At 37.9% G+C, this 288,358-nt stretch overlaps 4 protein-coding genes across 7 annotated transcripts; 2 read left to right on the plus strand and 2 right to left on the minus strand.

Moving 5' to 3' along the window:
• The first annotated feature begins 2,177 nt into the window (after positions 1–2,177).
• LOC117394368 (collagen alpha-1(XIV) chain-like) lies at positions 2,178–88,817 on the plus strand. 3 transcript variants are annotated; one of them, XM_059012723.1, is made up of 49 exons: positions 2,190–2,331; positions 3,145–3,265; positions 4,370–4,496; positions 9,604–9,720; positions 13,634–13,777; positions 15,658–15,756; positions 32,647–32,802; positions 33,007–33,126; positions 33,634–33,798; positions 33,901–34,062; positions 34,600–34,757; positions 35,396–35,525; positions 35,865–36,010; positions 36,285–36,414; positions 36,523–36,662; positions 37,213–37,339; positions 37,464–37,603; positions 37,800–37,932; positions 38,101–38,148; positions 38,906–39,048; positions 44,306–44,435; positions 44,803–44,925; positions 45,495–45,644; positions 46,530–46,646; positions 49,421–49,567; positions 50,366–50,437; positions 50,993–51,132; positions 51,669–51,792; positions 55,365–55,508; positions 55,675–55,839; positions 56,176–56,214; positions 57,568–57,706; positions 58,097–58,239; positions 59,554–59,663; positions 60,994–61,152; positions 63,549–63,626; positions 64,926–65,012; positions 65,860–65,913; positions 66,630–66,725; positions 67,832–67,885; positions 68,946–68,999; positions 70,802–70,855; positions 71,510–71,581; positions 81,165–81,200; positions 81,616–81,682; positions 82,089–82,277; positions 84,192–84,269; positions 84,826–84,981; positions 87,144–88,817. In XM_059012723.1, exons 3-49 carry the CDS (start codon positions 4,406–4,408, stop codon positions 87,413–87,415), a joined length of 5,598 nt encoding a protein of 1,865 aa, XP_058868706.1. In that variant the 5' UTR covers positions 2,190–2,331; positions 3,145–3,265; positions 4,370–4,405; the 3' UTR covers positions 87,416–88,817. The 3 variants fall into 3 exon arrangements, with proteins under 3 accessions (XP_033848470.3, XP_033848471.3, XP_058868706.1); XM_033992579.3 differs by lacking the exon at positions 3,145–3,265 and having other exon boundaries at positions 2,178–2,331; XM_033992580.3 differs by lacking the exon at positions 3,145–3,265 and having other exon boundaries at positions 2,178–2,331; positions 86,524–87,289.
• Positions 88,818–89,430: 613 nt separating this feature from the next.
• LOC117394369 (large ribosomal subunit protein uL13m) lies at positions 89,431–133,885 on the minus strand. 2 transcript variants are annotated; one of them, XM_033992581.2, is made up of 7 exons: positions 133,743–133,885; positions 132,308–132,431; positions 122,414–122,507; positions 121,544–121,604; positions 110,243–110,329; positions 109,440–109,561; positions 89,431–89,600 (listed from the first exon to the last, which is right to left on the minus strand). In XM_033992581.2, the coding sequence occupies exons 1-7, from the start codon at positions 133,767–133,769 to the stop codon at positions 89,576–89,578; spliced, it is 540 nt and encodes a 179-aa protein (XP_033848472.1). In that variant the 5' UTR covers positions 133,770–133,885; the 3' UTR covers positions 89,431–89,575. The 2 variants fall into 2 exon arrangements, with proteins under 2 accessions (XP_033848472.1, XP_058868708.1); XM_059012725.1 differs by lacking the exon at positions 89,431–89,600 and adding an exon at positions 102,138–103,719.
• Positions 133,886–134,077: 192 nt separating this feature from the next.
• LOC117435602 (mdm2-binding protein-like) lies at positions 134,078–180,908 on the plus strand. Its single transcript, XM_034058923.3, has 22 exons — positions 134,078–134,295; positions 135,736–135,819; positions 135,922–135,995; positions 138,797–138,945; positions 140,187–140,245; positions 140,476–140,620; positions 140,907–141,021; positions 141,426–141,557; positions 146,788–146,882; positions 147,736–147,805; positions 148,257–148,374; positions 150,384–150,554; positions 151,516–151,629; positions 152,596–152,763; positions 154,493–154,586; positions 157,815–157,970; positions 167,571–167,666; positions 167,877–168,143; positions 171,380–171,629; positions 172,541–172,654; positions 179,306–179,371; positions 179,768–180,908. The coding sequence occupies exons 1-22, from the start codon at positions 134,223–134,225 to the stop codon at positions 179,804–179,806; spliced, it is 2,649 nt and encodes an 882-aa protein (XP_033914814.3). The 5' UTR covers positions 134,078–134,222; the 3' UTR covers positions 179,807–180,908.
• LOC117435603 (beta-1-syntrophin-like) lies at positions 180,173–242,564 on the minus strand. The gene is made up of 7 exons (XM_034058926.3): positions 241,780–242,564; positions 209,502–209,718; positions 205,056–205,263; positions 193,889–194,025; positions 192,194–192,390; positions 186,997–187,187; positions 180,173–185,823 (listed from the first exon to the last, which is right to left on the minus strand). The coding sequence occupies exons 1-7, from the start codon at positions 242,306–242,308 to the stop codon at positions 185,710–185,712; spliced, it is 1,593 nt and encodes a 530-aa protein (XP_033914817.3). The 5' UTR covers positions 242,309–242,564; the 3' UTR covers positions 180,173–185,709.
• Between the last annotated feature and the right edge of the window lie 45,794 nt (positions 242,565–288,358).

The raw sequence follows: 288,358 nt of genomic DNA on the forward strand, positions 1-288,358 counted from the left end.
ACCTGTACATAAGTAACTAAAATGCAAACAGAAACACAAGTTTCAATAGGACTTGTAATGACCTCTCTCTGGTAGTTGACTGAATTTTGGCTGGCTTTTTAACATAAAGTATGATGCCTTGGTTTATGAATCAGGACAACTGAGTTTGATCTTCAATCACTACAATCTATGTTATTAACAAAGGATTTGAAACGATTTGTTAAAAGCATTAATATTGCCCACATATGAGAATGTTGCCAGTACGTAATTATTATATTAAGAGAGGTTTGAAGTTCACAACCTGATACAAGTACAAGCAGGTATAGGACGAATGGGAGAGCTTAGGGAAACCGTATGGTCTTAAAACAGCATAGTTCTTAAAACACACACCTTTCACATGCAGGTACCTTTTGCTTGTATCTTTTCAAATTATGAAGGATTACAAGTACCAGTATATGGTCACCCGGAAAATGGGACAGGATATCTCTGAGATCAATTTAATAGACAGCAATATGTTTTTTTTCATTGCAATGCTCCAAACAAACAGCTTTTTGTTTTAAACAGACACTATGTAATTTAATAATCTGTATGCTTACCAGTCACAAAAGTGTCATGGAGCTTCACTCTCCCTCCTGTGGTCACATTTAGTGTTTTTTAAAAAAAATACCATATGTTTTCAGAACAGATGTCTTGAGGTTCACTATACCCTTTGGAAAAAGACACAAGACGCTAGCATGTAACAGAAAATTGGATTACTGGCAGGACTGTGTTCACTGAAAATAGCTACTATCCAGTATACTAACAATTAATAATAATTTATAAATGCCTGTATATTATTTTAGTTGTTTGTACTCCACATTGCATGGGTTCTGTGAATTCATTGTGGGATATCAATTATAATCTTATTTTAATTGTGGCGCTGTTTATTTTACTTTAACACCAGGCTTTCATACTTCGTCCAATATGTCTGCAAAATAATAGCAGGCTATACAGAAACAAAATTGGTTAATAAATCTACTGCCTGGCACATACTTTTTTGTATCTTTATTGTGGTAAAATAAGTTATTTTTATGTTTCCAAAGAGGGCGGCTTTTCTTAGTATTCATGTTTGTCGTTCATATCCAAATATCCAGGTACAGTAGGTACACTAACCCTAACATTATTATTAATTTCTTAACAGACGCCCTTATCCAGGGCGACTTACAATTGTTACAACATATCACATTATACATTATTTCACATTATACAGATATCACATTATTTTTACATACAATTACCCATTTATACAGTTGGGTTTTTACTGGAGCAATCTAGGTAAAGTACCTTGCTCAAGGGTACAACAGCAGTGTCCCCCACTGGGGATTGAACCCACAACCCTCCGGTCAAGAGTCCAGAACCCTAACCACCCTAACCACTACTCCACATGTTGCTGCATTACTGGTAACGTTCTGTAAACTTGCCAATTTACATGATTTGTTCTGTTAATTTAAACATTTACTGCAACAAAAAACGACTGTTTGTTATTATTATTATTATTATTATTATTATTATTATTATTATTATTATTATTATTATTATTATTATTATTTATTTCTTAGCAGACGCCCTTATCCTTATTATGTTATGGTTGTACTCCTACATTTCGTTTAAGGGTTTACTGAATTAGGAATGCAACACAACTGTACAGCACAAATAATTCTCTATTTTACACTGCTTATACAAATCTGTAAAAAATGATGGAATAATGCAACAATACAATGATAACAGACTGTGACCATTCCAAAATAATGTCTGCTGGGGTTTCAATTATATATACTCTGTGTGTGTGTGTGTGTGTGTGTGTGTGTGTGTGTGTGTGTATGTGTATATATATATATATATATATATATATATATATATATATATATATATATATATATATATATATATATATATATATATATATATATATGAAGAAGAAGAAGAAGAAGAAGAAGAAGAAGAAGAAGAAGAAGTTATCTTGAAGAGAAAAAATGCAAAAAATGTTCATGACCCCCTGCTCAAGGTGTCCATAAAGAAGTCAGTTTGTACAATAGTCGTGGAAAGTGCAACCTTTGGGTGGATGTCTCCGGGGCATTCTGTGTTACAAAAATCTTGATCGGTTATTGGCTCCCTGGTTACTTTTTTCCTTTCTCTCTTTGCTCATCAAATGAAACGAGGTGAGGGAATGAGTAGCTGGAGGGAAGGGTAGAAAAAGACTCGAGAAACACCCACATTTAGCATTCAGCTGAGGTCTGGATTGAGCGAGAGGGAGACAAGGTCGCTCTCGGGATTCTCTGGAGAAAATAGGAAACAATACACATGATACAAAAGGTATGATTCTTTATGGTAATGGTGTTTATTAGTTAGGAATAACAAAAGCAATGGATGAATTGCAGCTAGCACAATTGTTTAGATCAGTTTTCTTACATTTAGCTGAGAGTAAGATTCTGAGACATTCTAGAAATCATTCCTGCCATTATATTTTGGTGCATGCGTTTATATATATATATATATATATATATATATATATATATATATATATATATATATATATATATATATATATATATATAGTCCCACTTATAAATACAGGGATAAAATGTGTACAATGGTATTCCTACTGGCTAGTCTCCCGCCTCATGAAGAACAATTGTTTCAATAACTTTTAAACGATGTTAAGTAGTGCAGAATAATGTTTTTGTATGTTTTCTGTCACAGTAGTTCAAAAAACTCTTTCAAAACGCTTTAGGTTTCAGGCTAGTAAATGCAGAGATTTACTTTTAAGTTACAAGCATTGTTTCTTGACCGCAATAATAAGAATGTAGAACAGTATGTGTATAAAATGTTTATATAACAAAAACTTTTATTGGAAACTGAAATGTTAATAAACAGTATCGAAATTATAAATATGCTACATTTAATATGTTAATTACCCCATGTGCGCAGTTACTACTTAAAGAAAGACAGCTTACTTCAAGTGATTGTTTTGTCTGGACTTGTGCTATGAACAGTTTCTGTTGATGTAAGGATATGCTTTATTTGATCTGTTGATTATAATCACCGTCTGAAAAGACTTGTTCCTATAAGTTTTACACGTACAGTGGTCTACTATTAAGACTACCTGTATCCAAATTTGGTATGCAGCTAGATGTTTCAGGGATCTACACGCGAACTGCACTTTCAAGAAGACATTTTACAGTATAAGTATACCTCCCTGGACTGCCCTGCAGACATACTTAAAAAGGAAACACTGAGCGACAAACAGGTGGGGAAAATGCTTTGTAATAAGTTAACCTTTTTTTTAAATGGTCAAATTAAAGCCCGACAGTGAATTCTGTTGTGTCCTATTGATGAATTAACTTTCTTTACCATCATCGAAATTTACATTGAAATAAATTAAAAGTATTATTTTGTCTTTCAAATTAAACGTGTTAATGCATACCTTGGTAAATGTACCCAGCTCAAATATTGCATAATTCCTTTTTCTTAAAATTAAGCATTAGCGATTGATATCAAATTGAAGAAAAATTGTACTATGTATCCAGTAAAGAACAAAATCAGGGTTCATATGCTACAGATTTTGTTCAAGTGTAAAGAAACCAAATGTTTAGAAAACTTAAATAACACAGTTATAAAACTTTATTTATGTTCTGTAACTTGGATACAACCACCCATATTATTATTATTATTATTATTATTATTATTATTATTATTATGATGATGATGATGATGATGATGATGATGATGATGATGATTTAAAAGGTGAACCGGAAGAAAAACACGGCATTGAAATATATTTTAGGAGTTTTAAACCTCATCTATATGCTTTTTTTTCCCATACAGTTATTAGGATAGGCTATTCAGAAAGAAAAGAAATGTATTGATACTTTCACAATTAAAAGGACAAGAGCAGGTTGATATCAATTAAAAGTGTTTAAAATGTCACCCCAATGGTTCAGTGGTCTAAGGAAAGTATTCCATTCAACAAGTCTGTTTACAGTTATATCCAGGTTTATCACAGTGCAATTTGCAACAGTTTTTGTGAGAGAAACAAAAAAAACCTAATATTACAAATTATGGCACATCATATAACCTTTCAAACAATCTCTGGGTTACTAGATGCATCTCTCCCAAAGTGTCCCAAAGAGTCTTCGATCAATTACAGCCGCTTGTTATCAGGACCAGCTAACCATTAAGACATCTTTTTCTTTGTCCCTTTCCATATGTATACAATGTGAAGATATTCTAGTATTAGAGCATCTCACTGTCTAATCACCACAGACTCTATCTAGACACTTTACTGAATGCTAGACACCTTGCAAAATTGATTTAAATAGCTGTTTAAACAGTACCTTCTGTATCTTTTCAGGTCTGCTGAGCACCCCACCCACACACAGTGATAAGGATGCAGGCCTTTGGGTTCAGGATAAGGACCTGGTTTCCTTTGGCCTTTTTAGCAGTGACTGCCCACTTTGCCAGCCAGACTCGGGGTCAAGGTAATTAATAGGAATAAAAATGACAAATTAATGGTTACAAATCTCTCTGATGTGCAGATGTGACCACACCCTTTTACATACTGCTCTGCAGTCAACTGAACATTTTCAATTTTTTTAAATTCACTGATAAAATGAGGATGGGGGGTGGGGGTGGGGGCTCCTGAGTGGCGCATCCCGTAAAGGCACTCCGCGTGGAGTGCAGGATGCGCTCTATAGCCTGGACATCGCCGGTTCAAGTCCAGGCTATTCCACAGCCGACCGTGGATGGGAGTTCCCAGGGGGCGGCGCACAATTGGCCAAGCGTTGCCCGGGGGGAGGGTGGACTATATCGGCCAGGGTGTCCTCAGCTCACTGCGCACCAACGACCGCTGTAGTCTGGACGGGCTCCTGCAGGCTTGCCTGTAAGCTGCCCGAGAGCTGCGTTGTCCTCCGACGCTGTAGCTCTGGGTGGCTGCATGGTGAGTCCGCAGTGTGAAAAAAAGCGGTCAGCTGACGGCACACGCTTCGGAGGTCAGTGTGTGCTCGTCTTCACCCTGCTGAGTGGTAGCGGTGAGCTGAGCTTAAAAAAAATAGTTGGCCATTCTAAATTGGGAGAAAATAATAAAAATAATTGGCAACGACTAAATTTATTTTAAAAAAAAATGAGGGAGGGGGATCCATTGGAATTGTATTATTATTATTATTATTATTATTATTATTATTATTATTATTATTATTATTATTATTATTAATAATATTATTATTATTATTATTATTATTATTATTATTATTAGTAGTAGTAGTCATAGTAGTAGTAGCAGTAGTAGTATTAATAATAATAATAATAATAATAATAATAATAATAATAATAATAATAATAATAATAATAATAATAATAATAAAAAACAAAAACCACACATGCATTAAAAAGTATTTACATATTTACTGTATGAATACCTTTTGTTTAAACAATGCTCTGTGAAATATGCTTTTTAGATACATGTTGCAGGACTATACTTTGTATTCTGTGCATGGTTTTTTAAGCTGTTTGGATGAACACATAGTTTGAAAAGGTCTCTGTGCATTTCATATTTTAAAACCTACAAACAACCTCTATTACACTAGCATGAGTAAAGTGGTTAAAACAGCTCAACTCAAACCATTGACAAAGAGGCAAACAAGTAATGATGAAAAAGAGCTTTCAAAACGGGAGTAAGTACATAGAGATGGTGCCGTGAAGTGATCAAAGATAATCACATCAAAGACTGATTGAGTTATTAAGATCCGACTATGTGTTTTCATAATGAACATTAGTATTACATTGTATCATTTAACAAAAGTTAATACAATATAGTGTATCTCTAACACCTGCAGGAAGATCTATTAAAATATTACTTTACAAAACTCTGGGAAAGAGAAGAAGCTGTTTGGACCTTTAAGACTCATCCCTTCCTAGGGAATTTTACAGTAGCTGCTATAGCGTTACTGTTACCTTTAATATATTCAATATAATATAATATAATATAATATAATATAATATAATATAATATAATATAATATAATATACTTTGCAAATGGGCATTACACACATTTAGGTATTTATAAAATAAAAAGAAACATAAGTATTCAAGTAGTTAAAAGGGTTATAAATGCTCATTCTGTGAACTTGAAACAAAAAAAAAAGCAGCATTACTTTGCTTCAGGGCTGCATAGCTCTGTAAAGTCAAAGTAATATGTCTGCCAAGCCATCACTTTTTTTCCTGGAATGTTCTACTGAGTGGCTCATTTAGCTGCTGCTGCTGCAGGTCATTCAGCTGTACTGGTATGTAAAACTGCGCAACTGATGAGCAGATTGCACGACGCAAATTAATGGGTTACCTGGCTGAATTTGGACTCATATTATATGCAAGAAGTGAGATTTTGTAATCCACAGAGAATAAAATGCTACAGAATAAAGATCCCTTATCTCAGGATGGTGAGCTTGGAATCATGCGCTTGTTATTACAATACGCTCTTGTATGTGTCCCACTGTCAACTTGTATAGTGTGTAAATATATGCAGATATTTACATTACTAGACTGTCAATTTTATCTATAGTTGTAGGATGCCTTGTTTCCTTTTTTATACACCTTAATATATATATATATATATATATATATATATATATATATATATATATATATATATATATATATATATATAGTCTTGTAGGACTCAGACTCAGACTCGAGTCACAGCCACAAAAGACTCGGACTCGACCTTGTGGGACTTGGACTCGAGCTTGTGGGACTCGGACTCGATCTTGTAGGACTCGGACTCGATCTTGTGGGACTCGGACTCGACCTTGTGGGACTCGGACTCGACCTTGTGGGACTCGGACTCGATCTTGTGAGACTCGGACTCGATCTTGTGAACTCGGACTCGATCTTGTTGGACTCGGACTCGATCTTGTGGGACTCGGACTCGACCTTGTGGGACTCGGACTCGATCTTGTGGGACTCGGACTCGACCTTATAGGACTCGGACTCGACCTTGTGGGACTCGGACTCGACCTTGTGGGACTCGGACTCGACCTTATAGGACTCGGACTCGACCTTGTGGGACTCGGACTCGATCTTGTTGGACTCGGACTCGACCTTGTGGGACTCGGACTCGACCTTGTGGGACTCGGACTCGATCTTGTGGGACTCGGACTCGACCTTGTGGGACTCGGACTCGATCTTGTGGGACTCGGACTCGATCTTGTGGGACTCGGACTCGACCTTGTGGGACTCGGACTCGATCTTGTGGGACTCGGACTCGACCTTGTGGGACTCGGACTCGACCTTATAGGACTCGGACTCGACCTTGTGGGACTCGGACTCGATCTTGTGGGACTCGGACTCGATCTTGTGGGACTCGGACTCGACCTTATAGGACTCGGACTCGACCTTGTGGGACTCGGACTCGACCTTGTGGGACTCGGACTCGACCTTATAGGACTCGGACTCGACCTTGTGGGACTCGGACTCGATCTTGTTGGACTCTGACTCGACCTTGTGGGACTCGGACTCGACCTTGTGGGACTCGGACTCGATCTTGTGGGACTCGGACTCGACCTTGTGGGACTCGGACTCGATCTTGTGGGACTCGGACTCGATCTTGTGGGACTCGGACTCGACCTTGTGGGACTCGGACTCGATCTTGTGGGACTCGGACTCGACCTTGTGGGACTCGGACTCGACCTTGTGGGACTCGGACTCGACCTTGTGGGACTCGGACTTGATCTTGTGAACTCGGACTTGGACTCGATCTTGTGGGACTCGGACTTGATCTTGTGGGACTCGGACATTCGGGCTCCATGACTCGGAGATATTAACGACAAGTCCTTTTTTTATTTTCTATTACACAAGTAATATTACAGTTACTAGGAAACTGTGCACAATAAAAACCCACCCAACAAAACACTATCCAATCACTGGTTAGCCCTATTGTCTTTGCAGCCAGTCATAGTAAGAATAAGAAATTGGAAGCGAGTTAGGTTGTAGCGTAACCCCCCCCCCCCCCCCCCACATAAATCCAGCTGCAACCATCACAGTTTTTTTCCTCTTTTGCATTAAGTTTTATAAGGAATAAATAATGACAGCATGGTAAATAAGTAAGTAATTATTTGTCTTTTAATGCGCCTCTCTCTTTACTACTTTAAACCATGTTCTAATTTTTATTCCATTATGAACCTACACAAAGGGGAAATATATAAATATAATATGTTTATGTGTAAAAGAGGAAAGATAAAAAAATACATTATCTGAAATCAAATGAACTGAAGCACAGTCTCATGAATGCATCATTGTAATACAAATAATACAACATTTACTATTTAATAACACAGTATATATACAGTTCTGGCAATGTCTAAGTCAGATTGGCAGATTTTACCCGAATTGAAGTCCAAGTAGATGCTATAGTCAGAGGTGAAAGTAACTTTAATTTCTTACTGGTGTAGTCTTATTTTCAGGTACGTGTTAAAAAGTGGTACTCAGTGCATTGATTTGAGTTTGTTTCAAGGACTCGTGACTCAGACTTGGACTCGGACCCCGATGCCTCGGACTCAGACTCGACTCGAGGTTTTAGGACTTGACTACAAGTCTGATATATATATATATATATATATATATATATAAAAAAAATAAAATATGGACTGGAGAGGAGGGCTATAGTAGAAAATGATTGACCCAAGGGAAGAATACTGTTACCTATTGTTATAATGCCCAGAGCTGCAGCAGGTAACAACAGTCTTCCCGAGAGGCATTTAATTTTCTACTATGGCTGAGTCTGCAGTATATATATATTGTTAACAAATTGTAGATAACCATGTGTAGTTATGTAAAGACTACTTTGGCACACATTTTCCTGTCTGCCATATTACAACAGCACAAGACACAAACAGGTGTAGTTTGTGGGATTGTTGATATGTTTGTGATAGGTAAGGGGTTTGCTCGATGTTACATGGGAACACAGGTGATGGTTGAAAAGGAGAGGAATGGTGAAAGTGGAATGCAAGCTGTAGAGTTTTCATTGGAATAGCTTCTTGTAGTCTTCCATAAAAGTCATTTTCTCTTTTTCTCATAATCCTTATTCATAATAAATGCTTTATTAGTACCCAGAGCAGATGTATATATGTTTTAAGTTTAAAGTGATAGGATGTAATAACGATTTTCAAACACGGTTGTGCTACTGTCCGAAACATACTGTATATATCTGGGCTTTAGTTTCAGTAAATGACTGAAGATAGTTTTATAACTATGTACTTCTGACACCCATTCTTCAAATAATTTAACAGAAGACTTGAGTGCTGTCAAGTGGACTATAAAGAGATTAAATTCAATCTTTAATCCTTAATAAAAATGTTGAAACAACTAAATGAACAAATAATCACCAAAGAAAGAGAACATTGCCTGTCATGTAACATTCTTGACTGTCTTTATCCTATATAATGTAGTTGGTATATATTCTTTTTAAAAGTCTATAAATTCCAGTGGTGTTTGATGGTTTGTCTAACATTTTATATGCCTTATAATTGTTTCAGTTTATTACCTTTTTGTGCGTGACTGATTCACTTATTAATGACTCACCTCTTTTTTCACAGTTGCTTCTCCAACAAGACTACAATTTAATGTGCTGTCTGAAGACAGTGTACAGATTAGATGGAAAGCCCCAAGAGGGAGAGTTCAAGGATATAAATTAAGTGTAACCCCAGTTAGAGGTAAGGGTATTTCCAATACATTCACAGTGATCTTTCTTTGGCAATCATTTAGGCATGAGTCCCACCTGCTACGCCATTCTATACTATCTCAATATTGAAGCACTACAACTCAGAACCTTTTTTTTTATTGTTAGACATTCTAGAATGCTGTGTGGTGGTGCCTGCAGGTGAAGCTTCCTGATTGGTAGATGAAAGTTCTGTAGTTTCTAAAGAATATAACAGTTATTCTGGTTTTTGTAGATGTTGTATTGGCAGCACTAAAAACAAAAAAAAATACTGCAAACATGATTTTGCCCACATTTGCCTGCCAGAGGGTGTGGGGTCAAGGGTCAGTGTGTGGGGTGACTCAATCGAAGTGCTCACCCAGTCCTTGCTGTCCATCAAGGTGTCAGTTAGTTTCCATTCCAATTGTGTTTTTAGATGTGAATCCTACTAATACTACAAGAAGCATTTTTACTTAAATAGCTATTATTTTATTGCACTGAACCAGAGACACATTGGTAAGTTACGATATCTCATTGTCAGCCCATTGAGGTATTATGCCCTACTAACTACAAACATCTGGCTAAACTAGGTAGTTTGTCTCTCTGTTTTGCCTCAGTTGCTTTAACCATGAACGCAAATGTTTTCCATTTAAGCATTTTTGGGTTATTCAGGCTGTCACTAAAGTTATTTACAAGAGAGACATTCTTTTGTCCCCCCTGTCTTATTGTCAGAGTGGTTTAAGCATTGCTGTAACTCGGCTGACACTAAATAACGTTTCTTGCGCAGTGTGTGTTATTTGTTTGCAGTAACTGCCCTCTGAAAAAACTCTTTCTTTGAAAAGGGACCTTCATTCCTTTGTTAGAAACCTCAACAGTTACTAAATACAGATATACACAGTTTTTATTTAAAAAGACAATGTACTACACAAATATACATTTAAAATGTAGTCTTCATCAAGTCTTCATGAAGCAGTTACCACATTAAGCGCCACATCCCACATCCTTATGCATACGTCACAGTGCACATTGTAATATAACATTAACATTAACCATAATGGAATAATGTATCAGGTTGATCAACATCATGCCCTTATGTACTTTATTAACACTTTGCTGTTTATTTCATGGGCAATGTATCATTTAAAGTTTACCTATGCTCCATAACATCTTTATAGCTCTGTAGCACTTTAGTACAGTAAGTGCGATACATCTTGCTACCCTTACACTAACATAATGTTTTATATAATGCTCTCTTTTTTATAGTAGCCAAGCATTGGTGTTGTATTTATTTAATTTGAACATAATGCTCATCTTTTCAGTTGCTTATCCAAATGGTCTAGGCGTCAGATTTATAGCAAGCAGGCAGACAAAGGGCCATCAAGAGCTCTATCTACTGTTCCAAAAACCCCAACTAAACCATTTAGCAATGTGTGTCATGACAAGAAGTCTGGTTTCAATCTGCATTACTGGCTGCCAGCAAAAAAATGGCTGATAAGAGGGGAAGAGAAAATCTACATGTAAAGTTCTTAATTGGATTACAGGCTATACATGCCCATATGTTTTCAATTTGGAAACTGTATCCAGTGGTTTGGCTACTGTGTACATTAGTAAAGTGGTGACTGTGCAGGAGAAAATAATTTTCACCCAAGAATAAAAAAAGAATAATAGATTGTCACCCAAGAATAGTAAGGAAATTGTTTTACTCATTGTGTTTTGCTTTAAAGCAGTAATAAAATATCACCATGTCTTTTTTTTTTTTTATCAGACAGACATTGACACAAAAACCAGAAAACAAGAAACAGAAAAATCAGTGTAAAATATTATATGTAATTTACCTGAAGATGGTGTAATCAGCAATTAGATCTATTCTATTTTGACTTTATAAAAATATAGCTGTTGTTCTTGATATGCCAATGGAAATGTGTAATTAGTTCCCTATTTCAATTGACCTATATGGCTCTGGAATTTAGGCCTTTATAGTAAATAAAGTTGGCTTCACATTGTTCTCACCTGGGTTTTTGAGAATAAAATCCATCACATGGTTTAAAACTAATCTGTCTGGTTCATTTAGGCAAAATCATTTAGACAAGGCTAACTTCAAGACACAAGCCCCCAAGAAAGCTTTAATGCCATAGATAATCTAGCCTAGTGGTCAGGGTTTAAAGACTTGAAGAGTCTTCGTTCATGCCATTGCTTGTACTGTACGGAACCTTCACAATCATTTTTTTTCCTTCTGATATTTCTGCAGTCTAACCCCATGTATAAAACTGAGTCAGGATCTATATGTAAAGTTTTACTTTTGACACAGTCAAATTCTTTATTCCTTTAATCCTTTCTGTGCTCTTAAGTAAGCAGACTGATGAGCTATGATGATGAACCACACATGGAAAGGATTATGCCCTATTGTCATTAGAGGTACCCAAAAGCATGGATAGAATTTTATATTTAAAAGAGAAACCATACCATTACAAATCATGTGTTTACAATATATAACCCCCATGGTACCACAATTACATTTCAAATAATGGCTGATATTCATTAAACTGTTTCTTTTGTTTTTAAAATATTTCAACAGCTGTCTAAAACAATTAAAGATTTATGAATCGGGCACAGTATGATATAAGACATCTTATGGGTTTTGAGATTTAGATGTGGTCTAGATGTGAAGAGACAGACAGATTTTTTATTTTTCCCAATCTATAAAATGGCAATACAGGTTATCAGCATGCTGTTAATGTAATATGAAGAACATATACCTTATGGTAACACTTTCAAAGGATTTAGAAACTGTTTATGTGTATAAATGGTTGCTAGTTTAATTTATCATAAAATATGTGATGAGGTATCATCATTATGGATTAGCTACAGGAGAATGAATACATAGCAATATGAACCTTCCTTTTTGCAGGCTTAAAGAAAAGTTGGGCTTTTTTCCAGATCTAGGAAATTGCCCTTTTAAGAATTGGAGCTATACTGGTAGATTTGTTCTCATAATTGGTTTCAGTGATTATGTTTCTGATATCTTTAAATCCTTTTCCAGACATTTGGTTCTTAAGTGTTTTTCTTAGTTGCCATTACGCTTTCCAGTAACTTTTGGAGAATGAAGCATGTCTTTGTTCCTGATGAACATTGTACAGCATTTATAGCATTTTTGTCTTCAAAGTAACATTCCAGTAAAAACATTCTAGGCAGTTATATTACTATGATTAGCCTGAAACTGACTATAATCCTTTACAGTCCGAGCTCATCCGTAAATAAACATCTCTCTTTTAATTAATAACAACAGGATTCCTTTTATGATACTTGTAATGTGATTTTTTTCCTTTATAATATTAAAAAACTCCTTTTAATTACACAAAAATATTCCTGATATTCTGTGTAATGCATACATTTAGCATTATTACTGGCACTTCAAGCAATAACAATCATCCCTGGAAATCCTATGTTTAACCTGTAGGAATCATAGGTGTTTGCAATGCAGATGCAGACAAAGCAAAGGACCATCAAAAGCTATAATTTTGGGCTGCTTTTGTAATTGGCAGTTTATTTGTTTTAAGTACATCACTCTCAATGCAGAAATGTTCCTTCATAGTCCATAGACATAAGTATTCAACATTATTTATGCAGTGTGATCCTGCAAGTTATTCTAGTATGCCTAACATATGAATGTGAGTAAAACAGTCGCCATCAGTCTGTGTATGCCACTGTAGTATAGTCCAATTCTGCAAAAAAATTGATAATTATGTATAGTGCCATATGCGAGTGGATATTTTTGTAACTTGTCCTATTAACTTGTAGGGCTTTGGAAATTGTTTGGCATTTGATGTGGGGGTTAAAATTATTTAGATCCACCATAAAAGAAGGCCTCAGTTATTAAAGACAAAAATGCAGAATTCTTTGTTAAGTTTTGTCTGTTACTTTAATTACAGGTGGAAAAACACAGGAATTAAGCCTCCAGAAAGGTGATAACACTGCAATTATTCAGGGTCTCATTCCAAACCTGGAATACTCAGTAAATGTTATTGCGATAAGCCGAAACCAAGAAAGCGAACCTGCGCAAGGGAAATTCACAAGTAAGTATCTTTAGTTTATTGGAGAGGAGTTTTAAATCTTTTTTGTTTTTTTAAACAGTGAACAGTAAAAATGTCAAAGCATTTTTCAGTGGAAAGTAAGGCTATTTTTCGTGTGTCCTGGATTCACTTCCCTAGTTCCCTAACATTGTGTCTTTTAAACTCAGAGACCATGTTAATACAGCTGCTCTGCAAAACTATGTTCACATCAAGGGAATTCATTTTTTCTATACGATTTTAATGAAATGAATAATTTTTGCAGCTATTTACTGCTATACGTTAAAGGTAGGTGTAGGCTTGGCATGAACCTCAGGCCTATCAGGAAGTGTAATAACTATTTAAAAAATACAAGGGCTAAAAGTTTACATTTCCCCCTAAGTCATACAACTAATGGCGAAAGCCATGCCACTAATGGCTGACAGCTATGCCACTGACCTAGACCTAAGGGCTATGCACACCGGGAGCGAAGCAAATGACACAAATACAGCACGAGTGCATTAAAAAAAAACTGTAGCTAGTCATGAAAAGAAAATACTGTCTGCTTTTCCTTCTTTTGTGGAGACCAAATAAAATAAATAAAACAAAGAAATAGTCTGGGTACACCACACACTAAAAAAAAAAGACATTTAACAGTGAATGTTTATATGTGATGTGGTTTAACATGTAAATCATTCAAAAAGAATACGTCTACACATATTTCTTTGTAAATACTGAGAAAATGTGTTTAATATACTTTATTTTTTTATTGATTTTCAGTTTTAATAAAATCTTCTGTTAGTGTGTGAATGTTATTATTATTATTGGACAACATTGTTAAAACAAAGAAGCGTAATTTTACAGAAATACGAAACCAGTGTGTGGCACTCCCTTTCACTGACTAAAATTAAGGTGAAATAAAGAGACAGACATCCCATCAATTTCCAATTGTTCTGTTATTTCTTACCATATGACGTCTTTCTTTTTATAGTCTTTATAACCACTGACCCTGGCATCATAAAGGACGTTATATTTTCCGACTTTAATAATTAAATTCTCATTGAAGTCCATTTCTCTTTTATTTCTGTGTTAATTTCTGCGTGAACGAGACAGTGACAGTCCGACAGCCTCTCCTTCGATGACGTGTTGTGTACAGAAACATAGAAGGCTCGCACAGTCAAACCGTCAGTTTGAGACAACAAGGCAATTCTATGTTTGGAGTAAGGGGGGAGTTTGCGTAACAGCTACAGGAATATAGAATGGTAACGTACACCTCTTCATGGTGACCCCCCCAAAATGAAATAATACGCTTGGACAGTTGTATTGGATTTACCTCATGTATAAAGGGTTTCGCAGCCTCGCAAACAATAGCAAGCTTATGCACAACCGTGAGAATCCATTTTACGGCCGTGAGACTCTCAGAATTGTGAAAAACCTGTGCGTTTCACGGGTAAACCTTGAGGCTTGACATCCATGCTATTATGAACAAAGACTCATTGCCAACCTGAAAGAAAATGTAATTTGTTTAGGAACTAACAATAACAACACATTGTTTGCCTTAGAAAGTAATTTGAAATGCACAAAAGCTGTGTGTGGTCTTCTTGATTAACACAAAATTAGGCTCTAAAGGAATGTGTCTCATTGTTTAGTATTCAGTTGACCATGTTTGTGAAACAAATCATTTCAACCTGTGTAATGGAGATTCCTAACATCTGATAAGTGTTAACATGTGATAAAATAATTGGTTTAATGGATGTAGGAATTGTAATTTTCATATAGTGCCTGCAAAACTGAACATTACCTCAGTAATTTAAAAGAGCACGTTTCTGCCACTATATGTACTATATTGGATCTGTAGTATACATTTCTAATAATATTAATATTATTTTTTTAATTTATTTATGTAGTTCAAGTCTCAGAAGAAACCAGTGAAGAGGTGTCTTCAGATACACAGAACTTAAGGGAAGATACTGCCTCTGCAGAGAGTAACAATGAAATATTAGGAGGTAAGATTTATTTCTGTTTCTGCTGACTCAAAAGTTAAGTAAAATTAATTGTACTGTATTTTTTTGCAGAACAGTATCAAAAGGTCATGCTTAATGTTGATGCTGGAAAACATTTTTTATAAAAATATGTCATAAAAAAAGAAACTTGACCCTGTTTCAGTACAGTATAGTTTTAATCTGCAGACCTTACCAAAGCTAAAGTGATCAATTGTGGTCTAGGTAGCATAGCACTATTTGGTGGGGGTTGTTAGTAGTTTTCTCAATTCCAGAAGTAATGGATTTACAGATATTTTTAGAGTGGTTTAACTTTCAATTGTGTTATTTTCCTGATAAAAGCATTAACAAAAGCCTGTCTTCTTGACTTTTCAGTGGCATAGCTAGTTTTATCTGCATGACATTACTATGAATATTATGAACGAATCATTTTGCACCATAAAACACCCAGACAAGCTGTTCATATAAACGAAGCGTTGAAATGTCACATATGTGTGCTTTGGTCTTTATAGTTTACATACGGCAGTAGGTACTGTAATGTAATAGGAAATTAAACATCTGTAGCCTGCTGTACATTTCTTGTATTAGTGCAACTCCCACCTTCCTGGTTATTACAGGGGATCAGCTTGCTGTTGTAATAGTGATCCCATGGGAAAATGTTTCTATAACCACTTGGTAATCCCCCATTCAATTGGGAAGCCATCTCTCCAGTCATAATTTGTTCATGCAATTACTTTTGTGGTTGTTACCATCTATAATATGGATACTAAAGGAAGCTAGTCCAATTCTTTGACAGACAGTTTGACTGGAAGTCTTTATTATTGGAAATTGATCAATAATTCTGGTACCCTTCAAGTAGTGGTTTATAATACACATTCATTTTTGACTTCCAGTTGAATTTATATTTATATATTTATATTTAAATAAAAGTGAATTCCCAATGCATTCCATACTTATTTATGTTAAGATGTAATCCTCCATTCGTGTTTTAATATGTCACAGAATCACTTTGAGAAGAAAAGTGATATTTAACTTATATTGTGATGCCAATGTATTTCTTTAAAATTAGTATATCTTTCTCTCTCTCTGTAGAATCTGTGCCAGATGTTGCAGTTAACATTGTGTTTGTGGAGAGTTTGGAGCATCTCCAAAGTTCACAAACTTTCTTTTTAGAGATATTTGAATGCTAAGATAACAGAAAGGCATTGCTCCAAGCTAATCATTCATCCTAAGTAGAAGGCAGAGCAATTATGACTGCTATTTCACTTTCTGGTAACTGTTTCTTACCATGCAAGGAAAAGGTGATCTTACCTACTGTAAATAATCTGTACACAATAAAGATAAGCAGTAGCACCCTATTTTGAAGAATGAGTATTTACTATTTCAAATATAGAGTTTGGGGATTTTCACTTTACTCATGATATTCTGTTTGGTATGGTATTCAACTATTTGAAGCTTTAGAGTGAACTGTATTCTTCTCAATGAATAAGAAGTCACGCATACAATGATAGAAAGTAACTGAAAAACGTGGCAGTTTTAGCTAATTGCCTATGTTAATATATCTCAGAAGGTCAAAGGTAACCTCTGTCGTGGAGAAACCTTATCTCAAAGAATTTGTTGAAAACCGGTGGCAGTTCATACTTGCTTTGTCTAAACATGTGTTAAAAGGCCAGAAACAGTCAGGGGAAATTGCTGTCAATTGTTGTGTACCCTTACAATAGCATGAACTGAAAGAGATAATAAGCTTGGCTGACATCTGTTGTTAGTGGGAAGAATACTTGAAGGATTGGGTTAAGATAACTTGAGGAGAATGGCATTACCTAAATCCACAGATCACAAATGAGAGACAGAAGCACAGTAGCACAGAGATCACATTTAATTGAAGAGGTTTAGTACAAAGGAAAGGAAGTGTTACAAATGTGTGGTATATTACTATTACTATAACAGCGTGTTGGAATATACACAAGATAATAAATAAGGTTTAGGTATATGTGTGTATTTTCTTTATAAGGATCATGGGCTAAACAAGTGAATCCGGGTCAGTCAAAGATTTAGAAGCAAAATCTAAATTTTGGGTTTTGCTCAGTAGTAAATAAATTAGTAGAATTAAACCTTTGCTGGTCTAAAACACATATCTTATCATGTTCAATTTTTATGAAGCTCTCCTAGTTCAATCATTAAACGTCTGTGTACAGTATATATAAATATTCCCTTCTGACTACAAATACTATACATTCCATACAGAAACTGATCTTCTCTGAGTCAAGGGCCAGTAGTTAGAAACTGGGCTTATCAAGTTTGACTTATCATACCCCCATACTGTTTCTTAGCTCAGAATTCCCTAATAAATACATTTCTATTTACCATACTTTATGTGCAGTTTGAATTCACATGACATACAAGTATAACCGTTTTTTTATTTATTTCATTTTCAGTGTTTAATTTTTAAATGTTGGATTTTTGTTAGTGGCCAAACCTCTGTGTAAGTGCAGAACTCATCGTGGTTAATAGAAGAACAGAATGCAAAAACATAAATAAAAAATGCTCAGTCCAGAAATTATGTTCTGATATTTTTGTAGTATATGGAATCACAAAACAGGTAGCGATTTGGTTGTGGCTGGCAGGAATTACTGACAGAAAGAAAATCCCTTTTGCAGTTAGGTGAAGGATAGATGGCTGAGTCAGTTTTAAGACAGTTGTTCACACTTGTAAAATACCTTTGAATTGTCGTCATTACACCCTGACACTGCAGGGCTTTTTGACTGTAAATCCTTGTCTGCCTTGATACCTCAAGGGCATGCAGGTGGAGTAAGAGCCTGGCTGATGTGTCTGACATGTGTAAAATGCATGAACAAAAATAATGTTAGAGGAGGGCTAACCAAGGGTTAAAAATCCATATTATATATTGGCACTTAAATATAAACAGAATAAAACAATGTAAAATGTTTTCTTTTGCATTATAGGGCTAGATCTAGGTCTTGTTCATGGGGTCTGTAGAATTGACCTTTCAGCTTGGTAACCTACTCTGTCACATGCATAGTAACAAAGATCTCTGTAAAATCCCTTATACAAAAGACTAGCCAGTTTAAAGTTATACCAAACACTTGGAGATTTCCTGAAGGCAAACTGTCAGAGCAGGGTTTCAAGCCCCAGTTTATAAATCCTACAAAACTGTGTGCCAGTTTAAAAAAACAGGGCTCAAACATTTCTCACATTTACGTTGTTTGGAAGTGAGACAGCAGCCTTGCAAAGTATGAAGGTAGTAGGTCTATAAAATGTATGAACTGTGAACTCTTATTTTATTTTTACAGCTGCAGTGGTTAATGTACTTGTCACAAATGTGTTCTTAATCAGGTCACTTAAGACCTAATAAATGAGTCAATGGCTATTAGTTCCGTAACACAGAGCATTAAAACACTCTCTGGAGGCTGGCAACCGGTTGAGATAGAGGGCAGCAATGTTTTCTTTGTGTCTGTCAATGCAAAGGGGAAACCTAAAGAGGCAATTATATTTAGGACAACATTATGTTTCCAATTTACCTTCCTGGCATTCTTTTTAACATTCTTTCATACTGGCTAAAAGTGCTGACATAAGGACCAGCTAGGACCCCAGTGAACTAGTGACAAGACTGTAGAATAGTAAAATGTGTATAATAACAGCAGCATCAGCACTGAATAATATACAGTGTTATCAATTACCAGTAAATGGACGCAAATTCAGGAAACACCTGACCTAAGAGAAGTTTTAATGTGAGACTAATGGAAAGGGGTTCCTTGGAAGATACCTGTTCACAGCTGCAGGCAGGTCATTAACTTTGGGCTGATTTGCAGAGTTGTTGGAGTTGCAAATGTGATGTTATGTCAGTAAGGGAAATGGTTATAAAAGAGCAACACAAAACATTTGATAATGGCATATTATACTTTCTACACAGATTGGATAAAATCTGATTTGACCCTCTTATTGGGTTCTTACACATATAGCTTCAAGTCTTAGTCTAACTAAAGATTCTCCACCATGCATACAAACTATTTTTATATATACTGTAGAGTAGCACTCATATTATGGTTTGATCATCTTTTAACTTGTAAAAAGGCATATTATTTATTTTAAAACTATGATACTCAATTTTATTTATTAGCTTCCAAAAGAATGATAACTTCAGATATCAGTGCCTGCAGTGGGTATCAGGTGCATTTTTTTATGATGTTTTACTTAGATATATAATAATATTTGAAAAAGTAATCTTTATTGCCAATGCAGATGTCTTGTGAGTATTTTATTCGCTACACAAGTGATTAAGTGCCTGCATATGGCTCTTCAATAAACTTCAGTATTTGACAAACTGTCAATGTGATCCAGGCAATCCTAAATCATTTTTCTTTTGACAAATTGAATTGTGTAATTATGTACAGTACAAGACCCTGTATAATTATTTTGAGTAAAGTTAGCACAAAAGGGTGTCACTTAGGTTAGAGAGAGGACTAAAATGGTGATGTTGAACATTATCACTGCAGACAGTTAAAACCGCAGGTTGGCAGGAAGGACATTGTGATTGAAGACATGACAAAGGAAAAAAGCTAGGGTCAGCATATACTGTTGTTGGCATTGAGTGGAGATATTTAATTAGAGAGGCCAGCTGTTTGTGTTCTTTGAGAAATCAGTTCTACACGCTGAGATTAATAGACATGTATAAAAAAAAAGTCTTGAGAACAGTTCGACACCAAACCTCCCGAACTTTAAAAGCCATTCCTCCAGCAGGAAAGAAAGGTTGCTTTGAGTTCTGTATAGATGTATTCATGGTTAATTAAATAGGAAATGAGGAGCTGTCCAATTAGAGGCCCCAAGTTTAACAGGAGATTTATGATTCTGGCCTTTTCATTTCATGGACAACACATTGTTCATTTATAACAGTTTTTTTTTTGCATCCATAAATTTTTATTTCAGTCACAATTGGGTCCAAAACTTATTTATTATTTAGCCATTTAGCAGACGCTTTTGTCTAAAGCGACTTACAGAGACTTGGGGGTGAGCGATGCATCACAACTGCTACTGCAGAGCCACTTACAATAGGACCTTGGTTTTATGTCTCATTTAACCAATGCTCTTTGAAAAGAATAGTATATAAAATACTATATAAAATACAGGATGTAACATTTGTCAGGAATTCTTACTGTTGAATGGATATGCTTAAAACAGGTTTATACAGGAGGGTCAGGACTTGGATGGGACTACCCTAAAGTTGAGTGTCACACACGGAGTAGCACCAAATTAGGAGCACACATTACTTCAGCATTAAGACACTTGAAAGACATCATTGTGGCCAGATAATTGACCATGGTGGCAAGTTAAGCATGTCGAAGTAGAGCTGAAGGCGGTTAACGAACCAAAAAGTTAATTTCCATGCTCATATGCCAGCTTCAGTTGGTCTTACTGCTGCTTTTGAGAATGGGTTATATTGTTTTGATTGTTATTTTGCTTAGGATTTTAAGTGTAGCAGACAACTACCACAGGAATTAAATTATTTGGATAGATTGTTTGCACAATATATGTTTTCTTTAAACAGTCAATGAAAAAACTGTAGCATTAAAGTATACAAAGTCAAAAAGGCCTAGCTTGTCTTTTTAACTAAGCAAAGATTGGTCAGTTTGATAACACAAAAGAGTTACCCATTAATTCAAAATGTGTCTTTGTGTATTAATACTGTGACGTAAGAAAACCCTAACAACTACAACCATGTCTGTTCTGTAAAGACACAAACAAACCCCACAAAACAACCACTTCCTCAAAGTGTTTTATAAAATGTGTGTTTATAAATACAAGTAACTAATTGTCAATTTTACTGCGAAGTTCAATATTTTACTGCTCTATAAATGTCCCTTACTGTACTGTGCACTATGCTGAATTAAAAACATGTTTTCAGGAATAATACACATTTAATATTTGTTTTGCTTATTCTTCGTCCTTTTTAAAATGTATTTGTATAGTTTTTAACAAGACAAGGGCTGGACCAGGTTAAAAACACTAATTAAAAATAGCAGTTTTCCATAAGGGGAGAGTTTATCTTCAGTTTTTTAAAGAATTCAGGCCCAGATGCATTTTTGCGGATTAGTGAGTAATTGAAGAAAGAAGGAGAAGGTCTTACAATAGACTTATTTTCCAAAACAGCATGGGTGCTAGATGGTATTTCACTTCACACTGCAATATCCCAGTGTGTCGTCTACAGTGATATCAGGTGATGTGTCAAAAACAAAGCCCTCTCCATATTCACTAAATTAGTATTCCACCAAAAACCTAGTTGATGTATCTGAGAAAACTAAGTACACAATATTTTTGCTAAATGATACAATTTCCTATTTCTTTAATTTAATAATGCAGGTAGAAAAAAGAATGATATGATATTTTGTGTTATCTGTATATTCATGAGATATCTAAGGAGGTCAATTCATGACTTGAAAAGGAGGGTAAGCTTGTGCTTAAAAATCAGGCCTGACACTAAATATTGTATGAAAAACAGGTCCTGTCAAAATGCTGTATATTAAAAAAAAGACCTGTGGATGCTACCCAACAATACTAATTTATAGTGTTTGTTGTTTTTGCTGTTTTGTGTCACATTGTACCAAAAGTTTGTACTACATAAACTTCATGAATTGTAAATGCGGTCTGTGGTGGTTTAAATTAAAGACAAAATAGTCTGTATTATATATACTCTATTATATGACGAGCGGTAGGTAACTTAGAACTAAAGCTGATGATAGCCATTTTTAACAGAGACATAAATAAGTTGATGCTGGTTTGTGTATGAAAAAATCTTTCAGATTAATTGGTTATTTTATTGTATTTAGATAGTTGGGAAAACAAACACCATGCTTGGATGGTTATACTTCTAGAAGACACTTGAATAGCGTGCATAAGGGTGTGATAATGACATCATATAATGGTGTATACTGAATATTGTTTCACGCTGGCTCATTGGTTGTTTATTGTATTGAAGTGCCATACAATATCAATTGCTATGGTGATAGAGCTGTAGCTATTTTGGAGGTTCTGTGTAAGAGATGTGATTACAGCATTTGCTCTGATTTTGCTCAGATCACAGTATAGTAAAAAAAAGCCTGTAATCCTCAGAACCCCAGAAATTGCATGGGGTTTTTTCAGAGTACTGTATTACGTTTCAATGTGACAGGTGAAGCATTCTAGTGCAACACCACAGAGTATGTAAGGGTAAGATCTTTTCCATATGTCCTTGTCATTCTTTTTATTCTTGCTGTGGCAAACTTTGAAATGTAAAAGTGCGTTATAGCTATATGCTTTAAGTTTTTCAGTGTGATCTTGTAAAATGGGCATTATTCAAAGGGCAAAGAAACACAGACAGTTTTGGCCCAGGATCTTGTCTTCCGGGCCTCTGGAAGCCAACCTCAATTGAGATGTGATCTCTAACACCATCAGGGATCAACAAAGGCTGGGTGATGAAGCATCAAGAAAGGAAGATGCAGAGGACAGAAAGAACTTCAGAAATGTTTTGAAATGTATTGAAGCAGTAGTTTAACCAACAGTGATAGCTAAGCGAAGGTCTTCAGTTGTTTTACTGCCATAATGGTACCTGATCTTTGAAAATGCCTTTTTATTAAGACATAACACCAAAAATGGGTGCTCAAACTACACCCGCAACTAAATAATTATTCAGAAGTTTGTAGCTCTAAAGCAAGTACACTGCTGAAAATGTATTTTCACATGGAGCTTAAAATTATTTGTAGTACCGGTAAGTGTTTTATATGTTTTATATCAACACAAAAGATTGAATACATTAGCACTCCAATGTAGAAACACCGTAGACATAATAAATAAATTATCCACTGATGGACTTTGGTATAAAGTTGTAGGTGTGTATATGTTGATAGGCAATTTTCATTCAACAGATTTGTTGTTGTAAAAGTCTAATCCTTTAACATATCATGTGATGGGATTTTCTTGATGTATACACTGCAGCACATATGTTTCAAAGCTTGATACTTCAATATTTAATCACAGTCATCCAAGCAGTTTGTGGAAGTCTAAGATGTCTGAAATTAACAATATATAATACCTAATGACAACATGCACTTATATGTGTTACATATTCATTTTCAATTCACATTTTTCAGACATTTGTTTTTTCAGTACGTGAACACTTACAGTGAGCGATCAGTTTCTAGCTGAAGTCTACAAGCCAATAAGGTTCTTTTAATCTCTTTTTCACTGATTTAACTGACTGTTATACTGGAATCTTTTGTCCACGGACTGATTGCATTTGATGTGTTCACCAGCCTTATCATTAGTAGCCCTATAGCTTTAACCTCCCCTTTCATTTGGAACAGATGTTGTGGAGGCTTTTTGTTGAGTGCAGACCAAAAGCCAAGGGGAGAAGAAAAAGAATAAACTTGGCTTTAATCTTGTACTACTGAACATTAGATCCTGGGAGATTGTTGGCTTCAAAAGCATTCATGTGAACTACTTTCTTTGAAGGTGTTTCTTTGACATGCAAATCTTCTTTCTTAAGTGACTTCCGTTTAATAATAGCATGAACACACAAATACCATGTCTTGACTGGCTAACAGGAAATAATAAAGTGCAGGTTCTACTTTTATAATGATCTTGAACCGCAAAGAACTTGAATAAGTTTACTAACTGTTGACAATAACACAAATTAAAAACTGGTTGTGTGTGGGGTTTCCTTGAGTTAATGGTGAGTTCTTGGAGCAGCATATGCTGTCTGCTGGCTCTGCATTTTTATATCAGACATTAAATAAAAAATAAGCAGATTTTTAGTAATAACGTGCAACAAATGTATGTTTATGAAATGGTTTAGTCTTAAAGTTATAGAAAATAAATGGTTAGTTATTACCTAAAATCTAAAATAATGTGCCATGTCTCACAGTTTGGAATAATGTCAAATAGATCAAGTAATTCACTTTCAATAGGTATGGGATATAAACTATAGTAGTAGCCTTATAAGACACAACAGTATGGGTTTAGCAATTATTATTATTTATTTCTTAGCAGACGCCCTTATCCAGGGCGACTTACAATTGTTTGAAGATATCACATTATACATTATTTCACATTATTTTACATACAATTACCCATTTATACAGGTGGGTTTTTACTGGAGCAATCTAAAGTACCTTGCTCAAGGGTACAACAGCAGTGTCCCCCACTGGGGATTGAACCCACGACCCTCCGGTCCAGAGTCCAGAGCCCTAACCACTACTCCACACTGCTGCCCCTGTAGCAATGGACTACAGTACATACAGTGAAGCACGTTTAATGTCACTCTTGTTAACGTCACATGCTGCATGTTATCAACACATTGAAATGTCCTGGACCACAATATATTAGCTCCTGATCTAGTCACTTCAGTTAGTATCACACTCCACTTAACATTAATCGTTTTTCAGCCATGTAACTGATTTGCACCCCATATAACCCTTTAATATGATTGCAAACTGCCTATATGTATATTGACCCTTTTTGTCTATGATGCTACATGATCACCTTTCTGTGACAAGCAGCAACTACTGGCTGTTCTAACTTGGTGTTTAGTTTTGTAAGCATTCAAAAAAAATTGCAATACAACAAAACTCTTACTGACACATTTCAGCAACCACTTTGGGAAATGTGAGTATAGGGCCCACACGTAAATAAGTTGCTGTTGAGGATTTTTGAACATTTATTTGTCATAACATTATTACTGAAATAAAAAATGCAAATAAAGAAACCATATAAGACGGTTTACATGTAAGTAATGAAAGTTGTATCCTGGGATATACAGACGTGCTCAAATTTGTTGGTACCCCTCCACAAAAAATGAAGAGTGCACAATTTTCTCTGAAATAACTTGAAACTGACAAAAGTAATTGGCATCCACCATTGTTTATTCCATATTTAATAGAAATCAGACTTTGCTTTTGATTTTTTATTCAACATAATATTGTAAATAAGGAAACAAATGAAAATGGCATGGACAAAAATGATGGGACTGCTAATCTAATATTTTGTTGCACAACCTTTAGAGGCAATCACTGCAATCAAACGTTTTCTGTAGCTCTCAATGAGACTTCTGCACCTGTTAACAGGTAGTTTGGCCCACTCTTCCTGAGCAAACTGCTCCAGCTGTCTCAGGTTTGATGGGTGCCTTCTCCAGACTGCAAGTTTCAGCTCTTTCCATAGATGTTTGATAGGATTCAGATCAGGACTCATAGAAGGCCACTTCAGAATAGTCCAATGTTTTGTGCTTATCTATTCTTGGGTGCTTTTAGCTGTGTGTTTTGGGTCGTTATCCTGTTGGAGGACCCATGACCTGCGACTGAGACAGAGCTTTCTGACACTGGGCAGTACGTTTCGCTCCAGAATGCCTTGATAGTCTTGAGATTTCATTGTGCCCTGCACAGATTCAAGGCACCCTGTGCCAGGCACAGCAAAGCAGCCCCAAAACATAACCGAGCCTCCTCCATGTTTCACTGTAGGTATAGTGTTCTTTTCTTTGAAAGCTTCATTTTTTCGTCTGTGAACATAGAGCTGATGTGACTTGCCAAAAAGCTCCAGTTTTGACTCATCTGTCCAAAGGACATTCTCCCAGAAGGATTGTGGCTTGTCAATATGCATTTTAGCAAATTCCAGTCTGGCTTTTTTATGTTTTTCTGTCAAAAGTGGAGTCCTCCTGGGTCTTCTTCCATGGAGCCCACTTTCGCTCAAAAAGCGACGGATGGTGCGATCAGAAACTGACGTACCTTCACCTTGGAGTTCAGCTTGTATCTCTTTGGCAGTTATCCTTGGTTCTTTTTCTACCATTCGCACTATCCTTCTGTTCACTCTGGGGTCGATTTTCCTCTTGCGGCCGCGCCCAGGGAGGTTGGCTACAGTTCCATGGACCTTAAACTTCTGATTTCCATTACACGAGAGTAGATGTTAAAACTTCATGCTGATTTGAACTCGGCTCTCGCCAAGATAAGCACCAACTAAGACGTAGCTTTACAGTAAACTAATGTGATCCATATGTGTCTCCATCCATTTACGTTTCCTTCCATATGATGATGTAGATATCCTTCTGTCTGGTGTTAATGGCTGAAGTGTAATGCTGGCTCCAGGGATCAGCTTATTTTGCCTCCCTGGCGCATCAGCACACACGACGGCTGCGATGCTGGCTCCGGGGATCAACCAAAGTGCGGCCTCCCCAGCGCATCAGCATGACAACCGTCTGGATTGAGCTAAGTAGGGTACATCTCTGGGGTTTTCAAGTGGGCACCTTCCATCCTCAGTGTTTCGTCGACTAGCCCACGACACCTCAAGAGGGCTCGACGGTGATTCTGGCGTCCCAGCATCACCCCCCTCCGTCCCCCACTCAACTCAGCCCAGCTTACTTACCTGTCCCCAGCCAGAATCTTTCCGTCTCAACCACAGCCAGTTGCTGCTCCTCTCTGCTGCTTCAGATAAGTTCTTCACTGTGCGACGCAACTCTTGGCCACTGAATCCGACGTCTCTGAGAAACCGGGTTGTAGAGTGTGCCACAAATCCTCGACAACCCACTTCCACTGGGTAAACCCGAACTCTCCATCCTCGCTGTTCCGCTTCAGTGGCTAGTTGAGCATACCGCAGTTTCTTCCTCTCATACGCCTCATCTACAGCGTCCTCCCATGGCACTGTTAACTCTACCAGGTGAACAAGGCGTGCTGATCCAGACCACAAGACAATATCTGGTCGAAGGTTAGTGGTGGCAATCTCAGGTGGAAAAATAAGCCGTTGACCAACATCTGCCAGCATATTCCAGTCTCTAGCAGCTTCCAGTTGTCCTGGGCGAGGATTGGTTTTAACACCTTTTCTTGGTGGTTGCTCTCCTGGGCGGAGGAATGTTGTCTTTTGTGTGTAATGTTTTGATGGAACAGGTGGCAACTTATTGGTCATGTTACGCTTGTCTTCCAATGCTAAGGCCAAACATCGCAGCACCTGGTCATGGCGCCAAGTAAACCGTCCTTGGCTAAGAGCCACCTTACATCCTGTCAAAATGTGCCTTAATGTTGCAGGTGATGAACACAAAGGACATGAGGGATCCTCTCCTACCCAGAGGTTTAGGTTCTGTGGTGATGGGAGAACATCATATGTTGACCTGATGAGGAAACTGATCCTGCTCTGTTCCATTGACCATAGGTCTTGCCAGCCAATCTTGCGTTGTTCCACACTCTCCCATCTCATCCATTCTCCCTGTTTGGCCTGGGAAATGGCCTTTATACACCTCATCCTCTCCTCCTGCTTCTGCACCTCGTTGACTACCAGCTTCCTTCTTTGAGCTGGGGCCGCCTTGTGCCATGTAGGAGGAGTTGAACTGAAACCAAGACCCCCTCTTCCATGCTGAACTTGCCCCATGATATCACCAATTCGAAGGGCAGCCTTTGCATCTTCCACAGCTTTCTTTGCCGCCCACTTTCTTCCAGTTTTCAACACAGGTGCTGCCTCCCTTACGCATTTATCGCGTGACTCTACTAATGTCATTTCCAGTCTGACCTTGGCGCACTTAAACTCCTCGGTTAGAGCAGAGACTGGTAGCTGCAGTATTCCTTTACCATAAAGTCCCACTCTGCTGAGGCAGCGTGGAACTCCCAACCATTTCCTGATGTATGAACTGATTAAAGCTTCCAGCTTCTCTACTGTTGTCAAAGAAACCTCGTACACAGTCAGTGGCCACAGCAACCTCGGCAGTAGACCAAACTGAAAGCACCAGAGTTTTAGTTTACCTGGTAGTGCGCAGCTGTCTATGCTCTTCAACCCTTCCACTGCTTGTTGTCTAACTTCTCCCACACGAACTGTGTCCTTTAGATCCCCGTCGTACCATCTCCCAAGACTCTTCACTGGCTTCTCAGACACTGTTGGTATTGCCTCACCATTAATGAAGAATGTTTTATCTACTACTTTGCCTTTAATTATAGAGATGCTCCTTGATTTAGTGGGCTTGAATTGCATTCGTGCCCATTCAATGTTATTGGTTAATTTGCCCAATAATCGATTAGTGCAGGCTACTGTTGTAGTCATGGTTGTCATGTCATCCATGTATGCTCGAATTGGTGGTAGTCGCATTCCAGAAGCCAAGCGCTCTCCTCCTACTACCCATTTTGATGCCCTAATGATTACTTCCATTGCCATGGTAAAAGCCAGTGGAGAAATGGTGCATCCTGCCATTATTCCAACCTCTAGGCATTGCCATGTAGTGCTGAATTCTGAAGTTGAAAAACTGAATTGCAAATCTCCAAAATAGGCTTTCACTAAATTTGTTATTGTCATCGGTACACTGAAAAAATCAAATGCTGCCCAAAGTAGTTCATGTGGCACTGAACCATATGCATTAGCCAAATCCAGGAATGTCACATGGAGCTCCTTCCTCTCCTTTTTAGCTGATTGAATTTGTTGCCAGATCACATTGATGTGTTCTAAGCAACCTGGGAAACCTGGAATGCCCGCTTTTTGTATTGAAGTGTCAATGAAGCAGTTCTTTAATAGGTAAGCTGACAATCTCTGAGCAATAATGCTGAAGAAAATCTTGCCTTCTACGTTTAATAGGGAAATGGGACGAAACTGACTGATGCTTGTAGAATCTTTTTCTTTAGGTATAAAGACTCCACCTGCTCGGCGCCATGCTCTTGGTACAACCTGTTTTTCCCATGCCACTTTCATCAATTTCCACAGAATTCGTAGAACTCCTGAAGCACTCTTGTACACTCTGTACGGAACTCCATTAGGCCCTGGAGATGATGAAGCCCTTGCTTTTTTCACAGCTTGCTCTATTTCTTTCCACTTAGGTGCACAGTCCTCCATTTGGTATTCTGGTGGATTGATAGGTGGGATGTCTGACGGAATTGACATAGGCTCCTGCCTTTTTGAATCTGTATGTGTTTCCTCCAAATATCTCTCCAGCTCAACCTTAGATGCTTTTAGTGTGCCATTCTTCTCACTGGTGAATAACTTCTTTACAAATTTGAATGGGTCTTTATAAAAGTTAGCTCTCGCACGCTCCTTCTTTTTGTAGCGTTTCCGTAGGCGCTCAGCTCTGCGCAATGTTGCAAGCTTATCTTTTATGACCCTTTGTAAGAGATTGAGTCCCTCCTTCTGACTTTGTTCTGCTCTTCTCCATTGGTTCCTCAGCTGTCTCCTTTCTCTAACTAAGCGTTCAATCTCCTGCTGCCGTCTAGACTTTCCAGGAATAGTTTGTACTTTTTCCTTCCTTTTTTCAACTCCAAACCTCTCATTTCCATATGCGTAGATGATGTCCCCAAATTTATCCAGCTTCTTTTCAACTGTTCCACTTAATCTTTCCAATGCAACGCAGAGATCTGTGTTTACTGTGTCCCATGCAGTTTTCTCACAAGCTCTTGGCCATTTAACTCCAGGCTTGTGCCCGTTGAGGTTCTTTTCTCTCTTATGCTGGTTTGTCTGACCGGGTTCACAAGGATCATTAGGTTCATCACTAACTGTGTCCATGCAAGTCCTCCTCACATCTATGACAGGGGTGCTGATATCCTGCGAACTGTGGTTTGCTTCCTGTCGCTGGATTTCATTCGACTGACTTGACTGACTTCGTAAGAAGTACTGATCAATGCGAGGCCCTTGTCCCTTCTTCCTCAAGCATTTCATTCTCCCTTGATGAATCTTCAAACCCCTGACCGTTGTCGCCTTGCTCCAGCCGCAGACACAAACCTGGAGTTCTATGTCTTTGTTAACTTGCAACTGTTGTCACAGGAACATCAAGCTGCTTGGAGATGGTCTTGTAGCCTTTACCTTTACCATGCTTATTCTATTATTTTCTTTCTGACCTCCTCAGACAACTCTCTCCTTTGCTTTCTCTGGTCCATGTTCAGTGTGGTGCACACAATGATACCAAACAGCACAGTGACTACTTTTCTCCATTTAAATAGGCTGAATGACTGACTACAAGATTGGAGACATGTGTGATACTAATTAAAGAAACTAATTAGTTTGAAATATCACTATAATCCAATTATTTATTATCTTTTCTAAGGGGTACCAACAAATGTGTCCAGGCCATTTTAGAATATCTTTGTAGAATAAGCAATAATTCATCTCTTTTCACAGCTTCGTTGCTTTATTCTGTGACATACCAAAGGCATGCAAGTATACATGATAAAATAGCTTTTAATTTCATCACTTTTCAGGAGAAATGAAGCATTATTTCAATGAGCTGTAAGGGTACCAACAAATTTGAGCACGTCTGTATATGCAATTTTACAAGAATCATACTGAGTTATATATATACAGTAAAGTAGAGGGTCCTAAATTAAATTAACAACTGTATATTAACAGCATACAGTACAGAAGTAGATGGTAGTACATTAAAACAAATGCATTTAATTGTAACTTCATGTTAATGAAAACATAACACATAGTTTGTTGTTCTTATTATTAATGGGTGCCAGAAAGGCTTTTTCTTTTTTTTTTTTGCCATCTTATTAGTGAACTCTTAATGTCAACTCTACTTATTTTGAGCATTGATATTAATTGTATAATTCCCTTTTATATTGCCTATAGGTTTAAAAGAAAAACAATACAATTCTACATCAACCAGATTGCTTTTTTAGAGCAACTTTGCACTATTCTTTTAATCACAAACCATATTATCAAACAGCAGCATTGCTGAGCTGTCTGGGAAAAGTCACTATTTAAAAACATTTACACATTATGCATCTCCTGTTATTTATTTCTTACATTTTGGCAGGAAAGTGTTTTGATAGAGATTAAAAATACAGATTGAGAGAACTGGAATGTCAACATATCTGTCATCTTAAACTCATCTGCTTCTTATATCTTCTTTCGAGTGAGACAGAGCAAACAAGCTTCGGGACGATTTATGGTTGACAACCCATACTGTAAGCTGAGAGGAACCAAGTATATGCACCGTGACCATGAAAACTCTTAAACCTTTTTACAATTCACTTCACCTGTGGCGAGACGCATAATGAATGCAAGGCAGGAGAAAGACAGCTATGTCTTCACACAGTTGGCAGCATTGCATATGGAAACTTGCAGAAGAAACCAAATAATACAAGGATAAACAGTAAAGAAGAGCTGAATCATGGTTACAAACGATGTGGATTTGTGCATACGAGTGAGGGAGACTGTTGTGATACTGAATGTCAGATAGACAACTGCTCTGTTCTAATGTTTATTCTTATTAGAAACAGTTCATTGCAATTATCAAGAGTTGAACATGTACTTGGTTGCATATTATACACACCAGAACTGTAAAATAAACATTTTATAACTCAGCCTGAAAAGGCAGTTGCATTGTCGTTACTTATATGAGCACATGATTGCTATGATTTTTTTTTAATATAAATCTTTATTGTATCTGTTACTCTTTATATTGTGCCATGTGTTGGAGTCCAATCTGCACATCAGAGGTTTAAAAAATATGCCCTTCCATTGAAATGTTGTTTAATCAAATTGTTTATATTTCAAAGTCAGCTTTAATTATTATGAAACTTTCAAGAACATATATTTAATATTTCAATTGAATACTTATATTTAAAAGCAGTTTGTAAAGAACAAAATGTATTGACTTGTATATAAAATGGAAGAAATGCTACTAAATGTTTTTTTGCGGGGGGAGTCTCATTCAGAATTAAACTCTTATCTTACAGGTCTAAATAATGTATACATTCATTCCATTAGACACCTTATTGATGGCAAATTTATAGCTTGACACTAGCCAATCCATAATCGCAAATATTGAAAAAATAACCCCTGAGGTGATACAAAATAGACGCTGCATTATTTATTTATTTTGATGAAAATGTAATCACAAATCCCTGACATGTTCAATATTAAAGCTGTGTTATTGTTTCTGATGATTTTCAGGGGAGCAGTTTATCTGCAAAACGGCAGCGATTGCAGACATTGTTATACTTGTTGATGGCTCCTGGAGTATTGGCAGGATTAACTTCAGGCTTGTTCGTTCCTTCTTGGAAAACCTGGTCAGTGCCTTCAGCGTGGGCTCTGATAGAACCAGAGTAGGTATGTATCTCTTTCTTTGTTCATATTGAATATGGATGTACTGACTGATACTCAATAGTGCTATGCTGTTAATAGTTCAAGAGGAAATCCCTTTATTATATGTATTCAGTTGTTTACCACTGGAAATGAACTAGTGTTTTTGGAATGCTTCCTCACATTTAGAAAAAACAATGTTAACCCTTAACTTGAAATCTGTTTGCTCAGGTCTTGCTCAGTACAGTGGTGATCCCAGAATTGAATGGCACTTGAATGCTTTCAATTCAAAGGAAAATGTGATAGATGCTGTCAAGAATCTGCCCTACAAAGGAGGGAACACACTTACAGGTACCAATATCATCATGAAACACTGTTCTGTGGAGTTTGTTACTTCAGATTGTATTATTGAATCTAAATAACTCCTATTGGCTAATGCAGTGCAAACATTGTTAATTTATTTTTTGTTACTGTAACACTGGAGAACAACAATTTTGATTTTCCCACCTTGTCTAAGTTATTGTTATTATCTAAGTTATTGGGAAGTCTGATTTAAGAACTGGGGTCTGGTGAAGGAGCAATATTGGATGATGCTCTTTTCTTATAATTTATTACAAGAGCAAAACTCATAGACTGCAATTGTCACTAATCTTGACTAACTAATGTTATTTTAGTTAAGTAGTCAAAGACAAGTGCTAACCGAGCTCTGTGAAACCAGCCGCATATCTCTAGACCTTTTACAAGGTCGTTGTGTAGTCGGTTTTCATTCATGATTCTCCAGCAGTGTCACTCTGTATATATGACTGTGTTGAAAAGAACTTCCTAGAACTGAACAAACAGAGCTTTCTTTTAATTAAGGTCTGGCATTGACATACATTTTGGAGAACAGTTATAACCCTGAATCTGGTGCCAGGCCTGGTGTGCCCAAGATTGGTATCCTGATCACAGACGGCAAGTCCCAAGATGATGTTATTCCACCAGCAAAGAGTCTGCGAGATGCAGGCATTGAGTTGTTTGCTATTGGTATGTAAACAAACGTTGATGTGACTTGGCAAGTCTGATTGTCTATTGTCATATGACAGTTTGGAAGATGTTTTATCTGGGTAATTCTTCCTCCATTTTAAGGTGTGAAAAATGCTGATGAGAATGAACTGAGGGCCATTGCATCTGATCCTGATGAGTCCCATGTCTACAATGTAGCTGATTTCAGTATTATGAGCTCTATTGTGGAAAGCCTGACCAAGACTGTGTGTGACAGAGTTGAAGAACAAGACAAAGAAATCAAAGGTATCAGAAAGAACCATTTAATCCCACCTTGGGAAGTGTTTTATTAATTTATTCTCTGTGATGTTTTTCCTTTTCTACTGTTGGAATGTGTACTTCAGTATCTGTTCTTGAGGAAATACAGTTCTCAGTGTTTGATGAAAATTGGTTTATAGTGCTTTATAGTATATAGATCTTTAGACTTCAAACCAAATTTGTGAAACACCTGCATATTAAGACTTTCTTTAGAACAGTTAATGTTCCTTGTCTATTAAAGGTATTACTTTTTGTGTATACAACAATAAAGGACATGTGGTAAAAGTTAGGTAGTCCTTAAATAGTACATACTTAGTGCTAATATATGTAGTTAATCTATGAGTGCTTAAAACCTCTTGAAACAGGACAGTTTGAGGAAAGTAAATAATAATATGACCTTAAAAACACACCATTTAACAATCATTTGACAAGGTTTTTCTGGTACTGCCAGTAGAGCACAAATGACTTTTAACAGTTCCATAGTTTCTTTAACTTTCTGTGTTAAAGCATTCTTTGTAATTCCAGGAATATCAGGTGTCACTGCGTCTTTGGGGGCCCCTCGAGATCTTGTTACATCTGAAGTGACAGCCAGGAGTTTCCGAGTCAGCTGGACCCATGCGCCTGGAAATGTGGAGAAATATCGAGCAGTTTTTTACCCTTCCAGGGGAGGACAGCCGGAGGAGGTACAATTAATAACTTTGTGTTGACCCAGAGCGGCAGACTCTGAGTTATCTTTCTATGGGAGTTTTAATGTATTCAACCAGGTCATAATACTGAAAGGTCTTCAAACAGGGTAGCCCTCTGTCCATTTGGGAAGAAATTGACAAACAACATTTCATTTGTACAGTACCTTTGTATAGCACCTTAAGGCACTGAACAGACCCTCATGAGAAGATATATTCCTGCAGAAAGAGTAGGATATATGTAACTTATATTATGTTTACAGTGTTAGCATGCAATCAGTCAGACTGTGTTAAGAATTACTAAGATGCTATGTGAACAGGGTAAGGTGGGGGCAAATGATCATCAAAATGTTGGAAAATACATGCTTATCCACCACTGTCAATGAATCCTCCACTTTTCTAACTAATAAATGGACAGAACAAAGGTGACCTATTTATCCTTCTCTTGATTACTGTTCTTATGTCATGGGTTAGCTGTGTGGAGTGTTCATGTCGACAAATATTGAAGACAGAACAGGGATGACCATGGATACTTATAGAAAGATTTATAAGGATGTTTTGCTGGTTTTGTTTAACTCAATCTTCTTGTTTAACTCAAGACCTTCAAATCATAAACATGTTTTCTCCTCGATTTCCAGGTGGTTATAGATGGAACGGAAAACACTGTAGTGTTGAAAAACTTGATGTCCTTGACTGAATACCAGATTGCTGTGTTTGCAGTGTACACCAGCGCTGCCAGTGAGGGCCTTAGGGGCAGTGAAACAACATGTGAGTCACACAGGATTAGCAGTGTTCTTAAGCCACTAGCATCTTTTGGGGATTTGGTTGGCATGACTAGATTCAACTTTTTTTAAAATTTTGGTTGGCTCCTGTCATTTTTGGACAGTACGCTTACTTACTGTATGTGTCATACCTGCAGTGCTAAAAAAAAATTGTCTTCAGCACTAATGAGATAGCAACCTTTTTTAAAGACAAATATTTAAACTCTATTTTTGGAAAACTGAAAAATTGAAAAGGTAAAGATAAACATGACTGATTAAACACAGGTCACATGGGATTCTTCAGTAAATTTTCTGTCTCAGCCTGTAAATCTTTTAATTTTTCTAGTGGCTCTGCCTATGGTCGATGACCTCAAGCTGTATGATGTCACCCACAGCAGCATGAGAGCTAGGTGGAAAGGGGTGCCAGGAGCTTCTGGTTACATGATCTTGTACGCCCCACTAACAGAAGCAGATGTAGCTGACGAAAAGGAGGTAAAGACTGGGACACGGATGAACATTAATATTAATGGATAAGCCTGTTTGACCATGGGAACAAGGCTAATAGTTCATCAGAGATATATACAAGTTGCATGCAGGGCAGTAATGAGTAGAGAACAATGCTTGGATTTCAGGCCAAAGAGCCTTGTTCACATATGTTATTAATACTATAATAATATGTTTGTTTTTCCTCCTTGTTTTATGATATTGTTATATATTGTTGCCTCCTTGTTTTATGATATTGTTATATATTGCTTCCTCTATTCAGGTTAAAGTATCCGATTCTGTGACGGATATTGAACTGGATGGACTGACTCCCAAAACTGATTACACTGTGACAGTGTATGCTATGTATGGGGAGGAAGCCAGTGACCCTATGACAGGACAAGAAACTACATGTATGCGTTTATTTTGTCCTCTGTTTACTTTTGTATACAGAGTGAAATGCACATTTAGCTGGCTTCCAGTTTGATATGCTTGTGTTAACTGAATTGCCTTTTTTGCAGTGCCACTAAGCCCTCCTAGAAACCTGAGGTTTTCAGAGATCGGACACAGCATTGCCAGGGTTACGTGGGATGCTGCTTCAAAGAACAACAGAGGGTATCGCATCATGTACGTGAAGACTGATGACTCAGTAACTAATGAGGTATCTTCCTGTCATTCATCAACATAATGTAAAACAAAATGAGGTGATACATGACTTAAAAGAGTTCTAACCACGGTTTTAAGTACAATGATCTGTTATTATCATTCGATGCATTATCACTTGTCTCCTTTTTCCTTTCCTCCTTTTTAATATATATTTCTGTATGAATTATTATTATTATTAATAAAACTAAGCATTATAGCATAATAGCAGGGCAGCAGTGTGGAGTAGTGGTTAGGGCTCTGGACTCTTGACCGGAGGGTTGTGGATTCAATCCCAGGTTGGGGACACTGCTGTTGTACCCTTGAGCAAGGTACTTTACCTAGATTGCTCCAGTAAAAACCCAACTGTATAAATGGGTAATTGTATGTAAAAATAATGTTATATCTTGTAACAATTGTAAGTCACCCTGGATAAGGGCGTCTGCTAAGAAATAAATAATAATACAAATATATAAACACATAGTATGCTTATGTTCTGTCATGTTACTTTTCTTCTTTCATAAGTGGCTTTTCAGTGCAATAACAGATTCTGCTCTTTTACCATTTAGGTGGAAGTTGATCAAATCACAACCAGCTTACTGAGAGAACTAGCATCCCAGACAGAGTACACAGTCGCCATCTTCTCGATATATGATGAAGGGCAGTCCGAGCCTCTGACAGGAAGTTTCAGTACTAGTAAGTTGGGTTTCAGATACCAAGACAAAAACATGGAGTTAAATGAAGAAAACACATGTTTGTTTTATTAGATAGTTTTCTTTCTAAAGTACTTCTAAACATGTTATTTTATTTTTACATTTAGAGCCAGTACCATCCCCACTCAACCTCAAGCTCAGCGATGTGTCTAGAAACAGTTTAACAGTCCGATGGCAACATGCGGCCCCAGATATTGTCAAGTACAGGCTGTCTTGGGTTCCCACTGCTGGAGGAGAATCAAGAGAGGTGGGTAACAGTGAGCTGTTAATAACAACAAAAACAGAAATCAGATTCCAGTTTTTTCTTATTAACCCATTAAGTGCCATTCTCCTCATTTGAGTACAGAAAATAACAGATTTACTTTTAACTCATTTTGACATTTTCAAAAACACTTATTGCTCTTAAAGGAAATAAAATAGCTGTTTTCTCTTTGTTATTACAGCTTGTTTTTGGTGGAGATGTGGATACCCAGGTCCTCGGTGGTTTGCTACAAAAAACTGAATATGAGGTGTCGCTCTCTGCTATTTTTAAAGATGAAACAGAAAGTGATGCTGTTGCTGTTCTGGGAACAACACGTAAGGCATTGTTAGGATTTCATTCTGTGAAATATAATATCGATATATCACAAATATGTCTCAGAATATCACAAAAACTATCCAAAACAGAAGGGTTGTAGAAATTATGAATATGCAATAGTTTCATTATTTTCTTTATTATTGTCCTGTATCTTTTTTTTTTTTTAGTTTCCGTAACAACTACAACTGTTGCTACAACCACAACCACAACAGCAGGTAAGGGGGAACAGATCATTTATAACTTTAAACACTAAATCACAGGAGGCTGTGTGGTCCAGTGGTTAAAGAAACGGGTTTGTAACCACAAAGTCCCCGGTTCAAATCCCATCTCGGCCACTGACTCATTGTGTGACCTTGAGCAAGTCACTTAACCTCCTTGTGCTCCGTCTTTCGGGTGAGACGTGGTTGTAAGTGACTCTGCAGCTGATGCATAGCTCACACACACTAGTCTCTGTAAGTCGCCTTGGATAAAGGCATCTGCTAAATAAATAAACAATAAACAATATGACAATCAGTAGTATTAAAATAAAATGTGTAAAAGTAAACACATATGTTGAGTCTTTGGCAATATCATTTGTGTTTTAGTAATACTGAAGACCTAAAGATTAACTTTTTGAACAATTTTTTCTGATGCAAAATGCCATTAACGAGGATACAGAAATATTAAACTAAAACTTTTTTTATGTTCTGTTTTACAATCATGGTAATTACTAAGGATATGTTTTATTCTAAGATTTGCATTATTAAGCTATGGTTAATATTGCTCCTTCCATTTTTAACACATTCTTCGATGTCTTTTCTAAGTTTGTAATTTGTAGACACCCCCTAGTCGTGCTTCAAATTTCCAGGATTAAGAGCACCTCTCTGTCACCCTTCTGACCGAGAGGTCAGCCCAACAGCAAAGCTATTGCTGTTGGGTTATTTACCACAGGGGTTCTGTATTACCTTTACCTTACCTTCTTTTCTTGTCCAGTTGTCCGCAGTGCAGTGAGAAATCTGGTCGTGGATGACGAAACCACATTCAGTCTGCAGGTGACCTGGGATCCTCCAGACCAAAACGTCCGTCAGTACAGAGTGTCCTACATGTCTTTGAGAGGAGATCGAAATGAAGAAGTGGTAAGCATGGTCTGTATGGTTCTAGAATACTTTGCTCGGAACCTTGGTAGCGGGCTGCTGTACTAATTTTGCGCTGACCAGGAACAGGAAAAAAGCATGAGATAACTGGTGACTTTTCTCATGTTATCTGCTGTGCTCAAAAAAAGTGCATGTTGCAAAGAAAGGTAAGAGGAACAAGCCCTGATACATCATTTTATTACATACAGTGTCCTAAAGCATATCAAAATCACCTTGTGAAATGTATGAAGACTAACAGTTCACAGCCTACCTCTGTAAAGCGCTTAGTGATGGTGCTCCACTATGAAAGACGCTATATTATTTGTTTATTTAGCAGACGCCTTTATCCAAGGTGACTTACAGAGACTAGGGTGTGTGAACTATGCAGAGTCACTTACAACTACGTCTCACCCAAAAGACAGAGCACAAGGAGGTTAAGTGACTTGCTCAGGGTCACACAATGAGTCAGTGGCTGAGGTGGGATTTGAACCGTTGACCTCCTAGTTACCAGCCCATTTCTTTAACCACTGGACCACACAGCCTCCTTAAAGATAGTATAGTATAGTAGTAGTAACGAATGAGGTGTGGTTTTATAGAATTAAAGCAATATATATATTTTCAAAATATGTCATCCTATGTATCCCCTATCATTCTCTATTTTTGTACTAAGGGGGTTTTAATTTACAGCATAAATTACAGTGGTCTTTTCTAAAACCACTTGACAAAATGATATTTTTGCTGGAATAGTTAGTAATCATGATACAATATGATGAGAGTAGAAACAATACAGAAGGATAGATAATATCATGTAGATTAATGTAGATTTAATGACAATGCCTGCACAGCATTCATATTTGTGGTCACCACAGTATAGTAGACATAAATCGAACACTATCGTATGTAATAATAACCCTTAGTTTGCTTCCAGGCTTGTTGGTGTGCTCTTAAATATTGAAATAAGAAACAGTAAAATTGAGTCATTTGTTTAAACATAATTTCCAAGTTCAAGTTTTTCTTTTCCGCTGTTTACCCAAATCTATATAACATGCATTCCATTTAAATAAACACACTGCAACATACTAAGGGTTATAGTTCTATTCTTTTCTAAATTATGCTGAAGAAACTCATATTCTGTGTTGCTATTGCTTTATTTCTTTACTTTCATTTCACTGTATGTCTTCTATGCTGCACTTTACCTCCATATTAATAAGTTAGTGCTTTCCAGAAATGCTAAAAGACAAATACTGGATTTGGGAAACTGCATGAGTACACATTTTACTACAAATTGTAAATGCCAGTCATTTTTGAGAGAAATTACTTTTTGGAAAACACTGCTCCTACTACTGTACCTTTTCAGATTGAGCCTAATATATACATTATCTCATTATCTCCTTTCCTCTTTTTTATGGAAAAGTATAGTAGATGGATGAGAAGAAAAATGGGAAATGTATTTTGTCTAGACATTTAAGTCAGAAACGGCCCTACAGTACTTGATTTGACTTTTTTGACTAATTGCATGTATGTTAGACAGAATACGATAACTCTTTTACTTAATAAAGGTTGCTCTCGATTCCAGCAGTAGCAGCCATTTTAAGTGAAACCAAACAGATTATTACAGAAAATATATCAGTTTCCTTATAAAAAGACTGAATTACAACAGTAAAGTACAGTAGTAGATGGCAGTGATGGAATGGTGGAAATGGTTTGATCAGAATCCTTATATCACATATGTGAAAATTGGACCATAGAATAAAATGACTCTAGTAAATCTTATCTAATATGTATTGCCATCACTTCATATACCTCACATTTTCCTTGAACAATGACACACACAATATGGTGAATGTGTATTCTTTTTAGAAGTTTGTTTTTGGAGTTCCAAAGGAACTCCCAGTTAGACTCACATTTTTAACTGTTTTCCTGCATTTCACCTATTAAGTAATTGCAGCTAAAAAAACAATTTCATAACAGTTCTCTGCCATGCACATGCATTCATTATATAGGTGTCAAATGTGCAGTTTTGAAAGAAACACATGTTATTGCAAACATGTATATTTAATTTTAAAACATGGTGGCCCATATTCATAAAACTTACTGTCTCTTTTACGTGCCAGTAATAGTGTTTAACATGAAAGTATTTCATCGGGTGATGCATAGAAGGGTTGTAGAAATTATGAATATGCAATAGTCTCATTATTTTCTTTATTATTGTCCTGTATCTTTTTTATTAAAAAACATTTAAGTCAGAAACGGCCCTACAGTACTTGATTTGACTTTTTTGATTAATTGCATGTAAGAAAACTTCACTCGTCGCAACGTTAGAATAACGTTCCCTTAGAGACCACTTTTCTCATTAGCATATTATTCGTCTGTTCATAAATCTGTGCCGTTAATTGACCCTTACCGGCATCATAATTAACAGAGAATGAGATGCGTCTTAATGATATCCTTTCATAGAATCATGTCTGCGTTTAGGAACAAGTATTTAAGCCATTAGTAATAATAATAAAGCGTCTATGTTTGATTATCCAATAATTGTGTAATTTAAGTATTTTGTTATTTGTAACGCATACATTAAATTGCATTGTTAACTCGCCTGAACAGGATAGGCTACTTACTGGTTGGAAAACATATAAATAATAATTGTAGCCTACTTGCTCTAAGAAAATGCCAGGCTTTGGTGCGCTTGTGTGGACTGTACATCAAAAGGAGTGAGAAGACCCTGCAGATTTGAGCTGTGACTTGCTCTGTATTACTCTGATGATGTGATTCGTAGCAGATATCGATTTAACAGGAGCACAATTATTCACCTTTTTGGAGAACTAACATGTACTGAAGTGCTAGAAACAAGTCTGTCCCCGTATTAATGCATATTAATTAACAGTGCATGATTAGGATTCTGATGTTGGCGAGTTTTATTTTGCTTTCCTACAGTATATTCATCACTGCCATGGGCAGAAAGCTAGTAGGCTTCTTAGCTTTACATATTTTTCTTACCATTCCATCTATTGATAGAGGCAGCTCAAGTCATTTTGAAGTAAACTATATTTTATAATGATCCCCAACATGTATTTACCTAAATATATTCCCAAATATTCCCTATAGAATGAACTAATTTTGCTTCATAAAGTCGAATGAAACATGCTGAATAATGTTATGTTAACATATTGAATTACATACCGCTTTGTAGTTTTTCATATACAGTACTTAACGAAAGACTGACAAATTGAACAATGTGACATTTTGAAATCTAACATGAAATCCTGTACCACCATTATGGCTTCTGGTAGACTTTTGCAATATCATTTTGCAGTTTCTTTGATTACATGATGTTAAATAAATGTAAATTATGTTGATGTAGATTTTTTTTTTAAATTGTCTCAGTGCTAAAATTCTAGGTGATGCAAAACTTTTGGCCATAGCTGTATATTGAAAAATACATATTCGTGTCAAACAGGATTGTTAGTTAGTTCAAGAAGTTGTAACTACAAATAAATTGCATGAAATGTTAGTGTTTTCTAATCCAATTTCGCTATGAAACTCAGTAGTATTGTATGATGGGCAGGATTTTTTCAATCTAGCTGTATTTATTTCTTTTAGTTTAAAAGAAGCTTGTTGTATGGTAAGGTGTACTGTATGAAAAATAGATTTGAGATGTTATTGTATGTATTGTATTTGATGAATTGTGCAGGTATTTGCAAATGGAGGGAATACAGTAACAAATAAAAGCACAGGCAATTCTTCTCCCATTTAACAATTACTTCTATTTTAATGTAACTGTGCAGTACTGTCTTTCTGCGCCATTTGTCATTCAAACGAAAGTTTTAAACATAATAAAATGAGAAAAATAACCAGAGCTTGCTGACGCTGTAGTGCCATTTATACTGTCTTGTGCGCTGCAAAGGAAACGTGTGCGAACATTAGATTATCCTTTTTTTGTCAGCCAAAATTCAAATATCATGAATTGTGACAACACATTACATTTCTGGTGGTCAGGAAGGCATGTGCATATAAGCTATACAAAAATGTTCTTTTTTTTTAAATCAAAAAGCGTATACTGCACATACCCTAACCTCTCACACGCGTCCAGCACCTGGGTGTGCAATTATTATTATTTTTAAAACTGGCATGCTGATATTTCGGAACAGCCTGCCTGCCACTAGGCACGTTCCACGGTCCAGTGGTTAAAGAAATGGGCTTGTAACTAGGAGGTCCCCAGTTCAAATCCCACCTCAACCACTGACTCATTGTGTGACCCTAAGCAAGTCATTTAACCTCCTTGTGCTCCGTCTTTCGGGTGAGACATAATTGTAAGTGACTCTACAGCTGATGCATAGTTCACACACCCTAGACTCTGTAAGTCGCCTTGGATAAAGGCGTCTGCTAAATAAACAAATAATAATAATTACTGGCTGGTAAAATAACCAGACAGTAGTTTTATAAGTCACGTTTGAAATACTGCCCGGTAATTTTTTTTACTGGCTGGAAATTACCGGCATCTTTTATGAATATGGGCCTTATATCTGTTACTACACTAGGGTAAAGGCATCTATGTTTACAAGCCATGGTTTTAGACCGCCTTGTACTTCCTAGGTCATTTAATCTGGAAAGTGGAATTGTTCCCAGCACTTCACTGTTCTCTTTCCTGTCAATAACCTATCAGCTACTTCCGCTATTGACTGGTATACCTTCAGCCAGTAAAATGCTATAATATGTGTTTCTTTCAAAACTGCAGATTTGAGACATATGTAGCTAATGGAAGTGCAGCATGGCTAGGATTTATGGAATTATTTTGTTAGCTGCAATTAGTCGATTGTGGGCATGCTTCAGAAGTACAACATTAATACCTGAGTGGTACATTCTATTTAGTAAAAAATACCAGTAACAACCAAATATACATTTGCCATTATGTTTGTGTCTTTAAAAATAGAGACCTACAAAGTGATAACAATAAAGATTAGGTAACATTTACTGGGATTATAGCGAGGTGTATGAATTAGGTTAAACAGTTTATAAGAGAACTGAATGGAAGGGTTGGAAGCTAATGCTTACCAACTGCATTGTCTATTCTTTTTACTGCACAAGGCCCCCCAAACAATACCTTAACCAGTTGACCAAACCGCTCCCACTGGATTATTATTGCAAACTCTGAACCACATTGTTATCAGTGAAGGCATGGCCTGTTTGGTGATTGAAACCTTTCCAATCCACCAGGGTTTCATCTTCTAGAGGAGTTAATGAACATGGCTTCCTGTTTTAGGTGATGGTGCCTGGAAGAGAGAACACCCTCCTCCTTCAGCCCCTGTTGTCTGACACAGAGTACAGGGTCACTGTTACTCCTGTCTATGCGGACGGAGACGGAGTCAGCGCCTTTTCTGAAGGACGGACCTGTAAGTACTGCATCAAAACTGAGGACCTTACTAAACTAATGCAAACTCATATGGCTCAAATCTCTTGTGTGACTCAAATCGCTGAGAGGATCTCTTCTATGTGTATCCTGGTTATTTAAAAAATAATTGTAGCTGTTATTTATATCTGTTACATGTAAGGTGTAATCTGTATGATCACATTTCCATCGTACATCCATGTTAAATCTGTCATGGTGTTTTTAATTTTATCTGCAGAATAGGTTTATAATTTGCCAGTGATGTTTATCTTTGCTACCCTAATTTGTTGAGGGACAGCTTGTTATTTTAAAGATGTACAGTGCATTAAAGGATTTTTCACTGTAAATAAACCCTTTACTTTTCCTGGCAGTGCCACTTTCTGCACCCAGGAACTTGCGTGTCTCTGATGAGTGGTACAATCGCTTCCGCATCACATGGGATACGCCTCCTTCACCCACCATGGGCTACAGGATTGTCTACCAGCCTCTGACTGGTAGGTACACTTGCCAAACTCTCCACACTAAAGTTACGAAACTGATTAACAACAAGCAAACAAGTATTTTTATTTTTATAAATAGGAGTTAATTAAAACGAGTACAAACTTGTATGCCTTTAAAGACTGGAATAAAAGCTTTAAAACAATGCCTCAAAATGAAGTAGACAAATGTTACAGAATTAACAGGAAAGTTTGTCTACAGTACAGTACATGACTTTTAGTTTCTTTTAGCTTTAATACATGTAAATAGGGTCATATATTTCAACCCTGTCAAATTCAAGTGGGGTATCCTGTTTAATTACAGATGAAAGACTACCAGTTGTTGGGATTCTGTTTATATTTACTTCATAGAAGCCCATTGGAGTGCAATGCCCTTGAAACAGGGCAACTTGATTCAGATGAGGTTAAGTTGTTCATTCAAATGGGGAGGAGGCCAATTACCTCTTCAATGTCATTATCAATACAATGCACTGCCATCCCTGTGCATGTCCCTGGTTGAATTTATTGTGTAATGAAAGATAAAACGATCAAAACCAAACTGACATTTTGTCAATTTATTTTTTTAGCCCCAGGTCCAGCTCTGGAGACGTTTGTAGGTGATGATGTTAATACCATGCTGATCCTTAATCTCCTCAGTGGAACAGAATACAGTGTCAAGTTGATAGCTTCCTACACAACAGGCTCCAGCGACGCACTCACAGGAAAAGCAAAAACACGTAAGAATGGATCTATTAATACTTCATTTGTCGTGCCTCTATTCTAGTGTCTCATCAACACTGCACACCCAGCATGTTGTAAGCCTGCAGCGACAGACACGCCCAAGGATTCTTCTCTCTTAATCGCTCTTAAAGCAAGGAAAGTGTACTCAAATACTTTTCATGTAATATGAATTTAATTTATTCTGAGACTGTTAGATCTTGTATCATGTTGTTCATGCTGTTTCCTCAAGGGTAGGTATCACCAGTAGAAAGGCTTCTTGGAAGTAGTTGTGCCAGCAGCATCATATGTTACAAATAGAAAAGACTTGAAATCTTTCAAATTGAGTCACCTTTTGGCTTTCTTGCTCCAGAAGCAGCCTGTTGTTTAACACCAGAGCCTTCCAGTCCTAATCATATTAAGTCATTTGTTTGTGAATTTTAATGATGGACTATACCCTGTAGTAAATGAGAGTCTTATAGCTAGAGGTGGTGTTCATGATTTGTTTTTTTTTTTAAGATTTAGGGCCCCCTTATATTAGTTTTAACTATGTGTTATTTTTTATTCATTGTTCTGTTATAAGGGTAATATAAATCTATGTTTTTTTTACATTTGTTGGAATGTATATTTTCACATTTCACACTGTAAACCAAAACAGTAAGTCTTGTTCAGTGTATTTTTGTTGCTGGTTCATACTGTTTACCTACACGTTTACTTATATGTTAATTTCTGTCATTTAGTTCCCATTTTCATTTTATATACAGTATATTATTCACTAAATGTCCCTATAAAACATGTTTCTGAAAGCTTTTCACTGCTTTTAACAAATGATTATGATTGTGTTGTCTACTGCTCTAGCCAGTGTACCTGTAAGTCAATATTAAAACAGTAGTGTCACTTTGCAGTGTACCTGGGTGTGACAAACCTAAACACTTACCAAGTTCGTATGACCAGCATGTGTGGACAATGGCAGCCTCATAGACAAGCTACACTGTACAGAGTGATGATTGAGTCCCTGGTTGGTAAGTACCAGTATAAAGAATGTTACTATGACATGTATATATTTCTTTATCACTGTATTTGAGGTATGGATAATTTATATGTGAAAGAGACAGCAATGTTATCTCAAGTCAAATAAATAGTGTTTTTGTTTTAGTTATTTCTTTTCATAAAATCATCTTTAAAATTGTATTGTACACCAGTTTATACATTGTTGATTTGCATTACTGTACACATGTTCTTGTTTTTTTCTTTAATCTTAATCAGTATATCTTCCATAATTTGGCAGTCGATTATCCTTCAAAGACAACAGAACTATTACAGAATGATGCAATGCAATAATATGTTGGCACAGAACCAATTTTTTAACAACTCACTTTAGTGTCTTTACCATGACAAATTGTGTTATCACAAGAGGTCTAAAGAAAATGATTCTTATAACATTCAAAAATAACAATTATAGTTCTATTTAAGTGCATTTATATGAATGTATGTGCACCTCAGTGTGACCTAACCTTTTGGACTGACAATGCTTTACAGTCTTAGGCAGACCAAATAGTCGAATTGACCTCCTAATGCCTCCGTAACCATTCATAATTCTTTGGAATATATTTGTAAGTCGTTTTGCACACATGGCATTATATAATGGACAGTGGTACTATTGTTTTTTAACATCATTAGCCACTGCACTACCGACCAGAACAACCAACAGTCAGAGGTTGCCAAATATTTGACCAGACTGTAGTGCATACACTAGTACAGAAACACAAAGAGTCCTTTTTTTGTATTTGCTGTGGGGTTTGGTTTCATCTTGCTGACCACAAAGACCACAACCCTTGCTAAAAGGCTGAATATTATTATTGATATTTATGCCCCTTTACAATTGTAGTCTTATTTACTATCACCTTGATATCATTGCATCACCAGCACACAGTATCACCAGGTGGAAAATAACATTCAAGAGAAAGGTACCCTACATTAGTGTAAGTGACTCCAGACATTTTAAACTTACAGCTTGTAATTCAATATTTGCTGTAAAATACCCAGTATAAATAGTCAGAAAGTGAAAGTCAGCTCTGAGGTGGCTGCATGGTGGGCCTGCAGAGTGAAAAAAAGCGGTCGGCTGACGGCACATGTTTCGGAGGACAGCGTTCGTCTTCTCCTCTCCCGAGTCAGTGCAGGGGTAGTAGCAGTGAGCTGAGCCTAAAAAGAATTGGCTATTTCAAATTGGGAGGAAAACTGGGTAAAAATCAATTGGCGAATAGTAAATTAAAAAAAAAGTGTCTGAATGATAGAAACAGCAACTATACCAGAACACACTTAATAAAATTTTACATACTGCACAATAAAGAAAGTATAAATAAAAAATGAAATATGCAGAAAATGTAATAAGTAGATAAGTATCCGACTTTTGTTGAGAGAACTAGAACAGCTATTAAGGGTCCAATGACATTACATGAAATAGTGAAATATGGAAATCAATCCGCTAATAAGCCTGAACAAAGGATTGTTTACAAATACTCTACTCAGTCTTCATCCATGTAAAACGATTTCTTCAAACTGAAAATGTGCAATAAACACTGGTTTTGTGGTATTTTTGATAAAAAGGTGAAAGTCTATTTATTTGTGGTTGGCCCAAACCTTGAGCTGGCAGACAATAAAGAACTGTAACTTCACAGCCAGTGGTGTCAGTGGTGCATGAAGCTGTCTGTCAGAGTGTTAGTTTTGGCTATGTTTTAAAAACTAAGAATAGATCTACATAGCTTTATTTAAAAAATGCCTAAAACATGTTTGTTTTTTTTTACTTTCGTATTCACATTTTTCTTTCATTTCCATTGCAGCATAACTGTTACACACCATTTCACTATTGTATAAGTAAAGCTCAAATAAAAACCACCACCATGGATAAATGAATGGGAACTTAAAAAGCATAAAATCTGCACAATATTACGCTTTTGAAGTGCAAAGCACAGATGGTCAGGCACAGTATTTAACTCAATGCACAATGCAAATAGGGTTTTTTAATTACAACAGAGACAAGAGACAGACTATAGAGGCCCTATAATTGACGTCAAGTAGAAGCCATAAAGGTTTTTCTCAGGTTTCAGAATTGTTATCCAGTGCATCTTGAGACATTTTCCCTGAGTGTCGGATGCAGAATCTTCTTTTAAATCATGCTTTCAGGACCAATTGTAAACTTCCATGCAGTCTTAGGACTTCTGATAGATATGGGTTTCCCTGGCTCTGTGCTGTTAATGTAACTTCAAATGTAAGGATTTCCCTGAGCTTTTGCAGCTGTTTTGAAACTAGTATGCAGATTTATATGGTCAGCTTTATTAGCTGATTTATGTGTATTGTAAATGTTTATACTCCAGCGTGTGCATTTCCAGGCCTATGGAATGCAGCTGCTGTACTAAGAGCAGGCTAACAAGAAGGTTTCATTTGGATAAACCTCCTTTATTTTAAACAAGGAAAGAGCCATTCTAATGTTTTTGATGTCCGGAGTCTCCCACACTCCTAATTCATTAGTTCCTTGTTCATTATCATCTAGACCTGCCTAAGAGCATTAATCTTGAGTAATGCAAAAAAAAAACCAAAAACAGCTGTTTATATTGTACAGCATTGTACCCTGCTCTGGTCTTAAACCAGAAGCAGCCTTGGGATTTCTTTGCTAATTGTGAATTGTGATATATTTAATTAGTATTTATTTTACACAAAGTTACAAATAATAACTAAGAAAACACACTAATTTTCTAGGTATTAGGACCCCAAACTAACAAGTATAGCTTAATTTCAGATGGAAAGAAAGAGGAAGTGACCCTTGGAGGTGGAGCGTCCAGACACTGTTTCTATGAGCTGATGCCCAACACCCAGTATAAAATAACTGTCTACGCCCAGCTTCAAGAAATGGAGGGACCTGCTATCACCGTAATAGACAAAACATGTATGTACATACCAAAGTGTTCACAGCCCAAACTGTACATTTTAATTACAAAATACAGGATCCATAGAGGGTGCATATGGTATACAATTTAAATGCAGACCTTCCAAAATGCTAAGGGAGATTATAGGAATAACACAGTTTAACCTTTAATAAAAGTGCTGACCAGCCAATAATTACCAGTTTTTAACCCTAACTTCAACTCTAAACTCTAAACACCAAATCACTGGAAAAATTACAGATAAACACCTTATTAATGACTATACGTGTTAAAGACTATACGTGGTGCCATAGCTCTGATTAAGCACATCTATACCATTTGTGGCTTTTAATTCTGACCTGTTAATATAAAGCGAGACCTGAAAGTTTTAAAGGTACCAAGCTGAGTGTAGAACAAGTGAACAAAATAAAAATACCCAGATGTAAATACCATTCTTTGTAATGGGTAGATCAGGTTCACACAGGTTTTAGTGTAATTTCTTGAATAACATTAGATTTTATATGGAGTATGCATGCAACCCTTGTGGTCTATCAAAAGGAGACAACTAATGCTGCATACCATAAGCATGAGTAAAAAAAAAAAAAAAAGTGTTTTGAATCATTGGATGAAGAAAATCGAAACATCTGAATGACATGCTTTAAGGTTTTTATCATTCCTTTATCTGGATGTAATTTTTAAGCAATTTTAATTATCCAAGAATTATCCCTTTTGGCTACTTGCAGGAAAACCAAACTGAATGAATTTCTTTGCGATATTTTACTGGAGTTTAAATGTGTGTGTTTTTATATTTCAATGTCTAGTTCCTGTCCCAACCGAACCACCCTTACCTCCGACCACCACCCCTATTCCCACAATTCCTGTTGCCAGAGAAGGTAAAAAGATTCACATTTACTAAAATGTATAACAGTCTTAGGTGCTACTTCTTCTACTCCTTTCACTGCAGTGCAGGCACGTCATTGAAGGGAATGCCTTGTTAAATACAATGTTTTGATAAGAACTAAACTCAAGTTAATTCTCTGTTTTTTATCATAAAAATGAACTTCAGTATTCACACTTTAGACAGTTTTTAGATTTATCATAGCCTATTTTAAGTGCCAGTGAAAAAGTAATGCTGGCTATACTTTTAAGTTGAAGGGATCATCAATCTACCTTGAGTTGCAAAATATTTCAGCACAAGGATGAATGACATCTCTGGACAAACTTTACTTGGTATTCCGGTGAACACAACTAGCCTTTTCATGGTCTATAAAATGTTGGCTCTTCTGTGATAGCAAAAATGAAATTACATACAAAGATAATTAAGATGATCATTCTTTTCCTCTCCCAGCATGTAGTGTATCTCTGCAGCAAGTACAGCAGGTAGCAGAACAAGTATTCAGTATTGGCTCCAGTGTCTGTGTGATTAATCCTTCCTCCTTCTTCTCCAGTATGCAAAGCTGCCAAAGCTGACCTGGTATTCTTAGTGGATGGGTCTTGGAGTATTGGAGATGACAACTTCCTCAAAATCCTCCGTTTTCTCTACAGCACGTCTGGGGCTCTTGACAAGATTGGTCCTGATGGCACTCAAGTAACAACAACATGATGTTTTCTGGCAATTCTGGATACTTTCCTTTACCTCGAAAAATGTTCTACTTCAAATGCCAGCTGAGGCCTATAATAAATAAAAATGTGGTTGCTTAAGCAGCATTATCAAATAACATGTTTACACCAGAAACATGGCAATAGTGATGCTAAACATTTTTATTTAATCCAGATGGCAGTGAGGTAGGACAGTCAAATAACCCTATGCTCAGAAACATGTATTCAAATGTATTTGTAATATTTTTTCCCGACCCTTGAAATACCTGTTTAAACATTTATCGAATTTAATAACTTTAGCTTTTTCGTACTGGAGATAGGGTTCACAGGGGCTCATATGTTTCCCATGAATTCCTTTATGAAAGCATTACATTGCATTTCAAGATTTGCTGAAGTTTGCACTGTAATTATAATTTAGCTGTACAACCAATACTCTTGGATTGTGATACAAATTACTTTTTCAGTGACAAAGTTTTGTTTTGCAACATTCCTGGTTATTAATAAAAGCTATTTATCTTAAAACAGGTCGCCATTGCTCAGTACAGTGACGATCCCAGAACAGAATTCAAACTCAACTCCTATAACAACAAGGAAACACTCCTGGAGGCCATTCAGCGCATTTCATACAAAGGAGGAAATACCAAGACAGGCATGTATTCAATTATTTTCGTTGGATACCAAGGAGGGAATAAATATTATCTCTTGAAACCTGTCTCTGTAATGAATTCTGGGTAAGCAGTAACAATAAACAAAGACACACACTGAAGAATATAAACATTTAAGATTACTAGAATAGTCCTCCAGGGATGCCAACCTTGCAATTTTGTTTTTACTGACATACAGACTTACAGTGGCCTTTGTTTACTGTATTTTTTTCACTGACATCATTTAAAAAAAAAACTGAAACAATTAAATACATTATAAAATAGGCTATTTTTATGTACTTATATATGGACACATTTGCAGACTTGATCATTTGCTTCATTGGTCTGAAGCTGGTGCTGTTTTTAACAGCATCCTTTATAGTCAGAATTCGATTTCGAATGTCTGTAGACAGTTGATTTCTCACGTCTGTTTTACAAGGTTCATCTGAGAAAAAACTTCAAATTTTTGCAGTACTGTGTGGCAAAGTCAACATATTAATGGCAACCTTGGCAAGTGCAGGTAACGTGGCTCTCCGCTAGGTGTAGACAAAAGCGCAATTTTGTGCCACTATTCATGAGCCGCCAGATCCCGTTTAAGATCTGTCAAGTCAGTCACTTGGTACTTCATATATTCAATTTTTAGGCTATTCAGCATATTTCCAGAACAGTCTGTGGGGAAAAGCATTGCAAGCTGAATGATATCTCCCGAACTTGCTGTACTTTGGCTACTTGGCTGAAGAACGATTGCTAATTTCAGCACAGTATTTTTTTTGGTACTTTTCACTATCATCACATAAGGTGTAGGTATATGTAATTCGAGCTGATTGGGAAAGTCGCAAAGCAATACAAATATATCATCCTTTATTTCGTTCCAAAATCACTGACATTGTTTTGTCATTTATGGGTTTATGGACAGTGTTAAAATGTGACTTTGTTTCACTGACTGTCCGTGAAGAACCTACTATATTTTAAAATCACTAGAGCAAGCTGAACTGAGTTATGAATATGTTATAATAGTTTATACTGGCAACTGTCAGAGATACCGCAGATTAAATAGGGAGACATTCCGAGAAATAACAAGTCCTTTGCCTTTTGTGGCTAGTTCCTGGTGTCTGCAATTATTGATTTGGTTCCAGCTTTATTTAGTGTTTACCCATATGAATATGATAAAACCAGAAGTTATTTGAAGCATTTAGCTACTAAATATGGGCTGACAAGGATATTGTGGCAGACATTTTGGATCTTATTTTTATCTATAAATTAAGAAGCTGTCGTCCAGTGGATTGAAAAGGATTACACTTGTAAGAGTAATGTACAGCCTATTGTCTCATATAAAAACTTAAAGAGCTTTGGGGTTTTACAAAAAAGTATCACAATCCACCAATTACAATGCTTCTGCATGGTCAAACTCAAAGCTTAGTCCAAAACATTTAGCCTGTATCGCACACTGATTTTTTGATTTAATTCCTGGGTGCTACCTCTGGGATCAGTCTCCCAAATATCCCAAACGTTGTTCTGTTTTTAACTTTGTTCTTTTTAAATAAGAAATAATAAATAATGGAAATTTGATCTACAATATATTATTATGGTGTTTCACCTCTACTTGCAAACTCAAAGCTTATGAATTCCTGAAACCCGTTTCAAACCTTGTATTATTTTTAGGAATACAATTGTTTGGGGCCTTTATATGAATTTGTTTAATACAGGATAGTATGTTGCCCCTTTTAAAATTAAATATATTAAAAAAAATAAAAATCAAAGAATTGCATTTATTAAACATACATGCATTGAACAAAAATGATTAAGAACCCAAAGGGTATCACTTAAAATAGCATGCAGTTGTTGATGAACTGGTAAATACACTTACAGTGAGGAAGTAACAGTCATCAGACTTTGGCTAAGATTCAGTTTTCTGGCCTATTTCCAATACCAACATTTTCAGAGGCCTGCTTCCACATGCATGCAAGCAGCTAAAAAGCAACCCCTGCAGCATATTGTTGCAAAAAGAAGCCACAAATAATTAAGAACGGTTCTTGTTTTTTTTTTTAAACCACAGAGGTTATTCAGTGCCCAAAACTAAACTTCAGTGGAACTGTAGATCCAGCTCATGGTTAGAAAATGAATATAAATGTTAAATTATGATCAGCCAATTGAATGGGACAATATTAGAGTGTCTTTGTCTAGATGCACATCTGAAATAAGTTATGTAAGGCTTGCCATTCACAATTTTTACAGACAAAAACTAGATTTTAAAATGTCAAGAACATATGGCTTAAGATTTCCTTTTACTGAGTTTATGTTGGCTAATAAAGAGGTAAAACATTTACCTTTGGGCTACAAATTATCTCGCTGAAGTTCTGTCTGGGCATAACCTTGAAACAGCTCCAACTCTCTCAGTATCCTGTGTGGGGGGCCTGTCAGAAAGACATGCAGAATCAAAACCTGTCTGTTCAGAAGAGATGAAAATATTCCACTGCACTTGTAAAAGATCATTTTAGTTTGTCACCATTTTAAGCAGTTGACATTAACGACATTAACTTTAAATACAGACACATTAAATGTATAAATGATTTTTGGAATGTTAGAACTTGTAACAACACAATGTTGTTAAATATGGAAATTAACATTCTTATGATGAATGTGATTTTTTTTCTTCTTCTATAAGTACATTATTGTTAAGAATTTCTGAAAGCAGCTAATAGTGATTGTCTTCCAAATTTCCATCTCTTGATCACAAAATTACAAAAGAGCTGTGGAAAGCTAAACATCAGAAATTGACCACTATCTATTCACAATTAATTGAATTATAGGAAACCATTGAGAAATTTCAACAGGAATACAAAGATATGTGTTAAAAATAAATGTATAAGTAAGGACAATAAAGTTCAAAATAAAGTGTGGTATAAACTCAAAGTAAACCTGTCATACAAAATATCCACACTATACAATAGAAGTAAACACAATGATCATATTAAAGAGGAAAGTGCTGTATACAAATCTTTATGCAGAAATAATGTGTTGTGTAGTTCTAGTACACTAATGAAGGCACTAGCTTAGACATGTGTCTACTTGACATTGATGTGTCTTACAAATAGGGTTTAAATGTTTTATTAAACATATCCCACATACAAACAGATAGGGCAGCAGTGTGGAGTAGTGGTTAGGGCTCTGGACTCTTGACCGGAGGGTCATGGGTTTAATCCCAGATGGAGGACACTGCTGCTGTACCCTTGAGCAAAGTACTTTACCTAGATTGCTCCAGTAAAAACCCAACTGTATAAATGGGTAATTGTATGTAAAAAATAAAAAAATAAATAAAAAAATAATAATGTGTAAAAAATGTTTTTAATTGTATGTAATAATAATGTGATATCTTGTAACAGTTGTAAGTCGCCCTGGATAAGGGTGTCTGCTAAGAAATAAATAATGTAATATAATATAATAATAAAATTAAGTTAATCCTTAAATTCCAATGGGCTTTTCTTATGAAGTAAGCAGTATTCTAGTATACCTTTCATCGTATTAATTAAATAGATAGTTACCTATTACAGATGTTCTGTTCTGTTTTTAAACACAGGAAAAGCCATTAAGCATGTCAAAGAGCACATCTTCACTGTGGAAGGTGGTCTAAGGAGAGGTGTCCCCAATGTCCTGGTAGTTCTTACTGATGGACGATCCCAAGATGATGTCAACAAAGTTACAAAGAGTATGCAGATGGAGGGTACGTAATATATAGTTCATAACAAATGATAGGTTGTTTTTTCTGTTATTGACAGTCTGCCAGGTAGTGATTTTCAACAGTATAATAATAATATGTATTAGAGATGATAAAATGTCAGCGAAGTACATTAATGCATGTAATAACAATATGTGTTCCTGTTCCATAGGCTTTGTTATCTTTGCTATTGGTTTTGCTGATGCTGACTATGGGGAGTTGGTGAACATCGCAAGCAAGCCCAGTGAAAGACATGTCTTCTTCGTTGATGACTTAGATGCGTTTCAGAAAATTGAAGAACAGCTGATTACTTTTGTCTGTGAGGCTGCTTCTGCAAGTAAGTCCAATTAATCGAGAGGCACTCCAAAGATCTAGCAGTACTGTAGCAGTGTATGTATGTGAGGAAAGGCATCTATTTTCATAATGTTCTCCTTTTCTTGTTTGCAGTAGTGTTGCAATGCACCAGCAAGATGGTGGATCTTTATGTTGTTTTAAACCTATGCATTATAGCTGTTCAATAGTGCAACCATTTTAAGAGTAATCTAATTAATATGATACATTCATTATTGATTACTAAGACAAACAAAAAAGAACAATTCTGGTTAAAAAAAAACACAATACAAATTTTATTTGAAAGATTAGTAGAATTTGATCTTTCTGCTTTCTTTTTCAGCCTGTCCCTCTGTTCTAATGAGTGGCAACAGCTTAGCAGGTAAGTAACCATGTAATGTAAATATAGCACTTCCTCTGTGGAACTGACATTAAAAACATGTGATATCATATTCGAGGTTGGGATGGGGCATAGCTGCAAAAAGCATACAGTGGAAACCACATTGCATGATTGCACACTGAAGTCAAGGGGGTCTATTCATAAAGGTTTAATGCCAGTCGAAACGAGAAAACAGGAGGCCTGAGTCCATAGCCACCTATTTAACGGCAGTTGCTATTCATATGAGATCATTCAGATGTGTCGTTTTGCCCCAACGATTTTTGTCTATGAAGGCATGTTTTCAACTAATTGAGAGAAAGGTTAACGATTACTTCATTAGCATAAAGTTTTCATCGGTCCTGAGCGTCAACCTGCTATTCATAAGAGTGAACGACAGCAAAATGCTGCCGATAACTAGGAGTTATTGAATGCTTTCTAAAGTCAAGTCTAAACTAACAACAGCCACGGCAGACTTTTTTTAAAGACTTATTTTATTACTAAACTTGCTCCATTATACAGTTTGATATACCCGTGATTAACACTGCCTATTTTGAAAAAGCCTCAAGGGAGGTTTTGTTTTTTTGGTCCTGCAGTTAAGAATGGAAATCTTATGTGTGCGTATGGAAATGTGTTTACCAGCGTTGCCAAACAAAACAAAAATACCAAATATTTATTTAAAAAATACTTTTTTTTTCTAAATTATGACATGTCCTGGATTTTTGGCAGACGTGATAGGGGCATTTGGAATCAGGTTTTGCAAACTGCCCGTGACTGGCAGCTGCAGACTCGGGTTTCGGTAGTACTGATGGTGGATTGCGTTTTTTGCAACAGCTATCGACGGAAACCAGGGAACATTAATAATGCTGATGATGTCATCAAAAAGAGGCAGATTTTCGTTCTTGAACGACTGTATACCCATTCATAAAGTGCTTTGCGACAGTCGCCTGTATTCTCAGATCATTTTATGAATAGCAATATGTGCGACTTTCGTTAGTTTTAAATGAAATTTGTTTTATTACGGCAGTCAGCAAGTACTTTTATGAATAGGGCCCAAGAGCTCTGAATAATCTGGCAAATCAGACATTGTTAATACAGAAGAAATTTGTAACGCTCTTTCCTGCTTTAAACTGCCTGTCATCCATAACTAATGAGCACTCAGTGGTAGAATACATAGTGATACTAAAAGAAACATTGTCTTCAATGTCTTTAATAAAAGGTTATGTTAGCATTACTACATTTAACTGCCTAGTAATAGATACTAATACTAGGCAGCTAATACTAACAGTACAGTATCTACAGTCTGAATGATTGCATCTGGTAGGATTAAAGTTTATGCTGTCTGGTTGTGTTCTGCAGGTTTCAGGATGATGGAAATGTTTGGACTTGTTGAAAAGCAGTATGCATCTGTTCAAGGTGTCTCTATGGAACCTGGAACGTTCAACAGTTTCCCGTGTTACAGACTGCACAAGGATTCCCTCATCTCACAGCCCACTAAGTATGCATGAAGGAGTGTTTTCTAGAACTTTCAGTCTTTATAATTAGATGTTAATAGCTCTCAATTTACTACTGCTTGATGGAATAGGAGATTGAGACAAGCACGGGAAGTCTTTTCCAGAATGTGTTGGACACCTGTTCATTAAGTGTCACTAAAATGCAATGATATGATATTTTTAGTATTATAGTCACATCGTCCATGGTGAAATTATCATATATGAAGGTATTTCATGTAAACCTTTATGAGTATTTTAATTCAACAGGCATGTCATGTATGATCAAAAAGCAACCTTCAGGAGCCTAATGTGCAATGCAGTGTTAAATAGTGAATTCTAGAATTCTATTCATGGAACTATTGGTTCTTGTTCAAGCAAGTTCTGTTTCTCAACAGGTATCTGCACCCTGAAGGTCTGCCCTCTGATTACACTATTACTGTCCTTTTCCGTATTCTGCCTGAGACACCCGAGGAGCCCTTTGCTCTCTGGGAGATCCTCAACAAAGACAATGAGCCCTTGGTTGGAGTAATCCTTGACAGTGAGTACTCTGCAATTATTGCAACCAATGAGGCATGTGATTAGGGAGATTGAAAAAACACCTGGCTGATGGATAGCCTAATAGCCACTAGATTATGATTGGCTGAGACCTTATCCCTAGCCATTAGATATCTGGTGATAACACAACAGTGCGGAACTTCTTTCTCCGAAGCGGCCTCATCACAGCAAACAAAATCAGTACGCCAGCTGTACGCCTGGGTAAACAAAACCATTGAAGTCAGTCTGTATGACAGCAATCCATGAGATTAACTACAAAAGTTCTGCAGCTGAAAACATTAAAAAAGAAAAGAAAATGTCGACATCTCACCTTACTGAGGTAAATGAAGCAGATTTAGACAACTTAGAAATGAATACAACTGAGGAAAACACCAAGCGCCAGACAAAATGGGCTATGGAAGTTTTCCATGACTGTCAAACTGAAAAGAACACTGACATTGATTTAAAAACAAAACGTCACAACATCCGTCTACTGGACAAAACCCATATTATTATTTGTTTATTTAGCAGACGCCTTTATCCAAGGCGACTTACAGGGACTATAAATGGCAACATCCAGTTTAATATCTACAAAGCCTAAACAAGAAACTATTATTGAATCCCCAAAAAAGAAAATATTATACAAAACAGTTTAAAATTAAGTGTTTTATTGTTAAGCTAACAATTTCAGTTATTCTGGAGCTACTTTTTCTCTCAGTGGAAGGTTAGTGTGGAGTAGTGGGGCAGCAGTGTGGAGTAGTGGTTAGGGTTCTGGACTCTTGACCAGAGGGTCGTGGGTTCAGTCCCAGGTGGGGGGCACTGCTGCTGTACCCTTGAGCAAGGTACTTTACCTAGATTGCTCCAGCAAAAACCCAAGTGTATAAATGGGTAATTGTATGTAAAAATAATGTGATATCTTGTAACAATTGTAAGTCGCCCTGGATAAGGGCGTCTGCTAAGAAAATAATAATAATAATAATAAAAAAAAGGTTACACACACACCCAAAGTGTGGTGCTATCTCATGATAACACACCCTGTCGTGTATCATTAAATAAATAACTAATAGTCTGTTAGAGGGTGTATGATGCCAATATTCAAATCCTATAGCATTAGAAGAAAGAAAAGAGAAACTACAATATGCATGCATGCTCTAGCATGCCCCATACTACTTCACAATGTGGTGGTCAGCAAGATCACGTTTGTAATCACTTTCAGGGATTTTTGTGATCTCTCATATTATAGAGTTTCTATTTAGTACACTCATTTGTTATGAAATATTTAAAATCATTAAAAGATATGTTTCATCCTCAAATACAGATGGAGGAAAAACGCTTACTTTTTTCAACTATGACTACAAGGAGGAGTTCCAGACTGTGACATTTGATAGTCCTGAAATCAAGAAAATTTTCTATGGAAGTTTTCACAAGGTCAGTCCTGGTATATTGAACATGGAACGTGGTTCCAAGTGTGGATTTGAGAAAAAAAAAACAGGAATACGCTTTATGAAGTACTGCTGAAAAACTTTTTTTTTTTTTTTTAAAGAACACCACACTAGTTTAGCTTACAGAATTAAGCCATTTCAAGCTAGCTGCTTTGGAGAGGGAGGCTATGTCCCTGCAGCTGGAAAAAAAACCCCACAAAAAAACAACCTAAACATCTGTTAACAAAATTACAAATGAGAAAAGAGTATATAAAAAGTTAGAATGTAAACAAATGTGCTAATGTACTGTACAATTCCACATGATTGTGACAGTTTTTAAACAAATCTAATTATCAATTAATCAAAATGTGTGTATTTTAGGAAAGGCTATGCTCAGGAGCTCTTTCCTGTCATAATAAAAGTCAAGAGTTTATAAAATACAAATTGTGTTTATACAGTGGGATTTCTGCAGGTAAAACTAAAACCACCCGTCCTAATTCAATTGGGTTAAAAAGGTAGTTATGTCATGGTACGTCATCTTTAACCCCCAAAGACTGAAACTAAAAGTTAACCATTAGTGCTGGATGTGGTGGTTGTTTTAGGATAAGGACTCCTACGCCGCTGTCACTGGAGTTCATTTCACATTGTCCCATGAGCAGCCAATATAGAAGAACAACATATAAACCATCCAGAGTTTGAATTGAATTAGGTTACATGTACAGTTTAAAACAATTATTGATATGATCTGTACTTTAGTACAATATGAAATAAGATGCAGCAAGTTAGGATTACAACAATTTATATCGACATAGTAGTAGTGAAATAGAGGTCTAAACAGGAGAGTCTATGATGAAGAGCACAAAGGTCAGAGGAAAGTATGCAGGAAACATCAATGAATCACATTTTGTTCTAAACAAATCTAGAGAAAGATTCTACATCCATGTCTAAAAGGACGATAACACTTGACTGAAATGTTGTAAACATAAAAGCTCAAAGGGCTGAAATAAAAATAAATAGCTATTATACTCTGGATAACTTAATAAAAACAAATGTAGTGTTTTTTATCTTTAAAAAAAACACCAATGTAGTTGCCATAGTTTATAGTAACTCTGAATATTTATTTCACTTTGAGGTAAAAAGATTCATCGTGCTTTAATGATTCTTTATTAGGGTCTGTATGTATCATTAATCAAGATATTATACTTATCAGTACTACTACATTTCTTTGCATCCACATTCTAAATCGGATTTATTTAGATGCTAGTTTCACCAAATGACTTTTACCAGCACTGACGAGCTTTCACCTAACCCTAGTCTCGCTCTTTTTTGTTATATAGATGCATGTTGCTATCAGCAAGACCACTGCCAAGGTCATTATTGACTGCAAACAGGTTGGCGATAAGGCTATCAATGCTGCAGGTAACATCACCACTGATGGCGTGGAAGTTCTGGGCAGAATGGTGAGGTCCAGAGGGAAAAGAGAAAACTCTGCTCCGGTAAGACCAAGATTACCTACAAAAAGTTTACTCATCTAAAACATGGCTAGGTACTGCATGTCTTGTATTCTGTGCAAACAGAGACATTATACATTGAAGAAAAATCAAAGAAACAAATACCCCCTAGCTACTGCAGTAAAAATACAGACACACTTTCATGGTGATGTTAGCCACATCCTCCCCCTTTATTTTATCTCTTTCTCTCCAAGTAGGAATCTGAATTAAGGTCAGTCACGCTATGATCTAAAAAAAACCTAGGCCGGAAGATTACTACAATAGGATATGTTATAAAATATGACAGTTTAAAATTAAACATCAAAAATAAGTAACTCATCTCCAATTACAAGTTTGAACAATGATTTGTGCTAACTTGACATTCTTTCAAGCCACCAACAGTGTCTATAACTCTTGGATTAATTGAAGTGTTGAGGGTGTGTTTTGTTACCCTTTTAAAATTTCTGTAGTGCCCTTTTGTGTGTTTGTGCTGTATTCAATGTATCCATCTTCTCCACACAAGACCCTTCAAACAAAACAGCCTTTTGTGGAGGGGGGTTATTTCTCGTAACTGGCAACCACAACAGGATACATTTTTGTAGGAACTTTCTGGTAAAGACGCCTATGCAGATGGAATAAAGAAGACCTTGTGCCGTTGTTGGGGGTTTTTGAATGAATAAAGGATCAAACAGGAACTCAGCAGTTTAACATGTTGATACCTGACTTGAAACATAAGTCCTTCATTTCAGGTTTTTTTATTATTGTACGGGAATGCTAGTTATATATTTCAATTGTGGATCACAGATCACATATTACTAAGTATTCATTGTGTAACTACTTTGTAATTAATGCAACTATTACCATTAGTAACATTGATTTATTGTGCAAGTAAGCAGTAACGAAGTAACTTTAAAGCAAAAAAGTAACAAAGCAGAGTACTGAATCGCTGTTTTGATTCTGGTTTTTTTAAGGGCATCCCTGCAGCTATTAAAATGAGGGATGGGGACATATGGAAACGTGTGGTGGAAACGTAGTATAATTTATTGTCTTCTATTAATTTTATTCTCCATAATTGGTAACAGATGGTCAGTAGCGTGCACATAGGGCACTGAACCATAATATATAAACAGTTTTGTTATACAGTAACACAATCAACCATTTCTGTCTATACAGTATAAAACCATCAGACATTTGTTTGAAAAACATCCTGGAAGCAATTTCTAAACCAGCTCTGAAGACAGTGCTCACACTCTTTTATTATTATTATTATTATTATTATTTTGTGTTTATTTAGCAGACGCCTTTATCCAAGGCGACTTACAGAGACTAGGGTGTGTGAACTATGCATCAGCTGCAGAGTCACTTACAACAATGTCTCACCCGAAAGACGGAGCACAAGGAGGTTGAGTTTGTGAGTGAGCCGGGATTTGAACCAGGGGGCTCCTGGTTACAAGCCATTTTCTTTAACCACTGAACCACACAGCCTCCTTATATATATCCTTAATGTATGACTGACAGTATGCTCGATTGCACATGATAACAAGTTTACTGCACTCTGTTCTTTCTACATAGCTGAAGAAGGGCTTTTGTCCAAAATGTCCTGAAATAAAAAACATTTTAATCATTAAAACCTTTTGTGTACATCCAAGAAAAAAAGTGTTTCAATTAAGAAAAAAAAAGATTATTAGGCTCATATATATTTTTTTAAATTTAAAGTGACCAATTATTATATTTTATTTATTTTCCTCCCAATTTGGAATGTCCAATTATGGTTTTTCTCCCCACACAGCACAGACGTTCTGAGAATTACAGCATGCTTCTATAATGAACAGTCGTCTGCAAGTATTTGAAGGATTTGGAGGACATAATTACAAAAAAGAGCCAACTGTGAATAGGGTTTAGCTGTACAGCAGTGGAATATGTGTGGTCTTTTAAGGTTGATGAGGTGAACAAGAATATAAGCAACTCTAGCTATTTCTACTGTGCTACCCTCCACCCCACCTCCGGAGGTGTACATCCTGCAAACATGCTGGTGTAGTGCTGCATGAGCATGAAAACAGCTGTGCTTGACTGTGCTTTACACCTTTACACACAAAAGGGATTGCAAGATTAGTTTCATAAAATACTGTAACATATTTTCATGTCAGTTTAAAAGAAGGAAGGTTTTATTGAACTGTACAGTTGTGTCTGATTTATTTTGTTCATTTTGTATTTTCTGCTGAATGTTAAATACTTTGTTGTGGATGGAATAAGATTAGTGTCGTAGGATTCTGCCTGATGTGATGCTACTGGTGCAATTCTGTATAAACAATATGTTTGCAACTGCTATAGAAACTTTAAACAACAATAAAAAAAATGTACTGAGCAATTGAAATATGTGATTCTTTTTTCGTTTCTAACAGTTACAGTTGCAGATGTTCGACATAGTTTGCTCAACATCTTGGGCCAGCAGAGACAAGTGTTGTGAGATCCCAGGACTGGTAAGTGTGCAAATTACAGAAAAGGCATGCAGTTATACATCTCTCCCTTTTAGCTGGAGGAAACAAGAAAAGCTAACAACGCTGACATCAGGTATGTTTCCATCAACAAGATGAACACATTTCTAGCAGACTTGCAAAATTTTGCAGAAAATATATGCAAATCTTATCATAGAAAAACAGGTTTCCATTAAACTGGATTCTACCGAACAAACAGCTGTACGTAATGAAGCTTTAAAAAAAATTTGTTATCAACATACATGTTCTTGATCTGGTTTGATGCATTTCCATCCCTTTTTTCCTATTCGTTCGCTAGACTAGCGTATAAACTCCAGTGAATAACCAACCTCACTGAGCATTCTGGTTATATAACGTGTAGCTGGACTGAAATTTGACCGAGAAGGAACAACGTATTTTCAAGAATTAAAAGAAATTGGACAAATGTTGATTCATAGCTACATTTTCAATTAAAAAGAATTACCTTTTTTTTGAAGCTGTACTGTTTCCGTCATATGTAATTTAAGTAATTGTTATACTAATAATAATAATAATAATAATAATAATAATAATAATAATAATAATAATAATAATAAAGCAGACAGAATGGAAGTCCAGTATCAGAAACCCTCCTGAGATAGCTACAGAGGGTCAGGTGTAATTATGTTCAATAAAAGATCTAAATTATGTTCATGTAGTTTCTTTTTTTTTAATTAAGTGCCCCGTCTGGTTAGAGATTTGCTGCATTGACCATGTAAATACAACTATGTGACTGAAGAAGTATGCACTAGTTCATAACATTAGTTCGGAATGTATTTCCCTTACATTTGTGCGTGCAATTTCTCTACATGATACATTTTTATCCACCCCTATCGAACATATTTTTTTTTGGTTCGCTCGCATGAATTAAACCGAATTTCATCTGTTTACATCACAGTTGTTGAGCTTTCATTTTCTATACATGAGTTTTAGTGCATAAAAAAAAGTTTGATGGAAACATGGCTCTTGATATTATTGTCCTCCGTTATTGTAGAGTTTCAAAACTGTTTCAAATGTGATTACACTTTGCATGAGCATTAGCTTTACAAAGTGGTTACACACATTGTGAATGTTAGACCTGTTAGATTTTCCTTATAGCCACTGTTTGGCTAAGATATAGGAAACCGCTTGTCCGTTTTTGATGAGAATATAGATTATTATTACAATATTGAAGTATGTGCAAAGTGTGATTTCTATTCTTGACTGGGGTAATGTATGTTACTAATGCTCATACCTTGTTTAAATAGATCACTTTTTATATTTCAGAGAGTTGAAGCGGACTGTCCAGCCATGCCACATGCCTGCACCTGTTCTCAGGACAGCAAGGGACCTGAAGGGCCCGCTGGACCACCGGTAAGGAGCTTCATATCCCAATCCTGGGGGCTGAGTGGGTCCAGAGGGGTGGATGAATGGGAGACATGCTAAAACATTATAATGCTGTTAAATATTGGCCACAAATGTAGATAGAATTCCAGTGCATTATCATAAGAATAACAGTTATTCCTTTGTCATAAAAACATTCTCAGTCCCATAAATAAAGGGTAACCTATGATATGAGATTATGGTTAATAAAATAAATCAAATAAATGATTTGCAGTAGATGCTGATATATATATTCAGTTGTCACAGTACTCTATACTATTACAATACTGTAAATTGCAGAAAAGAAAAATATGTGCATGGTGTCATCTGACAAGCTTAATATTTTACATTTATTAAAAAAATCGCCCTCATCTTCAATTCTTGCCATTGTATGGTGGCAATCGGTTAAGTTTCTAGCAAAAAATAATCATCGCACAATTAGTAGCACAATTTTGGCCATTGAGGGAATCTTTAAAGACATTATGTGCGCCCAAAACAGTGGGAAATCAGTGATACTGCATGCGCTACTCATTTCTTCAGGTGACCATTATCCCCAAGGCCCTTGTTTATTTATTCCTGTCAGTTTAAAAATGAATATGTCAGCCTTTAAAGAGTAAGTAGCGAGGTTCTGAAAAACATAGCGTTACCTGTCTCCACGTGTTGCTACAACGAAAAGAGAAATTACAGGTACATTATTTAAACAGTTGTAGCAACACGTGGGGATGTGTAATGCTATATTTTTCAGAAACCAGCTACTTACTCTTTAAAGCCTGTGTTAATTAGAAACATACATGCTCTATTACTAATGTATGCTTTAAAAAAAACAAAAACATTGTAGGGTGGACCAGGTATCAGAGGCCCAAGAGGAGAGCGTGGAGAACTTGGCCCAGTGGTAAGTAATCTTCATTTTGCTTGTGTAATCTAGGCAGTTTTTAGGATCCTGGAAGAAAGGAGTTTCAGTAAAATCTTGCAATTTTTATTGTATTAATACATCAAATGTTCTTCCTGCAATTAACCTGGATTGGTGTTTATTTCTTAGGACTTTACTTTAGCATGAATGAAGACAATTTTCAACAGACGCATTAGGAAAAAGGGGGTGCAACATATACACATTTGAGGTTTATATACAGATTTCTACAGGTTATTTATTTAAAGGAACCCTGTGACAGGGTGTGCATTGCCAAGGAGACTCAGAGACCATAAACCGCAGTGGTTGAGCACTTGCGTGCACATTTATTTACAATTTACAAATACAAAACAACAAACAGAGAACACCATCCACCGCACCAATCCTTCACCACACAATTCTCTAACTAACATCCGTGATCACCCTCTTTATACACCTGTGGCTGGGGCCTTAATTAATCATTTAAACATTTATTCAATTGACGGCTCCAGCCACATTCCCACGTGTGTTTGCAGGGAGGAATTTAACTCCCACCCTGTTATCCAATACTCCCCACATATACACACACCCGCGCACTAGCAGGGCTTTCACCCTGCCGTGCTGCCACAAACTTTGGGTAGTCTGTGTGGTTTTCTCCTTTAAAGTAATCTCTGACAATGGGCTGAGCATACTCAGGTGTAAAGTGAACTGTTTTTTCTTAGGGTCCAGAAGGGCCACATGGTGATGTCGGCTCCACTGGACCCCAGGGACCTCCCGGCCCTCAAGGTCCCAGCGGGCATTCTATTCAGGGACCTCCGGTAAGATCCACAAAGCGCTTCTTAAAGTTATCATGCTAAAACTTCACAGCTCTATAATATACTCCTGAGCTTGTAGAAAAGGAAGACCTAAAGGAAAACAGTTTTGAAACCTCAGGATCAAGGATTGTAATAAAATTGTAGTTTAGGGAACAGCATTTTTTCCTTAGGGAAATTTAGTTTTTAAGTAAATCCAAAAATACATCAAACTACATCATCTTGGGAAAGAATTAGTTATTGGTTGAGGTTGAACCAAATGCATTTGAGACTGTATGTGCAAATTGCTATTAAGTTACACACCATCTAAAAATGATGACCATATAATATAATTATATAATTTCACAAATTGACTGGTAGCAGTCACTGTAATTGTCCTTGTATGAGCACTTCATGAACAACAAGATTAATGATCTAGTGGGAATGTCCATTACAGAGGGAATGGATGCTGTTATGACATTATAGCATTTTATTTGGACCAAAATAAATATGGTTGCTATTGTTTAGCTGTTTTAAAAGTTTCCTCAGAGTAAGTTATGTGCCAATTCACACAGAAGCAAAGTACATATTATAGTCTCAGCAGGTAAACTAGGCAAGTTATTTGCAACAGCAGAAAATTGCTTAAACAGTCTTAAAGACGCTACAGTAGTTCATCTTAAGGTTTGACAAAACAACTTTAAATCATAAATTCAGAGATAAAACTAAAAGTGGTAAAACATATGTTCTTGAGAGTAGAACAACCTAGTTTGTGGTGACTTATTCTGTTATGACCTCTAAAGTTTAGGCTAATTACTGCTTCTGTATATCTTCTGGAACTGCTTTTAAAAATGTGATAAAACTTTGACATTTGGTATTCCACATATTATGAGTAGGTTTCATGGTGACCTTCTATTTCTCATCTGATTGGCTGTGCTATTGAAGGCTGAATTTAATTAAACTAGTCATGGCAATTTTGCTATCTCGCATACTGGGAACATACTGGAAAATTGTTTGGACCAAGTGACTGTAATGTGTTATTTATACAGTATTGTTACATTGATTAAGTTGACCTTAAATTGAGTTTTGACCTTGAATTTAAGACTTTTAAAATCTATGACTGTTCTTTATTGTAGGGTTCCTCTGGAGAGAAGGGGGAAAAAGGTGACCTTGGTGCTCAAGGTCCACAGGTAATGCAATTTTCACTTTTTCAATATTTGTTTTCTTTTGTAATAAAGCCTTATGCATAATTGTAAACACCTATGTCTGGTTTCACATAACCCGATTACCCCTAATGTTAGGCTATCTTACCTAAGGGCCAACAATATAAACACATAAAAAAACTCAACCATCAATTTATCATGGTTTATCTTTCTCTTCATGCCAATTTGGCATAGTAATATAAACTAAGGTAGAGAATAATAAAAGTTATACTGAACCTTAAGCAGATGTTATAAGGTAATACAAGAGTTTTACTCCTTTGCCAGCTGGATACTTTGATACAATTGCGAGAATAAATAAATACACTTTAGGGCAGCAGTGTGGACTAGTGGTTAGGGCTCTGGACTCTTGACCGGAGGGTCGTGGGTTCAATCCCCAGTGGAGGACACTGCTGCTGTACCCTTGAGCAAGGTACTTTACCTAGATTGCTCCAGTAAAAACCCAACTGTATAAATGGGTAATTGTATGTAAAAATAATGATATCTTGTAACAATTGTAAGTCGCCCTGGATAAGGACGTCTGCTAAGAAATAAATAATAATAATAATATACCTGGCTATGGTTCTGATTGTGTGACATTAAAACAGTTTTAAATGTTGATTATTACATATCTTAATTACTTTGTCTCCATGTAATTCAATTATACATGTTTTATTTGTATTTTATTCAAAGCAAAAAGTACAAACTGAATTATTTCCTGGTGGTAAGCCATGATAATTCAATTGTATGACTGCAAAAGTGCGATAATAAATGTTTATTTTCTAGGCTCCTCCTTTGAGTCATGTTTTCACAGCCCAGAGCTGTTGTTAGATCTGGCAGCATGTATTTTAGCCATCAGCAAAGAGAAAACTTGCTAAAATTTGTGTTCTTGACATCAAGCTGTTTCTCTAAATTAGGCTAACTGAACGAAGGAGGGGTAAGACTTTTGAAGTGTTCATAGCTAACAGGTGTTTGGTGCAAACCCTTAAAAGCTGTGGCTAGACTAAATGTGTTTCCTTTATATTTACTTCTTCACTCGTATCTCTTTCAGGGTGTTCCTGGGCCAGGTGGGTCCCCAGGACGAGATGGTACGCAAGGCCAGAGGGTAAGTTCTGGGACTAGGATAATTGAACAAGCTTTCAGTAACAGCTGGTACCAAGAAAAATAATGAGTGATGGCTGTCTGAGAAATAGTGGATTAGTATATATGGATAAGTATGGATACATGAAACTGGAACTAAACAACAACTACTAGATGTTCCTAATATTTAATGTCTTACTTGTTTACTATTCTTTAGTGTGTGGACTGTATGAATCTTGTTTCGTTGTTTATTACTATTTGCCATGCTTACACAACAAAAAATGTTTCTGATAGGACTCAATCTGATTTTTCGGAATTGAGGTGAACAAACAGGTTAACTTTATGCTGTGCACTAGTGCCTGTGCAATACTGATATGCTTCCCTGCCTCACTTCAGGAAATGAGCCTTTTCAGATGCACTTAATGATGGAATTGTTATTAATAATGGCAAATAATGATCTAGGGAAAAACACAGTAGAGAATCATACAGAACGCCTTTAACTTTTAACAATAACGGTCTATATCATAAGTTGCATATGGATTGCTATGTGTGTTTTGAACATTATCACAGTGCATTTGGTCTATACTGGGCAGAAATATGGACTTTCAAACCTTGAAGTGGAAAACAGTTTCCATTTTGCCCATTATCCAGACTTTATCCTTAAATAATTACCATCAATAATTATTTAGTTGAAGGCATATATTATATGCCTTGATTACTCATTGAAGGCACAGGTCCAAAACATAATACAGTATAGAATTTGCTAGGAACTTTTACAGTATTTTCAGATGAAGAATATGTAAAACATGTCTGGTTTAATCAGAAGAGATGTTTAAACAGCATGTTTTTTTCAGGATAGTCTACAATTCATAATACAAATGTATTATCTGCAATTAGCAATGATTACTAATTTTTTTTTTAAAACTGCTTTGGGAGATATCCATCAGAGCTAGCCTGTGCAAGCTTAAGCCATTTTCCTTCCGCACACTGTCTTTAAATAGGTTCTGTCCTTTTCCAACTCTTTTATACCACTGGACTGCTTAAGGGCAAATGTGTCATTCAGTGCATGGACAAGGGTACATTTCAATTAAATGAGCCATGCAAGTTGAAATCTGACTAATTTAGTTTAGCTGACATGACAGAAATCCACACATTCGACCAGTTGTCTAATACGAGTCATTCTGCAGTATTCTTGGATGCTTTCCCATATATAAATGTTGATTAAATGTATTCGGTCCCAGGTCCCCTACATGAAATGCAACTTGTTGGTAGTAGTAGGGTCTTGCATGTATAAAAAGTAGTTGGTAGCAAGTAAGACAGAGGCAAAAGTGGGTCAAAAGTGTTACCTACAGTTTAGATTGAGTGGATAATAACATTTTACAATAAATATCTAATCTGCCTCTCTAAAATGTCTCCAGATAATCAGCAGTTTGGTCTGGAGATAGTTCTGAATGGATGGTATTCTCGTCAGTGATGATTCTGAGCTGCCAGCACTCTATTCCCTTTGCCTGTTTGCAGGACATTATCAGTTTTCCTATTCTGCTTATTCATAAATAATCAGCCTGCCAGGTTATTCAAGGGAAATTCATGGTATATGGATGATACACCTTCAAGAAAGTTTTTTTTTTCATGTTTATAAATGATCTAACGGAAAAAGACTGTAACTTGTGACCTTAGCGGATAGCTAAACAAATTCCCTTGAGCCAGGCTTATAAAACAGTTTTAATATGTGCAGGCCTTAACGCATACTTTGAGAAATGCTAGAATACAACAATTTCATATAAGTACACTGTTAAAATGTGTTTTTAATTTGTTTCCATATTCTAGGGACTGCCTGGCAAAGATGGACCTCAAGGACAAATTGGTCCACCAGGGCCAATTGTAAGTACTATACAAAAACATTCATGAGAGGGGTATTGAAAGTAATGCACCTTTGTGCGGGTATTAACTATTACAGCTGTCTTAACTTAAATACTCTTCTTCTTGTTTAAAATAACTGTGTTCTGTCCCCAGTGAATGTAAGAAATAAAACATTTGTTCACAGGAGGTACTGATGTATTTCTTACAGTTGCAGAGGGAGAGGTAATGGTTACACACAGGTGTACCAGATGTACTTAGAGAGAGGGCATATTTGGGAGCTTTTACATTTCTGAGATTTAAAAAGTCACCAGGATGTGATGACTGGATCAGAAAATAATATGCAAAGTAAATCCAAACAAGTTGGCAACCCACAGTCTTAGTATCACTGTATAATGTGAAGTTTTTATTGTAACACTGAATAAAGATGCAATAAACATGACAAAGACAATAAAACCAAAACGAGACATCCACATAAAAAATTTAGCCAGTGGGGAGTGATGCATCAGTCTAATGGTGGTTAGTATGTCTGTTCTATTGCCAGTGTATTGTTCATAATCCACTCCCTCCAGCGTTCAAAGGGTAACTGTGTTTTCTTTGTTTGGTTTGTGGTTGGCACAGTTGTTTGTATGATCCTAATGTGAGTGTGTGGGGGGTGTCTTTGCCTCCAATCTCTAGGGAACCCCAGGAGTGCCAGGAGCCATAGGTCAGATTGGACCCACAGGACACCTGGGTGAACAGGGACCCCCTGTAAGTGCAACAAAACTGTTTTAAAGTGTCGGAACAGACAGAACAGACATGAACAATCTGATTTGGAAAATCATTCCACCTCCTAGTTCTGTCTGTGTGTCTCACGAAATTACACGTTTAAACGTCAGGACAGTGTTGGTTGGCCTGTTCAGAAGGTTCAGGATATCAGGTTTTCATTCTCCAAGAGGTGACTTCCAGTCAGTGTTGGAGAAAATTGTTAATAGGCAAATATGATTCACATCACATGTGTCTACATATTGGTTACAATCCACAGTTGTTGGTTTTAATTTTGACAAGAGACAAGAGTTTGAGGTTAAAATGTGAATTAAATGTTCTCCCCAGGGTACCTTTAAAACACACACAAACAATTGCATGGCACTACAGCAAGTAGTATCAGTCAGCAAGTATATCTGAGACGTCTCAAATATTGTAATTTTGTTTCTTTTTACAGTTTTTTAGGCTTGAGCAAGTGCCGGCAAGGTTGAACACAATTTAAAAAACAAAATGATGAAAAATAAAAAATGAAAATAAAATACTGGAAACAAACTACAAATAAAAGGTGCTGCTATGCGCATGTGTCTCGCTACCTCCACTAGCCTGCGAGGTACGAGTCTGAATGACACTCCCCTGTTCCTTGCTACTCACTGTTGGCATTGCCCAGATTCCCTCTGAGCTAAACTACTGCACGTCCCGAGGACAGTACTTGCCCATACGGGAACGTATACACAATTTATTTTGTTTGTCCAGTGGCTTTCTTTCCCAGTCTCGTCCACTGCTCTCTTTCATGGTACCCCCAGCCAATTACGGAGGTCCGAGCGACACACCCCCCGCTCAACCTCTGCTATGACTGGCAGATGGGTCCAGACAGGGCTTCCAACCCCCGACCGGATCACGCATGTGCCCGATAGCCAGCACAGGTCTCCCCTGTTACAGGAACAAAATTATTATTATTATTTCTTAGCAGACACCCTTATCCAGGGCGACTTACAATTGTTACAAGATATCACATTATTTTTACATACAATTACATTTTTTTACACATTATTTTTACATACAATTACCCATTTATACAGTTGGGTTTTTACTGGAGCAATCTAGGTAAAGTACCTTGCTCAAGAGTACAGCAGCAGTGTCCCTGTGACAGAGTTGACCGATGGTGTGGTGCAAAATGACAGACTCCAGTCCTTTTCCAATTAAGCGCTTGGGTTTTATTTCCTTAAAAACCGGTTACCAAACGCACTCAAAAATAATAGGGACAAATAAACAATAGGGCCGCCGGGGTACACAACGATGTGTAACCCGACAACATAAAGAGAAACGGGGTTGCAGTCCCAAATAAACAAACAACAAAAACAGTCTGTCTTCCTTTTGTAATCCAGGAACGGGAAAACACGGGGGGTAACAAAACCAGCACTTCCGGGTAGTCGCTCCGCCGTCGTAATCCCGGAGCGTCCCGTTAGTGCTCTAAAATACAAAGAACAGATGGGTTAGCAAAAGTCCACACAGCAAAGACGACCCGTCTTCAAAAACCCTTCCTCTGTTTCCCTGCTCGTTTCTCTCTCTCTCTCTCTCTCTCTCTCTCTCTCTCTCTCTCTCTGTCTCACACGCACTGTACCTTGCCAGAAGGAACAGAACCCCGGGCCACGCCCCCTTTTGTACGCCCCGTCCCGTCCCCATTGGTCAGCGAGGGCAACCGCCGTCAGCCAATGCGTGATTGCCACTGCGCTTCCCGACCGGGTCTGTGACGTTGCGCACCGTGGCTCTGCCTGCTCCTCCTCCCCAGTGCCCTCACCGGTCGGAAGGGAGATCTAAAACAAGAATTCACTCTCTCTTTGTCACATATCCCACCGCTCAGAGTGGAGCCGAAGGAACACTCGGCCAAACCTACCAACCCCATTACTCCCCCCTCCCGGGAAAAATAATCCGCATTTTGGTGATCTTTCCCTGCACGATGTACCATACGATACATGTAAGGCTGCAATGCCAAATACCACCGAGTTATCCGGGCATTGCTATCCTTCATAGTGCTTAACCATCTGAGTGGGGCGTGGTCTGTGACTAGATCAAATGAATGTCCCAGTAAGTAATATCTGAGGGAGTGAGTCGCCCATTTAATGGCCAAGCACTCCTTCTCTACAACCGAGTAATTGCGCTCCCTAGGAAGCATTTTTTTGCTGATGTAAAGAATGGGATGCTCCACCCCGTTAACCCTCTGGGACAAGACCGCCCCCAAACCAACCTCTGACGCGTCAGTATGGAGGAGGAATCTCTTGCTAAAGTCTGGTAATATTAGCGCAGGAGCCTGGCACAGTTTGCGCTTAATGGTCTCAAACGCTCCCTGACACTCTTCTGACCACTTGACTAAATTTGGCGCACTTTTCTTAGTGAGGTTCACCAGAGGATCGACCACGGTGGCATACTCGGGGATAAAGCGGCGGTAATAACCGGCCAATCCTAACAGTGACCTCACCTGGGATTTAGTTTTGGGGACCGCCGCGTCCACCAAAGCCTGGACTTTGGTGGCTACGGGTTTCACCTGTCCGTTTCCCATGATAAATCCTAAGTACTGAGTTTCAGATTTCGCAAACGCACATTTTTTTAGGTTGGCTGTCAGCCGGGCAGCCCTCAGAGACTGAAGGACGGCTGTAAGTCGAATTACATGCTCTCTCCAGGTGGAGCTATATATCACCACATCGTCAATATAAGCTGCTGCATACTCACGATGGGGATGTAACACCTCGTCCATCAGTCTCTGAAAGGCGGCGGGCGCACCATGTAACCCAAACGGCATGGTTTTAAAATGGAACAGACCATCCGGAGTTGAAAATGCCGTTTTTTCACATGAATCGCGGGTTAAAGGGATCTGCCAATATCCCTTCGTCAGGTCCAAAGTTGAGATAAACCCGGCCGTCCCCAGTCGGTCGAGAAGTTCGTCGATCCGAGGCATGGGGTAGGCGTCGAACTTGGCGATAGCATTGACCTTTCGAAAATCGACACAGAAGCGATTAGTGCCGTCCTTCTTGGCCACTATAACAATAGGACTGCACCACTCGCTTCTGGAAGGCTCAATGACCCCAAGTTCAAGCATCGCCCTCACCTCGTTCTGGACGCCACTCCGCCGGCTTTCTGGGATCCGGTAGGGCCTCTCCCGAACAGTGACCCCTGGCGGAGTAATAACAGCATATTTGGTAAGGTTAGTTCTGCCGGGCACGTCAGAAAACACATCCCCAAATTTCCCAATCAACTTACGCAATTCTACTTGCTGATCTGGAAGTAACTGTTTCCCCATTGAAATCTGGCTGGGGCTAGGGGTCTCTATACAGGGTCCTAAGTCATCCTCCATCTCGCCTGGGGCTATGAATAAGACCTCCCTTGCCTTCCAGGGCTTTAACAAATTGACATGATAGATTTCTGTTTTATTTCGGCGATCGGGCTGTCTAATTTCATAATTCACTAATCCTATGGCCCGTATCACCTCATATGGCCCCTGCCATTTAGCACACAGTTTCGATTCCAATGATGGAAGAAGCAGCATTACTTTATCTCCTGGCCGAAAGGTTCGAATTCGTGCATTGGTATTGTAATGCCGCTGTTGCCGATGTTGAGCCGATCTGAGATTGTCCTGAGCCAGTCGACCAATTAAATCAAGGCGATCACGCAGTAGGAGCACATGCTGCACTACATTTTTAGAGGAGCCCTTGTGTTCTTCCCAACCTTCTCTCAACAGGTCGAGGATGCCCCGTGGCTGCCGGCCATATAATAGCTCGAAGGGGGAAAATCCCGTTGAGCTCTGAGGCACCTCTCTCACTGCGAAGAGCAGGTAAGGAAGAAGGGTAGCCCAATGTTTCTGCTCCTGACTCACAAACCGTTTCAACATTTGCTTCAATGTTTGGTTAAAACGTTCCACCAGCCCATCCGTTTGGGGATGATAAACGGATGTCCTAATGGGACGTATTTTTAGAATTTTGTACACCTGCTGTAGCGTTTTCGACAAGAAGTTTGTTCCATGATCAGTCAATATTTCTTTTGGGATCCCTACCCTAGCCATAATCTGACTTAACTCTTTCGCAATTGCAGTGGCACTAGTGGACCGCAACGGAACTGCTTCCGGGTACCGCGTTGCATAATCCACCATCACTAATATGTGCGTGTACCCGGAATCAGAAGGCAGCACTGGCCCAACTATGTCCATTGCAACGCGTTCAAAGGGAGTGGAGATAATAGGCAGTGGGACCAGAGGGGCGGGGCGCACTCGACCCGGTGCTACTCTCTGACATTCTGGGCAGCTAGCTACATATTTCGCCACTTCGGTGTAGAGCCCTGCCCAGTAAAATCGAGCCAGTATTCGGTCCCTCGTCTTGTCCACGCCAAGATGTCCTGCAAAGGGGACGTCATGCGCCAGCCTCATGACCTCTGGTCGACAGGACGGGGGAACCATCAACTGTTTGACAGGCTGTCCTGTGCCCGGGGCTGGGTTTACTCTATAAAGCAAGTGCCCCTCTACCACGAAATGGGGATATACCAGCGTCCCAATGCCGTCAACATCCTTACCCTCAATAGACCGGACCTGTTCCCAAGCGTGCACCAGTGTGGGGTCGTTGTTCTGCTCCCACACTAGGTCCGCGCTTGAGGCCCACACGTCCGGGATATTGACAGGGGCTGGAGCAGTCTCTACCCTCGAGGGTCCAGTAACCTCGCCCGTCCGGTCACACTGCGTTCCGACTCCCTTCGATTGACGTTTGGGACCATCAGCACCTTCTCCCGCCAGACCCCAACCGTGTCTTATCGATGCGCCTTCCCACTTTTCCTTCCGTCTCTCCTTGCGTGTTTTTCTAGGACGAAAAAGTGGAGAAAACAGCTCTGTATGGAAGGGAAAAACAGTACCAATTACTTCCCTTCCCCGGGGGTCTGCCGTGTCTACACGTGTGGTCGAGGCTGCCGATATTTTCACTAAATCTTTATATTGCGGCCAGTCTCGACCCAGAATAACTGGATGTGGCAACTTTTCGGCCACCCCCACTACTAGGTGGCGCTTTATCGGGCCTACCGATAAATATACTTTTAGAGTGGGGTATGTCGCCGTATCCCCATGGATACAGGAGATTGCCACCTGGCCTTGTGGCTGCCACGACATACCGCCAAGGAGAGCTGTTCGAATTAAAGTTTGCTCACACCCTGTGTCCACTAATGCGTGGGTGTTCACATTCCCCAATACAACATCAACTATACACGGGCCCTCCCGACCATTTCCCCATTTCCTACCTGTCTCAGACGCCAGGTGACACGCAGCCACGTCGCACTCCATGGCCGCCGGGCAGTATCTGGCAATGTGTCCCGGCTGCTGGCACCTAAAACAGACGGGTGGGGCAGAGGGTAAAGGCGGTACATATTTGTCCCGCTGCTGGTATGACAGCGGGGCAGGGGGAACCATTCTACCCCAGCTGGGGGCCAACCTCTGCCTCCATTGTAAGGGGGCCGGGTGGCCCGACGGGGCCGGTGATCTGACGGCCCTGGGTCCGGGAAAAGGGTTCGACGGCGGTCCTTTGGCAGCGGAGGGAGGGGGGCAGTCCAGCAGGGTGGTTCGGGCGGACACCAGGGAGTCCTCGTAGTTCTCGGCTAACGCCACGGCCTGCTCTAGCGTCGTGGGGTTATGCCGGCGTACCCATGCCTGCGTCTCAGCCCCGACCACATGGCAGAATTGTTCCATCACAATGGCCTCCCCCATCTGAATCCCGGTTTTCTGACTGGGGTTCAGCCATTGCGCCATGTGGTCGCATAATTGCTGGGCTACCACCCTGGGCCGGGTGTTGGGGGGTCGCCGGAACTCCCGGAATCTGACCCGATGAGTCTCCCCCGTGATATTGAGACGGCGGAGGATAGCCTGCTTAACCAGGTCATACTGGGCGGCATCGTCGTCAGTCATGGCCCGGTACGCTGCTTGTGCTTCCCCGATCAAGCAGGGACCAAGTTGGCTCGCCCAGTACTCCCGGGGCCATGCTGCAGTGGTAGCCAACCGTTCAAAGGCTACAAGGTAGGCCTCCGGGTCATCCTCCACCGTCATTTTCTGGGCCCGGGCCTTCGGGGCAACCAGCACGGGGCCCGTCGCCGCTGACGTCATCCCCATCCCCACCCTCTCGATAAGAGCCGTGTATCTCTCCTCCCTCCTCCGTTCCTCAGCCTCCCTCCGGCTGTCCAACGCCTCCAGGATCGCCGACAAAGTGGTTGGGTCCATCCCACTTCTGACACCACGTGTGACAGAGTTGACCGATGGTGTGGTGCAAAATGACAGACTCCAGTCCTTTTCCAATTAAGCGCTTGGGTTTTATTTCCTTAAAAACCGGTTACCAAACGCACTCAAAAATAATAGGGACAAATAAACAATAGGGCCGCCGGGGTACACAACGATGTGTAACCCGACAACATAAAGAGAAACGGGGTTGCAGTCCCAAATAAACAAACAACAAAAACAGTCTGTCTTCCTTTTGTAATCCAGGAACGGGAAAACACGGGGGGTAACAAAACCAGCACTTCCGGGTAGTCGCTCCGCCGTCGTAATCCCGGAGCGTCCCGTTAGTGCTCTAAAATACAAAGAACAGATGGGTTAGCAAAAGTCCACACAGCAAAGACGACCCGTCTTCAAAAACCCTTCCTCTGTTTCCCTGCTCGTTTCTCTCTCTCTCTCTCTCTCTCTCTCTCTCTCTCTCTGTCTCACACGCACTGTACCTTGCCAGAAGGAACAGAACCCCGGGCCACGCCCCCTTTTGTACGCCCCGTCCCGTCCCCATTGGTCAGCGAGGGCAACCGCCGTCAGCCAATGCGTGATTGCCACTGCGCTTCCCGACCGGGTCTGTGACGTTGCGCACCGTGGCTCTGCCTGCTCCTCCTCCCCAGTGCCCTCACCGGTCGGAAGGGAGATCTAAAACAAGAATTCACTCTCTCTTTGTCACAGTCCCCCACCTGGGATTGAACCCAAGACCCTCCGGTCAAGAGTACAGAGACTGCTGCCCAGTGTAAAAATAAAAGTGTAAGATAATACATATTAGGAAAATGTACATGGTATAAAAAATCCATGTTACAAACAGAGACATCAAAGCAGACATTGGCAGAACCTAAAAAGGTTGTTGCTTGTGCCGTTCTTGTTTTCTGATTCATAAATGTAGTATTTTGACCCCTTGTTCTGTCTCCTCGTTCTGTCTCCTCGTTCTGTCTACCTGGCCTCTTTCCAGAACTTGGAATACAATCAACAGTTAAATAAAGAAACTTAAAAACCATTAAATGAAATAAAATACAAAACAGTTGAGCTTGTAAAAACACGCACCTGGTATTTCACCTTTCTTGTTGGCAAACACACCAAAGTATCTTTTGCTGCATTATCATTTTAAGCATACTGCCTCAGTATGGCAGTAAAAATGTTGGTGCCCCAATGAGAGGAAAATAATCTTCCAATCTGCTTTTAAAACACTCAATATGGACGTTAATTGTCTTTGATTGGTACTTAATTGTAAATGTGAGGGAGGACAGGTTTTCTTGTTTTGAAGTCAACATGTTAATAAATGGATTTATTGAATAGCTGCCAATAAATGCTTCTTAAAGACAATTCCGAGTACGAGTAATGAGATTTTGCACACTATTCAAGGGCTAATGTCGTATGCTTTTAGAGAGCCTTGGGTTGAAAATTGTTGGGAAATACACAAATTAAAAAGTCTTTCATATCCTGCATTTAAAATGTATGGATCTCAGTACACAATCATCTTTTTACAAAAATGCTTTTTTAGAACATCAATTCTGCCATTGACAGACAGACGGACCTAGGTTCCCAAACTGTTTATATTTTATTTCTTAGTAAAATGTAAATATATTTACAGCTCATAAGTATTACACAGGAAGTGGGGGTGCAAGTCTCTTCCCATTATCATGCTGTTATGACAGAAATGAAAGGGTTTACCAGGGTCTAAGCTCTTTTAAACCCTGGGTGCCATTTAGTGTATAGTGTGTTGGAGATTTTGTGGACAACTGCCAATTTGGGCTGAGGCCAGGAGAATGTATTTTACATAGCCCCCCCCCCCCCCCCCCCCCATCCACAAGATACATTTAAAAAAAAAAAATCAGTTAACTGCATATACTGAAAACTAGGAAATAACCTGCATTCAAAAAAATGATGACTAACAAAAATGTTCAAAGATAGCAATAACATAAGAGCTGTATTTCAGCAGGAACCATCTGTTTATGTGCTGCTGTAAATTCCGTATTGAAAATGTGACCCCTGGAATGAATCTAGGAAGTATCTTAAAGAAACAGAGCTACATTTCTTTGTGCTTGGCAGTGTATAATACACATATTTGCAAACACTAGAGACAGTGAAGAGAGATGTTCAGCAATATAAACTGTCAGCATATTATTAAACAAAAAAAAAATCTGCAGACCCCCAGGTATTCTAACTTCCAGACAAACTTCACTTTCTATGTGGTTACAGACAAAAATGTCTTCAATATTTTAGCAGCTCCACTATTGATCTTAAAAGACTTCTTGGACTGGAAAATGTTGAAGTAGTAATGCTCATTGCGCGTTATATAATGATGTATGTGACAGCTTACTGAAAGGTGCATTGTCTGAGTTAAGATTATTAGTTTCAGTACAAGTAATACAGGTTGATTATCATAATAATGGTGAGTTCAGTTGGTAGTATTTTACAGTTGGCAAATATACAGTACATATATTGACAAATGTACGGACGACAGTATCACATCTACTTACACAATGCCATTTCTTTTAAGTAACCAAATCAGTTAAGTTGTACATACATTGACTTTCATTCCAACTACAGTAACTGGTTACACAAACTATTATTTTCCTCAAGGAATAATTTACTGTTTAAAATAATATTTATTAAGAACATTTGGTCTGTTGAGAAAGTTCAAGAGGATGTGAAAAGGATTTTATAGAAACCTTTTTTTCTGTACATCCAAGTAACATTTTGTTAATAATGTAATTAAGTGATTTAGTACAAGGCGCATTGAGTGTATAAGGAGATAGCTGTCTTCTGATTTATGCAAGATGTGTTTATCTGCATTAACTTGTCAGTAGTACTGTGATTTGCCAAGTCAGGACCATACCATATCTGTAACAGAGGCTGTGATCTTAATGCATATGTAGCTGAGTCTGCAGTACCTTCACTCGGCACATAGTGGTGAATGTGATAAACTAGGATATTGATATCTTGCGTATAAATGACGTAACTCTGGTGACTGGCCTCAAACAATTTTCTTTTGTGGCTGAAGTGCCAAATACACTTTGTCTAGCAGAACACAAGTAGATATGTGTTGTGGCACCCTCCAACTTCAGGGAAGCTCTTAAGGGTGTTTCGAAAGGAAATTAAGGTGTTAACAGCTTAGCATCTCTCAGGAGTCTGTTACAGAAAACGATTGAACCCGTGCACAGAAGTATACACAGCTGTTAGTCAGATCCATGGCATTAATAAGGAATGCAAAATTGGCCAGACAGAATTGATCTATAAATAACCTGTGTTCTATTTTAAGGTCTTATCAAGCTCTATACATCCTGTAATTTAATACTTTTTTTGTAGGGTCCCACTGGTACAAAGGGAGACAAGGGTGAAAGAGTAAGTGTTCTATTTGTTTGCTTTCAAAATATTTTAAATTAGTCTTAGACACAAGGCAGCTGTTCCTACCATTACTTTATTTAGCATTGTTTTTCAAACCTTATTTCACACAGTAATTGCACAGCACAGTCAATAGAAGTTGGTGCTTTTAGGTGGGTTAACATAGATAAAAGATTTAATGAGTCACTAGTCTAGAATTTGAGTTTTAGTCTATTGAAAATTACCAGTATTGTCATTATGTCAATAATAAACCATTTCAAAAAGTTTGCTGCAGTATACCATGATAACGTCACAGTAAAGTGTATAGTAAAATTACCCTGTAGTTATCATATAAGGAACAATGTATCTACATTGTGAACAAACTTGCTGTATTAATTAAAACAGTCCCTAACTTTTGTTTAACTGTTTTGTACAGGGTGATATGCAAGCCCAGGCTGTGGTCCGTTCCATCGCTAGACAAGTCTGTGAACAGCTAATTCAAAGTGAGTACAATGTATACTTTAACATAAAGTTGTTATACAGAATACAGTCACAATAAAAGGATTTATACATTCATTCATCATAAAAACATTGACCTGATTTCTTTAACCAGCAAATAAATAACCATGGTAATACAATTTATGATTTATCAAACAAATTAAATATACATTTATACTTATGTTATTCTACAACACAGCACATTGACAAACTAGTACACCAGTAACACTCAAATATGTGACAAAAATGATACAAAAATGTATATGTAATATTATCAAAAGTGTTATTATGACTGAAGTTTTTACTGTGTACATTTAAGTAAAATATTTAACTTTAGTTTCTGCCTTCATTGAGTACTAAAACAGCACCATGATACACATGCTAATGCTGATAGAACACATGTCTCCTCAGGTCACATGGCCAGGTATGACTCAATCCTGAACCAGATCCCCAGCCAGTCGGTGTCGGTGCGTGCAGTGCCCGGACCCCCTGGAGAGCCAGGTCGTCTTGGACCTCAAGGCCCTGCAGGAGAGCAAGGACTGCCAGGCAGACCAGGATTCCCAGGAAACAACGGCGAGCCAGGCAGACCTGGGGAGAGAGGTACGGAAATGTATCATGCAGGAAACATTTGCATTTTCCTTATGGAAGGGAGGCATTTTTTAGTTGTCCTAAAAAGAAACTTGATAGTAATTTCCACTAAGAGAAGTTTTTTTTAACAGTGTCTTAATAATGTGCGCGCTGTGTTTTTTTGGTAAGATTTTATGTTCTTGGGTGCTGTTGGTCCCTTCTCCGGTTAACCAAGTGTTCATTTTTCTTAATTAGTCTTATTGAATGAAACTGTCTATTTGTAGTTTTAAGCCTGCACTGGTGGGAATTGGTCAGTTGTTGCATGTTGTTAGGCCACCTAGGCAAAACAGAGTACTGTAACTATAAAGGAAATAAAATCTAAATAAAGAAATAAAGGGAAATGGTTTTAGAAGACAATGTAAATTAATATATAGAATCACATTTCAAAGAAATGTTTGTCTAAAATGCAATGCAGTAATAGTAACATGCTTTGGCTAAAAGTCTATCAATTTCTTCAGTGGTGAACTAAGTATTGTACTATAGGGGTTTGTCGAATTACTATGTTTCTTTATTTCCTTTTTTTATCAATAGTGTTTTACAGTTATTGATGACCTGGACTGGCTGTGTGTGATTACATAGGAAGTCACTGGCAAAGTAGAGGGAAAAGTACATACTGCTACATACTGTCATCCTAAATTACTGTATAAGTAATTTACTTAACATTTTGATGTTTGAAAAGTTTTAATCTAGGGTCATGTCAAAAAATATTTGGCCTTGTAATCGACTGCCTTATATAATTATATTGGTCATTTCTGAATTAGTTTTCATGTAATTTGTGAATCTGTCGGTGTGGTGGGAGTTAGAAGATCCTGTAATCCCTAGCACAGCTCAACCCAGTACTTGTGCAGTGTTTGGAAGGGAGCATGGCCCTTTGAGCAGTGGCCTCTCTAGCTGAAAATAATCAAGACAGCTGGATTTTGCAATATCCTGCTCTTAGAACCTCTGCAGTTATCTTACTGACTTAATTCAGAAACACTATTGCAAATTAAAAATCACTGTATCAGGTATTGTAAACTACCTCCACCATTTCTGCTTCAGAAGTAGGATCTTATCATTTAGAGCAGGAGTCTCCAATCCTGGTCGTGGAGGGCCTATGTCCCTCCTGGTTTTTGTTGCAACTGTACCCTAAATTACTTAATTTGACCAATGAAGTGCTTATTAGAAGCTTAATTGATCCAAGTAAGTAATTTAGGGTACAGTTGGAACAAAAACCAGGAGGGACACTAGCCCTCCAGGACCAGGATTGGAGACCCCTGATTTAGAGCATTCCCTAGTGATTAGGACCAGTCTTCTACTTGGACATACTTATTGTAAGTTTACAAGTCTCCAGATGAATGGTAAAATTGTGCCACGGTTTCACACTATGCACTGTAATTTTTGACTGTGTACTTAAATGCTTATCTCTTAGGCCAGGGGTAGGCAACCCTGGTCCTGGAGTGCCACAGACACTTCTGGTTTTTGTTTTACCCAAGCCCTAATTGATTCAATGATTGGCTTAATTGGTCAGAATGACCATGTGTTCCAGCTATTTAGCAATTGGTGATTAAGAGATACCTACAAAACCTGCAGGATTGTGGCACTCCAGGACCAGGGTTACCTACCTGTCTTAGGCTGTTCTGTGAAAATAAAAACAGCCTTCAAATTAGCTTATAGTTAAACAACAGTAAGATTTGTTTGTGTTCCTGTCAAAATTGTTAAAAGGTTTACATGGAGAATGTGAAATTTTATATTCCTGGAATACTCTTTACTTTCATAGCCAAATTCAAGTTCCTGTACTTAGTTTCCATAAAACAGTCACTTGCTTTAGCATATAGCAAGGTTTAGGATGTTAAACTGGAAATTAGTATGGAGATGTTCCTCTGCTCTAACTGCTGTGTCATGTAACAGGTTTACCAGGAGACAAGGGGGAGAGAGGAAGCCCAGGCATCGGCACTCTGGGACCCAGAGGGCCACAGGGACCACCAGGTAATGGACAGCCTCATTTAAAAAAAAAATGTTACACATACTATGTTGATATATCATCTTTGGTCACCCACATAGCATAGTCGTTCCTGCAACATTACAAAATAAGTGCTCATTAGTGCATGAAGAATGGTCCTAAAACATTGATCCATTGCAGTCCTCTTCATTTACAAGCATGCTAATAATAGAACAACTACTCTGCACAGAATATCAAGTTCTCCCCACCCTCAGAGGGTTCTCAGTCCTAAATCTCGCTGATTTAGCTTTGATACACAGAGGTTTGAGATACCAGCCATCTTAGGTTTCCACAATTTAATGCAATTTAATCATATGCAGCTTGTATGAATTTTGGACAGTGATCATTAAATTCTCAGTTGAGCAGCTACAGTTCAGGAAGTCGCCTACTGATCCTTATGTGTTTTCGATTATGTTTATTCATTTAATATCAAACAGTCAGAAAAGGTATACAGGTCAAATATGGACAGGGTAGAATACACCCAAACCCTTTTTAGAATGAAAGGTGAAAGGATCAAATGTGAGTTTTCTTTTTTTCTATTAGGACCTCCAGGTGAAGGCCGACCAGGCAGCCAAGGACAGCCAGGAAGACCAGGCAACCAAGGAACACCTGGACGTCCAGGCAGCCCCGGATCCACAGGCCAGGCTGGCCCCCAGGGATACTGTGATGCCTCATCCTGTATGGGTTACAATGTCGGAGGTGAGTACCAGTCTTCCCCTTGACCTGTTATAATCAGTTATTGGATAGACCCTCACGCACCTTTGAACAGAACATTATGGGTAAGTTTCTTACAACTCTGTGCTTTCTTGGTATACACAATTTTGTTTTATAGGTGTCTGTGTTTGTTTATGTACAAAACTATTTTGTCTAGTCAAATGTACATGTCTGTAACATCAGTTACTGTATTTTAAGGTGCATTGCTACATTATAACCATATATGGGTGCCATGTATTGTAATCACATTTTTTTTAATAGAGTTAACTCTCCATGAAGATGAGAACAATTCATCAGTCTGGCTCAGTTAGTGACTTGTGCTTGTAAAGCAGTTCATTCCCAGGCACAGGACAGCCGTAAAATATAATTGTAATTGAACTCATATGAGAATTAATTTTATAGCTATTCTTTTTCATATAGAGAAATGTATGTACTCTTAAGTTAGAAGTCTCTATTAATCTGGTTTTGGTAATAGCAACAATGAATGAATATTTTGGTTAAAGAGGATTGGAGCAAATAAATTAAATGATTTACCAATCAACACTGAATACAAAACAAACATATTATACATATCAAATGTTTACCTGTTCATTTCCATAACTAAAGTAGCAGCGCCTTAAAATACAATAGTTAAAGAGCTACAGGATCCTGTGGTGATGTTTTTTTTTTTTCTTGTCAGTGCCTTCTGCAGTGTGCTGCATTTTCCATGTTCTTTTACTGAAACAATGTTCTGTGGCACAAATGAGTTATTCCACTGGTAGCAAACTGATTTGATCAAGTCATGTTTGTTGCAAGTGGGAAATCCCCAAGAAGTTCTTAGTAATGTTGCTATTTGTGATCTCAAGGCTGAGCTCTAACCATACAGCCTTTATACTGTATATCTTTACCTGCAGGTCACCAAGTCCTCAGGGCAGTACTGAACAGCAAAACACATTTACATTAGTTTGAGACCAGTGATAAAGCTCCATAATGTTACAGAACACTGTAATATCTTAAAATGTAAAACAACTACATGCCAGTGTATTCAAAAGCAAAACTACAGCATAATAACAACTGCAGGAAGCAGCAGCAGTAACAAATAATTATTAAAAAAAAAACATAGCATTCTATAACACTTCAATCAAATGGCTGTTTTTACTTTGCATGCTGGGTAGATGTGTAGAGATCAACCTTTAGAACTAAATGTACATGTCTGTGTGCATGCAATAGTAGTATAACTGAATGCATGTGAGATTACTAGCAGTGCTGCCCTAACATTTAACTAATGTATAGCACAGAGCCAAGTCTTTATTGTCCATTTACAGGTGTGAAAGGCAATAAACCTCAGCATAGAATGGTGGGAATGTTTATCTAACTGTGAATGACTATGATTAGCTGTAGAAGGTTTTGCATTCAAGTGGAGTCGACATAGTAATTTAGCGATGAGCTTGTTTGGGTTTTTGTGTCTGCGTACTGACTTGTGGTATGTGTTTCTCTTTGTTTTCCTGCCTTGCTGTTGTACTTCTGCCACTGCCCTATGGGTTATAGCCGAAGGTCGAGAACAGTATGACAATGACTACTGAACAGCATAATCTGTGCCTGCTAAACTCAAAAAAGACACCTAAAGCTAGATGAAGGGCCGAGCAGCCACGTTGATGTCTCTTCATCCCATCCTAGGAAAAGTCTCCAGTAACCACCACTATCGAACATTTTCTTTTTCACCATCAAGTGTGTCATGTTTGTACACGACTCAAGCACCTAAAGACTTTGTACAACCTTTTAATGCAGTCCCCCTTTTATGTGTTGATTATCACACATTTTGCTATCACAAAGTAAATTAACTTGCAGATTCCTCTTGCTTACTAGCCTCAAGTAACATTTACATTCAATGCAGTCCCGTTATTTCAAGAATCCCTTCTTTAATTTCAGTGATGGGCTTGTCTAGTCTTAGCTTTCTATGGTGTTTCCCTGTATTTTGTACTTCGTCCTTGTTAGATCATTTTAATCTGATTAATATTTTAAAAAACGGAATCAGCAGATATACATTAAATTACCTAAATTATACAAATTAATTCTTGAAGCTAATATCCTTAATAATGGTTTGCTTTTTTCTGCTTCTCCCCACCCTTTGCTAACCATATGCAAACTCTTGATGGTGGTGGGTTAAGGTGGATATGGTAACCCAAGTGATCGAGTTGTACAGTTACCTCCCAACTACCCCCAAACACATGACTCTTATGATGATGAGGAGGAGGAGGACCCATATGCAGGGTATACTTCCTACCCTCAGCAACCCCAAAACCCCTACCCAGCACCCCACCCAGTTCAGCCGGAAACAGATTCCATTGAGGTGAGGTCACCAGGAAGCTACCGTGTCTCCAGAAGCATCTCAAAAAGGAAGGCCAAGTCAACCGACAGAAAGACTGACATAACACTCTAAAAACTAAAGCACACATACTAACTGCAGAATGGATATTTCAATTTGTATTTCATGCTGTAGTGGAATTATGAAATGTTTACAAATTATTTACAGTGACATTTTGGATCATGCTGTAAAAGGAGAAGTCAGAAGGGCCTGATATCTTTTGAAAATAAAATGAAAAATGAATGGTTGTACCATTTTAACATATTTTTTATTTTTATTTTTTAACAAACCTGCATGTGGCTTAATGACTGGATGCAACACGATGATTGTGTGGACAATTGTAGAATGTTGCAATGCTATTATATTTTTTTGTGTAGGAAACCACTTTTGTATAATAATCTCATGATAATGTACAGTTTAGTAGTATTGGGTTTGACATGCTGGCATTTCGCAGTACACTAAATTGGAATGTAGTATTTAAAGATATTTTATAATAGCCAAAGGTGTTCTTAAGATTTTTTGGGAAAACTCAAAACAGATAGAAAAAATAATAATAATGCCAAAAATTTGCAGAAATAATCTGAGTTGCTCAGCTGTTTGTAACCATTTCAAAGGAACGTTTACATGCATTGCGAGTTCAGGTTGTTCAGTGGCATCAGATGCTGACTTTGATGCTGTAAATCTGTTAACATTTAACAGGAATACTCCAAGATTACTAATAATTAAGTGCTGACCAGTTGAATTTCTAGATTTTTGGTCAGGGGTTGCCACGCTTCCAATCAACAGGGAATCTGCAAATGTAGAGATTATCCAAAACAGGAAGTTCATGAACATGTATAAATATAAGTAATTTACAATATCTTTCAGTTTTACTATGTGATTTTCAGTGCAAAATACACATTCAGTCATTGTTTGTTTGTCCCTCACATGCTGGTACCTGTTAAAAATCAGGAATAACATGTTAGCTAAATTTAAAGAATCCATCAGGATTGGGTTTTTTTGGCCCCTGGTACCCAATGCAGAAAACATCACAGGTGTCGACATATATCGCCACCATGTCTGTTGGGTACATTTTAACATAACGCAGAACAGATTTTGAGGATATGCATGTGTGTGTTTTAAATCTGTTTGATGTATTGTCAAAGCTATGGCAATAATAATAATTAAAAAATACAATTAAAAAACCAACAATAAATTTAAACCCCAAAAGAATCCATTAAGTTTCTTGTTTATTTTTTACGTAAATGTACTTTTCGTTTGGGAGCTTCCAATACACCAAATACTTTAAAATACCACTGGCTTTGCACCGTTTAGATGTATACAATAATTATGTCTGTAGGTACAGTAGCCATAAAACAAATGTTAAAAGAGTACAGAAGAAAATATATAAAGGTATTCATAATCCTTTTCCAAGCTAATCTAGGAGGTAATTTATTTTTAGCATTTGTATAACCAATAAAACAGATGTACAACCATACATATTTGTACTGTAGTTATTTTTTATTGTATTATATTTCAGTTGTGTGGGTGATGGTAATATAGTATTTTAATTGTGTGGCTGATGGTAATTGGGTTTGGAGTAATAGCACTAATATCTGTAGTATACTACAATGTATAAACATACATCACTTAAATACTGTACATGACATTATTAAAACAAACTGAATACTTTTTGTTGGAGATTTCTTAAACATAACGGTGAAATGTATCTACAACCTAGTGATTCAGATAATGATTCTTAATGCTGCTCTACAGAATATACATTTTAAAAATTCCTCCTGCCACCATTTCAATGATTTGCTGCTCAAAGATTATTTGCTGTTAAATTAAGTTTCAGGCTTGAAAGAAGCAAATTGCAAAAAGGAAGAGAAAAGCAAATTTCTTTAGTAGTCTAAGAGTAACTTTGGAAATTAATTTCCTTTTCTGAATATAGATACATTTGTGTTGCATCGGTAAAAAAAAAAAAAAAAAAAAAAAAAAAAAAAGTTATATAGTTCAAAAAGTTATAAAGATTTTTCAGGCAATTCTGACTAGATGCTGACCTTTTAGAAGCCTACATTCTAAATTAAAAAAAGAGAGTAAAAACAAGATATGGAGAAGTAACATGGTTTATTTCATGGTCATAAAAGTCAATGTCACTAAACGTAATCAAATCGCCTTTTCTATGACAATTTTTTTGCTAAATAAATACAGTAGTCATCCTCAATTTCTGGGTGTAGAGTTGAGGCTTGTGCATTATTTCATTTTGAAGTCTTCAGGCCTGTGAAAAAAATAAATAAAAAAATAAACTACTGTGTAAATAACATTTCCAAAACAATTCTATGGAACAAATTAAACAGCGAGTAGCTTCAAGAAACATTTTAACATCCTCTTTTTGATGTTTGTAATAGCCCTGTGTAGGTTGAACAGATCTGAGCTGTCAATTTCCAAAAAGTATTTTACAGTCGTCGTCGTCTCCGCCTCTAATAAAACATGTATAGAGTGTTGCAGCCAAGTCCTACCTAAACCACCACATTACGTGGTTTAACCCTTTAAGGTATAAGGGACATATGCGTTCCTCAAATAAAATGATGCCAACTTTATTATCTTTGCAATGAGGTGCACGAAACGGTTTAAAATTTACTGACAGGTTGGATCTGGTCATCCAGATTGTCAGTTTCCTCATGATACTTGAGTAACTCTCAAATGTATACTTTAGGAAGAAACCATTTGAACAACTGCTCAATTCCTTGAGTACCTTAAGGGGTTAAATAAAATGACATCACCGTTGGAATAGTAAACATGGTAAACAATAATCTAAGCAAAAAGAACAATAAGTCAGTGACAGAGAAAACACATAATAGCATATGACAATGTATAGACTTGGATAAAAAAAAAAAACACAGTAAACATACACAGCAGTCAACACAGATAGCAAGTTACTTTTTTTGCTTTTCAAAGAACTATTGTTTTTCATACTGTACTTAATTTGTTTTATTGCAAAGGCTTTCCATTTTAATGTCAGTTTGAACTGTAAGTATTTTTAAGTCCCTCATATACATATTCCAATCATGGTATTGAAATAACATTCATAAGAATCGGCTTGCTTAGCAAATACACCTCTTCAGTTTATTAGGAAAGGAGGCAGCTAATTCAAGTCATGTTGCACTAGTTTCAGCAGTTTCAAGATCTGATCTCTTTCTAAGCATTTACACATATCAGTTCCACACAGTTCACCTTCATGACAGTTTACAGCAGGTATTTGCTTTGTTTTCAGTCTCACTGCAGTTCAAGTAGAGATCTAACTGTAAAGAACACCAAACGATCCAGCACATTTGTTCAAGGAGGTATCAATAATTAGGGACCGACAGAAAGGCTTATCCATCACCAGACTGACAATGCTATCATTCCATAGTAATGGGACAGGAAACTACCTTGCATCATGTTACATAAACAATCCCCTCTCTGCAATACAAAGGGCTGGAATTTACAGTTGAGATAATACCTCTGAAGGTGTTAAAAAATAAACAGCCACAAGACAGAATACAACTCTAAAGGCATAAAAAAAATTATAATCATTAGAAATCCAATGACAGAGCTCAATGGTTAAAGCTACTAATTTAGTTCAAATTTCAGCGACAAAATGGACGCAATAAAAGGGGTTCCACTCTATTTCCCTTAGGCCATAGGATGGTCTTAAAAGCCGGATGGGACAATATGGGAACAGGTGGTAAACCTAGACATGAGGGCCCCACAGCACAGACTGCTGAAAGATCAGAAGTTTTAATATGTATATTACCCCCCACACCCAACAGCAACAAATGGTCTCCAGTGAAAAAATAGATAAACCTTGCCCTTTTGACACCACAACGTCAAATCATAATGAGGACTTTGACATACCCTTTGTCAACTAACAATTTAAACACCTGGAAACTCAGCAAAGCTCCCCTAAACATGGCTTCCCAGCAGCTATAATATATTATTAAATGTCTTACAACTTTAAAGTATAAAAGTTTTTAAAAAAAGCAGTTTTGTTTGTACAAAAAAAAAAAACCCAAATATTTATATGGACTTCATATTTAAATATGGTTTGACAAGCACCTTCACTCTCTGTTGTCTTGCATTACAGGAGCTGAATGTAAATCAATTCAAGTCTTAATAAGCCACATGTGCTTCTACTCTGGCGTGAGACGAGACAACAAAAACTCTCATTTTTTGGGTAGGTTGAACACCAGCTGACACAACGTGTCCAATTCAAATAGAATGTCTTGAAATATGACTTGCGTTTGCATCTAACCCCACGGAGCAGAAAAAAGTGCCAAAAAAATCCTAAACAGATTCATGTGTAACACTTATTCACACCATTCTGGACAACAAAACTCTTCGGCATCTGTGTTTTGTCTGACTCCATAGTAAAGGATATGCGTTGGACAAGAATCTCTAATGTAGATTAATGGGACCCAATTTAAGTTAACAGCTTTATGTAAGACCATTCTTCACTGCCTGCAGCGCTTTGTACTGGTCACTTTTCTCCAGAACCGCTAGTCACAAATGTAAGCTTACATGTCTGATGCCCTTACTATTGTAAAAGTCCTAAAATGCTCCTGCCTTTGGATTTATAAATTTGTTGACATCATCACTTAGATGAAATCATCCTTTAAAGGGTGACTTGGTATGTTTAAGAAATATCCATTTAAGATTTCTCTCAACTAATGGATTTGTTGTGTTGTTTTAATTTAGAAAAAAAACTCAAGAAATGTAAACATCTTTGTGGTCTCAATAAAGCTCTCAATAGAATCATGACTAAATTATAAGTACATCATGTACACCAGAATTAACGCAACACACACTGAATGTAATAACATGTTTTTTATTATTATTATCATTATTCATATTTCGATGTTTTCAGTACTGAAAAAGGTTACACAAGTCTACAGATCTGAAGGGACTAAATGTATGCGTACTATACAGTATTTAAATCTCTCTCTCTCTATATATATATACACACATATACATATATACATACACATATATATATTGTAAACGACTCGACCCTCTTCGCGGTTCTAGCCCCTTAAAAAACACGACCCAACACACTGGAATGGATTTTAAGCGCTGGTGCGCTACTTTTAATAAACACAAAAACAAACAAAATAAACACCTAGCTCTTCTACGAGCACTAACTAACACACAGGAACACCCTGACTACAAGTGGGACAGCTAGGCTGTTTCCCCACCAAACAGTAAACAAAACCACACAGGTTTAATACAACACACTTTACCTCACGACTGCTGGGAAGCAGAGTACCTCTTTCTGCCTCCTTCTACTCAGCAGCCCAGAGCAGACTGACTGCTCTCCTTATAAACCCTGCACCTGGCTCTAATTTACAATCATAGCCAGGTGCAGGTGATAATTAACAATAAAATAATTAACAGAAAAAAAAATGTAACAATAAGCAAATTAACTAAATGTGCATACGCACATGTTTTCTGCAGGGAGGATATTAACCCCCTCCCTGCTGTGTTACAATATATATATATATATATATATATATATATACATATACACACACACACACACACACACACACTACCGGTCAAAAGTTTTAGAACACCTCAATTTTTCCAGTTTTTATTGAAATTTACGCAGTTTAATGTCTCAATGTACTCTGAAATTAAAGCATAGAACAAATAAACAATTGGAGATAAAAAATAAATCATGGAATAGTTTTGTTTAACAAAATTTAATCTAAATTTTTGACTCATCAAAGTAGCCACCTTTTGCAGATATAACAGCCGAACACACTCGTGGCATTCTTTCTACAATGGAAATCAAATATTGTTCGGAAAGTTCTTCCCAACACTGTTGCAGAAGTTCCCACAAATGTGTTGCACTTGTAGGTTGCTTTGCTTTCACCCTTCTGTCCAGTTCATCCCAAACCAGCTCGATGGGGTTTAAGTCTGGAGACTGTGCTGGCCAGTCCATGATTTGAAGCCTACCGTCTTGTTCTTTTCTTCTAAGGTAGTTCTGACATAGCTTGGAGGTATGTTTTGGGTCATTATCTTGCTGTAGGATGAACCCCTGACCAACTAGGCGTATACCAGAGGGTATTGCATGGCGCTGCAAAATGCTGTGGTAGCAGTTTTGGTTCAGGGTGCCACTCAGTCTGTGCAAGTCGCCGACTCTGGATCCAGCAAAAGAGCCCCTTACCATCACGCTTCCTCCTCCATGTTTGACAGTTGGTGTCACACACCGAGGAACCATCCTTTCGCCTACTCGACGGAGTACAAAAACCCTGCGTGATGAACCGAAGATTTCAAATTTTGATTCCTCGGTCCAGAAGACCTTCTTCCAGTCTTCAGTAGTCCACTGGCGGTGCTTCATGGTCCAGGCAAGCCTCTTTTTCTTATTTTGCCATCTTAGCAATGGCTTTCTTACTGCCACTCGACCTGTCAAACCTGCAGCTCGAAGTCTTCTCTCCACAGTTGAAACTGAGACTTGCTTACTTCGACCAGTGTTAAGCTGTGCTTGAAGCTGTTGTCCTGTGAGCCGCCTATCACGCAAGCTGTTGACTCTCAGAAACTTGTCTTCTGATTCTGTTGTGGCTTTGGGTCTGCCAGACCTCTTCCTGTCAGAGTTTCCTCCAGTTTCCAAGTGTCTTTTGATGGTGTAGGAAACTGTACTCACTGACACCTTGGCTTTCTTTGCAATTTCTCTAAAGGAAAGACCTACACTTTTAAGGGTTATAATGGTCTGTCTGTCTTCCTTTGTTAATTGCCTTTTTCTCGCCATTATGAGAGCAATATACTACTTCCTGCAGTACAATACTGTCCAAATAATGCTTAAGAGGGTGTAGTAACACAGTCTGTTCCAACACTGCTTTTATACAGACAGAGGGTTTGTAAGTAATCAACAAAAGTTGGGACACCTGTAGGAATTGTTAGCATCAACTTTCAAGGCTTAATTTACTTCCATGGCTGCAGAACAACTGTAAGTTGTTAACCCATTACTTGTTGCCTGAAAAAGGCCTTTTTGTATAACTCTGAAATGTACATTATTTTTCAGTTTTTGGTAACCTAAACTTTTTTTTTTAACCTCTGGCAGTTTACCGCTTACCTTTGTACCATTTCAGGTTATTCACTGGACTTGAACTGCTTAAATTTCAATAAAAACTGGAAAAATGGGGGTGTTCTAAAACTTTTGACCGGTAGTGTGTGTGTGTGTATATATATATATATATAGCAGACACCTTTATCCATGGCGACTTATAGAGACTAGGGTGTGTGAACTATGCATCAGTGAATTATTTACCAAAATTCCAGTTCATCTTGTCCTGTGTACAGTTGTCATCTATTGGTTAAAATACTACACCTAATTCCAAAAAGTGTCATTAGCCAGTGCATCACCACAGACGACACACTGAGGACAAGGTTCCTCTGCATGCCAACAAAGGTAAATCCAATTTCCAAGTAACTTTCTTCATATTTCCAAACAGTTTTTTAGACGATGATGCACCTGCACAATTGTTTTTTTCACGCACCATAAATCGATCCATTTTATGAACTGATCAAGGGTACAATGTGGCGGAAACAGAACTGTCATAGATTCTTAAGCACAAAATCGCCCATGATTGGGTCTCTGCTTGATTAAGTGCATTTTCCAGGCTAAATATCTACCAGTATCATAAGTTTAAAAAAAAAAACCCCAAAAACACAACACCACCACATTCGCAAGTTTATAAAATTCACATTAACAAATTTAAGTGGAATTTTTTATTAGTACTATAATTACTGTATTATTAGAACACTCACCGTGTGTCCCCCCCCCCCCCCCCCCCCCGAGTTAGGATTATTATTTTGTACTGCAAATGCATTCCATTTTAATGTCAGTTTGAACTGTAAGCATTTTTAAGTCCCTCATATACATATTCCAGTGAGATGATGTCATCCCATTCATAATAAAGTTCCTTGTTTGTACAATTATGTGGGCAAAGCATTTTTTTGCTGTCTGAATGTCTAAGCAATGAAAAATAACTTTTGTATGCTTTCACTATGCATAAACTGCATAAACCTTTAAAAAAAAAAAATCTTACCATCATTTTGCATGTCTCTTTTTTTTCCTAATATAATATATGCACATATTTAAATGTCTTGTATATTTACTCAGTTTTGACTAAACCCTTTAATTAGTTTTGAACAGCTAAGTCTGCAGTGCTTTAAAGTCCATAACAATATGGTAGACAGACAGTACTAAAACTGTCAGAACTCCACACATTATTCTGTTGTAGATGAAGACTTTTCCCCAACACCGCAGCAATTACCCACATGGCTTAGGAGACCTGAAGGTTCAGTGGGCATCCTCTGATCCCACGACCAAGCCAGCTTCCTTTTTCACCCAGGAACTTGAGAGCGGATGTCAGTGAGCTACCGACCTCTGGAGGATAAAGGCTAACCCTGCAGGTGTGCACCTTTGAGCTCACTGGCCGTCTGGCCAGCAGGGTCTGATGTAGTGCAATGAGGAGAAACAGTCCCTGCCGGTTTTCCTTCCCTAACCCATGGGAGTGCCAAAGCCAATGCGACAATGCGAGTCCCCAGCAAAGACCGGCCTTATTTTTATTATTTTCTCCCAATTTGGAATCGCCAATTATTTTATTATGCTCAGCTCACCGCTACCACCCCTGCGCTGACTCGGGAGGGGTGTCCTCCGAAGTGTGTGCCGTCAGCCGACCGCTTCTTTTCACACTGCGGACTCACCATGCAGCCACCCAAGAACTACAGCATCGGAGAACAACACAACTCTCGGGCAGCTTACAGGCAAGCCCGCAGGTGCCCGGCCAGACTACAGGGGTCGCTGGAGCGCGGTGAGTCGAGGACACCCTACAGACCTAGCCCTCCCTCCCCTCGGGTACCGCTCAGCCAATTGAGCACCGCCCCCTGGATGCTCCCGTCCACGGTCGGCTGTGAAATATCCTGGACTCGAACTCCTGACGTCCAGACTATAGAGCGCATCCTGCACTCCATGTGGAGCGCCTTTACTGGATGCGCCACTCGGGAGCCCCCTAAAAAAATATATTTTAAAGTAAGGTGGTTGAATGAAGACGAGTAGATCCTTAGAATCACCAGAAGAGGTTATACAATCACGTTACTGTTACTATAGAACTGTTTATATTTTGTGCAGAGAAAGTCTTGCGGCTTTCAGAGTGAAGACTGAACCTATCCAAAAGGTAAATAATTGCTCAAACAAAAGGCAAGGTCAAGACTTAAAACGGTGAAGTGGTCTCACATTCACCATCAGAGATTGTGTAGTAAATCAACAAAACCTTATTTACTTATGTACATAAAATCATTTAGATTCTCAGTTACTGTAACGTCATTGATTGGGTTGTTGCAAGTCAGGTCTTATCAAACCAAGCTAATAAAATGTTTACAGTATAATCCAATTTTATTTGTATTGCTATTATGAGCAGTTCTATAGTATCTGAAGAAACTCCCTAGAGACAGAAAATACAAGCTGGCAATGAGGTACAGTGCACCTCCTACAGGACATTCAGCAGAGTACTGGTCATTAAAAAAATATCAAATGTAGTATAAATGTCAACGATAACTTTATGTTGATATTTCATAAATCCACATTTTTTTCTGTTATTGGAACAGCAAACTGTTCGGCATTAGATTGTTCAGCGACAATGCGCGTACTGTACCAGCTGCTATGGGGCTGTACTTTGTTCAATCAAGTCTCAACAGACTCTCCACACATCCCAACCTTCATCAAATTCCTTTCAGTGCATTCCAGCAAAGGCAGACTCCCCCTGCTTAGCAATGCTTTGTGACACACAAGCACAAAGACTGCACTGGATGACTGGGTGTTTTTATAGACAGTATCACAATGAAGCAAGAATGCTGGGAGAGCATCTAAAAGCGTTTTGTTTTTCTTACTGGGTTTATTTTTTTGACATTGTTAAGGGAATAATCCCAAAGAAATCTGTTTCAAAACAGGGGCTGTCTATGTTTCCAATGATATTGTAAATATTGGGCCCATAGTTAAAATATGTTCCAATTTCAAGACAGGATGCTGGATGTCCAGTAATTGTGTGCAATTGTAACACTTATTACTATAATGGTTACATTAAGGCGCTAATGATAGGGATTTTTACTGCTACATACAATTTAAGATTTTTATAAAATCACAATATTTTAGATCATCAAATTGTTGGAAAGTGCAGATAAGCAGAGTGGCTCCTAAATAATAATAATAATAATAATAATAATAATAATAATAATAATACAGCACTGTGGCTGGTTGGTTTTGTGGTGTGACGTCACAGACCCGGAAGTAAATACACAGACAGCACTGGGGTATGAAAGCGCTACAGTGCGTTTTAATTATAAATAAAAGAGTTAAACAGCCAAAACAATTTCCAAAAGAAAACGGCACGTTTGCCAAAATAGACAGACAAAACTAAACACTAACTAAAACAAGTATTGTGCTGGTATTGAACTCTCTCCCGTTCTTTCTCCCTGAACACACTCCACCTCACTCAGTCAAAGCTGCAGGTTTTTATATTGATGTGGCTGTCCTCAAACTTGCAATCAATTAGCCAGTGTGAAGACAGCCACATTCTAGTGTTTTTTAGCAGGGAAGGTTTTTAACATCAATAAATAATAACTAAACAATACATTTTAAATATAAAATAAATACACACACACACACACACACAGGGGCGGGGGGTACGTCCAAGTGGGAGGAGCCCAAGTGTCCAGCGCCCAGAAGGGGGGAGCCCGAGAGTCCACAGCATAAGAGGGGGGAGGCCAAGCTTCCACAGCCCAAGAAGGGGAAGCCCATGTGTCCAGAGCCCAAGAAACGGAAGCCCAAGTCTCCAGTGACCAAGAGAGAGCAGCACCAATCTCCAGTGACCGAGGGAGAGCTGCACCAGTCTCCAGCGACCGAGGGAGAGCAGCACAAGTCTCCAGCAACCAAGGGAGAGCTGCACCATTCTCCAGAGGGACACTACCTGTTGCTCCTGCCTCCAACGCAAGAGGGGGACTACCTATTGCTCCCTCCCACCGCTAGAGGGAGACTACCTGCTGCTCCCGCCACCACTAGAGGGAGACTATCTGCTGCTCCCGCCTCCGACACCAGAGGAACTGGAGCTACCTCCCGAGGGTCCGCTGCTGCCGTTGCCTCCCGAAGGACTGCTCCTGCCCTGTCCTGCAGTGCCTAGGGCTGCCGAGCCTGCACCGCCTGTGGAGGCCTGCCCGCCATCGCCCAGAGAGGCCAGTTTGCCATCGCTCGGGTATGCCAGCTCGTCACAGCCCGGGGATGCCTGCGTGTCACTGCCTGGGGATGCCTGCACTTCATCGCACAGGGATTTGTAGTGTCCACCAGGAGCAGTTTTGCTGCTGGAAATTCTGTGGCCGGAGCCAAAGAAGAGGGAGCCGTCGGCTAGAGATGAGGGGGGGGTGGGTCAGAAGTCCACCTCCACTTGTAGCCGTTTCACTAGCGGAGTATGCCACGGCACTGTAACAGCTGGAGTGTCCCACGCTGAGAGCAGCATTACTGCTGCCAGCGCCACCGCCACTTCCAGACCATCCCAATAAGCACATTATACTATATTACTCCTTATCTTGAACACTTTCTTCCCTGCAAGGATAAACACCATGCCATGTTATTGATCTTCATCCAGTCCTGTGGTTGTTGGTAAGCAGTTTTACAATCATTCCTCATCTCCAACCCCCTCACCACCTTGCTTAGGAAATTAACTCTCCTGTTGTACACACTACATATACTGGCATAATCGATCTGCACTCCCAAACAAACATTATGCATACTTTAGTCCAAAATATATATCAACAGCACATAACCCATGTATCCTGTAAAGGATGTGATACTACTCTTATGTTCAAAATACAGCAACTGAGTACACCCCCAAGATATATTGTAGATCTACGGTAGAAGGATGAATGCATATTAAAACTCAACTTAAATCAGGTTCATTTTTTGTTAAATTTAGAACAATTTTTAAAAAAAGTAAAAAAAAAATATTTTTCCTCAAACAAGTCAAAACTGTTCTGTAGACTCAGCACTTTAATGAATTTTGGGTAACTGGTTAATTATCTTCATATGGAGATCAGATGTGCTGAAGCAGGCAAATATTGCTACCAGACCATTATTAGTAGCATATGTAATTTGGGTATAGATTACATCTCCAAATATGAATACATCTTGATGTTATCGGTATGCTGTTTACTTGTTTGCAGTGCCAGGGGCCTACTTAAAGAAAAGACAATACTTGAAACACGTCAGATGTTCAACCACAAAGGTCATAGGGCTAAACCCCAGGAGGGATCAACTAATTTAGCCAGCTAATCTGTAAATCTGATCATGTTTGGTAGATTTTTGTGTCTGGGAAACTTGCCCCACCACAATATGGAAAGAGCAAGATCTCCTAACTACAGAATGTATTAAGAAGCTGGAAACTGTAGTCACTCTCATACAGCACAATTGTATACTGTATATTAAAACCCAGAATACAGTCCGAGACCAAGACCAAACGTATCAAGACCGAGACTGAGACCAAACATACCGAGACCGAAAACAAAACGTACCGAGACCAAACGTACCAAGACCGAGACCAAGACCAAGACCAAACGTACCGAGACCGAGACCAAGACCGAGACCAAACGTACCGAGACCTAGACCAAACGTACTAAGACCAAACGTACAGAGACCGAGACCAAATGTACCGAGACCAAGACTGAGACCAAATGTACCGAGACTAAGACTGAGACCAATATATTTTTGTTGTGACCAACCAAACTAAATTATTTTTTGCTAGAACAACAACAACAATGATAATAACAACTATTTATTTTTTGAAAGCTATTTTTCTTTTGATAAACCAAATAAAACACAAAAAATTCAACAACTGAAAAATGTGTTCTATTGACTTTTTTCAGTTACAATCAATTCACTTACACATTACACACCCTGAAAAGGTGTATAAAAACATTTACATGAAATATTTACATATAATTGGAAACATCTTAAAGAGATTTTTGAACTTGAAACTTGAATCTGCAATTATTTTACAACCTTTTATACCCCAATTAGGAAATTGCCAATTATTCAACCTAGCTCACTGTTGCAACCCCTGTACTGACTTAGAAGAGATTAAGTATATTACCGGGACAGGTCGAAGCCGAGAGACGATAGGATCTTTCCAAACTGAGCTGGATCATGATATGGGCCCAATATTGTATCTCTCATTGATTCGTTCTGAATACTTTAAACCCGCCCCACTAATGAGTGATAGCACATTCCTACATTTCTATTGGAGGTTTAAAACAAGCTTACAAATCAGGAAAGGAGGCTTGTTTTTTGCAGGATTTAAGGAGTTAAGATACGGCGGATTTAAAACAGAAGGAGAAATGTAAAAAAATGCCTACACAGAAAAACCCCAGAAGAATGTGCCCGTGACCATAGGGATTTCGTTGTGGAAGACAGCAAAGGAAAGAAGGTACAACTTAAGTGTGCAAGTACTGTCGAGTTACTGTACATATTTTGACAGAAAAAAAATGCTCAAGCATTTTGGAAAGTAACCGAAAACACTAATCTCATACAGTATATAAAAAACCAAAGCCCTGAAAAAAAAACGATTTACATAAAACTCGAAAATAGCTAAAAATAAGCACTGAAAAATACAATTAATAAAAACAGAAAAACAGAAGCCCTAATTATAACCGATTGTGCGGTATAAAGGGACACCTTATAAAGGAACATTGTATTAGTTGTAGTACAGGTGGTAGCAGTGGGTTTGTAAAACTCCTCATTGGGGTGCTTACAGTAATTACATGGGTAAGAATAAGGGGGGTAAAGGTCCCTGTCTTTACTCTCCACTGATGGATCTGAATACAAAATGTTTCTCTCAGGTGTTACAGTAAAAAAAACTCAGAGCAATTATTATATCAAACTGACTTAGAAACAACTGAGAAAAGCTTAACTGTAGTTTAACAGTATAAAAGCATTTTAATAACACATTTCTTTGTACTTCAGTTTAATATGGTGTTATTTATCCTTCATGCCCTGTGGCCACAAATATCCCTCATGAGTTTTATCATCATACAGAAAAGAAAAATCACGACTGAAGTGGTAACAAAATATGCACCACATTTAAAAAAAAAAAACTTTTTTCTATTCTATTCTATTTCCTGGCTGCTCTACTTTAGTTTACAATAAAATGTATCTGGTCATGTTACTTAAAAACTAGAGGTGGGCACCAATATCGATTTTTTGAAATTATATCGATATCGTTTGATATTGATAATAATTTCCATATCATGATATCGTGGAATTTAAAAAAAAAAAAAAAAAGGGACATACATTTTTATTACTAATACTTCTAAAAATACAAACGCAGTATAATCAAGTTTATTTTATATTAAGATACAACAAACCCTTTTACATACCAATCATGGTCAGTCTCGTAGGCAAACACCACACACTAAAGTATTATTTAACCATTTTATGCCATTGATTGCTGTTTTTCTTTTTCTAAGAACCCAATTAACAAATGTATTTCAAATATTCAATAGCTATAAATCAAGAAAAACAACAAATCCACAACCTGTAAGCATGCATTAGTCTCTCTGCATCAGACAAAGAAAATACATCTAAGTTTAGCAATATTTCGTAAATGAAAAAAGGATATCTTAGTGACATTCCGGATGTGTTAGTCAAAGGAAAGAACTTGATCGAAGATGAAGTAGTTTTTTTAAAAGTAGAGAGTAGTTGTTTCTTGATGAAAGAAATGCACAGTCCTTTTCTTCAGATATTAGTCTGGTTTATTCAATATATACAGGTTTAATTCCGGAAGCAAAAAGAACGCTCAAAGCAAAACAGTACAGATCACACTTTCATATGCAAACTGCATGGTGCAAAACTTAAGTTCAAAACAAAACATAACAGAACAAAATAATATAATGCAATACTGTATGTTTGATCCTCCAGGACTTCTCAATCGACAAGTCTCCAATACTAGTCTTAATGAAAGACTGAAGTGAGCTGAGCTGAGTGCACCTTGATTAAGTAGCCACCGACCTCAGCCCCCACCTCCTTCCTTCTCTTTGTGGGTTCAATCACCCCGGGCAACCCCCTGTGGAGAGTCTCATGTACGTGTCGTAAAGAAAACTGGTTTTGCCTCCACTGCCTAAGATGGTGTTATCTTGGTGTGGCCCTTTGGTCCTTTATGTTGCCTAAGATGGTGTTACCCTGTTGTGGCCCTTTGATCTTTGTGCTTAACCTAGGTTATCTCTTGAATACATTGGTTCCTCCAGCAATGTGCAATTGTGTTTTTTCCAGCGGTCAGATGGTCGTCGTCAGTGCAATTAAATGAAATCTTGCAATCTCGCATTTACCAGTTACTATGCCTCCTCTGATAATCTCCTTTTAAAACTAACAGAGGATACACAATGCTTGGCTACAGCTTTTTTCAGATCAGTCCAAAACATTTATTTTGAATTTAGACCTGGTGATTGCAAAAGCCATTCCAGAACTTTGATCTCGTTGACTTTGCCATATGGTTTGAGTCATTGTCATGATATAACTGCCTGCCAATCAGCCTGCGAGCAGATGGTAGGTATCTTTATACTGTAGAATGTTTTGATGCATGGCTGCATTCATTCAATCTTTAATACCATTATACTAAAGCCTCTCCCGCTAAGTGTGAAGAATGTATCTATTTTCAAAACAAAAATTATTAATATTATGGATCAAATTCCTTAGGAGTGTTCTTATTTGAATGTGCCCAGTAGACAAAAGAGTGTGTAACAAAAGAGTAAGTGTTGCAACATGGGAATGTGGCTAGGTAACTGCAAAGCTTGAAAAAGGACAACTTAAAACAAAATCTATTCAGTGAATGGCAAATAAATTCCAAACAGAATGAACTGCAGCATTTTATTTTTTGTTATACTGTTTTCAGTATTTTGCATTCATGGAAGAAGTGTGATTATACTACTGTATAAAATGAAAATGTGATGTTTTCTGTTGAGGTCATCATGAACTAGCTAAAGCTTTGGCTTTTTACATTTATTTTATTGGTCTTTGTGTGTTTAAATCTACAAATAAACTTGAAAGCTAGAGAGCAATCATGCAGGTTACATATCTGTAGGTTTAACCCAGCAAACATTTTTAATCTACAGGATATCTTTTTTTTTATATTAACTTGCTGACAAAATAATAAAATAAGGGCATATATGCTTATCCAGATCTGATTTAACCTTCAACAGAACACCTCGTGGAAGATAATAATTACAAAATATAGGTGTTCTTTTGAAAGTTAAAAGGTTTATTTGATATTAAGTTATGCTGCTGTGCCAGGGTTCAAGTTCCCATCAGTCATAACCTGGGGAAAAAGAAAACAGTAACACAATACTGTTTAACTTTAAACCATCAAGTAATAAAATGTTAAAAGAAAACATATAACAGTTATATATAAAAGAACCACTAAACACTTAATTCAGAAGGGCTTTCTACCGTTGACATTAAAGTAAAGTAGAATATGTAATGCAGCACATCCTTATAGGAAATTGCTTTATTACAAATGGAAGAGAAAAACTGCTTCCCATTTCCTTGGATGTAAAAAAAACCTTACCATGGATACATATTTGTACAGTACATACAGCATGTTAAACCAGGTCCATTTTGAAATCCAACATGTTATATATTAGCTGGCTTTTATTTGAACATGCGGAGCACACACTTAAAGTGCTGTTTTTATAAAAAACGTTTTATTTGTCTTACCATTGACCTTTGATAAAATTTTGGCTTGACAATCACAGTTAGAAATCATATTTGGAATCAGTATTTGGAACCGCCAATCACCCACAAGAACCAAACTGCCATCCATTTCATATAATCACTTGCCAACTCTATTTTAATTATCTGTACTGCATATGCACACATCTGAAAGCACATATTGTAAAAAAAAATTGTAGTGCAATTTTCTACAAGAATGTCTTTGTAGAAAAAAACTGTTCACTGTCACCGCCTTAAACAGAAAATTAAAAGGTCTAACTGTTGAGCCCCGTCTTCCAGCAAAATAACTAAGATTTAATGTTAAACCACAGGGAAAGCCACATTAAAAAAAAAAAAAAAAACATATAAAATGATTCCATATGTACATCCTAAAAGTGCAATGCCAAATATAGTTTTCAAAATAGTGGTCAGAAGGTTGCCACGTTATAGGCTACATATCAGACATAAGGCTACTACTCCCTTACCTATACACAAGTATTAAAAAAAAAAAAAAAGAAGACCTGGAGAAAAAAAGGCAATCCCTTTATTTCCTTTTGTACTACCTGGTTGGGAGTAGATATACAAACATATTGTTCATACAGGTAGTAACAATGGAAAGAAGATGACCCCACCTTTATATAAAGTTAGAAAAATCTGCCAGGTGACGGTTTTGTGATGCACTACTCAAGAAAGCATTAAGCTTACCCATATTTAGAAAAAACATTACGGTGCAGCTACACAGGAAACATTCTTTTTAAGCCCTTCTCATTAGAAGTGACATTTGACCTGGCCGTGTTCAATAAAAAGTAACCTGTTCTTAAAAGCCACATGACCAACAAACCCCCACAATTAAAATCCTGTCAATTCTGCAAAGACAACGACATAACAAACTTTTAAACCAACAGCTGTTATTACAGTGGGCTCCATGGAAAATGTTCCTGGTACCGCGGTAAATACCACCGCTATGGTGCGGTGCAGCTTGAAGTGCAAAACCAATACTTTAATTTACCAGCGGAGTTTGCCAGAGAACTTTTAGGGCTGTAATGGGCTCTATACTGTTGTTAATTGACAAGATGATTTCTGCTTAGTTCATTTTAACAACAGTCAGTGGATAAACCCACTCCCAATTCTCCGATTGGTTGCAAATATGAACGTGGACTGTTCAGTAATTCTCCAGATATGCGTGGCGCTGTACAGATGCATTTTAATGCTGCTGGTCGTTCAACCGTCCCTTTAGTCACATCAAGGGTCATTGTACTGTAATAAGTTAGATATGGTAACACAGCAGCCTGCATGAAAATACAATAGTCGTTACGGGTGCGACAATGCTTGGGTGGGAAAAAAAGGGACGAAATGAGCGTCCCAAGAAAGGTTCTGGGGACACTGGAACCAGTGGTCCAAAGGTGGGACTGTCCCGTCCAAAACGGGACATCTGGTCACCTTATTTATTAATGATGGGAACCAGGGAAACAAATCATTGCAGTTATTTCATGAAACACAAACTGAAATAATTTCTTATCAGTAATTATGTTGTGCATAGACAACTGAAAACGCTAAAAGGTATTTACTTGCATAGCCTACTGTGTGTACTGTAATTTTTTCCTTTACACAACTAAAATATACATAAACTCAAACAAAAGTTTTCTGCTTTTGCGATATTAATTTGTTAAGTGTGTTCACAGAATTATGTTTTCGCTTACAAGTTGTAACAAATGCATTTGTACTACAGGCTAAGTTTTGAGAAGGACATGTGTTTTTATTTATTTTTTTATTTTTATATAAACGTTTTTATACTAACTTTTGTACCTGATAACAATTAATTAAAAAAAATCCAATTGATGCCTATGATTAATAGGTTATGTGACTAATTTGAACATATTAATATGTTTCAGTATTAACTAAATAGAGTTATTAAATCACATTGATTAATCTTGCTACATAATTGATTTATTAAAATGTTTGGATATACTGTTACTTGATTGATTACTGTCTTGTGAGAATATGTTTTGTTGAAGAAAAAAATACGTTTTGACAGATTCAGATTTTGCTGCTGATGTATTTATTTTCAAAAGGTTTTCTTTAGGTTGTGCTGCAGCAGTGCTCCGCGTTTGTTTTGTTTCTTTTTTTGAGGGGCGGGGATTACTTCACAGTAAATCCTAGCGCAGACACTGGTCTCAGTGAATTTATTTTGTTACTTATTTCTGTCCATGTTTTGTTTCTTAATGTTTTTTTTGGCAATGCAAAGTGTTAAATAATATTTCCAGATTTTTTTTCCCCATTTCACTAACTAACAAGTAAATGTCTTTGTGGAGATTTGTTTTCCATTTCTTATGCAGCGCACTGCGCTTGCTCGCGCATGCCTAAACAACGGAACTGCCTGTTAAAATCTGGTACGTTATGCTGTTTTCGGTCTTTTTCATCAATTTTAATTTTATGTATCATATTTTTCAACCATTAAGAAAATAGTATGCGAATATTTATCATATGCAAAACATTGGGTCTTGTCATTTTTTTTACTTCTGCAACTTTGCGGTGGACTTCTAATTTTGTCTTGTTCGTCGTGAATTGTTTTTTTTATTTTTAGAGAAATTGATTGTCTGTTTTCAGTTTAAGTTTGGAAAAAAATACGTATAATTAACATTTGTTTTGTGTTTTTACTACAAACCTTATGACTCTAGCTATGTGTGGAGGAGGACGCTAAATCAGACGATTTAAACCTAACTAATCTCGGAATAGAAATAAATCGTAGCTACTGTACTGTGTGCAAAGAAAATGTAACAATATTTAAACTCCCGCATATAACTAAATTTATCAACTTTTTCCAACAGTTTTTGTGAATCATGGAGGAAAACATTTAATTAACTAAAGCTATCAGGTACATCTTACTACTGATAATAATGTAATGAATAACTATTATTTTATTTATAAATATTTATTTTGAGAAAATAATCTCGGAATGGTGCCCATTATTGTTATAAAGACCCTGAGAATAAACGTGTATTATGTCATTAAAATCACTCAGGTTAAACAATGTCTTGTAATTTGCCCAAACATCAATATTTTTCAACAAAACTTTCAGGAAGTATTGTAACGCCCCTCCGTGTCATAGAATAACACGTTTTTATCCATGTATCTCCTAGCAGAATACATAATAAAAAATATTTTACATAAAAAAATTAAATAAAATTGTGTTTAAAAGAAAAAGCGTAAGGTTTGTATGGGTTCTGAAGTACTTTATAATGTTCCCCAGAATGTTCTGGAAAAAAAAATGACACCATTTCCAAGATGCTACTGACTTTAGCTGTTGCAAATCTATTCATAATGAGATGCAAATTGCAATCACTTCTGTATAATAAGCAGTAATTTATGCTGTTCGTAAACTTGCTGTGATATTACAGTAGTTCACGAATTTCACGCAAACATTCTACGAAGGAAGGAGGCTACGAATTTACAGTATTTACGAACACGTAAGTAATATTAGTACATAGAGCCCTATGTGAGTAAAATTAATTTTGGCCGAGTGAAAATGCAGTATTACCTTGAAGTCATGAGTACTTTCAATAAATATTGTACATACTTTAGAAGTCTTGTTGTCAATCAACTAATTCATTTTTAAAACACAGTAATAAATACCGTAGATGTACGAGTTTCTACATTTCTTATATATCCCATGATTGTAACAGCTTTTTAAAAGTAACAATAAAATAAAATAAGAACTATTCAATTATTTAATGCCAATGCTGCATAAAACATATGTCATTTGTATCACAATTGTTTTTCAATTGGTGTTTGTTGTACAGTATATGTTATCTATCTGAAAAACTAAATTCTCATTGGGTCAACAACTGGTATAACATAATAACAACCTTAAATATTACTTGATACCATTGCATATAATAAAATCAATAGATGCAGTTGTTTTGGCCAAGTTTAATACTGCTCGTTAGTTTAAAAAAAGAAAAAGAAAAAAGATTTCTATCAAGCTGGATGGTTCAGTGGGTTAAATTGTTGTCTATTCATGCAAGCGATCCATGCATAATCAAATATATTTAATCTCCAGTTAATTTCTACAGCCCCATATGGTTTATAAAAATAGTTTTAACATATTTAAAAACTTAAAACGGCCATTTCTGGTATACCGATTCCTGTAAAATGTATGTCGCTGTTATCACTCATAGGCTATTTACGTTCTGAAACCAAAATGTAAGGAGGCTGCTTGGTTTGAATACAGAGTCTCATTTCTATACTGTGAGATCGTAATTTCAAATATGATAGATCTTTTGACCAGTTATCACCTGCTATCTCAATCAGTTTTCACCTGTTTCTATTATTATTATTATTATTTATTTCTTAGCAGGCGCCCTTATCCAGGGCGACTTACAATTGTTACAAGATATCACATTATTTTTACATACAATTACCCATTTATACAGTTGGGATTTTACTGGAGCAATCTATGTAAAGTACCTTGCTCAAGGGTACAGCAGCAGTGTCCACCACCTGGGATTGAACCCACGACCCACTGGTCAAGAGTCCACAGCCCTAACCACTACTCCACACTGCTGCCATAACTTCTATCCCGTTATATCACGATTCATAAATTTCTCACAATTAATCAGAATTACACAAGTTTCATAAAACTCTTGTAATGGTTACAATCCCCTCGATTAAATACGCTTATTCAAAATAGTGAATGTTTGTATTATACGCTAGTGTTCCCTTTAAAATCGGAATGCAAACTGTATAACTGAAACAGGATGTTAAATGGTAACAGTAGTAGTGATAGCTTACAGTGCTAACAGATTGACAAACAAGAGAAAGGTTATGATTTTGTTGATACATTATTTATGATCGACAGCCTGATTTAATTCAGTTTAAAAGGACAAAATAGATCCTGGTAATCAAATCACTGTGCTGTGACAATAATTGTAATTGGCAGTCATTTCTGAAAGCCCTCAGGTCTCATACCTGCTCAGCGCATTATTTTGGAAGAGTTGGAAACTAGCCAGTTTAACCTTCTTGCTTCAGTATAACAAATGTAGCAAAGCTTCATACAACACAGAACAGGCAATACATTTTTTTTTCCCAAATCGACCCCTACTCCAACTGCACAAGGCATGTTGTACCATCCCAAACTGTATACATTTAAAACTGTAAATCATCGCAACTCACTGAAGTAAATAGAGAACCAAACTAGAGACTATTGAACTTGATTAGTTTTACTGCAGTGAACCAAATCTAGTATACTGCAAAGTTAAAATAACTCCATCAGAGTGATTTAAACAGTAATAAATCTCATTGTATATTGGAAAGTGATCCAGCACTTACGGAGTCCATAGACTGGGGAAGGCTTCAATCTCCTCCTGAGTATATTCATTCAGTCTTCTGGGTACCTTCCTGGGCTGAGGAAGTTCTTCTGTTAAGTTGTTAAGAATTTCTTCAGGTATGACCTAAAAATATATAAAAATACAAATACATCTTTCCTATAAATCTATTGCTTGCATCATAAAAAGGTAGGACAATATTCAACCTTCTAAACATTCTTAATGTCACTCACCTCATGAAGGACTACATAAACTTTTGTACATCACATCAGTTTTTACATATATATTTAAAACAGAATGCTTGGAGTTCATAATGACCAGTAATGAAAATAGTAAAATAAATCATAATACAAATAAATAAAACAACAAATCTCACAGCCGATACAACTTTTCACATGGGAAGGCGAAGGAGACATGGCTGAGAATACCAACATTAAGGATAAACACATACATTTAAGTCGTACCACTAACATTATTAGGAAATAATAAGATGCCATGGGCAATCTGGTTTCAGTATTACTATGTATCTTATGTTAGAAATTCTAAAAAAGAATGAAATAATTACCGTTGAACCCATTGTTACCCCATAACACTTTTGTAAGCCTTTCTGTCCTATAGCTTAATTCAGAATTGATGGTTGAGTGTTTGCAGTTATGAATACAATTTTTTCAGTGTAAAAAATTGCAGATTCCCTTTTTAAATAGCTTATATATTTTGTTAATATCCACAACGAACAGAAAGTAATGCAAAAATAAAACTGCAATGAGAAAAATATATATATATGAGAAATGTGAGGAGCAGACTTACATCATCTGGGAAGAGATGTAACCTTTGCATCATGGTTCTTCTGCTTAGATTGCGAGGGAGCATGCCATAGACTGCAAGCTTGATAATCTAACAAAAAAAGAAAATGCACAGGATGGCTTAATCTTCAAATCTGAAGAACATTTTCATTCCATGTGACACTTCAATCAATGTTTAAAGAAACTTACCTGTATATGATGGTAATAAATCCTAATCTTATCCTGCTTTCACCCTGTATAAGCCTCGACACAGATCTGACTGACATAGACATACGATATAACTAATATGTGAAAATTAGATTCATATTGCCAATATTGTTTTGATAGTTCTGAATCTATAATTCATAATTTCAGGGAAAATAATGATATACTAAGTATCATGGGAAATACTGGTATGTGTATTTATTTTTAAGAGATTACTGCTCTGTATAATATTAACACAACTATAGCATAGCTCTGCCAACAAAAAAAAAAAAAAAAAAAAAAAACCTAGAACATGTTTTGTTGTTTGGAGGAATATATATTTTTTCATCATCATATACATTTTTTAAAGGATAATATATGTGTATATTGCCCCCAGCTCTTAGACAGCCTTCATCACTGAATTCCCTCCCTTTTACCACTCTGTACTTCTAGCAACTATTATACCCCTGTTATCTAAATTCTAAAGGTTGTTAATAAAAGACAGTTAAATCTATATTCTTAGTGGTTCTTATTGCAATTACTCAAATATTGTGTTAAGTCTGTGTTGATGTCCATTGTCTAGTTCAGTGGTTGCTCTTCCATTCTAATTGCTGGCTATAGACATATGCAATAAGCACCAGCAGATCAATGGACAGCGCTGGTTCTTCTATTAAGACACCGATATAGCCCAAGTGACATAAATCAATGGCACCCAACTAAAACTAAAAAGCAGCTCTTAAACTGTGAAAGCACTTAATACAGGCTTTAAAAAAATGAAAAATAAATAAAAACACAGTGTGAGAGCAATTGCAATCAGAACCATAGAATAGTAATCTATTCAAAGTGTCATTCCTTTATGTTGAAAAACACCAAATGTTCTGTGGTTTACAGGGTAGTGAATGCTTAATGTAGCTCAGGTTATACTGTGATATATGTGAACACTCCCTTTTGCTTTGGGCGCTGAGGGTAAATTGATATTTAGAATATCTATTCAAAAAAGGCAGTTAGCACTGTGCTTAAAAACATGAACCCCTTTGATTTGATGACAGCCTTCACTGTGAGCTGTTGAGACAGGATATCCACAACCCTGTGTTCTCCTAAATGACCAGTCCAAGTGGAGCCTTAAAGTTTACATTACACTGAGAGGAACGGTAGTTCCTCGTGCCAAGTTATCAGCGAGAACTGCCAGAGACTCTATACAGCAAGGATAGTTTACGTGTTTTCAGGGTATTGGCGCAGAAAAAGTATATCAGCCAAAAGCACCATTTCACTTTTACTTTGTAGTTCCCAACACTATTTGGTGAAAATGTAGAAAAAAAAGTAAATACTTGTCATACAGCAAGAGAAATAAGTCGCCAAAGTAAGGTAAAAATGTCCTTCTCCTCCTCCTTCTCCTGTTTTGCAGATTTTTGCAGACTCCAGGCACTTTAATCCATATGTATATCACAGGACATCTGAGTTTAATGACAATTAACTTTGAAATATACTAGGGAACACATTTATTTTGCCGTCTGTATCATTTATATTAAATGATTTATTTCTGTTTTAAAATGGAACATTTGCCTGCAAAAATATCTTTTTATATAATATAAATATTAAAAAAGTCTGGCATGCGTGGGATTTGAAACTATAACCTTCAGTTTGCAAGCATGTTGTGTTATACTGTCAGTGCTACACGATTAGTTGAGAAAACAAGCAGTATTTTGAAAGATGAAGTCTCAGGACGACTCAGGACGACTATTTTTTACATTTTGGAGATTTTGTTTTTCAAGTCATCTCATCATTCTGAGATTCTGATCTTGATCTCTGAAAATTCTTGGTTTCCTGTCAGTGTAACGCTCATTGAGGTCCCTATAGGCTCAAAGGAAGTACGGTTTCTTCTCGATACTGGTTGATGAGAGTAACGCTATTTGTGGTCCCCACTGGACAAAAAGGAAAGTTAATTTCTGAGAATTAGCCATGCTGAAGGATAGCCTATGTATTTGGTAAATAAATACATTAATAAATATGGAAATAAATGAATACATAAATCAATACATAGTCATTTCTTTCTTTCTTTCCTTATCTTGATATTTATTTCTTTTTCACTGATATAAAAACTGCAATTTAATACTGTAGGAAACTAAAATAGTTCTTGTTCAATTGTATAATTGTTTATAGGAGGCTGTGTGGTTCAGTGGTTAAAGAAACGGGCTTGTAACCTGGAAGTCCCCGGTTCAAATCCCACCTCAGCCATTGACTCATTGTGTGACCCTGAGCAAGTCACTTATGCTCCTTGTGCTCCATCTTTCGGGTGAGACGTAGTTGTAAGCGACTCTGCAGCTGATGCATAGTTCACACACCCTAGTCTCTGTAAGTCGCCTTGGATAAAGGTGTCTGCTAAATAAACAAATAATAATATATTAGTGAAGATTTTTGTACATAAAGGTCGTCATGCTTTCACATATTTTTACTTTCAAATTCAAAAAATATATTGTAACAACCCGGACAATTGCTTTGTTGCAGGACTTGTTATCTGTTCAGTTTGTCTCGTCTGTCTTTTATGTTACATGTATTGTAAGGGGAACGGGTCATGCCGTTACTCATGGGAAGGGGGAGAGAGTGAATGAGTGGTGAGAATCTGTGTTGCTGTTATTGGGGGTTGCACAGCATGGATGTGACTGGTTGATGATGAGCCAGACAGCGACAGGAAACATGGGAGGTTATATAAGGGGGTGCATGAGCCTGGGGACTGGAGACAGACCAGCGCTGAACTTGAATGAGATACTGAGAGTGCGACTGGGCGAGCATGTGAGCTGTGACCGGAGAGAATATGCAGTGAAAGTGCCAAGACTTAAACGTAGGGTTATTATTTTGGTGCTGTGAATTCCGGCCCCTGACAGGAATTCTCAAATAAAACAAACATTTTGAGAATTCAACACCGTCTCCCTGAGTACTACTTCCTAAACATGGAAACGTTACAATATACTATATGAACGGATCAAGCTTATTATGATAATTTGCATTGCAAGCTACATTGGAAGCATGTCTTGGGTTCGATTCCCACACAGGGTTTACATTGTAAACTTTAAAAAAAAATTAAATGTATTTTATTTATGTGTAACAAACACATTTTTTTATGTAAAAAAAATGTAGTTGATATGAATGACATATATACATACTTTTGCACACATAACTTAAAAAAAAAAAAAAATTAGTCATTGCCAATTATTTTTATTATTTTCTCCCAATTTGGAATGGGCAATTATTTTTAGGCTCAGCTCACTGCTACCACCCCTGTGCTGACTTGGGAGGGCGAAGACGAACACACACTGTCCTCCGACGTTCGGGCCAATTGAGTGCCGCCCCCTGGAAGCTCCCGTCCTCGGTCGGCAAAGGAATAGCCTGGACTCGAACTTGCAACGTCCAGACTATAGGCACATCCTGCACTCCACACGCCTTTACTGGATGCGCCACTCTGGAGCCCCTTGCACACATAACTTTAACGTGCACATATATATATATATATATATATATATATATATATATATATATATATATATATATATATATATATATATATATATATATATATTGGAGTGAAAGTATGACTAGTTAGGGTTCAAATTCTGCCTTTATATATATATATATATAATATAATATATATATATGTTATATTTTTTCAGTGTACCGATGACAATAACAAATTTAGTGAAAGCCTACTTTGGAGATTTGCAATTCAGTTTTTCAAGTTCAGAATTCAGCACTACATGGCAATGCCTAGAGGTTGGAATAATGGCAGGATGCACCATTTCTCCTCTGGCTTTTACCATGGCAATGGAAGTAATCATTAGGGCATCAAAATGGGTAGTAGGAGGAGAGCGCTTGGCTTCTGGAATGCGACTACCACCAATTCGAGCATACATGGATGACATGACAACCATGACTACAACAGTAGCCTGCACTAATCGATTATTGGGCAAATTAACCAATAACATTGAATGGGCACGAATGCAATTCAAGCCCACTAAATCAAGGAGCATCTCTATAATTAAAGGCAAAGTAGTAGATAAAACATTCTTCATTAATGGTGAGGCAATACCAACAGTGTCTGAGAAGCCAGTGAAGAGTCTTGGGAGATGGTACGACGGGGATCTAAAGGACACAGTTCGTGTGGGAGAAGTTAGACAACAAGCAGTGGAAGGGTTGAAGAGCATAGACAGCTGCGCTCTACCAGGTAAACTAAAACTCTGGTGCTTTCAGTTTGGTCTACTGCCGAGGTTGCTGTGGCCACTGACTGTGTACGAGGTTTCTTTGACAACAGTAGAGAAGCTGGAAGCTTTAATCAGTTCATACATCAGGAAATGGTTGGGAGTTCCACGCTGCCACAGCAGAGTGGGACTTTATGGTAAAGGAATACTGCAGCTACCAGTCTCTGCTCTAACTGAGGAGTTTAAGTGCGCCAAGGTCAGACTGGAAATGACATTAGTAGAGTCACACGACAAATGCGTAAGGGAGGCAGCACCTGTGTTGAAAACTGGAAGAAAGTGGGCAGCAAAGAAAGCTGTGGAAGATGCAAAGGCTGCCCTTCGAATTGGTGATATCATGGGGCAAGTTCAGCATGGAAGAGGGGGTCTTGGTTTCAGTTCAGCTCCTCCTACATGGCACAAGGCAGCCCCAGCTCAAAGGAAGAAGCTGGTAGTCAACAAGGTGCAAAAGCAGGAGGAGAGGATGAGGTGTATAAAGGCCATTTCGCAGGCCAAGATGGGAGAATGGATGAGATGGGAGAGTGTGGAACAACGCAAGATTGGCTGGCAAGACCTATGGTCGGTGGAACAGAGCAGGATCAGTTTCCTCATCAGGTCAACATATGATGTTCTCCCATCACCACAGAACCTAAACCTCTGGGTAGGAGAGGATCCCTCATGTCCTTTGTGTTCATCACCTGCAACATTAAGGCACATTTTGACAGGATGTAAGGTGGCTCTTAGCCAAGGACGGTTTACTTGGCGCCATGACCAGGTGCTGTGATGTTTGGCCTTAGCATTAGAAGACAAGCGTAACATGACCAATAAGTTGCCATCTGTTCCATCAAAACATTACACACAAAAGACAACATTCCTCCGCCCAGGAGAGCAACCACCAAGAAAAGGTGTTAAAACCAATCCTCGCCCAGGACAACTGGAAGCTGCTAGAGACTGGAAAATGCTGGCAGATGTTGGTCAACGGCTTATTTTTCCACCTGAGATTGCCACCACTAACCTTCGACCAGATATTGTCTTGTGGTCTCGCCTTGTTCACCTGGAAAAGTTAACAGTGCCATGGGAGGATGCTGTAGATGAGGCGTATGAGAGGAAGAAACTGCGGTATGCTCAACTAGCCACCGAAGCGGAACAGCGAGGATGGAGAGTCCGGGTTTACCCAGTGGAAGTGGGTTGTCGAGGATTTGTGGCACACTCTACAACCCGGTTTCTCAGAGACGTCGGATTCAGTGGCCAAGAGTTGCGTCGCACAGTGAAGAACTTATCTGAAGCAGCAGAGAGGAGCAGCAACTGGCTGTGGTTGAGACGGAAAGATTCTGGCTGGGGATCTCAAGCACAATAGAAAGAAAGAAACGCTGATGTACAGGTAAGTAAGCTGGGCTGAGTTGAGTGGGGGACGGAGGGGGGTGATGCTGGGACGCCAGAATCACCGTCGAGCCCTCTTGAGGTGTCGTGGACTAGTCGACGAAACACTGAGGATGGAAGGTGCCCACTTGAAAACCCCATAGATGTACCCTACTTAGCTCAGTCCAGACGGTTGTCATGCTGATGCGCTGGGGAGCCAGCATCGCAGCCGTTGTGTGTGCTGATGCGCCAGGGAGGCAAAATAAGCTGATCCCTGGAGCCAGCATTACACTTCAGCCATTAACACCAGACAGAAGGATATCTACATCATCATATGGAAGGAAACGTAATGGATGGAGACACATATGGATCACATTAGTTTACTGTAAAGCTACGTCTTAGTTGGTGCTTATCTTGGCGAGAGCCGAGTTCAAATCAGCATGAAGTTTTAACATCTACTCTCGTGTAATGGAAATCATTTTTTATATATATATATATATATATATATATATATATATATATATAACATATATATTATATTATATTATATTATATTATATATATAAAGGCAGAATTTGAACCCTAACTAGTCATACTTTCACTCCAACTCCATAACCGCTACGCTACACAGATTCACATCTTAACCCCTTCAACAGACTAGGCTACTGTTTACATTGAACCTATCCAAACAGCAACACACTGCCTCAATATAGGTTGAACAATTTTGCTATTCCCGTAATGTGTGTGTGTTACTATCCATTAAGTGGAAAAACAAGTATCTGAAACAAAAACACATTGGAAATGTGAAAAAACCCATGTTATCAAAAGTGCCCAGCTATTTAAAGTGGAGATATGAAAAACACAAGCCAAGTTTCAAGAAACCATTGGGGCAACCTTACCCAGCACAAACCAAATAGACACAACTGTAAAAGCGGTGGGGGTCAAGGTTACCCCAATTGTTTCTACTAACTTGTCTTGTGTTTTTCAGGCACAATAAAAGCAGTTTGAACTTGCATCAAAAACACAAGCCAAGTTAGGAAAAGACATAGGGTGCGTTGTTAAATTCATCTGCTCTGCATCGCTGAGTCGGAAGTGACATCACTTGGTGCTCATCGGTGCGGGGAATTTAACAACAGTTTGGTGAATCAACATAATCTGATAATAATAATAATAATAATAATAATAATAATAATAATAATAATAATAACAGAAAGGTTGCTGCTGCGGCATGCAAGGCTGTGGCTGACCTGTGCGAGCTGAAAGCTTATTGGGACGAAGGTTTAGTTATCTTTAACCAAGTCATTAGGAGCTAGCTTGTTACATTAAAATGTAGAAAGCAGCTAGCCTGCAACTCTAAATATTTATAAATATGAATATATTAATGGATACACTTTCAAATACAGTTCGCCCACTTTTCGCAACTTTGTAACATATTTGTTCTAAGTATAAAAGGACAAATAACATACACAAAAAAATAAAAATAATCTGTTCTCTCTCTCATATTGAATTCTTGTACGTCACCAGCTCAGTCGGCTACTCTGGATAGGTTGGCAAATGTGATATTGTTTATCAATATGTTTATTAGCGCTTATATATATATATATTAAAAATACACCATTTTCAAAAGATTTGGCGTCTGAATCTACAATTACATTGATAATAGTATCTCCGTGGAAGACAAACTTTCACAGCGGGAGCGGCCATTTTGGTTTTGCTGCCATTCACCGACTCTCAACCCCGGTGAATTCGCTGCTTCAGCGGTGACTCACCGGTGAATTTAACAACAGTGCGTTGAGCAACTCCTGGTGAATTTAACAACGGTTTGGTGAATCCGCTTTACATCGGTGCATGCAGCGGTGAATTTAACAATATACCTCTTCTTCAATTAATTTGATACATTTAAATGTGTATTTTCGACTTTAAATTCATATTTTGATTTCATTTTTACCACAAATTCTTACCGCGTTTCAAAACGTTCGAGATGATGATATTTCTGAAATGGTTGTTTTTTTTAAAAGGGAAATAAAACAAAAACAGCATTATGATTTTTATTTATGTTTATCGGAGCATTTATACTTTTGCTTCACTGATTAGTATTCAATTATACGCCGAGTTAAAAAAGTTCATAAGCAGCACTCTCTAGAGGCAGAATCGCCAGACGCCTGCTTCGCCCACACTGTACAGGAATGTGACATGCATTTTTACAGAGGGAAATCAGAGAATCAGCTGCAAGACAGATGCAAATATGCTTATGTTAATACTTTGCAAGAATGCTCTCAAAATGATGGCTTGGTAGAATAGAATATTAATTGTTAGACTGAAAACAATGATTTCACTACTAGCCAGGAACTTGGCACCTGGCCTGCATTTTCAAATCATTAACTTGGAAGCAGCAAGTTGAGGATATTTCAACACTGAATAGGTTGCTGCATGAATAAAACAACATATAAGATTAGGTTTCCTGTCCGGGAGCTTTTTCAACCCCATAATGCCCAGCAGCTAATTTAATATAATACTATACCTTTACCAGCCTCTGAAGCACATTGTGTATCCAGTCTCAAAAGTCATCATTTTCACATGCAATACACTGTGTGTATAATGTTTTCAAATGAAGATGTTAAAGTGTGTAGTTACATAAATAAATAGAAGTATATTTTCTCTTTACAGAAATACTGGGGAATTACAGTGTTAAGGCTTTATGCAGCTGAATGGTATTATACTATCCACTCTTAATTGAATTCTTATTTATCCGGCTGCAGTTATTTCTACAGGAATGCGTTAGGAAGTAGCGAATGAAAAAGAGCTGGCTACTTCATACAAGACTGAAAAGAAAGGGGCGCAATGAATGTGCTGTGGAATCACAGAGATCTGTATAAAGGAGTACAGTAATTGTGAAGGCATATACACAAGAGATGGCATCATGTTCTTGCAAATAATCAGAAAACACAGTTTAAACAAAGACGCTTACATTTTGTTTATAATATCCCATGTATTTTTAGTTTGTATACATTCATTGTAAACGTGTACCAAAACTACCTTTTCTGGTCCATTTGTTTTTCAGGCAAGGAAAACCTTTTCTAACTTTTTGATTGTTTTTCTCTCTCTTCAGCTGCTCCATTTAGTGTGAGAGAGTTTTTTGTTATCACGACTGCCAAATATAAAGTGCATTCTTAGGCGGGGCGATTTCCCACTCTCACAATAAGACGGCTTATTCATGCATTTAATTACTTCATGAAACATGCTTCAAAATGAACAAAAATACTGTATTTTGGCATGAAGAGACACATCAGTACCTTGGAGGAAGAAATACATCTTATATTGTATTATGATTAGCTACCATGTTTTCTCTAAATGAATTTGAAAAGACACCAACGAAGACAAAATTAGAATGGTCTGTATGATGAAAAAGTAGATCACCTGGATCTACAGTATATAAATGCTTTGCCAATATGTTTATACTTGTTATATCACAATACAGTACACACAGTTGTGAACTTTGTGTGACGCTGTTCTGATTGGCCAAAAGGATATTTTTCATTTTACACATACATAAATAGCAATGCAAAATACCTGATAATTTATGAAGCCTACAAAGTGTGCTGCCTTGTTTTGAGCTCTCCTGGAAAATACTAGGATAGAAACAAATAAGGGTACAGTGCCCCTGTGTGCTGCACAGTGCAATTACACGACAAGATGGAACTAGTGCAAGTGAAATACAAGATACTACAGATTGGGTTAAGTGCAGGATTAAATACAGTAAAATAGGGAGCAGATAAGTGCAAGTTAAAGTGCATTAAAGGCAGCGTGCTATATTGTCCAGAAGGGAAGAGTTGAGTTTTACAAGTGTGTCTTGAGGAGGCGCCGGAAGGTGGTCAGGGACTGGGCAGTCCTGACATCTGTAGGAAGGTCGTTCCACCACTGCAGGGCGAGGGTGGAGAAGGAGCGGGCTCTGGAGGCAGGGGAGCGTAGCAGAGGTACAACCAGTCTTCTACTGCAGACGGAATGGAGAGGTCAGGTGGGGGTGTAGGGAGAGATGAGGGTGTGGAGGTAGCTGGGTGCAGTCTGGTCAAGACATTGGTAGGCGAGTACAAGAGTCTTGAACTGGATGCGAGCGGTGATCGGGAGCCAGTGGAGTAGCATGGGAGAAGCGGGGCAGAGAGAACACCAGGCGAGCAGCGGAGTTCTGGATGAGCTGGAGCGGATGGAGGGAGGCCGGCCAGGAGGGAGTTGCAGTAGTCTAGGCGGGAGACTACCAGGGCCTGAACGAGGAGTTGCGTCGAGTAGTTGGTGAGTAAGGGTCGGATTCTTCGTATGTTACTCAGGAAGAAACGGCAGGTGCGTGCTAGAGTGGAGATGTGCTGGGAGTAGGAGAGGCAGGGGTACAGGGTTACTCCGAGGTTCTTGGCTGAGGAGGCGGGAGAGAGCGTGGTAGATTCCAGAGGAATGGAGATAAATAGATCAGAGCAGGGGGAAGATGAGGGGAAAAAAAGGAGGTCAGATTTAGAGAGGTCGAGTTTGAGGTGATGCGAGTGCATCCAGGAGGAGATAGCAGACAGACAGGTAGAGATACAGGAGGGGATGGTGGGGTCAGAAGGGGGAAGTTTATTCAAATTGTATTCAGCAACACAATGTGACAGTACACAGGGAACGTCCGAAATAATGCCAGACAATATTTCAACATCAGATTGGTTAGAAACCGATAGGGAGATGGAATTTGTGACCAAATTCGACATTCCCACTCAAACGTGTGTAGATGATTGTGCATGTGTTGCGTCAGGAAATGCAAATGAAAACCAAATACAAAGGATGAAAAAATGCAATATTTATTTTTTTAGGTCGGATCATCCTCAAAGACTTAATTCCAAAAGGAAATACATAATTTCCGAATCTCATTTGCTAGTTTATTTGATACGTGGCCATTCTGCAAACATTCTGAATCAGCTGGAGCTGTATCTATGACTTTGGGGACGTACATTGAATTAACACAGTGCTGCTATAATTGTGGGTAGGTCCCTTCATTAGTTGGAAATGAGAACAACTCTGTCTTTGTTTTCTTTTCCCCGCAACCACTTACACAGCACAGGTTTTTTTTTTTTTTAAATTTATTGAATGCAATATTAATCATAATAATACATCAAAATACAACATACGAAGGAAACATGTACAGTGTGAAAGATGTCTACCACACAAAATGAAAGCAGGTACAAGTTCCATCCTTATGGAAAATTAGACAGACCATGTTTGTCACAAAGACTAGTGTGTTTCCACACGGAGGTAATATAGCTTATACAACGCTTCATTGGGCATGCGCCAGTACGTTTCAGAGCACATGTGAGGGTACATGCGGAAGTCATGTTTTTTGGCTCAGAAGAGAACAGTGATTCTGGACATAGCAGTGTGGCATTATGGAGATGTTTGGGTGCATACAGATTATTATACAATGATCAAATACATTCGGAACAGCAAGGTGGGATAGTTTATGTTTTATCTTTCACGTAGTGCTGATGTACCCTTTAATAAAACAACACAATACTTACTGCTGTGGGGTCCTTCTGGTGAAGTTGTGCTGCTGTCACTTGTTTAAATCCACCTGGATAACTACAAATAAAACACACACAACAGTCAACCTTTGAAATGATAATCCTAGAAGACTATGTTAACATTTTTCCTGGCACTTAACCTCTTGGTGGATATGTCCATCCTTGTCAGCAGGATTAGACACCTACTGTACTGGATGAATCTTTACGGCACTAGAGAATCACCCTTTATTGCACAAACAATCTGTGGTTATACTGGGAGCACCCCAAAATAGTTGCTTGTTGAAGTCCAGGGAGATTCGCAGGTGCTGTAAAATGCTCTAAATATTCCTTCTGTGGCTGATCCTGGCAGTGTATATGATCAAACCAACCCGAAAGTTTTACTAAATAATAATATAAATCAGACAGAATATGGCAAAACCGTTGTTAATTTGTGGATTTTATAGTCCAAATAATAGTAATTAAGCTTAGCTTCTCATTTCTTTCCCCACACAGTTTTGCAATATAATCTCTCAGCTGTTTCTTGGGGGGGGGGGGGGGGGGGGGGTTAGTTTTAAGCAAAAACACAATTTTGGAAGAAAGCAGATGCATTGTTCCCATTTATATATTTTTGCTTGTTTGTCTTGTTCACAGGGTGAGAATAACAAGAAAAATGACACTCAAAATGCTTTTGCCAAAAATAGTGACAATTGATTAGGGACATTAAGATTTGATCAACAACTCATAATAAAATGAAGAGGTTCTCTTATTGTACTGCTCTCAAGCAGTGGCTGGCACATGCATTCAGAATTATGTCAAGTCGAAAGGCAGGAAAGAAGTGAAGCAAGTTTCTCAAGGTCAGTGCCTGAATAAGAAAAATGCAATGCCTACCCAGTGTGGGAGGAGTATACTTTCTGTTCCCATTTATTCCCTGAGAATGCAATGTGTCTTGCGTTCATCACCACCACATGGTCTCCACAGTCACCTGCAGAGGAAAAAAACTGATTATATATATATATATATATATATATTATATATACCCAACGCTACCCTGGTCTCTCTTTTCATGTTTCGATTTATTAATATTTGAGAATTTAAAGAAAATGTAGAAAATATGACAAAACAGTTGTAAGCACAGGTCTCTGGCCGGCTTAATAAAAAGAACACTAAAACAAGGTTTTGCATTGAGCCTTTTCTTTACTCAATGTTTTACACAAAACAATAATGCACAGCAAGCAGCAAGTACACCTCAAGAATAATAACTGCGGTGACTATTCTTCTCAGGAACTAAATCGGAAACAAAACATAACAGGGCTCTACAGTGCGACTAATTTGATGGCATATGCGACTAAAAATGTCCTTGTATGACTAGTCACTAGAAATTCCTAAAGGTTGACTATAGAAAATTGTTTATTGGTGTCTACTGCCCACTGTTAATCACACATTAAAAACTACAAATCCCATACCCTACAAATTTCACTGATTTATCAGTGTGATGGCTACTCATTTCCAGTTTGAAAACCTGTCAAACCAAGATGAGGAAAATAACTAATTATTTTCATGTGATTGGAGAAGTTTCAAAAGAAAACCATGATGAACAAAATTCAGATATGTTGGCACACATCAAAATCCACAAGAAATGGTTAATTGACCACAAAATCAACATTTTGCAATGGCCATCTCAGTCTCCGGAACCCCATTGAAAACCTGTGGTTTCAATTGAAGAGGGCAGTCCATAAGCGCAGACCGAAGGATCTGGAAAGATTCTGTATGGAGGAATGGTCTAAGATCCCTCCCAATGTGTTCTCCAATCTCATTAAACATTATAGAAAAATACCGTTATCCTTGCAAGGGGAGGGTGCACAAAGTACTGAAAACAAGGGTGCCGATAATTGGGACATTTCATTTTTTTTTGGAAATAAATTTATAATTTGAGAAACATGCAGGGTTCGGGTGCACAGTATTCATGAATTATTCTAGCACGCTCTACCTTTCATGTATTGAACGAGCCTGGAGACTACATCCAAATTGATATTTCTAATAACTGTTGGTCCCCCGGTTAAACTTTTCAATATCGGAAAGCTACGCCTGATCTTGGTTGGGAAAGGGACCCCGCCATGCAGACTTCACCACTTGTGTCGCTCAAGGCAGACAGACAAGAAGAAATCAAACAATCAGGCAGGCACGAAGTCTGTCTGGGGGCTACTGGGATAATTTGCTAAAGGTGTAGGAGCCCAATTGTAGTTCAAAGTTATGGTTATGAAAATTATTGTTTGTAGTCTTATTCTTGTTCACTTGGAAAATTGTAATAATTTGTTCTGTTATTCATCTTGGTTTTCTTCTTGAGTAAAAGCACAGTAGTGTTGGTTTAGTCTACAGTCTCTGTCACCATCTGGCGATAGTTTTCGCATATTGAACTACTTTAAGGACCTTCCCGGAAGTGAAAGGCAGAATCAAATGTGCTTTTTGTGAAGGAAAGAAACGTTCGCTTGTACTCTGGGAGCATATACAGTTAAAATCTATTCTATGTTATTTTTACGAAACTTTCGGCGTTCATCTTCTTGTCTGATATATGAATTTCCACCCGTTGATTCCATTGGAAGAAGGTAAATAAACAACTTGTTATTTGAACTTTGGGGTGTCAATACGCCTGGAATTATTTCAAAAGTCAGTAGTTAACAAGGGCTGCAGGACTAGGTTTAGGTTTCATACCGGAAACAAACAAACAAACAAAAACTCACTCACTCACTCACCCACAATCAAACAAACAAACAATTACTGGCAAATTAATGGGATGTGGACTAATGTCGCTTATTTTGCCCTGAAAGGCTACTAAATAAACCACCTAGTGTTCCTAGCCCCATTAAAATATTGTATTATAAGTGTTGTTGCATTGTACATATATTGGGGGCTACTGAATGCACCCACGTAGCACTGTCACCACCCCAGGATATATAACATATCTTTCATAATAGGAAGCATTACCACTCCATTAATGTACAAATGGTGTGATACGAAAATGTGGACGCCAGCTATCCTGGCATAGCACACGACTCGTACATCCTCAGACAATCCGGGATATATAAAGATTACGAGGCAGGTGTATATGAAGCTGGTTGGCTTCTTGGTAAGTAATGCATATGTGTTTCATAGGGTACTGATGGACAGTTTGCTAACATTGTTAATGCTTGTTATAGGTAATGCAGGCTATGGGATCAGACCCTGGCTGCTACAGTGCCTTGCATAAGTATTCACCCCCCTTGGACTTTTCCACATTTTGTAGTGTTACAACCTGGAATTAAAATGGATTTAATTGGGATTTTTACCATTTGATTTACACAACATACTTAACACTTTGAAGGTGCAACATATTTTTTATTGTGACACAAAAGTTAATTAAACAAAAAAAAGACATTTGTTGGCTGCAAAAGTATTCACCCCCCTGAGTCAATACTTGGTAGAAGCACCTTTGGCAGCAATTACAGCTGAGTCTTTTTGGGTAAGTCTCTACCAGCTTTGCACATCTGAATCCTACAATTTTTGCCCATTCATCTTGGCAAAATTGCTCAAGCTCTGTCAAGTTGGATGTGGACCGTTGGTGAACAGCAATTTTCAAGTCTTGCCACAGATTCTCAATCGGATTGAGGTCTGGGCTTTGACTGGGCCATTCTAAGACATTCAGGTTCTTGTTTTTAAACCACTCCAGTGTAGCTTTGGCTGTGTGTTTAGGGTCATTGTCCTGCTGGAAGGTGAACCTCCGCCCCAGTACCAGGTCTCTTGCAGACTGAAACAGGTTTTCCTCTAGAATTTCCCTGTATTTGGCTCCATCCATCTTACCCTCAATCCTGACCAGTTTCCCAGTCCCTGCCGATGAAAAGCATCCCCATAACATGATGCTGCCACCACCATGCTTCACCGTGGGGATGGTGTTCTCGGGGTGATGAGCAGTGTTGGCTTTGCACCACAGATAGCGTTTTGCGCTAAGACCAAAAAGTTCAATTTTGGTCTCATCAGACCAGAGAACCTTTTTCCACATGTTTGCGGTGTCTCCTACGTGCCTTTTGGCAAAATCCAAACATGATTTGATATAGGTTTTTTTCAGCAATGGCTTTCTTCTCGCCACTCTTCCATAAAGCCCAGCTTTGTGGAGCGTCCGGGTTATAGTTGTCCCATGGACGGTTTCTCCCATCTCAGCTGTGGATTTCTCCAGCTCCTTCAGAGTTACCATTGGCATCTTGGTTGCTTCTCTGACTAATGCCCTCCTTACCTGGTCACTGAGTTTTGGTGGACGGCCTTCTCTAGGCAGAGTCGCGGTTGTGCCATATTCTTTCCATTTTTTAATAATGGATTTAACGGTGCTCCGGGGGATGTTCAAAGTTTGGGATATTTTTTTATAACCCAACCCTGATTGGTGCTTCTCCAGAACTTTATCCCAGACTTGTTTTGATAGCTCCTTGGTCTTCATGATGCTGTTTGTTTAGACATGCTCTCTAACAAACTCTGGGGCCTTCCAGAAACAGGTGTATTTAATCTGAGATCATGTGACACTTTAATTGCACACAGGTGGACTCCATTCAACTAATTATGTGACTTCTGAAGGCAATTGGTTGCACCAGAGCTTATTTAGGGGTGTCACAGCAAAGGGGGTGAATATTTATGCAATCAAGACTTTTCAGTTTTTTATTTGTAAATCATTTTGAAAAATATGTAGATTTTTTTTCCCCACTTCAACATTATGGACTGTTTTGTATAGATCAGTGACAAAAAATCCTAATTAAATCAATTTTAATTCCAGGTTGTAACACTACAAAATGTGGAAAAGTCCAAGGGGGGTGAATACATGCAAGGCACTGTATACACTGTTGTTGGACCCCAGAACGCAGATTCGGTACAATACAGCACACATGGCTACATGTTCTGTTATTAAGTGTACATTTGGAGTGTCAAAAGGTTGCTTCGGATGTTTAGATAGATCTGGTGGTGTGCTACTGTACAGCCCTGGGAAAGCATGTAAACTCATTGTTGCATGCTGCATTCTGCATAACAGCTGTCAACAATGCACTATACCAGGAGCACTTACCCCCACCCCCAAAGCTACAAGTCAGTGCCTGTCATGTCACAGCAATAATTTGGGCTATGTTAATATATTTATATAGTCACCATGTACGTCTGATATTTAAGTAGGCTAGCTCTAAAATATACAAAAGAAAATTATGGAAACTGTAAAGGTCCAATAAATTAATGTACACAGAGTGAGAGTTGAGGTGCAGTTATAAATACAAGCACTCAAACGGCATCTAATGTTAAAAAAGTGATGCTTTTGCCAAACACCTTTTTAAATGTAAATAGTGAATTGACTAAGCGAGTGCTTGCTGACTTTTGATTAAGATCAAGTTGAACAAACAAATATTTATTTGAATTGCAGAGTTAAACATAAATGTTCCATTAACAACTACTTTCTCCGCTTTGCCTGTCTCACAGTACCTTGTGATTTGGGACAGGACCCCCCGCCTTCCTACGGAGCACGTTTATTTTGTCCTTAATGTTTCATTGAAGTTAATGTTTTCGCTGATTCAGCACCAAAAAGCCTTTCATAATTCCCCACCACTACTTCTGTTAATACATTTAGCTCCTGGTCTGTAAACTTTAGATTCCTCACTCTGTCCTCCTTGGTCGCTGTCATTGTGACCAACTCAGAACCGTACTTACCTTTTCTTTCGAGTACCCTTATATACAGGGTCTGAGGTACCATTTGGCTTAAATTATAAAAAAAATACTGCAAGTTTTACTGTATGTTAGTTTAAAGCATGCAGAATGTCTTGTGGGTAACACTATAAACTAAGTCACTTTTGCCTTTAGATTCTGTCAGAGCATGTACTGTCGATAGTACAGTACACAGTAAAATAAGGTATAACGTACAATGAGGATAATCACAGAAATTAAAGGGAAACAACGGCAACTACCACCCAAAAGTCATTCAGCAGCTGCCAAGATCTGCATGCACCAAGTGATCATTTCTAAACCATTTTCATGCCGGTTAAATAATGTCCCCGTTCTGTTTGGATAGCTTTAAAACTCTTCTAACTTGTGTTTTGTTTCTTCGTACTGTTTTGCATACTTAAGTGTCCCTACCTTTCTTATAAAGTGCTGTGTTCTGCAAATCAAATATGGTAGATAAATACAAAAAACAAACACCATTCAATCACATGATGTCTCCAGCCAAAGGCATTGTATGATTGTTTTTATTTTATTTTATTTTTTATTATTTTTATTAGAAAGGTTCCTGTTAACTTCATACAAAGTAGCTTGTATTTTACAAAAATACAATTCTCTGTAGACTTGCTGTTAGTTTGCCAAACAGGAGTAGTTTAATTGTGTACAAATCACATACAATGTTTGTTAGGAACACTTCTGGCTCTTGTACTTTTAAGTGCTGCTCATGAGTAAGAAGAGCTGCCGTATTTTGGAACAGGGATTTCTACTATCTCTTGGCTAACAGAAGACCCCTATAAAATAGGTTTGTTCTTTTGCCATTTGTTATATCCCCAGACTTGCTTATCTCCAGCTTCTATACAATGGCGACAATTAAGTTCTAGCCTTCGTAAGCCACCAATCATAAGCCACAAGCAACCAGCTAGACAGAATTTCTGGTAAAAGAATACAGGGTAATTGTTTTTTGTTTTGTTACTAGCATAAGTATAATGTATACATTAATGGAAGTGAAATTGTACAATTACAAAAATTATTTCAGAAAAGCAGCATTAATTTAGTGATTTGCTAGTGTATATTACAGTTTCAATAGCACAAACTTTCTTTGCAAAGGCAATTTGTAAGAGATGTTGCAGTCTTATCAATCTGAATTTCTGGGACAATAATCTAAAAACGGGACCACTTTATTTCTGAAAATGAATGTTTTTGTGTATTTTGTTTATAATGCAATTGTCTGTTTTCATTATAACGTAATGGGATTTCAAATTGTTATAAGTGGTGGCAAATACACTATAAAAAGAATGGAGACCTTAACACCCATTCATTTGTTCTTCAAGAAAAATCCAATTACTCTCATCAAATGTTAAACTAGCCCCTTTTGTTAGAAAAGCACTCTTGACCACACCCCTTCATTTCTCAAGTATAGTTTCTGTAAATCTTTCTATTTAGTTTAATTGGGAATAGGCAATTTATTTCGCAGAGTTGATGCAGTTGCAGGGCAAGGACGTGGTCCATTGTTCAGGCTTATTCCATGAGAAGAACCCACTTTGCTGGAGTCTTTTCCTGTAGAACTATCCTTTCCCAGTCAGATAGTAGTCTATTATTTAATTCTTGTTAATTATTTTAGTTTCTTCAGTAGCAATCCAGTTAATGGAGATCCTTTTAAGTTCTTTAAAGAGTTTTCTTCCAAGGTAATTGATTCATTCAAGGTGCTTTCTCAATGTTATTTGCAGCTGGCAGTTCTGGTTGTCATACACTGCTGTTCATTTCTCTGACTGACTAAAACAATCTCCGAACAAAAGAAAAAACACTTTCCTGACCATAAAGTTACAATAGCTAGACTGAATTCCGACACCAGTACTTGGGAATCTTAAGGACTAATTCTTGGTTGTGCAGTGGGCCTCACTTTATTATTTGTTGCTATAGTTACCGAGCTAGCCCTACTCCCTTTTTCATCTTCTTGTTACACTTTTGAGGGTGTAATTATAAATAAGTTTAACCCAAAAGAAGAGGGGCCTCACTTTATCTATCTGGTTGTCATTGAGATGAGGCCAGCTAGTCTCCAACTCCTTCCTTAATTGGAATTTCCAGGTCCTGGACTCTTTAGAAAGATGCTGGACTCTTTTTACCTGTGTTATGGTCCTCCACATCAATACAAATGTAGGGCTACTGATTTTCCATTCTAGGGAATACCAAATTCTGTTTTGTCCACTTTTTATCAATGCATTGATAATTAAACATGTCACGTGAACATAAATATAATGTTGATAGTTAAACCAAGTAAATTAATAAATGTTACCACAATTATTTTTAAGCCAAGACTTTCAGTCATACTCTTGTTGCTGTAATAGCAAGTAAAGCACCTGAAGACACTTACATGTCAAAATGTTTATACACATAATTTGGATTTATAAACATGAGCCCCATGATATTTTATTCACACGACCTTGTCCTAAATCAGTTTTAAACACTTATTTGCATTTTAATACCAGCTTCTTGGGAAAATGTCTTGTGGCTGACGCAACACCCAGACTCATAACAGATTCTGCCAAGTCCTAATTGCTACATTGTGAATATTCAGGTCTATCATCAACATATGCAATTTTTACACAGAGCACAGTACAGACACATCCGCTGACTGGCTAAACGCTGCTGTGTGGCCTATTGTTATTCGGCCCAAATCCTACATATTTTGGGTTTGTTTGTTTTTCATTTAACCACAAGCAATCATAATTAATAGTCACTAACTCCACATTTAATGTTGATTATTTGCAGGACAAGATATACACAGTATGAGCCTACTTTAGTATGTCCAGTGTTAACGGGGAAAGCCTATAGCAGCTTTCTCCAAGAAACAGATGTCAGGACTGCCCAGTCCCTGACCACATTCCGGCGCCTCCTTAAGACTCACCTCTTCAAACAGCACCTGTAGAACTCCTCTGTTGTATCCTGGGACACTATCACCCTTCATTTAAATATGCTTTATTTTGCTCTTATCTGCCCCCTATTTTACTGCATTTAATCCTGTACCTCAGATTATTGTAATCTGCCAAGTGTTTAATCTGTAGTATTTTGTACTTAATCATATCCTGATGTAACTATCACTATTTAATCATATCCTGATGTAACTTTCACTATTATCTGCTGTATTATTGAATTGTGGTTTGTCACACTTGAGAATTATTGTATTTCTTGTTTTTATTGTATGACTTATATTGTAACACTTGAATGTATTTGTATTTGCTTGCGATTGTAAGTCGCCCTGGATAAGGGCGTCTGCTAAGAAATAAATAATAATAATAATAATCAATTTCTTGACAACATATTTTAATTATCCTCCTGTTGACTGGCATATGGTAAAGAACTGAAACAGCTTTGACAATAGGTTACATTTGTGTGTAGGCTTAATGACAAATGTATTAAATTAAAATATACTACATTTCAGTGCTTTAAGCAGAGCAAGCCAAGGGCACAAATCTTATTAACATAATTTCTTGTCTGTCATTAAATAACAGGCACTTGTTTTTATTAGCTTCAATCTTTTTTAATCAGTCTGATTCTTGAAATACATACATTTGTTGCATGTAGTATTTAGGGGGGAAAAGGGAAGAATGTGTCAGGGTGGAAATAATCCACATTGTTGTTTTTTAGTGGGATGAATCTTGCTTATATAAAGCTCTAGCAGGTCTGGCCATTTTTTTTTTCATTCAAATGAAAAATTCCCCCTCTACACTTTCCACACTGGATTATTGCTTGTTTTGGTACTAGTGCCCTCTCACCTAAACCCTACTCTTCAGTCCTGGACAGAGCAGAAAATACTTCATCTGTAATACCTGTCTACTGGGGAGGAGAGAATTGGAAAGACAGTGAGACTGAAATGCAATCCAGACATCACAAACCCTCTGCTTTGCTGTTGCCAAGAAGTTACATCAGAGACAAATGTCTGTTTAAACACTATCACACATTTGTTTAAACAGTAATGCTCAAACGGCACTAAGAGGCTCTGGATAAACAATGTTTTTAAACCTAAGCAGTCGAACTATCACAAAACACTTTAAGGAAACAGCCTGCATTTAATTAAATCATCTTTGTTCACACACTGATATATATGGAACACAGTATTGTGGTATAAAACTAAAAGACTTACATGAAATGTAACACTGCCATCCTGTGGTTATTCTGTATACTATATGATTGGGAACATAATTTATCCAACAGTGATGACATTTTTTTAGGATCTTCATTTGCTCAAGTTATTGAGTGTATCACAATCTGGGGATACAAGTATATGTAGACTATATGTCTGTATATCCAATTGTCTGACTGTCTATGCGAGACTTACATTTTCACAATTACAGAGAAAACCATGTAACCAATTGTGATTTAACTTTCTAAGGACCTTATTTAGAATAAGTCATTCAGTACGTTTACACAACAAAGCGTTTTCCGAAAACGGAATCTGAAAACTGATTTTCTTAAAACGTCACTTTTCAGTGTTTACATGATTAACGATAGAAAATCTAATTAGAATTCAACTGTATACGTGGATTGAAGTTTTTGGAAAATGCAGGATATTTTCGCATGCAAAGTACTGTAGTAGCCCAAGTAGGATTTGAACAGACCGGACATTTCTGCGATAGAACGGAGACCAATCCAATAACTCAAGTGCTTTATCGAAGTGTCAGGTTTTAAATTCACAGATTACTATCCTATACCTCTATTCAGATTCCCCAAAATGTGCAATCAGCCTTTCCAACAGCTCATCCTGTTCTACATTAACAGTTTATTTTGCAGACATTATTTTAAATACACGCCATTTTAAAACTGGAAAACATTTGCTGCTTCAGTATGGGCTATTAACAAATACATACAGACTTTAACAAATGCATTACTTTATCCCTAACTAGACATAAAAATTGTAAATATAGTTGTAGAGTTCTCAGGTTACCTGCAAAATTAAAAATAAGGCATTGTGATCTTAATGGGCATAAAGCAAATATGCAACATTAAACACTAAGCTTTGCATTGGTGAAAGAATTGCTTAAAAGATTAATGAGAAAACTGGTTACTACTTACTCAGTGCATGGTATATAGGTTTATGCTTTCCTTGTAGTCTTATTGAACACATGGTGGCAATTTTTCCTGGTGGCTGCATCTTGGCATCAATCAAGTACCATGATCTGGCAAATGTGGCCCATTGCTATAAAACAAAGATGCCAAGGATATACAGACACTTTTCAGATTTCATGTGTGAAGTTCCAATGGCTGCCGATGTCTTTCAGACATTATTAAATTCTAGCTTGTCAAATTTTTACTTAACATTTATCCAAAAATTACATTTTGGTTCACTTTTGCAAGAAATACTTAAATATACTGTAACGAAATGCTGTAAACTTATATTTCATTGATTAAACATTTAAACCTCTATGTAAACAATCGTTTACCATTTAAAAGCAGCAGACATTTAAAAAAAAAAAAGCATGTATAATTTTACTCTTATTTATTTAAAATATCACAATAATTTTGCAGTGGTTAATAATACATTAGAATGATACAACTGATTAAACAAGATCAATTAAGATTACTATTAAACCATTTAGGTTTTTAGTAAAATACTATGCCATTTAAAATGTTGTTTACTGTTTAAACATTCAAACCTTTACAGCCTTACACATCATTTTCCACTATACATACAGAAAGTCCAGAATGCGCTATTAAATTATGAAGTAGCCAATTTTATGGCACATATCTCATCCCTATGTACAATTTTGTTAACAGATTATTTTTTTAAAACTCGGAGGCTGTGTGGTCCAGTGGTTAAAGAAAAGGGCTTGTAACCAGGAGGTCCCCGGTTCAAATCCCACCTCAGCCACTGACTCATTGTGTGACCCTGAGCAAGTCACTTAACCTCCTTGTGCTCCGTCTTTCAGGTGAGACGTAATTGTAAGTGACTGCAGCTGATGCATAGTTCACACACCCTAGTCTCTGTAAGTCGCCTTGGATAAAGGTGTCTGCTAAATAAACAAAACTTCATAAGCCAATAAACTGGACTTTCACAAAAGTATAGAAATGGCAAACTTGTGTTTTTATAAAATATAGTTTTCAATAACAATGTTTTTATTTTTGTTGTGGTGATGGGTCTATCACACAGAAACTTCAAAATGCATTGCTCATGCCAGCAGTATGTTTTTGGTACTAATTAAATTACAGATAGGAATACAGTACATTATTATACTGTATCATTTAAATAACTATAACTATTACCACGATTTACAATGTACTAGAAAGGTGTTGTAAAGGGGAACCTTTTGTTCAATATATGCCCTATTTGGGAACAACTTATTCTTTTAAATGCAGAATATACTGTGATAGCAATCACTCTGTCGTTGAATTTAAAAATGAAGAATGACTTACATTTAACACAACTTTACAAATCCAGTAGGGAAGGCATTGATAAAAATTGCCGGTAGCATATCAAAGAAATATCACATATCGTTTATTTTGGTCTTACCTGTGCTGCTTTCGTAAAACTGGACATAACCGACAATAAAATTATATTGAAATCCAAATGAACCTTTTACAACTCACGAGCATCACGCTGACCCCCAATGTGACACCTGGTGCAACACTGCAACCCAACCGACAAGAATCACACAGGGCAAGCTCAAATGTACCATTTACAAAAACAAAACATGTTTTTGTAAAGTGGTAAATATAAAACTGAAGACAGAAATATAAATGAGTAAATACGTTTTAAACTATTTGAATCGTTTGCAGTAAAACTTATGGAAAACTGTGCTCAAACAATACTACGAGGGGGAAAAAATTTAACAGCTTTGTCCAGCTTTGTTTACTTGTTTCCAGTCGGATGTGTTTTCACAGTATTGTTCTTGTGGAAACGGAAGTTTCATTGCTGTTGGCGCGGGCAATACGTTTTTTGACGAAATGAATGTAAGCATTTTGTAAGTATACTAATTGGAATAAGAAAATAATGGACAGGTACGTGTTGTGTGTCATTTGCAACACAAATGATACTTTTGGGAAAGACGGCGAAGATGTTCCTGGTAAGTATAATATATCTACATTTTTGTTTTTTTAATAATAAAAGCTGTTTGTTCTTTAGTTTTATATATGCACGTCTGTGTAAGGTGAGCGTGACAGTACACATTTCATTGGGATACAGTATAAATTGATAAATTTTAGGAAACTTTAAAAACTCAAAACATTACATTTATTTTGTTGTCTCACACAAATAAGGGCGAATAAGCACATGGCATTTTTTTTGTGACGTTATGATACTAATACTTAGATGACAAATATTTGCCTTGTTAAATCTCGATGCAGTAAGTATATTTTATTATAACGTAATTAAGTGTAACGTGTGGGATAGGGTTTGCGGAGTATTATGGTGTCTGTCTTCAAAATATACAATTACTATCTGAAGTACCCGCCGTTGCCAGGGGAAATTCAATATTCCATGCATGACAAATTGGGGAACGGTAGTAGCCTTATGGTTTTCTATAAGTTACCGATCTTGGGTGTCGCACAATGTGCTCGGACCCCTTTCCCTTTTTTTTTACTTTTTTTTTTTGCCATTTTTATTTTTTATTTTAATTATTATTATTATTATTATTATTATTATTATTATTATTATTATTATTATTATTATTATTATCTATTTTGTTTTTGTGGATTTTTTTTTTTTTTAATTTGAGACACATGGCTACTGTAGTGATCCAGAAATGGGGTTACTAAATAAATTACCCCGGGGGTCCAAATTTTGAATCCAAACCCTCGCCCTTCCCCTGGATGAAAGAGGAGGCCATGCAAAGTTTGGTTGCACTGGCTCCTGCGGGGTCCGAATGCATAAAGGAACAGACAGACATACACACTTTTTTCTTTATATATTAAGATAAAGATAGTAAGTTAGACAGTTTCTCTTATTTATAATTAATTAATGCAGTCATTCATTCATTTTGACAGTTGTTAGACCTGCCAAGTTAAGTGGAATCACAGTAATAACAAAGCAATCAAGACTCCTTACAACACATACTTGGTGTTCTATGCATACTGTATTTGTTGTAACAGTCACAGGTGACTGTGGTTGCACAGCTGCATTACAGAATCCAAAGCAACATTTTGAGATTATACTGAGATTGTTGATTTTACGGTTTACATATTTTTGAATTTCCAAAAAGGAGATATTTCCAAGCCAAAATAGGTCTATAATTGTATTATTAATTTACTTGTTATGTAATCTGCTATTCAAAAGCAAGATATACTGTGCATAGCATTGATGCCCAGGTGCACACTAAGGCCGGCCAAGAAGGTCAGCAGCAAGAAGATATTTGGGGAAATAAGCCAGGCATTGTTTATAGTCTTAAAAGCGTTATTTCAACCAAAAAGTCTCCCAGGCAAAAACATTCATTTGGGTCCTATAAAATGAAAAACGTCAATATTTTTATCTCTATACTTTTTTAAATTGTATTTTTTTTTTTAAACAGGACTGACAGCAGCTTGTAATATTTATGAATTGTTGAAAGCGAACTCCAGTATCTCTACCAAATCAAAGAGGTCATCATTTCCAGGTATTGTGGACTTGGCAGTTATTGAAGATTATTATTTATTTGGTAGTAGCAACTAGAAACAATTCAAACCAGCGAGTGTATTCTTTTTATTTTTTCTTTCAGCCTGCTCCCTCAGCGGTGTTCCTGCTACACAGAGGTGTTATTTTGCAATTCAGGCATTACATGGAAATTCACAGGTAAAAATAAATAAATAAATGAAATAAGTAAAAAAAAAAAAAGCTTTTCCAATTTCCAGTTGTCATGCTGAGGTACATTTCAGATCTAAAATAAAAAATAATTTCCACTAGTAGAAAGATGCGTAATTGAGGCTGAAAAAAAGGTGATTTTGAAAAATATATGATTGTAAGCGAGTCATGTGGTTTCAAAACATTAAATCAATGTACTTTGACTTGCTTTGGGATCAATATGATCAGCCTCTGCCAGAGCATTTTACTGTACCAGGCAGTCCAATGAGCATGCATTAATTCAAGTCTACACTGATAATTAGAGAATGGTATTCTACCAATCACTGTGTTAAGGGTGTTTTTGTCAAGCCAATCGGCAGCTGAGCGAAACGGAAGCTGAGCAGAGGGGGGGTTGATAATGTTGATAATCTCATCCGGGCGACGGCGAAATTAGTCCTGCTCCGGCCGGTTTAAAATCCGGTGGATTTTTGTGAACCAGAATATGTAGATCCCTTTGTGTTCCTCAAGAAAAAACTAAAAATATGAAAGAATGATATTTGTTTTAAAAAGCATTTGCACTGTTTGGTTGCAGATTGGTGCATGTAACTCAAAAATGCTGCCTGCCCTCTCCCTTTAAAAGCATATATCAATATTTATGAATGCGCTGTGACGTCAGTTTGTAAGGGGAAGAAACGCATATCAGATGTTTTAATAAAATGAAGGACGGTAATAAATAAACTAATAATAATAACAATTTAATCGAATTCAAATGCTTGTAAGCGCATATAGGTGCTGTATTAACACCAGCAGAATACGGTAACCCCAGTTTCATGCAACAGGTTTGATGGTGACCAAACTTGAGCGAGTGTTGTGTAAAAAAAAAAAAAAAAAAGTATTTAATGCTGTAAATAGCAGAACCAACTCACTGCAATTTAAACATGCCATTTTTACTGAAAAAAACAGTAACATGTAATCACAAGAGCTGTCTGTGTTACATTCTCTCAGATCTCTTTGTGGCAGCTCCAGAATGCTATTTCACATGTTACAACTGTACACAATCAGAGCTGCAGTCACCCCCCCCCTCTCTTGTTCAAAACTATGGGAGAAGGATATAGCGCAATGGGGAGGGACTGTAGACTGGGATGCGGTGTGGGGTAGTGTCTTTGGAGCGTCTAAGAATCCAAATCACCAATTTATTCACTTTAAAATATGCCACAGAACTTATTTGACCCCTCGTAAAAGGCATTATATGGGACTAGCCCCTCATCCTTGTTGTACTTTGTGCAACCTAGGAGTACCAGGCACTCTGATGCATATACTGTGGGATTGCCCAGATGTTCAGCTTTTTTGGGGGCAGGTAGTAGATTCCATTTCTGCCATTATGGGGAGGTGCTTCCCACTGGACCCTGCCTTTCTTCTCCTGGGTGATGTTTCTAAATTTCCTCTCTCTGAGAATGAACATAGACTGTGGCTGGCAAGTATGACTGCTGCAAAAAAAATGATTGTGCAGCGCTGGCTCCCTCCTCATCAACTCTCCTTGCGGCACTGGCTACAGGTGTTTTTAGACATTATTTTTTTGGAGATGTCCTCAGCCAGAGTCAACGGAGCTAAAGCTTCCACTCTGCTGATGTGGAGAGACTCGGCAACTGCAATTAAGAAGTTACTATTGTTGTAATCGGTATGCATTGCTCATTTATTTGTCGTCAACCCATGTAACGAGGGGGTGGGAGGGGGCGGGGTGGGGTGAGGGAAATTTTTCCAGGGTCTTTCTGTTCACTTTGTATATAAATTTTCAATAAAAACTTAATTACAAAAAAAATTAAAAAAAAAAAAAAAAAAAAAGAGCTGCAGTCACCAATTCCAGACACAAAGCAGACACTTGCAAAATATTAAAAATATAAACATGCTGATTTCATTGCAGTCATCAGTTGCATAGATTAACCATTCAGCAGAATGTGGCAACAAACAAGTGAATACAGACATTAAGTTACTGTTTTAGTATTACTTTAGTGTCTTAGAAAGTTGTTGTATTTTAAGGAGTTGAATAGGATAGCAACCAACTTGCTCCTGAAGTGGCACCCACCCAGCAATTGGATTTGGCGACCATTTATTTATTTATTTATTTACTTTTTGGCCTATGAGCCATTGACTCCTAAAGCAAAAACTGTCTGGATCCCTGATTTGTGATTTTTTATTTTAAAGAATAAACAGGAAAAAAAAGCAAAACAGACTGAAGCTTATTTGACCAAAAGTGATTTACCAGTGTTCTTGCAAACACTTGCACAAGCAAATGAGGCAATTGTGCGATTTTTATGTTTCATGCTTCATTTGCTGTATCGTGATATGTATTGTGGACAGCAGTGTGGAGTAGTGGTTAGGGCACTGGACTCTTGACCGGAGGGTTGTGGGTTCAATCCCCAGTGGGGGACACTGCTGTTGTACCCTTGAGCAAGGTACTTTACCTAGATTGCTCCAGTAAAAACCCAAATGTATAAATGGGCAATTGTATGTAAAAATAATGTGATAACTGTATAATGTGAAATAATGTATAATGTGATATCTTGTAACAATTGTAAGTCGCCCTGGATAAGGGCGTCTGCTAAGAAATGAATAATAATAATTGTATTATAAAGACACTGCCGATAGTGCTAACCACAAACAAGACTGTATGTAATTCTTGCTAGACTTTTGACCTAATACGTTTTAATGGTTGCATTGTGGATCTATTGTATTGACTAGCTAATACCTATAAAAACTGCACCCTTATTTCATTAATGTGGTCTTGTTATTCTTCTTTTTGTATGTGTGTTTAGTTCTGCAGCTCAGAATGGGAAGAAATCATCTCCACATTACCCAAAAATGATAGGGAAGAGTTGTGTCAAACAGCAATCGAGTCCTGTCAGAATGCTATTCAGAGCTATGAGGAAGAAGAGGACCCCGCAGAATCCCAATCCAAGACAATGTACTGTCACGTTATCTATTGTGTGTTAATGCTTTGGAGATTCATATGTACAATTTCTCATGCTTACCTTGAAAGTTGTTCATGCATTTGACACAGTTACATTCTGGTAGACCAACTGTTTATCCCTTTCCTGCTTAAAAAAATACTTTTTACACTGGTACAGTTATTATTATTATTATTATTGTTATATTTTACTTAACTACTGTATCCATAACTGTACTTAATACTGCTGAATTTAGAAATACTGAAAGAAACTGACAAAAGTTTCAAATCTGAAGACATTGTTGAAATGTTTATAATTTAATTTGTTTATTTTAGTATTTCTAAAATTCTTAACTACTGTACACTATGTCTGCTCCTGGGACTTTATTAGATGGATATTTTAATTAATAATGAATAGTAATGAAAATATGGAAATTATCCCATGACTGAGAGAGGCCCAGGACTGAATGAAACGGGGTGTTTAGATCAGTGTGAGGTTGAAGGGAAGTTTGGCGATATAGTTCCATTGTCTCCTGCCTTTCATGAATACTTTTGTTTTGTAAAAAAAAAAAAAAAATATATATATATATATATATATATATATATATATATATATATATATACACACACACATACAGTGGGATTTGATAACGTTTGAGAATCTTTTTAGTTATTGTGTATCTGGAACTATGAAACAGTATCCTGAACCATATAAACACAGTTAAGTAACAGCAGAGGGAGCCCTCAGCCCAATGATACTGTACTGTATTCATATTTGCTCTCCAAAAGTTTATATTGCATGCATGTATTTGTTAATGGCGTATTGTATTTGACATGGAAATGGTACACTGTTTAGGGCATTATGTATTGTATGCTTGAAACAGCTCGAAGATGTATCAGCTACTTAATAGTCAGTGAGGTAGCCTGGTACACAGGCTGTTTGCTACTCAAGTTTGTAATCTGTCTAAATAAAGTGGCTAAAGATCTGGGACACCTGTTAATCTGAACTAATTAAGCCAATAATTGGTTCAATTAAGTAACTGAGATATTGGTTGAAATGAAAACCAGCAGCCACAGTAGCTTTCCAGGACCAGGGTTGGAGACCCCTGATCTAGATCATCTTGTGTCCTGTTTTAAAATCTAAATGTTACACATGTAATACAGTATGACACAGGGAGTGTTAAACAGAAGAGAACACAGAAGAAGATTTGGCATGGTTATTTATTGAAAATGTTGACCAAAGTTTTCCGTCTTCACAGGCTGTTCGAAGAGGCTGCTGAGAGTTTGCACCAGCTATCGGACAAGCTTCCCCCTCCAGGTATTCTTTATTTATTTTTTTTATCAATGTGTTGTAATTGTTTTTTTGTATTCTCATAACCTGGTTTATAAACACTGAAGGCAGCATCAGTGGGATACTGCCACTCTCATCTGACTGGGTAAGACAATCCTTGAGGTTTGGATATATGGAAAATGACTCCGTCTCACATTGCAGCATCTCCATTTCCACACAAGGTGTTATATTGATTGTTTATTTCCTTTTGTGTTCAGGGAAAGCTCTCTTGGATATTATTTTATTGGCCATTGATAATGAGGCACCCAAACTGAAAGAATTCCTCCCAGTTCTCGGGTCACTGAAGCATATGAAAGAGTGGCATTCTGCAAAGATAACCATTGCAGCAAAAGAAGCAATAGGGTATGGATTGTATATGTGTGATTTTAATGGAATGCAATGTAATTTAATACATTTCAATGACAATGCAACTTGTTACAGTAAGTATGAGCATACTATCCATGTAAAGCAAAGAAGAAAATCCTTCATGGTCACTCACGTTTAATTAGATAATGGTTTGACTGAAAATATGCATACTGTTACCCTTCAATAACTTTTATTGTTTTTTTAAGACAACAGTAATTTCAATTTTTAAGCAATCTAGACTTTTAATCATGATTTTGTAATTTTTTTATTTTGTTTTCTACAGGTGGCAGAGACCTGCAGCTTACTTGTCGGCATGTTTTTCTGATCCTGAACAACTTGAAAGTTGCATCGAGATGAGCGAAATATGGCGGGGAAATGTCTTAATTCGTGAGAAAAAGGTCTGGTTTACATACAGTTCCCTCAAATGTGTTAAACACATTTTTAATTTTTTTTTAAATTTATTTCCTATTCCTAACTTGTCCATCAGGGACGTTGTGATTGTATGAGCTGAAATGCCTTGTATAAACTTACCGTTGAAGTACATTCTGTAATTTTCTGAACTGGCAAGTAAGCCTTCGTGCCAACCTGCTAATTTTAGATTTAGTTTAGGGCTTTGCTTTAACTCAACACAAAACCGCATACAATCAATGTTGGGAAGTCTATAAGATAACAGAATTTGACAGTATTGATCTCGGCACTAGGGGCAGTTGATTGCTTACTGAGCAGGTGAAGATGAGAACAACCTTATTTAACAACATCTGTCCTATTTTTTTATGTTTTTGTGTAATTTGCATTTCTTTAGTTTGCATCAGAGGTCAAGTTTTCAGGATTCAGCTTAAAAGGTGCCTGTAGAAGCTCATGGAGTAGTTTACTGTGTCCGGATGCTTCAGAGACTGACAGTCAGACTTCGGGAACCAATAAACTGTATTCAGAGGTAGGGTGCCTGATATCTTCCTGTATGCATTATAATAGTGTTTAGAAAATAATGTATGAATGCTTATTTATTATTTAGAAAAATCACTAGATCTGTCTTGTATCACAATAATTAGGCTTGGAGTACTTTAGCAAACTAAGACGAAATATCTTTTAGCACCAAGTAAAGACTACCCCAAGATAATTTAATAGTTTGGGTGTCTTGTACTAATAAACAAATAAAAGGGGCATGTGTATTTGTATATTGGATTATTTCACTGTTCTGCTGTTTTCAGTGGAATTACCTTTCCTATAGTACTAGAGCGGAGTGCCATTTTGAGTAGTTATTGTTTCTAGACCTGTATTTCTGGGTCTGCAGGGTTGACCTGTTTAACGAAGGTCCATCTTTCTACATAGTTAATAAATGTTAAGAGTTTAATCAATGTTTGCAACAAAGCAAAGTTCATGATCTCGTCTGTCTATTTTTGGACCTGTACGCAGCTGTGAAAATGATCTGGTAGCGGCTTCTTAAGTGACTCCTGTGGAAGATCTTTAGCTATTCCACTGTTCTGGATCCCTGAGCTACTGTAGCCTGAAGCAAAAAATAGATAAGTCATAGTGAGCCGTCACTATGTGACCGAAGAGCTTTGTGAAAAACTGCAATAAGACAATACTGTATTTTGCAAACAGACTGTGACTGTAACTTTAATTCACTGCACTCTGCTGCTTTATAGTAATCCAGTAGAATGCAAAAATGAAAGCATGTAAAAAAGTGATTGTGGAATATATTAGTGATTTGACACCATGTAGAAAAAAGTGCTTTTACAATGTTCAATAATAATAAAATAAAAAAAAACCTAGCATTCTACACAGCAGCACAGCATATAAAAAAGGAAGTGGTTGCAGAGTTTTGCTTACATTTAATAGTTTGAATGATCTCCTTTGTTGTGCTATCTTTAAAGGGGGAAACTAGAAGATAAAGCAACTATTGGGAGTTTGTGTTAAAAACACAGTTGCATTTTTGCATTCATTTCTTCTCAAGTGGACCATGAGATACATAAACCACATTATATGGAAAAAGGGGTTTCAGGGTAGTTGTTGTATTCATACAAAAGAAGAGCAGATAAGATTGGTAGAAGCTTACAAAATGCCCATTTTGTTGACCTTGGACTTCATTTTCTCCATGTGTAGTGGATGGTGTCCATTTGTATCGCTTGTTGCAGTGTTACAGAACCCCCTGCAGTGTTTGCAAGAAGCACATTACTTTACCTATGCTGCATCCCGTGTTGTCCATGTATCGCAGCAATTTTTTTCCTTTAGCATACTCCCAATAGTTTTTCTATTTTTTATGTACACACATCATAGGTAAATTAACCTTTGGGATTACTTCAGCTTTTACTTCTCAAACATTCGGTGGGAGCAAGATTTTTTTTTTTTCTTCCAAACATCGCAGTGTATCCAGTTCACACTCCCTCCAGCAGCAATGTTGGTGCTCTGATTGAAATGAGTGGTGTATTGCAGAAACAGAAAACCAGCATTGTTGCAGGAAGCAGTGTGATCTGTATGCACTGCAATCCTTAGATATTTTCTTTTTCTCATGGCGAATGCTTCTGAGTAAATGTTGACAAATGTATTGCCCAGTGGATTCATGACCAATGATGTGTGATTAAAAATGTAAAAAGATTCTGATGTGTGATTAAAAATGTAAAACGAGTCTGCAATATGGTTAAACTGGCAACGGTAGACTTCAAACTGGGCTCCAATTTAATGCAGCGATTCAACAAGATGTAATTGAAGCTCGGGAGGATCAATAATCGATGCATCTATTAATTGTTGCATCTAATGAACTGAAAGCTTTGTAGCATTTTAATAGGTATCATGCAATACATTGGCCATTTTCAACTGATATTGCTTATCGCTTCAAAATTTTTTAAATATTGCCCATGGCTTTTACAGCAGCTAACAAAGATTAATCTCAGGAGCTCCCGAGTGGCGCATCCAGTAAAGGCGCTCCGCATGGAGTGCAGGATGTGCCCTATAGTCTGGACGTCGCGAGTTCCAGACCAGGCTATTCCTTTGCCGACCGAGGACGGGAGCTTCCAGGGGGTGGCGCTCAAATAGCCGAGTGCCGTCCGGGGGGGAAGGGAGGGCTAGGTCGACCAGGGTGTCCTCGGCTCACCGCGCACCAGCGACCCCTGTAGTCTGGCCGGGCGCCTGGGGACTTGCCTGTAAGCTGCCCAGGGCTGCGTTGTCCTCCAACGCTGTAGCTCTGGGTGGCTGCATGGTGAGTCCGCAGTGTGAAAAAAATCTGTTGGCTGACTGCACACGCTTCGGAGGACAGTGTGTGTTCGTCTTCGCCCTCCTGAGTCAGCACAGGGGTGGTAGCGGTGAGCTGAGCCTAAAAATAATTGGCCATTCCAAATTGGGAGAAAATAATAAAAATAATTGGCAACGACTAAATAAAAAAAAAAAAACCTCACTGTTTTTACTCACTCATTTCTTGGCTGTTAAATGTTTAAATCTCCTACAAAGTTATCTGTTTCCCTTGTTTTAAAGTGCTAACCAAGGTCACAAATGAGCTGATAAGACAGAACTCATGCCAGATAAATAAATCAGTACTTGCATGACAATACATCCTCTTAACACTTGGCATAAACAGTGAGTGTTAAATCTGTTAACAAAGCAGGCATTATGTGGACAAAGTTGACCGCACTGTTAATGTAAGCAAGGAAACCATTGTGTGAAGAAAAAAAAAAAAGAGCATGCATTTCATATGGCTTTAAGGGGCTATCACATCAGTTACATGTACAGGTACACAATATGTTGCCTGAACTATAATAAATGTGCAACTTTTCTTCTATGTTCTAGTTTACTGTTTTAGTTTCTAAGTTTCCTCTTTTAAAACTAAATCAAATGTGCAAATGAGTTACTGTAGATCATGTTACATCTGAGTTTTCAGATGGTCTGGTCGTTTACAACATTAAATTGTTATAGAGGTAATTAAAGCAGCAAGGTTTTACTGTACACTGTATGGCCAAAACATTAGAGAGTTGTCATAATGGCCCACTATTGTTTGAGTTGAAACAGGTGGAGTGTTTGTTTATTTATTTATTTATGAATGTATGTATTGCATTTATATAGTGCATTTTATACAAAAGTATCGCAAAGTACTGTACAGCATATAGCAGGAAAAAAAACACAATGCATTTGTATAGCATATCACTCATATAATTGCCTGTGACAGGATGACATTGTGGTGACGTCAGGCCAGATGCAGGAACAGAAAAAAACAAATGTAGTACTGCAGGGCAAAAAGACGCGTTGTGCGCCATTTATTTAAATGACAACACAAAATAAAATATTTAAACAAAAACACTTGCTCACAGAGCAAAAACAAAAGGTTAAACAAAAACAAATCACAAACACAAAAAAACAGCCAATACAGGTCAGGCTGGGCAAATGCCTTCACTGATCTGTATATTTATTTCACTTTTACACTCCTCTCTCGCTCCCGTTCCTCCTCCCGAACACCCACACGGAACCGAGAGCGCTGCAGGTTTATATGCAGGTGACCATCTCCCGATTTAGCAACAAATTAATTCGGGAGATGGCCACCTTCTGCATGAGATTTTTAATTATTTCTGGCAGAGGACAAGCACCCAACCTCGCCTCTGCCAGAACACATTTAAAATAAAAACAAAGCAATAACATGGCGCTTCGCCGTCATAAATACAAACCATAACGATAATAATAATAATACAATAATAAATTGCAGAGGGGTACCCCGTTCTATAAATAAATAAACAATATATTTAAACAGCAGGGCTTTGCCCTGCCCACTTTTCATGTACAGGGCTTTCTACCACCCTGCTACACTGCCACAGTCAGTCTATTTAAATAACAGTATACACAGAATAATACAAAAACATCCATTTTAAAGTTACATTAAAACCCACTAAGATAAGAAAAACATTGTATAAAAGTGCATTTTTAGTCCTGACTTGAAAACTGTAACAGTCCCAGCTTCCCTAACAAACAAAGGCAGAGCATTCCATAATTTCGGAGCTCTACAAGAAAAAGCCCTAACTCCCGTGTTGCTTTTGTTGACCTTAGGAATAACCAGCAGCCCCGCATCCTGTGATCTCAGAGTGCGGTTTGGAAGATACAGGGTCAATAACTCCTCCAAATAATTAGGTGCTAATCCATTCAGGGCTTTGTAAGTTAACAGCAAAATCTTAAAATCAATGCTATACTGCACAGGGTGCCAGTGTAAAGAGGCCAAAACAGGGGTAATATGTTCACTTTTCCTGGTTTTAGTCAGAATTCTAGCGGCGGTATTCTGAACAATCTGCAAGCGGGGTACCACACGTTTTGGGACACCAGAAAAAAGTGCATTACAATAATCAATTCTAGATGAAACAAAGGCATGCATTAGTCTGTCGGCATCTGATACAGAAATAATTGGCTATATTTCTCAAATGTAAAAAATTACTTTAGTAACTTCCCTAATATGAGAGATCAGGATCAAAGGTGACCCCCAAACTCTTAATTTCTAGTTTAAGTTTTGATGAGAGACTGCAAGGGTCGAGCTCATGTAATCCCATTATTTCCTTTCAGTTGGTTCTGTGAGCCCACTAGCATAATCCCTGTTTTATCTCAATTCAACATCAGAAAATTATGTGACATCCAATGTGTGATGTCTGTAAGGCAAGTAGCTAATAACACCCAGGCAGAAGAAATTCCTGACTTTAGGGACAAATATAGCTGGGTATCATCAGCATAGCAATGGAAGTTCATTCCGTGTCTGCTGATGTCACAGAACGGTAGTATATATAATGAAAACAACAAGGGACCTAGAACGGAGCCCTGTGGAACACCACAGACAACTTCTGATAATGCAGATTTTACCTTCCCAATAGAGACTAACTGAAACCTATCAGAAAGATAAGATTTGAACCAGGATAGGACAAGGCCAGACAGTCCCACTTTGCTTTGTAGTTCAAAATGAGGACTTGAAGTTGGTTGAATTGCTGATTGACCACTGATTCTATATGCATTCTTGTGTAAAACCTTTGAAGCTGTGAACTGGTATGTGCAGGATTGTTAAATAGATGCTGAATGGTTGGGCTACTGTACCTATGGGATTTGCTGGTAATCAAAAACAAAGTGGTAATCGAGATGTATCCTGTTTCATGTTTAACAATAATGTTGCTAGCATTATGATTCCATATTCCGTGTTCTCCCTTTCTCAGGTATTCCATTATTACAAGCCGGTGTTAGGTCTGATACAGCTGGTGTCTGTCTCCGACCTGCCAATCTACTTTTGCTCCAGCACAGAGTTTGAACTGTATCCTTTTAAATCCAACTTGCACAACTGTTTAATTTAGGTCAGTGCAAGTTAAAAACAAACAATCATTAAGTTTGCAACTGGGGTTTTGAAATCCATTTCCTGGCCTTAATTAGCTTCAGTTGCTGTGCACACTCTGTTTAGTCTAACTTTTCATTTTTAGTACACTGCAGATTAAACATTGACAATTCTTGAGACATTAACACACACATCGAAAAAGGATTGCATTCCTTAACAGTTATTTTCTAGATCAGGTCCTAAATAACACAAAGATAACAGAGACAACTTTTTAATATAGTTTGTAATGATGGATTCAAAATACCTTCCAAAATAGTGAAGCTAAGTTGTAAAAATTGTAAATAAAAGAAAAAAAAAAAAACTTTCAAAACTCCATTGTTATAAATTAATAGAATGATTTATGGCTTTCATTTTACTCTCAATAATAATACATTTTCCACCACATTGTTGCACAAGGCTACTGTACCCTGGAAGGTAATTATTGCTCTGCAGCAACATTTTCTTGTAGCAAACTTTTTTTATGCTTACATACTTTTTGTCAGCATTGTGTTAACATTTAAGATTTTATCTTGCAAAAAAAGCTTTGAGTAGAAATTAACTTGGAACATTGTATTCAGCCATTTTGATTCTGCACTGTTTTTGACCTAAACCATGCGAAGTACCTAAACTGTACTAACTGAGGAACCATGTACCTAAACTGTACTAACTGAGGAATCATGTGAACAAAATAAGCATTGTCATAGATATGCTCTATTACCTGCTGCTGTTTATTTAGAAGAGTTGTACCAGTGTTATTTTAATTTAGTTGGGAGGGTGCCTTAACTCTTCTGGCCAGCTGTGTATCAAAAGCTGAGAGAGGCAAATCGAAGCTTCTTTTGGACCACCTTGCTACTCTGCAGGGGAAGGTTTGGATTTTGATTCCATTATGTATCTGCTTAGCTTGTTTTACAGTAATTACTTCACTAGAAGTTACCATTATGTCACACACAGTGTATTGATTTATCATGCCAAATACAACTTCTACTTGTAAAGACCCGAGAAGACATTTAATCCTACAAAAGTACACTCTCTTTATTGTGAGTTGTACTGTAGTAAAATTGTTTGAACAATAGATATGGTGAACTGACCCACACACAACTGGATTGTCCTCACATGATGTACAATGTAGAATTTACACTCCCCTACCAATTTATTAGACTTGTGTTAGGCCCTCTTAATAACAAAATGTTGTGCATCAATTCAGCCATTAGTGTTGGACTTTCCTATTGGTCACTTACTGGCATATTTTCCTGTAGATTAGTTTATGGCTGACCACAGACTATTCAGTTGATTGATTGTGTTTGTTTCCCCCTACAGGTAGGAGCTTTGTTCACTTTGTCCTGCACTGTAAGCAGTATGGCAGTCCCTCCAACAAGTCAGTTAAGCACAAGGAAATGGAAAGAATACATAGCTAAGAAGCCAAAATTAATGTCCGGTAGGTGGGCAATGGCTTTTTTTTTTTTTTGTATTTTGAAAGGGGAGTAGCCTTTTATACCACGAGTGGTATTTTACTAGTTACAAACAGTCTAGTAAACATTACTAATGAGTTTGTTATAATAACATAATCTAAAGCTCAATAACAATTTATTTTATATACAAAATTAAATACATAGCTATATGATATGTTGGATATTGGAAAGCAGGAAGCCGAACCTACATTAGCTGTGTGAAATGCATCGAATAGACAGTTCAGTGTATTATCAGTAATTTAGGTAACTTGTGTGGTGTCTAACCTGTGTTTAAGAAAAAAAGTGGGGAAGATTAGATATACACATGATAGCCTAATTTGATTTCTTAAGCTTCTGGCCTTTTCTGTTTTTCTGTTATTTAATTGTTGTAATACTAGCATGTATTAGTGTTTTTTTGTAAGCGGGGAGCAAAATCTATATTTTTTTTGAGTGTGAATTATTATTATCAGTAACTATTAAATACTCAATAGTGCTGAGTTTAGAAATACTAAAATAAACTTCAATTCAATTATAAGAGTTTCTACTAGAAGTCTTGAAGGAATTGAAACCGTCAAAACGTGTGTCAATGAATTTGTTTCTTTTAGTATCTCTAAATCTAAATTATTATTTAGAAAATAATCAATTATCAGAAAAGTTTTCAAAGGAACATTGAATGACAGTCCATACTTGCATGCAGATTAGAAAATACTTTTACTTGATTATAATTCAGATTAGTTATCCTTTTAATGTTTGTCCTGCAGAGTTTCTAGTCCACTGTACTTCAGATAAATTCAATTTTAAACAGTAAACTTGATTCATTGCCTCATAGGCCCTTAAATTCTCAAACAGAAACTCTTGGAGCTGTTAATGGAGGCGAAATTCCATTTCAAATATTGAAGATGTTAGTTGTGTGTTCCGGCCAAGATAATGGGACTATAAATAAAACTGTCTTTCGCAATTTCAAGGTGTCTGTTAGCGATGCAATCTTTATTAAGTGTAGGTGCCTTGATGAACTCTTATCATGTAATTTGAGAGATATTCAACCTTTTTTTTTCCAGTTTTATAGCCTATTGACTTTAATTGAGGTCTGCAAGCCACCCTTTTAATAATGTATTTGACATACAAAGCTTTCTTAGTCTTATACCCTTTTTCTTATTTGTGAGCTGTATAGGTATTATCAGCAAGATGTACTAAAAATAAATGTTCTGCCTAGACATATTCATTTTTTTGAGCTTGTGTACATGATTTGAGTTAATTGTGGAGTATTTTTTTCTTTAAAACACTATAAAGCAATAATTCAAAAAAACAATGACTAAGAATGAATATATATATTTTTAGTTTATTGATTTTTTTATTTTATTTTTTATGTTAGTTGTGACAGTCACAAAGTAGAATGAACCAGCACATGGAATTGCAAAATGGTGTGTTTTATTTGCTTTGTTTGTCTTAAGCCTTTTATATTAGTTTTTTTTTTATTTATAATATGCTGTATATCTTACAAAAGAAAATTCTATGTCATTTTTACAGTTCACTATATAATAAGTTCAAATAAGTCCCAACAGTTATTATGCACCCACGTTGACCATATGATATTTCTTTAACTCTTCCTGTCTGTACAACTGTCTCTGTTCTCAGAAAAAATTGGCAATCCCAAGATTTGGGAACTTGCATTCTCTCACCATGAGGCTAAATCCCCTCCCAAGACATGAGCTCTTGTAGTGGGACTGAGTGTTGCAAGATAACCTTGTCCCTAAACTTCATATGTAGTAAAATAAACCACAAGTACCAAAGAAATGACTCCATTCTAAAGAAATTACTTTTCACTTTCCATTCTGGTAATTGGAGTGAAATGATTGTCATGAGCTATGCTAAAACAGCAGATACACACCTTTTTTGTTCTTTATGATTATGTACAGTCTTTGGTTGTATGTTTTATAATCCTTGTGAATATATAATATATATGGAATAAAGCATTTCAATGTCTTTCTTTCTCCAGCTCCAGAAATTGAAATGAAAGGAGAAAACTGTAACTATTTCCTTCTGGTCCAGGGCAAAGAAAACGGTGGTTGCAAGGCGAGACTGATTCACTCAGCTACTCAGATTAATGGAGCTGCTGCTCTGGTCACATTAAATGGACTGCTCAATAGGAAGCCGCTACCAGAGGGAGGTGAGGAGGAATGAGTTTGTTTAATACCCATAAGGATCCTGTAGGTACTATATACACTCCATTACAACTATTTCCCCATAGAACCCAAAACCTTCCTCTCAGGAAAGTATTAGTACTCTAATAAATACACATAATATAGTGCCAACTTGTCTTTTAAGCCCTAGTAAATTTAAAAATGAATCATTTTTAAAAAAATGAATCCACAAGTTAATTTGCAAAATCCTAAAATGCATCTTGTAGATTACAAAATAAGTAAATGTGTCTTTGTATTTAATTTATACAACTGTGACATTACAAGTTAGACTCGGCTCAATACAGTATATCAGTTCTAAGGATTTGTGGGCTAATTAATTGTATTGGGAGTATTTCTAAGGGTCATAGAAGGTATGCAGGATGACTCTGAAATGCAAAAATAAAAATTAAAGTAAAAGAAAATACGCATGCGTGATTCAGATTTGAGCGTGTTTCCACGCTGATATAGGGTGGGTGAACAGACATCTGGCAAGAGTCTCTGCTTAGAGTGCTCTGTGCTGCAAATTACCTTTGCAGTTTTCAACTCGTCATATAATTTAATACTAATCAGTGAAGCACAATCTTACTGCATTTTTTAGAAGTATAAATACTCCGGTAAACATAAATAATAATCACAATATTCATAGTTTGATGGTTTTTGTTTTATTTATTAGGCACCGCTGCATTTTAGTAATAACAATAGAGGGGGGATGAATTTGTTTTCAGTGTTTGATAAAGTACTGTACATCCAGATTGTTCTGTGTGTTGTTTCTCAAGTCAAAAATGTATGGTCACACACAGGTCACACTAATATCAAATAAGCAATATGAGTATTAGAGTTGATGTGACAAGGCTGAAATTAAAGCAACAGGATTTGGTTTGTGAATAAATTATCCAAGTCAGTTTCTTACTAGGCACACTGATCAGGCAGACTTTTCTTTTCCTATAGATCTGGATGTGGCTGCACTGCTGGGGTCTCTGCCTCGTCTCCGCGGTGAACAGCTGATTCGGAGAGAAAAGAAGCTGGCTCAGATTCAGTTGCTGGTCCTGAAGGAATGCTTGCGTGAGTTTTATAATAGGTCTTGCCTTGCTGGGATTTCTAAGAAACAAGTATAAATTAACTTAAACCCAGAAATATCACATTGGTTGCTTCAAATGCATTACCTGTTTTATTCATTTACATCTATTTGTTTAGCTTTTGTTTGTGTTGTTTGTTTGTTTTCTTTTTTAGTCTAGAAATTGGGGTATGAGCTGTTAAGACAGCTGGGTACTAGATGTTCTTTTGAGATTACTACTCTACTTTTTTTTTTTTTTTCTCAAAGTGCAGTGCATGTGCAATACATACTTTTTATGGGCACTCATACCAATGAGTGTCCATGTAGTCTTCAACAATAGGCATCCCTTACCACTAACAACTTTACCTCAATAACCCAAAGTCAGATAGAACCCTGGATCTGTTTACTCCAGCGATACAAAAAAAAGTTGATGCGACTTCATGGATAACCGGTTGATGTTTTCAATCTATACCCTGCCAGGATAAGCCACAACTTTGTTTTTTTACAGCACAGGGAAATCACCTTGGATTGCATCAAAAAACAATTTAAAACGCCCAACTGTGGCTTAACATGGAGGAGAATCAACCTCTAAGTCAAGTAGACAAATTAAGAAAATTGTTGTTTTCTGGTACATTCCCCACAAGCCGTTTTGTGGGCCGCCACGGCGGCCCCTGGTTACATTGAGGTTGCCGACCCCTGATCTATACAACATCTGGATACTAGCTGAAATAAAATGGCAGTGCTATTACAGCACTGTTTTAAAAATGTTTGAGAATGGCCATTCATTTTGAACTTTTTGTTAAACACTAATATTTTGTGCATTTCTACGGTTCGCCAACCACCCACTATGTATGCATAGGTTTTTTATTTATTTTTTTATTTAATTACATTAAGATGGACTCATAGGGCACAATACTTAAGTAAAGCTATGTTTTGCACTCCATGTTTGTGACACTACATTGTTGTGTTAATAGGAATAAGAGAGAAGAACAAGAAGCCTGCGTCCATTCCAGTCAGTGACCTGAAGGTTCTGTTAGCACTTGCTAGGGAGCAATACCTAAAAGTGCACGATGCAAACTTTCCTAAAACTGTTCTTCATGAGGAGAACTTCCTGAAGGAGAATTGTGAGAAAAAGTATCCTGGTAGGAACCATTTTAACAACATGTTGTTGATCTATTATTCTGTTATTCACAAAGAGCAAAAGAGTAATTTATGAATTGATGTTTTCATAATCTATTCTTTGGTCTCATTGTTTGGTGTGTTGGCCCAGATCTCAAGAACAGTATCAAACACATGCACTGCCCTCAAGTCTTACATTTAATTTAACATTAGGAAGTTATTTTTATCCATGAACATATCGTAATAAGTGAGTTCAAGGTTTTTTCTAGATCTCATATGTTGTTCTACAGTACTTCAGTTGTCTGTTTCCAGGAATTTGGTAAAAAAAAAAAAAAAAAGAATGTAGCTTCAAATTGTTTTTGTTTTTTCTGTCTCCTTACCTTTGTGTGATGTTTGCAGTCTTCTTGCAGTTACACAAATATTGTCTTTTGTTTTAGTTTTTTTGATACGTCTGTGTTAAAGTGCTTTGACAATGAGAGTTCAGGAAGTGCTCTTCAGTTCTAGTTGCCTGACATTGAGAAAAGTAATGTAGGCTCTGACAACGACAGTTCCTTTAGTAAATGCCAGCACCATCTAATGCACAACAGTGTGTTGCCAGAAAAGCATAAAGAAACTTGTTCCAAAGTAGCAGATCACTATATGGCGCTGACTTTTATTCTTTAATGACACTGATCTTGCCTATGATAAATATATCTATGGCAGGCATCTAGAATATAGATATAGGAAGTCTTATACCTGCAGTTCTCACAATCTTCATTTTAAATTGCATTCAAAAAACTGTACAGTCAGCACTCGCATGTCCGATCCTATAAAATTTTGACTTCAGTTACGGTTAAACGAGTGTGACGCATATCTGATTTATTTAAATTTTGTCCCGTTCCAACCCTTGTCAGTTTTTTCAGGGAACACAAAAAAGATACAATATCAAATACATAGCTGAAAGGACTGTGTTTTAAAATAAGTAGGCTTCCATTTAGATGTACTGTAGTTGGTTTTGTTGGTATAGTACTATATTTTCAACAGAAGTAGTATTTTAATTCAGAACAATAGGATTCTGAAAATATCACTTGCCAAAAGAGACGACACGTGGACTGTAATACAGTACATACATTTAAATCCGGAAGGTATTGTAGCAGTATTTAAAATTCCCCATTAACGACCCAACAGCAGAATTAAATCAAAATGTTACCCATGCAAAGAACTGCGTAAAACGTACAAGGCAATGCAATATTGCAATATAACACCAGTTTCCAGAATTAACAGTATCCAAAGTCAGTATTCAAAATTACAGAATATAGTCCTCGATAAAGCCCTAATGTCACGGTTCACTTGGAAATTAAAATGCACAAAAGCAACTAAAGATCACAGTATCTAAAACTATATAATGATAAACTTTTACATTACCATAGCTTGTCTCGTTCGCTTTGTTTTTGCTCCATTTTTGTCATGTGAAATTGGAGGAAGCACTGTAACTGCACAATAAAGACTTGGTCTGATTTGGCTTACAAGGGGGGAAAAAAAACGCGGGCAGACGGATAAACAACTACATTGTAATATTGAAGAGATGGGCTTTGTATTAGAATACTGGTGACGGAGTCGGAAATCATGTCTGACGGGTAAGTGCATTCATTTGTTACATTTATGTAATGAGGATTGATTTTATTCTTAATACAAGGGCGGTAAAACGCGACTGACGTGTATCTGGGTAACGGATATCCGAGTGCTGACTATAATACTTTCAATTGTTTGCAGGATGTGATGTAACACGTGTGAGTTCCACAGAGTGTTCTGAGAGAAGCGTCCTTCAGAACTTTGAAAACTTGGAAAGAATCAGACAGAGGATGAGGTAAGATAGGAAGTTATCTCTAGTGGGATTCAAGAATAGGTCATAGCAGAGCTGAATTGTTTCCACATGTTTGGAAGCACACACTGCTTCTTCCCCGTTGTAACTGCGGAATTTGCTTTCATAATGTACCAAGTAATTTTTACTGTATTGGTAAAATATAAGTTTGTCCTGTGGTTATTTTTGTATTTTGGGGAACTGGGTGCACAGAGTCGCAGACAAAAGTATCGGCACCCTATACTTAACAGAAAATAAATAATTCAAGAAAACATGTTAAATACAAGCATTTCTAGAACATTAGCCATGAATTAGTATTACAAACACCAAAATACGCAATTTCTGTTCGTTTAACAAACAAAAATGTATTGGCACATTTACATTTAAAGTCTGTAAAAACATAACAGAACTAAAAAGTATAAATATATTCATTGATTTGAAAACCATTACACAGTAACTAAGCTGGATAACAATAGCTAGAAAAAGAGGTACAGTGCTACCCTGTTATACTGCAGTTGTTGGGGTCTCTAATTAGGAGACCGCGTTATTTGTGTTTTGCCTTATAACAAATATTGGCATTTTTGTTCCCGAAATGATTACAGTGCCCACAAGCCAAATTGATATTGTAGCATACAGTGGAAACACACACAATTTGTAGGTACTCTAATCCATAGTTTATTGGGACGATTATTCCTGACACCTGTCGGCCTGGGCAACACTAAAAACAACAAACAGTCTTGCACTCTCACAGCACCTTGTCTCACTCTGCTCTGCCCATGCTGATGTGGGCACCCCCCATATGCTTTGATGTCCCCACCTGACCGCCTCCCCGGAGGTCACTCACCAATCCCGGCTGAGGCAAACTTACCGCTTCCCTGCTAACAAACACACACACACGCAACAGCGTCCATAGACCAGTCCTGCAACATTATAAATCCCGAGTCGTTACAATATATGCAGTATAATAGAAACTGCTATTCCAGCAGTTTAAAGTTGACACCACTCTTATTTAAATTGTATATATTTTTTTTATAATAAATGTTGTAAACTGTAAATAAATAACACAGAATCCAAGGATATTTATACACACTTGTATTGTTTCGTACTTGTTTTGTAACATTAACGGACAGTTTGTTTTTATTTTTTTTCCTAAAAGTAAATAAATACAGTGCAAGCACAGGAGCTTTATAAGTACTATATGTCCCAGTTTCAACTTAAAGGTGTTTATATACAGTAATGTAAAAACAACAATAAAACAAAATCAGTGTTGTAGGTTTTTTTTTTTTTGAGTTTCTATTACAATTTATCCTAGCATAATTCACGATAACATCACCAGAATCACCTAAAGTATCTAGAACGTTCACCCAGCGTTTGCGAGTCAAATTGCATTATGGGGGGAAATGTGAGCCACGACCTTACCGTGTTATAACCGATTACTTACTAATAACGGGGTAGCACTGTAATTAGTTCAAACATCTGTTGAAGAATAAAGTTTTGGCAACACAGTAGATGATGGTCAAGACAAACAGTTGCATTCATGTTCGAGAAAAGCACTTAATCAAGAAGTACTGATACACTTGAAAAGAAGTGGATGTCCAAAGAAAATTACAGGTACAGCTGGTAAGAGAATCTGAGAGTACCAGCCAAGGACTTAAAGAAAGATTTAGAAGCATCAGGCATAACAGTACACAAAAGAACTGTACAAAGGCACCTGAATACAGAAGAGCTGTATGCATGTAGACCTCGCTGCAAACCACTTTTAAAGAAAATATATAAAACAAACAGTTTACATTTTCCATTAAATTTGAACAGGAATCTGAAGCATTCTTCAACAAAATGATTTGGTCCAATAATACAAAATATGACTTTTCCCCAATAGTGGACCACAGTATGTTTGGAGAAAAAAAAAGAAAAGCCTTCAATGAAGAAAGCCTTGTACCTACAGTTAAACGTGAAGGTGGTTCGATCATGATATGGGGGTGTTTTAGCAGTTCAAGGACTAGAGACATTCATGTGATTGAAGATCAAGTGAATGCAGCCATGTATCAAAATGTTCTACAAAGTTAAATGATGCTGATTGGCAGTGCTTTGGACTCATCTGAAACAAGCTGTAACCAGGCATTTTGTATCCAATCTGTCTGAGCTGAAGGAAATATGCAAAACAGAATGGGCCCAGATTTCACAAACAAGATGTAACATACTGTTGTGCTGTGTACTTTTGTCTGTGACTGTATATGTGAAATCCAAGAATACAGTCTGTTTTTACAATCCAGTATTGTGTTTCAGAAAATAAAATCAGTAAGTTAGGTTTGTTTAAAAATGATGTTGCTGATTGGTGTCTGCTCTTTTGTCTTTAGCAGTAGGGCACGGAAGCTATTACTGATGATTTAAGTCACGGATAATAGATAAACAAGGTTGCACTGCAGTTTATCCTATAATTGACAGATGCATCTTGAAAGGTTAAATACAATGTATAAATAGGCTACATTGGTTTAAGATGTAAAGGTGAAAAATATCATCCACCATAGTGACATGTCTGAGCAATTAAACTGACTGACCAGCAGAAACACAGGGATTTGTGGTAGCTTTACAGATTTATGTATTTATTTCTAATCAAAGGGAAGTAGGTGAATTTGATTTTACAGCACAATCACAGGGTCAGTATCTAAGAAACAGTCAATCACAGAGCATGCTAAAATGGGCAAGGTTAGGACAGACTGTTAAGTGAGATGTTTTTGTGTTTGTGGGGCGGGGGCGGGGGCGGGGGCGGTGGGGGGGGGGGGGGGGGTAGGGTAATTTCCCTACTCCTGTGGTGATATGTGGTTTTACCATATTTTTTAGGTAACTAAAAATAAATAACAGCAAAAAACCTCCACAAGATATATCTCAACACGTGGTATATAATTAACAGTTTATTTTCAGGATGAAACTCAGCATTTTGAGATATGACAAACATTCCATACTGCTGGGAATTTAAATTAGTCTGATTAGACAGTACTGATTCTACTGCAGTACATGTGTAATCTTATTGTTTCCTGTAAAGACAGATACCTGTATATTTGTAAATTTCATAGACATTATCATGACTGACCAGCAGTAGCAGAGGTGGATATGTTAATCGTCTGGTGAGTGAGTGTCTCAGTAATAGCATTGCACTCCATGTGTGAAGATGTTGAATAGCTTTAAAACTGTCGATCATAAAATGCATGTTTTATTTTAAACTTCCTTTACCAGGACAGGCATAATGTTGGCAGGATCAGAGTCTTTGCTGGGGCCCAAGGATCGACAGAGGTTACCTTTGGCTCAGCTGGATGCTAAAGAACTGCTGAAATACTTCACACCTGAAGGCCAACCAAGTGGTGAACTCCAGCCATTGCAGATCCAGAGAGGGTATGCTTTAAAGATAATAAGGCTATGAATCACCTACATTTGATCACAGTATTGTTTTTTATTTAAAAATATTTGTACATGCATCCCCCTTTCTTTAACATGCTGTATTTTCTTGCATGAGGACTTGATTCCTTTGGGATCAATGCTTTTCAAAGGCAACCTCATTCACTATCCTCACTGTGATCTATTCCACAAATCAAGTTAAGTCCAAAAGCAGGCTATTTTCAGCATGTAATTGAAAAATAATCAATTCTCTTTTAACATCTTAAATTGAATACAATTTAAAGTCGTATTCGAGTCCAGCTTGATTGAGGTTGTATGCAGTTTTGGAATTAACTCCCCCAGAACTTTGTACGGAAATGACACAACAAACAGATGCTTATTTTGAAACCACATGGGGCTGCACAAAGTTGTTCCAACTACGTCAGGTATGCTTGCTAGAAACTTGAGTACGTGAGGTACTTCACCCAAATACCAGAGTAGAAATGTAACCTGAAATTACATCAAGACTGTATTTACCATGTTGTTTTTACAGCATTTTTGTATTATGTCCTATACATATACATACATTTCTTTTTTACTTTTTGGGGAATTTGTCTCTTGTCTGATTTGGGCTTGTAAAATCTGATCCAAGTACTTTTCAAAGATAGTGTCACTAAACCACAAATGCAAATGTGCTGCAATCTCAACGCATGTCTTTTAAAAGTGTATTTTGTAAGTTGCTTTGGAGAGAATGTGCCATAATTATTCCAGCTGATAGCACCTCCTGCTACATTTTGGGGCTTTTATTTTGGGGGCAGCAGTGTGGAGTAGTGGTTAGGGCTCTGGACTCTTGACCGGAGGGTTGTGGGTTCAATCCCCAGTGGGGGACACTGCTGTTGTACCCTTGAGCAAGGTACTTTACCTAGATTGCTCCAGTAAAAACCCAACTGTATAAATGGGTAATTATATGTCAAAAAAAATAATGTGATATCTGTATAATGTGAAATAATGTATAATGTGATATCTTGTAACAATTGTAAGTCGCCCTGGATAAGGGCGTCTGCTAAGAAATAAATAATAATAATAATAAATAATAATAATAATACTATCATGCAAAGTTAGGCAAACTTCAGCCATCAGAAATCTTAACTGAGTGTTGAATTCTAAGTCATCATATATAGTTCGGTACAGTATCAGATGTGCTTCAGTAGTATTCAACAGATCTGGTTCCAAATTCTACATCAATTCTACAATTGTTCCTCACTGGTTTGCAATTGTACGTCTCAAGCTTAAGGGACAAAGGCTCCCTTCTGCCCCTGCATATAAAATATTACTTTGAAGAAAACTGCATTGTTCTGGGACCAGCTTTAATTCCTGTTGATCTACATCCTTCACAGAAAGTACACACATTGTAACGCAGTTTATTATTTCCTGTTATTGGGGGTAGATCACGTCAGTAATAGGCACACCCTATTGACCAGTCTTTGCGAGGGCTCGCTAGCAAGCCCCGCCCTGGGGGAGAAATTAAAAAGCATATAGCTGCCTGCGAGGAGGAAATCGCTCTCTTTGGACTGAGACACAACAGAGAGCAGATCGCTAACACTGCCCATCTACTATAAGCTTGCGAGCTGTCGCTGATTCGGGACTAACACCATTCCACTGAGCCTAGGTAGGACGTGTTGTCATTAAATACCATTCTTCTGGGATTACTATAATACGCAGGAGCCAATTACCCCATTCTGGAATTCATTTAGCATACATAGAAAGGAGACCCGGCTGTCGATTTTGTATGCAATATGATTATTTAAAAATAAAACAGTAACCATTATTGACTCTGAAGAACTTTTTGTGTTGAGAAACGAACCCTTGATAAAAGTGTGGTTACAACTGGCGCCCAAACGAGGGGCCTGCGTTTAATAGCGATCTGAGAAAATAAAAGCGAGAAGCAAGAAAAGAAAATAATATAAAAATACATTTGTTTGTTCATTAAAACTAACTTTGCTTGCTTCACTGGACAAAACCGCTGGTTAAAAATAAGAAAATAACCAATTCTTACCGTGTGTTGTGAAGTAAACACTTCCTGTATTTCAACTGACATGAATACGTCCGGTTCAGCCATGGAAAACGTTGCTAGTGTGCGAACAGTGGAATTGCTGCCTGCAGCGACCTCTGGTGGTGGCAGTATAGCAACTACTTGTCAAGCTAATCCCAAAGTCATTGAAAGCAAAGCAGCTGAGTTGGAACTGGCAATGTTAGATGAGGCACGAGAAGCCGACCCCCTTACGAATTTAAAGGGGCAAAAGCATACTTACAATCAAGAAAACTAACCAAATTGTTCTTTTTTCAAAGATATGCTGCAATGTATTTTGGATAGAATGGAGAACCAAAATCAACAAATAAATAAGAATTTAGGGTCAGTGCAAAACGATCTCCATAAGGTTACCAATGGCCTTAATGACCTCCAAAACGTGCTTAGAAGAGAAGTTAGTGACATTGGGAAGACTACAGATGATCTTATGGCCCAAATGGCATCTTGTGAATGTGTTATTTCCAAGCATGATGTTGCTTTGGAGAATATGCAAGCTGACATAGGCTACATGCAAAAAGGTCTTCAGGGAACACAGCAGGACGTAGATGCTTTGAACCAGAAGGTAGAGAACCTGCAAAGCAAGGTTGACTCTGCTGTGATTGGGGACCTGAGAAGCCTTCACCTAGAGGTCCGACACATTCAAGAGACCATGGCTTGTGGGGGTGACATGCCTAAACGACACACCCAGACCACAATGTCTCAGACTGAGAATGCTGTAGCTGATTCTCCTGCACTAAACCCCAGAGTTTCTGAGCTCCAATTCAGCACCCCTTTACCTCCATCACATGAAAGGTCTTCACTATCCACATCATGGTGCGCAAGCCCTGCACCATGGCTTCGTCCTCCATCTGTTATGCAGCCCCCTGAATATGGCAGTAAGGGAGGCCCCAAACCTCGTGAGTTTGTTGCTCTTTTAGAACGATACTTCCAAGCACAGTGTATTCCAGAGAACCAGTGGCTACTGCAGACTGATTTCCATTTTAAAGGGAGTGCACAGCAATGGTGGCGTTATAAACGGCAGCAGGTTCGCAGCTGGGAACAATTTAAGAAGGCGTTTCTGACCTACCATGAAGGTCTCATGAGCAGAGAACAGACACAAAGGGACCTGGAGGTCCGCCAGCACGCTGATGAGCCACTAGAAGCATTTGTCTGGAGAAAGTACGAACTACATTCTCAGATATACCCACAATGCTCTGAGGAGCAAGTGACTCAATATATTATTGGTCTCCTGCATCCTGATCTCAAAGTTTTAATGCGGTCAATGGAACTGAACACCCTTGAACAGCTAGTGCAGAGGGGCAAGACCTTACAACAAGACCTGAAGGAGGAGAGAGAGTATAAACGGCAGCAAAACTCCTTGTCAAAACCCCTTGCATTCAAAACTACTAACACCAGTGACAGACAGGAATCCCCTGAAGGGGGCCAACAAAAAAAATATTGCTCTGAAAAGTCTCAGTCCAGCATGGATGTTCAGTGTAGGTCATGCAATAAATTTGGACACTATCAGAGGAACTGCCCGAGGAAGTCCCAGCGTACCCCACCTGATAAAGTAACTGCTGCTGTTACTGGTATCTCTACAGACACAGACAACCATCTGGACCAGGGAAACGTCAGAGGGGAGGCCGTGAAGCAGGAGCTGGGGCCTTCCTATTAGAACAGCATGCTCCTGCAGAAGGCGTGGCAGCAATGTATTCTGCCCACCAAGACCTACAGCACACATCTGGGCACTCAAGCAACGATCAAAACGTCCATGAAATCATGCGCTCATTCGAAGGCACCAATCTCTCTGCTTGGTCAAGATATGGAGGCCTGCCTCTCCTTGAGGTAGAAGTAGGTGGCCACAAGACTCAGGCATTGGTTGATACTGGAGCGACCAAATGTTTGATGTCCAGTGAACTAATGCGGAAACTTTCCATGCCACCCCACATGTTGTCAGCGTGGGAAGGGAACGATGTCACCTTGGCTACCGACATCAAGTGCTCACCCTTGGGGTTGTTGAAGGTTCGACTGAAGATGGTAGGAAGGTTATGGGAGGGAACGGTTTTAGTGATGGATGATCTCACAACAGAGCTGATCATTGGAGTTGACTTAATTCGTGAAACTGGATTGTTAATAGACCTCCAGCACATGAAGGTGTGGTATTCTAGCTCAGCCAAAGGGGTGCCTATCCCACCTACCAAGACGACACAAGAACTTCCAGTGCTTGTGGCAGCGGGTGATTCTCCAATTCTGGAAGCGGAAGGAACCACCTCCTTGCAAAATAGTAGCACAACAGGCTCATCCTCCAAGGAAAAGCACAGTCAGCTACAGGATGTACTGCAACGGTTCTCAGAAGTTTTAGGGGACCATATGGGCAGAAGTGACACTGTTCAACACCATATTACAACAAATGGATCCCCACCCTGTCGGCAGAGACCTTATCCATACAGCCCAGAGAAGCGAATGTCCATCCAGCAGCAAGTTGAAGAAATGCTGAAGTTAGGTGTGGTTGAGCCCTCTAAGTCACCCTGGGCATCTCCTGTAGTCATCGTTAAAAAGAAAGATGGCAGTGATCGCTTCTGCGTAGACTACAGGAGACTTAATCAGGCAACCCAAACAGATGCCTTTCCTATGGTGAACATGCGGGAGGTCCTTGACAGTCTTCATGGGGCAGTCTACTTCAGCACTCTAGACTTACGCTGTGGATATTGGCAGATAGCTATGTCACAAGACAGTCGGGAAGCGACCGCTTTCATTACACACATGGGACTGTACCAGTTCAAAGTCATGCCTTTCGGGCTAAAGAATGCTCCAGCCACGTTCCAGAGGCTTATGAATGAGGTACTTCGGGGACTAGTCCATCGCAATTGCTATGCTTATCTTGATGACATTGTCATCTTCTCGTCAAGCTGGGAACGGCATCTCCAAGATCTAACTGAAGTATTGCAGCGACTCAAGGATCATGGACTCACCTGCAAGCTTGAGAAATGCGTGTTCGGTCAGAAAGAACTCAAATATCTAGGACACATTATTTCTGACAAAGGTGTAGCCCCTGACTCAAAGATGTTGGAAGCAATGAATCAGTATCCCAGACCAAGCAAACCAGAACATATTCGACAGTACTTGGGCATGTGTAACTGGTATGGAGGATTTATCGAGAGACTCTCTGACATTGCTGAGCCACTGACAAGACTGTTAAAGAAAAATACCTCTTGGAAGTGGAGTACAGAAGCAGAAGCAGCCTTCCAGCATCTTAAAGAAGAGCTACAGAGTGCTGTGCATTTGAGCTATCCAAACTTCCATAAGCCTTTTGTCCTTCAAACTGATGCCAGTAGTGTAGGACTAGGAGCAATCCTTTATCAGATGGAAGGGGAGAGAAAGTGCATCATTACGTATGCAAGCAAGACACTCAATGCTACAGAGCGGTGTTACCATGCCACTGAAAGGGAGTGCCTAGCGGTGGTATGGGCTGTAAAGAAGTTTCGTCCTTTCCTTGATGGACGTCGCTTTACACTAGTCACTGATAACAGTGCACTGAAGTGGCTAGCCAGTATGAAAGATACCAGCAGTAAATTAGCACGATGGTCTTTACAGCTTCAGGAATTTGATTTTGAAGTGCAGCACTGTGCAGGAACTTCAAATCAAGCAGCAGATGCCCTGTCTCGGAACACTGTACTGGAAGACAGCTCTGATTATAGTTCTCTAGATGACAAGATGCTGCCTGAATTGCAGCTCCCACCGGAAGAAGCCATAACAGTCCTTGTCTCTACCGTAGTGGAGGGGAACAACGATTCTCTGCAAAACTGTCTCAAAAGTGGGTTGGACCCTACAACATTGTAAAGGCTATTTCGCCACTCAACTACGAACTTTGTGATCCTGTCTCGGGTAACAGAGAGCAGATCGCTAACACTGCCCATCTACTATAAGCTTGCGAGCTGTCGCTGATTCGGGACTAACACCATTCCACTGAGCCTAGGTAGGACGTGTTGTCATTAAATACCATTCTTCTGGGATTACTATAATACGCAGGAGCCAATTACCCCATTCTGGAATTCATTTAGCATACATAGAAAGGAGACCCGGCTGTCGATTTTGTATGCAATATGATTATTTAAAAATAAAACAGTAACCATTATTGACTCTGAAGAACTTTTTGTGTTGAGAAACGAACCCTTAATAAAAGTGTGGTTACAACATGTAATAACTTGAAGAGGAAATATCATAAGCTGCCCAGCTTTTCTCTAGCGCAATTTGTTCAATAACATATCACTACATCTAAATAAAAAATCTAATTTTCATCTGTAATCCAGCTACGTGTGATTTGGGCATCTAAAGAGTGCTTGGACCTGTAGTCCAGAACTTAATCAGTGGACTGTCACCAAAGCTTTAAAAATGTGGGTATAGCCCTTTGCATCTCTCACACATGGGGAACAAAGACCGCAGCTTGGATGTCTTTTCATTGCCAAATGCTTAAGGCTGGGAAACAGTCTAGCTGTTTTCTAACAAACGTTTTGCTTGTGGAATTCAATTACTGATATTTAGTTGTCGGCTTTTGGAGTTGCCGGTTCACTTAGTACAAGCTCTCTCGCCAATTAGTCGTTAACCAAAAAAAAGGCTTTTCTGTGCAACTACTGTATTCTACATGCAAATGTCGACTCTTGCAGCTGATTTGCTGATTTCCCTCTGTAAAAATGCACGTCATATTTGTGCAGAGCTCGCTACCAGCCGTGTAGATTGGCCTATAAGCTCAGAGTCCGCATGAACGTAACCTGCAGGGCAAGCTCCAACTGTGAGAATTTGCTGGGCATTTACGTACTCGTAGACTTATTTCCACCTGTTGCAATGGTGCAGCGTTTGATTGCCAGTTTTTATTTTCTTCCAAACCGGAAACGGAGGCAGATAAGGTCATTATTATTATTACAGTCTGCCCCACTTAAGTGTATATCGTTTAAGTGTATATCCCGCTTAAGTGTATTAAATTTTAAAATCCAAAACTATTACCATTGCTACATTATGAAATTTACCCCATTTAATATTAATATAAGTGTATATTTCCGTTTTTCTGCATAGCGGTGATACTGTAGTTTCCATTTACTGCACATTTAAATAAAGTGTTATAAACGGATAGTTTTGTTTTCATTTTATTTTTTTTTAAATAAATGTAGTCGTTGCCAATTATTTTTTATTATTTTCTCCCCAAATTGGAATGGCCAAGTATTTTTAGGCTCAGCTTACCGCTACCACCCCTGCGCTGACTCGGGAGGGCAAAGATGAACACACGCTGTCCTCCGAAGCGTGTGCCGTCAGCCGACCGCTTTTTTTCACACTGTGGACTCACCATGCAGCCACCCAAGAGCTACAGCGTCGGAGGACAATGCAGCTCTCGGGCAACTTACAGGCAAGCGCTCGGACAATTGTGCGCCGCCCCCTGGAAGCTCCCGTCCTCGGTCGGCAAAGGAATAACCTGGACTCGAACTCGCGACGTCCAGACTATAGGACGCATTCTGCACTCCACGTGGAAGGAATTGCTCCATCATTTCCTACACTCTGAAGAATTTACGTAACTTTTGGTTGTCCAATTTTTCAAGAGGGATATTTGTGCAAACAAACGCCTCTTGTCACGTCAACATTTTATGTGTTTCGTGGTTCACGTTTATCAGTGGACTTTTGGAACATGGGAGTCATCATTTTTTTGTTTCTTTGCAAGTAAAGCAGTAACCATTACTGCTCTGAATTTCCGCCTTTCTCTTTCGGTGAATCTAAATGCCTGAGACAGTTTTCGGCAGTGATCTATAGTAACGTTGCAGGATGTACAGAAGAGCTTACCTCCATCGCTGTATAAAACTCCTGCTGGATACTGCTTTACACGATCTGCTGCAGACACATTTTTAGCCTTTTTTGGAGACATCCATTTTCTGGTTTACAGTGTGTAGTATTTTAATTTCCCGCCTAGATTGCATATGGTCACGTGACATAATCACTGCACAGCACAATGTACATGGCGAATAGTACACACAGGCACACAATGCAGCATTTTATTTAGCAATGTTTAGTTTTAGAGAAAGTGAGTATTTATTTTCATACATTGTATGAAAAAAAAGTTTCAAGAAATAAAATGTAAGTATTAATTAATATTTTTTAAAGATGCAACCCACCTTTTTTGTTTAAAAAAAATTAACAAGCGCTGTATGTATGTGAAGATCACAACCGAGAGTTTACAGTAACATATGATCTGTGTTCATTTGCATGCTTGCTCAGCTACAAAATACAAATCTAATTCGCTGACCTACATAGCTGAACGTGCATACACATTCCAAACAATTTACAGATACTCGCAGGTTTGTATTTCAGTGCATGACATACTGCATTTTTAAAGGAAATAACCAAATGTGTTTTTACATTCATTTCCAAGATTTCACTGACACTTGTTCAAATTCATTATTTTCACAATTTCCATGGCCTCTGTGCCAGAATAAATGTATTATAGTATATGTTTAAAAGTAATGCAAATTCTAAAATCGTTGAGATACTTGTTTTGGAATTGTTTCAAAATTGTGTAAGACAAAAAAAATAATAAATTAAACAGTTGATGCAAGGCCAAAAGTTTCTCACTGGTAATTTACCCTTTCTCAGTGAATGTCGTAGATCAGCAGAACCCTGGTTTTGCAACCAGTGTGAAGAGCAGCCACTCATTCAGCGTTTTAACACATTTGTATTATGTTCCACTTTAAGTCCTGGGGTAGTTAGCCATAAACCCTTTTTGGACTTGTGGTATTAAATGCTGAGGTTACAGCATATACACTAAAGGCAGTTTATCTTCCTTTTTAGCACATCTGCCGGTGCTGCAAGTCCTTCACTTGCGACAGCTTGGGTATTCTATCACATTAAGTAATGGTTACATTTCGTACTTGAAAGGGAACGTCGGGTTATTATCATAACCCTGGTTCCCTGAAATAGAAATGTAATCATTACCCTTCAAGATCGCTGCGTTCACTCCAATGCAGCAGGCCTGAAAGAAAATGGTGCTGAGCCTTATGCGTCACTCGTATTTATCTCCTGGGAGCGGAAACAACGTCTGACACATACAGGGCTCTTAAAGGAGCAGCTTTGGTAGCTCAGGTAATTCGGGCTATAAGAGCTATATCACATTAGGTAATGGTTACATTTCTATTTCAGGGAACCAGGGTTATGATGAAAACGTTTCTTAGTTTGGTTGGCATTTTCTTTGTTTTTGCTCCATATTTAGCTTAAAGTATACATGTCTGACCTATAATAATCATACAAAATACATTTCTTAGGATGCAAGTTGGCATGTAGAACCTTTAGAATATTCTTGTTAGACCAATTGTGATGAAAAAATCTCCGGCTAAGTCCTTAGACACTGCTCAACACTATTAAGCCCCTCTCCATTGCTAACACATGCATGTTTTACTGATCCAAATTGAAAATGTGTATATTCTGTTTGTAGTGTGTTTATATATATATATATATATATATATATATATATATATATATATATATATATATATATACTGTTTTTATTTTTACAGGGAGAATGCTTTCCATATGTCCCCTGATTTGACACCTCGTAAAGTGCAAAAACTGCTGTTTGACAAGGCAGCCAACTCCCATTATCACGGGATTGAGTATGTTCATTTTACTAAGAAATTATTACAAAATATCTATTTTTTAAACCTGTATCTATGCTATACATTATATATCTCATCTCTGAAACAAATATTGCCATATTAAGCAAAACAATGTATAGCTGTCTGCAACCTTTATATTTCTAATTTTATGACCACCCTGTACTCCCATAAACTGGATCTAACGCTTAGTCTTTTTGTAACCATCAGATTCTGCTTGGATGACAGAAAAGCTTTGGAGAAAGATAAGGGGTTTGTAAAACTTCAGTCCCGACTTATCCGATACGAGACCCACACAACATGCACAAAAGAGTCCTGTCCGATCCCATTCGCACTAAGTCCTGTGCCATCCCCCGCAGTCCTGTCTGAGCCTGGGAGTGTTCCTGACGGGGAGGCATTCCAGTTCGAGCAGAAGGGAGAGCTGACTAGACAGAAGCGCAGGTCCAGGGAAGTGGACAGTGGGCCTCTAAATAAGAGGTAAAACCTAGGGGTGGAGGGGAGAAAGTTGTTTTTTTCAATATCCTTGCTGCTGCTTTACATGTTTAAACCTTATTAGAAAATGAATCCGATGTTTTCATTTAACCTGATTGGTCAATATGAGGTCCCTAGTCTCTGGGGGAAAAAGACCTTGAATGTTGTCTTTCAAACTATGTTTAATCTGTGTTCTAAATCAATCCACTGGAAAATATGTAAATACAATATTCAGTGTAATTTAGCTTTTTTCTGCTTGGTGAAAGAAAATCTCAGTTCTACTACATGACCTCTAAATGTTGTCTTTCAATGCAGACTAAAGTCTGCTTTATCATTGTCCTACATATGTTCAGTCTATCTACTTAAATTTAGTATAGCAAATAAAAAATCAGAGTAGTGTTTGCTGTTAGCGACAATACAGTAACCACAATAGCAACTAGTCTCTAGTTTGAATGAAAAGTTATAGAAATCAAATAACTAGATGTACTTGCATTACTTTCAGCCACTTCATTTCTGCTTCAAAGCCAGGAGGCTTTGAATAGACTTTTATGAGCACACTGAACAAGTGAACAAACAGCATTATCAGCATTAACACATGGCTACTAGATATTTGTAATTACTAAAATGTTTTATATATAGTGTGTGTACCGTATATGCTTGATTTCATAACGCCCAGATTGTCTGCCCTTATTCATATTAGCGCCCACTTTTACTGGCCAAAGGTTAATAATACAGTACTGGTAAGAAATTAAAGTTACTTTAACCTCTGTGTGTGTGTGTCTATATAAATAGGTTTAAATAATTTGTACCAGGAATGTACAGTACCTGGCTAATACCTTGAAAATGTGTCAGTGTCTTGTATTTTCCATGTGCTTATTATATGTCTTGAACAATTCCAGCTATTTTTTGAATGAATTGCACCAGAAAATCAGGGGCAGTTTAAAATTGTATTTTTCATGTTGGTAGGCTGAGCAGCAATTTGCTTTGGATTGATTGAATGTGGCAGGTAACATGCATGTGCAGGTTTAATAATTTGAAGTTGTTTTAAGGTCAACGTTTTCAATTACATATGACAAGATGTTAGAGCAAGTAGTGGGGTTCAGAAAAATTTAGCGTTACACGTCCCCACGTGTTGATACAACTGTTTAAATAACATACCTGTATTTTTTCTTTTTATTATTAACACCCTGACAACTTTTTACACTTATAACTTTAAAGTCTGTTTCAAAGCTCTTTTTCCACCCTAGTACACTGATAGTGTAAAGATTATTGCCCACATTGTCAAACAGGTACGTTATTTAAACAGTTGCAGCAACACATGGGGACATATGTTTTTAAGGAGCCCCGCTGCTTACTATTTAGCATGGAATCCCAGGCCATTATCTTATTAGCAGAACTCCAGTTCTACTGCCAGGAAAGATATTTCAAATTCAATGAGAAGCCTTTCTCAACTAGAAGTCTTCTGTTACATTCTGCTGTTTTTGTCTTTGTTTGATTGAAATTTCCTGCCCTTGATAATGAGCAGATCTGTGAGTCGAGAGGACTGCTGCACGTAATTCACTTCAGCTTGTGTTCGCTGATGATTTGTTAGAAAATGTAATGGGACAATTTTGGAATTCCATCAAATGAGCTGTTGGTCGTGTCAAAACGAGACAGGAAAGGAAACCAATTACATTAATGATTCTGTCAAAACTAAGAACTTGTTTTGTTTTGATTCGTCTTTTGGCGAATAATAATATGGTTTTGGTTGTATTTCAGGAAGGGAGTTATTGTTCTGTTGTTTTCAATGTGACCATACCTCATTATTTGTGCCAGAAATGCTGCTGTGGTTAAAAAAAAGGGCATTTTGTAAAGTTTCACCCAGTGTGTGCTTTTGTTCAGAAAGTGCATTCTGATGATAAACGGCTCTGCATCTCTGATTCATTCCCCAGCCCTACTTTTACCAAAGACTTCTCGGACCAAAGTTTGCTTTAAACCAATCAAAAACTATCCTGATTGATCTTTTTCAGAAAGAAGTGTGCATCTTTGTGGACTGCAGTTGATGCATGTTAATAATGTCCTTGTTCTGCAATTACTTTTTGAGGTGAAGGACAGATCAAGTTTTTGTTCTCTCTCCCTCTTCCTTAAAATGCCACACTTAGCACTTAAGAGTATCATGCATGCTTAACAAGTATAACCCCTTGACTGCATTTTTTGCACAGAAACCATATCTTTTTTAATAGGGTTAGGGTTAGGATGTTACTAATTTTACTTGATACAGGAGTTTGACAAGCTTGCTGCAATCTCTATATTTGAGACCTACAGTAGTAGGGGATCAAACAGAGGACTTGTACATCCAAAGGCAAAAAAGTATATTTCCTAATTGAACTGCAATATTCTAATTAGATTTTAAGTGAACTCACACACAGATCTGTTATTGCTCAAAAAGATCAATTATTACCAGTGATCATGACGAAATTAAGGGGTTACAGTGCACACTTCAGTGTTTACTAGAAACACATTACCTTTGCTGTATTCTGTGTTGACTATATCCTGGCATATATTTTTCACCATAATTTCAATTGCTTTGATATTTTTATGCACATAGAAGATACATGTGCACATAGTGAGAGTAGGCATACTTTTCAGAACTAGAATCTAAAACAATTTGGATAACTTGTTGCTCTCAGATTTCTTTTAGTAAATGGAGCAAAAATCATAGCATTTTCAAATTTGGAGATCAATAAGCAATATCTGCAACCAAGGAGAGAATGCAATGATATTGATTTACATTAGGCTAAATATGAAGCCTGATGTACACAGCTAACTGGTTTAATATGAGAAGTTTGTTTTAATTTACTTGAAGCAGCAAGTTGGAGTAGTGTTTATAAATAATGGCTATCTAATTGTTTTTGTAAGTTAATCAAGGTTAAAGTATCACAGTAAAATACGATTTGCATATATAAAAATGCAATTTATTTTTTTCCTTTGCTGATCAAAGAATAACTGCAACAAAGTGAGAGAGGATGATTAAAAGTTGGCTCTGCTTGTAAGAGGTAAAAATGCCAGTTATTTTTATAAAACTAGAACCAAATTACTAAGTTACATTCCAAGTTATTTTTAGCTGTTTTTCATTTTGTAACACCATTTTTTTTGTTTTCTTTTCCAAAAAATAGTTAATGGAGGAAACGCTTTGAAAATATGGCCCATGGTGTTCTACAATGCTTTCAGGCACTATTAATCATGATATTTTACTGTTCCAGACTTGCTAAATCTGAGAGCACGGATTCCCTTCTGTCACAGTATAGTGGCAGCAGTGGACCCCACCATTCTGTTTGTACCCTGAGAGATCAGCCCCAGAGGCCTGTGTCCGTGTCCTCTGCTTCAAGGAGGCAGCATGGCGCTGCTGCTCAGAATTCCATAGCAAAAGCAGTGAACCCAAGTCGAGGAAGAACCCAGGAACATGAAAATGCAGAACAGAGCAAAGAGTCTCGGTCTCAAAAGCATGCTCGGGTAAGTATCTGCCCTCTAAACTATGGGAATGCTTTTTCTACTGAAATACAAGGTTCTTGATGGTCTCGGTATTGAATAGACCTTTTATGTTTTGTGAATACTTGCCTACGATTAGCATAGGTTGTAGGAAATGACTGAAATGACATGAGAATTTCACTTCAGGCATGGAGGTATACAAATGTCAAGTACTGTTGGCGCCGCCTAATCAGGATACTGATAATTGGGTTTGCTGCTTAAATGGCATACAATTCTGGGAGACGGTTCTTCCCAGTGCTATTTATGTATTTTAATTGTGACGTCACTTCGTTTAATTGGGATACAGTATTTTCAAATGACAAACTGAGATCGCTTTTCAGAGCAAGACAGGTCGCGTAGCACAGTTCAGTAATTACGCTGTGACTTGCGTAAACCATGTTGAACTCTTGAAGAAGGAGGAGTCTCCTTTGGTTTCTCAGGCAAAGAAATGATGCAAAGAAAGTTGGCGTGTCAGCATGGCAGGTGCGATTTAATTTTGCTTAGGAATAAAAAAATAAAAAAAATGACTTGTATTTTAAATTATGTATTTAACGTTTAATCATAATGTGATGTCATTTCATTATTCTTCTTTTCATTAAGAATCAAAAAAGTGTACTAAGGTCGTCTCAACTGCCTCTCATTTAATTGGGACAGCCACTTACTCAGGTTTTTTTTTTGTTCTCCCGAGGCATCCCGATAAAGCGGCGCTGACTGTATTATATAAATATTATATACCACATTGGATAATGAGGTTCTCATTTGCTTGGAAACTAATAGTTGAAGGTATACAGTATATAATAAAGTAAATACTTTCCATTGGGACATTTGTACTTGAAACTGTGAGATTGTGTTTGCTATAAAATATTCTTCATATTATTGTCATGTTTCTTTGCCAGATGCTGAAAGAAGTTGTTGCAAAAACACTAAAACTTCATGGAATTGCTGCCGAACACAAGTGCTTTGCAGCCTGCAGCCAACGCCTTTTTGAAATATCTAAGTTTTATCTAAAGGTTTGTGCCTGATTTTAATTGTTATTTCATAGAATAATAGTCTAACCTAGTATAAAATGCATTTCTGTAAAACTTAGATGGTTGGAGCCCGCAACAAACAGAACTAAGAAAATGAATGTGGCCTCAGTCATTTTCTGTGGTTTTTCCTGTGGATTCCATTTTCATTCCATTGTTTTGTGTTTCCTTTTTATGTCTGATTTATATATCTGCCAAATAAGAATATTCCATAAACCAACATAACAAATGGGATCTTGTTGTGGAAGTACTGTAGTCATTGGTGGTTAGCAGAGAGGTGGAAGAATTGTTTGTTTGTTTTTTACCTGCAGCTTGCTCTTATTACTTAGATATTTAATTCCCTGGAAATGTTTTTTTGTTTTGATAATGTGTGACTTCTTTTTTCCCTAAATCTCAATGTTCGGTCTGTAAACTACCACTGCTGGCGCTTAACTGTTTAATTCCCAGCTTGGCTCAGTAAAGAGTACCCATTGTTACGCCCATTGCACTCTGGATCACTTTCTTTGTTCTGGTTTTAACATAGAAAGTGATCAAACAAAAATGAATTGTAACAAACATGGAGCAAACTTTCCTATTGTACACTTCTTCTTGTTCTATAATTTAAGAATGATGGGCTGGTTTTGAAATCAAAATCGTTTTGATTCACTCAGATTTTACATGCAATAATTGGTGACCAGCCTATCATCTTCATAACTGTTACTCAAAGACACAGCTTCTGTCTTCTTTTGTTCTGAATATTTGAGTACCGTAACGTATCTGATGTTCAATGAACTTGTATGACTTTGAAGTTATAACTGATGAAAAATGGATGGATTCATGACGGAGGGTATAAAGAAGAGAAATCATGTGCAAGTCAGGGAACTACTGTACTTTGGAGCGATATTGTAGATTTTAAACATTACGTTATAAAAAGGATATAATGAGTCAACATTTTAGTCTTCATTTTTATGTGCTTCAGTTCTGTACAGCGGTGTATTGAGTCAAAAATGTAGTATAAGGATGCATAGCAAGCAGAAAGATTATAACATATCAATATTATGAGGAAACCATAGGAAAAGCAAACTAATTTTAAAGTCATTTTAAAACTATTTGACTTTTCTAATTGATTTGGCACTATGTAAATTCTTATATTAAAGGATAACACTACTTTCATGTATACTGTGAAATACAAACTATTGTCAGAATTGATTTCTGATAAAACAAAAAATCTTATTGTTTACCATAAATACATCCTTTAATAGTAATATTGCACTTTTATATTTGAACATACTTACTATATATGAATACCAGCAATACAGCAATATCAGGGTTTCAAAAACTGAACAAGATTACAGCTGTAAGATATTCTGAGAGGTTATCCTTAAAAATAATGAATCATCTTCAGGTAAAGTCAATCAAAAAGAGTTTGTTCAGGAATCAAAAATGCAAACAGGAACAACGGAAATCAAATGTGATACATCTGTGATCTCACTGTGATCTCAGTTGATGGTGTTCTGAGCTGGCATCAGTGTAGATGTTTTCTGAGCCAAGCTGAGCTTTCATGGCATCAGGTGTTGGCTTTTTTCTGAACTGGCATGTAACAGAGATGTTAGTTTCTGAGCTGGCATTATGTGAAGATGTTATTGAGCTGAGCAAAGAAATGACTTCGTACAACACAGATATATAGCTAGCTTACGTAATTTCCTTGACCAAAATTGGTCTTATTTCCCTAGCATGATGCATGGTGTGAGACACAGCACATTGAAAGTTAACATTTGCATTTCTTCTTCACTTTACCAATGTCAGCAGAAACCCAGTTAACAAAAAGTTACGTTTAAGAACAATGATATGAGTTTTGCTCAATTCTCACAGGCAGCATAGCGCTATACCCATGCATCACAAGGTCGAACGATAAGGCTTGTGATTGCAGACTGCTGATGTGCACCTGCTATGTACAGCTTGATTTTATGAGTTCATTAACCCTGTGTTGATTCAGAGCTTACATTAAACACAGGAAAATCACACAATGTTTACAGCAATGATTTCTCACTTCCTTCATCATTAAATGGGGAAGTATAAGTAACAGGTTTTATAATGAAAAGGAACAAAGGGTGATGAAACAATAACAGCTTGTGCCATTTTAACTGGAACAATGTGTACACTGCCCCACACAAGGTGCGTGGTTCTCACAAAAAGCCTCCAATTGTATAGTGTGTTATTATGCGTTCCGTAACACCTAAAGTTATAGCATGTCACTTTTAACAAAAGTAAATTAGAACCAGTTTTTAATTTGGTTTGATTATCGTTTGCAGTGTTCGAAAATGATATTGCCCGACATGCCCGGGGCATGTACAGATTTTGGTGGGGCATGTACAAAAATTGCTTACAAGCCAGAGTCGGGCACCTACAATTTTTCAATACCCTAAAACAAAAGCAAGTGAATACTTTATTACAGATTTAAACTTTACTCCCACATCACTTTTTCTTTTTTTACCTACATCACTTCCAGCCAGCATCTCATGTGTTCTAGTATTGCGAACCTGTGCACCTGCGCAAACAGCAGAAAATGTGATACCCGAGTGATTTGAGCTGCTATTGGTTAAGCTATTCTGCTGTCGGAGTGACAACGGATTGTATTTGTAATGGATTACCGAAACTGGGGGGAAAATAACAAAAAGCGTTTAATCAGAGATCCAGCAATTTTTTAGCATTCTTTTAAAGTTTATTTTAAAATAGTGTTATTTTGTGTCATTGAGTACACCATTGTTAAACTGTTTTGTACATAGGATCAAAACAGCTTATTAGGCAGAAACAAAGGTTTTATCATCTCTCCGAGGTCACAGCTGTGAAAAGCTAGCCTGTCTCCACAAGGCCAGGGAAATACATAGGCAAGAGTTTCAAAATCCTTACAGTATATTTGTCCCCAAAAATTGGGATTTTGTAACTAGGCTTCAATATATGTTGGTAAAGTTTCTGTATGTCTTAAACAGTTTGAGAAAGTTGATGGAACATTGTATCACATGTGTTTCGTAAACAAATCCTAAATTTAAGGACAAATTACTTCTTTCTGATTGGTTTGTCTTAGGAGTGTTGAAAACTGGGAGCCGCTATGTCTAAAACATGGGAACATGTTTTTACAAACAATTGATTTGCACAAAACTTCTTGAACATTCTTTTCAACTGTTAAGTTCAGTATCAAGAATATTAATAGTTGCAGTAACTGTATAAACCATCATATGCAAACCTGTAACTTTATTGGACCTTGGTTCTCAAGACGAGTTCAAGGCCGGAGAGACAAAACAACTGAACAATAAAACACACAACACTGTTATATTTTTTATGAATTTTATCAAAAAGTTAGTTAAGTAATATGGTACAAAAATAGAAAAGAAGATTAGGATCAAAATAGTCAGTACATTAATCTCAGCAAGCAAATACTATTCAAATAATCTCAGCAAGCAAATACTATTCAAATAATCTCAGCTTCAATGTAAATATCAATTACATGTAAAAGCAAGCATTTATCAGTTGTCTATAATTTGTCTTTTCTATAAGAATTAGTACCACTCTTAAATCAGCAAATATAATAATGTAAATATGCAAGCAGGATAACTGTTTGAGAAAATGTCTGTAAATAACAAAATAAAAATTCAGTGAATTCCAATTAAGCTATTATTCTCATTCTGTTTAGTTGTTAATTTATTTTAATGAAATATTAAACTGGCACTTTTTGTTATGAAGCAACTTATAAGCACACCCTTTACATTTCATAAACATCAACCTTTCTCCAAATATACATTTATTGCATTCCCCAAGTTTCAGAAAATCCTTTTTATTCATTAGTTTAATTGGAGAAGGTTCAGTGGCAAGGCGAGGGCACAGTCTGTCGTTCAGGCTTTATTCAATAAGAAAATCTTCTTCATGTAGAGCTGTCCTTTCCCATTCAGACAAATCAGTTCATTAATTAATTCATTCATTAATTAATTAATTATTAGCTTTCCTTTCTTCAAAGACAGTCTATGCTAATATAGTCCCTTTATAAAGTCTGTTAAACAATATTTGAGTTTTCTTCCAAGTTAATTGAATTATTTAGGGTGTTTGCTGGATGTTACTTGCAGCTGTTATTTTCAGTTGTTGTTCACTGCTCTTTTTTTCTCTTTGTCCGACTGTGGAATCAAGTCAATTTCACAAACAAATGACTGCTCTTTTTCTGACCTTGAGGGTGTTTACACACGTTAGTATCTAGTTGCTATTGAAACAAGAATAATTGGGGCACCAACACCTGGAAATTCTAGGGAGTCAACTTGGCCTTGTCGTTATCACTCATCTACATAGTTACGCGGCTAGCTCTGTTCTGTTTATCGCCTTCTTAGAATTTGTAGGTGCTGTGCAATTTTGGATAAGTTTAACCCGTTAATCACTCTTATGGTCATACAGGGGCTCTCTGAAATGTTAAATTAATTGATTGTTTGATGTAGCCCTTTGTTTTCTCTGATTGATGCCATTCTGTAACTTTGAACTGCATAAGTGAATCATTGCTTTATTCATCTCACTATTCTGTATTGAGTAAACTTATTTATTTTACCCAGGTTATTGTTATAGATACACATTCATCATATATTTGAACTTTTGAAGTATTGAGGTTGGGTTTCCCAGATAATTTGAGACTACCATACTCCTCTGGTGAAACCTAGGGGATGATGGTCTTAAATAATTTAATGCCCTGATTTCCATTACACGAGAGTAGATGTTAAAACTTCATGCTGATTTGAACTCGGCTCTCGCCAAGATAAGCACCAACTAAGACGTAGCTTTACAGTAAACTAATGTGATCCATATGTGTCTCCATCCATTTACGTTTCCTTCCATATGATGATGTAGATATCCTTCTGTCTGGTGTTAATGGCTGAAGTGTAATGCTGGCTCCAGGGATCAGCTTATTTTGACTCCCTGGCGCATCAGCACACACAACGGCTGCGATGCTGGCTGGGGGATCAACCACAGTGCGGTCTCCCCAGCGCATCAGCATGACAACCATTTGGATTGAGCTAAGTAGGGTACATCTCTGGGGTCTTCAAGTGGGCACCTTCCATCCTCAGTGTTTCGTTGACTAGCCCACGACACCTCAAGAGGGCTCGACGGTGATTCTGCCGTCCCAGCATCACCCCCCTCCGTCCCCCACTCAACTCAGCCCAGCTTACTTACCTGTACATCAGCGTTTCTTTCTTTCTATTGTGCTTGAGATCCCCAGCCAGAATCTTTCCGTCTCAACCACAGCCAGTTGCTGCTCCTCTCTGCTGCTTCAGATAAGTTCTTCACTGTGCGACGCAACTCTTGGCCACTGAATCCAACGTCTCTGAGAAACTGGGTTGTAGAGTGTGCCACAAATCCTCGACAACCCACCTCCACTGGGTAAACCCGGATTCTCCATCCTCGCTGTTCCGCTTCAGTGACTAGTTGAGCATACCGCAGTTTCTTCCTCTCATACGCCTCATCTACAGCATCCTCCCATGGCACTGTTAACTCTACCAGGTGAACAAGGCGTGCTGATCCAGACCACAAGACAATATCTGGTCGAAGGTTAGTGGTGGCAATCTCAGGTGGAAAAATAAGCCGTTGACCAACATCTGCCAGCATTTTCCAGTCTCTAGCAGCTTCCAGTTGTCCTGGGCGAGGATTGGTTTTAACACCTTTTCTTGGTGGTTGCTCTCCTGGGCGGAGGAATGTTGTCTTTTGTGTGTAATGTTTTGATGGAACAGGTGGCAACTTATTGGTCATGTTATGCTTGTCTTCCAATGCTAAGGCCAAACATCGCAGCACCTGGTCATGGCGCCATGTAAACCGTCCTTGGCTAAGAGCCACCTTACATCCTGTCAAAATGTGCCTTAATGTTGCAGGTGATGAACACAAAGGACATGAGGGATCCTCTCCTACCCAGAGGTTTGGGTTCTGTGGTGATGGGAGAACATCATATGTTGACCTGATGAGGAAACTGATCCTGCTCTGTTCCATTGACCATAGGTCTTGCCAGCCAATCTTGCGTTGTTCCACACTCTCCCATCTCATCCATTCTCCCTGCTTGGCCTGGGAAATGGCCTTTATACACCTCATCCTCTCCTCCTGCTTTTGCACCTCGTTGACTACCAGCTTCCTCCTTTGAGCTGGGGCTGCCTTGTGCCATGTAGGAGGAGCTGAACTGAGACCAAGACCCCCTCTTCCATGCTGAACTTGCCCCATGATATCACCAATTCGAAGGGCAGCCTTTGCATCTTCCACAGCTTTCTTTGCTGCCCACTTTCTTCCAGTTTTCAACACAGGTGCTGCCTCCCTTACGCATTTGTCACGTGACTCTACTAATGTCATTTCCAGTCTGACCTTGGCGCACTTAAACTCCTCGGTTAGAGCGGAGACTGGTAGCTGCAGTATTCCTTTACCATAAAGTCCCACTCTGCTGAGGCAGCGTGGAACTCCCAACCATTTCCTGATGTATGAACTGATTAAAGCTTCCAGCTTCTCTACTGTTGTCAAAGAAACCTCGTACACAGTCAGTGGCCACAGCAACCTCGGCAGTAGACCAAACTGAAAGCACCAGAGTTTTAGTTTGCCCTGAATCTTCATGACACGACAGTACATTTTTTTTTTTTTTATTCTTAACAGGATCTGCAAACCTCCAGAGGTCTACATGAGGAAATGAAGAAAGCTGCCAAAAGTAATGCAAAACAGGTAATGTCAGCCGTAAGATATCATTCTGTTTCCTGTGTTTAATTGTGACAATAGATATATACTATGATGTACACGAATGTTCCATTCTGATAACTTATAGTACAGTATTTGGTGTTTCCAGGCAACATTTTTTTATGGTAGTTTCCTGTCGACGGTGCCAGCATATTCAGACTTCCTTTGTGGTTTCAAATGTATTCCAAAGCCATTTTAATAAACAGTTTCTACAAACAATAACTATGCAGTCAAAACTGCTTATCATACCTGCTCAGGAAACCATTTAAAAGTGGCCTGTATTGGCAGGTGCTCTTTTACAGGTAATTCATTTTTGATGTCTTGTAACACCTGAACAGTGTATTTGCTGAGATCTGATACCTGGTGGTTGTTGGTATTTTGCAGGTAATTGACTGGGTGTTGGAAAAGACTTCTAAAAAATGACACTCCTCTACTGATGGGACTTTTGTGAATGTGTAATAATCAGTTTGCTGTTTGTACTCATTGTGTTAATGAAAGGCTGTTTGTCTTCCAGTTGCAGTAACAGCATTAAAAGGAATTAGCAAAAGCTTAGTGGAAAGAATGTTGAATCTAGGATCTTGAATTTGGGTGTTGACTATTAAGTAGTACAACATATTGTAGTAATTTAAAAAGTATAAACAGATGTCAGATTTTTTATACTGTCCCTTTTTGTCATTATGCTGTGTGCATATTTTTGTACCGTCTGTAATAAAAGTATTTCATGCAATGGGAGTGTTTGTTAATAAAGCATTTTATCATAAAATGAGAATTAAACAAAACAACTCAAAATAAAACTGGTATCGTATTTTTATTTTAGCACTTGATTTTAGATACAATCAATGATATCAAGCAGTACTTGCAAATTTAATGAAAATCTATGCTAGCATTTGAGCTTTTTAGAGCAAATCAGAGAGATTAAACATTGCAAACAAATTGGCCAGTGTAAAGTTCACATCCTATTTATAGTCTGATTTTAGAAAAAAACAGCAGGCTTTAATTCCCTAACATTGTTCTTTTTTGCAGATGGTTGTAATTACAGTATGTAGATTGTAAACTAAAGTTAAAGGCACATCCATTTTTTCCTAAGTAAACAATTAAGCAGAGAACAGTAGGCATGCAATGCAATTTTTGTTAACATATCACTTAAGGTATTTTGAAACAGTTCTGTGATAAGTCACTGCTGCCAGGAAAGACTGTCAAAATGCACCCACTCCAAGGAGAATTATGAAGAAAAATATGTCCCTGTGGACTTTTTTCATTGTTTTTTGAACCTGTCAAGAGTCATTTGTAAATATACAAATATATATTTGCATAGAGGAGATAAGTTTAAGTCAAAATATTCTGTTTGTGTTAAGACTTTACGGGGACATTTTTTGTGTTCTTTTAGTGCATTATAGCAGAAAGCTGAGAATGTAAATATATCTGGCTCCTCTTTTTTGTAGAATGTATGTTTGCATGTAAATATACCTCAGTTCATTATTCAAGTTGCAGAGTAAAAAAAAAAAAAAAAGTAACTTTAGTAAAAGACTATCTAGTGGTATAAAAAGTCTTGTGTCGATGTACAGATTGAGTGTTTAAAATAATATTAAAAAGTATGGTCTTTTGCCTTTTGTTTTTGTTTCTGTACCTAATTACTACTTATGTTCATTTGTTTTTGATTGTTCTAATTGTCAATAGAAGGTTTGTGACGCAAAGGTGATTAATCACCTGTGGAAAATTGAGTGTATAAAAAAGAGGTGTTCGATTGTATCAAATTAAGTCTACTCATGATTAAGACTGTCAACACGTTGATTTTGTTTGTGCTTTTTTGTTTTTTAAAAAATATGTGAAGAGAAAAGCTAAAATAAAAAATAAGAATAATGGAAATAATTTGTTAAAATAAATTATCTTTGTGAAGAACTGGTTGTCTTTTTCCCTCAAATCAATGTATATGGGCTTGTTGGCAACCAATACAAGCAGTCTTTATTTTCTCAAGTGGCTCCTCGACCCAAAATAATTGTTTTTTTGCTGCCTAGTACGGAGAATTTTTTTATAGTACACTTAGTCCAACAATAAGATATGTTTGGTATGGAACTGTACTGTTTACTTTGGCCAATGCCAATTAGTTGATTTGGAAACAGAGCTTTGAGATGATAAGAAAGAGTAATTTCTGCTTTCCTAACCTAAGTGGGGTTTTGGATTTCTAAAGATCATATGCAACTGCTGATGGCTAATATACATCCTGTTGTTAATGTAAAATGTTTGGTCTTGAAGGAATTTTTATAAAATGTTTTTAACCTTTTTTTTTTTTTTTATGAAAAGCTTACAACCAGTTTGCATCATTAAAGAATTAACTGACACATCTATACTATAAATGTATACTATTATTTACATTTTACACTGTCTGCCTTATATGTAGTGTTGTTCCAGTACATAAATACTATACTGTACATAAATAATGATATCACTGCAATCGGGTTCTTTAGAATTAAGTTACAGCTAAGAGGTTTGTTCAGCTAGAAAGGCTAAATAATTGATAAAGCCTATGAATAAACCTTAATACATTTTGCTTTAAAGTGATCAAAAGTATTGAATTAAACTGGGAACAGTATACAAAACTGTAACAAAATACCTCCTATCCTTTTTTCACCTCCAAATCAATTTATCCTGACTGTCCAACATGCTGGCAAAGCAAAGACACTGGTTACAGGTAGTTCAAAATAATACATGTTGTACATTGAATACTATTATACATCTACTTAAAACACACATAACTTATTTAACTTCAGTTTTCAGTATACCTCCTACATTGCTCTCAAATGTTCTTTACTTTGTGATTCCCACCTCGTGACCTCATTCCACAAAATGCAACTTGCTGAAAGTTAGAATTTCTTTTGACAAAAGGGAGGGCATGAGAAAGGTCAGATATGTCATTTTATACACCAGTTTAGTGTTCTTATAATCGGTTGCACAAAAAACTTGCCCTTTCCGCAATAGAAGCTCTTCTATGACTCAATTGGCATTTATTCTTTTTTTTGCAATTTGAAATAAAGGCAATTGATTGTATTTTTGGCAGGTCTGATTTAATACTTTATGCTATGTAAAGTGTATATACAGTTGTATTAACTACATAATCTAAGTTAGTTGCTGTAAATAAATTAGCAAGTCATTGTTAAAGAAATCCAGTGATCTCATGGCATGGCATTTCTTTGAGTGAATCTTTGAAATATTGTGATAAGCAACATAAAAGCTTGTCGAGGAATGCAGTATTCTGTTTTTTACACCATTCATGGCACCGTTGAATAGCTTAAGATTTAACACCCGCGAAACAGGATAACAGCATATATCAGTATTTCATGTCAAATGGTATCAATGAAGCCCAGTACTTGACAAGAATAACATTTATTATGATATAATAATTACATTTTCTTTTTCTAATTTTAAAATAGCAGCAAATACATCATCTATTTATTTTTCCCCCATGTTTATCAGTGAAACAATGAACAAAGGCGACATCAGGAAAGAAAATGGTACATGTTTCAAAGATGATATCGATGTACTCTGTGCCTTTTATAATTTAGATCACATCCTAGTAAAGCTCTGGGAGAATGTACTTGGCAGTGAATGCCAGCACATCCCCCCCCCCCAGTTAAACACAAGAGCTTTGTTCTTTTCCTTGTCAACATGGATATGATGGCAAATGAATATTGGGCAATGTCTTGGCAACAACCTACAGTATTTCCATTGGTTCTATAAATAAGCCAAATAATCCATTATTTCTGCAGTTTCAAAAACAAGTATAAAATATAAGACACCTTCACGTTACATTGCCATTGTTCTTCCGAAAGATTTATTTTGGCTTGTAAAGAATTTTTTTTTTTTTTTTAAATGATAAATCAGCTTGCCCCTCCATTGCAATTTACATGGTTGGAAAGGAACATCCCTGATACTATACATTACAAGACAGATCAACATCAGACTGAATGTTGGTGAAGCATAATAATGTTGACAGGCGCTTTTGTATCACTTTCTCTATTAGTTGTTCTCATTGAAGTTGAAAATCAACTGGCAATCAGGTTGAGATCAAGTTTTTAAGATGATTTCTGACTTTTTCTTTCTTGTCTCTTTAAAATTTGTATGAAATATTTATTTTTCCATTAAACCCAATCAAGTTTCCCCTGCCAAACAATTCAGCTGCAACACATGCAGTACGCATTGTGCTGCATCCATTGAGACGTTGGAAACCTGTGTACCCTTCACTTTCAGCTTTACGTGTACATCATTATTTCCAACGCTGGGTACACCATTATATAATTCCATATTTAATAATGACAGCCTTTTACAACATGGGAATAAATGCTTGGTAACAACGTATGTTTTTTTCCAACTAGTTTACATGTTACCGGCAACAGAAGGCTATTGCTGTAGTTTCTTGGGAAATGTTTACTGTATATCAAGCTGAACCGATTGACCAAACAGTAATAACCATTGGTTAACACAAGATTTAAAATAAGACTTTGTTATATTCGTACCACTTTTTATTATATATATATATATATATATATATAACGTTTTGCACATAGGAACTAAAGTAGCCTATTCTGATTTTAATTTAAGTCAATGTATGGTTTTATCATAGGAAGTTCCTTTGACATCAGCTGTTAATGGATGGGTCTTGTGTGCAACACAATGCCCCTGGCAACCATTAGTTATTCAGTAATATAATACAGATCAAAAAACAAAATATATGTTACTGTGTGTTAAAAAATAAATGATTCAGAAACCCATAGGGTTGCTGTGCTATGGGTATTGTCCATTACCTAAATGGAGAAATTATAGTGTGCATTACATATAAACTTGTAGTCACCATTTGTTTTTAGGAAAATTATTGATATCGACTGGCTATATGTGCTTTATAGTAAGTGACTTCACTGCTGTAAACCTCTTTCAAGTGCTGTACTTTAAAATGAAAATATCAACACCGATGGTCGTCCTGAAAAAATAAAGTGCAGCAACTCATACCACTCGCTTTTGCCGAATTGCATTGTGTATTCAGTTTTCTTACTTTTCTGCTTGGCTAGGTCATTTGCTACATATTTGAGTCACCCCTGTCATTTTAAGAATAAATAATACTATATATTGTATTCTGCTTGAGAGTCACTTCAAGTTGATCAGTGTGAGGTTTATTTTAATGTCTTCTGTCTCTTTAAAATAAAAATGGCTGCAAGCATCACAATAAAGATGTCCAACTATCTTTAGCAATAAAACATCATAACATTAAAGTGGATTTGACTTCCCTTAAATTCAATGTGTCTGTGGTGGGATTGTTGTGGTAATCTGTGACTTCCTTCTGTTACAGTAATCTGAATAAATACAGTTAAACACATGCAAGAAAAACAACATTAAATTAAAATGTGTTGTGGGAATCTAGGGACGGTTGCACCAAAGCTAAGAAACTGTATAGTAAGAAAATAATGTCTTGGAAGACGTTGGCAAGCACACCTTTAGGTTAAAAAGAAGTAAAGTACACTTAAATTGAGTTGTGTGTTATCATGAAATAGTGCATAATAGGAAGCAATACCTTGTTCAGAATGTGGACCATAGTATAGAAAAAATTCTAACTTCAATATTGCTTTTTTTCATAGTCGGATTGTATGATGACTAACAGAGCACGATTGTTGAACTAAAATCAAGGAGGCAACAGCCACCGGTTTCATGATCAGTTTCATGATCTGTAAAAGCACGGTGGTGGTGAATCAAAGGGAAAACAATCAGTTTCTTCCTTCAGATGTACAATACAATATTATTTGCACTAATGAAGGCAAGAATGGCTAATCAAAAATTAGTACTATTTTTTTTAAAACTTCAGTTCTCCATTTACAATAGCTGCCAGAGATGTAACCTGTTTATGCATAAGCTGTAGACACCTACTGTATTAAACAAAAAACAGATGTTGTTTCAGCCTTACATGTAACACAGAGAAGTGGATGCTACAAATGCATTAGAGGGCCTCTCAGTCCAAATTGTTTACAGACAGAATAAACATTCATCAATACCCCCCCCACCCCAAATCATCCAGTATTCTATTTTAGAATTGCTTAGTGTTATTTATCCCTACTTCAATTATGAATACATATGCATTTCCTAAAAAATATATGTTATAATTTTAAATTAAACTGTATTTCAATGTGAACAAATGGACAAATGTTCTTTGTCCCAAAATACTCCTGGGTCTAACTTGGCCCCATTTTACACATTTTTTGTACCATGTTAAAAAGGTGTCTTGATCCCCAATGTACTATACATGGCTACCAGCCACTAGATTCTGTTCTGGGACGTTCGTTCAGTCACTCAGCAGTCAATCTGTCTCGCGCCACCAAGCCGAGCCGTGCAATCTTTGCAGAGAGAAATGAATGAAGAATAAAAACGACGGGCTTCGGACAACTGTGGAGATCGAGTTGCTAGAAGAAAATGAAAGGAAAAGGTTGGTCTACAAAAGTATCTTTCTGCACAGCCCATCAGTTTTTGCAGCAATGTTTTTGCCTGGAAAGCCACCCAACAATTATTGAGTACAATCCCATTCAGGTCTTCAGTTTTGAATACTTAAGTATTTTACACCAGTATATACAGTACCTTAAGGGTAAGTAGCTTCAAATTACTTTTTTTGTTTTTTTACCATGTTAAGGTGCTTATGAGTTCAGGAGTTCGTGCTCCGTTATAGTTGCCTGCCATAGACGTATGTTTCAGGGGCTAGATAAGCCAAAGTGTCTTTATAGAAGTAAGTGACAGCCCCACTTAGTACACAGCAGTGTACTGCCAGCATAACAAAAGAAAATTACATTAGCCTACATTACACATTCCTAACAACATAATATGACTATACATACACTTTAATAACTGTTTGCTGGCAAAGACCCCTGCATTTCATTGATCAAGTTTCACAAATCCCAGTAAAGCTCTACTATTTCTAGTCATGTCGTGAGGTCTTAATTTCTTTTTATTAAATTCAGGTTTTAGCCCCCATTACCTGGTAGTCCCCTCCCTTAGAAAAGTCTCACAATCTGTAGTACCTGCCCACTGAAATGTCTATTTTGTATATATTTTAGGCATATAAATGTTAGTTAAAACACTAGAAGGGAGATTAAATACAAAGAAATACACCTTTGTTATTTCCTGTTCTATGGTGACATTCAATCAAACTTTTTAGAGGTGCCGTATATTTGTGTTTCAAGAGCTTTGTTTTTGACAACTGTGTAATTGAACAGCAAAATAATGCAAGTCATAAAATCGGTTCTGTAATTTGATTGAACCAGCCCCAGGCAATGCAAACTTTTAATTTCAGTTTTGCCCCTTGAGCTTGTAATGATCTCTGGTAATTGAGGAATATAGAGGTGTGTCTTTCTGCTCCGCAAATTCAGCCCTGTTCTTTTGGAAATGCATAGAGTGTGATTGTGTTTCTTTTAGATCCTGTACTGTGAAATATTTGCAACTAGGTTTCATGCAGCAAAAACTCTTCAGGGAAAAGGTTAACAAGTGGAACAGGTTTCATTTCTAATGATCTGGAGTGCATAGATGGCTAAATTTAATATATGAGAATTTGGTTAAAAAATTTAAATTGAGAACAAAATACTTACTATTTCACCCTCCTTTCCTCCAAAGTCTAAGAAAAGCATCCTCACCCCATCATCCGAGGACATTCTGAGTTTCTCAAAAGGATAATTAAAAAGGGGTTTTAACAAAGCCCCTTCCTGCAGTTCAGCTGACACGTTGAACCCTTGCTCGTAGTGAATAGTCAGACGGCATTCTTGGTTCTTGTATGTACAACCTAAAATTACAAAATAAGGAATGTAATAACATGCTTATCCCTTGTCCTTCCTCTACGCATATCAAGTAGAATCTCACAACAAATTCCCCTTTCAGTGTTTGAGGAAAATAAGACAAGCGCCTCAAATAGTTCAGCCAGTCAAATGTCAGCACAATGAAAATGATTTATAAGTATTCACTTAGTTGAGCCAAACTTGTTATAATACAGGTTTTAAATGAATATGGATAATGTACTTTCTAACCCCAACATAAAACGGATTACTGTTACTTCAGCTACTGTGAGACAGTTAGGCTCTACTGAAAGTGTGACGTACATACAGACAGGTACTGCCTTATATTCTCAGCTTCTGATACTCTCAGTAATGTGTGCTAAAGAATGAATTGTGGTGTCCAGCTTACATCTGAAATCCCATTTACTTAAATGAGATTTGGCATTTAACAAGGATACCACTCTTTGATTTTCATGACTTTGTCCTATAATTATTTAGACCAATTTCCATGTAAAATTCAAAATACCATATATGTGGTTGTTTTTGTTTTGTTTTGTTTTTTTATGTAACATGGGCAAAACACAGTGACAGACCCTCAAGGGGTTCTTTGGATTTATATAAAACCCTAAAGTGTGACATACATACATTTACGTTTTTACACATTGCACAGCCACCATCACTAATTAAACCTCTGTCGCCTGGGATAATAAATCTGACCCAGAGAGGATATTAATTACAATTATTAACCTTGAGACAATCTGTATTCTGTGAAATGAATGAAATTTAATTACAATACTTTGTTTAAAAAAAAATGTATTACAGGACTCTTTGAACAATCCAATGAGAGAAAGGGTTTCTTAAAGCAACACACACCCTCTAGCATATGCAGAGAACAGATCACAGTCCCAATGTAATCATGATCATTTCACCCCGTAGAGTTTACTTTATGAGGCAACATCCCACTCCACAATCAAGCAGAATGGGTCTATGCATGAGTTGGCAGATTTTGTTTGAACAGTCTGTCCTACCTGTGGTTTTTGTTCACAATGCTTAGGTCAATGACCTGCCAATCCAGAGAACTCAAACAAAACAAACTCATTGAGTTGGTCACAAAGACGTTCCTTTACATGGCTGCAAATAGTGGGCGACCTTTGAGTTTCAATTAGCAAGTATCAAGTTCTGTTTCTATAATCACCACTAGTTCTCTCTCTTTTTCTGTACAGACATCACTTTTTTTTGTTTTATTTCAATTAACAAAACATGCTTGCAGCTAACAAGCTTACTATCTGCTCTTTGTAAAGTTATTTTGAGCCTGCATACTATACAGGCCACATGCTCTTGTGGTCCAAACCATCTCCCTGATCCTACAACAGCTACCCACTTGTAGATTTGAATGTAAATGACATAAAAGCTTCAAAAGGCAGCTTATTGTTATTGAGAGTAACTGGATTTGATGCTTTCTTTAACATAGTATGTAACTAAAACACGTCTTCCTTTAAAACATAACACATTACATCTGCACAGCCAATAGAAGTCCATAACCTGTAAGATTTGTGGAGTTATATCATTAGCTGTAACACATTCAAATAACAGTTCTGTGTGTTTGGTTAGGTTACAGTACTTTTTAAATACAATAGCTCTGTTAGTCTTGAAGTATAATATACACTATAAGTCAAGAATTGGCAATGTCATATATATGCCGTTATAATCGGACGGCCACACCTCTTTATGCTTAAAGACATTTCAGACCTTAAAGAAATAGAGAGACCACCAATATTAACAGGTATGCCTCTGATGCCATTTGGGACAACCCTGTATATCCTGAATTCCTTATATGTCCACCTATTCATACCCAACTAACCACTTATTACCAGTCTTGTAGAATGACAGCTGCTTAATACAGCAATGTGGATTACACCTCCTAGAAATACAATTTTCCAACTGACCAAACACAGCTTTAAAAAGAAAAAGAATGAGATTGAGTACTAAAGCATAGTTGTCCTTCAAAAAAAAAAAAATCCAAGTTCGGTTAACTTTCACTCACCCTCAGTCTCACTCACTCTCACTCATTGTAACAAATGTCCAGTTTAATCAATTACTGTAAACAGTTCCCCAATATAGCACTGTCCGTACAGTCAGAAATGATAAGATTATGTGATAAAGAATGAGTAAACCAAGTCTGACCTGACAAATGTCCATCATTAACTTTCCTGTCGCCAGAGATATGCATGCTCTTTGGGAAAATGCAGGGCACCTTTAGTTAAATGAGCACTTCTACAAGGTTTTTACAAGTGGTTTTATTCTGCTATTACATACAGTATTTACATGATGTGAAACAAACTACGGTAGTGTAGATGAATCCATTCATAATGCATTAAAACAGCTTTTGAAAATCCATTGTGTATTAAGAGCACAATACTTTGTGCAACACAGTTTATACACACAGCCTGTCCCATTAATTAAGTGTGTCAGCTCTTTTTAAGCCCTGTTTGTTATGTTGCTGGACAGATGGTCTTTTCTTTGTGTTGTATTCTAGTATTCAAACTGAAAAAACTATGTAGTCATTATCATACTTTAAAATTTCAAGTTTGCTCAATTGACATGTTTTTAAACGAGGCCCGACTGAGATTCAACATTCCAAACTGTAGTTCTTATGAGCAAATGTACTGTATTATTAGAATAAGACAAATATATAATGAAAGAGTTTACTTTATGGGTCTAGAAGGAGGTTTATGAGGTTCAATTAAACAATTCAGAAGAAAGACCTGGATTGGAACTTTGCCCAGCTCTGACCTCTGCATAACCCCTGACTTGTGCATAATGTTGATCGAATAGGATACAAAAGAAGAAAAGAGTCTCTTATTTTCACACCAGCCTACTGACTTCCTGCAAGATAATTACAAAATGAAGGCGTCTGAACTCAAATACAGTCTGTTTGTCTTTCTATTATTTGGCAAATTTAAGTCAACCACACACTTTACAGTTCATCACATTGAATTAGTAAAAAACAAAGTAACTGTTTAGTGTGAATTGAAATGTCAAAATAAAGCACGAAATTTAATTAGCAGTCAGCTTCAATCATTCTCCACTTTTCAACAATAACATTTAACCAGTTTGCTAATTGTTCATTGTGAACCAATTCAAACACATTTCAAAGTAAAGCTGTGTAAGTTGAATTTACCGGCATTTGAGTGTTTGACAGTTTTTCAAGTCTTTCTTTTTAAAGTTTTTGACACCTGCTTGTAGCAGAGCTGCTGTATATTATTGTACATTCTGAGTTTATGTTACAAAACTTTATGTTACAAACAACCTGAAAAAAATATATTGCTTGTTTGTTTGGTTCTAGCATAGGCAGGATTTGTGTCCAAAATGTTGGGGGAGCAAAACAAATTCACAGCTACTGAAACAAGTGAACTGTTTTTTTTGGTAATTGCTACATTTTTCAGATGTCTTTTTCCAATTTGAAAAGCTTTTCAAACTAAACATTTCCTCTGCACCCACTGCAACCATGTACTGTATTGATTGGTCAACAGTGATAGACCTGCTAGCATTAATTCCAACAAAGGTATCACTACTTAATTATGTAGCTACATATAAACTGCTGAATATTGAAACAATTGCTATGCCACTTTAGGAGTAAAACTGATGAATTAGAATTGACAGCTACAACACCCATTCATTTGTTCTTTAAAACAACTCTAGCACCTCTAATTATTCTAGCTGTTTAGCTGGTCATTTACTTTCATGAAATATTACATGTTGCCCTTTTGTTGTAAAGCAAAGTAAGACATCCCTTTTACATTTCACAACATCAACTTTTCTGCAAATTTACATTTATTACATTCCTGAAGTATAGTTTCTGTAATTCTCTATGCTTTAGTTTAATTGTAGAAAACAGTTAATTCAGGTTGCAGCGTTGTATGACGGCTGTGTCCCTTTCATGCTTTGTTTAATAAGAACAGATATTCTTCCAGTAAAATTCACAGATTCCAGGTAGGCCAATTCAGTCCATTCACTCATTCTTTAATTATTCACTTTCCTTTTCTTCAATAGTGATCCCAGTTAATGGAGCTCTTTTAAGTCCTTTAATGGTATTTGAGTTTATTGACTCATTCAGGGTGTTTTCTAGCTGTTATTTGCAGCTGGCAGTTCAAGTTGTTAAAAGCTGCTCTCAATTTTTCTGACTGACTCGACAAAATCAGAACAAAGAAAAGTCCTTTCCTTGTAGCCTTGACTTTTTTTCAAACTTCCAAACATATCTCATTACTTACAATAGCTAGATTGAACTAACAGCTCTGGAATTCTAAGAAGTCCATCTTGGTTGAGCATGGGCATGACGGTAACCAGCTATGAGGACACCAAGGTCATGTCCTTGGTTGTTTTTTTGCATCATCAGTGCTGATGCTCATGTAAAAATTCTGGTAAAGTACAAAAGACTCCTTAATTTTCTCTGTTGGTTTGCCGTGTAACATAGATTTGGAGGTTGAATAGTAAATATCAAGCAGTCATATAAATACTGCCAGGTATAGCTTGAAACCTAAGTTTAACCTCGGTAGAATATCAGCTCTGGTTACAACGCTGAGCATGGGCCTCAAACTTTATCAGTGTTGCTATGCAGATGAGGCCAGCCCATCTCCAACTTAATTTTTGTCACACATCGCAGGCAGGTGCTAAAGTTCTAATTATAAAGATGTTTGACCCTTTGTCTATGGTTCTACAATATGATAAGGCTTACATTTTGATTTGTACCACACCAAAACACAGTTTAAAAGTTAATATTAATAATAGAGGAATGAGTAGTTAAATTGATACTGCAGCTTTGCCCCTTGAACACATTTATGTGTTTTATATATTGAACATGGTTTTCTCCTTTAAAAGCAGTTAAATAAATACTGGTACTGTCCACACAGAGAATACAAATATTTATAAATACTGTTTTATTGAAAATAATAAATCCGAGGGTGCGTAGAAGAAAATGGGAAACAAAATGATAAAACAAGGTTAATCTCACACTCACTTGTGGTGATTTCCTTGATGAGCTCGGCTGAGTTGTGGCAGCCCTGTACAATGTGCCTGGTCCACTCAGACAGCTCCTTGCTGGTCTCTGCTCTGAAGAGATGGGACTCAATGCCCTGTCTGGTGCCTGTCCGAGTTGCAAAGGACAGCTCCACTCCTGGCTGTGGTGACCCTTTCCCAGGACTTGAATGGACAAGCCTGAAATGACAAGCATACCATTCTTGGTAAAATACTTTGGCTTCTGGATAGAGAAGTAGACAGAGATACAAGTTTACTGAGCAGACAAACTACTTGCCAATGCTCATACACCATTTTAAAGTTAATAATCTGTACAGTACTGTATGTGTTTTTTCCCTAGTTTATCAGTATTTACTTTATTTGGTTACTGAGCAGACAGTTTTTAAGGTTTTTTTTTGTTTGTTTTTTTTTTATACCTGGCACTACACTAAGTTAAATTAACATCTGTTTGCAAGCATTGGTTTCAGGTGGTCTTGAACATCCTTGGTCATCTCACCTTGAGAGTAAATGTCCCAACCCCACATTATTTCTTGTTAAGTAACCAAACAGCATATTCCTCTATAGACTGACAAGATTCCCAGCCAGTAACTTGTAGTAGAAGTCCTCAAAATAACTGATATTCAGGTTGTTTGTTTCTCATTTTGTAACATTAACATGGAATGTTCTCCTTTAAAAAAAAACCTGTTAATTATATTGACTGGAGTAAACATTTGCACCTTGTCTGCCTCGCAGAATCCGAAAGAGACAGTAAGTTAAACCAGTGAACTGAATACATGTAATGATATTCTGGTTCATTTGACAGACATTTTGCAATATCACTATACACAGTACTACAGTACTTGTACCTCGGGAGTCTGTTGCAGAAAACTGAACTACATATCTGCGATTATTACATTTAAACATAAATTGTGAGTTATATTATTTACTTTCAGGCTTTTTGAGTAAGAAATGCTGAGTTAAATACCTGTGTATGCATTTGGTAGTCACACTGGTAGCCTCTTTTTACCTTTACATGTACGATTGGATTTACTGTACAGGCTCATTTTGTCACTTAATTTATTTTCAGCTTTCTTGCCCTCTACTGCTTGGCCATCAGTATCCATGGGTGCTGCCTGGTGTGTATTTTTGACATAAAATGTAATAAGAAACTAAAGAAACTTAAACTTCTGACAAGTTGTTTTTAGCGTTTTCGGTAATATCAATTTTTGGGTCATTCCAGCTAAATTGGCCCAGGGCAGTTGCTTAATCCTTTACGTAAGTGTATTATTTTTTTGGGGGGGGGGGGTCCCTTGAAACAATCTTTAGTGATACTATTGTTATTTGTCTCGCTTATTCCCCAAAAATGGTCTGGAATGATCCATAAGAGATTCTTAGGTAATTTGTACATTACTTCAAACATTTATGCTCAAAGCATTAACATACCACTAAATGCATTATTCGTCCTCTGCATCTACCGGCACATCCATCTTAAAATATCAAATAAAAATAAATAAATACATATTTTTAAAAATTAAAAAACTATATAACATTGAAACAGTTTGAACTTCTACATTTGTATTTGAGTTTAATTTGGCACTCTCCAGCTCCAACAGCACACTGCCTGCAGTGTGAATTCAACACTAGATTCACTTTTAATCCTCTCTGGGCTCAGGATTTCTGTCCTGTGGGCTATGTTTACCTGGTAGCCAGCAGAGGGTAGGTGTGAGCAGGGCTGTACCAGGCCTCCTTCATTCTTGGCATGCCGTCATACAGAAGTAAGTCTTTCTCAGTTACAACCACCAAAACCGGCTTCCATCGCTGCTTCTCATGCTCCAGCTAGAATACAAAAATATATTTAGAAATAGTTACATAAACACAGGTTACTTGTTTTTGTTTTACTTTTCTACAAGTTTTTTTCAACATGAAATACCTTAGTGTTAATTGAATGCACTCATCCATTATTTATCACCCAGTTATTGCATACCATGTTTGCTTTTCCATGGAGCTTGGATAATAAATGTAATTGAAGTCTGCAAGAGGTTAGGATACAATATTATTAATGGAAAACAAAAGTCTCTAACATATAGATTATACAAAATAAAACATATTTTGCTTGTTTTAAAAATAAATAATATATAATGTGTCTGATTGTATATGTATTGTGCTGAGTGAAATTAATCAGCTTGTGTTTCATGTTTCTGGACTTTCTGGAAGGATTTGTCTTGGCATTTTAACTCTTACATGCTTACAAGCAAATACAGACGTGCTCAAATTTGTTGGTACCCCTCCACAAAAAACGAAGAATGCACAATTTTTTCTGAAATAACTTGAAACTGACAAAAGTAATTTGCATCCACCATTGTTTATTCCATATTTAATAGAAATCAGACTTTGCTTTTGATTTTTTATTCAACATAATATTGTAAATAATAAAACAAATGAAAATGGCATGGACAAAAATGATGGAACCCCTAACCTAATATTTTGTTGCACAACCTTTAGAGGCAATCACTGCAATCAAACGTTTTCTGTAGCTCTCAATGAGACTTCTGCACCTGTTAACAGGTAGTTTGGCCCACTCTTCCTGAGCAAACTGCTCCAGCTGTCTCAGGTTTGATGGGTGCCTTCTCCAGACTGCAAGTTTCAGCTCTTTCCATAGATGTTCGATAGGATTCAGATCAGGACTCATAGAAGGCCACTTCAGAATAGTCGAATGTTTTGTTCTTATCCGTTCTTGGGTGCTTTTAGCTGTGTGTTTTGGGTCATTATCCTGTTGGAGGACCCATGACCTGTGACTGAGACAGAGCTTTCTGACACTGGGCAGTACGTTTCGCTCCAGAATGCCTTGATAGTCTTGAGATTTCATTGTGCCCTGCACAGATTCAAGGCACCCTGTGCCAGGCGCAGCAAAGCAGCCCCAAAACATAACCGAGCCTCCTCCATGTTTCACTGTGGGTATGGTGTTCTTTTCTTTGAAAGCTTCATTTTTCGTCTGTGAACATAGAGCTGATGTGACTTACCAAAAAGCTCCAGTTTTGACTCATCTGTCCAAAGAACATTCTCCCAGAAGGATTGTTGCTTGTCAATATGCATTTTAGCAAATTCCAGTCTGGCTTTTTTATGTTATTCTGTCAAAAGTGGAGTCCTCCTGGGTCTTCTTCCATGGAGCCCACTTTCGCTCAAAAAGTGACGGATGGTGCTATCATAAACTTCCTTCACCTTGGAGTTCAGCTTGTATCTCTTTGGCAGTTATCCTTAGTTCTTTTTCTACCATTCGCACTATCCTTCTGTTCAATCTGGGGCCGATTTTCCTCTTGCGGCCGCGCCCAGGGAGGTTGGCTACAGTTCCATGCACCTTAAACTTCTTAATAATATTTGCAACTGTTGTCACAGGAACATCAAGCTGCTTGGAGATGGTCTTGTAGCCTTTACCTTTACCATGCTTGTCTATTATTTTCTTTCTGATCTCCTCAGACAACTCTCTCCTTTGCTTTCTCTGGTCCATGTTCAGTGTGGTGCACACAATGATACCAAACAGCACAGTGACTACTTTTCTCCATTTAAATAGGCGGAATGAATGATTACAAGATTGGAGACATGTGTGATACTAATTAAAAAAACTAATTAGTTTGAAATATCACTATAATCCAATTATTCATTATCTTTCTAAGGGGTACCAACAAATGTGTCCAGGCCATTTAAGAATATCTTTGTAGAATAAGCAATAATTCATCTCTTTTCACAGCTTCTTTGCTTTATTCTATGACATACCAAAGGCATGCAAGTATACATGATAAAATAGCTTTTAATTTCATCACTTTTCAGGAGGAATGAAGCATTATTTCAATTAGCTGTAAGGGCACCAACAAATCTGAGCACGTCTGTACATGCCATTCCAACTAATATTTTGAATTTTATTACAAGGATAGCATCGAGGTTTAATACGCTTATGCTTGCAACAATTGGACAATTCCAATGTCAAAGGATGGAGGAGCCACCATGAATATGACAAATCTGCAAGGTGTTCACATTTGTCTGGTGTGACATTTCCCCATACCTCATTAAGTACCACAACAGCAAAGTCTGTTCACAAGAATGGCCCAAATTAAACTTATCTGTAATGTCTGCAGTATGAATGCAGAATTATCCAGACCCCATATTGCACATTCAGTGCTTTCCATTTGAGCAGTATGCCAAAATGTTGATGACTATGGTCAGCTACAGGGTTGCTGACTGCACCTATAAAGAACTTCCTTACTAATCACACGCTGGAGAAGTTATTAATAGGCGAGAGAAGCTGGGCGACAATGCAAATGCAGTATTTCCAAGTCGCCCTGCAGGGGCAGTGTTGTTAAGCATGGTGATCTTTTCATATCTGTGATCTATTGACCCCACGTTGAAGCTAGTCAGGCAAAGGCACATTTTTTGAGAGGAATAAAAATAATTCAACCATAGAAAACCAGGAAGAAAACAACTCTGAACTCTGAACTATTATTTACCTGATCCTTCCTGCAACATAGTTGTGTCTTGCTAGTTTTATAGTCTAACATCTCTTACAGTAGATTGCAAAACCTATCATAAAACTGATAAGAAACTTGATTTATTAACCCCACCAGAATAATCTGGATTTTATAACATAATTATCCAGGGTGATTCCTTGGTCTAACAAGCTGATAATAACCAGGGGTTGCTTATCCCAGCTGAGTTTACATTTATATAATGAATTCTAAGTCAAGTCGACAAATCTTTTGGCATTTCTTTTTTTTAATATTGTTAAAATTTACCAATCGCTAACTTGCTTTTTTCAAAATGTGTGAATTAAAACTAGTAAATGTTGTTTTTAAATCTACTGTACTTTCATACCCCTAATTATAAACTTCACTGTTTGCATCAGCCAATCAGGTAGCGAGTAGAGTGGTGAATCAACCTCGTACCACAGATGACAAATGGTCCTTTGAATTCTACTTTAGGCATCCGAATGTACATCTGTGTATGTACAAGTTTATCAGGATGGTTTTAAAAGTGAAGTCAACACCTTTATGGAATGCAATCACAGTGAAAATGCAGTGAATTATCATGCCAAGAAAAAAAACAATACAATAAACATCACAGCTTCCCTACATGCCTTGCATAAACATGAAGGAAAATATCACATTTAACATTTTTTATTTAAATATTCATTAACATTAAAAAAACTCATAATGGTAGAGATCTTAATGATTGTTTTCGACTGATTCAATGACATTATGTCTTGCGAAGTGTACTGTACTAAATGGATCATCACTTACATGTTTGAACATTACAGTGCAGTCTACTACTACATTACAACCAAATATATTGAAGAGGTGTTACAACAAATTAATAATATGTGATGTAAGCTTGCCTGCATAAGCAATAGAAAATGTTGTTCACTGGTGAAAACAATATAAAAAAATGAATAATACATTTGTGCTGTTCAAATTGGAACAGCTCCTTTTTTTCCTAGAAGCTTCAAGGCACTGAGCATGAAACATTTCAAAGTAAAAACCATACACTGTTGACCTTAGTTATGAACAGGAAAAAGTGTTAAGTGTTCTCCTTACTCTTTTGTGACCCACGTTTTCATGATACTGTAAATATTATACAGTATCTACAGTTGCAGCGGGAGGTACAGTATGCATGTTACTTAAGATTTCTGCACAGCTGTCTGTGTGGATAAAACTGCAATTAAACTATAATTATTTTTGTTAGTTTTTTCTTTTTGTACACACTATTTTGAGGTTATACAGGACTCCATCTTTAAGGCCCGGTTAATGTATAATTTAAAAGCAGAACATTTGATCACTACCCTAAAACGACTTAAGCTATGCAACTTTGCTAATTCAGATACTATCAGATGACATACAATCATAGCCAAATAAGCAATATACCATTTTATCAGACCACGAGATATTTTTAGATGCTGAAAGGTTATTTGGCTAACATCTCTATGGAAACATAATAATACAATTATAATGGAATAATACTGCCATTAATATTTTACCAAGAACAGCAAACCCTTGATAACATACCAAACTCTTTTGATGTTTTTCTCTCACACTTTTTACTTCTATCTTTCCCCAGATTACAGGTAGGCATGGATGCCTGAACAATGTCAAAGTACCCAAACCCACACGGTTTTCTTTTTTTAATTGTGCCAGAAATGTAATCTTTTAAATCTATGGTTAAAATTAGTTTGCTCATAGTTTTCAATATGTGAAGAGGCTGCTAAAGTAAAAATAAATGTAACAGATCTCAGGGATTTATCAGGATATAACACTCATTCATCTCTACATGGTCTATGGCCTGAGCTCTAATGAAACCCAACCTACAGAAGAGTAGAAAAGGAATTTCTTTCAAATAATGCACGCCGTTAACATATATATTTATTTTGATTGGGGGAAACTACAGCCCAAAGCCTGAAGAAAACTCACTATATTTTTACACCTCTTCTTACAAGGTGCAGACCATTGTAGAAGCGAGTAAATAAGAGCTGTATAAAAGCACACACCTGCAGATACCTGTCAATGGCTTCAGGATGGCTGCTGTGGTACACTTCCTGATGCGGTGACATTTAGCTCTTGTTAAGGAGAGGCAGGAACTCGTTCGGAGAAGGGCAAGATAAAGAAGACCCTGCAGATTTAATACCAGGGTCACTTTGTTTGGGGTGCCGGAGGATGCGGTGCTAAAGCGTTATTGTCTCAATCAGCAGGTCATTCAAGACCAAATAGCTTAATTGAGGGATAAGCTAGACCCCAGTATCAATCTAGGGACTGCTATCATGTGAAAGTGCTGTGTTCTCTGCACTCTGAATGTCTGGAGGGATAGCCCAATCCACCTTTTCCAGAGTGCTAGGCAAATTTGTGGATGTCATGCTGAAAAGGGCAGGCCAATACATATAATTTCCTAAGGATACTCGCATAACTGATGTTGGCTGAGGATTTTCCAAAAAAAGGACTCTCAGCTTCTTCTCAGAAAACTTTTCTTTTTTTTCTGTGCACCAAGGGGACTTTGCTGCCCTTTCTTTGAAATATTTTTTTTACTTTGTATTTTCGTGCTCCACAAATATCATACAGCGACTACTGCTCTCTGTACTCCTAACTGCAAGTGCGGACACTAAATAGATTGATGCGCTCATTGAGACCCTCATTACACTATGTAACACAATTTTTGTTCCTGGGTAGTAAGTGTTATTTCCTAATTGCTTATGCCTCAAAAGTATAGAAAATGGCTATTATTCCCCACAAACTTTGCTTTTGTGACCAGGAGTGATATTTTGAAATTTACCTATTTCCAATGAGAAAACGGGCGAATTTGTGTCTTTTCGTTCACATAAAGTCAGAAAAAAACAACATATGAATCCAAATTAACATGTTTTTATACTAAAGTAATATAAAAATGACTACAAAAGATTTAGAAGTGAGTAGTTTTTCGAGATTTACGATTATACTGTAAATCACTTTCACGAATCAGCCCCCAAATGTAGAGGCATACCTGTTAATATTGGTGGTCTCTCTATTTCTTTAAGGTCTGAAATGTCTTTAAGCATAAAGAGGTGTGGCCGTCCGATTATAACGGCATATATATGACATTGCCAATTCTTGACTTATAGTGTATATTATACTTCAAGACTAACAGAGCTATTGTATTTAAAAAGTACTGTAACCTAACCAAACACACAGAACTGTTATTTGAATGTGTTACAGCTAATGATATAACTCCACAAATCTTACAGGTTATGGACTTCTATTGGCTGTGCAGATGTAATGTGTTATGTTTTAAAGGAAGACGTGTTTTAGTTACATACTATGTTAAAGAAAGCATCAAATCCAGTTACTCTCAATAACAATAAGCTGCCTTTTGAAGCTTTTATGTCATTTACATTCAAATCTACAAGTGGGTAGCTGTTGTAGGATCAGGGAGATGGTTTGGACCACAAGAGCATGTGGCCTGTATAGTATGCAGGCTCAAAATAACTTTACAAAGAGCAGATAGTAAGCTTGTTAGCTGCAAGCATGTTTTGTTAATTGAAATAAAACAAAAAAAAGTGATGTCTGTACAGAAAAAGAGAGAGAACTAGTGGTGATTATAGAAACAGAACTTGATACTTGCTAATTGAAACTCAAAGGTCGCCCACTATTTGCAGCCATGTAAAGGAACGTCTTTGTGACCAACTCAATGAGTTTGTTTTGTTTGAGTTCTCTGGATTGGCAGGTCATTGACCTAAGCATTGTGAACAAAAACCACAGGTAGGACAGACTGTTCAAACAAAATCTGCCAACTCATGCATAGACCCATTCTGCTTGATTGTGGAGTGGGATGTTGCCTCATAAAGTAAACTCTACGGGGTGAAATGATCATGATTACATTGGGACTGTGATCTGTTCTCTGCATATGCTAGAGGGTGTGTGTTGCTTTAAGAAACCCTTTCTCTCATTGGATTGTTCAAAGAGTTCTGTAATACTCTTACTCCCATTTTTTTTAACAAAGTATTGTAATTAAATTTCATTCATTTCACAGAATACAGATTGTCTCAAGGTTAATAATTGTAATTAATATCCTCTCTGGGTCAGATTTATTATCCCAGGCGACAGAGGTTTAATTAGTGATGGTGGCTGTGCAATGTGTAAAAACGTAAATGTATGTATGTCACACTTTAGGGTTTTATATAAATCCAAAGAACCCCTTGAGGGTCTGTCACTGTGTTTTGCCCATGTTACATAAAAAAACAAAACAAAACAAAAAAAAACACATATATGGTATTTTGAATTTTACATGGACACCCACTCTATTACAAATTGGTCTAAATAATTATAGGACAAAGTCATGAAAATCAAAGAGTGGTATCCTTGTTAAATGCCAAATCTCATTTAAGTAAATGGGATTTCAGATGTAAGCTGGACACCACAATTCATTCTTTAGCACACATTACTGAGAGTATCAGAAGCTGAGAATATAAGGCAGTACCTGTCTGTATGTACGTCACACTTTCAGTAGAGCCTAACTGTCTCACAGTAGCTGAAGTAACAGTAATCCGTTTTATGTTGGGGTTAGAAAGTACATTATCCATATTCATTTAAAACCTGTATTATAACAAGTTTGGCTCAACTAAGTGAATACTTATAAATCATTTTCATTGCGCTGACATTTGACTGGCTGAACTATTTGAGGCGCTTGTCTTATTTTCCTCAAACACTGAAAGGGGAATTTGTTGTGAGATTCTACTTGATATGCGTAGAGGAAGGACAAGGGATAGGCATGTTATTACATTCCTTATTTTGTAATTTTAGGTTGTACATACAAGAACCAAGAATGCCGTCTGACTATTCACTACGAGCAAGGGTTCAACGTGTCAGCTGAACTGCAGGAAGGGGCTTTGTTAAAACCCCTTTTTAATTATCCTTTTGAGAAACTCAAAATGTCCTCGGATGATGGGGTGAGGATGCTTTTCTTAGACTTTGGAGGAAAGGAGGGTGAAATAGTAAGTATTTTGTTCTCAATTTAAATTTTTCAACCAAATTCTCATATATTAAATTTAGCCATCTATGCACTCCAGATCATTAGAAATGAAACCTGTTCCACTTGTTAACCTTTTCCCTGAAGAGTTTTTGCTGCATGAAACCTAGTTGCAAATATTTCACAGTACAGGATCTAAAAGAAACACAATCACACTCTATGCATTTCCAAAAGAACAGGGCTGAATTTGCGGAGCAGAAAGACACACCTCTATATTCCTCAATTACCAGAGATCATTACAAGCTCAAGGGGCAAAACTGAAATTAAAAGTTTGCATTGCCTGGGGCTGGTTCAATCAAATTACAGAACCGATTTTATGACTTGCATTATTTTGCTGTTCAATTACACAGTTGTCAAAAACAAAGCTCTTGAAACACAAATATACGGCACCTCTAAAAAGTTTGATTGAATGTCACCATAGAACAGGAAATAACAAAGGTGTATTTCTTTGTATTTAATCTCCCTCCTAGTGTTTTAACTAACATTTATATGCCTAAAATATATACAAAATAGACATTTCAGTGGGCAGGTACTACAGATTGTGAGACTTTTCTAAGGGAGGGGACTACCAGGTATTGGGGGCTAAAACTTGAATTTAATAAAAAGAAATTAAGACCTCACGACATGACTAGAAATAGTAGAGCTTTACTGGGATTTGTGAAACTTGATCAATGAAATGCAGGGGTCTTTGCCAGCAAACAGTTATTAAAGTGTATGTATAGTCATATTATGTTGTTAGGAATGTGTAATGTAGGCTAATGTAATTTTCTTTTGTTATGCTGGCAGTACACTGCTGTGTACTAAGTGGGGCTGTCACTTACTTCTATAAAGACACTTTGGCTTATCTAGCCCCTGAAACATACGTCTATGGCAGGCAACTATAACGGAGCAGGAACTCCTGAACTCATAAGCACCTTAACACGGTAAAAAAACAAAAAAAGTAATTTGAAGCTACTTACCCTTAAGGTACTGTATATACTGGTGTAAAATACTTAAGTATTCAAAACTGAAGACCTGAATGGGATTGTACTCAATAATTGTTGGGTGGCTTTCCAGGCAAAAACATTGCTGCAAAAACTGATGGGCTGTGCAGAAAGATACTTTTGTAGACCAACCTTTTCCTTTCATTTTCTTCTAGCAACTCGATCTCCACAGTTGTCCGAAGCCCGTCGTTTTTATTCTTCATTCATTTCTCTCTGCAAAGATTGCACGGCTCGGCTTGGTGGCGTGAGACAGATTGACTGCTGAGTGACTGAACGAACGTCCCAGAACAGAATCTAGTGGCTGGTAGCCATGTATAGTACATTGGGGATCAAGACACCTTTTTAACATGGTACAAAAAATGCGTAAAATGGGGCCAAGTTAGACCCAGGAGTATTTTGGGACAAAGAACATGATGGGAGACTACATTTGGGGGCTGATTTGTGAAAGTGATTTACAGTATAATCGTAAATCTCGAAAAACTACTCACTTCTAAATCCTTTGTAGTCATTTTTGTATTACTTTAGTATAAATACATGTTAATTTGGATTCATATGTTGTTTTTTTCTGACTTTATGTGAACGAAAAGACACAAATTTGCCCGTTTTCTCATTGGAAATAGGTAAATTTCAAAATATCACTGTCCTGGTCACAAAAGCAAAGTTTGTGGGGAATAATAGCCATTTTCTATACTTTTGAGGCATAAGCAATTAGGAAATAACACTTACTACCCAGGAACCAAAAAAAAAAAAAATTTGTTACACGGTGTTATCATAATTGCGGATCATTATTTGTGCGTGTTCAGGAATTTTCATTGCTCTTAAGCTTACATAGGGTGCAGTGCAAAATAATTGCCTAGCTGCAATTATTTGCACTGCACCTATACTTACACCCCCTTAGTGTTTAAACTTAAATTAATGTTTATGCAGGTAATGATCACCTTTTTAGTTCCAGAATATAGCTTTAGATTTCCTGCAGAACAAGTTTGTGAAGTGAGTTTATATATATATAAAAAAAAAAACAGGAGCTTCCTTTGTTTGTACATTTGCCCTCGGATAATAAATGGCAAATGTAAAGAACAAATCAACATTCATTACATGCCTCTGAAGTGATCAGTTCACAACTGCAATCCCAGTAGCAAAGACAATATTCAGCAGCACAATCCACTAACACGGTGCTGTACCACAGAGCACTGACCAGACGTTACCACAGAACAAGCAAGAGAACAAAAGGAACCTGCTACTTGCCTGTCTTAGCTGTGTGTGTACTGAGGTTAACAATAAGAACACCCCCAGCAGTTAATTTGCTTCTGCTTTCTATCAGTGTACCAAATACAAAGTGTTTACAGTTTGTTCCAGCAGTGCGTCAGAGCTGGAGAGCCCCAGAGCCTGAAACCAGCTCTTGACGAAAGCCGCAGTTGTTGCGGAGAGCAACTTGGAAAGCACTACAGAATATGTACTGAAGGCTTTTCCCGTCACAGCCATTCATCATGGGATGAGAAAAAAAACACACACAAAGTAACAAGAGCCTCTAACTAAGGGCCTCATTAAACCCAGAAAAGAGGATAGCCAAAAAAAGCACAGATTTCACCTCTATTAGTTTTCTCCCCCTGATTCGTGCCAAAGTTCACTTAATGAGGCAGTGATGAAAAGAAAGCATCAAGGAAACAGACCAATCATACAATAATCCCTTCTCTTTTAGCCATTAAATATCACTGGCTAGTGTATCAGATGGATAGACATAGCTATTGATGCCCATTTCAAGTTACATGTTTGAAGAGGCTTTCTTGCCTTTTCTTTGGCATTGCTTTATAGAGTGAAATATCTGTGACAACCTTTGGAAACAGTTCTCTTCTGTTGTCTATTAGTTAAGCAACCCCTGCCCAGGCCTCTTTTACCCTGAAAGCCTCTTAAATGATCAGATACACTTTTTAGTTCTAGGAATTTATTGTGCAGATACTGACATTGCCATAAAAGCTTCCCCTCACAGCTCAACCCTAACCTCAAACCTCCCTGTCATACAGTTACTGATTTAGCCCTCTGCCCAACCCAGTCCTATCTCTCCAAATGTATGGCCCTCTAATGAGCAACGACAAGAGTAGATCTGGATTATGTACTGTATACAGTGGTTCCTACAACCTGACACCTTTTAAATAAATGTCTTAGGTATTGAACTTTATTTATTTATTTATTTATTTATTTATTTGTTTGTTTGTTTATTTATTTATGTATTGATGAATTTATTTATTTAATAAGTCATACAGTGTTTTTTGAAGTTTAAGCTAAATGGCAAAACAATGTAAATGACCAACATATTAAGAGGTGTAATTATTAGCAGTTAGATTTGATTACCTTTTTTGCAAGCCAGCCTAGATGTTGTATTTCTCGACTCCCAGCGATTCCAGTTCTTCCAATCTGCTCTTTGACTTCTGCTATAACCTTGGCAACTGAGTCAATGGCGTTGGACTGTACAGCGCTAAACCAGCCCTGTGCTGTTGTTGAGTCCTTGCATCTCAGGACTACAGTGTGCCTTGCATCTGGGGAGTGAAGTTCAAACTGGCTGCAAGGAAAATTACGAGGAAGATATTAGCAGCAGATTTGCGTTACCCTAGTTAAAGATACTTTAAAACTTCTAATACAAAATCTCAATGGTAATTTTTGCACTGTTATTTTACATACGCAAAAAACGTTTTTAAGTCTCTATTTAGCTGGTTGGTAACGAAATGATTCTAAGCACAGCAAATTAGACCAAGACAATTGAACATCCCATCATATTGAAATCAAATGAAATATGTATTTACAGGTGTACTGGCAGGTTTACAGGCATTAAAACTGACAACATGGAACTCCGTGTAGCCAAATAGTTATAATTCTCTACTTTTATGCATTCAAGTTTCATCTATGTTTGTACCATTTTGGTAAACGTTTCTTGTTTGCTTCCAATGATTCCAATTAGCATGGCTTTCACAAAGTGTGATGGATTACCAGCACAGATTTTTACACACAGTAGCTTTGTACTGTAGAAGTATAACACATCTCATAATACTTATGTGAAAGTACAGCTTTGCATTATCCACAAATATCTGTGAATGTTTTGTTAAACCTTGTTAACATGCTTGACAAATGGCATCAAAGCCAAACCCTGTTTAACTCATACATAATTTCATTGTTAGACCATGACGGACCTTCTAGGTCATCAATGCTACCATGGTTTACCAATTTTCTATGTACTACAAAGGTCTGGTATGTTACACCAATCTACCCGCTGTGTGTAACCTAAACATAAAAGACCTAAAGGAGAGCTAGCACATCAAATTAGGATCAATTACTCTTTCATTTGTGCAGCGTTTCAACTTCAGCTTGTCATTTCATTCCCACTTTGTCAACTTAAAAACAAGCTGAGAATGCTGACATCACAAATTCAGATGAGAGTTTTATTACAATAAACCCACAAGATTAGTTCACATAATGCCTCTCTGTGAGTTCTCAAGCAATGGATGACATGTTTCTGTTCTTCAGCTTTTGACAACAACACTCAATTAAACCCTGAAAAAAGCTACAGTGTTTCTGCAAGGCTACAGAGACAGAGAGAAAACAAGCCTGCCATTGAGCTGTCGGAGGAAACGGCTTCCTCAAATGGCTAAAATGCTGGCCTCATAATGAGAACAGCTGTTCACATTCCCACAATATTTATAACTCTGGTGTGGAGCAGCCGGGCTTCACATGTGAGAGACCAATCAGCTGTTTACCTGCACTTCTGGGGGAGCTGTTCTATTTGTGATAACTGCTTGAAGGTTCTAGAACTTTACAGGAATTCTCCTTTAACTTTAGTAAAGGGGAGGAGGGTGTAGGGCAGGGATCAGATTTGACATTCCATGCACATTCATTGCATTTCGTAAGTGTCATGAACTGCCTGAAGCATTCAGGAATGTATCAGTTATTTCTGGTGACTTCCTCTCGTCAGATAACGTATTTTTCATCCCCAAGATTAGACAGTATGGTATACTGTATTGTGTTTTTTTTAAATTTTGTATTATTTCTTTATTTTTATTATTGCCTGGTGCTGTTGGTAACCTGCAGCAATAATACAGACCACTGGCATGAATTCCCAGCTATGCTAATTTAATACATTTTGACTTTTTTTTGTCCTTGGTATGTACCCATGATAGATGCTAGTGTACAATTAATTGCATCTTATAAGCTAAGGGACAGGCTTAAAGCAATCTGCTATCCAGTGACCAAAAATATCTTTCTGTGCTTGACAAAGAATTTTGTTTTTGTTTTTTATGTAATATTTTTATTTACTTATTGCAAATGGGGTGCATTTTTTAAACGTGCAATAGCTTCAGTATTGCTGTATAACCTTACTTATAAAACAACTATAACATCACTGTCATCAGTGAAATGGCAATAATTTGAAACGTTGAATAAATCTAAATGGTGTCTCAAAAAATACTGAATGAAGAGCTCTCTAAACCCCTCAATATGCTATGCTTATTTGTTCCTATTTGGTCAAAGAAGCTTGAGTAGATCTCAGTTGTTAATAAAGAATTGCTTGGTATGGCCGTTAGTTATAGTAGAAAGTTGCATGAGGTTACATCACAAACGGGATCTTCACTGCTGAAGTCTTGTGAACATGCAAAAAAAAAAAAAAAAAACTTTGTGTGTCTTTTGTACATCTTTTTAGCATGAGAAGGCGATCTATCCACCCTTGGCTTCACACTTCCTAAAGCATGAGGAATGTGCTTGGCATGCGAGTGCTATGTCACAATAGAGAGTGAATTAGGAGTTTCTAAATTACATGGAAACCCCACCAATGAAATGTGTTCTAAAATGTTGTTGGATTCTTTAAGTTAAAAAAAAAACGGTGGCAGTAGCTTTATACCCCAGTACACTTCTCTCAGTAATGTCACCGAAAGAAATTAATGTTTATTTTATGTTAAAAAATGAAAATAAATAAGTAAATATGTATGCACATCAATTGATATATATTATTATTTTTAATAATTAAACTTATTTTTAAATCACCCAACCAACCATATCAATGGTTTTGCACTGGGGGGTTTGAGAATTTGTGTTCGTTCGCAACATCACAAACACCTGAGGAGCCGCCAGTGACCTTAGTGAGGTGACTCAGTCCCTGACAATTTTTATTACCGTAACCAGCTGATGCAATGCCCCCTGTGGAATCCCCAGTGAAGATCATCAACATTGCACAGCAAGGACCTGAACCTATGCTCCCCTGACAATAAAACTCACCCTACACACCACATGGCTGTGGTCTCAAGCTCAACTGACGGTTATTTATAAAACAGTCTTCAGTAACTCCTCCTAGGGTTTTATTTTAAATTGTGTGCCTCCTGCATGTACTTTGCTTTAGTGGTAAGGAATTTTAGAAGATGATTATCACATCATGCTCCCCTGGACAAATCAAATTGTAATGGGGACAGGAAGAGAGAAGCAGAAAACTCTTGTATTTTACATTAACTTTTGTATGACTTGTAATACAGTACCTTGCTGTGAGCTGCTAGCCTGATTTACTCTGTAAATCAATAAAGTAATACTGCTTTTCAAAATCTAAATTCCAGGTTACAATCAGTAACTGCTAATAATGAAACCCTGTACATCAGGTGCTGGTATGTTTTTTTTTTTCCCAGTTTTCAGCAGTCAAAACAAATTAAAACTTTGAAGATCATTACATAAGCTTCCATGTTGTCCTTATCAGCTTTGATGTTTAAAAGGCTGACCTAATGAAAAACTAAAAGAAAAATTGGGTGTTTTTTAAAACTTCAAACACTTTAAACAGAATGAAATAATAAAATGAATTAACTTTAGTTCACCCCTAAATTATAATATAAGGATTACTAATTAAAATAAATAAAATGTATTCAAATTTTCTCTCATAAATTAGGCATCCATAAAATTATAACTCCATAACTCTTTAAATGTTACTTTTCATGCAAATTGTGGAAAACATAAATAAATTAAAACATTTTCACTTAAAAATCACGTAAAAAATATCCACAAAAAGCTAAATATTTTTCAGAACAACATCATGTGTCATCAGCTTTTATGTGTTTCTCTCGGGTCACTCACCTCCCTAGATTACAGACTGTATATTATATAGATTGTTTGATAAGAACTTGTAAGTCTTAGTTCAGTTAATTTTCAACTTAAAAGGCCACACACAGCAACCAGCTAAAACCATTAAATCATATCTAAACACTGCAGGCAATCTTTATTTTATTGATTTTGAAATTGCTTAACCTGCCACCCCCAAAAAGTGATTTAATTTATTTGTTATATGTCCTTTCTATTTTGTGGTGTTTGTAATCATTCTGAGTGGTTCTGAGTTCTCCAGCTCCAACACGCAGTTATTATCATTTTTAAATCTTCCTGTACCTGGCTTTGAGCTGCTTCAAGCTTTCCATTCAGTCACAGCACAGGATTCTACAGACAAGTTCAAAACCAGGTAAAGACAGATTTATTATTGTAATAACACAATACTGGAGCAACAGAAGCACGCATAATGATAGCAAATAGCATAAAATAGTAAGGGGCAAAAGGGTAAGATAAAAAGAAAATGTAAAATAACATTTGACATAACATACTGTTAAGTTTAACCTATATTATTTTTGTGTTGTGTGGAAGAATTTCTGCTCAATTGACAGGACTTTGAGCAGATGCCATATATTTCCCTGCTTCTGCTGCCCAATGTAGAGACCAGCTTACTGTCCTACTGACCAGCTATTTAAAGTTCAGTAACTGTAGGTCAGAAGGAACTTAAAAATATTTTACCTGTTCTCTGGGTCCAATTTGGTCATACTCCTTGTGACATAGCACATTTTCAGTGGTATGTATCTCCTGTCTCCATGGAGAGAGAAGGCTGGAGGAGAGGGAGGCTCGGAGGAAACACTGCCCAGGCGAGGGGACTCTGGAGGAGGTGTCTCCCATCCAATTTCAGAGACTGGAGATCCTTTCTTCACATATGGGGTTGCCTCCCGCATGTACTTCACTGCAATAGTAAGGAATTATAGAAGATGATTAGCCAAAGTGTTTGTCCCCCGAGATCAATTAATCTCTTATTTTCTGACAGTATACCCTAATGCATTTGACAAATCTTACTGTAATGAGGAGAGTAAAAGAGAAGCAGAAAAATGTTTTATTTTACATTAGTGTAGCCTGGGGGAAGCTGCGAAGTGGGCTATGTAAAGAGAGGGAGACAAGCTGCAGAGCCCAGTGACATCACAGCCTATGGGAAGCAGTCCCAGAGAGGTCGGAGGGCATCACCACAGAAAGATGCACAAGGGAGAAAATAACAAAAAAATAAAGGGGGAGAGGAGCTACAAAAGATTTACTGCATGCATTCCATTTTAGTTTAGCTAAAAATAAAATATACTACCGGTAGCCATTTTATTTCTGTATCATGTATATCTTGCAGTGTATGTATGATAGTGTATACAGAAAACTCTGATTGTATTCAGTGGATACTGCTACCGGACAGGACAGTCACCTGGGTTACCAGGAAAAATCCAGTCAGTGTGTCCTCTCAACAGCATAGGTAGTTAGCTAGGAGTCACATTTTTGGAAATTGTGCAATCTGGGCTCCAGAGAGCGAGCTGAAGTGGCTGCTCCCAGCCTCAACAAGCGCTAGCATCGAAGAGGCCTGTAACAGTGACACATCCCAGGTTTTTTGTTTGTTTGTTTGTTTTGGTGTTACTCTCTGTTTGTTGGGCCTCCACTCATGTTTGCATAGCGGCCTATGCGGTAGAAGGCCGATAGTTTAATCTTTCCACCAGTATATGTAATCTGTTATTTAACATAAGAGCATACATATATAAAATGACTCCTATATTACGTTTCTTGTTTATCCACTGTGTTTTTACCTTCCCTCCTTTTTTTGGTTTTATTTGATCCTGTGCACACACACATTGTTTTTCCTTTACTGTGTGTACTACTACCCAACTCCGTTTGTTTTTGATTATTAATGTAATTGTAAATTGCTTTTCTACTCAGTCTGCTATTGGCAGTAAACTTTTGAAAGGAAGTCCTCCTATTTAATGAGATAAGTGTGGTGTGTAATTGTTGGGGATAACATTCAGGTGAGTGGGAGAGAAATAACTAGGGTCCTAAAGGGCAGATTTCTAGCATTGCCCATCTTTTAGGTGGAGGCACCGCAGCACTGGTTGAACACCACTAAGACAAAAGACTGCAGATTACTGAACCTAGGCGCCCCACTCGAGGTAGGCTTTACCCAGTGACAAGGGGGATACATTAGTTTGTAACACAGATACAACAGTGGAAACCATTGCTGTCTATTGTTATTGTTAGCTGTGTATATGAGTTTCAATGCAGTTTCCTGCTGTGATCATTCATTTCTGTTCAAACTTGAAATTGTTTTCAAAATAAACTCTTATTGTGTTTTGATAAGTATGGTCTTGGATTTCTAAAAAAAACATTTTGAACACACATCTGCTTATAAAAGCTAACCATAATGAAAGACACCGGTGTGATGTTTAATCTTTATACAAACAAACAGGTTTTATATCAGTAAGAAAAGTTCCCCTGAAAACAGCTGTATATAACTTTTTTTTTTTTAATTACAAGAACAGAGGTCTATTTCATTTTACTTTCTAAAATTGTTTCCAGGTCACAAAATACCTACAACAATAACATCTTTTGTTTTTATTGTATTTAATTCTTTGGGATCATGAAAAGTGCTGGATAAAGACTGCTGGAAACACCCTCTATCGACAAATCAGAGTACCAATGTGAGTCACCCCTTTTTCCCTGTGAGGATGTTTCATGGCTGCACTGAAGGGACCACTCTCTGAGGGACTGAGGGAGGTGCTAAGCCTATTCAATCTGCTTGCAAAGGTGGCCAGTGTCAATGGTTCTGAATTGTATGGCGGTTTTGTAACAAGTTTTAGCTGAGGACTAAGCTGTGACCATTAGCCTTATTTCTCTTAAGTCGGATTCAAACCCTGGGCCTGAGGTGAAAGGCTAATGCATTACACCACCTAAACACTCTGTGAAGTATTTAAAATTGTTTATTTGGCCCATCTTATGCTGCCAAGGGCATAACTCTCTCAGACTTCAACCCAAATTACTGTTTCAGCAGAGCAGTGGCATTTAGGCTGCTACGTAACAGTTACGATTTAAAGTTACTTACGTAGAAAACATAATTGCTTTATTTTAAAGTTTGATCAGTGGTGGGGCCAATTGTGTGATATTTATACTGTACAATATTGTTTCTAACAGTGTCCTTTACCGTGGAACTGTGTCCATTTTGGCAGAAGGGCCACATATCTAGCTAACTCCATATGACTTTTTGCTGGCAAGCGATTACCGTATTACTTCGAATTTAAGATGCTTTTTTAACCATTTTATTGCTTCTCAAAAATAGCCACATCTTAAATTGGAGTACAGTAGTGATGTGTGTATTAAAATCACCAACAAAAGACGTCACTGCCCGAATACACAAGCAGCAACATGACTTACTGCAGAGAAAAGACGAACCAAAATGCTACTGCCTGATCTCAAATTATCCATGACATACAGGAAGCCCTTTGCAAAGAAGCGTCATTAGCTTCCTGAGGAACAGAAAGAGAAGCTTTTACAATTTCAGCGTTTCTAACAAACAGTACCAGCTTGGACAGATCGGAAATGCTGATCAGACCCCCGTATTTTTTGACATGCCAAGCAATACCACAGTTCACAAATTGGGAGAAAAACAGGTGTGAGTTATAACGACTGGAAATGAGAAGCAGCACATAACTGTAATGCTCTGTGTGATAGCAGACAGCCGCAAACTGCCTCCATGTGCGGAATTGAGGCTGTATCTTTGTAAATGCATATTTATTTGATGTTTTATTTTTTCCTCAAATTGAGGGCGGGAAATTTGGTCTGCGTCGTAAATTTGAGGTCATATTAAATTCAAAGGAATATGGTATATATATACAAGCCCATGCGCTTATCTAATGTAAAAGGTCACTCCTATTACATAAGCACATGCTCCTATGTGGGTGATTAGGCTATACAGTAACTTGTGGGTATATTATGATGAGCATAATGGATTCCTTTTCAGTTATGATGTAAGATAACATATACTGTTCCCCTCCCCAAGCATGGAATAGTTTCACTTTACTGCACCCTGTCCCTGTGCTTGCAATGAGCCTGATAAAGCAAGGTACTTGAGTCAATTTATTTCAGTTCAGCTTTTTGCCAGACATGAGGGGGTTCATGTGAATGTCGAAATCCCAGACGGATGTCCTTGTAAACAATGAAAAGGAAAATGTCAGTCTCCAAGGGGTGGGGTTGGGAATTCAAGGCCTTTCCAGGGATCAAAAGTTAAAACTTCTTCCAACAATGGAGTTAATCCCCGTCTGACAGCAAAGGCTCTCTAATGAGACTGTCTAGTTAATTTCAATAAAAACAAGATCAGAATTAATCTTTGGCAGACATACTGATAGACCATGGCCCTAAAGTTCACCACATCACATTTAATATGTTACATTCATTTTGAGCCATGCACGGATGTAGTAATTATCTACGTCCTGTTGCTCTTATGTACCCCATTATTCCTCTACAGTACTTTTTCCCCCCTAACTCTAACAAACCCCAGTCACTTACTTTGGATGTTGGTAGGAAGGCTCCTTTGTACTATTGCAGAGACTGTTGCATAAATGTTTAAGGGGCTGAACCATTTCAGTTATATTATAAGTTAATACATTATGTGTAGGGTGTCTCTTAATCTATAAGAGATCTATATAAGTCATCTTGTGCAGTTTGGGAAAGTGGACCACAAAGTGAAGCTGAGCGGTTCTGGCTGATCAATCTGTGGGAAATGACATCTCTTATACATAAGTGACACTGTACACACAACATATGAACTTATTATAAATCACACAAATAAAGATTCTACTCAATGGTTCAGTCCAGAAGGAACTGCTATGGTCCCTAATAATGTGTGTAGGCCAACCGGTAAAGTTCATCAATATTTAAAAAATAAAAGAGTAAAGTTAATAGGATGACATATGTACACAGGATAAGATGTACTGGATTTTGGCAAATACGCCACTGTGATTGGTGGATTTCTGATATGTGATTTATTTTATGAAAACTCAACAAACCCCCAAACAAATACACCCTCTCAAAGCTACATAGTTTATTTTCTAAAGAACTACACCATTTACAGTTAACTTTAGTAACTATGGAGTCATTTACAAGTTTAAATATCCTCTCTGTCTTACCTAATAAATACATATCAATTAATAATAATAATACAAATAAATACAAATGTAAATATATTTGTATATTAAATTCGTTGGTTTGCTGTTCTGAGTGGATGTATCTTTCCTACATTGCTAAAGCAGCCTGCAGTTCTGAGTGGACTTGAAAGCTAAACAACTTGTGGATAAGGGTGAGACCGTACAAACAAGCATTTATTTAAAGAAATAATGAAGATACATACAGGACCATCCATCGTCAAACAATGAAATATTCTGCAATCCTTCTCACCATTACAATTTACATTCTTTTCAGTAATGTCATAATATATTTCTGTTTTAGCCACAGTGATTTTAGCTGAGCCTGCTGACGTGTGGAAATTGTAATGAGCAGTGGGTATATTTTCAACGAGTCAGAAACAAGTTATTGTTCCATTCTGTTTGTAATAATAATCATAAACCCTGTAAGAGACGACCACCACATGACAGCTCTTATACAATAAGAAACACCCTAGCCTACACACAATATATTTACTTATTTATAAATAACCTTTAAAAATATGAGTACATTTGCGTATAGATGTCATCCCATACATAGTATATTTGGCATCATTCTAAATAAAAAAAACAATTATGTTTATAGTTGTTCCTGCAGGACTAGAAGTAACTTTTTAAGGCAGTAGTGAGGATTTGCTACCTGCATGGAAAGTAGGTAGCAAAATGGTCTTATTTGGTAGAGGTTTATTCGACTAATAATTATATATAAAAATAATTTAAAAAATAAACACCTACCTACTGTTTTAAAATATCCCAAACAAACTAAAATTAAAAAAAAGTAAGATGTGCCACTTATCGTTGAATCTTGCATTGTATGACCTTATAAATTATATAAGGTTACAACCACAACCAAGCTGTTTTGAAAATGAAAGCTAATTCCAGCACAGTACCGCTACATATGTTAGCATTTGTGCGAGATTCAGGGGGAGGGCGTTGGGGCTGCTTAATTAATGTCTATCATCATTATTAACTCCCTATTTAAAGCGCAATCTTACGCACTTCCCCTGTCTAGTGTTTTTGCTTTGTAGCAAACATTCAGATGCCAATATTCGTGCTTCAGCTTAACGTCGCTATATGTAAACTTCGTTGCCTCACTCCTTTCACTGCAGGTCACTTCTATGCACAGAGCTGCCAATATATTATATAATATATATATAATATAAGACCATCTGCTCCGGTGATTCTTCTCATCATTCAACTTCTCTATTTTGCTGCAGAAGTCTTTCCTGCTCCATCCAGTTTCCAGCCCAGTTGCAGCGCCGTTCAAAGCGCAGTTCCATTACTCAACTTTCTCTGCATCTTCATTAGAAAAAAAATGGCCCACCGCTAAACTTTCAAAGCTCCGCCAACAAGACATCGTCTTTCCCTTGTCAGTGATTGCCTTGCCTTAGCTCCATTTAAATCTACCACGAAACTTTGTCTGCTGAATCTCTCTATACTCCTTGCCTGCAATCAGTACCGTCTACTTCCAATGCAGACTTCTCTCAGCAACCAGATCTGCTGCCTCGGCATTACAGAGATCAAAACTTCGCCGCCAGCAGGCTCAGCCTCAGGAGCAGCTATTTTATAAGGATTGGCCACTCATCTAACTTTTAAAAAACCCTGCATGACAACAATATCAATATCCCTGCTGGAAGATATAGTATGGCGTTCTTCAATATTTTATTGTACTTTTATATCTGCTTCACCATGCTGCCTGATCCTCAAGCGTGCTTCCGCAGACTCTCTCGCTCAGAGCTTCAGGGCAGGCCGGCAGCACCACCCTCCTCTCCAGCAAAACAGGTCCCACCCTTCAGCTTCAACAACATTTTCAAAGACATGAAGCCCCTCATTCACCCCATCACCGTCTTAATCGCTTCAGTTAATACAGGGCTCAACGATATGAACAAACAGGTCACTTCCAACACTGCAGCAATCTCTATCAAGCCCAGTATTCACCACTCCAGTCATGGCTGCCATCTTGGCACCATTGCCACTAGTGGAAGCTCTGTTTGAGCGTATTGGGGTGGATATAGTCAGACCGCTAGAGAGGAGCACGGCGGGATACATGCACCTTTTGGTCATGGCTGGTCCACGGAACATGTAAACTTTTGGGGATTAAGACCATCAGGAACTTGGTTTACCACCCCCAGACCAATGGGCTTGTGGAGTGTTTTAATAAGACCCTGAAAAACATGTTGCATAGATTTATTGCGAGTGATGTGCGCAACTGGGACCAACTGATTCCTCCCCTTCTCTTTGTTATCAGAGAGGTGCCCCAGGCTTCCACAGGGTTTTCTCCATTCAAGCTGCTGTATGGGTGGAGACCCAGAGGTGTGCTCGATCTGGTCAGAGAGATGTGGGAGGAGCAGCAGGACAATTCGACCCATACAGTTTGGTATGTTTTGGACCTGCGCAAACATCTTGAGTCTGTGGGTCGGTGGGCGCATGACAATTTGCAGCAGGTTCAACACAGACAGGAGTCCCAATATTATAAGGGGGATCGGTTGTGCACGTTGCAGCCGGGGCAAAAAGTGCTTCTATTATTACCCAGCTCTGAGTCTAAACTTCTGACAAAGTGGCAAGGACCTTTTGAGGTTACACGCTGGTTTGGGATGGTGGACTATGAGATCTGCCAGCCGGAGTGCTGGAGAGAAAAATACATTTATCATGTAAACCTCTTGAAGCCATGGTTGCAACATGTGGCATTGTTAGTGGCGCAAGCAGATGATGTCACAGACCTGAGACCTGATCTTTCTGTTTTGGCGAAAACTGGGTCAGTACAGATTGGATGTGGGGAACCGAGCACCCGGTCCTGTATATCAGCAGGTCCTGTGCATCAGCAGGTATATCAACAAAAGACTGGATGCCTGTGAGGTGGTTTCAAAGAAACTTTCTGTCTCCCGTGTGTTCAGTGAAACCCCAAACCCTCCCACATGCCCTATAACTTTATCATTCTTTGGAAAATCAGAGAAATTAACAATATTAAGACAGCTTAATATTGTTACCTGTTAATTGCTAGCACTAATAATAAATACTGTCAAGCTGAAGGGGTATGTCTACTTGATGTGATTGTAGCTAACAAAATAATTTATAAAAGTCTTAACTGTCTTGCACTTCTATTCACTATATAGGTCTCAAATGTGCAGCTTTGAAATAAACACGTTATAGCAAACATGTATTTCCATTTTAAAACACTAAACCAGGTAAAAGAAAGTTCTGAATTTGCTTACCTCCTGGAAATCTATTACTGCTTCACTTCCAAGGTAATTTCACAACAGCAGTGTTTTCAGGTTCAAAACATCTTACTGGCTAATGTCATTAATTAGGGGAAGCAGCTGTTTGGTTATTGGCACAACAGAAGGCCCTAAGGGTGGGGGAAAACATTTCTCTCCAGGTGAAAAGACCAAGAAAGTGCTACACACGACTACACAACAGATGCATGCACAGAGAGTTCTTTAATCTTGTCTAGTACCATATTTTAATGTTTTAAAATGAAAATACATGTTTGCTAAAACTCAAAACTACATATCTGAGACCCTTGTGAATGAATGTGGCATGAAAAAGAGGGTGTTCTCTCTAAAGCATCAGCAGCCCATTGCTTTACAGTGAAAATTCTGTTTTAGTTGCTGAAACCTGTTCAAGGTTTAAGGTTACTATTCATATTATTGGTGCCTTTCAGATGTTACAGTCCTCTGCCACTGTTGTCTTTCCCAATCAGTCACTAGTTGCAAGTAGACCAGTTCTTGATAATTTGATAATTTGTGTGGTGCTTACTTTCATGGTACCAGTTGCATCTTGCTCCAACTCCCAACAACTAACCAATGACATTATTTGCCAACTGTTTTTCCTAACAGTTCCTTACCTGTTTTGGAGGGCACACTATTGCCAGGTTTTCAATATACACATGATAGCTATTACAATGCAGTATTAACCCAAGTGTCTCCTCCTCAACAACTCCTCAATAAACTGTAAATTGTTTTCTTCAGTATAACAGCTAAGTGTTATTAATTGTATTTTAAAATGCAGTCCTGCACTGAATGACAGATTTATGCTTAGTTGTTAGGAATATGAATTACATTTCACATAACATTCAGAGTTAACCACAATTGCTACTTATAGAGCGGGGGTTATTAAATATTGACTGCTAGGACATACACATTTTTTCTGGATGCAAGATTTGTTTTAAAGCACATTTCACTTGGGGTGATGTTTGAAACTGAAGGAAAGGCCAGCATACTTGAACTGTGTTTGAACCGTAGGAGTGAAGTAGATGGAAAGAATAGTGTTTTAAGTGTTTGTGACAGGGAGAGCCCTTTCGCTGGTTCTTGCGCAAATGTGTGCAGCTGGGACGCAGAACAGGAGACGCGTTGCTGGGCAACCAACTGAACAGTTAGGCTTGCCCTGCGCCAAGCTTATTGGGAGGTCCGGATTGGCTGGGGTGGCGTGCCCGGGGAGGCTGCGGGGAGCTCAAAAGGCATCTGCGCCACAGCTCGAAGCAAATGCACCTCCATGCTACACAGAGGGCCACTTTGTTGACATCGAGGAGGAGAGCGTCCGCTCCGCAGGATTAACTGCTACGGAACCCTTCAACTGCAAGACGGTGCCTGTGAAGGCTCTGCTCAGCCAGGACCGTCACAATGACCCGCTCGCTGGGAGGCCTGGACGTGAGCAACAGCAATAGGTTAGTTTAGGTGATGTTGATCCCAACCAGTATAGAGAGGGTTTCATAGTGTAGTAGATTCCTGGAGCAGGACTTTTCTTTTAATGAGGCTAGCGCTTGCCTTGTGTGCCAAACTTTTTAGCTTTGTTTTCTTTTTTTTTCTTTATTAAATCTAACACTTGGGCTGTCATTGCTGGTACCCTAGTGGCAGCACCTGTGTTAATTAAATCTGCGTGCCTGTGAGGCGTGTCAACACCACTGCTCTGTGTCTGATTCAGTATTATTCAGTGATGACCCATGAATGTAACATCACCCTGTTACAGTGTTAAAAACCAATGAATGCACAGTGCAGCCAAATTCCAGTTTTGCTGAGTAGGCGGTTAGCCCACATAGACAAATCAACTGACAACATCTTCACAGTTGAATTAAGCTCAAACTTTTCAGTGTCTGGTGGCAGCTGCAATGCGAGTAAGAATGATGCTGATAACCCAAATCAAAAACAAACAGCATCAAAGACTTTGCATACATAATATTTACATGCAAACATAGTAGACGGGAAAGTCAAAAGAAGAATCAATTACCCCAGTGCTCTACTTAAGTAAAAGCTCCCACACCACACAAAGCATGTTTGTAATTAGGAGACTTTATTTTGGTGGGGAAATGGCTATCCTGCTGGAGTGGGTACTGGGCATTACTTGGTGTGTCATTTCCTGTGTAAGTCTAACTGGCTCTAGTGTCTGTTAGACTGGTACATTTATCCAGTGCTGGGCATGAAAGCACTGCTGGTTCATGCTCAGACTCCACCTGTTACAACAGAACCCAGGCTCTCTCAGATAAACACAAGACAATGTTGGTAAAATATAACACAATACATCTCCTTATAGTAAACATTGTTTGCTTGAGTTACGTGTGGTTTTGTGTGATAGGAATATATAGTCTGAGGTTACAGTTTTGGCCCCTTTGCCAACTTGTCATTCTACAAATATTTATTTCCGGTTGCTAGTGTTTCAATGCTGATGAATCTTGTTCTTTTTGACAACAACAATTTCCCAGGGGCTAGCAATCAGCTAGCATGGCATGGAATAAAAAAGATGTGCTAATCCCACAGCTTCAATATCAATTTACCTTCCCTCCTCAGGCATTTTTAAATCAGCATCACCAAGAAGAGGGAAGGAACATTTGGAACCGAGTTCAGAAAAAAAAAAGCATTAACTTCTTGTTTACAGTTCTGTTCAAATGGCAGACAAGTTGCTAGTGTTTATACAAAACTCTATTACTAGACACTGGATACATTTCTATATCAATTTATCCGCCAAATAATCTCAATAGCTAGTGGTTGTAACCAAGTTTTAGCTCAGTTGGGTAAGTGAGTCTTTAGATTTATCAAAAACATGCATGCCCTGGATGTCTAGGGATGGGGTTATGAGTGGATTTTGAAAGTAACCAAATACAAGTCAAAATTACTTAACCCATCCAGTTAAAACTCCGCATTATGCTAATGTTAAGCGCTATTCACACTAGCGCTCCTACTTGGGTCTCGACCCTAGCTTGATACGAGTTGGTAGCACCCACCTCAGGATGTGGGCTGATATGCTGTGACCCGGGTCGAGCGAGACAAAATGCATGATGGGCATTTGTAACCGGATGAAGTAACATACAGCCACGCCTGCGTGAAGGTTTCACTTCTGCAAGGAACCTGCGAGCCATTTCTGTTTATTCTGTTTAGCCATATTTCTGTTGAGTGAGACACACCATGAGCCAGATTACTGCAGGGATGGCATGGAGCGATGAAGCATCCATAACAAGTACGCCATCTTGATAGCCTGAACAGATGAAAGGGTGGTCATGTGGACGTTGATGATTACGGGGCATTGCAGTGTGAAATCGTGTAGCTGACCCGGGTAGAGCATGCCAGTATGAAAGGGGCTTTGGGCTTAAAGGTTATTTACTCTGTATGTACCAATATGCTTAAATATGTGTGGTCTAACGGTCAGAACAGAGGACAAAGAGCTAGTAGATCCTGGATATAAATCCCAGCTTGACAGTCACTGTATGTGTGCAACATCGAACAACTTGGCCTCCATGCAGAACTCTATTGAAGAACCTCCCACCCACCACCACATTAAAAGACATTCAATTGTTGTAATTCTGAACATATGTCTACTGGAACGTTTACCATTTCAAAGTGACATTTCAAATTGTCCCTCTGCTAGCCCACATACATCAGAGCACCATTTTGACTAAATGAAAATTAGAAGTTGTCAGGGCTAGAAACCTCTGCCCTTGCTTTCATGGGAAGCGTGATTTGGTGATATCTATTGCTGAAATGCCAAGGGCAACCCTGCTAAGCCACAACTGAGCACAATCCATATTTCAGCCAATTTTCTCTTCTTTCTTTCATTTGCAAAGAGAGGCTCTAATCTTGAAAGCAATTACATATAGGTCATGGTGTGTGGGTTGAAATTATAGTAGGAACTATTTCTGGTTTTCTCACATAGCGCACTACTACAAAAAGGCACTCCATGGCAATGAAGATCTCAATGTCAGTAAAGGGAGGCTGCATACATTGAATAAGTCATTTGAATACGTGCAGTTGGTGTGTAAGCCGATGTGTGTTTAGAGGTTGTAACCCGACTTGATGGCACAGGAAATTGATTTTGTACCACAAGTAATGAATTTGATAAGAATAAAACATAAGGTCATAATCTTTAAAAAAAAAAAATACATCAACTAAATACACATATTGTACCAACAAAAACTATTTTTAAAAGAGAAGTTTTGAATCTGTAAAGAGATTTTCTGTATAGTACTGCTTTACTAGTACTACCGGTACATTACTTGTATATCTTATTTGTTGGTGTTTACAGTTATGGAAAATACAAAGTAAATACAAAAAGCATTAGATATAGCAATAAAACTAAAGAATGAAAAGTCAACAGGAATAAAAAACGTAAGTATTTATTTTTTGAAAGCAAGTGTTTTATATAACTTTAAAATAAAACAAAGAAATATTAGAGTTGTCAAATCATAGAGGCTTCTCCTGCTTTTCATTATTAAATTAATTCACCATTCACTGTAATTAGGGGCACTATAGTACATGATTTCTGGCAGCTGTTTAGTATAGTAAGAAGAGTTCAACTAGAGTCCAAGTGCAGAGAAATGATCAATTCAGACAGCTACAATTACATCTGTATGTACTCATACACTATCTAATAATGCTTTACAGAGCAAATGGATTTTGGAAGACTGCAAGTAAGCAAACAACAGCACAGCCATTATGTTCTCAGCAGCATTCCACAAACAGCTGTGAACAGGTGCACTATCATTTAGTGCCAGTTGCAGGGGTGGTTTTTGAAGGTGAACCAAAGCTAATTCACAGACAGACATAACACCAGAACATCAGTGCCCAGTTACATAAAACACCTTAAGTTAAATATCCCCTTGGCAAATAATAAAACGCAGTAGAAGAATAAAACTGTAATTAAAAAACGAAGTCCTTGGATACATAACAACTGAAAATAACAAGGATAACTGCCATAAAAATGCTCACAGTTCCATGTTCATAAGTGAAAAGTAGACTGCGCCCATGTTTTAGGGTTCAAATGTAATAGATGCCCAGGTTAAACAAAGCACAGATGAGGATGGATGAATAACTGACAAAGGGTGCACTTTATTTCATTTCATAACATCCAGACATGCTGGTATGTAAAACACATTTCATAAACCCAAACAGATTCAATGTTACATGTTACAATTCTTTTCAATTTTTTCTGGAGAGATTCAAGGACTGTATCAGAGCTGGATAATAGATGCCTGGGATCTGTGAAGATGGCAGACCCATCCACAAGCTTGTCATGAAATAAGTGCTGAAACATCTAAGGGTTTGAATGAAACCACACTGACTTGATGTAATGCAATATATATTTCCTGTTTTTACTTGAAGCGTATTCTGCATCACTATATGCCTTCGGCTTGTTTTATATAGATTACCTTTTTGCCCGTACCACCTTTTGCCAATGGTAGTTCAGTGGGTTGGCATTTTTGGTGTGCTAAATACATTAAAACCATTCTTTACTATATGGGTTACAAGAAGTTGTTGATAAAGGGGGCATGCTTTACAAATGCAAAACGTAAAATGTATCAGGTTAAACTACAGATAACATCTGGTTTATACTCACATTTTCCTTGTCAAAAAAAGTTTTAGTTTCAATTCCCACACACTTAGTGTTTTGATTTCTGTCACCAAATTTAGCTGAATATGACACATAATGTGTATACTTTCTTTTTCCTACACTAATGCATTATAGTTAGACTTGACAGATGTGGTTAGCCTGAGTGTTTGTTGACCTTTGCCTTTCCCCCACTGTTAATTATTTTCTCTGCTTCAGAAGCTAAAAAGAGCTAAACAAGTACATAAACTATAGAAAACTCTGCTAGAAAACTCTGCTATTTTACTGATTTTCATTGCACCTCCCTATTAAGTTGAGAACGTTACTTGCAAGGCTCAACGTTAACGTATATTTGGTAGCACGTTGCTACCCAAAACTCTTAATTTGCTACTAGTTTTTTATGCGGTAACATTTTTCTGATACCTTACACTGCAGTTTATATGACCGACCCTGAGAGAACACATACATAATTACTGGTATTAGTTTTTTAAAAGCATACATTATCTTTCATAAAGCAGGAAACCATTGCTAATAGTTTCCTAGTTTGTAGATATGCGAGAGGCCCACAATGCAAATCATACAAACACTGTTACAAATCATAACATGGACACAATTTCAAGGTATGTTTATTATAGAAAAAAAGTAAAATTGTAATTATTGTGATTCTTTGATAACAGGCAATGACCTAAGTTTAAGTTTATTTGGTGTCTATAAAATGCAAATTTAATCACCCATGCTAAAATGAACACATAATACGAAGATAATTATTACTTTATCAAAATTCTGACTACGAAAAAAAAAAAAACAACAGGAGCAAATAGCTATAACGTTACCATGATCCAAGTAATGGCTTCCTTGTTTTATCAGTATGAATAATAGACTAAATACAATCTTGAGGTGCATTATCTATCCGTTTTGTTTTGTGTACTTCTCTTGTCTAACGAGTGAAACATGTGCTTTAACTTTATTTATACACAAACATACACCTTATATATTGCACCATCAAACTATAACTTACACATATAGCTAACTTATGTCACCATTTAATAAAACTTTATCTGGGTATTATTTTAGTGCACGTATTTACATTACATTAGGCCTAATCCCTTTTTCTGCCATGAATTGGAATTTCGAACATGATGCCACGTATAGATACCCAGCCAATAAATCTGGCCAGGATTCTCTCCTCCGTCTTTTTCACGTCCGAGGTGCCCTGCAAATGGAACATCATGGGCCAGCCTGAGCACTTTGTTACGAAAAGGCTGAGGAACCAGCAACTGCTGCACCACTTGCCCGGTCTCTGCCTCCCAGGACACCCGATACAGCAGCTGGTTTTTCACAGCAAAATATGGGTAACATATTGGAGCCGAATTGTTCACCATCCTGCCCGCTACACACTGCACCTGTGCCATTGCAAACCTCAGCGAGCAGTCACTATCCTACATATATATTCCGGTCCAGAAACACTAATGTATCGAGGGCCGGTGATGTTACAACCTGGGGGGGTTCATGGTTGGGTACACCCTGAAGCTCACACTGCACCCCCACTCCTTTCCCCCCATTTTTCTTGGTGGGATTTGGTCTGACTTCCATTCTACGTCTAGTACCCTCTACTCTCTCCACCCTACACTCCTTTCTTGTTTTCCTAAAGGTGGCTGCAGGGATTAAACAGGTCAGACTGCAAGGGGAAAATCTCGCCAAATCCATTGTTCCCCTCTTGGTTGAGCCCAAGTGGCCACACACACTGTGTTCTCTTTCAAGGGTTCATTAAAAAATGGCCAGTCTCGTCACAATATAACCGAGTGTGGTAACCTTTTTGTGACGGCAACACTTTGGACTGCCAAGTTGTGCTCCCCAGGAGGTTTGACTGCCCAGGCGGTCTGGGCCATTGAGCTGCCTCTGCTACCCTTTCAAAAGTGACCAAAAAGGCCTCCGGGTCGTCCTCCGGAGTCATTATGGTTAAATTGGGGGTTACCGCCATGGCCTGAGCCACCGCCGCTTCCGGACTGGACCCTGGGGAGGGGTGGTGGGGTTGGTCATCTTTTTAGCCAATTGATTGAAGAGACTGGCCAACTGCAGCTGCCTTTGGTTCTCTTGTGCAGCCCCTCGCTAATCGACAGGCTGTGACTGTAATCATTTGTATTAATTTGCCAGGAACACAGTACACCTTGTTGAGGTCACATTGTTTGGTACATCTAGCGCCTCTGTCTGCAGCTTAGTTGTGGTTGTAACTTTATAATTTATAAGGTCATAAAATGCAGGAATCAACGATAATGTGACACACGCTACTTTTTTTTTTTTTAACGCTTTATGATTTGTTAGCTCCCGAAATCTCAGTCAACAACTGAAGACAGATAAGAGGATAATTTCGTACCACTTAATTTGCATCAATGAAACATAACCTGGTTAACCATACTGATGGCATATCAAATGCTTAGAAGACAAATATGGTTGCATTCTTGTAGAACTGAAGGATAAAATAAAATACATTTCGACAAGAAATTGCATTAGTTCCATTACTTAGTTGAGCACAAGGTGGTTTCAATAAATACTTTCTAATTTAAATATAGGCCTACTATGTGATAGTTTGGGATATTCAGTCTATTTAAAACAGTAGGTAGGTGTTTATTTTTTCAATTATATTTATATATAATTATTTGTCGAATAAACCGCTGCCGAATAAGACCATTTTGCTACCTACTTTCCAGGCAGGTAGCAAATCCTCACTACTGCCTTAAAATGTTAACTTCTAGCCCTGGTTACTTGTAAAAATAACAACTATGCCACTCATAAAAGAGGTATTACTCAAAATAACTATCGAAATGCTACATCAAATTCTACTTTCTACCAGTGTGGGAAACATATACATCATTGTTTGTTAAATGAAGTGTAAGGTTTTTGAGCTGACCACAAAAACTCTTCCATTAGAACAAATCAAGACAACTAATTTTACTTTCGTGGTTCTAAAACCTTAAATACCACACAACACAGTGAAGCATGACTATATAGTTGCTTAAGGTTGCTAAAGTAAACTCATTAGAAATGAAAAGTTGAACTAAGCAATTATAGGTTGCTGCAAATTGAATTTAAATCTAGTGTTGCATATGTCTGAGTTTTTTTTATTCTTTTTTTTATTAAAATAGGAGATATTACAATACACAATGGACATCTAAGCTCTTTATTATTTTCTGCTTCTGAGTTCCTTTGTGTGAAATAAATCTGTTCCCCTGCAGAACTGACTGTTAATGGCACAAAAAACAAAACCTTTGCCAAAATACCTAGCAAGAGGGTTTACTGTCCACCAGGACAAGACTGATTTGACATAACAAGTCTGCAAGATGTTTAAATTGTTCCCTAAGGTTACATTAGAAGACAGTAGATGACAAGATGGCTACAGTCACATTAGCCATTTGTGCAATCTTGTTTATAGAGGAAGCACCTGTCTCTTCCATTGCGACTGGAATTTACATGGTACAGAGAGATGCATGTTTTATTTATTACAGAAGACACCATTTACGTAATAAATGAAAGTTATGTGAGGAATGTCTATTTACATAGAAGTGGGTACAAATCACTTGTTTCCATTTTGTTTTTCTTCTCCAGCCTCTGTATATGAGAGAACTTGAAAAACCACTTGTATCTGAGTGAAGCAGATTTTACCTTTTTAAACCCTCAGGCAGGAAAAAAGTTCACTAATGCAATTTCTATTTTTGGTTTTAAATACATTGTAGAATAACTTAATTCCTACATGTCAGTTAAGCGTTACAATAATAATCAATATGTTTCTCAGTGCCTACAAATAAGCACCAATCTTCACTTCCAACTGATCAACTAAATGGTTATTTTCTTTTCCCAACTGTAAAAAGCATCTCTGTCCTTCTGTCAGATCTTTCTTTCCAGCACTTGCTAAATGTGGAACGTGTGTACATTCATTAGACTGCTACTGGAAAAATGATGATTGAATTTATGAATTCAAAGCAGTTAAATCAAATAAAAGTTTCTCAACTCTACACTCTTCAACTTTTTTTTTTATTATGTTACTACACTAAAATAACCAAACCCTAAATGTCAATACAGGGGTACTACTTATTTTTACAGAAAACTCTGGCTATGAGCCCAGCTGCATTTGCAAGCATCAAGCAATGTCCTTGTCTTTGTTTGTGAAAGTTATCCTAGATGGTATCATAATCAGTGACTTCAGAGGCATGTGTGACAGGGAGAGCCCTTTCGGAGGTTCTATAGGTTCCAGACCTATAGTGCCGGAGGACAACACAGATCTGGCGGCTCCGCTGCAGAGCCACAGGCGCCCTATCGGCCACAGGGGTCGCTGATGCGCGGTGAGCCGTGGATTCCCCTGCCGACCTAAGCCCTCCCTACCCGGGCAGCGCTCAGCCAATTGTGCGCCGCCCCCTAGGAACTCTCGGTCACGGTCAGCTGTGACATAGCCTGGATTCGAACCTGCGATCTCCAGGCTATAGGGCACATCCTGCGAGGAGCGCCTTTACTGGATGCGCCACTCGGGAGCCCCCTTTCGGAGGTTCTTGCGCAAATGTGTGCAGCTGGGACGCGGAACAGGGACGCGTTGCTGGGCAACCAATTGAGCAGGTAGGCTCACCCGGCGCTGAGCTTATTGGGAGGTCCGGATTGGCTGGGGGGCGTGCCTAGGGAGGTTGTGCAGAGCTCAAAAGGCGTCTGCGCCACAGCTTGAGGCTACACAGAGGGGCGCCTTGTTGACATTGAGAAGGAGGACAACGTCCACTCCGCAGGATTAACTAACCATTCTGAGATGGTGCTTGTGAAGGGATTGTCCAGCTGAGGCCTTCAAAAAGAGGCCGGAGTCACCAGGAGGTACCGGGACTTCACTAGGTCAGTTTAGGGGATTGATCCCAAACAAACATAGAGAGGTTTCATAGTGTAGTAGGTTCCTGGAGCAGGACGTCTCTTTTAATGAGGCTAGCGCTCACCTTGTGTGGCAAACTTATTTATAGCTTTGTTTTGTTTTGTTTTCTTTATTAAGTCTAACACTAAGGCTGTCATTTCTGGTACCCTAGTGGCAACACCTGTGGTAATTAAATCTGCATGCCTGTGCAACGTGTCAACACCCACTGCTCTGTGTCTGATTCAGTATTATTCAGTGACGACCCACACACGTAATTAATACATGGTGTAAAAGTGGGATGTCACTGGTCCTGCTGAGTCAAGGCAGGATTGGCACAGAGCAGTTGGCTGCCAGGATACACAGGCAGAACCAAGTGAAGACCAGCAGCCACCGTAAACACTGTTGAAGGAGCTGCCCTGAAAGCCATAGGGGGAGGAGTTACTCTTCTCAAAGGCCAAAGTAAGAGGTGCTACTGTCCTCCCAGAGTGGGAGTGGCTGCCTGTCTGTCAAGAGCCAGAGGAGGAGCTATGGTCCAAGAGGGAGTAGCGTCTGTCCCGAGGGCTAAAGGAAGGAGGAGCTGCTGCCTGACAGCCTGAGGTGTGTCAACACCCAATGCTTTGTGTCTGACTCATTATTATTCAGTGACGACCCACACACACAGTTACAGCATGCCACAGGAAGTTCAATCAGCTCAACATATGCAGTTGAAGGGATGTTGTTGTTCAAGCACACTGTCACCATTGTGTCTTTGAATGTATAGACAGGGTGACAAGGCCAGAAATCATAAACAATTAAAATGTGCTTTATAGACAGGCAATCATGTGGATGTAACAATGACGACTGTATTACCCATTCTTACATACTTACTGCCAGGGCCAGATTAACCTATTATTATTATTATTATTATTATTATTATTATTATTATTATTATTATTATTATTATTATTAATTTCTTGGCAGACACCCTTATCCAGGGCTACTTACAATTGTTACAAGATATCACATTATTTTTACATACAATTATATTATTTTTTACATACAATTACATTACCATTTATACAGTTGGGTTTTTACTGGAGCAATCTAGGTACAGTACCTTGCTCAAGGGTACAGCAGCAGTGTCCCCCACCTAGGATTGAACCCACGACCCTCTAGTCAAGAGTCCAGAGCCCTAACCACTACTCCACACTGCCGCCCTATACGCAAATTACGTTATAGAGTAGGGCCCCCAGCTGAATTGGGGCCCCCACGAGGTTGGTGTTTGTTTGGGACAGTTTACAAAAACTGCATGCGGGCGGACGGGCCCACACACACAGGAAGAGAGGTGCACAGAAGCTTGCTTTTGGTTAATTTTGATCTTTTATGACGGCTAGGCATTTATTTCTTGATTACAGCATACCTGGTCTCCGAGTCTCTCACACAAGTAGCTTCCTGATAATGTACAATACCAAATGCCCCACGCGCTCTACCTCCTGGGAGAGATCCATCCCTTGTCCTACTAAGTCAGAGGCATCAGTCTGCAGGATAAAATGTATGAATCAGCCTCAATTTACGTATTCATTTATTTCAGTTTTAGGGCCAATTTAAAAACCTGTTCTGTCTCAAATGTGCACAGTATGCCTTATATATTTTCCTTTTTCATTTATGGGTTGAAATTTTAGAAAAAAAGGTGGGTAAAGGTAAACGTGTACAATGCGGGAGGCTGAAGGAAATTCAAATGTGGATGTCTGCAGCCGGCAAGAACGGTTTAAGTTCATAGTGTTTGTTTCTCTCGCTACAAAAGAAAATCCAAAAAGTAAAGGGCATAAAAGTTATTCCCTTTTTTGTTAAACTACATTGTTTTGTTCTATTGAATGCAATGCTACTACTGGTCCGTAGAAGGAATCTACAAACAGGTTTGGAAAATAAAGAGAAAAACATTGTTTTTGTTTTGCTGTATATATAATTCTACTGCTATTATATATATATTAGCTGCTGGACTTCCTGGTAATCTAACAAAACCACTGATCCATTATATTACGTACTTGCTAATGGTTTTGTACTTTACTGCCTGGGTCTGAAGCTATTTTTTATGTCTGTGATCCATATTGCATCATTTTGTGTTCTATGTTTTCACGGATGTTTGAATGTTAATTAAAATTATCATTAACAGTGAGATTTAATTATTATCGCTTGCATGTGATTTCTGTCGTATGGTACAAGGCAATAAAGGCTATGATCAGCAAAGAAAATAGCCTACGTAAGTGTTCAGATAAGTTGTTCTAATTCAATTCGAAGACACTTCCTCATTATTATTGACTGGTACTGAAAAAATGCGTAAATTGAAAATAAAGTAAAAGTTAGGTACTATCAATTTGCAATTAATAGGTTCCTACAATGTCATGTACAGTGAACTCACCTATTTCAAACTTTGCATATGATTCGTATCAAATTAACTTTATGTTGGGCTTGTTTGTATCCGAATATCTCATAGGGAGCTCAAAGCAACCCACGAACACATATGAGTGAGTCTCAACGGGGCTGATGGATCACCCTGTAGTGTAGGAACTATCCTTAAGAGTGCAGAAAATATAAACCATGTTCACAGCTCTGTATTGGTGCATAACCGTAGAACTGTATAAAAACAATACAGGATATGTAATAACCACAGACAGATGGGCACACTGATGACTTTTCTCACATTTTTATATGGCAGCTCCACAATCGGGGGAATATTATAAAGAATTATAAAGTGCAATGCCAATCACATTGAATATAAAACCTTTAATGAAATTCTTAAGTCTGCAAAACATAGAAGTTCCTAATTTTCGTTTGAAACTGTAAAATTAATGGTTACTATGCACAGGCATGATGGAAAATACTGTACAGTGACAGCATCTGTATTTTTTATTTTTTGGGCAAACTCCATGGCCGAACATGTATTTAAGAAAAATAAACCGTGCTCAGTTCTTCTCAGTGCTGTGAGAGAGCGGGATGGAAATGTCGGCTCTGCTCCCCCGCTCCATATCCAATTGACCCGCTCTGCTCCATTCACATTCTGTGTCCCCAACGCAGGGCCGGATTAACCAACATGCCAATAACACTATTCACCATAACATGCATAGGGCCCCCAAAATATGGGTTAGTGTAGGGCCCCCACGTCCTTTAATCCGGCCCTGCTTACTGCATCGATGTCAGGTGATCTAAACCATTAAATGCAGTATTACTTTCCCTATACATATCTTTAGTACCAATGATATTTGTGTTTTTCTCTCAAAGTGTTGGATTGCCGTGTTATACCTCCCTGGCTGCTGCCCCTGCTCTACTCCCTTTTTTTTCCTCTCTCCTCAATGTCTCTCAGCTCTCTGGCTGCTTCCCCTCTGCCTTCAAACAAGCCTGCTTCAACCCCATCTTAGAAAAAAAACCTCCCTGGATCCCTCATCCCTCTAGAACTACCGTCCTGTCTCCCTTCTCCCTTCGAGGGAGAAGTACACCGCCAGCTCTCTGCTTTCCTGTCAACACATTCCCTGCTCGACCCCTTCCAAACTGGCTTTCAATACACACGCTCCATTGAAACTGCTCTTCTCTCCGTCACAAACTCTCTACTCTGCTCGTGCCACCTCCCTCTCCTCTGTCATAATTCTCCTCGACCTCTCTGCTGCCTTTGACACAGCTGACCACTCAATTCTCCTGTCCTCCCCTGCTGACTTGGGACTCCCCGGCACTGCTCTTGCCTGGTTCTCCTCCTACCTCTCCAAGTGCATGTACTGGGTGTCCTGGCATGGCTCACCCTCCGCCTCTTGCTGTCGTTCGACAGGTGTCCCCCAAGGCTCAGTCCTGGCAGCCCTCCTGTTTTCTCTCTACACCCACTCCCTGGGTCCCCTCATTTCCTCCTATGGCTTCTCGTATCACTTCTATGCTGATGATGCCCAGATCTTCCTCTCCTTTCCCACCTCTGACTCCGACATTTCCTCCCGTATCTCTACCTGTCTCTCGGCCATCTCCTCCTGGATGCAATCACATCATCTCAAACTTAACCTCTCCAAATCAGACCTTATTTTCTTCCCCCCTTGTTCTCCCCCACCGCTGATCTCTCTATCTCTGTTCTACTTGAATCCACCACCAAGAATGTTGGTGTCACCCTTGACCCCTCCCCCTCCTACTCTCAGCACATCTTGACTCTGACACGCTCCTGTCTCTTCTTCCTAAGCAACATACACAGAATTCGCCCCTTCCTCAACGATTACTCCACGCAGCTCCCAATTCAGGCCCTGGTACTGTGGGACGGACTGCACTTAAACAGAAAGAGAACTAATCTACTCGGAGAAAGGATCCTTGAGGAGGTCCAGAAGCATTTAAACTAGAAAGGAAGGGGGAAGAAAACAAAAAAACAGAAGGGAGACCACATCAAAACAAGGGCAACAACTCAGGTAAGACAACTATTAAATGTATTTAATGCTAGAAATCTCAGAAACAAAATGTTAGAACTTGAAGCTACTGCACTAACAAGTAACTACGATGTGATAGGTGTTACAGAAACTTGTTGTCTGAGAGTGATGGAGACGAATATAACATTAGTGGGTACACACTGTATAGGAAAGACAGGCAGGACAGAAGAGGTGGAGGGGTAGCGCTATACATAAGAAATAGTCTTGAAGCCCAGGTGTTTAATCAGGACAAAGAAAACAATGCAGAATCAATATGGGTCAGAATAATGGACAAAAATTCAAAGGGAATAATAATAGGAGCATGCTACAGACCGCCAAATTCAGACACTGAGCAAAATAATCTGTTATACAATGACATTCGAAATGTGTGTAGAAAAGCTATACTAACGGGGGATTTCAAATTCCCCGTATTAAATGGGAGAACCCGGTGGGGAGCATGGCGGACGAAATTGAAATGGTGGAAATGACAAATTACTATTTTCTAACGCAATTTGTCAATGCACCGAAGGAGGGGAGGCATGCCTTGATTTAGTCTTTTCAAATAATGAAGACAGAATAACTAAAACAGAGGTCAGAGAGCCATTGGCAAACTCAGACCACAACGTGGTCTCATTTGAAGGATTTTTTAAAACCCCAGAAGTAATGACTAAAGCTAAGGTTTACAATTTTAGAACAGCAAACTATGAAGGTATGAAACAGAGACTAACAGAAGTAGATTGGAGTAAAACAGAGAAAACATCCACAGAAAAAGGATGGTTGTTTTTTAAAAATGTAGTACTAGATGCGCAAAACAATTACATCCCAAAAGTAGACAAATCTAAATCTAAAACAAAATGGACAAAATTGTTTAACAGATCAATTAAAAAAAATATTCAGCGAAAAAAGGCACTTTACAGAGCGCTTAAAAGGGACCAAAAACAAAGTACACAGGAAGAGTACCTGGAACTGCAAATACAAGTCAAAAAGGAAGTTAGAAAGGCCAAGAGAGAGATAGAAATCAACATTGCTAAGGGGGCTAAATCCAATTCCAAAATGTTTTCCAATATTATAACAGCAGAACATTCAAAGAGGAGGTTAAAAGTCTAAGAGACACAAATGGCAAAATCATAGATGAAGAAAAAAAAATAGCAAATATATTAAATGATTACTTTTCACAGGTTTTTACAAAGGAGGACACGGACAACATGCCCCACATGTCGACCTGTTCCTATCCAATTTTAAATAACTTTAGCATAACAGAGGCAGAAGTGTTAAAGGGACTAGGAGCTCTTAAAATAAATAAATCCCCTGGGCCGGATGAGATCCTCCCAATAGTACTCAAAGAAATGAAAGAAGTTATTTACAAACCGCTAACCAAGATCATGCAACAAATGGAAAATTACCTATATGGTAACAATATCCTGGGAGACAGTCAGCATGGTTTTAGGAAAGGGAGATCGTGTCTAACTAACCTGCTTGACTTTTTTGAGGATGCAACATTGAAAATGGATAATTGCATTTAGATTTCCAGAAAGCTTTTGACAAAGTCCCGCATAAAAGATGAATTCTCAAACTGAACGCAGTAGGGATTCAAGGAAATGCATGCACATGGATTAGGGAGTGGTTAACATGTAGAAAACAGAAAGTACTGATTAGAGGAGAAACCTCAAAATGGAGCGAGGTAACCAGTGGTGTACCACAGGGATCAGTATTAGGTCCTCTGCTATTCCTAATCTACATTAATGATTTAGATTCTGGTATAGTAAGCAAACTCGTTAAATTTGCAGACAACACAAAAATAGGAGGAGTGGCAAACACTGCTGCAGCAGCAAAGGTCATTCAAAATGATCTAGACAGCATTCAGAACTGGGCAGACACATGGCAAATGCCATTTAATAGAGAAAAGTGTAAAGTATTGCATGCAGGCAATAAAAATGTGCATTATAAATATCATATGGGAGATACTGAAATTGAAGAAGGGAACTATGAAAAAGACCTAGGAGTTTATGTTGACTCAGAAATGTCTTCATCTAGACAATGTGGGGAAGCTATAAAAAAGGCCAACAAGATGCTCGGATATATCGTGAGAAGTGTTGAATTTAAATCAAGGGAAGTAATGTTAAAACTTTACAATGCATTAATAAGACCTCACCTAGAATATTGTGTCCAGTTCTGGTCACCTTGTTACAAAAAGGATATTGCTGCTCTAGAAAGAGTGCAAAGAAGAGCAACCAGAATTATCCCGGGTTTAAAAGGTATGTCGTATGCATGTTTTTTTATTTTTATTTGCTCTTATTGGGAAATCATTCTCATCCATTTATCATCCTTACTACATGTTCTTACTGGACTTTACTCAAATAAGCAAATATTTACTATAAGTTATAACTGCTGTTAGTCAAACTTGCTCTTACTTAAGTGATATTTTATAATGTGATAACTTGTAATGTGATATTTTATAATGCAATATTTTGTAATAATTGTAAGTTGCCTTGGATAAGGGCGTCTGCTACTAAGAAATAAATAATAATTATATATATCATTTTTTTTAATGATGTTTACATGCTGCATGGGGTTTGTAATAACTGTCCTATAGCAAACACAAAATACCTGTGCCAGATGAAAACTGTAAAATTAGACTTGAATTTCACAGGATATTTTCTTGACTTGGTGCACAAATATTTGCCCAGACCTTTTCACACCTGAGTACACAAAACAGAATGGTGATTGTGACTGATGTGATGATGCCTTCAAAAAATGTAAATCAGATCTTTAAAATGTAACTACCGGTTACTATATTAATCACCTTTCCTCTAGATCTAATATAATGAACATTACTTTAACCTACTCGGGCTCTCACTGTGTCCGTTTACTTATTAGAAAAACCTGGATAATAATTTACAGTAAAAGCAATGTTCCCAGAAATCTGCAAAAAACAGCTTATTAGGTATTCCATCTGTTCTTACAACTAAAAGGGTTTTGTTTTTTACCAAAAGAAGGAAAAAGAGCACAGAAAACAAGCTGCTATCTTCAAGCCAGTTATGTCAAACTTGTTATGTATCTTTGTCAAATTTGTTATGCAAGGTTGTTTTGTACAGCATAATAAAAAAATATAGCATGAAGTTATTTATTTCTTTAAAGTCAGTGCCTGTTCTGTGCCAGCTACAGTACACTAAGATTTAGATAAAAAAAAAAAAAAAACGAAATGAAGACAAAATAATAATGGATTATTTACAATCTGTGTTTTATAAATGGTGACTGTGCAGCAGTGTTTGGTCCTCCCAGAGTGACTGTAGTGGATGACCTCTCACAACCTTGCCCAGGATGTTTACTGTACAAACACGGCTGATAACGTATCCACTATCTGGAAACAGAATGCTTCACACCGAATTGACCAGCAACAGTATCCCCACATTCCAGCCTTTGAACAGCTCTGGCAGGTTGGATTCCACTCAAAAATCTTCATCTGCCACCATCTGACATCATTAGAAGCCATGATTCCCAAACAACCAACAACAACAACAACAATGTCATCACCTGACCAGCTACTTGACTAATGATCAAACCTGATATCTAAATGGGAGTACCTGCTTTTAGGGGGGCAGCTGGTACAAAATGCATCTTACCAGCTGTCACAACTTACTGAAGAACACATAAAAGTTCTACCTGGCCTTAACAACTTTTTAAACTTTATGTTCATGGGGTTATTTCTGCCACATTTAATGCTATATATAGAGAGAGAGGTTGAAATCAATTAATGAATTGATCAGAAAAATGTTTGATTGATTAATATAGTCTACCTGACAGCGGTATCAAAAAACGGTGTGCGAAAAAGAAATGTTGAAAAATGGCAGAAGGTACTTTTAATAGTGATTATTACCAAAGGAGGTCCAAGAATTGTATTTTGTCACACTTGTACTTGCTTGAACCAAAGTCATTGTATTTATCTTGCTCTTATTGTATTATTACTTGTACTGTAAGGGCGTCTGCTAAGAAATAAAGAAGATTTGGAAGACATTTTTAATAACTGTTGGCAAACGGTGCATTTTAGAAGTTTTTTCTATGAAACCTGCAGCAAGACAAGTGTCATGGTTGCCTTAGTGTCATACTCAAACTGCACACAAAGCACCCATTCTCACTGCTGCTGCTCTCCAAAATGACAACCACGCACTACAGCAAGGGTTCTCAAGCTTTTTTGAATCACGCCCCATCTTAGGATGTACTTTATATCACTTGTAATTATCTTTCAATACAATTTCATATCACTAGCAAACAAGTGTCATTTATTGATCATGTGTAGATCGGATGATTATTTGATCAATAGAAAATGTAAAGATTAAAACTCATACTATATATATTCTAGTTGTGTTTATTTTTATATTAAATATGGACTGGAGAGGAGGGCTATAGTAGAAAATGATTGACCTGAGGGAAGACTATTGTTACCGACAAGGGGCTATAATGCCTGAAGCCGCAGGCTTGCACCCTGGAGGTAACAATAGTCTTCCCGAGGGGCATTTAATTTTCCACTATGGCTGAGTCTGCAGTACATATTTAATATATGAATCAGTCAAGAAAATAAGTGAGTCAAGGTTGGATAGTAAATACAACTTTATATATTTTGTTTAAATATAGCTGATACAGCATAAGTAAATACATAAATAACAGAAATTGTTTTTGAAGTTCATACTGTATAGTTAGCAAAGTTTTTCTAAGTCCCCGTCTGGTTTGCTGACTGCTGCATAATCCGTCATACTTGTTTATATCATCGAGTTGTTTGAATTTCAGAAAGTCAGAAAACAGTGGCAGTGACATTTTAATCACCATTTTAGTGTTTGGAGCATCTTTCTTTTGTAGTATGTTTTGTAATTCATTTTCTGTTAACTCACAGAATCGCTGTTCAGCCATTTTCTCTTGTGAAGAGTGCAGGGGAGAAATGCGTTCCTTTGAAAAGGGGCGGGACTGACAGTGATGTGAATCAGTCACATGACAGACCGAGACTACTGACCAGTGACGTAAGGATGTTAGGGCAAGAGTTCAATCTATTTTTCCTATGATGAGGTTTTAACCAATCATAGGCCAGGATTTCCAATCATTGATTCATATATATATATATATATATATATATATATATATATATATATATATATATATATATATATAATGGGCAAACCCCGAAACTGGGCAATTTGCGGATGACCCGCCTACCTGTGTAGCATCATTCACTCACTCACTCATTTCATTCTCATTAATCTCATTCATAAAAACTACACAGGAAGTCCGGTTTCAGAAAATAGGCATACATTTTAAAAACGCATTTTAAAATGTATTTCTATTCACGACATGACTATATAAAATATTTAATGAGATATATAAACAAATTATTAAAATCTTGATATTTATTACATACTTAACTTACTCTCAGTCACTCCGCTGAGTACGCTCTCCAACTCCTCTTAGATCGCTTGTCTTAAACACTGTCAAACGTGAATCAGCTAATCATCCCTCTCTGACTGGACTGTTCAATACCACTGCTTATTATTATTATTGGTTGTTACTATGTTATTAAAAATACTGTCCTTTTTATACGCATGTGTCAATGGGGTTTCTCACGTTCATTTTTGTTCCGATGTTGCAGGTAATATTGTTCTGAAGTGTGACGTTGGTTTTATATATATATATATACTGTATATATATCTCGATTCCTATCCGGCTGTTGCCAATGGTACTACGCATGTGTCAATCTATTCCCCATACTACAGGTTTTCTGATAATTCGTTTTACTTCTGTTGATATAGTGGAGAAAGTAAAGGAAAGTAACAAACTGCTCAGCTGAGCCTGTTATTTCCTGGCCTTTGTTGTTTTTTTCTTAACCTTTATAATACTGCATTTACTGAGTGCTCTGTGGAGTTTGCAGACTCGCACAAGGCTTTTGTGGCACATTAAGCAGTACTACCAATAAACCAAAAAGCATTATTAAATGAATAGGTGCAGATCAGTTAGCTACCAAACAAAGTAAACAGTTTACTCAAGAACTAGTAATCCTTTATTATTCTTTAAATCACACAATAATTACTGATCGTGGAGTCCAGACTATCACTTAATCATCAGCGTGATTGCTTCACTTTACCTGCTCTCATCACCAGGCTTCAATAAACTCTGAGATCAATATTTAATGACAAGTGCATTAGTAAATAATAGCACTGAATTCCAGTTGTGTTTAACTGTATAAGTATACATAGGCAAACAGAAACTACAAACAGAGTGCTCAGGGTGGTTATGAAGCTAATTATTTTATTTGTAATGCCGATGTGAAAAAAACAAATAAAGGAAGCCGTTAGTCATTTGAGCAATAAGGCACAAGAGGGCATGGGTTGTGCTGGATAGTGTTACTTCTTGGTGCGTTGTTAGTCACGAGACGCAGTCGAGTGCCTGTGACCAACCAAGAAAAGCAATATCCAGCACAACCCATGTCCTCAAGTGCCTTGTTGCTTTTATAAAACAGATTTATAAACAAGAAATGAGACAGCTATATAATTTCAAAAGATTTATTAACATTCTGAGGTATAGCCTTCCACAACAGAAAATAGTCTCAATGAACTAATAATAATATTCAGGTGAGATTTTTTTATTTTTTTGTTTCAGTAAATGAAATTCTTTCTTTTTTTTTAAATAAAGGCTATAAAAACCTTGCTTAGATGTGTTTCAGTTCATTTTTCTGACTTTAAATAACTATAAAAAAAAAACCTTGCTTAGTTGTGTTTCAGTTCTATTGTGCTTTGTTGTGGTGAAGATAAAAGGCAGGCAGATTTTCTGGAAGTTTTAATAAGTACTTCTGCAGGGAAGCAGCTGGGCATAAGAGGTGTCCAGGCTCTTCAAACATGAATCCGCTAGGAATTTTTGTGATTTTTTGTACTTTCATTAAAGGTCATGGTGGCATACTTAGTTCTGTTTTCATCTGTTTTCGTAATAAAAGAGTCTATTTCCTTGCTTTCTCTCTCTGCATCCAAAATGTAACTGGACGTCAAACCAAACTTTACTAACAAGACCAGTAGCTAATGTTACTAATCCTGAGGTGTTAATATCTAAAGTGTTTTGACCTTCCAGGCAAAGTCTCACTCTTTGTTCTCATTAGTGACTATAGTCTCGCAGCTCAGTGGTAGTATTTAGCTGTGAATATGCCATAGATTACTGAGAAATATGTCAGACAGATATGAGAACCAAAACCCTCAGCCACCCTCTTAATAACCATGTGTATTCTATACTACTTTTATCCTGGATTATAATAATTAAGCAGGATATGAATAAGATGACTATGGTAATTGTTTTATATAATGATAAGGCTAAAAATGACTGCACAGCTTTAATGTTTAAATGTTACATAAACATGTTTTTCTTAGGTCTTACAAAACATAATTATGCTACAAAATACCCAGTGTGCAGCTTAATGTATGCCTGACATGTTGAGTTCAATGGGGGAAGAGGTGTAATGCTCTCCTCAAAGATACCCAAAAAGAAAGCAACCCCAAGTGAGCAAATATGGGGCCTTCGCTGGATGGGAAAGCTCAGGCAGGCAGGGAGTTACCATTCCCATGGGAACATCCTGTTCACACACCACAGTATGTCCCATTGAAGAGAGCCCCCAGGTGGTTAAATGTAACATTACAGGCAAATAATAAAGATTTGGTTAAAACTCAATATGAGGAAACACAGGACACACTGGTTGCCTGGCAACGGCGATTGTCATTGTTTTAACCATTCTAATTTGGGATTCAAATCTTAAATGGGTAACCATGGAAGAGACATGCTTACTTGGATAAGAAAATGACCATAAGTTTAGAGGTACTGTATGTGACTGCATTGCACTAGAAGTGCTTATAAATGTTTTTTTTTGTTTTAAATTGAAATGCCTGCCACACTTTCAAGCACTCACTTTTTTGTTTGTTTGTTTGTTTTAACTGGGCCATGCCTCATGCCTGATGTTTCATTAGGAACTGCTGTAACAACATCAAAAGTGCAACCTTGAATACACATATTTTCAGTTGTTCTAGCTGGATGTGTGCTAATGTTTCCCTCTTCTCAAGTACTTGAGCTAATAACCAACCAACAAAACCAGAAGAGATATATGAGAAGTAGCGTTTTGTGTAATACAATCACTGGGGTTTGTTGTTTTTTCGCCTGTATACCTAGCTTTATACTAAATTCAGATATACTGTAAAATGCTAAATGGCAGGCATGGTTCCTGATTTTACTGCAGAAAGGCATCCAATAAATAATACAGGCTTCACCACCTAGCCTGTAGTTTTTTCTGAAATGAGGAAAATCTAAACAGTGGGAATTTTTCTAATAAGGAGGGGGAAATACAAGAAAACACAATAAAACCGCTCAGAACACAAAATCGCAGCAAAAAAAAAAGATTAAAAAAAAAAAAAAAAGTTGATAACATCACTTAAACCCATGGAACTGCCCTGGGCAGTAAAAAGGGATGTAGCTTGTCTTATCTTATTAACCAGGGAGTCCAGAACTAACATGTTTAAACTGCTCTTTACCAACATCTATAAATATTCCTCCATGAATAGAATGATTAATGACAGTTTCTATCAGACAACCCTGTGTCTAGCTAACAGGGTTCTTGTCCAGTGACTAGAGTTTAGAGAACCATGTGTTTGGATTGCTTCTCCTTTCTTTTAAACTCTGAGAGGCTGCTTGCTGAATGCTGTTACAATGCAGGTAAATTCAAATAATTGGCTTCCTGTACACCCAAGGCTGTTCCATTTGAATGTGAACACTGGAATCTGGAATCTGCATTTTACATATCATGTACCTACAAACCATACAGAGTATCAACCTGGTTCATTTGTGTATTGATTTAAAAGAAAAACATGTTACTCTTCTATGTAGGGGTCTGTCATTATGCTAACTTAAACCCACAATAAGAATATACTTTAACACTGCTACCACCTAATTAAAATATATTCGATTTAGTTTTAAATGCATTTTCTGCTCCACGCTGGTATAGTGCTGTTTATATAAATTGTAGACCTGAAAGGGGACGTTTTCATTCACTAGCTGTACCACTGGATCTCCAAATTAACACACACATGCTGTAGTTTACAAGAAACAGATACGTTTGAGAAACATCCCATATTGAAAGGATTTCAGCATGCACTTCTGTATACTATTAGCTGGGCATACTGTGCCCACTGATCAATCAAATTGATTCATACACATTGCGTCGCCTGAAAACCATATCAACGTGTTCAGCAGAAACACAAATGTAACACTGTATTTTTCAAATATCTGTGTGCTGTATTACTAACCTGTCTTCCCTGACAGGTTGTACTGCTGGTAAATATACCTGTCAATTCAAAGTGGCATAATCTGTCACATGATGTATTAAAAAACACTAGAAACAGGTAGATAGAAATAAATGACAAGTCATCCGTATGGGCTACCAATACCTTAACGTTAAAGATATTGGGTTACAAACGTGCTAGTTACTCATGCCTTACAGTAACAATTCTCTGTTCAGTTTACTAAATGTTGTCACTATTGCTAATGTTTGAATTGCAGCTTTGGATAGCCTACGTTTATTATGATGGCACGGATTTGTTTTTTAAACTCAAAAACAGTTTAGCTTATGTATGCCGTGCTCAGCGTTTTCTTATATATATAGTTTATTTCTTAATTTAACTTGCCTTCTAGTGTCACCTCTTTCCCAGCCCTTTTCAGCGCTTGAACTGCTTCATCGTGAGTGGCGTCCCTCAGGTTAACTCCGTTCACAGACAGGATCGCATCCCCTACGTAGAGAGCCTGGGTCTGATCTGCAGCTAGACTTTTGAAAATCTTGCTGATCAGAATCGGCATCTTGTTCTCCTTCCCCCCTTTGATGCTGATCCCCAGCCCTCCGATCTCCTGCTTCACGACCTTCACGCATCTTTTCTTGTTAGCGATCGCTTCTGGCACTTGCTCCGGCAAATCAGTGAAAGCAGTCCGCACTGTAGTTTTGGGACTATTTGTAGGATGAGGGTGACCGGAGGAGTTGCTCCCATAAGATCCATTGGCGATGCCGTTAAAGTTGACATTCTCCCCAAGATCCTCGCAGCTCAAAGTGAGGGTTTCTTCACTTAAGTTTGCCAAAACTTTGTGCCACCGATCGCGGACTAAAACTTCCAGAAACCCACTTTTTTGCACTCTGCTTGTTAATACTGCTTTTGCTACCGCCATCTTTGGAGCATTCTTAAAATACCATGTGATTGAACACACTAGGACTTTACTCGCAGACTTTGGAGAGCTAGAAAATAGTTTCTCTGTTTTTTTGCCCAGTTAGTCTCTCTCACTCCCCTTACAACACTGGTGGGCTGGAACCAACTAGGAAATCGTACTGAGCTAAGCACGTTTGTCACAAATGACGTGTGATGAAAATATTCACATGGAAGTGTCAGGGTACTGACAGAAAGCTCATCAGCTGTTTTGGGGCAATGTACTGAATTGTGTACTGCCTCTCTGTGAGTTATAGGTGGGCCTTATGTATGATTCGTTTTTCACGCTGTATTGCCCTGTAAACTGTGACACTGACGATGTGTACGTGATACTTCACACTAGGGTTAAACGGGTTCGTTTTTAAAGTAACAGAACACACGCTGCTATGACTGAGTTCCTCTACGTGAGTTTCACATTTAGACTGCTGAACTTTCAAGTTGAATATTATAAAATCTAGATGACATTTGCCATTGCAGCGGCCCTTGTCCCAACAATGCCAGTCTACCATAGACCCGGACAATTACGGTAATAAGAGCAGGCAACATTTTGAACATTAAATTCAGTTCTTCACATTTAAAACAAATAAACACGTTATGTACTGCATGTGTGCAAACATGTTATACTGGTTCCAAATATGAATAACCTACAATAAATACGTAAACAATACAAACATCAAATACTACTTGGTCCAATTTTTTTTTTTTTTTTTTTTTTTTTTTTTTTTTAAACAGATTTTTCAGTAAACTACAGACACTACAGAATGCAATTGCTAATCTGAATTGTAACTGATATGTGGAATGGATTAAGTAAAGCCTATCTGTGAATTTTGTGGGTTTCTAGTGGTTAATGATTTGTAAAATATTCTGAGTTACTATGTAGGAAACTCAAAGCCATCCAGACTACACAAATGAAATCATATTTTAAGAAAAGCCTGTTTCAGTAAAGGCTTCATTTCTGTGTTTCAGACTAAATCTGCATATGGATGCAAGTATTATCTGATCAGCTTCTCAGAATAACTCTCAAAAAGTGTCACCTGTATTTTAGCATGATTTTTTATTACTAATCCATTGTTCAATTCCCCAGAAAATTGCTGAACTATTTTGAGGTAATGATGTGGATGAATACCTGTTATAGTCTAATATGTTTTCTCTATTTAACTTCTGTGTTTTGGTTATTACCAAATTTTATTTGAAATACTTTTCCAACATTTTTTTGATAGGAGAAATGTAATTATTTTATGAGGTATAGGGCAAAACTACTCACTGCAACATTGAATATTCTCTATATAGTTAATAAAACAGCTTGTGTAGATTAACAAAGTTGTGAAGATAAAAAAAAAATACAAGGTACCGTATTTTTTAAGTGATCTGTTATTAGGGTAAAGAATATCATCCTTAGTTCAGGATCCATGCAAATTGTGTGAATGACAAATGCATATGTTGAATAGATTAGTTGTATAAAACTGCCTCAAACTTGCTGGTTCTACTGGGTATTTCCTGGTCATTGGGTGAGGCATTTGGGACAACTCCTCGCTTTAGACCAAGGGGTAGCTGTAAAGCTGGAGATGGTGTTGCAAATGGACATGAATTTATTTACAAAAATAAATCCTTGTCCTCTTTTATTTTACCCAGTTTCAGTATCTGCCACAAGAGGGTACATTGAACATAAGTCTGCCATATTTGTGTGGTGAATATTACAAGCCTGGAATGAGATTGAGAGTCAAGATACCACTTGACTCTCAATACCATTATTGTATTTCTTGCTCTTATTGTATTACTTGTATTGTAACACTTAATGTATTTGCTTACGATTGTAAGTCACCCTGGATAAGGGCGTCTGCTAAGAAATAAATAATAATAATAATTGCCATTAGTATTAGGTGCTGTGCTTTAAATAGGCATACAAGTGACACCTAGTTGTAGACCATTTAAATGGTCTTTCAGTCAGATCACAATAAGGATATTTTATTACTGTCTCTTATTAAATATGACTTTAACTCTAGGGTTTTGTTAAAGTGAAACAAATTCAAAATTGTATAAAATTGCAGAACAGGTGATTTTCACATAAACCAAACATTAACCAACTTATTTGCTGAATATGTTATGATTAGACATGTCCTTACAAGAAAATAATGACATTTATTCTATATATGTAAACAAGATACACTTACATAGTTGCGTCATTCATCATCTTAACAGTTTGCACCTAATTAGATGTTTAGACTACAGGCTCCATATACCAAGACTAAGGGGTTTCTGCAGGAACTTGTCTCAGGTCTGACTTACCCTTCCTGCTGTGATTCATTACTCATCTTGTTCTTCTGTAAAAATGTTGTTTGTTAAAGGACATTTCCCCTATTTACATGATCTGTAAAACTGACATTGTTGTCATCCAGTAACATATGGAAAAACATGCCTGTAATTTGCTATTTTTTGACTGCAGTGGTTTTACAGGTAATTGACAGTTACTGTACAATGTGCAGATCTCAGATGATTTTCTAACCAATTGTACCTTTGCAGATTACCTTCAATGTAAAGCAAAAAGAAAACAAGATACTGTTATTATTGTTATGTTTTCTTTTTGCGTGTTTGTTTTTGTATAGTGCATGCATTGTGCATTGGGTAAGTATAGCATATCTAATACCTGTCCCTCTTTTCATTCCTGGAACTGGTATCATCAACATAAGATTGCGCAACCACCTAAAGTATGTTCATTCAGTCTATTGGCATATTATTTTACATTATGCAAGTTCCAACCTGGGGCAAAAGGCTGATAAATACCACAGTGATGCCACACATCAAAAATAGGTACATGCCAGAAAATATGTTTTAAGGGGGTTGTCTATCTGAGCACCAAATTAAGCTTGCTACAGCTTGCTGAAGCTTACAGAACAATCTCATTTCAATAAGTACAAGCTCACAATGGGTCCTATTTACAAAGAAAATGTCCCAGTTTTCTTCTGAACAGCTTAGAGAAATGTCTTATTACTTTGTGGGTAGCCTAGATTTCTATCCATGTACGTACCTGTCATACCTAAAGCAGCTGTACCTGTTAATATCCGTGTAAAAGAGCTTTTTTTTAATATTGCAGTGTCATACAGTTTTTGGGGAAGGATGAGATGTTGGCAACACCTGGTAACTCATTGCTATTACAGGAAGCTATATCTATTTAACTGCTTGCTTGTTATAAACTGGGATTCAGCAGAATGTAACTAATGCAATTACAGAATTGTTTTTACCAAAAATGTTAATGATGTAGAAATAGTGAATGTACATATAACAAGTATAGTATTTTGTTGAAATCTAAATATAATTGTATTTACTTGTTGATCGATGGGTGTTAAAACTGTGCTTCATATTTGTGCTTCTCATACATTATTTGAGTACATTTTTTTTATATATATATATGCTGAGCGTGCTGGTTTTGGGAAGAACATCTCTGTGAAACTGAAAAAATGCTTCCATACCTGGTGGCTGTGGGACATGACAAATATGTCTCCTGTCTCCCACACTATTTGGAGGCTATGAAAAGATTACCAGATGTTGCAGTAGATGTTTACTCTTCATTCAAAAAGGACATTCACTGTGCACCGAACGCCTGGAAAGTTCAATGGTGTATGACAAGACATGGCACTGGAACAGACCTACAACTGTAATGCCAAGACCCGGATGTTTAATGGAATTAGTCAAAACCGTGCTGCTATGGAGAAATGCTTAAGAGTTGTTCCAATGATGACTGCCATCACAGGACAAATCAAGAAGGTGGCACACATTGGCCAATCCAGCAAAAAACATCATGAGGATTCACTATACCTAGCAAAGAAAGAATGTGATACGATCAGGCGAATAAAGACTGTGATTTGTGGGAAAATGATCAACCCATTCATTTATTATTATTATTATTATTATTATTATTATTATTATTATTTATTTCTTAGCCGACACCCTTATCCAGGGCGACTTACAACTGTTACAAGATATCACATTATTTTTTTACATACAATTACCCATTTATACAGTTGGGTTTTTAATGGAGCAATCTAGGTAAAGTACCTTGCTCAAGGGTACAGCAGCAGTGTCCCCCAGCTGGGATTGAACCCACGACCCTCCAGTCAAGAGTCCAGAGCCCTAACCACTACTCCACACTGCTGCCCCAAATAGCAGACACTGTGGCCCTGGTAAGTGCTCATGAAAAGGGTCTAAAGGAATTATGGATGCATATTGATGCTGTCGTACAACTGTCACAAGGATGCAGACACAAGGATGTTTGCACACATTGCATACTGTGTTAGACATTATAATTATTACAGGGCTGTTCTTCTAGCAACTGACACTGATGTAATAATGCTGAGTATATATTACTTTGTGTGCATCCCAGGACTAAAGGAACTATGGGTCCAGAAGGCAGCCACAGCTTTGCCTGCTCACATCATTTCAACAGCTATAGCCCAGAAGTGTAAAATGAGTGCCTTAAGAACATATGAACATAAGAAAGTTTACAAATGAGAGGAGGCCGTTCAGCCCATGTTGCTCGTTTTGTTGTTAGTAGCTTATTGATCTCAGAATCTCATCAAGCAGCTTCTTGAAGGATCCCAGGGTGTCAGCTCCAACAAATTACTGGGGAGTTGGTTCCAGACCCTCAAAATTCTCTGTGTAAAAAAGTGCCTCCTATTTTCTGTTCTGAATGACCCTTTATCTAATCTCCATTTGTGACCCCTGGTCCTTGTTTCTTTTTTCAGGTCAAAAAAGTCCCCTGGGTCGACACTGTCAATACCTTTTAGAATTCTGAATGCTTAAATCAGATCACCGCGTAGTCTTCTTTGTTCAAGACTGAATAGATTCAATTCTTTTAGCCTGTCTACATATGACATGCCTTTTAAACCCGGGATAATTCTCCTTTGCACTCTTTTTTTTATATATAAATTTAGTCGTTGCCAATTATTTTTTATTATTATTTTCTCCCAATTTGGAATGGCCAATTATTTTATTATGCTCAGCTCACCACTACCACCCCTGCGCTGACTCGGGAGGGTGAAGACGAACACACACTGTCCTCCGAAGCGTGTGCCGTCAGCCAACCGCTTTTTTTTCACACTGTGGACTCACCATGCAGCCACCCAAGAGCTACAGCGTCGGAAGACAGCGCAGCTCTTGGGCAGCTTACAGGCAAGCCTGCAGGCGCCCGGCCAGACTACAGGGGTCGCTGGTGCGCGGTGAGCCAAAGACACCCTGGCCAACCTAACCCTCCCTCCCCCCGGGCAGCACTCGGCCCCCTGGGATCTCCCATCCTCGGTCGGCAAAGGAATAGCCTGGACTCGAACTCGTGACGTCCAGACTATAGGGTGCATCCGGCACTCTACGTAGTGCTTTTACTGGATGCGCCACTCGGGAGCCCCTTTCTTTGCACTCTTTCTAGAGCAGCAATATCCTTTTTGTAACAAGGTGACCACAACTGAACTGATGAGGTCTTACTAATGCATTGCAAAGTTACTTAATTACTTCCCTTGATTTAAATTCAACACTTTTCACAATATATCCGAGCATCTTGTCTGCCTTTTTATAGCTTCCCCACATTGTCTAGATGAAGACATTTCTGAGTCAACATAAACTCCTAGGTCTTTTTCATAGATTCCTTCTTTCAGTATCTCCCATGATATTTATAATGCACATTTTTATTGCCTGCGTGCAGTACCTTACACTTTTCTCTATTAAATGTAATTTGCCATGTGTCTTTCCAGTTCTGAATGCTGTCATTTAAAATTATCTAGACCTTTGCTGCTGCAAGTGTTTGCCACTCCTACTATTTTTGCATCATCTGCAAATTTAACAAGTTTGTTTACTATACCAGAATCTAAATCATTAATATAGATTAATGATATAGATTAGGAATAGCAGAGGACCTAATACTGATCCCTGTGGTACACCACTGGTTACCTCGCTCCATTTTTAGGTTTCTCCTTGTGACAGGCTAGACGAGTGGTCTGACGTCAGGCCAGATGCAGGAAGGATAACTGACACCAGTTAAAGGCACTCGCGCCGTTTTTATTAACAAAAATAAATAAAATGTTCAAACTAAAACACTTTGCTCACAGAGCGAAAATAAAAGGTTAAAAAAAAAAAAAAAAAATCACGAACACAAATACATAAACAAAGGTCAGGTTGGGCAGATTGCCTTCACTGTTCCTATGTTTCTTTTATTAAGTTTCGTTTTGGTTTTTACTCGCCGTCTCTCTGCTCTCTCGTTCCTCCTCTGAACTCCCACCTCGAGTTGGAGAGCTGCAGGCTTTTTATAACAGGTGACCATCTCCCGATTAGCAACAAATTAAATCACTTAATTAATTCGGGAGATGGCCACCTTCTGCACGAGTTTTTAAATACTGTGTGGATGGGACTTCCAATCCATGCTACTAAATAATAACACAAACGGCTATGCCGTCAAAATACAAAACAATAACAAAACATACGGCACTCGCAGTCATGCCTATAATATACAAAACATTACTAAATCATAATAAACATAAAACAATAATCTGCACAGGGGCGGAGGGGACTCCGTTCTAAACTAAAATAAACAAAACAATGTACAGGGATGCTCGCCCTGTTACACTCCTCTAATCAGTATTTTCTGTTTTCTACATGTTAACCACTCCCTAAATCCATGTGCATGAATTTCCTTGAATCCCCACTGCATTCAGTTTGAGAATTAATCTTTTATGCGGGACTTTTATGCGGGATAGCTCCATCATCTTGCTCTTATTGTATTACTTGTATTGTAACGCTTGAAATGTTTTTGTTTACGATTGTAAGTCGCCCTGGATAAGGGCGTCTGCTAAGAAATAAATAATAATAGATAGATCACATTAGTTTACTGTAAAGCTACGTCTTAGTTGGTGCTTATCTTGGCAAAAGCCGAGTTCAAATCAGCATGAACTTTTACCATCTACTCTCATGTAATGGAAATCCCCATTGTTAAATTGGCTGTACATTCTGTAATATGGGTCTGACCAAAAACATTTTAGATGTACAAAAGCAGCCAAGTTAGAATACAGGGATCAGCCATATAATCCACTTTTTATTGCAGCATGAACTACTGGCAACAGAGTAAGCCTAAATCTTGTAGAACTTGGCCCCTTTTGTAAATAAATATATTTTTATATGACTGTGTTTGGGCAGATATTTACAAAATGTGGCTTCTTTAACAAGATAAGGATAACAAGCACAATAAAATGATGATCATTAAATTTCATTATTTATCCTAATCTTAATGAATAGAGAGTAAGATCTGTAGAGGAACATAAGTAGAATGGCCCTTAAACAACTGCAGTATTTGTTGAGATACCCTTGTTTTCCCACAAAGTTTCGTACAGTTGTTGCAGCCTCGCTAAATGCTAACTGCTACAATACAATATATCCAGCTATGCGCACTTATCAGCTTTCTCAAGCAATCCAGTTAAGGTTGCTTGTGATAAAACTAGATCAAGTATACACTGGGCCTCATTTATTAAAGGGCACTAAATGTAGAGTTAGGGAGCACGTAAAGTAGTGAAACTAATGTGTGCTATAAATCTAAATTTACTGCCCTATTTAATAACAGAGAACGCATTCATTTAAGTGCACACTATTTGGCTCATTTACATGCCATAGTGTGCGCACTAAATTTAGTGTCATACACTATAGCTGTTACTTTTTTTGTAAATTGCAGGTTATTAAATATGCTAAGTTAAAGCTGAATGACATGGTCCAGTGGTTAAAGAAAAGGACTTGTAACCATGAGGTCCCTGGGTCAGCTGCCCACAGGTTGCTAGTGGGGCTGAGTCACCCATTCCAGGTGGCTGTTCTGCGGGTTCCAAGCCTCTTCTGTGCTGCTCCGCTCGCAGCTCCTGCTCCCGGTCCTCCTGTCTCTGGCAGTGGTCACAACCCTCTGCAGCACATGGCCGCCGGGACAGGATCTCCGCATTGGTGTGGTGGACCCCGGCCCGATGTTGTACCGTGAAGTTGAAGCTCCTGAGCTCCCCTCCATCAAACAACTTGTCCCTCCGGCTCCCGGAAAGTCAGTAGCCACTGCAGAGCAGCGTGGTTGGTCCTGACAGTGAACGGAAGACCGCAGAGGTAGTGTCAGAACTGATGCACACCCACCTGTGGCAATGTGCCCCGCCCCTGTGTGCATATTATGTGTTGTATGTTGCGTGCGTATGTTAATGTTGGTGTATAGATTGGTACACGGGATATAAACGGGTCTGTGTTTCACGTGTGATTTAAAAAGTGTAGATTTGTATTTAGGCACGAGGAGGGCACAAATCACTTCACGTGCTGGTTAAATGTAATATGTAAGCACGGGGTTGCACAGAATTAATTCACGTGCTGGGATTCAAGTGAATAATTAATTAGCAATTGAATCCCAGCACAACAGTATATATAGAGACACGTAGCATTCACTCAGGGTTGGGTGTTCGGTGAGTGGAGAACGGGATTGGAGACGGAGGTAATTGTGAAGTATAAAAGTGAAATAGTTAGAGTATCTGCTCACCGTGTTTGTTTGTCTGTCTAGTCCGTTTTGTTCGTCTATTTATTTTGGCCTCAAGTGTCGTGCCCTGTGTTTTGTCTGTTCCAACCTTTTATTTTCTGTTCTGTTTATTAAATGCTGAGCGAAAGCATTCGCTCAGCTTCACCAAACCACAAGTCTCTGTCTGTTTATTTCCTGCTTCTGGTCTGACGCCACCCACTCCGGCCGTCTTTGTGACACCACCCCATAGTCACGCAGTAGCGGGTTTCCGCCTTGGTTAAACCCAGACTGTAGTAGGCCAGTACCCACTCTCCTTGTGGTCCCTGTTGGGAGAGGACTGCCCCGATTGCCAGGTTGCTTGCATCAGTGTCCAGCAAGAATGGCAATCCTGGGTCAGGGGGGAAAGAGTACCGGGGTGTTGAAATTTTCAAATGATTTATTTCAGTTTCTCAGATACAACTTTGTTTATGCAAGCTTCAACACATCCTGGGTGTTAGTCAAAGCTGCTTTTAACTCTTCAAAAGCGGCCTTTTTAAGGCGGTTCAAGGGAGCTGCCTTGTCCGCAAAGTTAACCACAAATCACCAAATAGTAAGCGGCCAATCCCAGGAAGGCCCTCACGTGTCGTTGGTTGGCAGGGGTAAGCCAGTTTCGCACAGCACTGCTCTGGTCTGCCTTGGTGCTGATGCCCTGACCCCCCACCCGGTGTCCAAGGAAGGTGACCTCCTTTCTCATGAACCGACACTTGTCCGGGTTCAGCTTCAGACCCGCTGCCTCCAGGCATTGACGCACCTGTTGGAGGGATGCAACTAGGCAGTGGTCGCCTCCACTGGAGCTGGCCCCCACTGGAGCTGGCCTTCACTGGCTTTGTTGTAGGATGTCCGGCTGCACAAGGGTGACCGTTGAGCCTGTGTCAACCAGAGCGGAGCAGGGCACCCATTCGATACGGATCTGAACATGACAGTGGTCGCCCACCGAAGTCCTCCCGACCACCATCACCGGGTTGACCGGCTCCACCGCAACAGGGGTGTGTGGCAGGGTCCGCTTTCCCCTGTTCAAGCGGACCCCCCTGGGAATTTTTCAGTCAGCGCTCCGGCCCCGCCCATCTCACCAGCCCGCCATTACAATCCATTAAGTAATATGTTGATTAATTGATTGAGGCTGTGCCGGCATACTTACTGATGACTAGGAATTGTGCAGTGGGCATAATGTGTTTTGTGTAAAGTAGTATATTTGAGTATATTGGCCTACATACAATTTCTATAGACATTTTCAGGTGCATTACGATGCACAACTTTTTAAAAAAAAATTTACGGTGCGGCCCACGAAGTGAACAGTCTTAACTTAAATGGCCCTTGCTGCCACATGAGTTTGACACACGTGACCTGGACAATCAATTATAATTTCTGGACTTTTTCCGTTCAAACACATTTTCATAACCAAGTAATTCAGCAAGATGTATTTATTTTGCGTCAGTGAATTAGTGAATCAAATGAACAAATCTGTTGAATTGATCCACTAAATTGAATGAATCAAATTAAATCGAGTCAGTAAAAAGAATCAAACTGCACATCACTAGTTTTAAGCCCAGAAAAACAGCACGCCTATCAGTGGTTAAAGCCTGGTTCCCATACGCACTGATTATCGCTCACTTTAATGTGCACAATACAATTAATCGCCCTTAAGTAACAGTGTGAATGAAGCTCATCTCATTATTCAGTGGGGTGCCTCATTTAAATACATTATCATGCATTACAATACAAATCACATATTCATCCTGATTACCACAGTGTGGCACAATAAAATCAGTGTGCGCCATAATATGCCCACTATTTCGCACAATAATGAATACAATTACACTAGTAAATACAGCAGTCATTAACGTGCACACTAATTGCAATTATCACACACCATAAAGTTCAGCACCCTTTCGTAAATGAGATCCATTGAATTCTTTAAGAGCAAGAAGCATAAAAATGTCAGTTTTCTTAGCTTGTTGTGATGTTTTCAATACAGGAAGGTGATATCAATCCTCATTTCTATAACCTACCTTTATTCATTCTTGGTCCCCATGGAAAGCATTGCATACAAGAAATGGAAATTCAGTACAATACTGTAAATAAATAATTGCATAATTACTGAAATTGAAAAATCTGTCAAAGCTCACTTATCTGATTTAATCACCCACAATGTTTCCATTGAAAGCATGAGAATTACATAAGAGCTTTGGCAGGATTTAGGTTTTATCACAGGATTTGTATATTACTTATATACTTTATACTATAATATTGTCGCAACAATGCAAAATGGATCATTTTTTGCCAGACGTAATTAACAGAAAAGTTCAAACATGTTTCACTGTAACGTGTGTATTCTTCAATAATGAAATAAATGCAGTTAAAATGCAAGACATCTGTATTTTATCTCAGCTTTATATTGTTAACAAAAGGAAAAATAACTATAAAACAGGCCCTGGATGTTTATTTATTTATTTATTTTTGCCATGAATCTAGTGCTTGTGAATGGTGCCATTCTGACAGAATTGTAGGCAGGAGCCCCCTTTTTGTTTATAGTAGGTATGCCATTGCCAATGGGCAATTACAACTAAATTCTTAACAAGGTTAAACATAATAAAATACAATCCATATGTAGCCAACATTGAGCTTTTTAAGAAGACATAGCCCCATTACACAACTGCTATGAAATAGACACTCACCCCCCCAATTTAAAGAACAAACATATCACATTCTTCACTATAAGTTTCGATAAAATAAAAATTAAGCTAATTATAAAGTCATGAACTTTACTTTTTAAATAACAATTTCAATTAATACATTTTCAAAAAGTAAAACAATAAAATAAAAAAACCCTTTTAATTTCTGTAAGCTGTTGATTTCCAATTCTATATCCTTACAAATTAATAATTTGTCGCATGCTTCAACATGTGGCACTGTGGGCCTAATTTATCAAGGCCTTTAAAACGAATTGCAGTTTCCACCAATGTTTGGGAAAGGAAAATAAAACTGTTAACGTAAACAAAAAAAATTATAAGCAATGTTTTAATAGCCCCGTTAGGTGATTGAAAATAGTTTGTTTTTAAAACGTGTACGTTTAATTTTACTTTTTACAAAGAAATTGCATAGTTTACATTCATAATACAGGTAGTTTATTTTTGTGGTCAGTCAAAGCACTATATTAAGTACTTCCAACAAAGTTCGTCTAAATGTTGTATTCATGATACATTTTGTTCAAGTATTGTCCAGTAGGGAGAGCTCTATCCTTATAAGTTGCATTCAAACTTGTGTTTCCATCATAACACAGCGTCCAGTAAATATTTCAGGCTGATTCTGATCTGTTCAGTTGGATGGATACCAGATATTTTCCTTATTAGTTTAGCCTCCCAGTGTTTATTGTTCAATAAGAACATTTTTGGAAATACTCAGTCAGTTGAGGATTAAGGCATATTGTTTTCTGTGGGCAGTTTCTCTTAATTAAAAGTAAGGCTCTAACAAGTCCAATAAAGGAGAAAGTCATTGTTTTCCTTTATCTGCACTTGTATACTTGCTGTGAATCTGGAACTGGTTTATGTGTAATTAATATGTGACACTAGAGTGAGGGTAAGATTAGTTGTTGGCTCTGTAATACAGTAAAGCTGTAAGGCATGTCTATGTAGCTTTATGGTAAAGGAGACACCAGTGTACTGAACAAACCGTTTCTTGGGGGGTATTGAATTCTGTAACCCACTTTAATACTCAGCATTTGGGAATTTAAATATTGTCCTTAATCAATCCTTAATCAAATTTCTCAAAATGCTGAGTTGGTTTTTGTTGGTACTTCTTATGAACCAGAATATTTTAAATGAGTATTTTGTAGTTTGTGTGGTATTTTTAACGATTACATAGGACCATATTCTTTTTTCTTGCTTGTGCACATTTATTTTACAGTACATGGGATTTTACTGAGCAACATATATACTATGGGGAAGTGAAATGGTGTTTTTCCTTTTTTATGTTTAATTGCACTATGTAACACAATTTTTGTTCCTGGGTAGTAAGTGTTATTCCCTAATTGCTTATGCCTCAAAAGTATAGAAAATGGCTATTATTCCCCACAAACTTTGCTTTTGTGACCAGGACTATGATATTTTTAAATTTACCTATTTCCAATGAGAAAACGGGCGAATTTGTGTCTTTTCGTCAGAAAAAACAACATATGAATCCAAATTAACATGTATTTATACTAAAGTAATACAAAAATGACTACAGAAGATTTAGAACTGAGTAGTTTTTCGAGATTTACGATTATACTGTAAATCACTTTCACAAATCAGCCCCCAAATGTAGTCTCCCATCATGTTCTCGTTATACTGTCCTTGGTAGCGGCGTTCAAAGTCCAGTATATCCTGGTGGAAGCGCTCGCCTTGCTCCTCCGAGTACGCTCCCATGTTCTCCTTGAATTTATCAAGATGAGCATCAAGGATATGGACTTTGAGGGACATCCTACAGCCCATTGTGCCGTAGTTCTTCACCAGAGTCTCAACCAGCTCCACATAGTTTTCAGCCTTGTGATTGCCCAGTAAGCCCCGAACCACTGCGACAAAGCTGTTCCAAGCCGCTTTCTCCTTACTAGTGAGCTTCTTGGGGAATTCATTGCACTCCAGGATCTTCTTTATCTGTGGTCCAACAAAGACACCGGCTTTGACCTTTGCCTCAGACAGCTTAGGGAAGAAGTCTTGAAGGTACTTGAAGGCTGCTGACTCCTTATCTAGAGCTCTGACAAATTGTTTCATAAGGCCCAATTTGATGTGCAGTGGTGGCATCAGCACCTTCCGGGGGTCCACCAGTGGTACCCACTGGACATTGTTCCTCCCCACAGAGAACTCAGTCCGCTGTGGCCAGTCCCGCCTGTGGTAGTGCGCCTTGGTGTCCCTGCTGTCCCAAAGGCAAAGATAGCAGGGAAACTTGGTAAAACCGCCTTGGAGACCCATCAGGAATGCCACCATTTTTAAGTCTCCTATGACCTTGATGCTATCTCAGAAAAATGCAGATATATATCCACTTAGGCAGCTTGAACTAAACTGAACTGGTGGGCTTAAGGCCCCTGTATTTATACTACTATTTATATTACTGGAAAGTTCTAGAAAGTTCTAGAAGTTACTCCAAGTTTACTCAGCACTGAATCTATCTGGAATGTTCTGGAAAATAGGTACATTTCAAAATATCGCTGTCCTGGTCACAAAAGCAAAGTTTGTGGGGAATAATAGCCATTTTCTATACTTTTGAGGCATAAGCAATTAGGAAATAACACTTACTACCCAGGAACAAAAAAAAAATAAAAAATTGTTACACAGTGTTGTCATCTCACTGTACATTATGTCAACAGAAGGTTATTGAAGTATTTCATAGAAAACATAGTGGTTGTCATTGCTCTAAAAGTTATAAAAGTCAAAAACAGGTTTATACCAGTGTCTTTTTTAATCTTAGAAACTCATTTCAGTTCTTAGAAGTTTGCAGAGGAAAACCATGGTGAAGGCATAGCAATCTGTAGTAAAAGCATGGTCAAGAATAGAGAAGTACTGTATAATGAGTCACACAAGGCAAAATCTTTTCAACTTGGCCCATGTTCAAAGTGTTTGGTCAGATATCCCTACCACGTTTTACTATATTTAGCTTCTTTAACATGAACAGGATTAACAAGAGCAAGAAGAATAAAATGAAGATTTTTTTTCCACTTTTCGACTTCTTTTGTCTCCTAATCATTTTCTTAGAAAACTGTGATAAACTACAGTAAAGTGTATTAAGCACAGTAAACTTCAAAATCAGTGTTCCCTGTTCAACTCTGACACCTAGTGGACTTACCTTGAAATGTAGATGGTCATACAACCCTATAAACTAACAGGCTTGTCAAGATAAACTACTTTTGTATGGCATTTTAGAATCTGTGTATGATTTTCTGATAGTGGATGTTAATTAATCTGTTTATTAAAGAACGGAATATGATTCCAATTAGCATTTCACTTATAGATTTTTTTTTACATTTAACAACTGGTTTATATGTATAGACCGAGACATCTGATAAACCAAGGGCTGTCAATAAACAGATGGTCAGACTTTGAGAATGGTTGGAAAAGCTGACATCATTCAACTGGGTATTTTATAAAACATACAATGGAATACTTAACAGTTAAAACATGGATGACATCTAAATAATTACCATTTTAACAATGGAAACATCAGTTCTCCCTGTTAACTGCTAACCCTTTCTCTGTTGAGGCCCTTGTGACGCTCTGTGCTACAGGAATTTTGTGATTTTGGGAGTCAGCTGTTTTACATCAAAATTACCATATGTTCCCTTTCATATACCCCAGGCAAACTATATATTGCTTTTTTTTTGTCACTTAAGTTTTCATTGGTACCAAGTTTTTTTTTTTTGTGTTTTTTTTTTGGTGCTGTGACCACAAAATACAGCTATTGTAAACAAAATGCTACTTTTTTCATAAAATGTATTATACCTATATCACAATTGCTCCCTAAAATCCTAATGTAAGATTATAGAAAATTGTAAGCTGCTGGATATGCCTATTCCTATGTGTAAATCTTTTTATTGGTTTTGGGGTTTTTACATGCTTTAGACTGACACCAGGCCACTTCGTGTTTTACACTTCGTATTATGCAGCCTATGGTCTATACCACCGACCCCAATGTGCCCAGTACGCCACCAAAGAATGAGATACCCTGGCATAAGTATACATGTTTTGAAGCTGCACAAAATAAAGATTTTATAAATGGGTAACATAGCATCGCCCTTCAATAGTTTGTTACCCATAATTCCTCTGTAGCCCAAGGTAATGTTGCCGCATGACATAAAAACAAGTGATTTTTACTACCTTTGGTTATGTTACCTCAGGTACTGGTACAGCATGTTTCATGGTGGTTTGTACAGGGGTTTATTTAGTCCTTCCAGTACTCGTTTACAGTACCTTTCAGAACACTCCTCCAAACACAGGCCTGGCTGTGAGGGACAGCGTGGACAGTAGTACCATGTATCCCTCCGTATGCCCTTGCGGGAACATACACAGCACTTTTTTTGTGGCTTGTCTTTTCTCCCAGACTGTGGCAGCGTCCGATTAAAATGACTAAGTCTTGTCACTGTTTCCAATCTTTCAGTCTCTGGTATTTCTTGTGTATCAAACACAAGGTCTGAAAGTCCAGAAATGTGAGCTGATTCTCTGGTGTCATTCTTAGGTACACTACATAGGCATTGTAAAAAGAAATCTGGACCATGTACCTGCCAAGCTTTTTATACCATGTCACTGTCTTCCTTGCAGCATTGTACAGCTCCAACATCTGGTCTGACCTATCCATGCCCCTGTATTTATTGTACTCCAGCATGCGCTAGTTGTTGGCTACCAATTGCCGTGGAAATCCCTTCCTCTTGGGTCTTATTATACCACAAGCCATTGTACTGGATGTGTACAAGGCCCTAAACGGAGGGATCTCTGTATAGAAGTTATCTGCATACAAATGGTAGCCAAGATTTAGGATGGGAAAAACAAGATTCCACACAATTTTCTCAGTGGTCTGGATGCATGGGGGGCAGCCAGGCAGCTCAATCTGAGAGTAGTTTCATCTTGTACAGTTTAAACCCATAACGGACATGCTTCATGGGAATATACTTTTTAAAGAGAAGCCTCCCCTTGAACAGCAGGAGAGACTCATCCACAGATATATTTTGGCCAGGTACATACACTACCGGTCAAAAGTTTTAGAACACCTCAATTTTTCCAGTTTGTATTGAAATTTACGCAGTTTAATGTCTCAATGTACTCTGAAATTAAAGCATAGAACAAATAAACAATTGGAGATAAAAAAGAAATCATGGAATAGTTTTGTTTAACAAAATTTAATCTAAATTTTTTACTCAAAGTAGCCACCTTTTGCAAATATAACAGCCGAACACACTCGTGGCATTCTTTCTACAATGGAAATCAAATATTGTTCGGAAAGTTCTTCCCAACACTGTTGCAGAAGTTCCCACAAATGTGTTGCACTTGTAGGTCGCTTTGCTTTCACCCTTCTGTCCAGTTCATCCCAAACCAGCTCGATGGGGTTTAAGTCTGGAGACTGTGCTGGCCAGTCCATGATTTGAAGCCTACCGTCTTGTTCTTTTCTTCTAAGGTAGTTCTGACATAGCCTGGAGGTATGTTTTGGGTCATTATCTTGCTGTAGGATGAACCCCTGACCAACTAGGCGTATACCAGAGGGTATTGCATGGCGCTGCAAAATGCTGTGGTAGCAGTTTTGGTTCAGGGTGCCACTCACTCTGTGCAAGTCACCGACTCTGGATCCAGCAAAAGAGCCCCAGACCATCACGCTTCCTCCTCCATGTTTGACAGTTGGTGTCACACACCGAGGAACCATCCTTTCGCCTACTCGACGGCGTACAAAAACCCTGCGTGATGAACCGAAGATTTCAAATTTTGATTCCTCGGTCCAGAAGACCTTCTTCCAGTCTTCAGTAGTCCACTGGCGGTGCTTCATGGCCCAGGCAAGCCTCTTTTTCTTATTTTGCCATCTTAGCAATGGCTTTCTTACTGCCACTCGACCTGTCAAACCTGCAGCTCGAAGTCTTCTCTTCACAGTTGAAACTGAGACTTGCTTACTTCGACCAGTGTTAAGCTGTGCTTGAAGCTGTTGTCCTGTGAGCCACCTATCACGCAAGCTGTTGACTCTCAGAAACTTGTCTTCTGATTCTGTTGTGGCTTTGGGTCTGCCAGACCTCTTCCTGTCAGAGTTTCCTCTAGTTTCCAAGTGCCTTTTGATGGTGTAGGAAACTGTACTCACTGACACCTTGGCTTTCTTTGCAATTTCTCTAAAGGAAAGACCTACACTTTTAAGGGTTATAATGGTCTGTCTGTCTTCCTTTGTTAATTGCCTTTTTCTCACCATTATGAGAGCAATATACTACTTCCTGCAGTACAATACTGTCCAAATAATGCTTAAGAGGGTGTAGTAACACAGTCTGTTCCAACACTGCTTTTATACAGACAGAGGGTTTGTAAGTAATCAACAAAAGTTGGGACACCTGTAGGAATTGTTAGCATCAACTTTCAAGGCTTAATTTACTTCCATGGCTGCAGAACAGCTGTAAGTTGTTAACCCATTACTTGTTGCCTGAAAAAGGCCTTTTTGTATAACTCTGAAATGTACATTATTTTTCAGTTTTTGGTAACCTAAACTTTTTTTTTTTAACCTCTGGCAGTTTACCGCTTACCTTTGTACCATTTCAGGTTATTCACTGGACTTGAACTGCTTAAATTTCAATAAAAACTGGAAAAATGGGGGTGTTCTAAAACTTTTGACCTGTAGTGTATGTCTCTTCAAATTTATGCTGCAGATGGTCTAGAAGTGGCCGTAATTTGAAGAGCCTGTCAAATTGAGGAAGATCCTTTGGGAGAGCCTTATAATTGTCGTTGTAATGTAGAAACTTTAAGATGAACTGTAATCTGTCCCAGTTCATTGTGGAGGGGAAAATTGGGGCGGCGTGGATTGGGTTGGTGGACCAAAATAAATCCATTCTAGGTTTATCCCTTTGTCCCATTAGAAACCATAAACCCCAGAACTTTTTCATTTAGAAAAACTTAGTGGGGACCCACTTGCGCACTCTAGAATGTGGCCCCAGGTTGTTCCATGCTGTGTCAAATATTGTTGGGCATACAGATTGGCTTGGGTTACCAAATATTAAAAAATGTCTTCAGTGATGAACAACTGAAAAAAGTGAACTGGGTAAACCCAGTTATGTTCACACTGGTACCTGTTGCGCCAGGAAAAAGGGGTATTTTTCTAAACGAAAGCTACACGCAGATTGTTTTAAATTAATTCTGAATGTATCACAGCACTAGCCAGCACTAGCATTCAAGCAGGTGTACTTATTATTAAAACAAAAGATTTAAACAAACCACGGTGGCCAAAACAAACCAACACAAAGACAGAACCAAATAAGTAGCGTGTTGGTTTAAAGCCAGCTAAAGTAGCAATTGTTATTATACCTTTCTCTTACGTTCTCTAGTTCCACCTCTGAACAATCCCCCACGCCGAGTGAGCAACCCATACCTCTTTTATGCAGCGGTGCCAGGGCTCGATTGCTTGTTAAATCATTCAATCAGGACCAGGCACAGTATGCACATGAACTGCTTTGTCAGGGAATACAATCAATCCTTCCCTGCCTGGACTTTAACCACTGGATCACACTGCCTCCTCATACATTTTAAATAATAACACAAACACAAAATAAACAAAATATACACAGGAGTGGGGTGTACCCCACCATATCATCGCTTTCCCAAAGAAGCAAAGATGAGAAAAGAATGGGTGCAGAAAATAATAAGAGACATCGGTCCTAATTTTCAGGTAAATAACAAGAATTATCCAATTTACCGATGTATCTTCACATAACAATATGAGAAACTTAACCTTGTTCTTGGTGCAGGACACTGTGCAGTTTATAAATTGGTAATGTTTGAAGAATTTCTTTAACGTAAACTTGCCATATCTTCAACCTATATAACATTAATAAGCTTAATGTGATATATTCTGCATCATTTCAGTTTAAGCTGTGTGTGTGTATGTGGGCATGTATGTGTGTGAGCAAATTACTAGGTCACAGCCTGCTTGTGCTAAGGATGTTGCTACTTGGTGTGTGAGGAGATAGGCGGGGTCATATTTCAATTGCACTGTTAGCCGCATGAATGCAGTGAAAGCTTTTGACTTGTGTTTTGTGTTTAGATACTAAGAGATTTACTGTCTGACTTTTCTGATTTCTGTTTAACATTTGTGTACTTAATAAAATACTACTATTGATTAAACATTCCTTGTGTCTAGCGTGTGTATGTGTGTTCATAGTAAATCCTCGATCTTTGTAACACGTTGTGAAAGGGTGACTGGTGGTCTGACGTCAGGCAGAAGCAGGAAGGGAAAATTTACTGACACCAGGGAGTACTGCAGGTAAAAGAAAGAATCGTCTGGCTGCCGTTTTTATTTGCAAAACAAAAATAAATAAAATATTTTAACAAAACAAATCCCGAACACAAAATATAAATAAAACACAGGTCAGGCTGGGCAGATTGCCTTCACTGTTCCTATGTCTATTATTAAGTTTTGTTTTGTTTCATTTTCTCTCCGCTCTTGTTCCTCCTCTGAACTCCCACCCCGAGCTGGAGAGCTGCAGGCCATTTATATTCAGGTGACCATCTCCCGATTAGCAACAAAATTAATCACTTAATTCGGGAGATGGCCACCTTCTGCACGAGTTTTTAAATACTGTGTGGATGGGGCTTCCCAGCCACGCTACTAAATAATAAACAAACATTCGGCTACGCCGTCATCTAACATAATACTAATAATAAATACAAAAACAAAACCTGCGGCGCCTCGCCGTCATATAAAATACAATACTAAATCATAATACAAAATAAATACAACATCCACTGCACAGGGGCGGAGGGGGGCTCTGTTCTAAAAATAAACAAACAAATCAAATGTACAGGGCACCTCGCCCTGTTACACATGTCAATTAAATATTATTATTAAGAGAACTAATAAACCCAGATAAACTCTGAATTATCAATTGTTGAATTGTTCCTACAATGCTATTTTCTGAGCTCGGATCATGTTCCCTAGTGGCCTATTGAAGCATTCTACACTTCCATTGCCCAGAGGACGCCTGAGATCTTAATCAGTTCACTGATAAGATGGCTGTCAAAGTTGGCACCCTGATCAGAATGTATGCGCTCAGGAAGCCCATAGATACATAAGTACCTGTCCCACAATTGTCATGCTACTTGTTTTGCTGATTGATTTCAGCATGGAACTGCCTGAGCCATCCTCATGAAATGATCAGTGACCACTACGATGTCTATTGTCTTATTGTTTGAGCCCTCAGCTGTCCAGAAATCTAGTAGAGCTCTGCCTTCAGATTCAGCCGCTTTTCTGATCACACATTGTTAGCAACAGCACACGGTCAGTCACATCCCTATCAATGTGAGACTTTAATTTACCCTAATGTCCCGCCTCATCGTGGATGCCCTTCAGGACTTAATTCCTGTAAACTTCAGGGACTACATACTGAGAGCGCTTTTTCTTAGTTATTGGATCTTTTGACACCCTATAGAGAATGCCATTGGAAATCACAGGTTTTCCACAGTGCTTCAAATATATGAGGGCCATGAGTGGTTCCTTACTTCTCTATCCTGGATGGCCTATGTTCCCTTTCCACATATGGTATCACTCTAGATAATATTCTGTCCCCAAGATGCCCATCTCGCAACTCTTTCTCAGAATATGCAGGTAAGGCATCTTGTCCAGGTGGAATAAGCTGTGGAATATGTTGCACAAGTTCTACTGCAAGTGTTCTTGTAGTGGTCTCCCATTCAGTCTGTCTAGTATGGCCATCACTTCAGCTATAGAGAAAGACTTGGAGTTAGACGCACATCTCCCCTCAACTTTCCTGCTTGATTGATGTAAAGTATATAGCTTGCTCTTTTCATTGAGAGCAAAAACTTGGATTCTAAAAAAAAAGACTAATTGCGGAATCTTGCTTCTCTTGCTCGATATTGGACACCCGTTTATCCAAGTTGCTGAGTTTGGTATTGACTGAGGATAAGGGATCAGTGAATGGTTGCATGAATGCTTTTATTTTGTAAAAAATCTGAGAATGTTCCTGCTGAGTTTTGATGACTGGAGCGGCTGCCTGCTTGCCTGATGACATGCTGGCTGCTGCGTTAGCTTGCTCTGAGACAGTCTGCCTGCTGTCTGACCTGTGCCGCTTTACAGTCAAGCGCAGCTGGAGTTTTCTTAGGTGGAAAAATTGGTTCTACCGAGATGGAATTACATCTCTCTGCTGTCACTGCTGTTTTTGAGGAGGATCTTTATGAATTTGTTGAGAGTCCAGTCTTTAAAGTACAGTTGCTCTGGAGGTGTATCCTTGGCCCGTAGCTGTTTTGATCGACAGAGATTGACTCCTTGGATTGTGGGTAGTGGTATACTGTCCTGCTCAGGAGGCACCTGCTCAGATGTTACTGAAACGCCTGATAGAGAGAAGAGTGGTGGGCTGATCAGATCCTTGGTGGAAACTGTTGGAGAATGTTCTGATACAGACAAGAAGTGATCTTCAGAGACCTCTGAATCCGAGGAAGAGTTGTGAGGTAAGTACTACATACTTTTTAAAATTCTTTTTAAATTCTTTACACAGAAAGAAATTTCTGGGGGTCTTGCAATCTGCTTAGGTTCACAACCAAACAAAAAAACACATGACGGAAGTATACAGTGTGCCTAATGGTTTAAATAGGAAGTAGATTTGATTGATGATAGGAGATCAATGGATAGGGAGGAGCCTAGCTCCCGCCCCCGAACCACACGGTATAGGTTAACATGAAAAACCAAAATATAAATATTGATTTTATTCTTTTACACTTGTATTTCCATTTTTACTAGTAGTAGTAAGTAGCATAGAACGATATAATGTGATGAAATCAAATATGTTGGAGAGACTGGAACTACTTTATATAAAAGAATTCAGAACCACCTTTCATTAATTAGAAATAAAAAAATGAATGAACCAATAGTACAGCACTTCACCAGTCAGGGACATGACATAAATGATGTAAAGTTTGTAGTATTAGAACAGCTCAAATTAGACAATGCGACATATAGAAGAATAAAAGAAAGTAAATGGATAAATAGACTGAACACGATTATGCCAGCGGGACTCAACAGAAAAGAATGAACTAATTAACTTCAATAAATATATAACATTTAAATAAATAAACAAAATTCATTCAAAAGTTGTGCATGCTGATGCGCTGGGGAGGCCAAATCTAGATTGATCCTCAGAGCCAGCATTGCATGATATAATAAAAATATAAGTTTATATAAAGTAGTGTTAATTAGAATTAATACAGATTCAAAGATAGAAGTAAAAATGATGTCACAATATATAGAACACCATTACATCATGTAAGAATAAATCATGAATTTGAATGTAAACAATAACAAGTAGTTGTCATGCCGTCAAAAACCTATAAATACCTCCAATGTTTGGATTCAAACACAGGCTCCCTTGAGAAAGATATGTACAACATATCGAAACGTTGGGCAGCTGGCTCTTTGAGCTAAAATATATATATATATATATATATATATATATATATATATATATATATTATACAGCAACATGGCCTAGCACAACGTGGTAGAGACATTAAAACCAAATAACATAATTAATACTGAATTATAAATCGGCAAAAAGTCTCAGATTACATGCATAAATATCTTACATTTCGTTTTCAAATGAATTTGAGTAAATAACAATATTTCAGTTAGTGATATTGTTTATAGAGAGAGACTAACACACATAACCCCAGCCACAACAAACCAGCATTTCTGTGACAACATGAAGTTGCATTTTCTAATGTAGTGCACACAGTCAGTTGCGTATTTTGTCCACCAGAGGTCTCCCAGAGTTATTAGTTAACAGTAAAGTAATTACACCGTGTAACAATTTTTTTTTTTTTTTTGTTCCTGGGTAGTAAGTGTTATTTCCTAATTGCTTATGCCTCAAAAGTATAGAAAATGGCTGTTATTCCCCACAAACTTTGCTTTTGTGACCAGGACAGTGATATTTTGAAATTTACCTATTTTCCTGAACATTCCCGATAGATTCAGTGCTGAGTAAACTTGGAGTAACTTCTAGAACTTTCTAGAACTTTCCAGTAATATAAATAGTAGTATAAATACAGGGGCCTTAAGCCCACCAGTTCAGCTTAGTTCCAGCTGCCTAAGTGGATACATATCTGCATTTTTCTGAGATGGCATCAAGAGGCTGCAAGCATCCGGCAGACGCATTTTGCTATGTCTGCGGCAAATTATCAAGACAAGAGCGAAAAAGTACTCAGTGGAAGCATCTGCTAAGATGTGTGAGGCCTACAAGGCATATTTCGGCATGCCTGTTGGGGATCAAGACAAACCCTGGGCACCTCATTTCACCTGCGAGCACTGCAAAAAAACTCTGGAAGGTAAGATGGACAATTGTTGCTCGGAATTTTATGTTATAAAATTTGTTAAAATTTTTAAAATTGTAAAAGTTTTTAATTTTAAAATGTTTTACAATTTTCAGTGTTATTGAAAAAATATATCATATATGAAAAATGTTGCGAGAATCTCTTACACATTAGTCATGGGTGAAATAAATGTATTTTTGTAGGATGGTACAGAGGGAAAAGAGAGCCATGAAGTTCGCTATCCCAAGAATTTGGCGGGAACCCACTGACCACTCAAGCAACTGCTACTTCTGCATGGTGGACCCTTCCAAACGTCGGACTGGCAAGAATGCACTTGCTATCACGTATCCGGACCTTCCTTCATCCATCGCCCCGGTGCCACACTGCCATTAGCTCCCCGTACCCACTCCTCCGGACAGAGAGCAGCCGTCTTTAGAAGACAGCAGCAAGTCAGAGAGCGAGGAAGATGTTGTAGATCCAGATGACAATTTCAGAGGTGGAGCTGAGGAGAGAAACCCATACTACCCCAACCAAAAAGACCTCAATGACTTGATTAGAGATCTTGGTCTCACCAAGTCCAATGCCGAGCTTTTGACGTCTAGGCTCAAGCAGCGGAACTTGTTGGATGAAAGTGTGCAAGTCGCAGATCAGAGGAAGCGTCACCAACCTTTTTCCAGCTTCTTCACCCGTCAAGATGGGCTCTGCTTCTGCCACAATGTGACCAGTCTGTTCGAGGCAATCGGAATCGCCTGTAACCAGAATGAGTGGCGCCTCTTCATTGACAGCTCATCCAGGAGCCTCAAAGCCGTGCTGCTCCATAATGGTAACAAGTACCCGTCTCTTCCCCTGGCTCACTCGGTGCACCTCAAAAGAGGATTACAACAGCATCAAGACCTTGCTGGATGCCTTGAAGTATGATGAGTACAGCTGGGAGGTCATAGGAGACGTCAAAATGGTGGCATTCCTGATGGGTCTCCAAGGCGGTTTTACCAAGTTTCCCTGCTATCTTTGCCTTTGGGACAGCAGGGACACCAAGGCGCACTACCATAGGCGGGACTGGCCACAGCGGACTGAGTTCTCTGTGGGGAGGAACAACGTCAAGTGGGAGCCACTGGTGGACCCCCGGAAGGTGCTGATGCCACCACTGCACATCAAATTGGGCCTTATGAAACAATTTGTCAGAGCTCTAGATAAGGAGTCGGCAGCCTTCAAGTACCTTCAAGACTTCTTCCCTAAGCTGTCTGAAGCAAAGGTCTTCGTCTTCGTTGGACCACAGATAAAGAAGATCCTGGAGTGCAATGAATTCCCCAAGAAGCTCACTAGTAAGGAGAAAGCAGCTTGGAACAGCTTTGTTGCGGTGGTTCGGGGCTTCTGGGCAATCACAAGGCCGAAAACTATGTGGAGCTGGTTGAGACTCTGGTGAAGAACTACGGCACAATGGGCTGTAGGATGTCCCTCAAAGTCCATATCCTTGATGCTCATCTTGATAAATTCAAGGAGAACATGGGAGCGTACTCTGAGGAGCAAGGCGAGCGCTTCCACCAGGATATACTGGACTTTGAACGCGCCAACAAGGACAGTATAACGAGAACATGATGGGAGACTACATTTGGGGGCTGATTCGTGAAAGTGATTTACAGTATAATCGTAAATCTCGAAAAACTACTCACTTCTAAATCTTTTGTAGTCATTTTTGTATTACTTTAGTATAAATACATGTTAATTTGGATTCATATGTTTTTTTCTGACTTTATGTGAACGAAAAGACACAAATTCGCCCGTTTTCTCATTGGAAATAGGTAAATTTCAAAATATCACTGTCCTGGTCACAAAAGCAAAGTTTGTGGGGAATAATAGCCATTTTCTATACTTTTGAGGCATAAGCAATTAGGAAATAACACTTACTACCCAGGAACAAAAATTGTGTTACATAGTGTTATCAAGGAAGAACAATTAAACTGGAATCATTTTGGTGAAAGTAATGTCTATAAGCATGTTGTTTGTAACTCTATTGCACTTTATTATTATTATTATTATTATTATTATTATTATTATTATTATTATTATTATTATTATTATTTATTTCTTAGCAGATGCCCTTTTATTTTACTATTTGAGAAGGCCACCAATAACGTCATTATAATCGCTGCATGTTGATTGACCAAGCTCTTATTCTGATCAGATTTCATTTTGGCTTTGACCTTTTTGTATCATTTTTTCATAGCACAGTTGGTTTTTTTATACCATTTTTTATAACACCCTTTTTTAGGATCTCTTGCAACAAAACTCATTCCCTACAGCAGTTACCGCACAGTGTAATATTTCTTAATGCTTGTCATTTAAGGTTTAACTTAAGTGTTATATTACAGTACATGACTGAGTGATACTGTAAGGCTTATTTTGTATTCATAAATGTATCGTGTACTGGTATGTATACATTTTTAAAGTATTTATTCATTGGCACTCAAATTGTCTCAATTTTTAAAATGTTTACACCCGGCTGTGCATATGAGTACCTGCACTTTTTTGTTGAAAATTTCACCCCTGATCACAAACATTTAAACAACATTATTATCCTAACGCGTGCACTATGAATTCAACAAATCCTAAAGTTACCTTTACTTTTGGCCTGCAGGAATGTGCAAAAGTCTCTTTTGAAGAAATGAAACAATCTTGTGAAGAAGATCTGCGAAGATCGTCCCAGTTACACAAAACTCAGTAGACTGTTGTTCGTTGTCCAAAACTTTAGCACAGAATCCAGTGTTTCATAGATCAGCTTTTTGCTTTTTTACACCTCGGTCCAGGTGATTGCTGTGATTAAGCCAAGAAGTTGTGCCTTTGTTGTACTGCAAAAGTCTTTATCTCCTGGTTTTAGCAAAATGTTTTTAGCATGTTAACCAGCAGGATTTCCAGTAGCAGGTATTCATTGAATACATGCTTTATTGGGATATTATAATTGTTCGATATCGATAATAATTTTCATATTGCGATATTGTGGGATTTTAAAAACTTTGCTACATCAATAACTTTTTTGACAAAACATGAGCGCTTTGTGAACATGGTGTATCCAAATACTAAGCTTTAACAACAATAACAATTTGCTATGACACAATGGACTTCTTTTTAAATAGAAGAACCGATTAATTTTTCAGTATAGCGAAATTGGAAAGATCACTCACCACACACTCTCCATAAAGAGACGGAAAAAGCTCAGACATGCTTTTTATTGCTCATACTGTTAAAATACTAACACAGTAAAATCAAGTTTATTTTGTATAGGGCAGCAGTGTGGAGTAGTGGTTAGGGCTCTGGACTCTTGACCGGAGGGTTGTGGGTTCAATCCCCAGTGAGGGACACTGCTGTTGTACCCTTGAGCAAGGTACTTTACCTAGATTGCTCCAGTAAAAACCCAACTGTATAAATGGGTAATTGTATGTAAAAATAATGTGATATCTGTATAATGTGAAATAATGTATAATGTGATATCTTGTAACAATTGTAAGTCGCCCTGGATAAGGGCGTCTGCTAAGAAATAAATTAATAATAATAATAATAATAGCTATACAACAAACCCTATACATACCAACCTTAGTCAGCCCCGAAGGCAAAGAAACACCACACACTAAAATACTATTTAAGCATTGTATTAAATTGATTGGCAATGAGGTACCAAACGCTATTTGAATTCTGCATTAAGTTTGGCACTATTGGCGGTTCGTAGGGTGTTATTCTATGGATATTATGAAGGAAAGGGTCACTAAGGTAAAGTAAGTTATTGCTTTTCATATGTACCATAAATATCTCTTAATGTCTCGTAAGTTATGACGTCACAGAAACCCTAGATGGAATTATTTTCCTGTAACTCACTGAAGCCCAGCTATTATTCTCTCCCTCTCTATAAATATAATCTCATATTTTAGTTAACAAAATCGCGGTGAGATCCACAGAGTAAAATGGGGACCCTCTTTCTGAAATATATCTTATACTGAGATTATAATGAATGAACAAGAATAGGCTATTCATCTTTAGCCAGCAATAAACTTGTTGCATATAAAAAATGATTTAAAAAGCATGTGGGGAGGTGAATAAAATGTTATAAAACTCAATTTTACTGCATTATAATAATTTTTCCCACATGTGTTAGCTGTCAAGTACCTCTGTCATTTTTCACTTGACATATAATATTAGACCTTGGTGAGTTTCCGCCGTTGGCAGCAGAGTTGCTTTCAATGTCAAAGTTGCACGTGCAAAACTTTTAAACATTGCTATTTTTTCTTTTGTGCAATATTTTCTTTCAAAATGGGACTCTGATTTAAACATTGGCTTGAAGCTTATAAAACGAGTGAATGTGCTACAGTGCCATTCCATTCCAGGCAGTGCTGGCATCATGGGGGTGCAAAGGACACTTTAATGATGAAACTTCCAAATGTAAATAAAAAACTCAGGCGCCAGCCGGAGGCGCTATAACTGTTCTACAGGGAACAAGTACAAGTCGGGTTGTGCAAAGCATAAAAAGACAGCTTTCTCAGAAACAAACAGAAAACGCAAAAAATGTATATTGTATTAATAGTTACCGCATTCATGAATACAGGCTTTAATGGGATATTATTTTGTTAATTGTTTTCAGTTTATTATTATGAGTTGTATTTGCATTTGTACTATGGGTGGAGTTTTGAGATGCAAACGTGCTTTATTTTTTTATAGAAACATTTTCATACTAACATCCAAACATCGGAATCGCATTTTTAGGATTCCAAATGTTCTCTCAATTACAGTACGAGCACATTTAAAGGTATGGTTATACCTTTGTTCGGCAGGGGTTGTGGGGCTGAGCAGCAGTGTCAGTAGCCACCGCTTCAGTGGATACCCGTTGTCCCCTATCAACGAGCCTCTCAGACTGTCATCCCTCTGAAATCCAGCTGTCACCCGCAAATTATCGAGGATAAATGAGTCATATTGTGATGTAGTTGTTGGCGTCACACTTTGACAGAATAGGTCCCCGACGATTTATGGAGAGGTGCCTATTCGGTGTTGGTACGCGTACCTGCAATCGATGGCTGAATAAAAACTACATCAGTGTGCACAATAAGACTGTAATTGTATTGAGGGCTTCTGGTGGCAAAATAAATGACGAGACCGAAGGTTGTCATTTATCCATGTCACCAGAAACCCAAGCCTGTGATATATTAATACATACCTATTTTGAAGGTTAGAAGGCATAATAGAAATGACAAGGTAAGTGACACAAACCTATATTGTCAAACAATGTACTTGCAGTTGAATACAGTATTGTACATGTATTTTGAAAATTCATATTCCCAAAGTCTGCTTCTAAAGAAATGCTCAAAGAGATTTTTTGAGGAACAACTCGCGATAAAGAGGCCTTTACAATGTTTTTAGCATTTTTTTAGGGGTGTCCTGGAAAAAAGTTGACAAGCTATAATTTTAGATTAATTTTGCTTATCATTCCATTAAAACAAGTAAGGGCAATGTAAAATCAATGACAGAATACTGAATGCATTTTAAAAGTGGACATTCTCCAATCCCCAGACAGTATGCGCAACACAAAATCACAGGATTCGTGCCTAAGTTCTGCAAGCACAAGCAGTGCTACAGTAGCGATGTTGGAAAAAGATTAGGCCCGTTTTGGCATTGAACCATACTTTGAGCCCATTACATCTGACATCTGTTGCTATAGACAAGCACTGAAAGAGAAGATGACCAACAGCTATACTTTTGGGATATGCCTGACACAGGTCAGGTATTTACTGAGCATTTTATGTCAGAGCTGCCGATAGGCCCCTCCGGGGAGTGACATCCTCGGTCCCGCCTTCCGAGGGAATAAGTAGTCACTCCGCGGAGATCACATTCTCTTTTGCATCGAACCTGTGAATGTGAATGATGCAACCTCCCAAGGTTTGTTGGTCATCTTCTCTTTCAGGGAACCAGGGTTACATCCGTAACCTATCATTCCCTTTCAATTCGAAGACGACCAACAACTATACTTTTGGGAAAGTATATCAAAGCTGTCGCGAGGCAGAGTGAGTGGACAGCAGATGAGGGACGTCTTTCTACCACCAACTACTCTTTGTGGTGTGAGCGTGCAACCTCAAGGACCCTTGTGCCAAATGAAGGCATAGAGGGATCTACCACATTGAGTCGGTACAACCTGGTGAATGTATACAGATTAGCCCAGCTAGTCACAGTATAAATATCAGCCAATGAGGCACCTCTAAAAGGAGAGCTCATGACGTAGCCACCCCTCTGGTAGAGTGTGTGGCCACCCTCCCAGGTGGGGGTAGGCCGGCATTAGTATATACAGTTGAAACTGGGTCCACAATCCAGTGGGACAGTCGCTGCTTCGAGAGGACTTAACCCAGGGTCCTTTCACCATGAATGACGAAGAGCTGGTCAGACTGACGCAGCGCTCTCGTCCTATCCACATAACCTCTCAATGCCCGAACTGGGCAGAGGGAATTCAATCTCCGATCTTCCTCTGAAGAAAAAGGAGGGTGATGGAAAGCCTCTAGTTCCACTGATTGATTCAAGTGGAAAGCCATAACCACCTCAGGGAAGAAAGCTGGGTTTGTGATTAATGACACCCTGTTTTCATCATCCCAAACCCACATTCAGGAGCTGTGCACAGGATCTAGCTCACTGAATCGCTTAACTTAATATTTCAACTCTATGGAATGTATAGGCCCAAACGGGACCTTAGTGAGGGCCTCCAATATCACATCTAGACTCCATTCGGGGGGGAAGGACGTCCTTTCTCGTCTGACTGAGGAGATCCATGCACAGCGGGATCTCCCAGGGCTGACTTGCAGAAGCTGGCAAAGGTTTGCAAACCAGATTCTCCTGGGCCATCTGGGGATAGGGCATTGACGCCTACTGGACCGCCGCAGTGGTGGAGGGAGAACCATAGTGTGCAGTGAGTCGTCTCTGCCGTGGCAAAGAGATCGACTCGGGCCCTCCCGAACTGTTCCCAAATGCGTTCTACCACCTTAGGGTGGAGTCGCCATTCTGACAGGAGAGGACCTTCCCATGAGAGGAGGTCCGCTGTCCAATTCACCACTCCAGGAAGATGAAGAGCCTAGAGGGATAGCAGGTTCCTTTTTGCTGCGTACACTTTTATTAAGGTGGGCCTCTGTTATCCTGCATTGGCCGTTAGGGCATGCAGGGTCCTTAGACAAACCTCCTATCGGAAGGGCTCGCACCAGGGCCGCTATGGTGGAATCCACCGGTGGGAATTGCGCTAGTCCCAGTGCCCCTGCGCCTTCCAATGAGGCTCCTGCTGCGTGAAGGACTCTCCATCGCAGGAAGCTCATCGCCTCCTATCGCTCCGATGTCTGCGACCGCCGGTGAGGGCGCAGTCGGTACCGGGGTAGGTGCCGGAGGCGGAGCTGGGGCAGGAGCAGGGGGAAGAGCCTGCTACCTAACCAGGTACTCTAGAAACTGAGCCATCTGGCTCTTCAGGTCCGAGATATCCGTAGCCTGCTTAGTGTGCCCTGCCCACTTACTGCTCCTTGAAGGAGACCGTGAGCGGCTGCGAGCTTGATGGGCTGGAGCCTGTGCGCAGGGTATGCTCTGCAACGGGCTCAAAGCAGAACGTCTCATCTCCTAGGGTGGAGGAGGCGTGCTGCATTCCCAAGCACCTGACACACAAGAGGTGTTTGTCCTGTGAGGGAAGCATCCCTTTGCAGGACGTGCAAGGGTGGAACTTGGATATCTAGACCTCCCGGGACAAAGCACTGATGCAAGGAGCGTCTGGGCACTAAGGGTGCCTAAGCACCGATTCACCAAGGTCTGATAGCACTGAGGGCACCAAAGCACTGAGGCTCTGAGGATACTGATGCAGGGAGTGTTTGAGCACCGAGGGTGGCGAGGCTCTGAGGCACCAAAGCACCGAGGGTATCAATGTAGGGAGCGTTGAGCACCTCAAGACTCTGAGGCACCGAAGCACCGAGGGTATCAATGTAGGGAGCGTTGAGCACCTCAAGACTCTGGGGCACCGAAGCACCGAGGGTATCAATGTAGGGAGCGTTGAGCACCTCAAGACTCTGAGGCACCGAAGCACCGAGGGTATCAATGTAGGGAGCGTTGAGCACCTCAAGACTCTGAGGCACCGAAGCACCGAGGGTATCAATGTAGGGAGCATTGAGCACCTCAAGACTCTGGGGCACCGAAGCACCGAGGGTATCAATGTAGGGAGCATTTGAGCACAGAAGCATAGAGTCTATGGGGCACCAAGGAGGCCAAGGAACCGAGGCTCTGAGGCACAGAAGCACTGAGGGTATTGATGCAGGGAGCGTCCAAGCACCGAAGGCGGTGAAGCACCAATGCACCGAGGCTCTGTGGCACCGGGGGCACCGAAGCACTGAGGGCACCGAGCACCAGGGGCGTAAGCACCGAGGTTACTGGTCTGAGTGTCTAGTCTGGACCGTGTGCAGTCACACAACCGGAGCAGTTCATAACTTACAGCGGAGTGGAGCACAGCCTTCAGACAGTATACAGAAAAAAGAAAGACAGAGAGTTTTTTTTGTTTTTTAGACCCAATGTATGTGAGTCTACTATACAGTGGGCTAAATCAGACCCAGTGGATGAAGCACACGTTTTATTTTATTTTTTTTAACAATGAAAAACAAACACACAGCAGAAGCTGACGGGTAGGGTGGAGGAATATGTCTTTTTTTAGGTGCAAAAAGCAGAGGAAAAAACGCAGACTACAGTCGCCAAGCGATGTAGGCTGTTGAAATAAACGGAGTGGTTGCGCAGCGTTCCAAGCTCAGTCCTCAGAAGCCGAGTTTCCGATTCTGGGGAAGTAGCAAGCCGACTTCTAGCAATAAATTGCAGGGAAAATAACAGAAAACTCAAAGTAAGAGCTTTTTTACAAGATTCAATCACGCAACTGAAGAGGTTAGTTTATATCTACCTTACCTACTTGATTGTGAGAAGCACTGAGAACGTGACCTCTTCGGAGTGACTATTTATTCCCTCGGTAGGCGGGACCGAGGACGTCACTCGCGGAGGGGCCTATCGGCAGCTCTGACATAAAATGCTCAGTAAATACCTGACCTGTGGCAGGCATATCTCAAAAGTATAGTTGTTGGTCGTCTTCGAATTGAAAGGGAACCACAAGCATCCTGATGGTTACTGTCAGACATTCTGTGTATGAGAAGCTTTTTGGCATATCCAGGAGACCACAGAGGCTATTCTGCCAGTCGATGATGTCACTGTTGGGATTGCTTCTGCTATTACTCAAAGAGTGACAGAAAACAAAGCAAAACAGATTAACCCTAACTAAATACTGTAAGCATAGTATTCAATAGGAAGACATTGCGACCAAAAAGATAACATGCAATGTAGTTTTTTATATGCTCCATAAATGACACACTATATAAACAAATATTACTATTTGAATTGAGCAATACTGCTACTCTGGCACATGGAAATTATTTGACTCCAGTTAGCTAGAACTTTGTCCAAAATGTTGGGTGTGATGTTTGCAAATTTAGAACTATTATTCATAGTTTGGGATTTTTAAAAAATAAATGTCATGTCCCCACTACCACCAGATTGCCTTCTGAATATCAAACAGTTTTTGCATGTTGTATTTTGAAAGTTCCTGGATTAGTAGAGGTGCAATCTGCAATCAATGTTCACTGGTCTTTACAAAACTTATCTATGCTTTACCATGCTTTCACTATGCTTTATTACACTGTGCTAAGCTTTTACTATGGGAATTTAGGGCAGTGGAAGCTTAAAGGTAATAAATTGCCTAAAAAAACCCCAAAAAAACACATTCAAATAAAATACAGGGAAAAGACAGATGCAATGATAACAGATTTGAATGAGAAATCGGAAATATGTAGCAAATACAGAGTTAATTACTGTGTGTTGTTACATTCAGAAACAGCTATGTAAAATCCTGATCACTTAGGCCTACACATATGTAGGAAAAACATTACACAACGAAATAATTTCTAATGTTTGTTTTATACATTTTAAAGGTTATACTCAGTGTTTTAGGTATTTTCCTAAGAAGATTGCCCTTAAGTTACCCTCAAATGAGCCATTGCAGTTACCTGCTATAAAACTGCTTCCTTTATATCCAACTGGCTAGGACATCTCATGAAATTTCTAACGATATCAAAATGGGATCCCATGTAGCCAGACACAAAGGGTGTGGTTTCAAAGAGACCACATCTTTTTTATATAGTTTCCACACTGTTCCAACTTGTTTTTTTGTTTTTATCCCCGCTTTTCTCTTCAATTTATAGTGTCCAATTATGTTTCCTCTTCACAGCAATTACCCATAATAGATCAGGAGAATGGAAGATCAGTGGGAGTCCTCTAATCCTAGACCAAGCCAATTTCCTCTGTAGACCCAGGGCAAAAGCCAGCCCTGCAGGTGTCCACTTGAACACCCCTGGCTAGTTGGATCCCTGTAGCGCAATGAGAAACAGTCCCTGCTGGTATTGGGAACTCCCTAACCCTGGAAGCGCCAGAGGAAATGCTGCTTCTGGAATCCCCAGGAGCGACCAAAGACTCCCTTGACTCACCCTGCACATCACTGGGCTGTGCTTTAACCAGGTCAGATACTTGGGGACCGCTACAACCTTTATGTTTAACAAGACCTCTCATCATTGGTACATTGAAGAGGCCTTTCTATTTATTCACAGTAAGGATAGCACAGGCAGTGTCAATGTGGGCTTCTCCCCAACAGCCCCCCAACCATGTCCCAGTCCTTGCCTGGAGGGTCCACTTTCTTACAAATCAAGGTACAGTTCTTCCTCCATGTCCATCCAATCTTTGGCCTCTCTTTTTGACAAATACTGTTAATACTACAGATGTTGAACAGCCCTTCAAGATCAAAATGCATAGGCAATTGTTTTAATGAAACATTGATATCATAGAATCATTAGGTTCCTTGTTAACATGTTATGTAATACTGCATTTTATGTCCCAGTGTAATCTGTGAGTGTAGTTGGCATTCATCTTTTTAACCTTTAACTTATCTGTGTTAATTTGTATGACTCTAAAGAAAGGTTAATCCAGGAGTCCTTTTTTTTTTAATTGATATCATGTAACACATAACTTCAAGTTTATTTAGAAGTAATATTGAATAATAAAACAGCAGGGGTGGGTATACTGTTCAGTCATTAGGAAATAAAATATGACTTACAATTACACATTATGGGCCATTAATGATAAGGTTGGGATCAGTTACATTATAAAAAGGTCTTTTGGGATTAAAAAGCTTTAGTTATAGGGGTTTTATCTTCCAGTTAATAAAAGGTGTACACAAGTTGAATAGCCTTTAGATTAGTGCTATACAAAAAAACTAACCAAATATGGTGGCTGCAAATTAAAAGTGATTGGTGACCATTATATTTTGTAGGGTTACATGACCTTTACATTTAGTGGGATTTTTAAATTAAAACATGTGGTTATCAGTAATTAGCGGAATACACTTAATTAACAAACAAAACTGTAAACATTTTAAAGTAAACTGTCTACAAAATCTGTTGGTTAATCCTATTGTAATGGATTTCCTCTTATCGGGATACTGACATCAACATAAGACCTGTCCTTACGTTATCTTTTAACTATAGGCTACTGGAGCCTTTCTGGTACCAAAAAAACCTTACTGTTCAATATGGAAACATGAGTTTGTAAGTAATTTAATAAACAGTAATACATTCCATGTTTTTGGCTAGAAAATAAATACAATAAACCTAAATAAAGTTTATAATTTTAAATGTAAAGACTAAGCTTCAATTTAAAATATGTATTTTTACTATAAAAAATTACAAGCATCCATTTTTGTGATTACTTTTACTTGCAGTTAAAGTTACCGTACATATATAAGTCCTAAATACTTTTAAAGATATTGCACTTAACTATGTTGAAAAAGTCTTAAATTTATAGAAAGTTACACTTGATGAAATATTTTCCCACACAGTATTTCCTCTTGCTACTCACCCATCCAACTGTTTTGTTTCTTTGGATCTAGAGCAGAAAGCATGTTCTTTTAGCACTGCTGCCAGTTGCCATGCTGTGATTAGCTTGTTCATATCCCCAACTCATGAGTTCAATTGTCCTGCCAGCAACCACACTGTGATTGAAATCCCTTCTGACACATGCTCAGTATTTTTGAGCAAATTTAAAACAGAAGATTCAAACACAGTTAATTATGCTATACTGAATGAGAACCACCTATCGTCAATGCGGCCATGTGCTAAAGAAAACTGATTGTAGACCCCTACCTCATAGTTTCACTTTTTATTTTGGTTCCAATATTTTAATATTTAGTAGATACACAGTATCCAGTGTGATTGGAACGATAGCAACACCGACAATCAAAATGTTGTTAACACAGGTAAAACAATTGCTTAATAAATGGTGTGCTCATGTACCCTAGACTGATAAATTCTCTTAAATCTTAGAAGAACAAAATCTAACAAAAACACTTGGGGAGACCAGATATAATAGTAACACTGAGTTCTTACTTCAATATTTCATACCATGTATTGTTATTTTTTTTCCAGTAATGGAGAACAATAAAGACTTTTGAATTGAATGCAGGCTTTGAGGTTTTGCTGCTAAAAAGTACACTGGCATAAAAACAGATTCAGCGTCTGGATTTAAACTAAATTTGCTTGGTGATTCAGTATGACTCAAATTATCTTCCTTTTTAAATTTGAAATGGCTATGATGTAAAACTTCTCAATTTCATGTTTTCTGGTAAATGTGTTAACCGTGGTAGCTATTGCCAGGAAATTCGCACATTTTAAATCTTTTAAAAAGCAAATCCATATAATTTTAATATACGAGAAAGACTAGGAATGTGGTTTAGAAAGTTTGCAAAGGACATGAGTAATTTTACATGCCTAAATATCTCAACACCACAAAACATGATCTTGCTAAATTGATATATTTTGTTCTGAGGTTCTAAAAGACATTTCAAAAGCACCATTGTTAGAATTGAAAAGTACTAGAGTTCCTAAACCCAAAATAGCCTACCATAAACAGTTTAAAAAGAAAATGTCATGGTATGATAACTAAGGGTGCATTAAACTAGGGGTGTATTAGGTATTAAATAAATCCATTCATGATTGTGTTGATTTCTAAAGAAGGAAAGCTGACCTTCCTTCACCTTTTCAGCTGAGTACCAATCAATGGCAATTAAAAATCCGGTTGGAAGCAAATTTTGCTCACATCTTGGGCGCAGACATTTTTACTGCCGTACTGCTACACCGTCCGTAAGCTGACAATGAAAATAGCAAACCTGGCATGTAAATGTGACCGAGTTTAATCAGAGATTACATTTTGCCCAGGACTACAATTTACTAAAACGACTCATTTCTAAGGAAAGTGAAATACAAATGATTTCAAACCAAAAGCATGTATAAAAAAGGCAAGACAAATCTCATATAAAATTCGATTTTTAGTTTGATCACAACATGTTCTATATTTAAAAACACAGTCAGCTTGATATTGATTGAACTGATTGTATTGTGTTGAGTCATTAATGTGTTTTATTCCATTTAATTAATACCTACCAACTTCAAATTTCTTAAAGGTAATTACTCAGAAAATACAAGTATCAGCACATCACTAATGAAAGTCAGCCCCTAATTAAAGCCATTGCTTTTTTCATTGTAAACATGCTTTTAAAGTACCTCCAATTAATCATAAATTATATTATTTAATAATGAATTTATTAAAATGATTAACAGCATTTGAGAAATAGCTTATTTGGTCTAATATGTTTCCTAAAATGTGTTTTATTGTATGAATGGTTCGTATGCTAAGCATTAGCACATGGAACTAATAAAATACACATGGGGTTTGATCATAAAAGAGTAGCTTGATGATGTCATTCAGTATTTGTATGTGAACAATTAAATAAACATGACCGATTCAAGCAAAGACACGTTTAAAGTCAGCATATTAAAATAATGTGCCTTTTTTGTGAAGAATACAACTATCAATTCAGGGATACCAAGTAACCTAGAATTCGGGTAACAGTTTGAAGCACATACATCTATGGTCAAAAGTTTTGCCCTATAGAATTAACAAATTTTCACTTTAAACGTTTTGTTTATTCTGTTTAGCCATATTTTGTTGATTGAGACACACTACGATGCAGACTGCAGCAGGGATGAAGAAACAATTGCTCTAATCAACATTTGGACCGATGGTTCAATCCAGAGAAGCTTGGATGGAAGCGTCTGTAACAAGCTGCTTCCGGTGCATTGATACGCGCACTGTGTACTTGCGTCTGTCACCCAGGTCAACCCTGCTTTATCAAAAGCAGTTTGAAGTCGCGTAGCCGACCTGGGTAGGTTCTGACCCGGGTAGTGCATGTCAGTGTAAGTTTTACACAAGGATTGTGGGGGGAAAAAAAAAAGCTTTGATATCTGACTTACAGGTCAAGGTCACAGAAAGAAAACCATCCTATATTTTCGAGATAGGACTCTTTATTGGAGTTGAGCAACATTTTCTACAGTTAGGTACAAACTTGGTTCATACTACATGTGAAGAAAATCTATGAAATGGAAATTGGTCATGACAAACAAAAAAAATAATTAAAAAAAAATCTGTCCTCTGTTTTCGCCTTTGTCAAAGTAGGAGTAAAACCAAAGCTCCAATTTGAAAAATAAATAGAAGATTCAAATACAAAATTGATACCATTTGTGTTCTGTTAAATGGAAAAGCAAGCCATCTTTCACAAAGTACTGTGCAGAAGCTGTGATGATGTTGTCTGTGTATAATAAATCATCTGAGAAACCAGCATACATGGCTTTATAACTTGGCTTGAAGTGTTTCTTTCTTTTTTTTTTTTTGCTAGGGCATGTCATTAAATTCATAGCTTAAGAAAACCTTTATACCGCAGATGCTTATTATTTGAACCTAAAAGTAATTAAAATACAGTTGTGGTCAAAAGTTTACATACTCCAATGGAAATTTATAGTTTCTACAAATTTCTTGAAAACAAAGAATATTGAAACATCTTTTGTAGCATTAGTTTTGCTTTTGTGGATGAGGAAAAAAAAGTTACAAGAAATAGTTTACAATTATTTTATTCAGCATTCTTTTTTGCAAAAAAATGCAAATTCAAAAGTATTCATTTCCTTTGATGCTATGATAGTATTGTCTACAAGGTGCTAGACATTTCAATATGATAATGCAAAACCTAATTCTAGAAAATGCTGGATTGTTGGTGAACATTCTTAGAGAGTATAATAGGATGATTGCTATCATTACCAATAAGTCAATATGGGAACAAGTAAAGCGCTATCTGAAGACCTGAAGAAAATTATTTATTGTTGTAAAGCTGGATACAAGAAGATTTCCAAGCATTTGAGTATCCCAATTTCAAATATTGTTTCTATTATCAAGAAGTACAAGACTCATGGTACTGTCACAACGCTCCCTCGGTCTGTAAGGAAGAAGGTTCTTTCGCCAAGAACAAATATAAGAATTGTGAGGAAGGTTAATAATAATCCCAGATTGACTGTCAAATATATTCAAAGTGAACTGGCTGCAAGTGGGACTGGGGTTTCTATTTTAACCATAGGTTGAGTATGGCATGGTGAAGGTTTCAATGGTTGCAGGCCAAGGAAAAATCCAAGCGATTGTCACAAGGACAATCGCTTAAAGTTTGCAAAACGGCATTTGAATGATGGATATGAGTTCTGGTCAAAGGTTACGTGGAGTGATGAATCAAAAATCAAGCTATTTGGTCACACTGATAGTTGTTACATTTGGAGAAAGTCTGGTGAGGGATACAAAGAAAAGAACACCATACCTACTGTCAAGCATGGAGTTGGTAATAGCCTTCTATGGGGCTGTTTTTCCTCTCGTGGCACAGGAAATTTAATTCCAATACATGGTAAAATGGATTCCATAGCATACCAAAAGATATTGGCCACTCATCTGAAACCCTCCGCTACAAAGTTTAAAGCGCAATTGGACGTTTCAACCCAACAACGATCCAAAGCACACATCAAAATCTAATTCAGAATGGTTAAAGAATAAAATCAAGATTCTGGAATGGCCTAGTCAAAGTCCTGATCGAAAACTCAAACAATTTTTCGTTGAAGAATGGTCAAAAATCACTAAAGAATCATGACAAAAGCTCACTGACAAATATCCTAATCATTTAAAAGAGGTTATTATTGCTAAAAGGTGCCTCAACTAGCTATTAATTTGATTTTCCTTGTCAGGGTATGAATACTTTTGAATTAGCATTTTTGCATAAATAATTGCTGAAATAAATAATTGTAGACATCTATTTCTTGTAACTTTTTTTTCCTCATCCACAAAAGCAAAACTTTTGCTACAAAAGATTTTTCATATCATTCTTAGTTTTTTCGAGAAATTTCTAGAAATGCATTTCCATTGGGGTATGTAAACTTTTGATTACAACTGTATATGCTGCTATACTACTTGATGGGGGACCCTTAAAATGTAACACGGTGCATTTTGATCCTGCTGTGCAGGTCAGTAGCAGGTTACTATGGATCAAACATCTTGATTCTACTTTAGCGCATCCTGTTTTCTTCATTCCTATTTTGAGCTACAGGCAGTTTCCACCAAGTGCACATTGGCAAAACCAATAAGGGCTGCTGACAATAGTATTCTGTTCACGCTTCCTAATGATGAAAGGGAAACCTTCTAGGTACCGTAATAATTGCTTTTGTTGTTTAATGAGCAAATCTCTGTTGCATGTCTTTCCGGAGAATATAAGACTCAGGGCGCCCTTGGGCTTGTAAGCATGCAGCATTCTTATTTCAAAGAGGAAACAGATTAGGCTTTGCCGCCTCCAGACCACAGGAAAGCCAATACCAAAACATAGTGCCAAAGCAGCTAATTTACTAAAGGAATTGCTTCCAGACTAGTACAGATGTCTGCCTTGATCTGAGTGATCTGTGTTAATTCATGAGTGTGCACTAGATGTGATCCGTAAACATGATGGCAAAGCCTGCAGTGCAGCTACTTCCTTATAATTAATTTGTGTAGGACAGAGGTGGGCAAACCGTGGGTCCTGGGCAGTTCAAGTGTGACTCCAGGTGAAATGAAAAGAGTAACAAACAAAAACAAAAAAGAAAAGAAAGTTAGAATAAACAACAAGTTTATTATTTGTGTTCTCTGTATTCATTTGTGTTTATTCTCTTTTTTCCCTTTTCTATCTTCAGTTTCTTTGAGCCTGTATGTTCACTGCAAGGACATTTTGTCACTTGATGACCTTCAACACTGTGCGCTGGTGCATGCGTATACGTATTTCAATCACCTTGAGTGAAAGCCGGATGTGCAGTTGAAAGTGAATTTCACAGTTCTGAATTAAGTGCTTGCTCATTTCGTGGAGACAATGGCATTGAGCAAACCCTCCATGAGTAATAAACTAAAGCATGAGGCTTAAGCCAGAATGGGAGGAAGAGTCTGCTTTTACTGAAAACAGTGAAACAAATCACAATACATTTTCATCTGAATATCCTCCTGGATCAGACTTGAGGAGAAACAAGCGAGCCTCTTTAAAAGCACTCCACGTTCAGTAAAGAAAGTTTTATATGGCGTGAATATCGCTCGTTCCATACACCCTTATTCAGATGAATGATACTTTTTATAAAATTGGAGTGTTGGCACTAGACTAGAGAATGCATGTTTAAATGTTATATTGCAGGTTTAAAATGTATATTATATTTACGTATCTTAAGTCTAGTCATGAATAAATACAATGCATTTGTCATCCACAAAGCTCTTAGTATTTAATACACGCAGCAGTCATACAAAAAAAATGCTTCTTTAATTTTAAAACCAAGCATTCATATCTTCAAGGGAAGAGCATATCAAAAAAAATTCTTACAAAAATGTTTTTTTTGTGTGTTTTTGGTGAAATCAGGACAGTTATCATATTTTGCTTCAAAATAAATGAATATATTTTATTTAAAGTGCATAATAAATACAGTATAAACAGAAATAATGGAACAACACCATAGTGCTACATTTAAAATTTAATACACTGTACAATACAAATTACACAGAAACTGTAAAGGTTGGTTCATACTTCTCCGACTCTATGCGACAGGTCAGAATTATGTCATCCACACTCTTGTGATATGTGTCTTTTTTGGAAAGTCGTACAGCCTTTTCTTATTCGTCTGTGACAAGAAATCTCATAGGGTTGGATAATACTCTCCTGCCTAGACTATCTCCCACCTGGCTGGCCTCCCTGCATCCACCACCCATCCAGAATCCAGAATTGTGGAGCCGTGCCTAACAGTGACACACTTAGATGGGTGTATCTGTATGTGGCATACAAAGAATATTTAAATGTCAAAATGAACGATTCTGAGACTGTATGCGACGAGGTCACTGATGATGAAGGCAACTGTGTTTTGTACATTTTTTTTTTATCCCACAGAGCTTTACAACTGCTAATTCAGAGGAACTTACTGCTTACTTAGATACACTGCATCTTGACTCTAAACACACAACAGTAGTAGGCCAGGATATCATTAAGATGCTTGTGGAGAAAGGCATTGATTTCAATTGTGTGTCTGGCTTTGTAATAATAGACTGTGAATGTCAGACCAGGAACTGAAACCACAACAGATTGGGGTATGAATGTGCTGCTTGCGCATTTAATAAAAGGTACAAAAATAAAAGGTTTGAACAAACGAAAACACTTTTACAAAAACAAATGGCACATTGGCCAAAAACAAATAGACAGACAAGTATTGTGCTGGTGTTGAAACAGCACGCGTAGCAATTGTTTCTCTAGTTATTCCTTTTACCTGCTCTTCGGAGGCACTCCAGCAGTGGAAAGGCTGCTTCCTCCAGACATGCAGCCTGCAAAGGCAAGGCCGACAGCACAATTGCTGCTATCAGTGTAGGGCACTCCGGCAGCAGAACTGCCAGCAGCTCCCTCCTCCTGCCCGGGCCCCGGCCACAGAACCTCCCGCAGCGAAACTGCTGCTTGTGGAAACAAATCCCCGGACGGTGTCGTGCCGGCATCCCCGGACGGTGTCGTGCCGGCATCCCTGGGCAATGGCGAACAGGCACCTCCAGACGATGGCAAACTAGCCTCCTCAGGCAACGACGAACAAGCATCCCCAGGCGATGGCGAGCAGACCTCACCAGGCTTGGCAGGCTCAGGGGCCCTAGCGGTGCAGGCTCGGCAGCCCTAGACGGTGCAGGCTTTGCAGCCCCAGGCGATGCAGGCTCGGCAGCCCTAGACGGTGCAGGCTTTGCAGCCCCAGGCGATGCAGGCTTGGCAGCCCTAGGCGATGCAGGCTTGGCATGCTCAGGCAGGAGTTGATCCTTGGGAGGAGTTGGTGGGAGCAACAAATTGTCTCCCTCTGGTGGTGGTGGCTGGAGCAGCAGGTTGTCTCCCTCTGGTGGTGGTGGTGAGAGTAACAGGTCGTCTCCCTCTAGCAGTGGAGGTTGGAGCATTTATTAGTAAATGTCTAATAAATGAATGTACACAGAGTGCGAGTTGAGGTGCAGTCATAATTACAATAATCAAACGGCATCTAATGTTAAAAAAGTGTAAACCTTATGCATAATTCCGCGCATTGTGACAACTTGCAAATGAATCATTTAGCTTGCTTTATTTGTGCATATAATTAGCTTAGTGAACAGAGTTACTGCTGGTTCATTTTTGCGTGCACTGTGGCTTCCCCTGCCATGTGGTAATTCTGGTCATTTACCACTGTTTCGTGAATGAAGCCCTAAGAGAGATAATGACAAACTAAATGTAGGCTTCCTCAGATACGTTAAGCAGAAAAATAAATGACCACAGTGCAATAAGCCAAACTGCAACAATAAATAAAAAGTCTACAGTTGACTAATGACAACATGGCATTAGCCTTAGTGTGTCAAGGTTAGCAAATCACTAAATGACCTCTAAGGAACACACATAAAATTAAAGCATCTTACAATGCTTTTTATTGGCAACTGTTTCATTATTACAGCTGCAAACAATTGCTGTTGGCTGATATTTTATTTAATATTTTGTCAATGTCTTTGTGGTCAATGACAAAAGACCAGACATTAAGTTACAGGCAATACCAGATAACTCACACTGTTTTGATAAAAAAAAAAAAGTATTTTTTGCCAGGCTCGATCGGGCGAGGCCAGCAATGATGAAGGTGTGGATTTCAGTCTCTGCTGCCCTGGCTGACCTTATTGTGGAAGAAGTGGTTTTTAGCTTTTGCTGTGTGATTTAAAGCTTTTTGTTACCATAGGGGGATGTCAGCACTGACTGCCAGATTCCTTTACCCTAGTGAGGTGGCTGACAGGGTATGATAGAGCGAGGCTGTGAAACAGTATACAAATTGACAGAAAGCCCCCGTGGGATTTCAATATCTGTTTGGGGTTTATTTCTGAAAACAATATATAAGCATAACAAATTGGGTAATCTTTTGACAAAAAAACTCAGAATTCAGCAATACAATTATAAGTTACTTTCTTTGAATAGAATTATTCAAAAATCTTAAATGGTCTGCATGAATATGTTGTTATGCTGCATAACAAACAGGAATCACAGGTGACAGGAGGTGCAGCTAAACATTGAGCAGCAGGTCATTTATTTATTTGTGGAATTGCCAAATAATTAAAGAAATTGTGTTTGAATGGAGAAAGGCATAAGGAAATGTTTAAAATATTAGAGGTTAAAATTAGTTGAAATATGCAGTACAAGAATGCAGCACTCGTCTTACTCTCTTGTCCCCCTCCCACACAATTTTCAAATAAAGAAAGAATAAATGATTAGTTTATACCTGAGGTCAGCTCATTCATTGAATTGAGATAGTACGCAGCAGAGGATCATCCTCTTTGGAGTACATCAATGTTTAGTCTGAAGGTAATTTAGTGTTTTTTAAAAAATGTTTACTGATACAAACTTTGTTGCATAATAAATTCTACAATTTTCTTTATTGTGAGATCTATAAGAACGATGTTTTCCTATGTTGGAGATCATAAGACAGAGGTTGGAATGGGTCACTCGTATATTCTTCAATTTCTCTAAGCAACAAAATAAAGAAAAAGTTCTCCAGATTCACAATACAAGTAGCTTGGATAATACCGATGCTGCCATTTAAAAAAAAAAAAATTGTAAACAGCCCCTAACATCAAATTGGAGCTAACAGTCTGTATTTCCAATCCAACACATTTCTACTTACGGGTGTATTAAAACCCACACCACCACAGTGGGCTTCAAGTTAATTACTTGCCAAATGGTAGCCACCAAACCATTCTCTATTTGTTTGTTCAGGACTGTTTATTGAAGAGTGTTTTTTATTAATTATTTTAAATTAAATAGTGTTTTGAAAAACGAGAACAAACTAATACAATCTAAAAAAAAATTATTCAATCAAACTACAGATGGTAATCAAGTCACACTGTAATATTAAAACACTGTCTATACATATTTTCACTCACTTCATACCAGAATGCAGTGAATTCTGGTTTAATAAGAAATCCTGTGTTTTAATTGTTTAGCTATGTGCACGAGTCTACTCTATGATCTGGGGTGCATACACACATCTTTACTCGCTATGCTGTCTGCAATCTCATTAACAGAAGTCTGTTTGAGGTAACTGACATTACTTCTCTGGAGCTTCTCTGGAGCAGAAAACCATTAAAATGGAAAGAAACAAAACCCCAGAAAAAGATGTCTTCCGACCACAATCATTCTTTGATGAGGGCCCGAGGTTTAGTTCCATTCAGATGGCAGTAAGATTACAATGCCCTGGTAAGCATCTGAGACATGATTTGAAGCGCTGTAGTACTTTGACATTTGAACTGTTTAGAATGGTTTAGCCTGCCAATTACAACTGTGTCTTCGAAAAAAAAAAAAAAGAAGTGTTTACAATGTAACAGGTAGTGAAGGAGAGTGACACCTACAGTACTCCTGATTACAGGAGAAAGTAATGATATTGATGTATGTAGTCCTGACCACGCCACCCTAGGAGGCCCCTTTACTATGACAACCCAAGTGCTGTTTTTTTGTGCCTCTTTTCCTTTCATTAGCAGGTGGACATATTAAATTAATATGATGTTTAAAATTATCAAAGGAGGACTTGTACTGTACAGCTTGTAGTGATGCTACATTGCATGAACTTAATAAGAAAGAAAAAGATAAACATGGGGTTATTACAAATCTTGAAGTAACTACAAAGTGGTGGACAGCACCCATCAGGTTCATAAAGAGAAATGTGTGCTGTTGCAACAGGCAGAGCACTGTCACTTATACCAGTAATAGGTGACAACGCACCCATGATTCAGTGACTTTGTGCCAGTTTCTACCACTACAGAAGGTGGACAGAACCAGGTGCTGTAAATTACATATTGGTATCAAAGTGATTTACCAAAATCAGTTGCATGCGTCTGTTTCAAAGAGGTTATAAACTGGCATCTAAACTATCATATCCCTGTAAAACATTTG

Source organism: Acipenser ruthenus, chromosome 3 (assembly GCF_902713425.1).
Source record: "Acipenser ruthenus chromosome 3, fAciRut3.2 maternal haplotype, whole genome shotgun sequence".
NCBI classification, from domain to species: domain Eukaryota; kingdom Metazoa; phylum Chordata; class Actinopteri; order Acipenseriformes; family Acipenseridae; genus Acipenser; species Acipenser ruthenus.

Bases quoted from the DNA above. Each gene is read 5' to 3' on its own strand.
- LOC117394369 (XM_033992581.2), bottom strand. From the start codon at position 133,769: ATGTCCAGTTTTACGAAAGCAGCACAG. The intron at 122,508-132,307 runs GTAAGTAGTAAC...TTTCCTCTGCAG, and splicing joins ACCTATATACCATGCACTGA to GTGACTGTGGAGACCATGTG. The intron at 109,562-110,242 runs GTAAGTCTGCTC...ATATATTTTTAG, and splicing joins TACATCTCTTCCCAGATGAT to GTCATACCTGAAGAAATTCT.
- LOC117435602 (XM_034058923.3), top strand. From the start codon at position 134,223: ATGGACAGGTACGTGTTGTGTGTCATTTGCAACACAAATGATACTTTT. The intron at 150,555-151,515 runs GTGAGGAGGAAT...CTTTTCCTATAG, and splicing joins GAAGCCGCTACCAGAGGGAG to ATCTGGATGTGGCTGCACTG. The intron at 157,971-167,570 runs GTATGCTTTAAA...TTATTTTTACAG, and splicing joins CCATTGCAGATCCAGAGAGG to GGAGAATGCTTTCCATATGT.
- LOC117394368 (XM_033992579.3), top strand. From the start codon at position 4,406: ATGCAGGCCTTTGGGTTCAGGATAAGGACCTGGTTTCCTTTGGCCTTT. The intron at 55,509-55,674 runs GTACGTAATATA...CCTGTTCCATAG, and splicing joins AAAGAGTATGCAGATGGAGG to GCTTTGTTATCTTTGCTATT. The intron at 59,664-60,993 runs GTCAGTCCTGGT...TTTGTTATATAG, and splicing joins TCTATGGAAGTTTTCACAAG to ATGCATGTTGCTATCAGCAA.
- LOC117435603 (XM_034058926.3), bottom strand. From the start codon at position 242,308: ATGGCGGTAGCAAAAGCAGTATTAACAAGCAGAGTGCAAAAAAGTGGG. The intron at 205,264-209,501 runs GTAAAATATTTT...TTTTCCTTGCAG, and splicing joins AAATTGGACCCAGAGAACAG to CCAGTTTGAACTTCACTCCC. The intron at 192,391-193,888 runs GTAAACATAGCC...TTGTCATTTCAG, and splicing joins TACCCTCTGCTGGCTACCAG to GCTTGTCCATTCAAGTCCTG.